The sequence below is a fragment of the Vanellus vanellus genome (genome assembly GCF_965231255.1).
Source record: "Vanellus vanellus genome assembly, chromosome: 4".
NCBI lineage: Eukaryota > Metazoa > Chordata > Aves > Charadriiformes > Charadriidae > Vanellus > Vanellus vanellus.
This window is the reverse complement of record NC_138909.1, coordinates 60,842,520-61,130,877: the sequence shown is the minus strand read 5'-3', so window position 1 is coordinate 61,130,877 and position 288,358 is coordinate 60,842,520. Positions and strand designations below refer to the sequence as shown.

Genomic DNA, 288,358 nt, shown 5'->3' with positions numbered 1-288,358 from the left:
GCAACCTGCCCTGACCGCTAGATCTCCAGAGGTCCCTTCCAATTTCTACTGTTTTGTGACTCTGGGATTCTGTGAAGTGTGTAATGGTTGGGAAACTGCCTAAATGCTGATTACTGAGAGAACTAGAAAAAGTCTATGATTGACGGAAGGAGGCACCAGCACATGTAAAAATGCTGTTTCACAAATGTAATACCTTCCTAAGTTAATTTAAAGCATTTTAGAGTTTAAAGTGTAGGTGCTGTTGAGAATATTTCCATGTAAAAAAAACAGAGAATAGTAACTATGGCATTGGTATTAAGTAGGTCTAACATCCTAACAACATTTTTGGCAATTATAGGATTTTTAATTACAGGAATCTGGGGAAGTTAGAAGAATATAAGTTACAGTCAGAACAGTTTCATTTTTATGTGACAAAACTTACAGCTCTTGTCACATACAAATGGGAGAAAGATGGAAAACAAGTGCATAGACAATTTGAGAGTAATATGAAGGATGAAATGCTGTTAGAAAGACAGCAACATAAACATTTATCATTTTTTTATTCACATTTCCCATTCTTGTCCCTAGGCTGTCATTCCCCTGCGCTGTTGATGGCTTGTGGCCTTTCCGAAGGCAGTAATGGCAAAAGTGTTGGTACAATTTTTCTGATTTTTGCCTCCCGTGCCAATGGCAGATTGCAGAATACATTTGTTGATCTTTATCTAACTGATTTTCTAAAATGAAAATAGAAAAGAATGACATAGGTCTGCAATGAATGGTTTAGTTTGTTTCTATGAGCTTCTCCCTAGAAGTGGTTTGAAAAGAAATTTAAGTTTTCATATACTGTATATGAATGAAGCATTTGTAATGGCCTCATTCTATATATAACACATTACATATACATCTTTAATCAGGTAAGAAGTTTCAGTAGGTGGTTCCTAATGAGCTATTTGCTACATTTCAGAGGTGATTTATTGATTGGCTTTCCAGTAATTATCAGTAGGAGCTCTGCCCTTCAGTAGATATGTCCCCATTGGCCAGTTTATCGTCCTTAAACTATTCTCTGATCCTACCTTTGTCTGGTGTTTCATTGCCTTGAATCTTGTAGAATATTTACTTCAGCACAAAGAGGAGAAACAGAACAGTAATGTTTTGTGTCTGATTTGCTGAGACAAAAGTAAACTACCTATTGTCCACACCAAAAAAACAGTCGGGACCTTTTCCTTCAGATAAATGCCACTAAAAACACATGAAATCACAGTGCTCTACTTAAAAGTCTGACTCAAACCTCAGTAAAATCAGTGGGAATCTTTCTATTTAATTGAATAAACTTCAGAGCGGATCCTGAATAGCCCTGATTTATATTATAGGCAAAGAGTCTCTTTCCTCTAAGAGGCAGAAGTGACTCCCTAGTGACTTCTAATGCTGTTTTTGAAAAGTAGAAAACTGTAAAGATGAAACTTCAGAATAACAAAGAAATAATTGAAAATACCATTACCACAGTTTACTTCTCAGTTGCTAAGGAAAAAATTCAAGATTCAACTCAACTAAAAAAAAAATAAAATAAACAACCCCTGCAGTGAGTACTGTAGTTTGTATGTGTCCAGACTCCTGGGAGTACTTCCCTCCTCACGTTTAAGTCTGGGCTGTAGGAGCTACTTATAATTTGGGCATCATTCTTTGTTTGCAGACTAAAAATACTCATGTATTAATTAGAGTGCTTTTAAAATAAAATACTAGTATAACACGAGTGCAATAGCTAAGACTAGTATTTTTAGAAAGATACATATTAATAAATTTTCTTCTTAGTAAAGTGGATTCCTTCCGGATCCCGATGTTTACTATTCAATAAAATGAAACAAACAAGTGTAACTGTTTTCTTTCATCTTCTCATTCCTTCTTTTACTACTGACTTTCAGATTTCATATGAAAAAAATAATGAGCGCTTTTTAATAGACAAGAAAAACCCCAACAAGTTCTATTCACTGATTAGCAACTAGATCTCATAATAAAAATAAGTCTTTCCTAAGCCAGAAACATGCATAAATATGATAATAAGGAATCATGAATTGGATAGCATACTTATTATAATACCATATATTGTACTCATCATAGCCACAGAATGGTATATGAAGTATCCAGTACCATATGTTACTAAAATGCCTTTCTCACACAGAGAAGTTCATACTCCGAGCATCTTTCTTAAAATACATTTCCATGCAACCTGCAATCAGATATCTCAGAGGATTAGCAAATCGATGCCTGTACTTTCAGTTTCAGGTACGTGATTCAAGTGTCAAAAGTTTGTGGTTATCAGAACTTGTTACCATCTGATGGTGCTTAATAGCTCATATAATCCAGGTCACGCTCCACTTTCTTGCAGCAAGTGATGTTCCCTCCCCAGCAAAAAGAGATACTGACTGGCACACTTGGTGACAACCTCAGGGTAAGGATCTTGAATAATAGAGGATTAAATGATCTCTCAATATTTGGGGTGCTACCCCAAACCAGGGGTTAGGCACAATGATACAGGGAACTCTTCCGTAACACTGTCTGGTACTGAACTTCATCACAAAAATACTACATTACCATGAAAAGGAGCCCAGGGGATAGTCTTTTTTTGTACACGATGGCTCTTTTTAACAGTTCTTATTCTTGAGTGCTAGGTGCCAGTACGGGGGTTATCTTCAGCTATGAAATCAAAACAGCCATGCCGTAGGATACTGATTTCAAGTGAGCCTTTCTGGTAAAGTTGTTGGAGAACCAGTCAGAAAGGTGCCTCATTGTGATCAAACTACTTGTTTCTAGTAACTTTGTAATTTGTTCAGGTTCAGAGGCAAAGAAAGAAATTTGTGTTCCTTATTATCACCCCCAGTAACCCACTGGCTTTGTGTACTTTTCTTTTAGAATGAGAAGCACTGAATTTCCAAGGTAGTATTAAATAGATGCATTGTCAGTAACGCTAAGAAAATCCCTACTCTTATACAGCTAATTAGTCTTGTTACATTAATTGAAAACCATTCAGAACTTGGATGTGAATGGAGGGCGAGCTGGGAAAGCGGCCAAGGGGGGGTGGGTTTAGAGAGCCATGCACAATGTGCCTCTGCGCAGCCCGCCGGAGGTGACGGACGGTGCCTTCACAGGGCAGCGGATCAGGCTGAGCTCCTGTTCCAAAGGAGACTGTTGCTGAGGAGCCACCTATTTATTTTAAGTAACCGCATTTAGTAGCGGTTATAATAATGAAAAAGGTGGAAAGGGAAAGCCTTTTAAAGAGCTTTCACCAATTAAGAAGCAAGGGAGGTATCTTCTTCCAATGACCATAAGGGTGTACAGAGGGCAGATTGATAATGGCTAAATGCTCTTCAGGAAATAGCTGTGCCCTCTTGCAGGTGTGTGCAATCCTCAGAATGCAATTTTACCTCTTTTTTTTGTCCCCAGTTTGGTTCTTTGAATAACAGAATGTTAATAAAATAACAATAGATCATAAATAAAAAAGTAGATCGAATATTCTGTTTACCACACAGAGGCTGAATTCTGCCATGTAGCAAATAGGGAAAATGGGACTAGGATGAAAACATTTTTAAGAACTGGATCACTGAATGTGAAGACACTTTTGCTCAGCTCTTTCTGAGCTTCCACTCTAGAAGAAAAGATAAAATACAGTAACAAAGTACTTTCTGATAGCTTTCTCTTACTAAAAGTCAAAAATATAGAAATATAGCAAATTAGGAATTATATGTACATTTGGATTCTAGTTTAAGGAAAACTGAATTACAGTGAACTTGTCTTAAGGAAAATAAATGTGTTTGTAGCAAGTTAGCCTTGGCCAAGGATCAAACTGTCATCCAGCCACGCTGTCACTCCCCCTCTTCAACAGGACAGTGGGAGAAAATAAGATGGAGATAGATACTCATGGGCTAGGATAAAGACAGGGAGATTGCTAACCAGTTAGCATCACGGGCAAAACAGACTCGACTTGGGAAAAATGAATTTATTCAGTAGCAATAAAAATAGATTTGGGTAGTGAGTAACAAAGCCAAAAATTGAAACAACACCTTCTGCCCCTTTTTCCCGGGCTCAACTTCACTCCTTCACTCCCACCTCTTCTTATCCGAGTGGTGCAGAGTGGGGAGGGGAATGGGGGGTTGTGGTCAGCCCTTATGGTTCCTCTCCACTCCTCTTTCCTCCTCACACTTCTCCCCTGCTCCTGCATGGGTCCTCCACGGGCCACGGTTCCTTCAGGGAATATCCACCTAACCTGGTGTGGGGTCCTCCACGGGCTGCAGGGAGATACCTGCTCCAGCAGCTCTTCCCCTCCTTCTTCTCTGTCCAGCGCCTCACCGAGGCAACTCAGTATAGCGTTTGATTCAGAAATTTGATTACCTTTAAATATGAGGGAACACAGATATATCATGCAAGGCTCCTGGTAAGGAAAGCCTCTTGGAGGTAATAACAAAATATTCCTGAATAGTTGTAGGATATTTTTTATATTCTTGTGATATAAGGTGATCCAAATTAAATCCAATTGTACATTGAAAGTTAGTAGCACTTGATTTTCTGACAAATACATAGTTCTTCAAAGAGGTAGATCATTTGTTTTCTGGAATATGTTGACAAACAGCTGGAAAAGATTCAACTCTTGGGAAATAACGTTTCAAAACAAAGGATGGTGTTGAACATCTGTGTGGAAAATAAAGATATGCACCTAAAGGCTCTCCTTTTTACCATACTGCGGTTGGACTAGTAAAGGTACCTTTCCTTTAAAATATTACCTTTTTAGATAACTACAGAGTTCATTCCAATGTCCTGAATATCATCAGGTTCGTAAGATGCTTTAGTAATCAAGACTGTCATTAAACACTGTATTTGCTCTGTTTTCCTCTCTTTTTTCCTCCCATATGTATGTCATAAATTACTCTAATTCCAGATATCTTATTATAGCCATCCTTATTCATTCATGTCTTTGACTTTTTTGCTACTATGACTTTTTTTCTAACTACAGATCATTTTGTGACCTGAGCTCTTTTTGTAATAATGGAAAAAAACTGGGATCAGGGCATGCATTTTGCAAAAATTGATGCTTGAATTATTAAATACAACTCTATTCCCACGTGCAGTGAGAGGCATGTAGAAAATGGAAGCTGTCTGTAATTTAATTATAGTACATACAATAATAATCAGTTGTCATTAGGACCCTGATTTTCACTGTGATGTGCAAATAGAGGAATGCCCAATTCACAACAGTGAGGTGTTGTGTTGCTTGCAGAGCAGGACTGAGTCCCTTTTTGTGCAAAACTGGACTTCATTTATTTATAGTATTTATTTCTGCTGACAGTATGTCATTTTAAACTTTTAATTGAACACAGTGAATACATGACACTAACGAGTATTATAACTTAAAGAATCCCTGGCTTACAAAGAATTTATTTTTAATGCAAATCACTATAGATGGGCATATTCTAGTAAAGGAATCAAAACCAGCATTCTTATTTCTAGTTGATTCCTGTTTAAATTGTGAGCCCGTGCTCACAATTTAATTTTGAAATCAAATACCATAGTTTCAGCTCTCTAATGATAGAAATTTGTTGATTATTACAGATCTTTAAACAGCACTCAGGCACATACTGAAACAGATTGATAATGCCAACTGGATACAAGCTGGAAGTGTTAAATTCTGCTGCCAGTTTCAGATGCTTTGAAACACTTCAACAGTAGAGTTCTGGTGCTCCAGATTGAGGACTGTGCTAAGCACTGTACACATATGTAATGAAAGGTTCCTGTCTCTGCCAGCTTACATCCCAAGCCTAAAAAGATTCCTGTTGACCAGATGAAGGCTCAAGTGACACTGGGCAGAGGTCCTTAACACAATGATATGAAGATATGTGAAATTCAAAGTCTAATTATCATTGCCGTGCGTCTGAAGTAGAGACTGGCAGGAAAGATGTCCATAGTTCATTGAAGGACAAGTGGAAGTCTGTTTGTGGCACTGTGAGGAGAAAGACGTGCAGCCTGGGAAATACCAGAAATAGCCTTCAAACATATATAACTTGTACTGAACATGTGGTGCTACTAATGACTAGGTTTTTTGTACATGTTTTGCATATTAATAAATAAATTAAACAGTTAAAAAGGCACATGATGAAAAATATAAGCTATAGGATTTTGCCTAAGGAACTGATTAGACATCTGTGAAGGAGAAGTGTAAGTTTGATTCAAGTTTTTTGACAATTGATGCTACAGTGCCAGTGACGATTAAGCAGCAAAATACTCTCAATCCTTTTCAGTTGCCGTACAGCCTTAATAAAGAAACCCAAGAGGTGAACCAGGTCAGTCTTGAGCCACTTCAGTCAGTCTTTGTGGCTGGGCAAGGCTGAGCAAATCTGGTCCCTATCAGAGCTGGGGTTTGAGGCAGACCCTGAGGCAGCGAGTAGTAGCCTCTGGAAGAGTCCCTGAGCCCTGTGGCACCTGGCAGGTCAGGGGAACCAGCTGTAGTGGCTTTTTTAGTGGCAGCTGCAGACTTATTCAGCCCCTCTTTTCCACTTACCACCAAACAAGGAATTTCTATAAGAAACACCTTAATGTTCTATATTGCATGGGTTTGGGTTTTGGAGGCTGTTGGGTTTTTTTTTTACATTTTTCACACTTAATAGAGTGCCCAAACCCACACACCGAAAATGGCTGCTAGTTCCCACTGACATTACATAATCACAGAATGGTCGGGGTTGGAAGGGACCTCTGGAGATCATCTAGTCCAACCCCCCTGCCAGAGCAGGGTCATCTACAGCAGGTATTACTTTTCAGACCAGTTGAGTTTTCCCATTCAGTTGAAGAACCTTATTCAAGACTAGCCAAAAAACATACAAAAAACAAGTGCCAGATCGAGACTGTGCCCCACTGCTAATATACAATGGAAATCACAATACACTGCTCACACAGGTGCTTGGTGGCTGACAATTTCACAGCCACTTTTTGCCACAAGTCACAAACTTTCAGTAGCCTTCAGCTCTCAAACTGGTGCCATGAAAGGAGACTTGCGGCTTTCATGTAATCGAAATAATGATTATCAGGCTGCCATGGTTGCAAGCACATTCTTGAATGCATGACTCAGGTTCAACTTGCGGGCTTAGAAACCAAAATGTAGCCCAGTTATTCACAGCTGTGCTCCACAGCTGCAGAGTGCTTGGAACTGCCTACCCTAGTGCCAGTGTCATACACCCGAATGCCTTTTTCTCTCCCTCACCAGATAAAACCGCAGTCTGAATTCTTAACAGTGCCTTGATCCAGCACTGAAATAAGGAATTGCATACTGGTCAGACTATACCCACCCAGCCCAGTGTCTAGCTGGGACCAGCACAGTCCACTCAAATGTGCCACGAGGACAACTTTTACCTCAAGCAAAGCACAGAAATGATCCCGTGCCCACTCCTCCTTTTTTATGTAATGGATTTTCCACTGTATTTCCCTACAGAATTATACATTGAAGCTGTGCTACCACGTATTTTTTTAAAAGTTACTTTCTTTTATGCTTGCTTTCTTCAATTATAATCTAAGGGCCATCTAATGCTTTTGGTAATGCAGAATTTTTGAACTACCTTCAGTAAGAGCATAGCTAAACCCTGTAGGCAAAAATTGAGCTCTGTATCGCTACAGAATTTCTCTGCTTATAAGGAACAAAATTCACTAGCCAAAAGACAAATCTGCAAGCGTTTCACTTCTAGAAAAATACGTGTTTCAGGATATGGTATCAACAAAAGCCCATCCCCTTTCATCTAAACATTTGTTTTACACCTGTCATACAGGACTAAATATAGCCTGATTCTGTGCTCCGCCACCATATGCTGCCAGTTTCTGAGTGCAGCAAAAGTGGTTTTAGATTTAAAAGGTTCTATGCAAATTCCAGCTGCTAATGGCAGTTGTTTTTATGTTCAAAATGGGTTTACTGCTTTATGTAGATGTTTAATTTCTACTTGTAGTTACTTAAGGTATATTCAGTCATCAGATGGCACTTGTCTAAATTGTAGATGGTATATTCATCCTGTACACCTGTGAAAGATTCTTGATAAGAATAAGGTACAGTCAGCTACTCACAGAAAATGTTAGTTCATGATGATCAGCACATTATGAAAGCACATAAGTCATTGCTTAAACTCATATCCTCCGTATATTCAGTCCTTACAGATTACATCTCAAACAGAATTAGAATTGTGCACTTGTTTTACACGCTTCCACAAGCAAAATGGGGTGTTCTGGAAGTGGGTTAAGGGAAGCATGTCTCCCAATGTTTGTGACAAGACTCTTGCTCATAACCTGTACATCCAAACACCTTTAGATCAGGCACAAAGCAAATTCATAAGCAAATACCACCCTGCACCTAAAGTGATAACTTTCTTCAGCATAACTGGAAACTGAACTTACTGTAATAAGTTCAACAGAACAAGTCTCCAATGAGTCCCACGGAGCGACAGCAACAGAAGAGAGCTTCTGTGGAGAATTAAATATGCCAAATCCCAACAACAGAGCACTAACACAATGTTTAAGGGCACCTCATGATTGCTTCCTACAGGAAAAGAATCAGCCCTTTCATACCCTTAGTCCTATTCCGGGAATGTTACAAACTCATGAAAGGGTTGAATCCCTAGTTCAGTCACGCAGATCACTTATATTCATCCTGATTCAGCTCAGCTCTTCCCTGGGTGAAGCACTTTCAGTGAAGCTCTCACCTCATCCAGATGTTGCCTAATTACAGCTTTTCAGATCTGGCCTGCATCACCTCGCAGACCTTCCTCAGCATTAATTCTGCTTTTTTTTCCTAGAAAGTTTAGGCCAGGTGGAAAAGCCTGGCTGTTGTTCTGTTCATAGAAAAAGAGAGCAGAAGAACAATTGTCACTGCTACATCCCATAAGAAATACTTCATTTTTTGTCTTCCAGTTGTCTCTAGTAAGTCCTTACAACACTTTTAATACTTCATGACCTCTCGGAGAATTATCTTTTTATTATTCTGTAGACCTTGACCCAGTCCAAGTTCAGGCTTATTTTAAAGAGTGTTCTATCACCCTTCTGGAGAACACAGTTTTCTCCAAAACGAGAAATGGAAAACGAGTATAACCATCTGATAGCTTATAATCTATATTCTCTATAAACTGACAAGAAACACCTGAAACATATGGCGATTCAAAGTCAAAATGTTGTTTGATATTTCAAAATACAGATTAATCATTTTCTTCAGCATTGTGGAATTCACTAGTACAAAACGACAGCTAGGACACCTCGTGGAATCTACATCTTTTTTGTCCTGCCTAAAAGGCAATGGGCAGAGCAAACAGAAAAAATGCAAATAAAGCTTAGAAAACTAAAAGAAAACTTGGGAGGGGGGGCTGGGACACGAACGACATGAGACGATGACACGGGACAACAACAACAAAAACCACAAAACAACAAAAGAAGTTCACAAGCTGGTTGAGTGCACTTTATCTTCAGGTGTCCAGCTTGAAATATGTCAAGTGCTTGAAATATATCAAGCCCCAAACTTGCTTTCTCAAGACCAGCTCTTGTAGGACAAGGCACATTTGGAATTCCTTCTCTATTCAAATTCCTTTGGAAAGTATTGGCCAAGAGTTTTCTTAGCCCTTCAACTAAGCTGACAAGTTGTCATTTGCTCTTCTGAAGAGATGCATTATAGGATGATTTGAGACTGACTTTTCTCAAAACTCAAATCAGGCTCCTGCAATGAATTATATAAAACTGTTAATCCAGAGCTTGTATAACTAGTGTGTAACTATTAACTTGTGTAACTTGTGGAACAGTTACATCATCCTATTTTGCATCCGCCTTTTTCTGTTTTATGCAATTATAGACAGTGACATGAAAAGACCATCAAATAGGTACAGGACACATAACGATAAAAGGTTTTATAGCCATGATTCTGGGAAGAGTACGTTCCTCACAAAGAAGTTACACAACTCATTCTTAGAAGTGCCAATAAAATCTTTATTCCTCTCCTTCCCCACCCTTTCCCATCCACACACACGCTAGCACAAATTTTTACACTATATTTTGGAAAAATGTATTTTATTACATTTTCAGAGTTTGAGCCTGTTTGTCATTCACCTAGTTTATTCACTGTTCTGTATCTGATGAGGCTTTCAACAGCTTCATATACATACCATACATATATAAATATACGTAAATTCCTTCTTTATCCTATCCCTTCATTAGGTATCAGAAAAAAGATTTTAAAATATTTAGCTCAGGTCTGGAAATATTCACTGCTAGGTCATGCTGTCCTGAACACACTGTCTTGTAAAAGAGCATAACTGGAAATTTGCAGATTACTGCATTGGTCTGCGGGGATTTCAGTCTCTCCCAAATCTTTTAAAGCATTTGCAATAAGCCTCCAAGTTAGGGAGTCACCGGTCAAATAATCAAAACATGCATTTTTAGAGAGAATCCTTTTAATCCATTTTGAAGTTTTGCATTTCACAGCAGAGAGCACACGATGATCTAGTAGGGCAGAACATAAACAGCCAAACTGTACTGCAGATTTCGCTAGGGATTTCTTGGGTCAGAGCAGGCAAGCAGATTTCTGACTGTCACACACTGTGGCTTGCTCTGAAGCAATGAATCATGGTTTCTCCCTTTTTCACAAAGCACTTCAGATTTACAGGGTAAGTGCTTTTTTTATTTCCCCCCTGTCCTGCCCTGGAAGACGAAATAAAAGTCACAAAATAAAAGGGGGGTTCTTGATCAGAACAATGACAAAACCAAAACTGATAGAATAAAGTCAGACATTTCCGTGGAGCTTATTATCACAGCAGGTACAACCTAACAAAATCCAAGGAAGCATTAGATATTTGATAGATGTTAGATATTAATATATTAATATATATTTCCAATATATATTAATTAAAGACACTCTAAAACTTTTAACTGAAAGACCTAGGATAAACCAACAACTGTGTATTAGAACTTAGGATGGCATTTAATGTATGGGAAATTTTTTTACTGTAGCTGCTTATTGGATTTTTTGGTGCTGTCTTCAATCTATACTGCTGGTCACTGGCTACTGGAAAAGTCTGGGTGCAGGTTTGATCCACTGTGTTAATACCAGTACATGTATCCTCTGGTTTACTACATTGATAAAGTACTGTAGCTTCACAGTCTAAAAAGACAAAATTAACAAAGCTAAAAAAAAGCGCAAACAGTATTTCTTAGTTACACTATTAGATTATGTGCAGTACCGGTGAATTCCTCTGAGGTGGCTCATAAATTTCAGGCAAAGACTTTGCCTCCTATAAAGCCTGAAAGTTGCAGGTGCCGCCTTCTGTAAATATTAATAATGGCACTGGAGTGAGTGCCACAAGCAAAAGGCACTCGGCCACTCAGTGCCTTCCCAACAAAACCCTCACTACCACATATCACTTGTTCTCAAAGCCTCCTATAAGATTACAAATGTAAAGGAATTTTTCTATATATACCACAACAACACATGGATTAAAGACCATTACTCCTCCATTGCTATTTGCATTCTGGATGTAGCATTTAAATATTTTTCACAGCAGTCAGGAAAGCTTCGGTGTGCTCTTGAGGACTCACAGTGACTGACCCAACCCAAACTACGTCCATCCCGCAGCCAGTCTTCTCAAACTGCACTCCAAAACATGCTCTTCAACCATAAACTACCTGAAAGCGCTCGCGTTTAATTTCTTTTACAGATTAAAAAGTAAAAAAAAATAATTAAAAATCATGGAATTTTTCAATCACTATAAAAGACACCACCCTAAATTCTGCCAACAACCTGCCAGCCCGAGCGGGTGCCCGGCAGAGACGCCTTGTGCCTCGGTTCCCTGGGCAACGAGGACACGGGCTCAGGAACGGAGCACAAACCTGCCAGGAACAACGCAGGAGCCATGCCACTTTTTAGCTGCTCTGTCATTTTAAAATATCTCTCTGCCTCAAAAGGCAGCTTGAAAGAGGCAGAAATTGCCTTGTGTGCACTCTCCTTTTGAATCCAGGGCAGATCAATGATTGTTTATGTATCCTGAGCGAAGCAAGTGATGTTTTTTCTCCAAATTCTAGCAGACAACGCTCCCATCACTGAACCCGGCACGACACGTGTCATGCAGAGCTGGGAAGGGGCACGGGACTGGAGCAGGTTAGAAACCGCCTGCCTTGGTCACACAGAGAGCACAATTACTTAATGACAGCAATTTACCAGTTTTACAGTTTGCAGGGCCAAGGAAATATCGCTTGTGACAGTGGAAACAAATCAAGCCTGAAGTGGTTATTCAGCACAGAAAAGCAGAGCTAGTTCTTCTAACACTGAAAACTGTGGCATTTATTTCAGTGCTTAATTAATGCTTTGGATACCCAGTTCTAGGTAGGTTGGCTGGAAAGTCTGGGACACCGGTCCTTTTAGATAACCAGAAGTTATGGATTAAACTGTCTTTGCTTCTTCCGGTTATTAACTTGACACTATTTTTTTTTCCTCATGATTGTTCACTGTGTGCCATTAGTCTTCCAACTGTGAGAGTTATTTATTTGTGCTGTTTTCCTAAGCAACCCTGCTAGCTCCCTACCGAAAGACGATGCCTAAGAATAGGGCTACCGAAGCCGGCTGAAGTCTCTCAGTTCACAAGGAGAGGACATTAAGGAAGAAAAAGGTTGTTGAAACCTCTCAAGGCTAGATTAATAACTTCACCTTTCCACATGAAATGAGTGCTTTTCAAATTCGTATTGTCACCAGTTGTAACAGGAGTTCATAGACAAGAAAAATTATGAGGCTTTTATATTTAAAATCACTTAAAGAGAAAACACAGAAAGGGATTTGGTTTAACAGGTAACGACCTCACAACAGTCTCTCAGGAATAACGTCATCAGTGCACAGGAGGGGAAATCCCAGCTATATGTATTTTTCCCTGTTGTTTATGTACAGCTGCAGTGATGATTTCTTAGTTATAGGACATGAATGAGAGTCCAAATGTGAAAGAATCGGTAATTAAATTAGGGGGTTGACTTTTGACTAAAAAAATTAATTAGCCCAAAAACTAATACACAAAGGTTTTTACAGTCGAATAGCTTCCAGACCGAAAAACACTAGAAATCTATCACTGCTTTCTGACCTACTTTCCATGGTCATCGCTAATTCGATCTTCTTGCCTTTCATATCTCTCTGTCTCTGCCAACAGACAGATGAGCAGTGGAAGAACAGAAGAGGCAGGTTGGGTTAAGAGGCCAGATCAAGGCAAATCATAGCAAACACGAGATCGGAAGATTTCGGAGAACTACTCCCTAAATAAGCAGACAATTACTCTTATTAGGAGGAAGTCAAAGGACCTTATTATTACCAATTCAGTATGTCTGTAAATCACCAAAAAGTGTCCAAGTAAATGATCTATGCATGGATAATGTCTGAAACAATTACTATACCACTTACAGTATCAAATCTAAATGCTACAAAAAGTTAATCAAGACAACTGCATAAATAGATCTGTTGAAAAATGAAACGTCAGAAATAGGGGGGAAATTGAGTACATCAGACATTTTCTAAAAGAATTACTGTCGGTTTTGTGTAACAACTATGTATTTGTTTTGAAACAGAAGCAATTTATAAGACGTGAAATAACCCAGAAATCATATATTTCATTTCAGTCCAGCTATTTTACCTGACCTGAGCAACCATAAAAGAATGCTTCTCAAGCTAATATCATTTTGCTTTTTTTCCCTCTAAGAAACCTTTCATATGTCCCAGTTTCTATCATGAGCCCTCCCACATCAAGTTTAGTCTGATTTCCTAAGTAAATGAGGTTTATGTAACAGCGGTGTCAAGTGTCATCTGTACCCCATGCCTCCCAACAGCTTTTCATCCCATTGACCACTTTAAAATAGCTTATATGAAGATACAAATGTCTATAAATGTGTCTGAGGATTGACAGCTGTTTGGAAAGGACAGACCCATGTCCCTCTTTGAAAGAAGACATTTTAACTCCAGCAGTTCCCTGTTAGCCAGGCAGCATTTACACACGGACTAAGGCAGCCCCTGTGTGAGCTGCTACGTGCCCAGCCAAACGCGGAAGAAATTTTGGAGCCAGGAAAAAAGGGTGGGAGAGGACAGGAGCATTAGCACATCAGGATGTTCTGTGAGATGAGAGAGAGAGAGACTTAAGACACAGATCAACTGAAAGCTGGTCTCCACTATTTTTCTGTTCACATGACCTTTTTTTTTCCCCCCTTAAAATTTTTAGTTTAGTCCCCAAAATGAAGGAGTCACTATTTGCACACTCTTAATTAAATATTAATAAACTCTCAGGTACAAGCCACATGAAAGAAATCCAGAATCTAAACTTCAAGGGATTAGGAGGGTTTGAAGAGAGGTACCCGACGTCTAATTACACTACCTTGATTCTGAGGATCCGCATCCTCTGACCTTGGCCCAAGCATAGAACAAGTGACTGACTGCACTGATCCACGTCTACGGTTCCTAAAGGCAACTATCATGCCTTTCTATGTTTGCTTCTACTAAACACAAAATACATTACTTATAGGGATTAATTGCCTTTTTGAGATGAACAGTTTATTCCTCACTGAAAATTGTATTGGGACTGAGAGAGATGTAAAGCTGTGGAACAAAAATTACTAATTTCAATGACAGATTTTTAACTGGAAAATACTATGATGATGAATTTTCAGCCAGCTCGATGACAAGAGAGAAAGTAGACATACAAAGGTATTGCTCAGCTCCATGGTTAAGGTTGTATGAACTGTTGGACCTTCACACACCTGGTTGCACTATTCAATAATCACAAATTTGAAAAAAATAATTCTTCAGAAGATGACAGAACTAGACATACAATTTTTAATTTAATCTATAATTCTAAAATATAGATGCTTTATTCTGGAGTATTCTGGCCACACAGAGAAAAGGGAAAGGTGGACTTGGCTTCCCAGCAACTTTCAGTTTCAAGATTGCTAATAAAAAGTATTTCTTTGAATTCAAGAACTGGAGCCATTGTTTGTATGTCTAACACTGCTACGGATTTTCTTTTTAACAGATATTTTGCCAGAAAATAAAGTAAAAATAGCTGGAAATAATTTGGGAAATTTATACTAAAAATAATTAACAGTTAGTGAACATTTGACTATAAAACCTTTTAGGGCTTCTTTTTTTTTTTTTTAATATTATTTCTTTTTACCACAGAAGATTAATACAGCTAAAAAGATAGTAAAATATCAATCATTTAGGCAGTGAAACTCCCTAAGGCATGTAGTAAATCTAATTTAATGTTTGTGGACTTTTGCTTTTTTTTTTTTACTTTATAGCCACCTCAGCTGAGAGGTAAAAGTATGTGGGATATTGATAAAATATTATTTTAGCCTAATGGCTATCATCTTATCTATATTGAGTAACCCAGTTGATAGTAAAAGGGGTTTAGTTACTGTGAGTACAGTCATTCATGCACATTTGCAGAATACCAGCTTGCGGCATGGTGCTCTACTTCAAATGTGGTTTTAGAAAAGCAGGTTCAACTCGGGAAAAATATGAAACAAATAGAAAGGAAAGTAAGTTCACTTTTGAAAAACCAAAGCCTTTCACAGTGCTTCTTAAATTAAAGAGGCTATAATTTTTTACTGTTATTCAGAAACAACAATTATTTTATAGTTTTCTGCTTCCATAATTTTTTTTTAAACCTTTGAAGATGTACTTTTGTAAGAAAAGAAAACATTTTGCTTCCCTCATGACAACAGGAAGAAATTTCTGTTGTGTAGCAGAAGTACAAAGTTCAATCTCAGAAATGTATGACAGATATTTATTTAATATTTTATCTTCTACCTTATATAGACTAAAAATATCCTCAAAGTTCTTTCACCTTTTCAAACAATAGAAATTGTTCATGTATTCTGACATTGCTTCAATGATCTTCTAAAAATTATTTTAGAATTTCTTTTTGAAAAGTATGTGTCATTTTTAACTATAAGAATGTAATAAAACATTTAGTACAAAATGCTATAGTTCCCCACTGCAAGGAATTATGAATCTTCAAAGGTCAGCTATAAATACCTTTCCTAATGCCTTTGTGACTGAAAAGAGCTTCATAATAATGAGTATAATCTTTGTCTGTCCAGATTTTCTTTTTCGGGGAAATCACAAATTGCTACCTGTTAAACTGATTTCTTCAGCTCTCCTTCAGCGTGTAAAACAAAGTGAAACATTTCTTGCTTAATATAGAGAAACACAGGAAAACCAGATTAACAGGTAGGATTGCTGTTTTCATTGTTTCCTTAGATGGGCCTCACCCATAGTTGTTCCCAACATCAGAACAGATGTAAAATAAATCCTGAAGAGCAAAAGAAGCTCCCCATGTACTTTTCAAAATTACATTCTTCAGCAGCTTTTCTATGAAATCTATAATAATACGAACAGGTAGCAAAGTTGAAGACACTGCAGAGTTCTCGTCCAAGTGCATCTTGTCTGACATTTTAAGAGATCTCATGGATTATGTCTTTCTCTGTTTATTTAGTGCTCTCCTTAATGCAATATACCAAACAAGACACTGAAATATGGAGCTGAGTAAACCAGAGTAAGGTCCACGCTAAATACAAGAATTCCCAACACCTAGAGTTTGAAGTTGTTTGGGTTTTTTTAATTATAAACCCTTTCTTAATCTGGGGTGTAAAAATGTTATTTTGTGGCAACTAGCAGAGAAAGAAATACATTGACCTTTATGGAACAAAAAGGTGTACTGGGACGGAACTAGCCAGTAGTCTTACTGGCTATCTCGCTCTACCTTGGCTTTCCTGTGAAGCAAAAAATCTTTGAGATATAGATGTATAAATATCTCCAAGCATTTTCCATATATCTCAGATGAATTTATATATATATATGCCATGTCCTTACTTAGAATAACTATGACCAGAAGACAAACTGCTCCTAGACCTTTCTTGATGACTCAAAAAGAACACTCCCAAAGGTGTTTATAACCAAAAAAAAAGGACCTATACAGATAAAAGTGACAGAATTAGGACCCTCAGTTTTATTTGAGCTGACACGCTGAAAACAGTTCATTTAGTCTGTATGTAAAGACAAGGAAGAACATAATTTTTTATGCCTCAGCTACTTAGCCTTTAGACCCGCAGGGTACCGGCGTCTCTTTCAGGGCATTGGGTCGGACTTCAATGAGAATAGGAATCATCCTTCAGATAGTTATGATACATACACTTATCTAACAGCAACCAAATGAGGAAAGACAAGATTTTGATCTCTTCCCTTTAGTCTGACTGGAAACTAGACAGATGAGTAGGGTGTCTCTTTCCAGAAGTAGTAGCACAAGTGATCAGTTGGCCCAAAAATCTTGCCTCTTGAAGCCCTGCCAGCGACAAGTGGTGTTCAAAGGCTGCGTAATGAGCCAGATATCAGCTCTCCACAGCCTGCCCAAGGAATGACACGAATATAGAGCCGGAAGCAAAATAACACACCTCAAAATAACACACAATGCGAGCGACCTAAAGGCTGAGTGACCACTGACCACCACATGATGCCAGATACAAAAAGGAAACTCAGCTGCAAATGGATCATCCCCAACCACAGCCGAAACTCTGGATATGAAAAAAACAACCAAGGAAGTGCAAAATACTGCTTAAATTTTTAGGTACAGGCAATGAGGGCTACAAAAGACAGATTAACTGTTACTCTTTTTCCTGAGATGACTTCAAGGCATTCAGTACGTGTAGCTCTGTTACAGAAATCTGAGGATTATTTCATGTCAAGGAACTGTAAAAGGGTACTAATTTTAAAAGAGTGCTAAAGTACTGACACTTTCAGTGCTCAGGTCAACGCAGCAATAATTCATTCAGTTTGAACTGTTGTGATCAGGAATGCAACATGGCGCTTTATGTCACGATACCCCAGTTAGTTTAATTCAGCATAGATCCACACTGCTGCTGAAGGGGTTGAGCCTGTCTCCTTCCCCCCTTACCGATTCTTGTCCCCTCTCTTGTTCTAGCACTAGCACTCAGGAAGACACCTGGTGCACCAGACAGCTCTCATCTCCATGAACATTACATTTGGGGAGTTAGTTTCTGACCAGATCAACACCAGATGAAGTTCACCTTGCAATTGCCTGAATGTACATGTCTGCTTGAGGGAAGGGGCAAGAATAAACAACTGAGGCTTCAGCAGGACTAGGGAAGTGATCGTCCCCCTGTACTCAGCACTGGTGAGGCCCCACCTCAAGTACTGTGTTCAGGTTTGGGCCCCTCACTACAAGAAAGACATTGAGGTGTTGGAGCGTGTCCGGAGAAGGGCAATGAGGCTGATGAGGGGTCTGGAGAACAAGTCTTGGGAGGATCAGCTGAGGGAACTGGGGTTGTTTAGCCTGGAGAAAAGGAGGCTGAGGGGAGACCTTACCGCTCTCTACAACTACCTGAAAGGAGGTTGTAGTGAGGTGGGGGTCAGTCTCTTCTCCCAAGTAACAAGCAATAGGACAAGATGAAACAGCCTCAAGTTGCACCAGAGGAGGTTTAGATAGGATATTAGGAAAAATTTTGTCACCAAAAGGGTTGTCAAGCATTGGAACAGGCTGCCCAGGGAAGTGGTTAAGTCACCATCCCTGGAGGTATTTAAAAGACATGTAGACTTTGTGCTGAGGGACACAGTTTAGTGGTGGGCTTGGCAGTGTTAGGTTTACGGTTGGACTCGACTTAAGGGTCTTTTCCAACCACCGCTGACAGTTTCTTTTTCTATCTGACACTTCATATATTTTTCTGTTATTTAAGCTAACCCATTGCAGTAATAATAGTTATTCCAGCCTCATTAACTAATGAGAATAATTGCCTATTGTCATCTTTATTAAATACCTCCCTTTTTCTTTTTTTAAGTTATGTTTCTTACAGTAATTCTTTCCCCCAAGTTGAATAGGATGAGTTGATTAGCATCTGCTAGAATGGGATGTTGGCTTAATAGTTATGGATTACATCCCTGTCCAAATTAAATCAAAAGCATCTCTTTCATTGAGTTGCTGCTTCGATCCACCCATTGCCATTCAAAAGCAAGAATTCTGCTAGAAAAACTCCAAGCCTCTATTGTTTTCTGTCCAGGAATCAGCTTCCTTCCTTGTGCTGCAACCTCCCTGAGTCAATGCAGATCTTACAGTGCCTCTGCCCTACTGTGAAGGGAGTTGTGTTTTCCACCCCGCAAGCACACAGATCTTCCCTAGCTGCCCTTAGACTAATTTAAGGACACGTGGAGAATTTGGCAGAGATCATTACAGTGCAGTGAATGGAACCACTGTAGTTAGTAAAGGCTTCATGAGCAAGCCCATATTACAGTATCATAACACAAACATATAACTAATTAACTAAATAATGAAGGGGGAACATAAAAACAGTTTCTTATGCCTGGGGAATTATAGAGCTTTATGGCTCAAATGGAACCTTTAAATAAGCATTTCTTTGCTTTTGTTAAGACAGGTTGCTTTATTTTAATAAGCATTTTATATTAAAATTAATTATAATGTATATTGGATTCTGTGGTTATAATTTGTATTTTCTGCTTTATGTGTCACTCTCTCATTAGTTTCCTAAATAACAGAGAACACACTTAGTCAGTTGGCATTTTCCAGTGTTTTAATTGCCTGCTGTGATATAATTATTGTGACATTTTGGGATGTTTTTAACATCCTGAATTAAATATTCTGACATCCCACAGAGCACTTCATGAAAACAGTCAAACTGTATTCAAGTCATTAGAAGTCTACAGTTGTCCTTTAATATTAAAATTCTTTTTGACGCAAAAAATGCAGATAAAATTAAAGTATTTAACAACTTATATCTTATGTCAGTTTTCATCTTTGAAAATTGTCAAATGTTCTTAGAATATAATGAGTAACTATGGAACTCAAAATACTGCATTAATTTGTATTTTCTTTTCTTTTTTAAGTAGTAGAACACTACCTATGAAATTCTATCTACAAAGCTTAATTTTTGAAGTTTCATGGTAAAATATGCTACACTTATTTTAAAAAATAAGTAATTTATTCTATTGTTTCACAACAATGGTTGTGAAATACTGTACATCTTGAAAAATCACAGTATCACAGTATCACAGTATGCTAAGGATTGGAAGGGACCTCAAAAGATCATCTAGTCCAATCCCCCTGTCGGAGCAGGAACACCTAGATGAGGTTGCACAGGAAGGCGTCCAGGCGAGTTTTGAATATCTCCAGAGAAGGGGACTCCACAACCTCCCTGGGCAGCCTGTTCCAGTGCTCTGTCACCCTCACTGAGAAGAAGTTTCTTCTCAAATTTAAGTGGAACCTCTTGTGTTCCAGCTTGAATCCATTACCCCTTGTCCTATCATTGGTTGCTACTGAGAAGAGCCTGGCTCCATCCTCATGACATTCCCCCTTTTATATTTATAAACATCCCCCCTTATATATTTATAAAAGCTAATAAGATCACCCCTCAGTCTCCTCTTCTCCAAACTAAAGAGACCCAGCTCCCTCAGTCTTTCCTCATAAGGGAGATGCTCCACTCCCTTAATCATCTTAGTTGCCCTACGCTGGACTCTCTCCAGCAGCTCTCTGTCCTTCTTGAACTGAGGGGCCCAGAACTGGACACAATATTCCAGATGCGGTCTCACCAGGGCAGAGTAGAAGGGAAGGAGGACCTCTCTCGGTCTACTAACCACCCCCCTTCTAATACAGCCCAGGATGACATTGGCCTTCTTGGCCACAAGGGCACAGTGCTGGCTCATGGTCATCCTGCTGTCCACCAGGACCCCCAGGTCCCTTTCCTCCCTTTCCAAAAAAAATGATTTTACTTAACACAAAAATAGTTTATAACACAACATAAAATGCTTGTGACTTCCAGATTAGACTTCATATCTGCAAATATTAATTGTTTAATCCATTAAACAAGGAGACTGACATAAATCAAATAAAATTTGGTGAATTAGCTCCTAATGAGGTGCAAGAATACCAAAGGATAAGATAAATTTACACAATAAACAGCCATTTCCCTGTCTTGGTCTTTTCAGTCTGGTTTGGCAAATGGATTGGAAGTTTCCTGGTATGTGCTAGGTGAGTGTGGAAGAGATTTTGGGAACCACAGAGCCAATCAAGTCAGCTCCATTCAGCCTTCCGGTCCAGCCCCTTCTGTCTCTACCACCACTGATGCAGAAATGTGTAGGTCTTTTCAGGGACAGAAAGAGAAGTCAGGAGGCTGATGGAGAGCGATATCACACGCTGGCCATCTCCAATTAATACCTGGTCCCTAAAGACTCATATGCTGGCTTGTGCACAGCTCTATACTAAATTGCACTACAGTCAAGCTAGAAAACCAGACAGACACAACCTGACACTTGGGGAAGCATGGGTCTAAGACACAAAGTGTGCCTGTTTTTAAAATATGCTTTTAAAGAGCGAGTCAGTGGTTTAATATATACCTAATCTTTCATTTATACCTAGCACTGATACCCCCAAAACTCAAACAAAAATCCTCAATTCATATTCTCACATTTCAAGGCCTAAATATTGAATTATTTTTTTTCTTAACTACAAATTTAATTAGTCTATAACACCAACCAATTAAATTTCAAAAGATTGCCTGAATTTTCCTATAACAAAAATTAGAAATAAATGCAAAACTGTAACACTGAAGTAATATTCCACAAATTTTAAATGTAATCACGTATGTTTATACAAAAATATATTGGGCTATTGTGTGACCAAGACACAGTCCATGCAAAATGAGTGATAGAATCAAGACATTACAGCTCGTGTGGAAAAACAGTAGTTGCTAGTTATCAGAACCGAAACTAGAAGAAGGGAAGAAGCAACAGTAAACAGCCCTATACTATGTTGGCATCAGTTTGATAGCAAGAATATAGAAAGCGAAGTTCTTTCTATTTCTTAGGCACAATACAGCAAAAATCATCTAAATCAAATCAATTATCTGATACAAGTGAAGACAATGACAGCATTACTGAGTGCAGTGTGTGCAAAATTAATGTCCATCATAACTTTAGTGAGAACCTGGAGAGAGAGATAATGGAGTTATGACTAGGGGACAAATCTGCAGCAAGGATGCTACTTTTATGTATACGATTACCTGTCTCTTCTGTGAGTTATAGCTTTACTTATATGAGTATTTATTTACTTTATATCTTTCCAATAGTACACTGATGATTCATACTGACTTGAGCATGCCCTAGCGTATTTACTGCAATAAAATGCACTGAAACAATCCCAATTATATGATCAAAATCTTCAATAACCGACCTGACATTTAATGCTGACACTCCATCCTCATGTCAAACTTCTATACAGACTTGACAGTCTTTTTTTGTTGAAATAATTTCTCTGCTTTTTATATGTCTTTAAAACATTTTAAATGAGTTAATCACAATTCCAAACAGCAGATGTGGGTCTTAACAGCCATCGGGTTTGCACTAACAGGATATTTGTTAGGATATCCTGTTAACTTAGGGGAAACTAGCTCTCTTGCAGAGCAGTGAGAATACGGAACCAAAAGAAATAAGACATTACAAATAACATGGTTAAAATCAAGCTCACATAAACACTGTCTGCATTTATAGCCAGGAACAGATAGGCACTGGTCTTATTTTAGCCCAGTTCTGAATAATTTTTTAATATAAGATTAGTGCAAGCATCATCAACCCCATTGATCCTATTGAAGTCAAAAGTCCTACTACTTCATTTTACCTGCAGTTTGTCCAGGCAACTAAACTAACTGTGCTAAATATATCCCCAGTCAAAAGAGTACTTAAGTACATGCTTCGTGCAGCTGAACCCAATGTAGATTTAAGCACCCACTTATAATGACTATGGCAATACACAGCCCTGAATTTGCTTTCCCTTCTACGTGTAAGCATCGCCAAGCACGAAGATGGTGACAGATCACTGGAACTGGGAAAAGATTATCCAGAACAGCTTATTCAACTGTTTATTTTCAGGCACAAAATCTGAGGGGACAGACTTTTTTAATTTGAAATATAATCAACTGACGTTGTACTCCATTCTACTGTAGTGTTAAAAGCCAAAGAATAAACCAAATAATGGTTAAGTACCAGAAGCAAGTCTTTAAAAAGGGTCTCCAAAAGTTTTATGAGATTTTTTTTTGCAGAAATATCTACTAGAAAAAAAATTTGTGTGTTTGTATGTCGAAACATGCTAAAAGACTCTCCCTTGATTTTGTTAGAAAATAAGCACCCATCTAAAAAAAAAACATTAATGCTTTAGTCATTTCATTCATTACTTGCTCTAAGATAGTATGGAGTTACCATCAGATATATCAAAGTGATACCTGAGGTCGTAAGTAAAATCGCGGTCATGTTTCAACACTGTCGGACAAGTTATTTTGCTATTAATAAATTGGTATCATATCATTATCTGTACTGAAGGAAAATTATATTAGGACCACCTACATTAGCATTTTAATTCAATCAAAACTTAGTGTTTTCAAGCATGCCTCCCACTCATCGCCACGTACTGTGCTCCACTTCACATTACAGAGCTGTTTTAGAGTGCAAAAGCTGTATTATTTTCAGATGAAACCAAGCTAGAAAGTATGTTCCAGAAGCACACCTAATAGTGTCCACTCCTGGCCAGACAATTAGTCCACGGGGCCAGGCTACAGCAAGTCCAAAGTAAACCTCCAAAAATACAAATAATGGGGACATAAGACTGGATCACCAGTGCAGAACTCCACAGGTTCAGTGGGCAAAGCCACTTGCTGATGTGAACACAGCTATTTTCTCCAGAAAAGTGCCACGGGAATGTTTGGTGTTTAAACGTACAAATCACTGAAAAACAAGATTTTTAAGAGAAATCATGAGAGTTATGGTGACTGAAATGGACAGCAGCAAGTTTTTCTCTTCCCATGAGGTATATAATAATTTAGTGCAGTATCGTGTCCTCCCTTGCCAATGGTTCAGCTTCTAACTCTATGGGTTTCCCAAAATATCCAGTGATAAGCCATGCCTGAGAATTAAGCTTCCAGGTTATCTCTGACAAATCCTTCTTGTCCATGCCTCTTCACCTCTTAAATAACAAACCCAACAAGGTGATCCAAACTCCACTCCTGCCCCCATCTGCAAGGATTTAAACCTCTCCCTCTCAAGAAGTATGTATAACCACGAACCTGTGGGTAGTTTGGGGGAGAAGGTGCTTCCTATCCATCCTACTGCCACTGTGACATCATGCAGAAAGGAATTGATAATAAATTCGATAGGAAAGAGAGAGCTAAACTCTAACGTATTGAATAGGGCATTTCTGCTAAAGACAGGAATACTCGGTGACAGTCTGCAGGTAGTCGTAGCTGCCATTACAGAAAACGATCACTAACACTGGTTGTGAAAAAGCATTACAACTGCATTTTGCCAGGGGCCTAATCCTGTGGTAAGCATTAGGTATGCTCTGAGAATGCTTCCCAGATCAAGCTGCTTAGAGGATTTGGTAGAGAAACAGTTCCCAGATAGCTGCCAGACTGAGGTAGAACATAGGCAAGCCCCCAGCACCCTTGGACATGCACAGAAGTAAAAGCCTAGACACATTTGCACCCTTTAAGGCAAAGAAATAAAGACGTTCAAGTGCATCTGGAATGAAACTGCCACCGAGCAAGGTCTTTCTGGATCACATTTTAGGGTTCACCATCACAAGCCTTTTCTTTGAGCTATTATGATTCCTCCGATTTGAGGTCTGTTAGTACTTTCCCTACAAAAGAAATAGCAAGACCTCGGGAAAATAAAGAGAGGCGATGGCTCGGCAGAAACCAGCGCAGACGAACAGAAGGAGGTGCGTACTGCAAGCTGCAGAACTTCACAGGCTTCACCGAGGCAGCTCGAACACTGGAAGCGAGTCAGCGAAATGCGCCCGAGCGCCAGGCAGCTGTGGTTAGAGGCTGCTTCCAGCCCCTGCGCAAGCTGCTTTCAAGGCAGCTCAGATAGCTCTGTGCTCTGCTGCAGTCAACAGGCAGAGCATAAAACCTATCCAGGAAAGAACTTTTGGTATGCGCTTAAGTTCATTTCTAATTAGGAGAGTGGGTTAGTGGATGCTTGAAGTTAATCACCTACTTAAGTGCTTTCCTGAATTACAGCCATACACTGGTATAACTGATAACTGTATCTTTATGTAGACTCCATTTTATAATTCCATACAGAAGCACAGAAGGAAAGCATTCAGATTAAAGGAAGGGGAATGAAGCTGAGTAAATTCTGTGCACGCTGGTTTTGTTGGCTTTCTTAATGCTGTCATACTAGTTTGACCTTTATTCAGAAATCTGATTTTTGTCATTTGAGATTGATATGTTTCTAAGCAATAGACTATTTCTGGAAGGAAAAACATTTCTTCCTTTCCCCTCTGCTCCCCCACTTCCCCCCCTCCCCCCCCAATTATAACAATTTGTACCATTTCTTACTTCTACTCATAAATAGATACCGTTGTTAGGTTTGCAGTAATTCCAACCATAACCATTCAGCGTATATGGCAGAGTTCTGTTTCCTGTCCCTCACCCTGGTGAAGCAGCTTTCTGAGTAAATATTTACAAAGAAATAATTTCAGTACAGTTTAATTAAAATGTTAATTTTAAAGAATGAGAAATATATAAAGATGATATGATTAAATCAAATAAAAAACCCAAAACAAATAAGAAAACATGAGCTAGAATCAGTGTAATCCTATTGATCATTGTAAACAACAGAACATTTATTCTTGAAAATGATCATTCATCGCAGAATATTTTATGTTCACTGAATTCATGCAAAACCCCTTCTACACCTTTGTCGTTACTAATCGTTCCCTAACATACCTCATAAAAAGTGGAAACAATACTGTTAGTTATCCTGAAAAACTCTCAGGTTTCAGTAAATGCAATTTATTCTGCTCCACCAGAATCAAGCCAGGTGCAGTTCTAACATCAGCAAGGGCACCTCTTAGTCCAAAGTTTGATCTTCATTCTCTGACAGTGTTGTTCAGGTTGTTAAATACTCACTGCATTTCATTTTAGGGGTAGAAAAACCAGCCCTGTGTAGATTACATTTCAGATCTGGTGTTACTCTTTTCTCCAGAACAAAAGATACCATGTATAGCCTCAGTCTTGCATATTTTAAACCAAGCCTTACTGAGAATTCACCTGTGAAAAAGCCACAAAAATATGGCTACAGGATGACAAAAGCAATAATTTTTTCACAAATATAGATCCGAGTAATGAAACAAGAACATAAATATCTTTATTTTTTAGCTATATGTATACCCATTTATTTGCAGTCAGGCAAGTTAGAATGGAATTTTTTGAAGATTGCTAAAAGTGCAAACATTTAATGACATAAATTGTCTAGCAGGATCAAGGCCTAAACTTATTCAAAAAAGAACCCAAATCCTTCCAGAAACTTGACATTAGTTCAGTTTCACCTTTTCAAAAGCTAAATTCACCCAAAGATGCTATGGATTTATAATCCCTAAAAAGAGGTTCCGTTGGACATGTAACAATGAAGTAGAACAAACTAATCCTGTAACTAGAGCAAATTCAGAAATATTGAGGCATACATTTAAAAAATGGTTCAAGCACAAATCTGTCTCCTACCTACTGTGCCCCTAGAGGCTATGACCTTCCTTGCAGGCCATTTTTCTTACCCAGAAGTTTCCCAAACTGAATACACTCTGCATAATGTCCTCAAGACAGCCAACTTCTCTCTGTTCCCTCTGAGACTTAACTCTTTGAGTGTTCACACTACTGTAACTTAACCCTAACTCTTTTACAAATTTGTTTCCAGCTGCAAATTCACTGGGTCCTCTTCCTCAGACTCTTTCTCACTCTTTTAAACAGGCAAGATTTTTTTCTCATCATGTAGTAAAGAAATCAGTTATTGTAACGATCCTATTCTTTCACACCTAAACCTTCTCCCAGGTGAGCACGGTTAACTGCTCCCAGGGGAACTACCTCCCTCTCCCCTATGGCCTTCACCTGAGCAGAGTGCAACAGCCAGAGGGGTACAGGTGGGCAGATGTTGTCTCTGTGCTCAGGCACGGACTTATTAACAAAACATAACATAGAACAAACTGCAAACAAAAAGTTCAGTTGACTCTCATAATAGGACTGGTTATAACTCTGAGCTTGGGTGATCAGGTTACATAAAAATAACCTTTGTGTCCTATCTTCTAATGTGAATGTATCTCTTTTAGGAAAAAAAAAAAACAAACACAACTTGCTGGTTTATAGCCCTCATTTGGGGAGTGATTAGCTAGTGTTTTGCATTATTCAGTGTGTGTGCGCTGGGTGAGTATTTTGATATTTTTTCCTTTGCTCTGATTCTTTTGACGATAGCGCATAAAAGTTTTTTTGATTCTTTTATTTATTTATTTTAACAAAGATCGGCTGATATTGCCTACAAAGCAGATAATATGTGCTGGAGACAGATGCATTGGTTATGTTAGAGGAAAGTTAGCAAATCCTTAAGCAACCTTTCTGTAAACTCCTGGATCATACCCCTCCTTAGGGAGATAAGTAAGATGACTACCAAATCTCTTAATATTTTGAGGAAAGATGAGTACTAAGTCATGGTTTCTCAAGCAAGCTATATCAAAATGAAATGAAAACTTCACTAAAATGAAACCTCAGGAAACTTATGCAGCTTGGAGGTTTGTGTAGCTTTCACCAAGAGGATTTCCTTATGTCACGGTTTAGGCTGAACTGAAAAGTAAAATTACTGAACAGCAAATTGGTTCTGTTCTACCCCAAACCAAGCCACCTTACAACCTCTTCCTCTATCTACTCTTGCCTGTCACTTACACAAAGAAGCAAAATTTGTTCTCAATATAGGGAAGAAAAAAACTTGTCATAATGACCCTTTCTTTATATACTTTTGCTGAATCGGTAAGACCACGCTCACCTGTCTAATTCTGTCGTATTTATAAGAAGCAATGTGAAGGAGGAAAAAATATTTAAGAGTGTGTTTCAATATGCCTTTCTTTTTTACTTTCATTTTCATACTGAGCTTTGCATGCATGATGAGGGATTGCTACTGGTTTATGTGTGTGTACATAGGGGATATGTGTGTGTATATACATGGATTTGTTTCTGAAAGACCAAAACGTGTTACAGGTCATCTGGGTTCTGCATGGAGCTCAACTGTTTCTTCACCTTTAAGGTTTGTTTGTGCGTTTTTATTGTTACAAACTGGTATTTTAAGGAAGTATATTGGCTCCAGAAGACTTGTTTTAAATGTGTTTCCCTGCTCTGAGGCATGTTACTGCTTGACTGAATACCTCTTAAGTCAGAGGAAATGTCGTTCTACATGACCAAAAGGATGACACTTTTCCCATGTCTAGAATCACCACCATCACTTAAATTTATGTCTTTAGATAGACCTACTACATCATCTTTTCTGCTTCTAGTGGGAGCACAGCCGTGCTTCCAAGAGTAAATTCTGGCTGTAGATGGTCCAGTCAGTTCCCGTGTTGGGTAGAACAGTTGCATGAGACGCTGTTTGAAGGGTCAATGTGAAGTGTACAAGAGAAAAACAAAATTAGATGCGATGCCTTAAACATCTTGAGTATATCAAAAGGTTTTGACAAGTGAGAGATGAAAAAAAGGGGAGAAGAAACTTTACATACCTTTAGAGGAGAAAGTCTTAACAGACATTGAATATTGAATTTATTTGCCTCATAGTGTTTTTAAGTCCAGAAGCCCAGACTTGCAATGGTGACTGAAATTTCACGTGTTTTACACTAAAGTATTTTGACCTGTCTTTTAGATTTTGGAAATTATTTAATGCTCTACTTAATTACGATTGTCTCTACATTACACCACATATAAAGTTATTGACTGTTGAAATAATGAGGGAACAATTTATAAATTGTGACATTCTATACTTTTGTATTTGACTTTGTCTTGAGTGACATTATTTTACTAGAAATTTAGGACAATTTTTTTTAGTCCTCATTTGAAGACATGAAGCATCTGACAATGTAGTGGTTAATAGGGAATCCTTACTGAGTAATTTTGTTTAACAGGCTTCAGTAAAGGTTGACAGAAGGCTCCAACGCTATTTGATACTTAAAAAAATCGATTGCTATTTTTGAATTTTCTTTAATGATCTGAAAGTAACCAGAAAATCCCAAAGATGAAAACTTGTATCTGATGCAAAAATTGTTGCATTTGCCAAGGATGGTGAGGATGAGCTTGCTGCGTTGTGCCCAGCTTATTAAATAAAATGTGGGTCTCGGTATAGCCAAGTGGAAGACTAAACAGATATAAGAAAAAAAGAAACATAGGCGCTTCCTACAAAATGGAGAACCATGTTCTAGGCAATGATGGTCAAAAAAAATCCAGAGACAATAGCACAGACCCAATGAGTTCCTCTAGAAAGGCTAATGTGCTTCAGACAGTTATATTCTAGCAGGGAAGTAATGATCATTCTTTAACTGAAATAATTTCACTTCCAGTACCTTACTTCTCAGATTTTAAAAAAATTCTGCTGTCTGTTCCTACTCTTTCTTTTCAAGTGCATTGAGAAGCCAGAAAAAAGGCCAGCAAGGATCATTAAAAAAAATAAAAATTGAACTCTAGAATATGGCTTACTTTGTGATTGCAATGTAGAAATACCTCTTTGATTGCTCTCTCACTTATGAGAGACTTAGTATTATACTCAAAATATTTCTCAGGCACCATATCAGAGCTGATTTTTTTTCCTCTCATCCACTTAATAAACCTGACTCCAAAATATAAATCAATATATTCCATGGTGAAGCATATTTCTTAAAAGAAAGTTGTCATTGTTTACTTGTTGAAAAATACAATTTTGAGGACTGTCTGAAAAATCTCAAAAATGTTGGTCATATATCAATTGAGTATTTTTGGCCTGAGAGTGAGGATGTTCCTGAAATGACACCTTCGTGCACTTTTAACAAAGGGTGGTGCATGGCAGTAGGAGGGGAAAGGGCAGCTCTGACATTTGGTCATGTTTTCCTTCCCAAATAGTCCATGATGTTCACCCAGATCATGGGAGATACAAAGCACGTTATCTTCTGCCCTCAGACGTTAGAGTAGACATCTGAGTACTGAGAAGAGCCCAATAGCTACCATACCACCGAGGGCTTAGGGCAAGGCTTGCTTGTCTGCTGCCTCATGTGCTCTTTCTTTTTACAGCTGTCCATCTTGTATGGATTAGCTAAATAGTCACGTTGCCTATTTGGTGACTAGCTGTATATCCATGTAGGGTCCTATCATGAGGGCTGATCTTAGTCCAAGCTTCTGCTTCATTTGTTTCTCCTGCTTGGTTTTGTTTCACACTTTCCCCTCAGCTTTTTGTCCTCTACTGTGTATATATTTATCATCTTATCCTAGACATGGTTCTTGTATCATCTACTACATCACTAACATCAGCATTATTTTATTAGCAAACTCCAAGGTTTCTCTTCAGTGAAACAAATAAAATGAATCACAAGTAATATACGCTGCACAAATTGGTGATAGAAGTGGTATAATAATATTTAATGCTTAATTTCTATTTTTGTATAATTTATTAAATTTATATAATTTAACACAAGGACTCTTCATATCAAGATGTCCTTGGGCAACATTGATTTGTCACTGGGTCACATGCTATATAAGACTTTGTTTATGGCAATTTTGATCAAAAGTACTCAAATTTAACAAACAATCAGGCCACAGATGGCAGTTAATCTAGTCTTTGACTAAATTAATTGCTTTCATAATTGGGTACACATTGAGCTGTTTAAACATTAAGCACAGTGCTCTCAGGTATCTTTAACATGAGAAAATATGGCTGTTTTAAGCAAATGCTTTGAGCAGCTGAGAGTAACAGGAAAGCATGTGTCATAGGGAAAAAACAGAATGCTGTGACTGCATTTAGCTCTGCAGAGACAAGAAACAGCGAGATTAGAATTGGCATGTTTGGTTAAATTTGAGAAATGTTTTGTAATTGCACAGAGGTAGGATAACACGTGCTATCAGTTTCCCCTCCAATTAACCAACTGATTGCCCGCATATGAAAATGAAGGGAGAGGAGTTTTAGTCAGTACTTGCACAACCTTTCTAGTGCTGGAGCGCGCAAACCTTGCTGAAGCTCTGGCTTATCTAGCCAAGGGACCCTTTGTGGGGAGGATGGTGATAACCAGGGTGAAACACCATAGCTGTGGTAAGGGAAACCTGCTAAGCACTAGAACACCAGGGAGTGGGGATCTTGCGCTGGTGAATTTGTACACTTACGTAGCACTCTACATGTAAAGTTACTTGTGTGTCATGGCAAGTTATGCTGACCTTGACTGGTTTCTACCTGTCTTAGCTCATCAGGTAGTTTTGGGGAGATCAGTTTTCACATATGCATGAGCTCCTGTCTAGCAACCTACAGATCTATAGAGAGCTACGCAGGAATTCCCGAGCAGCAGACCAAGCTCCTCTCTTGCAGGGCACACCTGGTAAGGCTACAGTAAACAGAAAAGCATTGCCACTAAAAGTCCTAATATCCCTGAAAGCACAGTGCAAATTCTGGCACTTAGACTCTATTTATATTCCAGCTAGTATGTTCCTCCTAACCTTTCCTTTTCTACAAAGGAAATGCAAGATGCTTTAAAATATAGTATTTTCACTGATAAGAAATATTGATCCTAGCAGTGAAAAGATGCTATTTCAAATAATCTGCTGCCAATAATCATGCAAAACAGTTGTACAAGGTCAATGTGGAAATGAGGCTGAGATTTTTTTAGAAGTAGCACTCCATGTATAAAAGGAGAACTCACAGGGGACAAGGCCACTGCTGAGGAGCTTAATGAGTTCTTTGCATCAGTGTTGGAGGTGGGAGAAGCTAGGGAGATTCTTACGCTGGACCCCTTATTTCTGGGAGGAGGGAATTTGGCAGAGGAGTTGTCTGAAATCAAAGTGGCTATCCAAGAGCAATGGAACAAGTTGCTAAAATAAACAGTAAAAATAAATCACCAAGATGTGAGTATTCACTTGAGTTCTAAAAGAATTCCAGGTTGAAATAGCTGAATTACTAGTGGAAGTGTATGATCTCTTATAGCTTTTTTGAATCTGACTACAGATAGCATCCCTAGAGATTTGCTGTCTTCCAATTAAATAAAATTTTAAAAGAGACCAAAATCAAGATCAAAATTGCTTTGGATTTTAAAAGCTTATGTGCTTTCTACAATGAGTTTGTAGCTAAATCTATTCCAGTTTCATAGTCCTGTAGATATGATCTACAGGATCGTGCCTACTGTAACCATCAGCAACCGATGTTGGTTTAAGACATTCCTAGCACTTCCTTTGCCTTTCCAGTCTGAACGACGAGGTAAATCACACTGGAATCTATTTCATGGCAGCAATACCTGGTTGATAAATTTTGAGAAAAGCTGATTATAAGAATGCCTAAAAGCCTAAGAATATGAGAAATAATCTAAATTGTGAGGGCTTGTTACAAGGGTGTGAAATCTTGTCAATCAAATCTGATGAAGTGGTGGTACAGCCTTGGCTTGTAACAATGTTTGTGTAACACTTAAGTCTATGGTTAATTTTTTATTTTTAATAGTAAAACACTAAAGTTAAGATAAAGTCCCTACCTTAAAGAACAAAACATTGCCCGCATTCACACTCACATTACAAATCCTGTTATTTCTTTAAGTCCAAGACTGTGGAGTCAGTAAAGACAAGAGCCTCCTGGCTTTCCTTTGAAAGAAATTACACACATAATAGTGCAGAAAAGGTTGAAAATGTCCTTTGATTCAACCCTAAGCAGAAAGGCAAGCAAAAATTCACAATGGGAAGTAATACAATAGAGAGACTGGATAAAGAAGGAATTTATCTGAATCACTGTGGCACTGCGCCTAAACTTGAAGGAGCAAGATCCCAGCATTGCTTTAAAGCGGTTACCGAACTTGTAGATCCACACCAGTTTCTCGGCCATCTTGCTCTGTGCTGTGGGGAGGCGTTGCCAGGGAATATAGATATCTAGCTGTGAAAACATTCTTCAAGGCAAATGGTAGGAACTTAAACACTTACATTTTAAACAAGCGAAGAAACAAATGTTTGGGTTTTTAGAGGAAGTGGGCTTGCTTAAGATAGAGAAGGAAAAGATTAGTTGTTTGCAACTGAACCCATGAATACTGGAATGAAGAAGGCCTTTCCGGGGATGATCAAATTATGGGAAAGGACAACAGTAATGTTACACTTTTTCTAATGATGATCTGCAGTAGATCTTCTCTGCCGTCTGCTTGTCCCAGCAGGAATCCAATGAGGAACTGTTCAGTCTGTCATACTCAGCCTACTGTGACTTTTTTATTAGCTGAGGGGATTACTTCAGGTAGTCCCAAAAAGGAATTCTTAATGTGAATCTACAATTGTTCTGTTAATTTGTTTGAATTAACCTAACACAAAAATGGTTTTTAAAAACTAATGTGAAAATGGTCAGGCAATGTAAAAATATCATTAAATCAAGTTTCAAAAAAACTACTTGAGAAATAACATGAGGAAAAAAAAATCATTCCATATGTTTGATTTTAAAATCTAAGTATGAAAAAGGTACAATAAGAAAATATCTTGGTTATGTTGAATTAACTGCCTTTGCGAAATAGAAATGTTATTTTTAGTCCTTTTGCAGCACTACTGAGATTGATTAAAACCACATGAAAAGATACCTATTGAGAACCAGCAGAGAAAAACTCAAACATTTCAAGAATGCAGTTATGTGAAGCAATATAAGGCCATAGCAAACTAAACCCTACAGCACTGATCTAGCTAGTGAAACAGTTGCATTTCAAGAATAACCAGGTCTTTATTTTCAAATTATTTGGGGTCTGAGAAATTACGTTGCTCTCCATTTATTTTTCTAAAAGGGTGGTGAATTTCATCCACAATATTCATCCTTTCTTTTTCTTCTGCTTTTTTTTCAATCCGAGATGTTTAGCTGGAAAATGGACGAGATGGGATCGGTGGGAAAGGAGGAAGAAGGGAGTTGAGTGGGAGCTTCATAAGATAACATAACCTAAATTACAGACAGGTTATACATAAAATCGATAAGATGAAGCTTATAGATTTAATAAAAATAGTTGTTCTAAATCAAACCATGAAGAGCTCTACTTCAAGAGGCAGTAACTCTGCAAGTGATGTTACAGGAAATAAACTGCTTTACTCAAATGACCAATGAGCCATTCAGTCTAATTTCTTACCACCTCCCGTGGTGGATGCCAGTTAGGTTGGTGATAAAATTCCAGCCTGTGCTGGAAACCGCAGCTGGAAACAGTTGCAAAGGACTCCAAAACATGAATTTCTGCAGTAAGAACAAATCCCCCAAACCTGCTACAGGCATACACATTCCTCCTCTCAGAATGATACACACATCCACTCCCAGGGAGATGCTAGAGACCTAGGAGGTGGTACCCTACGCTCTGCTTCTTGAGCAATGCCTCGATTGGAGCAGCCAGCTTGTGAATTGGGTGTTGCCTATGCGATACTCTCCCTCCCTATTTAGATTGCAGTCCTTCTGGGAGAAGGAATCACGTCCTCTGTTTGCTCCACATGGGCTGTATCTTGTCGCCGGCTGTATCTTGTCGCATGCTCTATTGGTGCTACTGTCATACAGAGAAATCCACCCAGTGTGACATTCCCTGCGAGGCAGAGCAGTATTGCGGGGAAAAATTTCCTCCTCGGCTTAAATGATAATTAATCTGTGGTCTTCAGCAAAACTAGCAGCCCTTGTATTACTTAGCGTAGCGAGTACTTAGCTAGTGTAATTGTAAAAGTCATTCACGAAGACAGTAAACAGTTCTTTGTCTTTTCAATAATAGCGTAAGTTTGGATTACCAGTGCATGCTCTGATGGCTGGCTCAGTATTTCATGTCTATCTCTAATATTAAGCTGCAATTAGTGATCTATTCTCTCTGGGTTTAATAGCAGTATATTTTCAGCTGCAGAGTTGCTCTGGTGATGGCATACTTAAATTACTTGGCCACTTGGGAAACTTTAGAGAGAGTGAGTGACATTACTCAGCTGTGTGGAACATAGGATAACAGTTTTAAATGGAAGGAAAAAAACAGCCATATTTGATAGATAGTGCCATGGAGACATCACTTAGGAGTACATATCGGATTTTACCTTCCCTCTAAATTTAATTTTAATAGTCAAATAATGACATGTTAAAACAGCAGTCTAATCTATAGAAGACTAATTTGTTATTTTTTGGCATTTCAAGCTGGCTCCTTTCACTTACACACCTTTTTCTGCCAGGCTAGCACTGAAACATAGGATATATCATCCTCATAAGAACATTTTAAGAATAATAAATGTTTTAAATTAGTACTGAACAAAAGTTGCTATATTTCTAGTTGCAAAGCATGCTAGTTGTTTTTATAAGCTGAAACCATAGAGTCTTTCATATAGTTTGCATATTAGTATTTGATTTCACCTTACAAGCCTGTACTGTTTAAAGCCCTATATTTTCTTCTTCACTGTGCGCTGAAATGTAGCTCTGCTTTGAGGAGTGATTCTGTAAAGTAACATTTTGGATTCCACTCTGATCGAATGTGTTCAGCCCACCTTAAAAGTTATGTGATTATTTACTATTTTTCTAGCTCTAGGGTTTTGTCTAAATGTAATACAGCCTTCGTACACGTGTGCCCTTGCGTAGCAGAACATGTGTGTGATGAGACCATGGCCCTTTGGCCACAGTATCACCAGACCCTCAGCCTCTGAAGAGTTGTGATAAACAAAGATCTGAAAATAACCTATGAAAATTTCACTGTCTATTCTAAAATGGTATAAACTGAAAGCTCTGCTCACATTTTAGTTCCCCAGGTAAAATCAAGTGCATCTGTTTTATAAACACTTACTGTGGAGTTTTATTATAATGCTTGCTTGCTACAAAAAAAAGCTAGTTTGATACATGGAAGTGACATCTCTATTAAATCAGCTAGTATAGTTAATGTAGACAATACAGGAAGAATATTGGTGTTCTTGAAAGCTTGGCTGCATTTTGCTAAGTTAATTAGATGTTCTGATAAGAAAACATCCTCTCGGATACAAACTTTGGTTTACCCTTTTAGATCCTCACAGCTTTAAGAACACTGCTGCTAGAACATATGATAAGAAGTGTTATGCTATTTTTTACCTTCCTATACAAGGGATAAAGATACTTGTGGAAAATGGTCACCTGCCTGCAATAACGTTTCGTGTACTTAGAATTAGGTCAATAAGAGTGGTGCAAATATAGTGCTGACTTGATTGGCTTAGTGCTGCCTTTCTGCTTGGGGAAAACTTGACTTCATCAATTCCCTGGTACTTTTCTCTAGGTGGAGATTCAAGGAGCAGGGTTTGGCTAAAAAATGTTATTGTGCACTTAGAAATTCACCTTGGCTAGCTTTCTATTAGCCTGTGCATAGATACAGTTGTGCACATATGTTGAAAGGTAGTGGTATTGACTAATGTTGATGGGATTCACAAAAGCACACCCTGTAATTAAGAGACAGCAGTACCTTTCATTGTATATATTGCTGAAATATGCAGTCACTGAACACGAAATATTATACCCCAAGATTTCAGATGTAAACAAGTGCCATTTCTTTCTTCATCTGTAAGATATTTGGTATTAAATTATAGCATCTTCACACATCAGTGTTTGTAAACTATTTTGAATTTTACAGGAGCACAGGTAGATAAAAGGCTAAAACTCAGGAGCTGGGAATGCTTGCAAATCTTACTTCTTCCTGGTGATTCAAAAGCCAATGAGTAAACCTGAAGTTGACTGACTCTTCTGCCTTGTTAAAAAGATCATTCTTTCACCTGTGTGTGAAATGGAAGCTTCCCCAATTGTTCTTATTTGAGTTTGAGCTTCCATTTTCCCTGCTAGAACTGATGACAATGCAAGGAAATGTTTTGGGTTTAAGTTTCAAGGCTCACAGAGCCCCTAACTCAGGTGTCTGCAACTAACTGTGAAGGATTTTAGCCATTTTTAAAATATTTTTTTTTAAGATATTTTTGTATAACTTCACACTGATTGAGGTCATTATGAAAATTCAAAGTTGAAACTATTTGATTAGGCATAATCTTTTCAGTTCGGCTGCATTGCTTGCCACCACAGGCAGGGAAAAGGTAGATAAGGGGATAGCCCCCCTCTCACAGCTTTCTTGCTGTACTGCACTACAGCTGCTGGTCCAGCTTCTTCTGCTGGAGGTTACCTTCCTCCTCCACTGAAGGAAAAAGAATAGGCTGTATATAAAACTTAGAATAGTGGAGGTATCTGCTGGCAGTAGGTGAACTAGTAGGTGGAGCGGTAATGCCTCAAGCCAGACAAATCCAGCTGCAGTGGCGAAATAATTACCGTTCCCCAGCTCTCTGTGCTTACCTCTCTTCTGGAGGTTGCCAACCTGTTCAGCCACAGCGTTTTACACTACAGTGTGCCAGTTTAAATCTCTGAAATTCAGAGTATACTAGTTGATGAGATCGTGCTCTTTTGCATCTTGCCAGACTGTCACAGAACTGCTGTCTGTGCTGGCTGTCCACTCATCACAGCCTGAATCTAAAGATGAGATTGTGCCTGAAGAATCCTGTTGCTTTTGAACAGGTGTACTTTCCCAGCTCCTGACTTTGAACTATGCTTTATGCAGGCAACTCTAAAGCAACTTTAATAACTTGTATGAATGTACCTTTAGGAGTGACCACAGGGATTCTGCCTTCAAAGCATGCATAAAAGCATATGCAGATCACTGAACAGAACTGAAAGGTCTGTGTCTCAGAGCTTCTTCTATGGAAGCTATATGCCAAGTCCCCTAACATTTTTTAAGATTAAGTCCTCAATGATCAGTGAGGAAAAAATGATAATTAAAAAAAAAAAAAAAAAAAAAAAAAACAAACAAAACAGAAAAATGGCCTATATAATAGATTGCTTAAAATGACATTTTCCCCACGTCTGACACTGCAAAAGAAAGTGGTATATCTTATGAGCGTCTCTGACTTCTTTACAGTGTGCTAAATTGTTAGAAAATGAATATTGCAAATAGGTTTAAGTCATCATGTATTGGCAATCTAATATCCACACTGGTTACTAAATAACCATTATTCAGTTTGGCTAGATCTTGTATCTAAATGATCATGTTAGTGTTTATGGTGAAACCTCCTCTAGTGATATTTCTTTTTACCCTTTTATTTTCTGCTGCAGCATCTTTCAACTATGAATGATTCTCTGCAATACTTATTTGTAAAGCTATCACACAATTTATCATTTAACTCTCTGTTTTACCAAGAACACTGACAATTTCCACATTTACAAATTGCATTTGTGTGAAATGAGGAGCTCACCACTTCAGGATGTATTCACTTCAAGATAGCATTTGCAAAAGCTTTACTACAGGGTTTTGACTGTTCAAGTTAGACTGTTTTAATTACCCTTCATCCTTACCCCCAGTTTCCGCACAGCAGTACTTATGTGACAAAGAGCCACGCAAAGCTGCCTGTACAGGACTGAATTTCACCTTTGGGGATTAATTATAAAGAGGTTTTGGTGATGAACAATTTTGCAATGTTTCAGTAAGATAGTTAAATCTCCCCAATGTGTGTTCAAAAAAATTAATTCAAAATGTCAGATTTTGATGAGGTTGCGGTATCAAACCGTAAGCATCTGTGACAATTTTAATTTCTCTTTACCTCAAAATTAATATGAGATAAAACACACAGAAAGAACAGCATTATAATAATTCCTGTAGCTTCAAACAAAAACCTACTGGACTTTGCCTCCAGAACCATTTCTAAGTAACTGACTCTGATCCCATAAAAATTAGCTAGGATGGGCAGCTAAAATTAACTAAATCGAAGTTATCCCTCACTGCTCCAGGTTCTGCCCTCGATCAGCCTTGGAGTTTTGATCCAACCCTTGTTCAGAAAAGTGGAATCGCTTCTATAAAATCAAGTACAAATCCACATAAGAAGTGACCTCTTGGCTGGAAAGTCATTTTCATAGGGAAGAAAAACCAGTACAGCTAATGTAAAAATAACACCCCTGATGGTTTGCGAAGCAGGATCCTTGGGTTGCCTGGTTCAGCTTTAAGTTTGGAAGAATAAAAAAATCTCAGAGGGAGGGAGTGGTTCAAAACCTAGGCTCTACAGCATATCTGATGCCTAGGAGGTATTTACAGAAGGCTTAGAAGTCCAAAATCTAAGCAACTATAAAAATTCAGTTTGAAATTCTTTCTTTCCCCTTTCCTCCTCTTGTTCCCTGAAATCTGCCCACCAACTTTGTTAGCCAGGTTTACTTCTTTTTTCTTTCATGCATGGAGAAGTCCTTCAAATGGGAGGAACCTCAAAACTACAACAAAAAGTGTGTCAAATGAACAAAATGAGGGTGCGGTGTAGTTTATTCTCTACTCTTTATTTAATCATAGACATCTCAAAATGCAAATGCATGACAGGACATGGACTTGTTGGAGCGAGTCCAGAGGAGGGCCATGAAGATGACCAGAGGGCTGGAGCACCTATCCTATGAAGACAGGCTGAGAGAGTTTGGGTTGTTCGGCCTGGAGAAGAGAAGGCTCTGGAGACAACTTATAGCCGCCTTCCAGTACCTAAAGGGGACCTACAGGAAAGCTGGGGAGGGACTCTTGATCAGGCAGTGTAGCAATAGGATGAGAGGTAACAGTTTTAAACTGAAAGAGGGCAGATTTAGATTAGATATTAGGAACAAATTATTTACTGTGAGGGTGGTGAGGCACTGGAACAGGTTGCCCAGAGAGGCTGTGGAGACCCCATCCCTGGAAGTGTTCAAGGCCAGGCTGGATGGGGCTTTGAGCAATCTGGTCCAGTGGGAGGTGTCCCTGCCCGTGGCAGGGGAGTTGGAACTAGATGATATGTAAGTCCCTTCCAACCCAAACCATTCTATGATTTTATTTTTTAAGCCTGTTTGGGGGAAAAAAAAATAATGGAGGCTTTTACTAGTTCAAAACACATGCATTCTATCCAAATAAGGTTCCATTTTAGTTTGTGTGGGCTTTGACAACACCTTATGGGAGTTGCCTTGTTTTTTGCTGTTTCTCTGAGTGTTTCCAGTGCAAAAAAACCAGAGAGCCAAGGTACTCACAACAGATCTGAGGTGAAGAAGGAGGAAGCCAGGAGACTGTGAAGCTGCTGCTTGCTATGTAGTGCTGGCTGCTGTGATGGAAAAGCTAGAGGAAGCCTTTTCACCTGTACTTCCAGTCTTGCCATTCTTTTGAAACACTCCACTGAAAGGTGGTAAGGGCTCGGTTCCCAAATAGCCCTGCGTCTGATTGCACTGACACTCTACACAGATGTGCAGAGGGGTGAACCAGTGGGGAATGGCTTCCCAGTCTTTGTTCAAAGCTGAAGTGCCTCCGCAGCTTATGGTGGAGGGAGGAGAGAAACAAGAGTGTCTTTTCTATGGCCTTATTAAATGCTGTTTTCTATCACAACCTGCAAATAGGCACAGAAAATGCTGTTTCTTGCTGAAGTAACGTTGCATACAAAGACTGTTCAGAGGAGGGGAGCGTGGGGGAGGAGGAGGCACTCAAGATGCACCAGGATCTGAGACAACAGCTAGATCGTGATTTGTCCACCTGGGGAATTCAAGACTGCTAACTGCTCTCTTGCAAGGCACAGGTTACAACCACCACGTTGGATGGGCGCTGAGGGATGTCTGTCTCGTGCTGGAGCACGGAGGTACGGCATGGGGGTGACTTATGTGTGCGGAGCAGCGAACCTGGCTGTCCCGGCAGCACTTGAATGCCCCCACGTAATCCAGTCTGACATCTGTGCCTTAGCTTGCTCGCAGTTGTCTTCACCTGACTTCAGCTGTGAAGCCCTTCGTGGGTTGAGAGGAAGCTTTCTCAGGCATCTCACAGATACGGAGCTAAACTGACTGCACGTCTCGTTTCCACACCGGCCTCTTCCAAAGAGCAGGGGGGGGGCAGATCACAGACTTAATCACAGAATGGTCAGGGTTGGAAGGGACCTCTGGAGATCGTCTAGTCCAACCCCCCCTGCCAGAGCAGGGTCACCTACGGCAGGCTGCACGGGACTGCGTCCAGGCGGGTTTTGAATGTCTCCAGAGTAGGAGAGTCAGAAAAAACAATGCTCTGTTTTGCCTGATGCCAGCTCCCAGCTCACCTCCCTGCCCGGCTCCATATAATCAACACCCTTATAAGCAGTAGGCCGAAGGCAAAGCCATTAAAGAGTCCAGTCAACGGCGCAGCAGTTCGGAGAACTCTGAAAATCTCCCTACAGAGCGAATTTGGCAAGCCAGCCAGGAACTGTGCCTTCCCCCCGTACCACAGCTGTGTCCCTTCCAGTGGTGGAATAAGGGCTGGGAGGGGCCGCCGTGATGGGGGTCAGGTGTGGGCAAGAGGAGTCTGTGTGAGGAGGGCGGGCCCTACTCCCAGCTGCACCACCATGGATGGGATGAGGGTGAAATGTCCGCCGTTTTTGTGTTTTGTCTTTTTTTTTTTTAATTGAAATCCTCCTCAGGCCGAGCCGCCTTCGAGGTGAGCCGCCTGAGGCAGCGTGGCGCCGTCGGAAGGACCGCCCGGCCTTGTGGGTGGCCGTTCCCGCCCCCCTCCCTTTTCCCCTCAGTGAACTACAACTCCCGGCGTGCATTGCTGCCGCCCTGCCCTGGCTGGGCCGGGGCAGGTGGCGCGCTGCCCTGCGGGATTTGTAGGCCGGAGTGGGCGGGGCGGGGGCGCCGCGGGGAGCGGGGACACGTGTCAATCACCTCGCGTAGCGAGGTGATTGACACGTGTCCCCGCTCCCCGCGGCGCCCCCGCCCCGGATGCTGATGGGGGGGGGGAGGGGGGGAGTGCGCGGGCACGCTCTTGACGAGGCAAGGCGGGGGGGTGGGGAGCGCGCGCGGCTGTGCTGGGTGGCGCGCGCGCTCGTATGTAAATGAGCGGGCGTGAGGTCAGAGGCAGATGGAAAAGGGAACAGACAGAATGGCCGCCGCGGCTCCCGCTCCTCCTGCCGCCGCCGCCACCGCCTCCCAGTGCCGGAGCCCCCGCTGCACGGCGGAGCGCAGGGGAGTCCGCCGAGAACTCGACTCCTGGCGGCACCGGCTCATGCACTGTGTGGGTAAGAGAGGTGTTGGGGGGGGGGGGGGGCGGACACGGCGGCGGGGTATGCCGGTTTGTAACGGGGGGAGACCGAAGCGGGGTCCTTGAGGGGGAGCGAGGTCTCGGCTGGGGGGGGGGGGGAGCGGGTGAGGCGCACCGAGCCTGGGTCTCTTGGGTGGGCGGGGGGGAGCGGGGATGGAAGAGCGGTTTTCTTGGAGGGCGGAAGCGGAGCCGGGGTCTGTGGGGGAAGAGGGAAGGTGCTCAGCCGCCTGCAGGCAGCAGGAGGGGTGGGTGCTAGGGCTTCGGTTGGGGCCGCCCGGGTCCCTCCCTGCGCCGCGACCGAGACCCGTTCTTCGGCTCGGGTCCTTTTGTCTCGGCTTCTCGCCGTTGGCGCGGTGAGTGCCGGTGGCTGCCCCCCTCCTCTCCTCCATCGCCAGCGCCTGGGGGGCGGGGGGGGGGGGGGGGGAGAGGGAGGGAGCCCGCCCGCCTGCCTCTGTGTGTGTATATGTGTGTGCGCCTTTAAGAGGGAGCCGCTCCTGCACTGACGGTTGGGATTTGAAGTTTTCCCTCCCCCCTCCCCTGGAAGTTGTCATGGCGACGGCAGTTCTCCCCTCGCGCTCCCCCCCACCCCACCCCCGGGGCTGCCCCGGTGGCTCTCGTGCCGCGAGGTCCCCCCGTCCCCTCCCCCCCCCCCACACACACCCGGGGGGGGTGGTGGTGGTGGTCACGTGAGTCCCCCGCGTGCCGGTGCGGGGGAGCGCGGTCCCCGGCGGCGTTCCCGCCCCGGGGGATTTGGAGGAGGAGGGAGGGGGGGGAATGGGGGAGAGAGAGCCCGTCCCGGGGACACGGGGCCGCTCCGGGCGGGGAGCCGCGCCGGCGGCCCGCGCCTCTGCCCTCCCTCCTGGCCCCTTCCCGGCCGGCGGGCGGGCGGGCGAGCTGCCCGCTCCGAGCCCGGGCATTCCTTACGTGTGCCGCCGCGCTGCCACCTCAAGGCGGGGGACGCTTCGGTTTGGGTTGTGTGGGTTTTTTTGTTTGTTTTTTGTTGTTGTTGGGGAACGCTTTGATGCCGGGAGCTGCGTATTTGTATCGTTTCCACAGGCATTTCCCTTCTTAGGGAAATGGATAAGAAAAAAAAAAAAAATCCTTGGTCCGCCAAGAAGCGCGGTAGGGTCGGTGCCGATGCTGCCTGATGGCTGAGCGGTGGAAAGGCGCCTGGCTCTAACTGGGGAGGGTTAAGCAGCGGCGGTTCCTTCAGGGCCTCTGCCTGCGCTTGAGGCGAGATCAAAGTGAGAAGTAAATTCCTAACAAGTAGGTACGCTTATAATTACAGGCGGTTAGCTTTGTCCGGATTTGTGGGGTGTTTACATATTTTTCAGTAGCCTGGTAGCTGCTTCGTGCACACATGCTTCTTGTTCTCGCTGTGTTGCCCCAATAACACTTTGAAACATCTGTTACAACACCTGTGTATATATTATGATACCTGTATATGCTTACACTACGATACCTGTATATGCTTACACTGTCTTTTTAATCCTTCAAGTTATAATATTGTTTAGGAAAACAATGTTTATGTGTTTCCATACACTAATATGCTATATAATGCTTCTTGTGGAAGGAATGCAGTTTAATTAGAATATATAGTCTCCCTATAGTTCATTGGCATATATGCTGTGATAAACTGTTAAATCCGATGCACTGATACCACTCACAATATATAAGCGGCCACTCCTCTGGTTACTTGTTATTTAACAGCATTTCAATTTTAAATTTAAGCTAAAATCCTAAAAGTCTGCTTGACAATTAAAGACTGAAGGGACTTACAGGTGGTAATGGTATACTGCCAGATGTGTTCGGGGAACTCAATTGCACAGCACAAAAAACACTGACAAGGACTGCAAAGAAACGTAATGAATGCTTCATAAGACAAAGTTTCGCCAAAATTTCATTTCAAAGTTGTTTTTTGGGTTGCTCTTTCACTGAGAATTGCAAAGTGTAAAACCGTAACATAATTACTTACATGTCACACTGATTGCACTATGGTGTCGCTTCATGCTCAGTTTTCTTTTCCTTGGAATAAAATTTTAGGATATGATTTCTTCGTATGTTCCTGATGCAAAATTCAGCTAATAGAAAGGAGCCCCGAAATGATTCGCAACTGCGGAGGAGGCAGTACATTGGTTATGATTTAATAGTTGGTCAAGAGGTATCTTGGTTAAGAACTGTTACTTGGCATGCCTGTTGAGAAGCCCTTATCTGAGAAAGTGTAAACAAAGTGGCAAGAAAGTGAGTAGTCAGGATAATGGCAGTAGAATGCATTTAACTGGTTTGGGTTGTTTGTGGTTTGTGTTTTGGTGGGCTTTTTTTTTTTGTTTGTTTGTTTGGTTTTTTTTGTGTTGTTTTTTTTTTTTTAAATCTGCAGCATTAACTTCTGTAAAATAACCTATATTAGCTCAAATTAACTTCAAAAGTAAAAATGGTTAATTGTTCTCATTCTCATCTCATAGATTTGGCACAACTTATTTTTTTTCTTTCTCCACCCTTCTCAAGAATCATACATTTGTAGCAAAGTGAGGAAGACGATGTTTTAAAGTAGTAGCCCCCCAATTCTTGAACTAGCTTACTGTCAATCCTTAAAAAAAAAAAAAAAAAACAACAACAAAACACTGACAAGATTCCGATCATTCTACCTGTAGCATTTTTTTTTTTTTTAATTAAAAAAAAAATGTTGAAAGGTGATGTGGTTCTGTGGATTATTGTTTGTCAAGCATAATGTTAAGAGAGTGAAGCAGGAAAGTACAGACTCCTTGGACATGTCATATTGTTTCTGCTAAATCTTTTGGATTAATAACTTTTATTTTGATGTCTTGTATCAATTACTATTGATACTAGATTTGGTATTTGCATTTCTGTAGTATAATCACTTGAGCACTTTGAAATCCTTTATCTGTAAAGGATTCCTCATCCAATTACTTTATGGAAATGGTAAACTGAGCCAGAGATTATACCTCCAAGACAATGATTGCCTAGCTTGAGGCTCATCGTCAACAGATTGTTCATATCCGCAACAGCGAGACAGAAATAATACTCAGTTGCCTGCAGTGTGCTGTTTGCTTGAGGGTCAGTGATGGTTAGGGACCTCTGCTCGAAGGGCTCAATTGCTGAATTGAATTGTTTGTTTCTCAAAACCTGGCTGCAGATATGAATATCTGCACGGGCTTTAGAATTAAAAGCTTGGGATTTGCCAGCCTGTTATGTTAAATTATATTCCACAGGTCACAAAGTTTCAGGTCAAAATGTTCAACCGTGTTAAGAATTTGAAAAGAAAAGCAAGGATAAAATTTTGCTGATGTTACTGAGAATTCTGTTATTTGGTATCTAAACATACCGGAAGGTACAAAATACTTTGCATTGTAAATAAATGGAATATATTCCCAGAAATTCTAAAGAGGTGTTCAGTACAAAATGGCTGTTGAGATGGTAATCTTTGTGTGCGTTATGTTGAGCACTAACATTCCTAAGATGCCTAGACTTGTGCTTATGGATGTACCTAAGTCTTGCATGACTCGATCAGAGTTCAAAACTAGATGCTCTTAATGGATACCTGAGGACCTTGATTCTGTTGGTGTTCTTACAGCATGCATAATACGTGCTAACAAGTACTGTTTACAGCAGTGCTTACTAGTATGTTTTGTTCTAGGGACAGTCTTTGTGACATAACTAAAAACCAAAATACCCTAATTCTAAATTCTGTGTTTATGGAAAAGTGCCAGAAAGCTCAGAGTTGAAGTACTTTAGCCAGCAACTAAGTTCTGTGGTGGTTTAAATTTAAGATATTTTATAGAGGTGAATATCGGAATGGTTAAAAATTGCTCTTTGATGAAAACTTTGTAATGTGAGTTGGTTAAATGCTTTCATTCCATTGGATTGAGAGGCTTTGATAGTATGGAGCTATAAAAGTCTAGATTCATGCTGTGGTCAGCCTTAAGAAATGGGATTTATGCAGTTTTTCCAAGCAGTCATCAATCCCACTGTCCAATTTCATTTGAACTTTACAGGTAGTGTTGGCAAGTACACTGAGTCCCCATAACTTTCATGAATGAGCACAGAGGAAAGACCTAGTAATTGCTGGGGTGCAAGAAAAAGCTTCAGCATGAGGTGGTGCTTTTTACTGTGTTATCACGGTATCCTATGGGTAAAGTTTCGAGCAGTAACTTGAGGCTTTTAGTGGAAAGGGCCAGGTAACTGCAGTCATGGAAGCTGAAATCTTTTTGCTAGTGCCTTGCATTGCATTGTGAAGATATAAAAGACTCTGAATAATCTTTTGTTGTGAAAATGAAAGTTTAAAATATTATCTCAACTACTTAAAAAAAAAAATGCATTGCTGTTTGCGGGGAGGGAAAGGGTAGACGTTTTACTGTTCCTCTGCTGCAGCCCAAGGGCACACATTTGACAGGAAATAGCCTTGGTATTGCTTTCTTACGAAAACTGAAATTTGATCAAAGTGAAAATCCATTTTTGTGTGCTTATGAAATCTAGCATACAAATACTTTTTTACTCTTAGCATATTTTTTTCAGACTTTTTTCCTGCTGAACTAGGATACATTGGGGCATTAATTCTGTTTCGATGGATCTAGACTTTCAATTATATTTTTAAATCTGTGAACTTCTACTCCAGTTTACTATTTTTTGAATCATCTGTCTCTCAAGTGCATGTTCCAGGAAGAGGAATTCCCCCCCAAACAAAAGATTTGTAGCTACGGCATTTGGTATTATCCCCAGGCTTGCAGCACTCCTGCGTTAACTACTTCATATCTTTATTCCCACAATATACAGAGGTATTCTCACTTTCACTGTGCCTGTAAGTACTTTGGAGCAGGTTAGTGTCACTTTTTTGTAATAGTGCAATGGTTATAGGTGATTTTCTATAGTTGCCACAGTACTCATGGCAGAACTAGTTATTTTACTATACATCTGTAGTATTCTTGTCTATCTGTTAGTGATTATTTTGCTGTCTCTATGCTCTATTACCTGTTGAGCCACTAACAGACTGTATGCAAGAATGATACCTGCTTTGAACTCTTTTGCTTCCTAGGCACTCTAGTGTCTTTAAACAGCAAACAAGCTTGCTATGGCCGTAGTGCCATCATCCAATAAGATGGGCAGTAATGCTCATGTAAGGTGTTCCTGTGGATCTATCATGCTTTGAGCTGTGATGTGAAAGTCTTGGTGTGATTCCAGTGTAAAGCAGATCAGGGAAGTAATCTCAGTGTTACTGCAAACATTGGAAGAAGAACAGGAATTAAATCTGGATCAGAATCACAGCACAGATTCACAGGCAGTTTTTAATGCAATGGGGGAAGATGGTATCATGTAAGGGAATAGCTCAAATTAGTATTACAGAGGCAGGTGTTCAAGTCAGCATTAGCATTGAACACCTATAATGAAACCACAGTCTAAGAAAACAGTAAAGTGCTATGTTGCATCATCAAATCTCATGGAACTATTACCAGAATGGAGAATTTGAAATTCTGCATGCTTCTACTGCTCCTATTCTTGCATCAGCACTTCTTGGACCCCTCTCTGATCTGCTTTAACTCAGTAGCTAGTCACTTGTCTGTTGAGAGGAGTTAGTCTTGCAAAAGAAAAAAAAAAATCTAGTGGATGCTGGTGCTAGCACAAGGACAGGGGTGGGACTGTGTGACAGAAGCAGGATGGGCATTAGCAGAAATAAGCCATTGGATTGGTTTAGCTGCCTATGGCGCTGCCAGGAATGGAACTCAGCCTTAAATGTACCAACCCTATTTCCCCTGAACTAAGCAGGTTAAGAAAAAAGGAAATGGTCAATGTGTTAATATGTGTCACTGTAAGTTGCTGTGGTGTATGTATCACGTTAACTGTCTTTAGATTGAAATAAGAGAAAATTCATGGGGTTTGTTTTGCCTGTGTTGGACTGTCTTTGTTTCAAACAAACTACTGTAATCTTCATTAATGTTTTTATGCTTAGCTTGAACTTTCTTATTGTATGTTCTTATATGGTAGCTGTTTACTTTTTATGTGGCTGATAGTGAGCTGAGAAATTTAAACTCTGATAGTCTTAGTGCCTACAATGTAGAAAGAGTTTCTTTAAGCTGGAACTTGTGTAAACTGAAATCGTGGCGTACAGATATTGCCACTGCAACTCGGTCTCAGTTCTTCACTTGAATTGAGGTTGGTAACTTTTGGGGTTTTTGCTGATGCATAACAGAATTTTATTGTTTTTCCTTTCTGGACTCACTGTACCTACCTTCATGACATGTTGACTGGTATGAGCATTCGTTTATTAAACAGTTCAACAAACTAGACTGTCAAACTAATCTCGCTTAAAACTAACCTAGAAAACAGGAGGGGAAATGTGGCATGAGGAAGAATAGGAAAGAAAAGATCAGATCTAGTTTAACTTGGATCAGTTTCCTAATCAGGTTTACTACATACCTGCTTTTTCTCCTGAATCAAGTGTAAGTAGCTTTACTGGAGAGAACAAGGCTTCTGATTTTTAGTAACTGCCTATTTTAGCAACAGTTTTTTAGGGGTTTGAACTGAGCTGGAAACTAAGTTGGCTAAACAGCATTGTAATGTCATCTACCTTGACTTTAGCAAGCCTTTTGACACTGTCTCCCATAACATCCTCATTAGGAAGCTGAGGAAGTATGGGCTAGATGAGGTGACGGTGAGGTGGATTGAGAGTTGGCTGTGGGACAGAACTCGGAGGGTTGTGATCAGCAGCACAGAGTCTAGTTGGAGGCCTGTAACCAGTGATGTCCCCCAGGGGTCAATACTCGGTCCAATTTTGTTTAATATATTCATTAATGACCTGGATGAGGGGACGGAGTGTATCCTCAGCAAGTTTGCTGATGATACCAAACTGGGTGGGGTGGCTGACACCCCAGAGGGCCGTGCTGCCATCCAGCGTGACCTGGACAGGCTGGAGAGCTGGGCAGAGAAGAACCTAATGAGGTTCAATATAAGCAAGTGCAAGGTCCTGCACCTGGGGAGGAAGAATGTAAAGCACCAGTATAGGTTAGGGGCGGACCTGCTGGGAAGTAGTTCTGAGGAGAAGAATCTGGGGGTCCTGGTAGACAGTAAATTATCCATGGCCCAGCAATGTGCCCCTGTTGACAAAAAGGCCAATGGAATCCTGGGCTGCATAGGGAAGAGTGTGGCCAGTAGGTCGCAGGAGGTCATTCTCTCCCTCTGCTCTGGACTGGTGAGGCCACAACTGGAATACTGTGTCCAGTTCTGGGCTCCCCAGTTCAAGAGGGACAGGGAACCGCTGGAGCGAGTCCAGCAAAGAGCAACTAAGATGATTAAGGGCTTGGAGCATCTGCCTTATGAGGAAAGGCTGAGAGAGCTGGGACTCTTTAGCCTGGAGAAGAGAAGGCTGAGGGGAGACCTTATTATTGTGTACAAGTATCTAAAGGGTGGGTTGAAGGAGGATGGAGCCAGGCTCTTTTCAATGGTTCCCAGTAACAGGACGAGGGGTAATGAGCACAAGTTAGAACACAGGAAGTTCTGTTCAAATACATGGAAACACTACTTTACGGTGAGGGTGACAGAGCACTGGAACAGGCTGCCCAGGGAGGTTGTGGAGTCCCCTTCTCTGGAGGTTTTCAAGACCCGCCTGGATGCAGTCCTGAGTAATGTGCTCTAGGCAATCCTGCTTTAGCAGGGGAGTTGGACTAGATGATCTCTAGAGGTCCCTTCCAACTCTGAAAATCCTGTGATTCCGTGATTCCCGTAATCAACAAGATTGTTGATTAGGACAAGAATACAGTGCCACCAACAGTAACATCTTTCCACTTGTTCTCCCCTTGTAGTGGAACTTGCCCGATGCAGCAGTGAACTGCCCTTCTTTCTAAGTTAGTTTGGGGGCGTACTGTGATTTTTGTTGTTGCTGCTCTGGGTTGGTTTTCTATTAGTTGGGTCTCCTGAACTGGTTATGGTAATAAGTACTAGTAGTTGTGTAAGGGGGACAATAATAAGAATGTGTCATGCTGATCAATTTATTAGATTAGATATGCTGTTGAGGGACTGTATTCCAGATAGTGGCAAGTAGCCAAGTCTTGTACTGCCTACAGCTAAAATGGGAAAAAATCGTACCTCTTCCTCTTATCCGCCTGTGCCTTTTTTATTTTTTTTTTGGCTGTATTATATGGGTGTTTTGAATAGAGAGTTACAATGGATCCCTTCTTCTTGAATATGACTCGAGTATCAGGGCTTCAAACAAGGTTGTTATTCTAACCTTTAGAGTTCAGTGTGTTTATGTAAAGTGTAGAGGTCAGCCAGAGCTTTATAGACTTCACTAACTTAAAATTCTTTGTCCCGGTTAAGACCACTGTCTTTTATGTTATTCTTGAACCTTGCTCTCTTCCATGTGCTTAGAGGGAATTCTGATAAGATAGGTTGGAACACTGATAGAGATTGGAATGGAACTGAATCTGTGATTCACATGTCTAGTATCAACTTTTGAAAAAATAGGATGGCATTACAAATTTAGCAACCATACATTAAAAAAACCCCAAAACAACAACAAAAAAAAAAGCCACCAAAAAACCCAACCCAACTTTGAGAGTGTGAAGTTATGTGATATATTTAATTTTTTTTCCTTGCTAATCTACCACTTTATCCTTCCATCCACTAAAGGCATGGAGAAGCCAGGAAGAAGGGAAGAGAGAGTAGGGAAGGGAAGATGGGATGGTAGTGGCTTATCTGTTTGAGCCTCTAAGGGGGTAGAAGATGTATTACAGAGTAGGGGACTGTGAATCTGCAGAAATGCATTAAGAGGTAGAGGTTGAATTCCTTTTTATGGGGTGTGGTCAGCAACACGTGACTGCAGATCAAAGACCCATGTGTCAAGTTGTCATCTTTCCTTTTCTTTCCACTTCTGGCACAGACCAGGTTCCTGTGTAGTATCTTGAGAAGCTGGATTAACTCCTTAAATAAACATTGTTCTTTGCAAAATTCTTCTGGAGTCTCAGCTGCTGCTTTTAATTGGGTTTGGTTCTCAACATCCATCCAGGCTTGCATCTCCATAGCACGTGTGTTCTTTTGTAGGAGTAAGAGTTGGGCAAATGACACTAGATGTGATTGGTGTGTGTTGTTTTTTTGGGTTTTTTTTTTGGTTTTGTTTTTTTTTTTTTAAGCATCTGTTGGTAAATGAAAGCTCACTGAATTTGTGGCCTCTTCAACTATGTTCCTCAGCTTTCAGCTTCTGTATGACTTGGTAGGGTCCTGCTTTCCAATTATGAGACATCTTAGCTTTTGGGGCACCTGGGGATTGATAGCTCATGTTTAAAGAGCTGTTCAGTGGAAATATTTGTTGTTTAGCAATGTGTTTTATTCAAAATGCTACCAACTGCTTTTAAAACTGCTTAATTTTTGGATTATAAATATTTCTATCTTCCACATTCCACAGTTCCCAGCTTCTTCAAATAATTTTAATTAAAGGCTAGTTAAAATCTTATATATGAATAATAGTTCTCACCATCATAATTCCACTACTTTATAAACTAGCTTTAGTGCATTTCTAGTCTGCTGAGCCGCTAATAGGTCAGAGGGCGTTGTGATTAATCTAGGGTTGAATATGCTACTGCTTTTCATAACTACCGTTAAAAAACTTTGCACATCTTATTTAAAAGTTGTATTTTCCATTCTAAAAGCATTACGCAAGTTTATAATGCCAGGTTAAAATACTACCAGTGCAAAACTGCTGGACATCTTTCGATTAATAATGAATATTGCCACTGTATATGATGTAGATTATAGAAGACTGCTTTAAAGGACTCCAGCATGCGATTGCAGCTGTTTGGCTCACAGAACAGAAAGTGTGCCACCATAAGGCCCAGTTAAACATGAAGATATGACTTCACCTAAGTGTAGCTATTAAGTCTCCTAATCTGAGTATGGAGCAGGATTATCAAATGGCTACTGTAGTTCAGCTGCAGGTCATTCTGGTGTTATCCATCTGATGAGGGGGAAGAAAAATAGGATCTACTTAAGATCTATTGCTGCCTTACACTGCTCTGTATAAGGGTTCTAGTGCAAACTGTGCCAAACTGTCTCAAAAATCTGCTGTGCTACTAGCTGAATAATGTGCTGACTATGGACTTACCTGTGATTCTGGTTCACACTCCTTCAATTTTCTTACTCTTCCTGGACCACCCTATCTCTCCATCCTTTAACATTCATTCGCAATCATTTCCTATTTTTGACTTCTCCTTATAACCACCCATTTGTCTTTGGTTCCAAACCTTTCTTTATTGCCAGTGACATTAAAGCAATTTTGACAATGTTAACCGTCTCCACAAATAGTTTTCTCTCAGCTTTTGATTTTTATGTGTTTCTGTATGGAGTGTCTCCACGATTGACTTGCATTGCACCACAAACATGCTCACCAAGGCATACTTTCCACTTTCAGTCCAGGAGACTTGTGTGATGTCTTCCTTTAAGTGTCTAATCCTCTCTGTTTCTTTCTATATGTACTGCTTCTAGGTATCCCATCTCATGGTGCTTGTGGAAACGGGGTGTATGCATCTTCCTATCACCTTACTCAGGAAGTGTCAGTCCGGCAATCTTGCCAGGTCTAGGAGTCTGCTACCTTGTTATCAGACTTTCATGTGCTAATCAGTAGCCGTTTGGGAACTACTTAATTGTTCTTCTTTGGAAATGTATCCCAAACTCATTCTGGCTAGAAGTGTCCTAACTTCTAGCCTTAATTTGTCCACAGTGTTTATGTATTGTGGCAACACTGTCATTTAGGGTTTTTCCTTACTTTTTCCCCTTCCATGTTTATTCCTGTTCAGATATTATCCTTTATTTAACATAGTAAAAACTGAGTGTTAATGGGTAGTGAGCGCTAATGTCTCAAAAGTTGCTGTAGTGAATCTGAATTTTAAACAAGTAGTTCACAGACAAGTGAAAAAAAACCCCAAAATGTAGCTACAAATGTACAAGCTAGTGCAAACTGTTAATAGCGGTTATTGTCTAAAGTTTACTGTCTACACTGCAACGGGGATTGTGCCACAGTGCAGAGGCTATAATAAGCTCTCTGTTCTTGTGATCTGTTTGAGTATTTTCCTTTCCTCCTGTTCCAGTTTGAATGGGTTTTACAGAGTCATTCTAAAGGGTATTTCAAACAAAGTATAGTCCAGACCATGTTGAATGGGGGTCATAATAATCTGTCTCTGCATCATCAGATAAGAACAGCTCTATTAGATCAGAGCAAGTCTGTCTAGTCTAGGATCTATTGTCTGCAGCCAGTGGTGGACTGCTAGGGAAAAAATTATTAATACATAGTGATGATTCTGAAATATCTTCCAGCTTTCAAAGGCACTTTTCTTGATCCTTGGGAGAAAAAGTGTTCTTGCTTTTTATGATTGATTTACTAGATTATTATGCCATGTTATTGTTGACTTTGTGTGGGTCCCCTCGTTATGTTGTTATGTGACTGCTATGTTTGTCCTAAAACTAGAAGTGAAAGCATCATATGAAACCATTACTTAAAAAAGGCAAGGGGTGGCAAAGGTATTTACTATTCATGTGGTTGTGCATTTTTTCCAATTTTCTTATTTTTTGGAAGACCCAACCTATCTTCCTTTGGCCATCTTCTTCCATCTTCCAAGCTGAAGAGTTGTTACGTGTTACTTGTGGAGATGTTTATTGAATTTGATTGTTCTTTCCTCCTTTCTTGTATTTTCTTAGTTCTGCTTTCCTCTTGAGATGGGAAACTGGAACTACATGTATTCAAGATCACACCGGTTTGAATTTATGTAGTGACAAACCAGGGAACAATGCAAAAGATCTTCTTTTAAGAAGTCAAAGCATTTTAATTTCTTCAGCAATACCATCAGACTGGTATATATCAGAAAGTAGTTTTATTTCCCATCTGCACCGTTGCCTAAGTCTACTAACTCCTGAACTAATGTGTTCTGCCCCAAGGAAATGGGGTTTAAGAAATGCTCCGTTCTTAACTTGTGGTGTCAGGAGTTCATATCTTGAAATGTTGGAAGTGTCCAGAGTGCTCTGAGCTTAGTGCTGATGTGAAGAACTGCACTGACTCTAGATCAACTTCTGTACACAGTCCTCGTAAACGATGGTAGATTACTGGATACTTCTGCGTTTAGTACCTCACAGTTTCACTTGCACGGAGCAGGATATTTTCTTAAAATTAGGGTTGCTTGAAAAAACGTGAGGGTTTGACTGGAGAATTCATATTAGAGTGAAACAGTTTAGTAAATCCTAGAAATACCAGAGTTTTTGAGGAAGCATTTGTCTAAATTAGTCATGTCTGAATTCTTGTCATCATCTCTGGCAAGCACTGTTTGTCCCACAAACCTTTAGGGAGTGAACTGAAAATTCAAGGGGTCATGGATTTCTTATTTAACTCGTCAATGCTTTCTGCAATGGCTTTGCAGGACAAAAAGCTGTGAGAGAAACCCACTGTAATGTGTCCTGAGGAAACTTGCTTATTTAGTGTGATGATGTTGGTTATTAAAACCTGTGGTCTTACTTGCTGAATATGCCTCTTAACTGTTGACTTTAGGAATACTTATCCAGTGGTTCAGGAACAGGTTTTGCTGGCCCAAGCCCAACTTTGTAAGGCCTTTACTTCAGTTTGTGACATGTACTAGCATTTTGAGGGCTGGTGCTTGATGTGACTGCTTGTTTTCTTGAGGCCTTTTTATTAATTTCCTGGGTAGGAACAATGGATTTGCACACCTCTTCTGCTCACCTTGTCTGCCTCATTCAACCACCAGCATCACAAACTCCGAAGAGGCAGAGCAGCCTCTTCTACTGTTGTCTGTGGGAGTAGCTACTTGTTAGGGATTTGGATGGTGAAGTTGTTAACTGTTCTTTGTTCTGTGTGGTACTGTACTTTTCCACCTGCCCTTTATCAACAGTGCAGACTGTAATCACACTTTTCTTTTAAGAAATCCTATTCCTGTATTCTTGACCTTGTAGTTCCACTGGCTGCCCTAAGTGGTTGCTGTTGTCTTTCTAAATTGCTTCATTAAGAGGCAAAAACTACCCTACTTACAGATGAGCTGAAAGTACTGAAGTTTCCTGTTTTGCCTTTCTTGAGACTTGTGGGAAGCAATAGGATAAGGCTGTCTTGGTTCAAAGAAATTCACTGGATTGTGAATGGAATAGTGAAATCTGGTAAAGATTGTACCTCTTTCTATTTATCATGGGTCTTCTGGAAAACAAAACAACAAAAATATCTGATTCAAATGCTTTTTTGCCTTTTATTTTCTGTTTAAATTTAGGACAGATTTTTTTGCCGAGTTTTTGTTTTAAGGAGCAAAGTAGGGACGTATCTCTTCATTTTATACTGTGCAAAAAATGAAAAAAGTTATCTCTTTTCACTATTTTTGAAGCAGACTAACCAATTTAGAACTAAAAATCAACGTCTCTCTGGAAGTCATGAATGTTTACTTCTGCTAAGGAAGAGCCAGTGCTGGAATACAGAAGGAACAAAGTGTTTCTACTGTGCCTTGGTGAGGCCCCACCTTGAGTACTGTGTCCAGTTCTGGGCTCCCCAGCTTGGGAAGGACAGGGAACTGCTGGAGAGGGTGCAGCATAGGGCTACCAAGATGATTAGGGGACTGGAGCACCTCTCTTATGAAGAAAGACTGAGGAAATTTGGTCTCTTTAGTCTGGAAAAAAGACGGTTGAGGGGTGACCTGATCAATGCTTATAAATACTTAAAGGGTGGGTGCCAGGAGGATGGGGCCAGGCTCTTTTTGGTGGTGCCCAGTGACAGGACAAGAGGTAACGGGCACAAACTTCAGTATAGGAAGTTCCACCTAAACATGAGGAGGAACTTCTTTACCTTGAGGGTGGCAGAGCACTGGAACAGGCTGCCCAGGGAGGTGGTGGAGTCTCCATCTCTGGAGACATTCAAAGCCCGCCTGGACGCGTTCCTGTGCAACCTGCTCTAAGGTGGCCCTGCTCTGGCAGGGGGGTTGGACTAGATGATCTCCAGAGGTCCCTTCCAACCCCATGATTCTATGATTTCTAAGACAGGAGAACCAGCCGTTTAAACCCATCTGCCTTGTGTAAGAGCTCTTGTCTGTTCTTCACATGATTAAAGTATTAAGAGTCTTGCCACTAAGTACTTGAAAGACATAGATCTGTTTTTCCTTTGTGGTGTTCCACCCCCTGCTCCCCAAGTCAGGTTGGGCAGTTGTTAGCAATGTGAGTTTTATAGAACGTAATCAGAAATTAATTACAGAATTATTATAAAATCTCCCAATAAATTCTCAGAGCTGGTATATGTCTTCATTTGACTACTATATTTTGTTCCGTGGCAGATAAGAGTCTGAGTCCCACACTTTGAATCTGACCATTTTGTGCTTTGTCTTGGGCCATTTAATGATTGGGGGGAAGTTTATCAAAAGTTTGTACAGATGTGTGCTAATTGCTTTAAAGAATCCTAAACAAATAGAACCCCCCCACCCAAACACACCTGCTTAATCTTTGAATTTTGTCAAATGTTAAAAGCAAAACCAAGAGACTAATCAACTTTCTCCTGTTGCCTTCTTATATCTGACATCTTTTGTCTGATGAGAGTGCCCAATTTGAAGTTAAAATTTGTATTTGAAATCTTTGTTTCTGTGGTTCTGCTTTTTCAATCACCAGTGGGAAATGAGAGAATTCAGGCCTCTTAATCAAATGTTAAACAATTAGGAACTTGCATAATGTACTGAAAAAAAACCCACACAAGTTTAGCAGAAGTATGTTTAGAAGATGTAGGTCACAAGTTGGTTGTCGATGACATGTAAGTTGAGATACACTACCTACCTACTTTGAATAATGTCATCTTTTCTTTTATGCACTGAGCATGTTTAAGAACTGATTTGAAATAGCAGTTTAGTTGAATTTAGAGTTCTTCCAATCTAACTGGACATCTGGGGCGCTTGCAGTTTTAACCTTGAATTCCAGAAAATCTTTTAGAGAAAGGGGGCATGGTTAATACTACTTATTTCAAGTGAAGTTTTTACATAGATAAGAGTATCCAATTCTTGTTGACCTAGTTGACATGTTACCAGCTCTAGCTTTGCCAAGCTAAATTTTGGCTGGATACAAAAATGATGGCTGTCTGGGGGGTTTTTTGGGTGTTTTGGTTTTGTTGGTTTACTTTTTAAAAAACAGGTATTTATAAAAATAAGCTATAAGTTAAAGGTGAAAATGGCATAGGTATTATAAAATGCAGAAAAGTAAACTTACGACAAACTTAAATGCTAGTTTAAAGCTATGTTGCACTCGTTTCTTGGTAAAATTTTGGTATGTCTACGATTATTAAATATTTTTTAATAAACTGGTTTTAGCATTTGTGTTAATAACATGTTTGGAAATAAGTACTGTGAATGCAGCACTGAGATTGTTAAGGTTGATAGTTCACTTACTGTGTTATAGTTTGGCATCTAGATACAAGATGCCTTTAGTTTTTTAGTTTCAGCAGATAAGAGAAGTGTCAATTGATTTCAGGGAACCATCATATTAGTGCAGTCTAGATACAGGATTTCAATCAATTTCAAACTTTTTCTAAAAAATAATAGAAACCAACAAATAGTTTCTGAATGTGATGCTGTTGGATCTACTGGGAGATAAGAATGACTTCTCTCTTGTTTGTTTCAAAATGGTTTGCAGTTTGTGGGGAATAAACAGGTGGGTTGAATGACGCAGAAATGATAACTGAAAAGAAACCTCCTGAAAATTCCCATGAAACTCAATCTCTTAGGAAATTCCACTTACTTGTTAAACTTACTGTCGGGCATCACTTTCATGGAACACTTCTGAAGGCTTGCAACTTCATTAGCTTGGAGTAGACCCACAGAGTAGTATAGAATCCTAAGCTTCAGTTTCTCAAAAACCCATCAAGATAGGTATGTTTTGAATTAAATACTTTTTTGGCTCAGTGAACTGGCATTTTCTGATAACGGTATTTTTCTCTAACAGCTTTCAGCTAGATCTCCCTTCTTATCAGAAAGCTTCATGTTCATTGATTCTGATAATCCCGGAAGTGTGCCAGACCTATTTAGTCATTAGTCGACAGCTAGAATTTCTCCCAGATGCTGGTTAGATGTGTGACACTGTGTAGTAGTAAAGCAGTGTTGTGACACATTAATTGTAGGGCATTTGCAGTGGACTTTTCTGTCATGATTTAGTGAACATCTGATTAGGCCTTCATGTCGAAAAGCAGCCTCTGTCTGTCAATCCTAAACTTTTTAGGTAAAGCAGCCGAACTTTTCTGTCCTCTTAAAAGTATGGTTAAGAAACAAGAACATGCTTCGGGCACATTTTCTGAAAATGACAGTTTCTATGTTTTTGTCTTGGGCATTATTCTCCTCATGTTGTAAAATGGTTAAATTGATACCAAATGAGGAAGTCGCAAGTCTTTTTCCAAGCTAGATGTTATCTTCTCTTACAGTTACTTATTCTTTCTGAATTTTATTTTCTAAGGTTGCAAACTATAAATTAGCCCAAATTATAGCCAGCACTGTTCAACAGTTGGTAGCTAGATAACTTTTTGATGTAGCGTCTTAATAAAGAAAGGCAGTACAATAAGCTTCCATGTCTGAAGAACACCGATACTCACACCAGTACCATGTGTAAATGTTCCTGTGTGACAGCTGGGATTACATCACTCTTCAAAGAAAGAAGAGTTTTTAGAGAGCACAGAGATTAAATTCTAGTAACTATCACTTAAGCATTTTTCTCTCCCCCTACCCACAGAGCAGCACAGTCACTTCTGAAGTGTTTTCCTTATGGCTTTTAAATTATAAATAACACAAATCTCTCAAAATATCTTGCTACTACATTAGAAATTAAATTAATTTCAATTTTGACATGTCTAGAAGCTACAGTAAAAGGTGTCATGTGGGGTCTCCTATTTACAGGTCTGCAAGGACACATTTGTACTGGCATAGAAGATTATTTTGGAGTGTGGAGATACTTCTTTTTTTATTGAACGTTATTTCTCTTGCTGTTATTTATATAAACAAGTACCTGGAAGATAGACCTGAACTCAGAATTGGTGATAACCTCTGTCTTTACTTAACCTACATTTTTTTTTCCTGTTGGCTGCCACCCTTTAAAATTGTTGAACAATTGTGGGGGGAGGCAAGATATTTCCTCTTTTTGTTTTGCTGCTGAGGTATGGCCAATTTTGGTCTTCCTAGCACTGGAATATTACTCCCTCTTTGTATTCTGTGTAATGCTTATAACTGCTTAATGTTATAGCTGGTTCTTTTGATGTATATGTTAGTTTTGGAAACTATATTTCATTGCTGTCTGTATCCCCTCAATAAAGCACAGCGTAGAAAGTTGAAAGCAAGGATTTTTATCCTAAGTGAAAAGTAGCTAGTTAAAACTGAAGCTGTTCTGTAATCTCATTTCAATTTTTGGTCACCCTATCTCTTCTCAGTGGCAGTAGCAGTGTCTTCAACTGCATTAATTCTTGGACTCAAGATTTGCATTAGAGAAGGGCAAGTATCTTTTCTAGCTATGGTTTGGAATTTGTATTGGAGTCTAAATAGAGGATTTCCTCCCTTTCACATTGGAATCTCTGGTATGTACGTTCCTGTTTGCTCAGGCATCTGAATCAATATGGTAAAGAAAATGAGTGTATTAAGCTAAATGTTTAGAACTTTCTATTATAAGAATATTTTTTTAGTGCTATAAGCAAAAAGTGAATTCAAGCTAGGCAAGATATTCAACGGAAGCCCTGTGCCTACCTCACTCCTATGTGAAATCTGTCCTAATTATATCCCAAAAATATTTCCCCAAGAAAAATGGGCTGTATTTTGCCTGAGAAATTGGCGAGCATTTTATCAAATAATTAATTTTACTGAATAGATGATCTGTAGTAACATTACAAACAGGAAAAAGATAACAATTGGATAAAGATTTATTAATTTTTTGCATCTGTTGTCATGCTCTGTATCTTGAGTATTCTGCCCAGCAAGCTAGTTTATTTTTTCTTAAAATTTGTATAAATGGCAAAAAGGTGATTGTTTGAGTGTTTGCTTGTTGGTTGGTTGGTCGGTCTGTTTATTTTTTAACTCGGTGCTTCAGTGGTTTCATAACCTGGTCCATCCTTTCCAAATAGTTGTTGTAGTAGATAAAAAAAAAAAAAAAAAAAAAAAAAAACCAAAACCAAACAAAAAAACCCCACCACTCCACCCCCTCTACTCCCCCCCACCCCCCTCCGCAAAAAAAAAAAACCCAAGCAACAACAAAATCCCTATGCCTTTGAGAATGATGTCAGTATATAAACAAGACTAGGATTATGAATCCATCTATGGCTGGGGGGGAGTCGAGAGGCAGAGAGGACAGCTGCTGACCTGTGGAAGGAAGGGAGAGGCAGAAGAAAAAGGGAGGTTAACATGTAATTTAAGTTAAACACTCTGCTCTACTCCTATAAAATATGAAAATAACTGTCTTCTCTACAGAATAGTCTCCTTTAAGAAGTTATAAGGGAGTTGCTGCTTGTGTCCTAGTGGTAGGATAAAGGTAACTAGGTGTAATAAAAAAGATTGAGATAACTATTTAATGCTTTTCAAAATTTTGAATTAGTGCTACGGAAAACTGGTAAGATGGTTTCTAAACAGAGTGGTCTGACATATTGAAGAAACTTGGTAATGGCTAAGCAATAAACACAGATATTCTTAAGGGGATTGAGTTTCTGATGCAATTTTTTTCCTGTCACTTGGAAGCAGGAAACCATTTCTTTATTTGGCAAAAAAAGCAAAACTTACAAGCAGATAACCATTTTTCAGGGGAACCAGTAACCTGCTGTGCCAAATAATGGTGGAACCGGGTGCAAGCAGCACCTGTAAAATGGAGGCGTATGCTTCACAAGGCTGTAAGTTTGTATGTTTAGAAACTGAAAGATGACTGAACACGAGCTCCAAGTCCCTTTCTCATGAAAGGGATAATTTGTAAGAAAGGCAGATGACTTCTTTGCCTTTTTAATTAAGCTAAAACAATATACTGCTTCCTACTTATGCATGTGTATTTTAAAATAAATATTGAAGCACTACTGAGAGAGAATTTGAAGAGAAGTTTATCTTTCAGAGAAATGAAAGGCTTGGTGCATTGTCTGGCTGGGCTACTTTTAAAAAAAAAAAAAAAAAAAACCAGATTAAAAATTGTTCTAATGCTTGATGAAACTAATGAAGCCGAATTCTCTCTGTGGTATGATTGTTTAAATCCAAGATAGCTGACTTAGTAATGCAAGCCACAAAACTTCCTTCAGATATATTCCCTGTACTAAGCCAAACTAAATAATGCAGTTGTGAAAATGTATGGAATAGGGAGAATTAGAACTGAGGTCTGTCATTTATATATAATACTTTGTCGAATTACGCGTAGTTTTCAGAAGGGATCACTTTTAGTTGAGTGAGAGAGGCCAAAGTACCGGGGGAGGTGGGAAATCCTTTAAGTCCTTGCTCTGGTGTGGAAGAACCAAGCTTAAAGTTTTTAATTGCTTGTTTGTTTTGTTTGTTTTTTTTTTCACGTACAAAGGGAAACTTTTACTTCTCGTGATAATGTCAGTTATGTCAGTGAGTTTTATCTCAGACCTGCATGTTTCTGTGTTGTACCTTGCCGTGAAGTTACTGCTACTGAAATAAGTGTATGGCACAAAGGAGGTTAGCCTATTGGTTAGAGCAATAAACTGGGGTGGTCAGGATATGTCTTTTGGTCCTTATTCGTCTGTAATTTCTTTCCACTGTGATTTTTAGTTTCTGAGATGACTCATACAATTTATCTAATAGTGCTCATAGATTAAGAAATACCATCTCAAAATATGGGTTGTATGACTTCAGAATGGGAACAGAATTTATATTAAAAGTAGTAACAGTGTTCCTGTGGCCAAAGGAAAATACAGAAGCAGGAATTGAACTCTTACTTGTAACCAAGTCTCTTAACAATAAAGTAACAAACACTAACTATTATTGCAGAACACCAAAAAGTAAAAGAAGGAAGTTTTGTGTTAATGCTGGGTCTTGGCAATACTATGCTCAATCTTATTAAATGTAATCCTATTCTTTGGACTTCCCTAATTACATTTTAAAGACCATTCATGAAATTTTACAATCCTCTAAGAACTGAAATCAGCAATTCTGAACGTACTCTCACATCAGTTTTGATTTAAAAAGCAGCATTAACGGGCTAAACTCCACAGTGCTTAGCATGTGTAACTTTTTTCTACTTTAACTTTTTATTCCATTTACTCTGCTTAGAATATTGAATAAACTCAAAAAACAAGGAGGCATGAATCTTCCTTGCTGATGCATGTTACTTAACAGCATCTTTTTCTTAAATAGGAGGAGGGGGGAGGCCTGGTTTTTACTTAAGAAGGTAAATAACAAGTGATTTGGACCTTAGCAAAACAATTTGAACTACCATAATTCAGATGTGATTCTTGGTATAGTAAGTCACAAAGTAGAGGGTGATTGAGGTTCCTGTGATAAGTTAATTTTTAGGTACATGAAAGTTGTGAAGATTCTGAGATATGATTCTGCTAACTTTGTTAGGTGGGTTAACAAATGTATGTTTTACAGAGCCTCAAGGTCCTTTTTTTCCTCCGGTCCTCCCAGAGACTGTGGTGCTTTAAGCTAAAAGTCTCATTTCATTGTAGCAAAAATACACATGCATGACCCATCCTTTTAAGCATTGTGCAGTAGTCTTACCCTATCCCTAACTGAGGATGTGTTGGAGAAGAAGAGAAAAAGCAGAACTTAATTTGCACGCACCCGGTATTTGCCAAATTCCTTAATACATAGTTAGAGAGAACAATATGATCTCTTCTAATGGGTCGCCTTTCAGCATTAAGATGAAAAATAGAGCAGTAAATACGAATAGATGAGTGGTATTGTTAAGCATCTCCCCCTTCCATGTGTTAGGAACATTGATCTACCATTTCTCATATGCATCCAGAGGTATGAATAAAACAGTGTTTATGGCTTGGAGAAATATCAAACCAAAAAGTGAATTTATTTAGAAATATTTTCACTGAAAGCTTTTTATCAGTTCATCTGCTCATACCTTCCTAAATTGGAAAAAGCTGCAGCAGGTCAGGGGAGTAGGGAGCAAGTATAAGTCAAGGGTTTTCTAGGTGGCTTATTGTGAGGTCATTGGTGTGATGAGAATGTGAATTATAGGGTTTTTCTTTACCTTTTTTTTTTTTTATCTCAGTGGCTACAGCGTGGTAGCTAGTTACATGGATTCCCAAATATCCTATTACAAGTGGCTAGGCAAGTACCTCAATATGTCCCTGCATCAATTGTAATTATTATAGTTTGCCTAAGTCTTGTGAGACCCCTTCTTGAGACTTAGTATTATTGTGTTCTAGCACTTAAAAAAAAAAAAAAAGTGCCTTTTTCTTTGCTTTTTAAATTTTACTAAAAAGGATTAAATTTTAGTAAAATGTCTGAAATACAGTGACTTTAACAAAAGGAAAAAAAGCCTTGCAGCTAATGCCCTAGAATTGGATTACGTCGGAAACAGAAACATGCAAATGGGGGAGAAAAAAAAAACAACTTAGGAATGAAGAGTCAAGGGTGAATGGAAATATATCTGCTTTTATGAAATGGACTTTCTTTTGAAAACAAGATACAAATAATGGAGTTAATATGGCCATAAACAAGACTAGGGGAATCAAGAAAATAGTATGATGTAGAGTGTACCAAACCTATCAAAAATATTTTAATATAATCCACACATATACTACTGTTCTCTTTCCTAGCTGTATAGTAATTACCTCATATCTTCAGACTCGCCAAGTAGTGCATTTTAAAGCATTACTCAATTGTCAGCTTCCTTTTATTACATGATATTTATTCTTTTTGGCTGTTCTTCTAACCCATAGTCTGAGTCACTCAGACAAATTTGTTGAAAATATACTTGCAGTCTCAGTTGTTACCACCTGGAGGATGTGGAGAGGGAAGGAGGACAGGGGTGGTTTGAGAAGGTATTGAATTGGGATCAGCTGTGATGCTGAAATAACTGTTTCCTCTCAGAAACACTGCGGAGATACAGCTTTTGGAAAAACAATAGCCAATCTATAACTAAACCTGTTTGTATTGTACAATTGTTCAATTACGTCTGCCCAAAGTTAACCTAGGCCAACCTTTTATTAAAAATTCTAAGTCTGCATATTGTGATTTTTTTTTCTAGACTCGGCGCAACATAGAATCTACTCTATAGATAACTTCCACAGCAATAGGTATAGCTTAGCTATTTACTGGTTTCTGCATGGAAGAGGCCTTTAATACATAGCCACTACTGCTAAAGAGTAGATGAAAAATGGCTGTATTTGGTCACGCAGTGAGGGAGAGTCCTCATGTGCTCCTTGGATACCTCTGTAAGTCTGTATAAGGTGCCCAACCTGGGAACCTTCTGTGGAATATATCCATTTAATCATTATTCTGTTTTATTCATAACAGAATTTTAGAGCCTGTACTGTTCATAGTCGGTGACATACACTTTCTAATGTAGATGGGCTTTTAAGATGTGACAGGCACTAAGTAGTTCACAGTGATAAAACATTACAGAAAACTTAAAGTTCTATGAGCACACAAAGGGTAGTTTCTCTTCAAGAAGATTTCACTTAATAGTTGTTGAGGCAATTCAAAGACTTATTTTGGATTTAATAATCCTGTTTTAATACTCTTTTAAATCTGTGTAAACTTGTAGAGATACTTAAATAACATACTCAAAATAATTCACAAACGGCTTTTGGATTGATCAGTACCAGTAACTACTCTTGCCTTTCCAGTTTCTTTGACTTTGGTGAGCTATCCTGCTAACTTATTTTTATAAAAATCTTGTCATAGGTGCTTGGCCCATTTAAGACTTCTGGTTTAGACAAGACAGTACATCAGTCCTACTTCTAGCTTCATTGCACTTCCCCCACCCCCTCCTGGGGGAGGGCTGTAAATCAGTGACTGCTAAGCCCAGGGCCATTATTCAGCTACTCAAGTTCCTGGCTTCCCTTGGGACCTTAAATTCCATCTCATGGCTGCTGTGGCCAAGACCACTGTTAACTGTCACATCACCTGTCAGTTTGTCCTTAATAATGAGTAGTAGGTCTACCAGAGTGCCTTCCCTATTGAGCTTGTACCACCTCAATCAGGTTTGTCCTTCAAGCACCATAGTTATCTCCTGGGTTGGTTGTGTGCTAGCACGTTGCATTACCATCAGATGTCAGGGTAACTGATATTTTTCAAGCGAGAAAAGGCCTGTGATTGTGCAGCATTTTCTTTTTCTTATTTTTTTTTTTAAGTCTTCATCTATTTACCCTTGATTAGGCAGTCTGTTACAGATGTTCACCATGATGTTCCCATGGTTCAATCCTGACCTGTGGACTTTCAGCTGTCCTGTAGTCCTTTCCACACTAAAGCTCCATTTGTTCAAGTTCTTTGCGTAGACTGTAAGCACTGTCCTCCTTGACTTTCTCACTACTGCTTTCTTAAAAGCCACTGCAGTTTTCCAGTTGTGTGAACTGTCTCGCCGTACTGCATACTCCCAGTGAGATTGTTATGCGCTCTGGTTTCTAATAGCTTGTGCATGCTTCCTGTGCTGAATGCATTCACGTATAGTTACTTAAGATGCGTCCCTGCTTATGCCACTTTTTCAGGATGACTGTAAGATCCTCACTGTTGTGTTGTCCTGTGCATTTACCCTCTCTGCCATTCTCCCACTTTCTAGGCTTCAGTCTCCACTTCCCTGGCAAACCTAGTTTGAAGCCCTCCTTATGAGGCAAGCCTGTTAGCAATGATTCGTGTTACGAAATGGATCTTGTCTCTCTCAAGCACTCTGTTGCTCGGAGCATCTTAATGTCCTAAGAGCTGAAGTCCTGCCTGCCGCCAGGTAGTCAGATGTTGATCCACAGTATGTGTTTGCTCCTGTCAAAGCCTTTCCCCTGGATCAACACCTGGGCTCTGCTGTCATTCACCATTGTCCCTGAAATCCTGTAATTAGCTTTGATCTGCTGTGCAGCGGTATGGTGGCCATGTAGATGGACAACAAGTGACAATATTGCAATGGCCAGGTGAGTCATAAGAGTTTCTCTGCAACATTCCAGATTTAGACCCACGTGCAAGCAGCAGAGCTTTTAAGACAGGCTTAGATGCCAAACCTGACAGAACATATTCCTTCTCACCTCTTTCTCAGCTGCGTGCCTTTTCAGTACTGGAAGAGCTACCGATGGAAAGAGAGCCCCCTTCCTCTTGCCGGAGGTCACAACTTCCAGCCTCCCCTGTCCTGGGAGTCCTCATCCTAGCCCTAAGTGAGGAAAGCAATAGATTTGGTAGAGGGTGGTCATGGGGGCAGTGAGAGTTGATGTGGGGAAGAGAACTGTTCACAACTGTGTTGAGAAAAGCAAACTACTACTATTTGCTTATGAATACAATCTCATAAAGTAAAACAAAGGTTTATTGAAATGCCTGGGTTCAGGTGGTTACATTTTATGAAAGAGTGCTAGCACATATTCATCAGTAGCTGTAATAGCAACGAAGTGTATCTTCCGATTTAGACTAAATTAACATTGTATCTATCCTGCGGAAAAGCAGCAGCAGAACTTTGTAGAAAACTGCACAAAGTGGTAGTACAACACATCTTTTCTGGGAAAACTTTAGAACAAAGCTGGGAAAAGATTCTCTCTGTGGTGTTAGGTTGTATAAGTAAACTTTCTTTTAAAAGAAGGGTTCCATTATCCAAAGGCAAGGAAGGAAATGATCATATTGAGTAAGTCTAAATTGTGGCTTCATGGGGAAGTTCAGGGAGGACTTTTAAGAGAAGTGTCACTTTGAGTGGGTGGGATGGAACTAGCTGAGGAGTGGGTTAGTGTTTCCTTGTTCAGTGAAAAAAACCTTCACAATGTGCTAATTGCCATCTTTAATACAGCTGTATGGAAGGCTGTTTGGAAGTTGCATTCTTCCTTAACAAACTGCTGTTCACAGAGCTGGGTTTTCTGTGCTCACGTTTTTGCATAGGCAGGAGCAGGCAGTAGAGCGAGCAAATACGTATAAGGGCAAAAGTAAAGGCAGAACAATTAACACCCTCCGGGGACTGGGGGCTGGGAGGGAGGGAGGTGTCCAAAAACCAAGGAGGTTTTAGGTGCTGACTGGAATGGTAAACAAGCGTCCTGTTGTTTGAATTACAAAGTGCTAAGAAATGGGAGATAGTGTTTGTTCTTTTGGAATAAGTAGGCTTCTCCAAGAGATACTTCACTCCATTCATGTCTTTATCCAGTGACAATAACTTGCAAGAACCTACATATTAGCTAGCTGCTGAGCTGAAGTGGCTTGCAGTTTATGGTAGCAATGATCATAATAATACACATAGTGTGTTTTATATTTCTAGACTGTCATGTTTGGGGAATTGCTGTCTTAACTTCAGACTTCTTCATCTGTCTTGCTTTTTTTTTTGTCCATAACCCTTTGAAGCCAGAAGAACTGGGAATTTATGCAATGCTAATATGCTGTGAATTTATATTACATTGAATCTAAGAGTCGGTGGATAATGCTCTAAGGTAATTTTTACTGTATGCTTGGGCCTTGGATTTTTGCTTTCTAGTTTCTGTAGATTGTGTTTAAAAAGCGTGTGTATATATTTGTGAAAGGACAGTGGTTTTGTCACTTAATTTCCATTCTTGCATAGGGCTATATTTATTACAAACAAAAGTGGAAAATTAAACCAGATATAAATACATGTATAGCTCAAATCATAGATTTATAGCAACTATAATAGATTGCATTTAATAATAAAAATATATGAATTATATTAAAATTATAAAATAATACAAAACTGAAATGTAAATTTTAACAAAACGTGACCTGTCGAGCTGGACAGCTCCTGTGTGTTAAGATAGTTTCTCTTGTCTACGTTAGGATTTTAATATATTATTTAATGTGCTACTTAAGGTATGGTACATATTTATTCTTCTGTATACTAGTGTACATACAACCTAAACCAAAAAGTAAATCTCACTTTTTATGAGAGCAGTATGTTGTATTGTCTTAGAGGGTGTCACGGCTGATGAGCAAATTTTACGATTCTGAGTGTTCTTTGTTGACGGTAGTTAGTTGTTTCCTGAAGATAGTGGTATCCTTTATGATGATGAGGTAGTCTTGCAAAGAACTGCAGAATGGCTCCATCTTTAATATAGACAGGTCTTGAGTATGAAGAATGAGAACCTTCAAACGCTGCTTTGAATTATCCTCTTAGTTGAAAATCAGCTTATTATTTGGAAGGAGAAGAGGGGGCATTTCAAAACTGTTTCTATATTGAACAAAACTTCTGTTATATTGATTATGTGAATTCTCACCGTATTTTGTCGGTTGTCATGTATCTTCTTTTCCGGTTTTGCATTTGGGTTTTTTGGGTGGTTGTTTTTTTGTTTTGTTCTTTTTAATCATTTGGTTTGCTCTGTGTCTGTTCTCCCTTGTTACAGTATATGATTTTACCAAAAACCTGAACAGACTAGCTGGTAAATCTGGAAAATGATTGGATTTATCTAATCCTCAATTTTAAAATGCTTTTGTACAGATACAGAGGACTATAGAGAACTATTATGATATCATAAGCAAAATAAGCTTCCTTTTTTATATTTGTACAAATATCAGCATACTTAGCTTATAATTTCAGGTGATCAAAATCAGAAACTTCTCATTTATGAAGGTTTCCTTCTTTTTTTTTATTTTCTTTCTTTCCTCTCCATACACGATTATGATTCTCAGTGTAAGAGAGAGACTACTACAGTTGTGTAGAGCTATGAGGCTAATCCTCCCCCCTTTAAGATTCTATGGTAGTTATTTTAAGTCTAATGAGGTTGTTGGGGCATGGCTTAATAGGCTGATTGTGTGCAGATGGCAGTTGCCTTGTCTTATTTTTATCTTCTAATTCTGTTGAATAGCACTATAGTGGAAGGCATAAATATTTGTGTGATAAATGTAACAGTTTTTGAAATTGCTCTCAGGATTTGAGAATACTTGTTGCCAGTGTTTTTGAATTTGCTTTCTTTTCAGAAACTTTTGATTTACTGTTTTAAATGTTTCTTTTGTCTCCAGGTTTTGAAAGTATTTTAGAAGGGCTTTATGGACCAAGGCTACGAAGAGACCTCAGTTTATTTGAAGGTAAATGAGCCAGCTTTCAGTGCAATGATCTTAATTTACTAGCTTTTCTTTTAGCTAAAGGTAGTTTAAAGTATATATGGAATTCTAAAAAAGGAAACAATCAATTTTCTTTCTAATGTTTATTTCATCATGTTCTTGTCAATACTGTGTATGGGCAAAATACTAGGTAAAATGGTACCTAGGTTTTATTCCTGTGCAGGGAAATTTTGGATTATCTAAGCTTTTCTGAGAAGCTCTCATGAGAAAGATTTACTTTTCTGCAATACTGCATCTCCTACTTAATTTTTTGGACATCTTTTAGAGAGGGAAGACAAGCTGCTCAGCTTCCTGTTGACATTAATTGGGAAAAGGAAGGTAATGATTGTTAGTTTGGTTTTCTTGTAGTGGTCAAGAAAATGTAAGCTCTTAATATATTTTTTATGTCTTATATATAAATTATGCTTTTTAGTTTTTTATAAAGTACGCTTTTAGTGTGTGTGTACATATATAAGCATATATTTTTCAATTACCCTTATAAGACCTAGCCTTATTCCAAATGGGTTTGGTTTTGCTGGAATAGCTGTCAATAACACCGGAGTCTTGTTAGTTAAGTAAGAAATGATTTATACATCTTTAACAAAACAGAAGAGGAAAATCCAGCAGAAAATTGCTTTGAAATGTTGAAAGAAGTGTTCCATCGAGTTAATTTTCATGGCTTTAAAAAATGTTTTCTGTAACCAAACCTTGAAAAAGTTTCGTTTCATTTCTTTACAATTTATTATCTGATGGTATGATTTGTAAAGTGTGTAACTTACATACTGCTAGTACATGAGGCAGAGTGGCATATGCTGTTTATATTTGCTTAGAATAGGTTTGAAATGATTGCTTTACTTGGTTGTTTTTGTTGTCTTAATATTGTGCAAGTTCCTTGGCCTGAATCATATGCATAATACTATTTTCAAGGGAAAGGGCAAGAACTTGAAATAGGATTTTACTGATGTTTTAAGAATCTTTTTATGCCGCTTCAAGCTAAGCATTCTACTAGGAAGACTTAAAAATATTTAAGAAATGTGTAAGTTTGGGTTAAATCTTATTTTCCTGAGTAGTACTTTCATCTGCTGTGATAAACAAGCACATCACTGCTTTGGAAAGGGAACAGGGCATTGTTATAATAGTGTACAGTACCTTTTTTTTTTCTGGTTGTAATTTAATGGATTGCTATGTGTTGGGCTTTACACTGATTAACGATTAAAGCTTTATTTTTTGCATCAAAGGGTTTACATGTTGAAAGAAAATTCAGGACTTTTTTTTCTTGCTTTTGTGTAAGAAGGCAGAAAGTATTGAGCTAATGACCAGAATACAAGTGTTACAGTTACAGGAACCTGATAGTTCACAATAAGGTGTTACATTACTCCTTTAGAGGTCCTGCATATATTTGAGCTGTCTTATGGGGAAAAATTTTAGCTTATTTGCCTCATGCAGTTGAAGATTTCTTGTAACCTATTTAAGACCTGCTATTTCTATTGCTTGGAGAGGACCTTTGATATTTGATGCCCCAGTGACTGTCCTGCAAATTAAATTTGTGTTTATCTAAAATGTAAAGTTTTAAACCTATTTTTTTACCAATTTGCAAGAATATCTGTTAGTAATGTGCTTGAATTTTTCAAGAGTTAAAGCCTGTTTCCATGTTTGACACATCTGTAAAACTAATTTTACTTCTGGAGCAACTGCAGAAGAAACGAGGGAGAGTATAAGTTGGGCTGTGCGCCTTACCTTACTATTTTTGTTTCACTTTTATAGATATAGTAACTGTTTGAATTTGCTATGTTTTGTACAACAGTAGAGGTATACCTTGTAGTATAGGATACAAGGCTGTTTCTAACTTGAGTCTGAGTTGCATTATAATGATTAATACAAAACTCTTGAGTAAAACCTGTTATCTTACCACTGTCATCATTTAAGTGCTAGTTTTCATTTTACAGACAATGAAACTAGGATACAAAGTAAATTATATGCCTTAGTTAACAAAATATATGTATAGCTGGTAGAATCGGAACCCAGTTTTTGAGACTCTTAGCAACATTCCTAAATCACTGCCTCTTGTAAGGTGTCCATTTTTCTCATCATAACCACTGAGCCATTGTACTGTCAACATGCAGCATTATGGTTCATTAGTGAGAGTGTATATTTCTTTGAATAAGCCTCAAAAAATTATGCCTGTCTTAACCAGAAATGTGTGACAATTGGCCGAAATACATGCCGCTTAGCTACAATAACGTTTTTTTCTCTTACATTGTTGGTTATAGTATTGTTTGTAACATAGAAAAAATTATTAATATGCATAAAATGTGAGTGTTAATTGATTTATTTCCTCCTTAGTTCTGTCTTGAAATTGTATTAGAGATAAAGATTGAATTATTGTATTGCATTCTCTCAGTTGCTTGAGAGAATAATAAACTGTAATAACAAACTTAAATGGTAAAAGGTACACTTCAGTTTTACTAGGCTTTTTACTTTTCAAAGAAAATATCTTGTAAACCACAGAAGCGATCTTGCTGAGAAGCCAAACTAATTAACTCACAATAGCCACCCACAACAACAGATGGTTACCTGAAGATGGCAAGATTTTCTTTTTGTTATCTTGAAATTCGTATATCATATGTATGTAGGACTTACTTTGGACTTGCTTAAATGGTTTTTGTCACCTCTGTTATTCAGCACCAGTTTTTTTTCCTGACTGCTTTGATAGTACAGCTTCTCGTTGCAAAGGTGTCAAGTTCTATATCTTGGCATCTGACCTTGGTCATGCTCCAATGAGCTGGAGGCTTCTTGTGTCATTGAATCCTTAGGGCATTCTAATCCTTTGCTTATACTCATTTTCAGCTAAGTAGATCCACGTGTAAATTTTTATTCTTTACATTCTACTTATGGATATTTAGCTAAACTGTTAGAAAACTTTAATCATCTGCTATGTGTGTATTTTTGGGGGGATTATGCACTGTGGTTTTGTTCTCTTATGGACAGAGGAAAAACAGTGACTTGTGAGAGAAACGCATTTGTTACCATTCTTTCTCTGCCAGGAAAAAGAAGCCTCTTTATACAGGATGAAAGGTTTATTTGAAGATGTTTTCTGTTTTTCCTTAGGTTCTGGGATATTTATTCATTTATAAAGTAATGGGGTGAAAGATTGTATTAGAAACATGTTTTTATGAAGTTAAAAAGATGAAGGAACATGGTAAACTCAGATATTTGAATGTACTTATTAGGAAGCAGTAGTGCCATATGAAAAGGGGATGATTTGTTCAAAATTGTAACGAATAGCTGGAAGATTTATTGGGACATTACTATAGCAATGCAGAAACTACTGAAAGGTAAGGGTTGAATTTGTTAAGATACTTCTTATTTAGGTTTACTAGACAATTATTTCACATTTCAGGATGTTCAATACTACAAATGTCTATTAATTTGCTTAATTTAGCATGACTCTGGGGGAAAATGGTTTTGGGAAACAAAGATTTGAATGGCTTAAGAAATGAAAAAAGGTAGTAGTTGTTGTCAAAGTTCCCCATTTCATTCTTAAAAAGTGGAAATAGGTTTAACAGCTTTGTACTAAGCAATTGACTTCAAGTGATAATCTGTACCGTACTTGGTTTTAAAATGGTCTTTGCACAGTATCAACAACTTTTTCATGGGCTGGCTAGTGTTGTAGGTTGTCAGAAAATCTTCAATCAGCTGACCCTAATCAAGATAAAATGGGGAGGGGAGCTGATCATGATCCTAAATTGAATGCAGCTAAGACAAAGCTTGTCCTGCTTAAAGTGCCATCTGTGCCTCTGATCTTTCTGAGAGTATGGTTGTGTATCTGTAGTTAAAAACTAATACTGGTCTCAGTAGGTTTCCTGTGGTGGTGACCCGAGACTGTTGGATGCCTGGCATTTGATGTATCTGGTATAGATCCGCTATCTGATGGCAGTTTTGCTTAGCTCACTGGCATAGTTAATATGTTATGCTGTACATGGTTTATACTTTATGGTTTAGTGTTATGTAGAGCTGATGTTTCTTGAGATTTGCTTTTTTGGTGACACGCAAGGATTGCTCTCTAGTTAGTCTTTTAACAGCAGAACTTCAGGATTCCAAGGCAGAAGAATTTCTCTGAAAATGTAAAACCTGTCTTGGAGTTATGTGCAGAATTCCAACATTCACAAGTAGATTTATTGTGGTTGCAAGGAAAACTATGAAAACATGAACTTGTTATGAAAGAATGGGGGGGGGGGTTCTTCTTAAAGGAATAGCTCTAACAGGCTGGGACATCTAGATTAATTCAGCAAAAAGAACTCATTTTTTTTGTTACTGTTCAAACAAGAAAAATCCTGTGTCTGTTTTTGATCATTAGCTGTCCAACCTGTCAAAACTGCTGGTTTGCATCTCTGGAAGCATATAACACATTGTTATTGCAAAATTCTGTTCTAAATTAGCATTTTAGAGCTGAGTAGATTTAAATAATAATACAGAGATACTTGGGTTATGTTTGTGCTCAAGAACGTTAGTTTTTTCAGATTCATTTTCTTTCTGATGGTGCCTGTGTGCTAATATATTTAAGAAAGAATAAAAGTTCAGCAGTTCTTGGGGGCAGAGTGGGAAACCCTGCAGACAGCAAGGTCAGAGAAGGAAGAATGGTGCTTCAGGTGCTGGAGGGAGAGATTCCCCTGCAGCTTGTGGAAAGAGGATGATGGTGAAGCAGGTAGCATCTGCAGCCCATGAAGGACCATGTTGGAACAGATGACCGCACTGCAGTCTATGGAGGACCCCACAATGGAGCAGGCAGAGATGCCCTGAAGGCAGCTACAGCCCGTGGAGAGCCCATGCTGGAGCAGGCTCCTGGCAAGAATTGCAACTGTAGAGAGGAGCCCATGCAGGAACAGGTCTTCTGGCGGGAACTGTGGGCTTGTGGAGCAATCCCTTCCTGAAGGACTGTGCCCTGTGGAAATCACATGCTAGAGCAGTTCATTAAGAACTGCAGCTGTGGGAAGGACCCACACTGGAGCAGTTCATGAAGGCCTGTAGCCTGTGGGAAGGACCCCATGCTGGAGCAGAGAAAAAACGTGAGAATGAAGGAGCAGCAGAGAGGAGAACTGCATCATCCCAGTTCCCTGTTCTCCTTGCGCTGTTTGGGGTGGGTAAGGAGGTAGAGTCAGGAACGAAGGAGTGAAATTGAAGCCAGGAAAGAAGGGGTGGTAAGGTGGTTTTAGTTTTGCCTTTCTCATTATGCAAACCTATTTTTATTGGCAATAAATGAAATAAATTTTCCCTGAGTTGAGTCTGGCTTGCCTGTGACAGTAATTGGTCTTTGTCTTCACCCACAAGTTTTTCCATCTTATTTTCTTCCCCTACCCTGTTGAGTAGGGAGGAGTGAGAGAGCATGGGTGGGGGTTCGCAGCTGGCCAAGGTCAACCCAGCACAGTGTGTTACTGAAAGCAGATAACTTCAAGAACCTTTTGGAATGGAACTGTGGTTGTAATTTAGTGGTACAGAGAAAAGGAGGAAATATATTTGGTAATTAATAAGGATGGGGCGGGACACACATTGTTCAGGTTGTGTGTGAACTGGAAATGAATGGGATGAAGAAGGATATTGGTGCTGTAGTTAATCAGGTTCATATTCACCTGCCAAAACACTGCAGCTGTGATAAAGACTCATACACAACTAGGATACTTTAGGAAAAGTACTGTCTACGGTTTAAGGAAGCCTGATGTAAATGTAAAAGAAAGGCATCATCTTGAAATCCTGGTCACCTGTGATCAGGAAACAGGTGTTCAAATGAGAATGGTGCAGAAAAGATGGGGTTGAATTTCATGAGAGAAAACTGCATGGCCTAGATTAGCCTAGCAAAATGAAGTGTAAAGGGGGTTAATAATATTCTTTGTAAATACATCAAGGTGCTAAATACCCATGAACAATATCTGTTTAAGTATAAGAACAATGTTGCCTCAAAAGCAAACTAGAATAACTTAGCATGAGTAAATTTAAAAAAGAAATCAGAAGGTTAATTTTAACTATTAGCACAGTTGGTGTGGGAAAAGCTTTAAAGCAATTGGTGGTTCAGGAAGAGAAGCATATGTGGTGGAGAGCTCTTAAGTTATTAAGCTCCATTTCAAAAGTTGTTTAAAGAAAGTAGATGGTGTGTTTCTGTTCAGTAGGAGAAGACTGGACTTGATATAGGTAGTCTGTTTAAGTCCTATATTCCCTCTAGACCAAAGTACGTCTCCTGATAAAACATGTAAAGTTATCTTAAAGTTTTCTAAATAAATCAAGTACTACAAGTGAGTATACAGTCTTGATTTACTTGTAGTGATGGTATAAATGAAATTAAAATATTGAAAGTACAGCACACGTAGCTCAAATGGTGAGGAGCCCATATCCTAATTCCTAGCTTAGTTTGCTACAAGTTTACACACTTTTTAATAAAAGGAATGATGACTGGAATTCAGAGCTTGATTTACAGTATTCAGATGCCTCCAGTAACTGTGATAAGTAATCAATTGAAATGTATGAGTTTACCTTTCCTTTTAAGAAAGGTGTCCTCTGCTATTTGAAAATAGAGCCACGTGAACCAGACAACTCCTTGGAAATATCTGAAGAGTTGACAATTACTGACTACATTGTACTGATGATTATGATAGAATTTATTTAAGAGGATTGTAGGATGTGTATTTTGTTCTCAAAACCCATTTTTACTTGTTTAAAACATCTAGCTTTTTTTCTTTTTTTAAGACTGTGAGCCAGAAGAGCTAACTGACTGGTCTATGGATGAGAAATGTTCCTTTTGTAATTTACACAAAGAAACAGTCAGTGTAAGTATGAACATGATACCAAGCATGACTCCCCAACACCCAATTTTTGGTATGAAAGTAAGAATAGGAGAACTGAATTTTGCAAATAGGTTAATACTGCATTTTTTACTCAAGATAGTTTGGCTATGAGAGGGAGTGAGATGGTTTGGCTTTATAGTAAATATCTTTTTAGTTGTTCTTTTTCACTCTGTAATTCAATAACTTAACTGTATATTGTACTACCAGTAGACTAACTTCTGCAAGAGATGTTATAATCTCGTGTGTCTTCCAGGATCGTGCATCAGTCATCGGTTCTTCACAGTCAACGCCTACAGAGGAACTGTCATCTCAGGGCCAGTCCAACACTGATAAGATTGAATGCCAAGCAGAAAACTATCTAAATGCACTCTTTCGAAAGAAAGGTAATCAAAGCATGTCTTTTATATTAAGAGATGTGACATAAATCTAGAAGAATCAAATGATTTTGGGTTGTTTTTGATTCCTGAGTAGTTTTTATTTATCTACTGAATGCTGCTGCTCTTTATTCGTTTGGTTTTTCTTCATCTTTTTTCCTTGCTTACTTGAATCACCAAATGAAGCACTACTCTTCCTACTTGCTATTGCTGTTAGTTCTGTTGCATTGTGTGTCATTCTCTTGAATCCCTGTTCATTACGTTTTATTGGCTTTTTTTTACCATGAGCTGCTATTTTGTTTTCATGCCAACTTCAGGAGCCATTCTCTGGAATCTTAAGCATTTAAACATTTTCTGTTCTTAAACTTTCACTTCTAGTTTTCAGCAGGAAGACCATTTTAGGTGAGAGAATGTCTTACAGATTACAAAATGGGATTTCAGATCTTCTCGCACAAATGGTGCTACTTCAAATACATTCAAGTCAGAGGTTGAAACTTCTTATCAAAATATAGTATTTAGTAACTCATTATTTTTTTTACTATCCTTGTTCTTTGGCATTCAGCAAGTTACAGCAGTACATGAGTGACTGACAAGTCAGCTTGGTCCATCTAAGTTACTTAGCTAGTCACTGTCACCAGCAGCAAAAATACTCATTTTCTTCCTTGAATTTCTGTGTAAGGAACGTGAATTCAGCTCTATTCAGTAACTTCAGCTTTCACAGGTTTTTCTTGGGTTTAGTAAATGTACTTGAATGTCAGAATAGCTGAGTCACTAAGGTAACAGCCCTCTCTTGCTCTAACAACTGGAGAGAGTCAGACACATTCTCTTTCATCATATAGGTGGGAGAAAAAAATAGTTAATTTTCTTCCCTTTACCTTGATGTAGCAGGAAGAGACTACTATGCCCTTGAACCTGAGGCAGGTGGAATCTTTTTCTGTACAGGGCATCTGTCTGAGCTGACATTTTGCTTAAGGCTTTAAAGAACTTTGGATAGAGTGCAACAGCATTTTGAGTCCATCTTCATTCCTCAACTTTCTTTAAAACCAACTATTTTCCATTTGAAATAAAATATCCAATGAAGCTGCCACCTCATCACTTCTGAAATTCTTACTATGTTTTTCATCACGAGCCCAGTTACATGGCATCTTCCTAGGCAGGTATTTTAATTCCTTTTGATTTATACTTTCTCAGATCTTTGTGTTCTTGATGTAGTGTTTTTCAACATTTGCCTGCTTTATGCTTCTGCTGAAGATGCTGTCTTTTGATTCTCCTTGAGAGGACCTTTTATCATGGGAGAAGTGAGACTTGGCGTGACCTCACCTTACCAGAGTGACTGACCTCTGAAGTTTTTCACAAAGAGCATTTGGCTTTTAGTGTCTTCCTTAAACTTTTTGATTTGCCAGATCAGTAATGCTAGGTTAAAAAGGTTTTGTCTATTGAAAAATAGTGTCTTCCAATTGGGTTTGTGATTGTCTGAAGGACATATGTATTCTTGGGTAAGTGGTACTTTGCTGAAGAGTTTTCTAAGAATATTGCTTCAGTTCTGCTTCCAGCAAAGTCTCTTAAGTTGTTCAAATTATGGGAAGTGAAAAGGAAAAAAAATTTAGTATCTGCAAAGGGCATGTGAAACCAATTTATGAGGTATTTAAGTAATTGTCTTGGCTTTGTAGGAGGAAGATGGAGAGTTTTACTAGGAAAATCCCAAGTCTGCTTTCTGAATTTTTATAGGTTTTTGAGATCAGTTATCAACTTAGGAAAAAAGGAATCAAAAAAAACTTCAAGTAATTGTTAAGCTAAGGAACAGTTCTTATACCTGGTACTAAAACAGATGCCCTTTCATTATCAAAAACCAGAATTCTTGGTTGGCTATCTTCAAGAGGGAAGTAACACTTTTTTCACTTGTTCTGATTGCAAACTCCTCAAGATCATATACTGTCTCTTCTATCGTAACAAGCATGGTTTCATTTAGGGCCTCTGAACAACTTCATAGACTAGTAAGCACGTTTAAGAGTTGTGTTTATTGGTCTCATTATCCTTTTATTTTAGAAAAATTAGTATATGACTGGATCCTGACTTAATTTGCAGACTGATTTTTGGGGATTGGTTTGGGTTTTTTTTGACATCAGGAAACTAGTACAGAAGATCTTGAAACACACAACCATGTTATATCATTGTCTATGCCTTCAGGCATTCACAGGTGACAATTTGTCTGTAGAATATTAGACAAAGATGATTCCTCTTTCCTTTTAAGAGGGTGATAGAATTGCTGCCAAGATGGGTGAACACTTGGGAGGCTATAAGTAACAAAATGTCTTCCTATTAGGAACCTATCTTCCCTATGAGTTAGTGAAAGACCAGTTTGGTAGGTAGTTGTCTGTAAGAAAGTCCTATCCTTCGCAGACGCCTCAGTAAATCCGAAGTAATTTTTGTCATCAAACATCAATTGTTTCCATTAAACAAGACATCTGAAAACCAGATGCTTTCTTCCTAGGTATGACGTCTGTCTTTACCCATTTGATGTTGTAAGCATGGTAGACTGTGATAGTTTTCCACTTACATAACATTAAAATACATCCATTTTCATTTGTCAAAGAAGCAGTTATGAGGAAAAAACATGTGCTTTAAAAAATACCTACTAGTGCTTTGTTTGGTTTTGTGGGGTTTTTTGTACTATGAATGTTACAGAATGTGGCATATGTAATCATCATTACATGGCAGAACCATAGTTTAAGAGCTTGATCAGCCATTTTAATCATGGATTATGAATTTTCTGGCTTTCTAGTGATCCACATTGTATGTTCTTGGAAGCCTTTCTCCCCCCCCCATGCAATATTAATGTGACCTCTTTAAACAAAAACAAAAGAAAAGGTCATTTAAATACATTCATGGTTGTGAATCAAGTTCTGTATCTTCAGGACATTATCCAGGACATTATCCACCAGGAGAAAACGGAAATCTGGAGAGCTTTTGTAGAAATAAAGGGAATTGAGGCACAAAATTAGAGGGAGTAAAAATGGGTCAGAATGATTTGAGTCTTTCCAGTTTCTCTGGGCAGCTCTGTCAGGTTTTCAGCACCATGTTTTCCATACCAAAATTTCCCTGTAAGCTTTTTTGAAGTTCTTCATTGTGTCTAGGTATGTCTCATATTCACGGATTCACAGAGTTTGAGTTGGAAGGGACCTCTAGAGATCATCTAGTCCAACTCCCCTGCTAAAGCAGGATTGCCCAGAGCACATTACTCAGGACTGCATCCAGGCGGGTCTTGAAAATCTCCAGGGAAGGGGACTCCACAACCTCCCTGGGCAGCCTGTTCCAGTGCTCTGTCACCCTCACCGTAAAGAAGTGTTTCCGTGTATTTGAACGGAACTTCCTGTGTTCTAATTTGTGCCCATTGCCCCACGTCCTGTCACTGGGAACCATTGAAAAGAGCCTGGCTCCATCCTCCTTCAACCCACCCTTTAGATACTTGTATGCATTAATAAGGTCTCCCCTCAGCCTTCTCTTCTCCAGGCTAAAGAGTCCCAGCTCTCTCAGCCTTTCCTCATAAGGGAGATGCTCCAATCCCTCAATCATCTTAGTTTCCCTAAAACACTTCCATTCATAACTATGGCTTTCTTACACCATACCATATACCTGCATGTAATTCTGAGTTCTTCTGTTCTTGGCTTAGTTATATCTTGGAGATACATAGATGTCACAAACTGGCTATGCTTCTTGGACAGTGTATATATAATTTGGCAAAGCTATGAAAATGTAATTTTGCACACGTAATCTCAGACTACAAAAAAAGCATTACTTTGAGGTGTAGTTTTGAGGTGTAGAAACTACTTGGTCCAATGTGCAGTTCCTTTTTATTAATAATTTAAAAAAATCTAATTTATCCTTTCAAAATCTGGAAGGTTTTCTGTAAGAACAAACTCTGTCCCAGCTTGTGCAGTAAACTTGTATGACATCCTTGCTATCCCTGTTCCTCAAGTTAGGAAAGAATGTTTAGCAGGATTTCAGCTGCTTTTTTAAGGAAGTGAAACATACTTTTTGTGTTGCCTGCCTACCAACGTTACTGTAGTCACTGACGTCTGAATTTTTTGGTCATTTTCAACTACATTTGATGAAAATCCTTAGGGATATTACTGTATATAAAGTAATGAACATTACCATCTGAGTGGAGGAAGGAAAAATGTTGAATATTTACAAGAACAGAAAACTAGAGTGAACTTGGCTCTTATTCCTCTGTTCATTGATCAGTCAAGTTAACTAAACTAATCATGATACCTGGCTCAGAATAGACTGCTGTATTCTGTTTTTAACTTGCTGGTGATCTGATGGTGAGCTGGACAAGTCTGTGTCGAGCTAAGAATATTGCTGGCACAGTTTGGTGGCTGTTGAGGTGGGTTTGTTCTAGAAAACGTGGCCTTTTTGTGAAAAGGCAAGAAGAGCTGGAGTGACTACAGGAAACATGCTGATAAGCAACGACACGTTCTTAGTTCTGCTACTCACACAGCAGGATTGTAAGGTACAAGGGAGGTTGTGATTCCCTGCCAATTTCCACTGCCTTTTGGTATTGTATCAGAAGAGAAAATAAGTTGCTATTTTGACTTTTTAATTAAAAAAAAAATAAATCTGTTTTTCAAGATATAGAATACTGTTGTGGAGCATTATTTTGGGAGACTTTAACTTCTTGTCCATTGTCCTGGCAAATACTCGTGTAATTCTGAACTGTCAGTTAAAACAGTTGTTACTTTATGCATTGGAGTCTAATGATCATTATTGTTAGTGTACAGAATAGTTAAGAGTATGGATTTGAATAGTTACAAGGTGGTGCAGTACATAAACTGAGGAAGTATTAATACTAAATGTAAGCTTTGAATTACAATAAATTATTGCAATTAGTCATAATTACACATCATCTTTACTACTGCATTCTCTTGCGTTCTGACTGTAATTTTGAAAATACCAGATTACATCATACAAATGCGTAAATTGGCCTTCTCTTATCCTAATAATATCAGGAGATCTACAGTGATCAAAGAGGAACTAGAGGGACATAAGAGCTATCTTTTACTCCAAATCCTTGGAGACTGTTCTGCTGGGTTTGAAGTAGCACGTGTGTACGTACATGATCCATGGAGTAAATACAGCTGCCTTGTGTTGTAAATCCACTATGTGAAAAATAAAAGTTAAACAGATGTAGGCATTTAGATTAAAAACTTTATTACAAGTCATGACCATAGCTACTTATAAAACAGCTTAGAATAAAAACTTTTTAGGTCGTACAAAGTATATCTGGTGCCATCTGCTGATAATAATTAAGAAATATTTGCTAGTGATACTAAGTTCAGAGACCTAATACTTTTCTTACCTCAAAATTCATTAAATTGCATTTAAAACATTTGTAATTAGTCACATAAATTTCCCATGTGTAGTGAAACTTTACCTCTGTGAGCTTAAAATTATAGGTCTCTGTTTTCATTGCATACTTGTATAATAATACAAACTTACATCCATTGAATGTAAGTAATTAGACTTTATATAACACACGTCAAGTGCGTGTAGCCTATTCTGGTCACTCAGGAGTCTTATATTGGTAAAATGTTATATGAAGGTTGCATTTACCCTTAAAAAGCCTATTTTCTTTCAAAAATCTATGGTGTGCAAAAAGAAAATAGTAAATGAAACTAATCACTTTTTCTTCTTTCCTTTGAATATCGAACCTTGCTCTCATTTCTGTTTTATATGGCATTTGGATAGCAGTGGGAAGTTATTTCTAACTTCAAAGTACTCTAAATTAGTTTTTCCTCATAATAGAAGAGAGGTTCTTTTTCATGTAAGGAAAAATGAGGAAAGGCAAGCAGTGGAGCAGGCTACCCAGAGAGGTTATACGGTCTCCATCCATGGAAGTATTCAAGACCTAACTGAATAAAACCCAGAGCGACCTGACTTGATCTCATGGTTGACCTGCTTTGAGCAGACAGTTTTACTAGAGAGACCTCCCAAGGTCCTTCCAATGTGAATTACAATTTAATGACTTACTCGATAGAACAGTTGATACTGAAGATGTGATAGTGACACTATTTGCATTTATGGCAGTTAGACTTAACTGTAGCCTAGCCCTGTAGATTGAATATGCGTTAGCAGCAAGAGCACTTCAGATGCTCCCCTGGAGCACATCTTCCAGATTATATGTTCTAAGATACCTTTTCTATTTTTCCCTAGCACTAGGTTTTTAGAGTAAATTAACTTAAAATCTGTAAATTGCCAGTAGCTGTAGCAGTTGAATATATGAGAAATTTTGCTGTCTTTATTCTTCCATAGGGAGCACTTAGAAATTATTAGAAAAAAAATATAATATTTTCTTTAGTATTACTTTTAAAAGCAAGAAAATAAATCCTTTGTTATTCCAACAAGGTCAAAAAATGACTTTGCTCCTAATGGAAAAGTGAACTTCACCTGCAAGTGTCTAAAAGCAATTCATGCTTGGATACTAGCAGCGTGAAGAGTCTAAAATGGAATAGAAAGGCAACAGAAAATTGGCAGTTCTGAACTAGTTTTGTCTTGCGGTTTTATAATAATTGATGCTGGGGATGGTGATTAAAAAGCAGAAAATTATTCCAGGCTGCTGTGATTTCCAGGTAGATGTCCTTGTGCTCTATGATCTTTTGCTTTTTAAAGGTACAGATCATACCAGGATGTAAAATAACCATCATTACCATTTGCACTGATGATCACCTGTTCTCCAAAAATCTTTGAAGTTTTTGGGTGCATGGGTTGTTCCAGACCAGATATCTGGTAGACTATTCAGTGTTGATGACTTGTGTATTTTGTTTTGTATGAGTTTCTTGATTACTGGCTGTTAGATTTTTGTTTGCTTGTGCTTGGGTTTGTTTGGTTTGTTGTGTTTTGTGTTTTTTTTTTTTTTTTTTAAGCTCAGCTATTGATCTGTAGTTTTCATTGTCTAGAGCTACAATTCCTGTCATGCAGACACTTATTTTTTTTGCTAGATAATTCAGGTTTTCAATTCCATCTCTTAACTTTCCTTGTTCTTTTGTTATTTTTGCATATACATTAGCATTTTTACACCTTACTGCTTCAGTACCTTTTGACTTTTTTGTTTCCTTGTAAGTGTGTGTCTAGGATGATAAAATTCCAGTTGAACATTTATTGGGCTCATTCTTTAAGAATCGAGAAATACCAATAAACAGAGAATACCTGTGCCTGGGTGTTACATGATGGGGAGAGATCTCTTTCTTTGTAGGTATCCTCTATAATTTAGAATTTTACCTTGTGCCTCTCCTCTAGAAACTCCTATCGATTTTAGAAATGTTGGTAGAGTGAAAGATTGTCAGAAGATAGAGCTTCATCTATAAGCAGGCTTGTCTTTTCATGCCTTGCATAAGGTATTTTGAAGCCAAGATGTCTAGCATATAGTCAGTCTTTGAAAATGTTGGAGCTTCACCTTACCTCATAAAGCATTACTGAACAGCTAACCAAAAGATATTGACAAGAAGCATCTAAACAGTCAGCTGCCCTTTCATATGCTTTAGACAGCAGATTGCATGTTTGCAAGCTTGTAATTCCTTGACATACTCTGAAAATGAATTCTCAAATGTAATGTTTTGAATAAACCTGAAACAAACAAACAAGATCTTATACGCGTTCATCCTAAACTTGAGCAGCATTCTTTGATCTGTCTCAGTGGTCACTCTCTTGCTAATAGATGGATAAAGGAACAGGAACAGCTCCTCAAAAGTCCAACTGTTTTGTTTTATGAAAAGGACTAATCTATAGAACTGCACTTTAGTTATTTTTATTATAGTTGTTCTTTGGAAGTAACTTCATGTATTAATTCATAACTTTATTTAACTTCCACTGTTCAAAACTCTTTATTTTCAAAACTGAAAATGAACAGTCTGCAAATGAAAATTCAACTTATTTACTAACAATAAATACAGATTCTGACTCCCATACTTGCATTATTTATCTACCCACATAGTTAGATTTGCATGCTATGACAGAGGAATAAGGTAAAAATGACTGGTGTGTGCTAAACACATTATTCCAAGTGACATCCAGTTGGGAATGCTCATAAGAAAAGCTTACTAGACATCTGAGTTAATGTGTTCATTACATGTATATTTTTACACACCTTTATTGTGCTTATAGGAAGTATTTACATAAAGAAAAGTAATGAAGTTTGTTTTTTTAATACATCTGTTGCCTGTATTGTTGTTGTTTTTTATTCCTAGATCTTCCTCAGAACTGTGATCCTAACATTCCCCTAGTTGCTCAGGAATTAATGAAAAAAATGATCCGTCAGTTTGCGATTGAGTACATTTCAAAAAGTAGCAAAATTCAAGAGAACAGAAACGGTTCATCGTTTGAACCAAGTCTGATATGTAAAAGCATCCAAATGAACCAAACAGAAAACTCGCTTCAGGAAGAACAGGATAGCCCTCTAGACCTCACTGTGAATCGAACTCAAGAACAGAATACTCAGCAAGGTAAACTTCTATATTTGCTTGTATATGTTTTGCTGTCATTTATTACTTTATTATGTCTTATTAGCTTTTTTAAAAAAAAAAGTGTTTGTGTTAAATATCTATACATTTTGTCTTTCCAAAGTAGTAATCATTATATAGGAAAAAAAAAATATCCTGTGTAATTAAAGTAAGGTTGAAGGAAAACTGGCATTGCATCAACTTAACGCTCAATACATTTAATAAATTCACGCATTTTCCTTCCAAAACCACTAAAAATATTATAAGAGGACTGTACAAAAAAAGCTAAAACAAACCACCACACACAAAAAATCCCGCATTCTTTCTAAAAACATTTTTTCATGTTGTGTATTAGCAGATAAATATTCTAATTTCTGAGTGCCTGTGTTAAATAAGTGGCATTGGAATTTCTCAGCTTTAGAATACTGAATCTAAGTCAGCTCACCTGTGGCTGTCACAGGTAACTGGTTCAAGATTTTATTGAAAAAATGGCTGTTAAGAAGCCTTCTGAGGAAAGAGACAGATACTGGAATTTCAGAGATCAAAGGTCATTCTGTATGTGTCAGCACTTGGATGCTTTGATTCTTTAAATACAGACTGGTTAGAATGATGGAAAGAGAAGATTCATTTGGGAGGAAATTTCCGTGCCTCATGTTTTAATGATTATACATCAGTACAACTTTCTTAATTGAGCTAGACAAAGAAAAATAAACTCTCTCACTATCATTTACAAAAAAGAAATAACTTCTTTGCTTCGTGGAATATTGCTATCTAAAACTGATAACAACATAATCACAAGAGCGTTTTAGACTTTGAACTTGATTTGGATTAGCAGCAATTTTCAGGAAGGGTTGTCATGCACTGTCATGCAAGTGAAAACCAGTGGCAAAAGCAGCTTTTGTCTTTCACAGATACAAGGGTCCATGTTAATCCAGTAATACTGCAGACCAAAGGGGAAAGTTTACCTGTATGTCATGTGCCATACTAAAAGAGTTAAGAGAAGGTAGAACTGCAGAATTAAGTTGAGTCTTTTTTTTTTTTTTTTTTTTTTAATCACATTGGTCAGAATGAAAGTGGATTTTGTATGTGTGCGCTTAACAATGCAGTCTTTAATTAGATAACACATCCTTGGGTGGGGGGGAATTCTGAGATGGATTTGTCTTGCTAAATGTAAATATTCTAGATTAAATTTAAAGCATCCCTTCTCTTTGACAGCAGAAACATTAAGAAATTGTGGAATTCCTGCTTTTATTCTGCGTGGTCAGCATAAACCAGTTTATGCCTGGGTTTAGCAAATACCTTGTGCAGATTAAATCCTGAGAAAATAATCTGTTGTTCTTTGACATAACTCTGCTATGGATTAACTACAGATTTTAGAGATTTATAACTGGCCAGGCTGAAGCAGGTTTCTTTTGCAAGGGTAATAAAAAGTACTTTCCTGATATCAGCAGCATTGGTTGTTGCTTACTTCAACAGCTGGTTATAAAGAATAACTAGTTTAAAATGTCCCTGAGGGAGCAAAGTCCCCAAAGACAGGTTCTGGTCCTTGCTGAACCCAAATAAACCTTTGAGGAATGAAAGGGAAGGCAGAGGGTGAAAGGGGCAGGGATAGGAAGAAAGTTCTGCTGCTACCCTCAGCTACTTGAAAATCTATTGATTTTTTCCTCAAAAAAACCCAACCTTTAACGTATAGAGAGATTGAGGTATCTCAGTCTTTGGTTTTTTTTTATATCACTTGAATTTTTCTTAGAGTAAATGGCACTTTTATAATTGTGTCTTCAGCAATACATCTGAGGATAAAATAGTTTACTGTGTAAACTTTGTGTAGTGTGTAAGATATTGTAGGTTCTCAAAACTTACACTGTCATTTTTGCTGGAGTGCTTTGTAGGTGTTAAAGATAATAGCCTTGCTGTGAAGTTTAGAGCTACTGAAGTGAGAGGAAGTATTGAAACAAGACTGTAGCTGGAGAAAGGTTTCAAGCCATCGTATCTACCGGGGAAGACCAGGGAAGTTGTATGGCACTTCCCGTTTCCCACAAACATACTGATTTTTGAGCTAGCTTAGCTTTCCACTGTAGCGGTAGCAACACAAACAAATGAGATCAAGATGGAAAAAGTCGGTCTGCTTTATTTATTTGCATCACGATCTAGGTGCAATGATTCATTAAAAGTTCTTTCTATTAGCTGTTGTCAGGGACTATGTATTATTATTTTCCGTACCCTTCTCTTCTGTCCTTTTCCTGAAGAAAGGTTGGATATATTGAAGTGTTACGTGCTTACAGTAGGGAATTGTGAAACTTCTAAATTAGATAATTTTTAAAAATACATTATTCTGTGTCTGACAGTCTGGAGACTCATAAAAGCTATACCATGGTTCCCTTCTTAGTAGTGTCTTTTAACTGTTGTGCAACTCTCTTTATTATTTGCTACTTATAATTCCTGAAACACTTTCCAAATGAAATGGCAATAATAGAGTAGGAATTTCAAATTTGTACATTGCTCTGATGGATCCTTGAAGTTGAAGTCTTTTTAATTCAAATCCTGTGAAGCAGATAATGATCTAAATAAAAAATACCTCAGGTTTATTTTCTGTTTAGGCGGGTGCTTTGTATTTACAGTAGTCATCTTTAAAATTAGTGATCTAAATAATAAAACAGGCAGTCTTGTTCCTTTACTATGGCAATGATTCTTGGACTTGACTTGAGAGGAAGGATTAAGCTTTATTTTTCAGATCACTAGAAGCATTGTTTTGCACTGAGCAGATCCAGGCTAAGTGCTACCTCAATACTGTAAAAAAGATTCTTCCACTGAAGGTGTCTGGATGATCTTGTCTTCATTTCATTTAAGAAAGCTTCTTACTTTTCTCCGGTATCTCTGGGCCATCTGAAGTACTTCCAAATATTCTGATCTGACACTTCCAGGCTGGATACCCCTGTGCATTGGGTTTACATGGCAAGGGCTGCACTGGTGGCCATCTATGAGAAGAGGTCAGGGGCTGCGCTGTGCCTAGATGCTCCACAGCAGACCCACCTCAGGCCAAAGCGGTGAACATCAGTGAGGTTTGTGGTGCCTCTGTGAAAATATACTGAAGAAAGAGCAAAAATGCTGGACAGGCAGAGGAGTGAGAAAGAGCAGAACAAACAAGGTCAGAGAAGGAGGGGGAGGAGACTCTCCAGGCACCAGAGCAGGTATTTCTCTGCAGCACATGGACAGGACCATGGTGGAGCAAGTATTCCCCCGCAGCTACTGGATGAGACCACTCTGGAGCAGATACTCACACTGCAGCCTATGGAAGACCCCACATTGGAGCAGCTGGATATTTCCTGAAGGAACTGTGGCCCGTGGAGAACCCACAATGGTGCAGGGGAAAAGTGTGAGGAGGAAGGACCTGTGGAGAGGAATTGTACTGACTGTAAACCCCGTTCCTAATCCCACCGGGGTTGTGGGAGAGAGGTAGAGGAGCTGGGAGTGAAGTTGAGCCTGGGAAAAGGTGGAGAGGTGCTTAATTTCTGTCTCTTTCACATTATCCAATTCTATTTTAATTTGCAATAAATTAATTTTTCCCCAAGTCTGTTTTGCCTATGATGGTAATTGGTAAGTGATCTCCCTGTATTTATCTTGATGACCTTTTTTTACCTAATTTTTCCCCATCCCCTGTTGAGGAAGGAGAGTGAGAGACGGGCTGGGTGGGTGTCTAGCTCCTGGCAAGGTCAACCCATTGCACCCCTGGTACTGAATCATTTAGTAGCAAGTATTTAAACACTGGCATCCAGGTATGTCCAGCTGGCACCTGACTTGGAGTAGAGTCCCAAATTATGCTCTGCTTTCTTCTGTGTGGAAGTGTGGTAACTTAGCAGGGTGTTTTAACTCCTGTGCACCTTGCTGGTAACTAATTAGGCAGTTACTTCACTGTCAGTCACTTAGAAGCAAGTGTCTCCAGAAACACCTGTATCTTGCTTGTTTTTCCATGTAACTCTAAGACTATTCAGACCTTGAAAAGGTCACTCTCTATAGTGAAAAAACAATTGTGTGCACTGGATCTAACAAAAGTAAGATGGTACTGTGTATTTTTGCAATATTGCTTGTCCTACAAACTAAGCCAATGGAAAAGCAGCGTCCTTGCAGAATAAAACATTGAGTGAGGAACAGTTTTGGAATATCCTGCAGCAACTTACTGTTTTCTTGTGCAGTCATGATGCTGAGCTTTTTGGGGAGTGTTCTCAGCAGCAGCTAACTCTGATGCAGAGGCTTCTTTCCCCTGATAGATACGGGAGAATTGATCACTCTCAAGCTGCTAAGCCAAGTGACTTACAAGAGGCAGAAGTATAAGATGTACAAAAAAAATAATCTATTAGTTTAGCTACACGAGCTTATTGTTGTTGCTGTATCTTCTAGGAGCAACGATAGTGTGTAAACATAGCAGAAAAAATGTAAGAGAATTTTGCATAGATTTCCTTGTTTCATTGATCCATCATAGACTGAAAGGTAGCTGGCAATTTGTGACATCTTGCTGTGTGAAATTTCTACTGCTGTCCTGTATTGTCACTGTTGCTGGCTGTTACTGAAGTTGTGGATGCCCCATCCCTGGAGGTGTTCAAGGCCAGGTTGGATGGGGCTTTGAGCAACCTGGTCTAGTGGAAGGTGTCCCTGCCCGTGGCAGGGGGGTTGGAACTAGATGATCTGTAAGGTCTCTTCCAACCTAAATCATTCTATGATTCTATGAAGTAGGAAAAATAGGGATAATCCAAGTCAAATGCTCTGTTTAAATGATTTAAAATAGCATTTTAATATCCAGTTTAATGCCACGCATATGATTTCAGCAAAATTTGTAGCAAAATAAAGATTTCTGAATAGTGTACCAGAATTTGGAAACAATTCTTAATTTCTGAAAAGTGGTTTCATATCTCTTGAAAATCCATACTGAAGTTAGTATGGCAACTGCAGTCACAGCATGTGTTGCCTCTTGATTGCTATGTTCAGGTTATTGAAAGAATTCCAAATGCTTAACTGAAAATAAAAGGTTATTTTCTTAATATACTGTTCTTAACATATGTATTGTATACTATGTTTTTTGAAGGTACACATGGTATGTTCCCAAAGGTAAATTGTATGAGTTATAAATATATTCAAGAAACAGTCTGTTTGATATTTCTACATGAAAAGGTTGCCCTAAAAATGTTCATTTTTGAGGGGGGTAGGTGTTTATTTCTTCCTTGGCTGCTGTGGTGGCTAACAGCCAAGCTCCTTGTCCGATGCTCTCTTGCTTGCTTCCCCCTCAATGGCATGGAGAGAAAATGGGAAGAACAGGAAAGAGAACTTGTGAGCTGAGATAAGGATGTGGTCGTTGCTTACCACTTGCCATCACGGGCAAAACAGACTCTGCTTGGGGAAACTTATATTTATTTTAATAGGCAATAATTTTTAATTATTTCAGGTAGTGGAGAAACAAAAAGACACACTACAACACCACTTTTCCTACTGTCCTTTCCCAGGCTGAGCTTCACTCCATATTCCCTCGTGACCACCACCCCTCCTATCGCCCAAGGGGAATGGGTGTGGGGTGTCCACAGTCTGCACCTAATGGTTTCTCTCTGCCGTTGGGCTTCCATCTGCTGTTTTTCATTCCTTTCTTTTTCCCCTTTTTCTCTCTCTATCCAGCACTTTTTGCCCTCTCTTAAATGGGTTCCCGAGTGGCTGCTGGGCTTAGCTCTGCCCTGCGGTCTGTCTGTTGGAACCAGCTAGAAACATCTGTGTCCAGCACAGGGCAGCCTGTGGCCTCTCCTCACAGATTCTGCTGAAACCCTGCCATGGATACCCAATATATAGAATCGGAGAATAGTTTGGGTTGGAAGGGACCTTTAAAGATCATCTAGTCCAATCACCCTGCAATGATCAGGGACATCTTCAACTAGATCAGATTGCTCAGAGCCCCATCCAACCTGGCCTTGAATATTTCCAGGGATGGGGTGCCTACCACCTCTCTGGGCAATCTGTTCCACTGTTTCACCACCCTCGGCATAAAAAAATTCTTCCTTAGATCTAATAAAATCTTTCCTCTTTTAGTTTAAAGCCATTAGCCCTTATCCTATTGCTAAAGGCCCTGCTAGAAAGTTTATCTTTCTTATAAGCCCCCTTTAAGTACTGAAAGGCCACAATAAGGTCTCCCTGGAACCTTCTCTTCTCCAGGCTGAACAACCCCAACTCTCTTGGCCTGTCCTCAAAAGAGAGGTGCTCCAGCTCTGATCATTTTTGTGGCCCTTCTCTGCACCTGCTCCACCAGGTCCATGTCTTCCCTGTGCTGAGGGCTCCAGAGCTGGATCCAGTACTCCAGGTGGGGTGTCACCAGAGCAGAGTAGAGGGGCAGAATCACTTCCCTTGACCTGCTGGCCATGTTTCTTTTGATGCAGCCCAGGGTACGGTTGGCCTTCTGGGCTGTGAGTGAACATTATTGGCTCGTGTTGAGCTTTTCACCCACCAGCACTCCCAGGTCCTTCTCGGCAGGGCTGCTCTTGATTCTTTCATCCTCTGGACTGTATTGATACCAGGGCTTGCCCCGATCCAGGTGCAGGACCCTGCACTTGGCCTTGTTGAACCTCATGAGGTTCACACGGGCCCAATTCTTGAGCCTGTCCAGGTCCCTCTGGATGGCATCCTGTCCCTCAGGCATGTCAACCGTACCACTCAGTTTGGTGGTGTCCACAAAGTTGCTGAGGGTGCACTCAATCCCACTGTCTATGTCATTGATGAAGTTATTGAACAGTACTGGTCCTAGTATGGACCCCTGAGGGATACCACTTGTCATTGATCTCCGTCTGGACATTGAGCTGTTGACCACCACCCTGTGGATGGGACCATCCAACCAATTCGTCATCCACCAAACAGTCTACCCATCAAGTCCATATCTCTCCAATTTAGAGAGCAGTATGTGGGGTACCATGTCATTGGCCTTACAGAATTCCGGATAGTATATATAGCTATATACTTTTCATCTGTCAGTTTTTCATTTTACAAAATAGCACATCAGGTAGTTAAGAATTAATAAAAGGCTTTGGCATTCTTACTGACAGTTCTGTGAAAAGATTGTTTCTGTGTGCATCCACAGAAAATAGCTAGCAAAAGGCAAGGCATCATCAGAAAGTATATTGAAGATGAGGCAGTCATATTTTTGCTATGAAAAATCTTATTGATGTTGACCACAGTATTATGGATAAGGTAAAGGGAGAGTTGTTATTTGCAAAATCGTAGAATATTAGAACTAGGTAGGGCTCACTGAAACTTCTTGGAAGGGAAAAACAGATAAGGGGCAGGTTTAGCGCAGCAGTTTATGAACATCAGGAGCTGCTGTGACAGGCGGTTGTGGAGATGGACAGTGTTACTGGGTTCAAAAAAGGTCTTCGACAACTTCCCAGCAAACAGAACCAAGGCCAGAAACTAAAGCTAGGTAGGCATGGATCTATCTCTGAGATTCCTAATCCAATGATAGCAGCTACTGGGAGAGCAGGAGAGGAATGAGCTGCAGGTAGCGGCCAGGCTGCTCTCCCACACTAGGAGTGGAGTTTTTCCCATGCCTGGAGACTGCGGACTGGGTAGAGTAGGTTGTCTGACTTAGTAAGGCAGATCATAATAGCTAGTGAGAGGTTTCCTGAAACCCAGAAAAAAACAGGTTTGCTAGAGTCAGTACAGAAATATCAATTGTAGGAACTCAAGGGTGACCTGTACAGTTTCTGTTGCTTTGTCTTCTGCTTCTGTTTCTCTAACATCTCTAGTCTGGAGCAGTTTCAAGTGATTGTGGTCCTGATTATTTTGAAGATGACCTTTGATTGCACTTAGTTATATCTTGGTGTTGCTGCACACCACCTGATGATCTGGTGCAGAGAAGCAAAGGCCAGAGGTTGAGCCCTTTCTTAGAAGAACAAAATCATTTAATTTGTACAGAAATAACGTCATTAGAAGGCCATGAGCAGCAGACCTAAAAAACTTCTAATAATTTTTTTCTGTATTATCCAGTGTTGCATAGTATTATCATCTTAGTAGTCACGGCTTCAGCTGAAAAGGGGAAGTAATTCCATGTCTTTTATTAAAACTACCTTATGGAGAGGTTTTTCTGTTCCTGATGTCATCCTGTTCCTAATACCTGTTTTGAGTGATTTGATAGAAATAATAGGAAGTTCTGGCTCGGTTTACTGAAAACTATTCCTACCTTGCAAGTAACGGTTTTTCACATTTCATTGTCAACCTGTAGGATGCCTCTTTGCAAACTTTTTGGTCTTGAACATGATGAAGCAAAGTGAACATCTCTACTGTGTATATATACGTACATTAATTTCATTAGGTAGCATTTCATTATGTCTTCAAGCTTTATCGCATATGCTCTCATTTTCCCACTGCTCCTTCGTTACAATAATAATAACTGATGTTACTACAAAGCAGGAAGATCTATCAAGCCCAGGGGCCACTGTGTATTTTTAATATCTTTTTAATTTATCAGCCCTTTTCTGCATCAATTTTGAGAGTTTTGTGTTGTTTCATTTGTTACTTTGGGTTTTTCTTTTTTCATTTTATTTTGTTTTGTTTTAATTTGAGTGAAATTACTGAGTAAAAGCCTGGTGTGTGGTGACTTTATCTGGTATTTTGTATGTATATCAAATTTCTTGCATGGTTCTCTTTTGCTCTTTTTACTTTGGATTGTCTTCCTTCCCATAAAGCATTGTCTTCAGGCAGGTGTCATATTCTTAATGAATGAATACATTTGCTGTGTTGGAGCAACCAACTGTCTTGAACCTGAAATGACTCTTCCGTTCTGCTTACCCTTCAGAGGCCCAAAATGTATCTAATTTTATTTTAGGAGCCTGTGTTCTTTTTAGTAATTGTTCAACTTATCAGTGGCCTTGTATCATCAAAGCTAATTCTGTAAGTTTGGAAATGAAAATTATTTTGGTTAGATTCTATTACGGAATCTTGTAAGAGTCTTTATGTTTTGTTTGTTTGAGTGGGTTGGGTTTTTTTTCTAAAAATCTAGTTAGCATCATATTTTTTTGTAGATTTAATATAGACATATGATTAGCTCTTCATAGGTTGATGAGTTGTGAACTTTGAAGTGTTTTGTGACTCCAGTGACTTTGTCCAGTTATCTCTTCTAAACTTTTTTCATCATAGTGCCTATGAATATCAACTGAAGATGGAGAAACTATGGTGAAAGGGAACACACAAACACTTAAGAAAGGGAGATGTACTTTGTATGACAGAACACAACAGATAAAATCTGCCTGTTGCACAGGACTCAGGGATGTTGCAAGCTTAGGTATTCAGGTTACTTTACAGCTGGGTAGGCCAAATAGTCTCTGTAGAATATTTCTGTAATGTTTTTAATTGGCTTTTACTTCTGGAATATGACTGAATCAGAAAGGTTAATTAGCATTAACTAGTCCTCCCTTTAACTTTCTTAGAGTTAAGGAAAACTTTTAAAGGAATGTATTCGGGAGAAAAGAATCATCTTTGTCAAGTGGCATATTCATAAATACTTTTTCCCCTTATGCTGATTTATGATGCTACTTTTTCTCTCTTTGCCCTTCTTCACATAATACAGAATAGTTGGGGGAAAACAGTCAAAACTTGTTAAAAACAGTCCAAAACAAATAGCTGGATTTGATTAGTACACAAAATTCTATTTCTTTGCAGTATTGGTATAAAGGAGAGTTGCCCTAACAATTTTCCTGACTTCTTATTTGAGTATTGGCATTTGGATTATTCAGCCAATGCTTTCTGTCTCTCTGGGAAAATACATACGTATGATTGATGTTTTAGAAATAACATGCAGTAAGATGAAAATGACACTAACGTAAAAAGGGTTTGCATAAGGTTGCTTGTAGAGTTGAATGTTGATCTACATGTTGAAACTCAAAATTGGATTTGCAGAGCTCAGGCACACAAAACAGTCCAAGTTTGAAACAGAGAACCAAGGAAGAAAGGTATGAAACCAAATATATTTAGGGGATTTATCTATAATGTAAATGTGATTTATTTAAAAAAAAAAAAAAAAAAAAAAACCAAAAAAAACCACCAAACCAAAAACTTAAACTAGAAAGAGTATTTCAGGTGCTAATTATTTTCTTTAATTTTCAATGTTCTTAAATACTGATTTAAAAAGAAATATGGTTTTCTATTTCAATACTTCATAGATTTCAACAGCCAACTGTAAATCTTGAATTTAATATTTGCCAGTGACTTAAAAAAGCTGACTCCCACCCAAGTTTAGGTCTTTCTGTTTCTCTAGTTTTGTGATTACATGTATGTGAGGGCGGCAGGGGGAGTATGTATAAACAAACTGGTAGAACCTTTAATCACATAGGTATCGTACGCTTAAAACTCTATATTGGGCTAAAGCTGTCTTCCCAGTGACTGGGGTGCTTCTTTCTCATCCAGTAACCTGGTCTGGTCTCATAGCTGACCCTGCTCTGACTGGGAGGTTGGTCTGAGATCCCTAGTAGCCCAAATTATCCTTTAAGCCTATGATTTAGTTATGTCAATTTTACCTTCAGTATCAGGCTTATTTGTTTAAAGTATGTAAATACTAATATATTATTATTAATAATAATAATATGAAGTGCATTGCTTTGTTTGCCTTGAAAGTAAACAGTGCAATATATATGCATATGTGATTTTTGGGAAAGCAGTCACTTGTTTCTGTTTAAGACAGATTCTTCTTTTAAATTTTATTATTTCTGAATGGGTTTATTTTTTATTTTTCTTAACTTGAAAAAGTTTTGTTACAAATCAAATATATAAAACCTTTTTCTGATGGCTAATATATTATATATTATATAAAACAATTTGCTGACATTGTTAGAGGAATAAGATGTCAGAAATTTTACAAGATAAAGTAACTGCTTAAAAACTGTGCCACAGGTACAAACACTGGCTAACAACATTTCTGTGATTATCTTTAAACAACTGCTATCATCACTACTCGTTCTTTGCAGGGGATGGAGTGCTAGATCTCTCTACAAAGAAAAGCGCAAGGTTGGACGAACCAAAATATGATCCATTGTGTTCTGAAAACTCAGTGTCTGGGTAAGCAACATTTAGGACTCTCTTCAGCTTAAGTAAAAGACAATCCAGGTTTCTCTTCGCTGAAGTCAGCTTTTATGTTCATAACCTATTTGTATATACTGACACACACATGTGGTTCCTATTTTGCTTTTGAAAGAATTTTTGTCACTCATAAGTGTGTGTCTATGTATATATCATATGTTTCATTTGTCTTTTTCCTTTTTTTCTGTTTAAAGAAAAGTTATCAGAACAATCACCAAACTTTAGTTCATGTTACTAAAAATGAACTGAAAATTGATTACATAACACATTAAAAGTAATAGGGTAGTAGAAGAAAATGCAAATATATTCTTTCAGAGCTTATTTAGGAAACTTCAATTTTGGACAAAAATGACCATGTTAATATTCAGATTTACAATATTCTTCAACTAACATGAACAAGTTAAATGACTATTATCTATAATATTCTTTAATATGAGAGAGAGAGAGAGAGCAAACGCGCGTGAGAGAGAGCTCTTAATCATCACACTTATACTTACATCATGGTTCTGACTATGGTGTGTGGTGGCAAATGGTTAAATTTCTTTATTCAGCAAGAAAAACAATACTGCATCTGCTGAAAGCTACCACAAAACTAGTGAAATGCATTGTTTGTTGGATTTTGTTATGATCTTGGCATCCTCCCATCCACTAGCCATAGCAGGACCCTTTTTGTCACCTGTACGTCTTACCGAATAACTTGCTACAAATAGGACTACAATAGCAGTATTTGTTGGATGATGTAAAGTTGCATTTCATTAATTTGCTGATATGAAGAAGTTTTAAAATGAATATGACTTTGTAAGTAGAGAGCTGTGAATAGTGGCTAGAAGTTTTTAAAATTGTGTTTTATTTTGCCAAAATGGACTTGATTGTTAACTACAGCACTTTATATCATTGTTGTAGTAAGCCTAGTTTTGTGTAAGTCTGGGATGTTTGTATGTAGTTATGTACTTATTGCTACAAATTTTCTATGAGGGGGTTGACTCTTTTATTACTTGTTTAGCGGTAACGTCACGTTTCTACTAACAAAAACTCCTTCAGGATTTGGGTATTTAACGGAACGTTAATTGTATAATTAAAATTATAACAGTGTTGCTCTGCAAGCTTGTGAACAAGGGAATATAGCAAGCACATGAGAATATTTGAAATACTGAGCTAGGATATAAAGTTCTTGGAAGGGCTGCTGTAGAAGCCACCGTATGATTTTTGACGCACTGTCCTACCAGAACTGTAACATTTTGCTAGGATAATCATTTAACTACCACATCTCAAAGGCTTAAAAGTATCAGAAGCAGTGATGTTACCGAAGCAAGGAGTATAATAAAGGAGTGGACCCTTCCCTTCCATAGCTGTGTGAGAGTCTCTCATACATCAGTTTACCATCGTTTCATTCCATCCATCCAGGAGACTACACAGACACAGAGAGGACTATGTGGAAAGAAGTGCTGAGTTTGCAGATGGTTTGCTCTCAAAAGCTTTGAAAGACATTCAGTCTGGAGCACTGGACATAAATAAAGCAGGCATACTTTATGGCATACCTCAAAAAACTTTACTTCTCCACTTAGAAGCCTTACCAGCAGGAAAGCCTGCACCTTTTAAAAACAAAACTCGAGATTTCAATGATAGTTATTCATTTAAAGACAGTAAAGAAACTTGTGCAGTCCTACAAAAAGTAGCCTTGTGGGCAAGAGCTCAAGCAGAGCGCACAGAAAAAAGTAAACTCAGTCTACTTGAAACCTCAGAATTAAAATTCCCAACAGCTTCCAGTTACCTCCACCAGTTAACTCTACAGAGAATGGTCACTCAATTTAAAGAAAAAAGTGAAAATCTACAATATGAAACTTCAAGTCCTACTGTACAATTAAAAATTCCTCAGCTAAGAATAAGTTCTGTGTCCAAACCACAGTCTGATACTGCTGGTCTTCTGGATGTTATGTACCACGTTTCTAAAACCTCCTCAGTCTTAGAAGGATCAGCTCTTCAAAAATTGAAAAATATACTCCCCAAACAGAACAAAATTGAATGTTCTGGACCTGTAACTCACTCAAGTGTTGACTCCTACTTTCTGCATGGGGACCTCTCTCCTTTGTGTCTTAATGCTAAGAATGGGACAGTAGATGGAACCTCAGAAAATACAGAAGATAGTTTGGATCGTAAAGATAATAAGCAACCAAGAAAAAAACGTGGCCGCTATCGGCAGTACGATCATGAAATAATGGAAGAAGCAATTGCAATGGTAATGAGTGGGAAAATGAGTGTTTCCAAAGCACAAGGAATTTATGGGGTACCTCACAGCACTTTAGAATATAAAGTAAAAGAAAGATCTGGAACGTTGAAGACTCCGCCGAAGAAGAAACTCCGATTACCAGATACTGGCTTATTTAATATGACAGATTCAGGGACTGGCAGCTGCAAAAATAGTAGCAAGCCTGTGTAGAGTAATTGTTAGCGAATTGTTTTGTGTGTGTGTATGTATGTCTGTATACACACACTGTGTGAGAAATACATATGCTCACTCTGACAGAAGACGTGAAATTATACAGTTCAAAAACCACATACATGCCTTTTGAAAAATAGTTTTATTCAGGGTTTTCACTGTGGACAGAATTATAGAGTTGCTCACTTAATTCTGATAGTGTGTATTTAATATAATCCTTGTATAAATAGGTGAAAAGATTCAGGTTTTATTTAGTAGTCAATAGCATAAAGATGTTTTGGGAAAACAAGTATTTGTCATGTGAAGCATAATTTTTAATTGGTGAAGAACCACTCTACCCATTCAATAATCCATCTTATTACGGAAATACACGACCAAGGGTTAGCAGACTTTTATACTTCACAGAATACTTGCAATAAATTGTAAGTAACTCAGATTATACAAATCAAGGGATTTTTTTGAAAAGCTAGTTCCTTACAAGGAAGTGGATTTGTGAAGTATTAGTAGGATAGAGTACATTCTGTGAAAGAAAAAAGTTCATCGTTACTTAAATATCCAATACAAGTAAGAAAAACATTTCATTACTAAAAATGTGTGTTTAGCAGGCATAAACTGCATTTTTTATCATTTTAAGAAAATTTTGTTGTTGGTTTAGAGAGAAAGTGGTGTTTACAAAGTGTACACTTATGAAACCTGAGAAATTGCTGTAGTTATAGAATTATTAAATATGAAATAAGATGGAATACTAAGAGCATAAAATAATTTAAACTTTAACATAATTTTCTTTTTAGTTTGACAACTAAGGTAACTTGTAAGGTTTAAAAAGAAGGTTGGAATGCAACTTAGAGCATGTTCATAAAGTGCACAGAATGAGCTTGAGAATGGTTTGGGTTTGTTTTTTTTGTTTAAACGTGCTGGTTAGTTGATGTTATGACTACTTAAAATTTATTTAAGGATTGTGTCACACTCCTATTGAAGAACCTCACTGTAACTGTAATGTATTTGCTGCTGTGACATTTCAAAACATTTTCAGTTTATCAAAATGAATACCAAGTTACATTATCACTTTGCTAATAACCAAATTTGCAGTTCAGGGTCTTGATAGAAATACAAATATTAAACAGTGAAGCTGTTTTGAACTTTCAATAATATAAATTCTTTATAAATTTGGTAGTTAGAAGTTAGGCAGTTCACTTTAAATACGTAACTTTTAATAGAATTTAAGGGAGACCAATTACCTTCATATTGCAGTTTTTACATGATTTTAAAGTATTCGTATTGGACTTTATATCATACTTAATTTTTTTGTGTGATATCACAAAGTATATGTCTATATATGAAGAATGGGGGCTTGCTTCATACATTCAATACTGAACATCAATGCCCTTTTCCTCGCAAAATGTAATTTTTTTCTGTATGCATCTAATTTGGCATAGAAAAAGACATTTTCCCCCACTTAAATTTGCATGTGTATAGGTTAATTATATAAATGAAACGGGACATTGGATCTGTATGGGCTACATCAGGTAATTTGATTTATAAACTTGCCATTAAATCCAGTGGAGAGCATACTGCATTATTGATGGCAAAATCTAGCCCATATTCATTAATCTACTGAAAAATAGCAACTTCCATTTTAAAACAGAATAATCCTTTGAAACTGCACAACCAATGTCTCAGTTCTTTGGTCTCTCAGATCTATACTGAATCTTCTTCAGTGATTAAGGTTTACTTGCATATTACAGAATGAATCCTTTTTTTGAGCAGAACTGTACCTTATAACAAGGAGGTCACAAAACAGCAGATGTCAGGGTCATCTTTCATCTTAAAAGAATTAAGCCATATTTTGTGAGGGCCAGAAGGATTAATTTGTGGATATATCCCCACTGAAAAATAGAGCTGAAAAAACCTTAAATGTTTCAAGATCTGTCTTTATACAGTTTTACTTGCAAAAATTTTGGGCTTCAATACATTGCCTAATATTTGTACCATACTGATGTTTTCTACTCCTCAGACAATGTTATAAATTTGAGTCAGAAGTTTATATTGAAAGCAAGTTACAGTGCTCTTTTTATATCATTTAAAAGATGACCTGACCAAAAAATTAACAGGATTCATAAAATCAGGGATCATTTTACTATTGACTTAACAGTACTCAGTAGTTTTGTATGTAATATTATAATTAATTTTCAGCATTTTAGTATTTGTATTTATTTTTTGGTCAGAAATAGTATATTAAAATATTTTTTGATAGTTTATAGATGATACTCAACCTGTAAGTGTTTAAAGGAACAGAATTATTTGTTTCTAATTATTAGGCTAACCTTTGATTACACAACTAAGGAAAGGCAGGGAAATGTGTAGATTCTCCTTCCCCGATCCCTATGTATTCCATTTAATGTCATTTAAATTACACATTTTGAACTGTTTTGTAAATTCAGTTACCAGTCACTACTTAGTAATTGACAATTTCTGAAAATTCCTGTTTCAGCAGAATTTTAAATGAAGGCGAAAGCAAGCCCTACATGCTTTCTACTTATTTGAATGTTTCTCAAGTATTTTATATTAAAAAACAGTGCCTCTGTTTTTAGAACTACTGCTCAGTAAAGCTGTTTAAACCATTTCTGGTAGCTAATGACAATTTTATATTAAATTGTATATTAACTTTAGTGAGACTGATTTTTTTAGTTGTTTACAGTACAAATACTTGTATTTGTTTTTTAATTGCAGTATTTCCATTGTCGCAGTAATTTAGTAAAACTCTGTGGCTGCCTTGATTTTTGACAGATTTTTGTTAACAACTGATTTTTAGGCAATTAGTTATATTTATGCATAAATCAATTGCACTATAATTCATGAATTATTTATTACAATATTTTCTAATGAATTCCATGTATTTGTCTTGTGTTGTAAATGTACTGTAATTCTGTTTCTTCTTTGTGTTGTTATATTCCTAAATCTGATTGTATGAATTTAATTGTTTAGTTAACGTGTTTCTACGTTGTAATTTGTAGTAAAGCACTTCAATGCTTTTGCACATAAATTTACAACACTGATGTGTGATTGATTTGCTCATTCAGTAAAAAAAAAAAAGAAAGAAACAAAAACCTGTACACTGACTCATTTGACTTACTCCTGAGGCACAAGTTTATTAGCAGTGGCATAAGATCCAGAACGGTACAAATTAAGGACATAATGATTAATTTTCTACGAGAATTTTGTATATCAGAAATAGCAGCTTTAAGGAGGGATGATTCTCAGAATTGATGCATTACTCATAAATGAGAAGAAATTCAGAAAACTAATTTTATAACAGTTAATCCTCTAGTTTGCAGCTAAAAATTATTATACATTACAGATAATATATAGCTTTTTGAGGGGTTTATTTACTTAGTAAAGTGAGAAACCAAACATTTCTATAAGACAAATTTATATTTTTATAATAGTTCTACACTGTTCATATGAGTGCTTGAAAGTATGTTCTGTTCCCAGTTTTGTTCCTGTTCCCAGTCTGCAAAGAAGTTGCTGGATTGATCTAACATGTCTGTGCCTGAGATGACAGAGGATAGAATTTTAGGGAAGGGAATCTTTTGGGAGTCCTTTGATAGAGCTCTTTCCTGATAGTTTTTTTGGATTTGTGGAGGCAAAAATTTGCTTTTTTAGACATAAAATAATACCCTGAAAGGCCAGTACCTAACCTTATCACATCTCTGCCTTTGTGGCAGTCTGGGACTCCAGTCAATCCCCACTCCATGGTATTCATTGCCCCTGCCAGTTTCCAGAAGGGAAATAGTGTCATTCTATGCTTAACTTGTCTCCAGAGATATGTGCGCGCAAGGTGCTGGGGGAACAGCGCGTATTGATCCTCTCGCCTCTCAACCCCTCCATTTCCTACCCACTCTCTAGCCATCTTTTTGTGTGTGGTTTGTAGGAAGCGTAAGACTCTTCTGTGAAGGAAGTGCGCAATTGTGAAAGTGATAGCTCTTCCTTCTATGATATTATTGTTTAAGCCTTTTATCTTGAGGATAGTCTAAACTTGCGTGACAACACAAATTTAAAGGGCAATATAGGAAGGAATTACAGGAAACTGAAATATAATTTCATAATCGTATTGAAAAACTACTAAAAATGAGTTTGCTTTGAATATATGGACATCGCTACAGAGAGGCACTTTGAAGAAAATGTGTTGCTTTAAATGCTTTGATTTGTTTGCCTAGGCAGCCATGTTCCCAAATGGCGACCGAGTAAGGGTTGATGTATTTTCACAAACGTGGAAGATCATTTGGAGTGTGGTGCTATTACAATAGGATAGATGAAGTTGTCTGTCAGCTTTAGAAACTAACCCACCCTAAGGGAAAGCAGATTGGAGGCATTACACGAGGGTAGATAACCAGGAAAGAAATCTTATTAGAACATCCAGTATGACTGTGATAACCAGCATATCACTTTATACACCAGGTTGATCTCCGCGTAGCAAATTCGAAGCAGTTTTGAGGCCTTTAGAAATTTTGGTAACTGACTGTGAGAAGGCTGTAGGGCTCTGGAAGTTTCTTCCACCAGTGAGCATATTTTAAATAGCAGTTATGGATACAGGGCCTCTACATTTAAAGCTCTCCAGTGAAGCTCCATTAGACACACCTTGCAAGTCCAGACAGACAGAGAGAAACATATCTGTCTAGAGATTCAGTCTAAAAAGGCTGTACCATAGTCATCTTTTGAGCAAATTAGTATTTAACAAATTTACTGTGATTTACAAACAAAATATTGAAGACATAGTGCCGTGTTAATTTTTTTTTTTCTATCTAGCCTTTCAAAACATTATTTAAGTCATGGTGGTGGGGAGGGCAATTAGTTTTTACCCATAACTGTATTACTAGAATAAGCTTTGTTTTCGCAAGTGTAGTGATACATTTCAACACATTGTGACTCCCAAGTTTGTTGGACTGAGTAACACACACTCTTCTCAGTGTAGTGGCATTTCAAAACCAGTTAAATCCTGACAATGACATGCCCTTGAATAATGCTATTTTTACTTGAGATTGCAAGTGCAAAAAGGTTTTTTTTTTCTTGTTAAGGCTTCATTTATTTCAGTTTGAATGTAATGGCAATTTCAACTAGTACCATCAGAATTATCTTACACTTTTATAAGTTAGTATCATCTAGATGTTTGATTTTGAATATATACCATTTCATACTAAATATTACAGGAGAAGGAGAAAACATGAGGAATCGTTAAGCACAGCTGGCTGTGTTTAAGCTCTAAAATTTAAAGTCTGTGTGGGACAATAAAAATACAAATTTGTATGTATAAATTCCAGTAAGAAACCTGAATCTGAAAGTTATTATTGATGCTAATAACATTGGGTATGAGCTAATTAATGAGTAGATAACTTTATATAAATACAACATATTAATTTTAAGTATGTTTGTTCCTTGATCAATGGAGTTGTAAACCAAATGAAATTTTTCCAAAGTACAGGCTTAAATGCAAAAAATTACAGGAGATAATAGTAGGGCAAAAAGTTAGTGTCATGTTCAGAGTTTGGTGATATGTTTAAACTACATACTTTTCTAAAACAGAATTCTTGTAACATTTTCTGCTCATGCAATCGGTTTCAGTAAAACATTTGAATTAAGTGTTAACTATCTGTTGATAGTTGCTATCCAGCATAAGGATTTTGTATTTGATTGAAGAAATATCTGTATTAATTTCTACCATGGAAATTTTTCAACTTTTCAATATAAATGATTGATTAGGTAAGTAGTGACAATAGTTTTAATAATTTATAAGAAATGAATTAAATAGTTAAGGTAGTATTTTATAAGTTATTTTATTTTGAGTTAATATCTTTGAGAACAATTGCTCAGAAGTCTTATTTAGATATAGGCCTACCCTGTATTTGAGATTTAAAGGATATTAACCTTTATCACAGAAGTTATTTATTCCAGTGGTGATTATCTCTGTTTCTGTTTAATGAAGGAATCCATGTGTGTGTGCGCGCGCGCATGTGTGTGTGTATGTGTGTGTAATACATTACAGTGAAGAGCCTGTGATGCACCACTGCATTTTATTTAAAAACTAGAAGGGAATCTTTTATCTGCAAAGAACAGTAACAGTAGCAAGTGGCTATTTTTTCCGTTTTCTGTTAGCATATTAAGTGTTCTTTAAAAATAAACACATAAGTAAAAACGCCTTTAGAAGGATCTTTAAGAGTATCCTGAAGAGCATTCGATGCACTTTGGTATATGTGTATCTTAGGGTGCGATTCAGGAGAGATGGATCCATTCTTGCCTGTGCCACAACCTTGAGTAGTGACCTTGGGCAGGTTGTTTACCCTCTCTGTGCCTCAGTTTGTGAAACGGGAGTAATACTAAGCTTACAAGGTTCATTGTGAGGTTTTCCTTCATTAATGACTAAGGTAGTTTGAAATATCAGAAAGTTAACATTATTGTAATTGCATTTAGATACAAGAAGCTATGTTTCAAACCATTCTTTTTGTACCTTAATTTCTTCCTGATTATTTTTCTTATGGTAGGACTATCACTTCTGTAGATAAGATGCACATCATTGCTAGTGACACTTGCAAGTATGATTGAATAGTGCAAATAGAGCAGAACTGTTTTGCAAACTTCATGTTTTTAGGCTTGAGTTTAACCATTGTAGCAAACATTAGATATGGTGTTTTACTGTAATTTATATTTTGTTTTGATTTGTTTTCATTTTCAGTTCAAGCTCTACAGCTGATGCAAATTCAGAGGAAACAGCTAATTTGGAAAAAGGAAAATCAACATTAAACAAAGTTTTGGAGTCTTTTTGTTCATATCACTGGCAACAGACTTTGGCTATGTTAAAATTTTTAATACAAGATGAAAATGTTCCTATAGTTTGCAGTTGCAAGCAAACACATTTGGTCCACTCTGAAACTCCCAGTTCCCTTACTGAAGAGGATGTTCACATTTCATTTTGCAATTGCAATGGACATACGCTGACAAAAAGGTGCTGTTTACAAAATCAAAGACCAAACACTCGTTTACCACCTCTGTCTGTTTGTATAAGAGATATCCATTCTTTGTCATGCCAAGCTGTAGCGATTGGATGTATTAAGACAATGGTGAACAAAGCATGTAGTTCTCCTAAGCATTGTGCTGAACAATTGCAAAATTGTAACAGGCATTCTGTGAAAGCAGCAGCATGTACGTGTTCAAATAAGGATTGTGATCTCTTGAGCAGCATTAAAAATTCAAATAGATCTCGCAGCCCGTCACCACCTCCACTGTCACCTGTACAGAGTAAAGAATTTGAGTCGTCGGATGGATCGGTTATAGGTTCTCCAACTTTAGACAGTAACAGGCTTGAAATATCCATCAGCCAGCCTCCATCCCTCTTGCCAGCTGAAGGAAGCAAAGGAGAATTGGAATATGCAGGTAAAACGTGCAGAGGAAAAGAGACTGAATATGCAGATGGAATGTTGCTATCAACGGACCAAGAAAGCAACAATTATTGTATAAATTCTGAGAAGGCTGAGAAGGGTGAACATTCTGCCATTTTTCAAGATTTAATGGACCGTATTAATGAAAAGTTAAAATCAATAGACACTACAGATATAGCAACAAATCTAAAACTTTCTAGCAGTGACAGGGCACCAGAAAATGATGTCAAATTAGGAGACTTCATAACCTCTCTTTTGCATAATGCTAAGGCAAGTGATTACAGCTTTATGGAATTACTTCGCCAACATGATAAACAAATGGAAAATAAAATTATCCAAACGAGATTTCGCAAGCGTCAGGAAACCTTATTTGCAATGTATAATTCTCCTGATTCATCATTCATTCGGCGACAGTCTTTGCAAATCAAGAGGGAGCTTGCAAGCCTTGATGAAACTCTTGTACGAAAAAAGTCAATTTCTGAGAGAAATGCAAAGAAATCTATGAAAAATTTTGATAAAATATATCCAAACAAAAGACGCAGTTTCACTGTGATAAAAGATGAGGCTTTACAACATCTTGAAAGTAATGCATGCGTGAATTGCCAAACCAAACCAATGTGCTTTCCAGTCCACCAAACCGAGTCTTTCAAACTACCTCTTACTAATTTTCAAACCAGCTCTGGCTTTCTAGTTCTTTCAGAAAACAGTGCTATTGCAGCCAGCCAGCCAAAACTCGCAAAACCACGAGGAGATTGTGCAACCTTAAAAGAGACTGATCATATTCCTCTAAAGGATGAGAGTAATGGAATCTTGAGCAGAACTAAACGTAACATTGTGCCTCCTGGGTGGTACTCTGTGTATGTAACAAACAATATTGTGTTTAGAAAGTCATCCAATGCAAAAAAGTCTTTAGAAAGTTTGGAAAAAATGAAACCCAATAATGATGTTCATGCTGAAAGATGCAGTGACATAAATATAAGCAAAATTGTGAGAGACACGAATCTGCAAGTTGTTGTAGAGCGTTTAGAAGATACAATAAACATAGCCAGAAAGACTAACAACTCCTTGTTGGATAGTTACAAAATAAGCCAAAAATTAAAAGATAATGCTTATGAGCAGGTTATGAACCCAGCTGCTGGAAGAGGCTTACCTTTCACTCTGAGTGAAACGGGATGCACAGGACAAAGCTTCCTTCCACATACGCACATGCCAAGCAGCAGTAAAACCGAAACACTGTGTGTGACAACAAACAAACAAGAAGTGGTTCTAGATCAAGAAATCAATGATGGCCTTTTAAAATCTCAAACCTTTGATTCATTCAGTTCAACTTCCAGTAATGGGGACTTGCATACAACTTCTGAAGCTGAGGAGATCTTGTCTCCCTTAAACTACTCTAGTCCTATTAAACTGATGTTTGTCTCAGAGGTTAGTAGTAGTGAAGGAGTCAAATATACTTTGACGTCTGCAGCTGCATCTTCTAAGGGAAGCACAGATATTTGTTTGTTTCAGAGGCACGCAAACACTTTGTTAGACAAGGAGGCCACAGGAGATCTTTCTCATGCAATCTGTGTCAAGGATTGTGATTACAATGAAAATGCTACCAAGGAAGAGTCAAGCTGTGTTTATGCGGAAGCATTTACCAGCTCTTCTCCAGTTGATCAGACTAACTTAAATGTCTTGAAACAAAATGACGAAGTTGTGGAGAAATCAAACAGTAGTAGTGAATCGGTTTTAAAAAGAAAACCTGGTAGACCAAAGAAAATAGGTCCTCAAGTTGTTAAACAGGTTAAGAGACCTATTGGACGGCCTCCAAAACCAAAAATAGACGCGACTGAAAGCACAGAACGTAGACCTGGACTTTGCAGTGATGGTAAAAGTACCAAATCTGGTGCCGCAGTAATGGAAGAAGTTAACAGCAACAAAAATATTACTGTGACAGTTGTTTTTGGAAGGTCAAGAAGAACTAAGAGACATGTTTCTGAAGGTAATCTAAATGTAATCAGCATTCTGCCCGCACAGCACATGGATTCTAATTTTGCCAATGACCACAATAAAGCGAGGCACAATGCAGAAACTGAAAATGCTTTGACTGAAATAGTAAAAGCCTTACAGAATCCTTCTACTGAAAATGAGGTCTCTGGTTATGACTATGTCAGACCTATCAAGAGTAACCTAGCATCACCACATCCTTGCAGCAATATTATACGGCCAATTAAGAAACCGTTAACCACCATTCGAAAACCTGGTAGGCCAGCAAAAGTAAAAATCTCTGGCATATCAGTGACTGTTAATAGAGTTTCACCTCAGGAGAGAAAAGTGAGTATTAGCAACTGTTTGCCTCCTTTACAACAGCAGAATGCGTTAGAAAAAGACATACCGCCAGAGAGAAAAAATCAACTGTGCAATAATATGGGTCAAGTAAAGAGCATGCAGAAAGATTCTAGAGAGGATGGAACAAACAACGTTATTACAGCAGTGTCAAGAAAACGTGAAATTCCGCTGAGGCATTCTGCTAGAGACAGAAAACCCTCACTGCATTTTTTACATTCGTTAGCATCTTCTAGTGCATTTACTTGTAGAAGTGCCTTACTACATAAATCTTACAAACTCCATTTGAAAAAAGCTAAAGATCGAAAGGAAAAACATAGGCAATCAAATCAGAGCACGGCATCCAAAGATACCTCAGAACTGAGAAATTCAGGAAATGCAAAAAAGGATCTTAAGGATGGTGAATTCGGGCCCATTAATGAAGTATCATCGGATCCCATTTTTTCATCGAATGCCTCTCTCAGGTGGTGGGCTACTTCCACTTCAAGCGACATTTTGTTGGAAGAACTAAATAACAGATTTGAACAGATAACTAATACGTGGTTGCGAGTGGGGGGAAGTGAGTTTGATAAATGCGTATGTGAAAAAAGGGGTGCCATTGAACAAGACTGTAGTAGTGAAATGTCAAACCCTTTAGACTCCCGCCTTGTAGAATTTGAAACATCACCTATAAAAATGCTTTTTCAGAAAAAGTGTAATATGAACGAACTCTGCACCTGGTTTATGCAAACCACAGAAACACAGTCTCTCTCTCTAGTGAGAAAGGCGAATGCTCGCAATCCTTTAGAAGTAGTTAGTACTAGAGAGATAAAGATGGAAACTAAACAATCCGATCTTAGTACTTGCCCTTTCAGAAAGCACTTTAAAAAGTTTGCACTATCCTCTCCTTCAAAACCAGCAGGGAAATTACAAATATTACATAACATGGTGAGGTCGCCAGTCTTAAGTATGAAAAGTAATTTCTCGTTAGCCAGATTAAAAAGAAATGAATTTAAGAAGTTACAGCGTGATAGGTGGGGACAAACAAAAAAGCTCTATAATCAGGCTCCCGGAGGCTGGAAATCAAAAAAGAAAAATTTACAGTTCTTTTGCCAAAGCCAGTTGTTTAAAAGTACAAGTGGGGAAACCAATGATGAAATACCCAAGCTCCAGGAAAAAAATACAGTAGAAATCCAGCCCGCTCAGACTTTGGTAGAATCTCAGAATAGCTTCTTGCCAACTGAAAATGAAGCCAGAGATGCATTTGTTCAACAGATGATGGGATCTTCTGACTTTAACCCACATCCTGGTTTAGCAAATATACTTAAGTCACATGCAGAGACAAATGGAACAATTCGTTGCCAACAAAACGTTACAAAAGAACAAAGCCAAGATAAACTGTTTCAAAATACTTGGAAAGCCAAAACCTTTAAAGATTGTAGAATATTTCTAAGAAAAATCAACCATATTGAGCAGCACAATTCATTTAAGTTAAATAATGTCATTTATTCTCCTGAAGCTGTTGAAAGTAAAAGCAATCAGGCCTATATGGAAGAAAAAAGACATCCTCTTTTAAGGTCCCATTCTACTAAGCAAAACGCATTAAAGAAACAAGAAAATGAAATGGAAACATCTAAAGGATCTAATTCTTCTAAAGTGACTGAAAGGCTGGATCACAGCAGAAAATTAAGTAGTGGTGTAAACCACAATGATAATCCTGCTGGTAGTTCTGACGTTCTTATCAGAATAAACAAAAGAAAAAGTTCACAATGGGAGACCACTGATACAAATATAAGAAAAAGGCTTAAGAGACAATCATGCAGTAGTGGACAAATGGCAACTTATTACCCAAAGTACCAAGTAGGTAAGTTCCTGTTTCCCCCTTCATCTTAAAATTGCAGTCTTAAAGAATTGGAGAAGTCAAACAACTAAGCACTTTGGATTTTTTTTTTTAATTGCATGATATTCATTTTAATTTCAGAGAAGCCATAAAATTAAACACTGTATAGCACCAGAATAATGCAGAAAGTGCCATTCTAAAATGTATATAACATTTTACACGAATCTTTTGGCTACAATAAGGCGTGTTAGGTTCTATTATGGCTATAACACATCAAGATGAAAGAAAAAGAGCTAACTAATGTAGTTCAGACAGACAACAAATCAATTTCTGACATACCTGAAGTCAGTCGCTACTGGTTGTTGATTTCAAATGGAGGAATTTCATTCCATTGTGTAGTTTCTCATACTCTGAGGAAGGATAAATTATAAAATGAAGCAGAAATTCAGTGTATTAACATATAGTTGTTTAAAAAAAATTGCCATTGAATGATTTCTAATGTAAATCTGCAATGCTTTTATAATTATATAGTAAAAAGTAATACTACAAACTTCTGAGAAGTATGTATTCAGAGATCCGTTTTAGTATCCATTCAATGCCAAATGAAATCTGCTGACTCTAAAGGGTTTGCGCATTGAATCCTTGCAGAACAATTTAAAATACAAAATTATTTCAGACAAGTACAATATACAGTTACTATGCTAAATGCATTGGCTTGGAATCTTTTTAGGCTAGTATGAAATTAAATCCATTTTCAAAGCTGGATGTTCATAATACTTTGTAATGCAACTGTGTTCTCAGAAAGGCCATTATATTACTTACAAAGAGGGTAGACTTTTGAAATTATTTCTTCTGTTCAGTGAAAAGAGCTCCTTAAACAGAAGTCTCTACTCGTTTCAATAGAATAACTAAGGTGTGAAATACTCACCAAGTAAAGAAAAGTTCTGCAATAGGAATTAAATTACTGCAGAAGTATTGCTTTGTAGAAACAATAATGCATTAGCTAATCTGATTATGCTGCCTGAAGAAAAAAAGAATATTCAAAATATTAGAGCAAAATCTCTGTCCCCCTTTGTATTCTATATTGTAGAAAATGATCCCTGATAATAAACTAAAGAGTTAATTTAAGTTGTAATATAAACAATATTATGGCTCTTGTATACTTTATTTCTTTTGTGCTTTATGTGATATATAAAATTCTTCATATTAAGCTCATTCACTGTAACCCTGCTTTTCTGAAGTACACTGTTTTTTATCTTTAGGCTATTATTTTGCATTTAAATTCACTGGTTTGGGGCCAAACTCAACATCAAAAACTGGTTTTTAAGGAGTTCAAAACTTGACACAAGATTGCTGTAAAAAAGCCAGAACTAGAAAAGGAAGGGGTAATATCTATCTGTTTCTTTTTCGCAAATGAAGAAAGAGCTCTCTCATACTTTTATTTCATAATTTTGACTGTAGTTAAGAAAATTTTGCATTTGAATTATATTTATCTTTAAATATTTTCTTGCTATGGCAACGTAAGACCTATTACTGTGATACGGTCTCATGCTAGTTTTAATTTGGACTCAATTTTAATTACCTGATAACTTTCCTCCTTTAGTTTTGGATTCTTAGGAAATCTGATAACTATTTTGATGTTTTACATTATTTCATTTACAATTTTTGTTATTTTCCCTCATAGTTTCTCATATCAATTGTTGTCTTTAGAAATGGTATGACAGAAAGTTCATTGATAAAGGAAATGTTAAAAGACAAAAAATTATGATTCTCAAATTTTCTCCACACTTGTAACCCCAAATCTCGTTTAGGGGTACTGTTGCACTATCAGGAGATTGTCTGAAATAGAAAAGGATGTCTTGTTTTGGCAGGTTGACTCAACATTGTGTACTGTCTACACTAGCCAAGGAAACCATATAAACATTTTTAGTCTACAGTATAGCTACTGGCTAAAAAGAAGCAGCATGATTTCTAGCTGTGCATGCATGTGTTTTCAAACATAATTCCTGCATCTGGAAGTCTAATGCACGTGAAAACATCATTATTCATTCATATGTTCTTTGGACTGTATTTTTGTTGATGTATCATAAATTATATCATTGTTCTGTTGTCATGCTTGAAATGTTCTTATATACACATTTATGGTCAATATTTAAAGTTTTTCTTCAAGGTTTACACCCATGTCTTACCGAATATTCTTGAAAGAGAGAGGTGTTGTGATGCTTTTTTATTGTAAAGCACTGGGGCCGGTAGGCAGAACATTGTTACCGAAATTTCATGTATGCTCAATTTTTGTTGGAATGCGCAAGTGGGAATAAAGCAATTGAGTTCTTACAGCTCAAGGTAGTACCAAGCAACTAGAACTAGTCATGTGCTCGTTGTAGCAACAGAAGACAGTTAATCACTTTTTCATATTGCCTGTTTTATTCAAGATAAGGTGGCTGGTAGATACGTTGGTCCATATGCTGTTTGCTAACACTTGACTTCTGAACTGTTGTTTCAACAATGCGTTTGATGTGTTGGGGCAGTTCCCTTCTATTTTAAACCCTTCTATTTTTATGTTCTGACCATTTTAATTTCTTTAGCAACACTGAAGCATTATTACAGTCTGTGGAGGCAAAGAAAATTACATAAGCATGTTATTAGGAAAGTATTTATGTTTCTCTCCATGAGGGTGGTTCATTGTGTTTCCTTATAACACTGAAGACCACATTCACAAGACCACATTTGGACTTGGCCATACTAGATCCAAAAAGGCTTCAAGAGAGCCAAGCTAAAATAAGACAAACGACTATCCAACAACAAAATGGGACAGAATAAAAGACTCTGTTTTAGGAATTTACAGTGTAGTGAATATTTTAAAAACCTGCTTCGAGGGTGTGGATTTATTACAGATGCAAAGGATGCAGTGGACCTACTACGGCAGCAGGCAGCACTGCGTGCTGTGATGACATGATGTTCCTGTGTATCGGGGTGGGAGTTCACATAGAAAAGCTTTTAAGAATAAATCCCAATCACTTGAAGCTAGGATATTTTCTTCATCTAAGATGAAATTTTTATTTTTCTTCCTTATAATTTGGATTTTCTTCAAGTACTCTGGAGTCTTAGAAGGAAATCTATTATATTTTGGCAGAGAATATAAATTTTCAATTTTAATTTTTCATTATATTTGAATGCTGGTTTTAAATGCTAGCTTAATGGAGATCGAGTTAGTGCAGTGCTTAAAAGGAGAAATTGCTAATCTTTGTAGTCTTTTCAAAGTTGACTACAAGACTTAAGAATCTAACTGAAAACTTGATATTTTTGTGAGTCTAATTGGTCTCTTGATTGTGCATGTAAAATAACTTCTACATTAATATGACAACAGACAAAACTTTTCTTAAACTTGACTTCTGTTACCATAAATTTTCTTAAAATTGGGAGGGAAGAATTTATGAACTCTTTTTACACATCTATATTAGTATGGCATTAATATTCCAGTATTGTTGCTTATTTGCCTTATCGTAGTGCAATCCAGTAGCGATGAGGCTACTCAGTGTGAATCACTTTCCTACAACTGTGGAAGACATTAGTCTCACACCAGTGACATAGTGACAAAAAAGATTGTTTTTAGCAAGTCTCTCCAGCTCCCTCTTTCACGAAGGAGCACATTGTACACTCCTAATGTGGAACAAATTTGAGATATCAGGTTAGGTAAAATGCAAACAAGGCATACCGTAAGTCGTTGTATCTGATGATTGAGAAATCCTTTTCAGGAGCCGTGTCTTAGCTCTTTTTGCAAAGGCTTTTTATCAGGTTACTTGGCTTCAGAATAAGTTTCCCTGTGATGCAGAGTAAGCAGATAGAAATTTTTATAACTGTAATTGCCAGACAAGAAGTTACTTCTTTACAGACAGCCATAAAAAAAAGTAAGAAAATTAATAGGAAATGTAGAAAGAATATTGAAACGAATGACTGTTCTCAGTAAGTGGGCCATTTGTACAGCAGAAGTATAAAAGCAGAAAGGTAAACCTGATATAGAGTTGACTCTTCATTTATAATAAATCCTGAGCCATTTAATGAACTTAATGGTCTCTGCCTCATTCCCCTTAATGCAACAACAGCAGCTCTAATAGCACAGTCTAATACTCCGTCTTGGTTTGCACTCTGGAATTCCAGTTGCCAAATGCAGTTATGTTAGCCTGTCCTTCCCTTGTCTTACTCTCCCGTCATGTGATCTACTGGGAGGTGTATAAATCTGGGGTGCCGTTTCGTTTCAAACTGCAGTCATTTATGTATTGCCTTGGGGTATGCTGTTCCTCATGTTCTTTTGAGGGTTCGAGCTAAGGATTTTTACTTTTGCTTATTTGAATAGTAGACCTCTTTCGAAGCACTCAACTCTGAAGTCTTGCGTTTCCTTTTCCTGCAAGGAAATTTCTGTACTTTAGTGTCATGATCAAGCTTCTCTGTGGGATTTATATACCCAGCTTAATACATAAGTGGGGTGGATTTTTCATCATTTTATTCAGTATTGTTTTGTTACCTCTTTTGACTTTGATTTCCTCAAAAACTGTGAAACTCATGCTTTCCTTTTTGTTCTCAGTCCTGAGGAAATGGTTAAATTTTTCAGCTTTCTTTAGGGAACTGATAATACTATATAAACATAGGCAGGCTTCTGTCTTTCTGCTTAAGACTTTCTCTAGAAGAGAAAATAGTAGTTTTCCTGGGCCTGCTGAGCGCTTTTGAAAATATGACAAGTACATACCCGTTTTAAAATCCTCTCTTCTGTTAAGAGTTTACTGCCTGAGAGCGGAGCTTTGGTTGGTGGTAGATATAAAAGGATAGAGGTCAAGCAACACAGCCTGTGCTGAGGTAACTTGTAAATATAGTACTCGTGCGGTCTGACCATCACAAAGCGGGTTAATTATACTGAATTTCACATTTTGGTGTTGAGCTCTGAGAAAATATTCCTGCTCGAGCACGATGCTCTAATTCCTAGAGCCGTGAGTACTGTGCCTTAGTTTGCATTCCTCTATTGTTTATCTGCTGAAGCAAGTGGTGGGGATTTTTTTCACCAGATTTCTGTAAAGTGTCCTATACTAGAATCTTCGGTTAGTTACATTCAAAAAGTGCAGATTCTGGTTCCAGAATCGAGCGGAAGATTTAAAATGGTGTGAGAGGGCTGTTGCAGGCATGTATTCTTGGACAGATTTTACTTCCCTAATTCTTCTTTCACTCAATCAAAAGGTGTTACAGTCTTTCTTTGACGCCTCCTTCAGATTGTCAAGCCAAATACAATGCCACATTTATTCACCGTTTATCCTTTTGCTAGCGGTGTCCTTTTATTTTGCTAGAATTACACGGTTATGCCTTAAAGACATTCTTTAAACAAGATTTGAGACTAATAGAAATGTTTTCATTATTTTAAAGAATTTCAGGAGAAAGTCTAAACATTTGTTTAGACTTACAGAGTAGTGCTAAATCTTATGAACTTATACAAAATTTTGTTTCAAATGTAGGTAAACGTTTGATAGCTGTTGGAAATCATATTTCATTTTTTATATTCCTTCTTTCTTGTATTTTTTTGGTAACTGGCTGTTAGTTTAATACAACTAAGGTTTTTGCCATATTTTAGGGACAGCATTTTCTTGTCATGAGGCTTTTTTTTCTCTGATGTTTCCTATGGTCAACATGAAAAAGAAAGACTCTGTCCTTTAAAATGGCCGTGAATCCTGAGTGTTCCCTGGCGTAGTGAGTCTTTCTGAAAGCTGCTGACAGCCTTCAGGTTCTAATTGAGCCAGATATTTTTACAATGATCAACAACTCATTAGGTGGATGTATCTGAATGGAAATTGTTTTATATGGGAAGCCCAAGATTTTAGGAGAAGCGTTTTGCATTCACATGCACACACCACTACATCAGAGTTTGACGATCTTGCCCTTAGTGGTAATTGAGGTAGTGTCACGCTTTGTGTAATATGCAATGTAATGTGTAATGTAATATGAAACACAATGGTGTTCTTGGGTGTGTAATCTAGCAAAGTTTATGGAGTCCTCATTAACAAAGTTTACTTCCTAGTTATTTAAAAAATATTATTAGATGTTTTAGAATAAATCAGAATTAAATGTTTGAAAACCCTAGTTATGTTTTTTAACAAATGCAAGTGTATAGAAATGTACGATTTATAGACCTGTACCTGTATATATTTGTATAGGGATATGTGCTACCTATGAGCTGAGAACATTTCTAATGTACCATTTTAAGAGACAATCACTTCATTGAAATACTGAAAATAAAACCTAGATTGAGATCCTAACTTAGAAGTAAATTGGCATTTTTAATTACTTTGTTGTTTGCAAAGATTTTCTTAATAGTGCCTTATTAAAAAGCTAGAAAAGAAAATAGAAATTATTTCACTTCTAGAGAAATAAAATATTGAAGTTATTGTAACTGAGCAATAATTAAAATGTACTCCACACATTTTTATCAGGTTCCTAGCCAGTTTACAACTCAAAATTATGTTTTGATTGGTTGCCGTGTACCTTGATAAAATAATGCTGTTCTTGAGACACAGGCCCTTCTCCATCTTCTTTCAGTGCATAAGGTATCATCTTGAGTTACTTCAATTTTCATATCTCCTGTTATTTCTTTTTCCTCCTTATTTGATTGGCAGCTTTCAGCTGACTGACTTGTTTTCTCATCTAAATGCTCAATTTATTTTCTTTTTCTCAATGTGTGATTTCTGGCAGAATTATTTTTTACATGACACAAGTAAGTGAGACTCCCTATGTTTTCCTTGCAGCTTTCTACCTTTTTTTCCTCTCACAGAAGCATAGAAAGCGTCCCTCTTTTTCGGGGAGGCTGATGATTCCAAACAGGATGTAGAACCACTTCTCATAATGGTTTAGCTCCCATAATGAAAATGACAACATTGTCATTGGCTATGTCTTCCAATTTTAGATATCCCACTGCTTTTTATATATCATGATACTTGTATTTTTACAGCAATATAGCATTGACTTGTACTTCATATGATCCACTGTAGCCATGTGCGCCTTTGTTAAAGCACTGCCTGGCCTGCACTGGTACTTTGCCATGGTCCCTGCTGAACTGTTGTTTGTTTCACGCCATTGCTTTGATTCATTTATTTTATTCAGACCCATGTCTGAGTCACTATTCAGACCATTACACTCCGGTTGTTCCACATTCTCTTCTCTGCATCCATACATTGCTCTCCTTTAGTACCAAACTTTAATTGATCATGCATCAGCTTTCTTTGTTCTGGTGTGTTTGTGAGTGCCAAAGTGTACTCTGAGTGCTGCAGAATGAGTGAAGCCCAGTTTCATCCTCTGTTTTGTTTTGTTTTGTTTTGTTTTGTTTTTTACTGCATATTTGTCATTATGTACTTCTGCTGGTCTGTACTATCTCTTACACCTGATAGGAGATTTATAATATCGTATGAGCAAGATGTCAGTCAGCCTTTGTCATAGATTTCTTCAAATCCAGGTATGGGAAACCATTTCTAAATAGCCATGCCTACTTTTTAATCCACCTTTTCTCATTGAAGACCAGGTAACTGATTTTTTTCCCTACAGTGTAAAGATACATTTCTTTTCCAAAATCGGGATGCATAAACAGACTTTGTCTTTCCAGCTCTGTGCTTTTGGGCCAAAAGCTCGGGACACTTTATATTTCTAGAAAAGTTACTGTTTCTGCCCCTGTTCTCATGGCAAGTTGCACATTTGTTCTTGTGGAACAGTCTAGCAACTTGTACTTCTCTTTCCATTTTTTTCATAACTGAAGGAAGGGGACCTTTTTCTGATGCTGATTTCTCTCATGTTCTTGACATCGGTAAGAGCTGCTTAGATTATTCTTCAGTGTTCTTTGGAGTACAAATAATGGTATCTATTGCTCTATTAAGAGGATGTAAATCTTTATCTGGTGAGAAACTGCATGTTTTATGGAGAGCCAGGCTTTTTTTCTGTATTCTTTTGCTTGGTTTTGTCTGTCTGACTGATTTTACTGTCTGATTTGTTCTTTCAACATCAGAAACTCACCTGACTTATGTCAGCATTCAGCTTTATCAGTTCCTTACCACACATTAAATTTAGACAGTAGTTTCACAAACTTTTCTTTCAATGGCTGTGCCAGCTCACCCACTCTCCATCCTCTGCTTACAGCCATTGCTCCTGTCTCCCCTTTTAGGTATACATAAAAAGAATCTGTGCTTCTGTCTTTTATCATGGTTTATCTGTAAGAGGGGCAGGTAGCTTAACTTGCCTGTAGCTCTTTCTTCAGTGGTTATCTTCAGTGATTGGACAGGCTGAGAGAGTTGGGGTTGTTCAGCCTGGAGAAGAGAAGGCTCTGGGGAGACCTTATGGCAGCCTTTCAGTACTTAAAGGGGGCTTATAAGAAAGATGGGGACAGACTATTTAGCAAGGCCTGTAGCGATAGGACAAGGGGTAATGGTTTTAAACTAAAAGAGGGAAGATTTAGACTGGATATAAGGAAGAAATGTTTTACTCTGAGGGTGGTGAAACAGTGGCACAGGTTGCCCAGAGAGGTGGTAGGTGCCCCATCCCTGGAAACATTCAAGGTCAGGTTGGACGGGGCTCTGAGCAACCTGATCTAGTTGAAGGTGTCCCTGGTCATCGCAGGGGGGTTGGACTAAGTCACCTTTAAAGGTCCATTCCAACCCAAACCATTCTATGATGCTATGATAGAATTTAGACCTGCTTTTCTTCCTGCATGCCTGCCAGTAGAAATGGCCTTGATTTAACATTAGCTTAGGACTTAATATCCTTTCAAAAGATAAGCCTATGCATTTCTGCTTGGTTTTGAATGTTTTAGATCGGTTGTCAAGCCATTGGGGAGTAACATTCTTCATGTTTTTTCAAGCAGGTCTTACGCAGGTGTCATTCTTTGTTTTCACTTTGCAGCTCAGGGCAGAATATTTCTAAAAGGTGGTCCTGCTAGGAATTAGAATAATAAGAATTTCACATTTAATATTAAAATATATGCATACATAAAAATTAAGATGCTTAGGGAAATCAGTCTTTTCAGATGCATCTTGTCACAGGTTCCTCTTACCTAAGGTGCTAATTTCACAAACATGCAGAGATTATATTTTTACTGACACAGGCTTGCCCTCAGAGTTGTCTATTTCAAACTACTGAAATTTTGATTATTTGCTTCAAATGATGAATTACTTTTCCTGTGTATGAAATGGAAGCCTAGCTGAAAATGTCTTGTCTAAAAGCTGTAAGAATACCATATGATATTTTTCTTACTAAAAGAATTGTATTATTCTCACTCAGATGGTGCTTTTTTACCTATGTATGTGACATGTTTTCCATTTGGAATGGAGGCCAAAAGAAAAGGAGTACTTAAAGTTAGGTTTTAATATTCTTATTGGGGCACTTAACATAAATTTCAAAACATTCAGTAACAATAATTTTTAAAATGTAAGAAATTTATTTACAATACAAATACAAATTTTAGAGCAATACTTAGGGTATCCATTCTTAAAACTGTGGTAGTGTTTCTTACCTTTCTCATTTAAAGTTCTAGAGATGTGTGGTTGAAGAAATTCTTCTTTTGTATATCATTTTTGTTCCTGAGACATTTCATATTTATCAGTTTACTGCTCACAGCTGGTTTTAAATTATATTTAAGTAGTAGAAATCTCAAAAAAGGAAATGACCTATTTGCAAATTATTGCTTGACCTTCCTTAATGCAGAAGTCTGGTGGCTTATAAACCACCAAGGGACTGTCTCATTGTATTTCTGAGATGATCTCCATAATATGATTGCATTTGTAATGTCAAAAAACTATTATGGAGTAAAGATTTGAGATTAATCCAGCTCAAATGACAAGATTTACATAGCTGTATTCATCACAGTATTGAGATGGTGGCGTTCTCTTTCCCCTGGGAACAGCCTGAACCAGCGTACCTAGTTCTGAACCTCCAAGCCTTATTGCACCTCATTCAAAACCATTTTTACTTCTGAAGAAGTAAAAATAGCAAAACTTTTTTTCTGTTAGGGTATGTTTCTAGGGCAAATGCAACAGTACTCATCTGCAAACAGGTGTTTAGGGCTTTTTTAATTTATTTGCATGCTGCTAGCTTCTAATAATGGATAGAAATTAGGTACTTTTCTTTCATGGAACTGATGATCAGAGGCAGGCTTGTTTCACGGCGGTGGCTAGATGCTAAGACTTAATTATGTTCATCATGAGATGAATGATGCTTCCTTTCAACTGTTAGATTCTTAGCTGGTTTTTGTTTCCAGGGTCTTTGAAGACAGTATATTATGAATGATTTGAGATCATAGGACTATTTTCTTTTCTAACAAACAGGTTTAATACTAGCATCACTAGTAAATTATGCCTTACAATTTTATCACTTCTTCATACCCATTTCGGTGACAGCTTACATTAGTATTTTGCTTCCTTCTGTGGGCTGCTAAATCATCTGTATTACCACAAAACGTAGTGATTCTTGTCAAACAGATCACAGTTCTAAATAACTTTCTAAATCAGGCTGCTTTAAATAATTTTAACTTAAAAACAGGGCAGGAATGTTGTCTATACTTAAAGTTGTCAACATACATTCAAATCTGCCCTGTATTTTGGGGAGCCATCAGGACCGAACTCTGTACTTCATGGCTGCGCAAGTCATTAATTTATTTTTTTAATAGTTGTTTCAATTCCTGAACTCTGCAATGAAGTTGCAATTTAAATCTTTTATGTTGCCTGTGATCTGATATGTTTAGGGGAGCGAGAACATTTTCTATAGCTGACTGGTTTTGGGAAGAAACTCACGTTATTTTTGTGACTGCACTCTGAAAATGTTGTCACTTACCAGACTTTCACCTGAAAACACACACTATATGCGGTTTGGTTTTATTAGTGTGTTTTATTGTGTTCTTTGAAGATGAATTAGTGATGCAAAAGGTGCAACAACCATCCACTGCTATATAATTTTGTCTCTGTGTAAGTTAAACTTAAGGCTTGAACAGTGTGTGGCTATTTTAATATATATCTTCAAGGAATAGCTACCAGTAAGTAATCCTCTTTCATATATTGCTCATATATTTCGTATTTATTTCATTCCTGTGCCCTTGCTTCTTCACACCCTTTCTTTTTTTTTTCCTCAAACCTAGAAAACATTTCTGAGTTAGTGTGAAGAGCAAAAGAAACTTTTCTGCCATAATTCCAGTCTGGGCCTATGGCTGGTTCTGACTTCTCGTTGTCTTTTTGTCTCCATTCAGTTCACCTCCTGTCTTGGTTCTGTCTTGTGTACTGTTTTATTTGTCTTAATGCTCCAGCTGTGTTAAACCCAGCTCTTATGCCTAATTTTTAAAATACTCCCTGGATATTTCTTACCTCCCCAGCTATCTAGTTGAGTATGCCATCTATTTCCAGGACGTTTCTTTTTTCTCTCAGATTCCCAAATGGGATTCCACCCACTCAGCTGAAAAATATTATTTCTTACTACGAAGAGAATCCATCTGATAAATGGAAATGAGACATTTCTTTGTTGTTGCATTTTGTCATTGTGGAAAGATGAGTTTAAGTTTTAGAGGCGATAAATCTGACTGCCTGCTTGGTTTGCTTTAATTTCAACATATGTTGCTTTATCAAATCAATCCCTGTTGGAAAGCATGCTGGGGCTACTATAGTCATTGCAGATTTTAACCTATTGTATTCCGCTATTTCCTTTTCTAGGAAATGTTTGAGTAGTTTGTGCAGAGAAATTTTTTTTATGCTGCTAAAGTTTTACTGTTTCTACTCAGTAGTTTTGAAACTTTTCTGTAAGAGCCTCAAATCAGTGCTATATATCACAAATGCTCTTACGCTTTCTAAGATCTCCATTTGCACATCATTGATGGTGGTGTTTAACAAGTGCAGTTTGCAGAATTTTTGTCAGACAGGAGGATAAAAGCCAGTTTGACCTAGTTCTCAGCTAATTGGGAAGGAAATGTTTTAATCTATGAAATAAGTGTTGCAAAAGATTTAGAGAAACATAACCCTACCCTAATACTTTCATAGTAATTTTACTGCATACAAACACACAACACATAATGGTAATGTCTTTGATAGGAAATGCTGAGGAGTCACCTCATAGATAAGAAATATTTATCCCTATTCCTACTTTTTCTGCATGGCCTTGACATGTCGTAGACACAGATCAGCTCAGCAAATGTACAGACTTGAGCTAGCCAGATTTTTTTTAACTTTGTCACGTTCATACAACAGGTGTCAAATTCCTGGTTTTTCCCCGAATCCAAACTGCACAGAAAATAAAAAGCTCAAAGCATATTATTTTCTTTTAGTGCTTGGCAGCCTATTTATACAGTATTGCTCTCACACCCTCCTATTAAAAATCAGTATGTTATCATAACAATGATTTGGGTAAAACTAAAGATAGAAACAAAAAATTTCACAAAACAATATTTGCATTCAAGCAGTTTGAACTGGAAGTGTGGAAAAGAGCAGGGTTTTCTTTAGTTCTTAGGAGCATGGGAAGGCCCCTTGTGGCTTGCTGTAGTAGAAGGTTGAATGCAAAGACCTTCCCATTTAATTCCTTTTGCTTTAACGGTAGAGGAAATTTTTGCGAAGAGATGATCCTTTTAGGTGCTAGCAGGCCTGGAGACTTAACCACACGTAGGGTTGGCTGCTTAGCCAGGGGAGACAAGCTACGACTTCACCGTCTATGGTTTGTTGGAATAACATAGGCGATTGCCTCTCTTTCCAACACGTTTGAAAGATAGTGAATTCAGAGAGGATTCAGTAATGGCGATTTGGGAATTGAGAGCTGCAACACATGAAAAAAATCCTGGAGTCATCACTGATAGTTTTAGAGACCATTGGTCTTGGGTGCAGCAGCATGTAAAGAAAGCCAAGAGCGTGTGAGAGGATCTCCTCAGTTTGCATTGACAAAACAGCATGTCCTGCCACTGTACTCCACCTTGGTGCGTCCACATCCTCAGTGCGGTACCCAGTACTCGGCCCCTCCTGCCTTTCCCCAAGGTCGCATATGCTCATTCACAGAGAAGAGTCAAAAATCTTTGTAAGAGTGGATGTGCTCCTTCTGCCAAGCAGTGATTACGGCGCATGCTAAAGGACTGCAGAAACACAGAACTTAGCGCCCTGAGATACGCTTTTTAAATCGCTGTTGCTTCAGATCAAAAAGGTAGTCTCATTTCCATATACTTTTTTTTTTTTTTTAAATTTTTACTTTCTAAGGAGAGATAAGAATGATCAGGATCAGTTATTGTACACTCTGAAATAGAAAATATTTTAAATTAAGCAGTAAATATATTACTAGCACTTCAAAAGTTGTTAGAGGACAAGGGCATAGAGGGTAACGTAATTAAAGATGAAGAAAAGCATTTGAATTTTGAAGAAATAGCACTAGTTCATGATATAAAGAATTTAAAAAAAAAAAAAAAAAAAAAAAAAAAAACAAACCAAACACAACACACCAAAAACTATTTTGTTCTTTTTCACTTCTATCACTATTGGCCTGTCTTCAAATTCACTAGTGAAAGCAAGTTACAGAAGCACCTGTAGCTGACTTCCACACATCATATGCACGGAAGCTGAATAACTGCATCAATCCCAAGTGAATCAAAACAAAACATGATAATTGCTGGAATAGTGAACAGATGGCTTCAGAATTGGAAATTTTAAGCTTTTTAGAGACCATTATAAGATCAGTAAATGCCTGTTGTTTGGGAAGTTAAAGGGACCTCCATCCTCTTACTGGTGCAGGTGCTGATAGTGGGAAACTCTGGGCGAATGTGGAGTAGAGATACCCTACAGCTTAATTCCAAGCTCTACCGCAGTAGGCTTCGTGGCTTCTGGTAGCATCAGCCTATAACCTGCAGTTCTTCCTGCCAGGAGGGCTGCGGGATGAAATGTTGCTTTCTTTTTGCTAGGAACGCTTAATGCACAGTGCGCCTTTTGTAAGCGGAGTAGAAAAACATTTAGTGTAGAATCTGTTGATGGATCTGGCTGGAGGAATTCAACTGCTTCTATTTAATTTTACACCTTAATTACATTCTCTGCTTTAAAAATACAATTTAAATACACCATTTTCATACCTTGTTACATTAACTGATAGAAAATAAATCACTACAGGTAAAAATGAAAAGTGAGATGAAAAAATAGGTTGTTCTTCTTGGTTAACACATAGATAATTGCAGGTCTCTAATCATATTATTTTCCAGTTTGTTTTTATCAAGGTAAAATTTCCTAAAATACTTGAATTTTTTTATGGCGTTACTCATACTGGGGACCTGAAAAAAAATCAACATTTCTCTATTCCTGTTTTTATGCATTATCTTAAAATGCCAAAGTCTCGAGTTTCCTAGAGTTCTTCTGTAAGAGGTAAATTACTGGATGACAATTACCAGCATATACTTCAGTTCTAGTTTTGCAAATTCAGTCCTGCCTTGTACAGAAACCTGTACAAAACCTAAAAGATAAAGAGTAGGACAGGCCCTCAGAGAGGGAAACCATTAGAATCGACTACTCGGAAAGTGCTGTTTGGTAGTATTATAGCACTTGGCATTTTTGATTTGCCATCCAGGCAAATGGGAAGGAATTACAGTCTTAATTAGCCGAAATCCTGGTATGCACTCTGTTATTGCTAGCTGTTTGGAAAATGGGCCATAATGATTTAGTCCAATTCCTAGTTTATATATAGAAGTAATGTGCCAAATCACTTGAGAAGCCTGAACCGTTGGCGTTTTCTGCCTGGCACTTGCCCAGCATTAAACAAGGTTTATGTATCTACTGCTTTAAAGATAGTACAAATACTGTTCTTTAAAGCACTTTGCAGGTATGTACTACTTTATAGTTAGCAATTTATTGATTCCCAACGCGTTTCAGTTCCTTTCAGATGACAGCAACAAAAAAACCCAAACAATACACTCCCAAACAAAACAACATTCCAGCCCTATCTCTTCATTGAGCTGTTGATTTTTTCTGTTCTTTGCTAAGAGTTTAAGCTTTGCTACCTAGCCATGCCTGGAAAGCACATGGGGTGAGGAAAGCCACAAGACTTCAGCAGTCAGTCCTACCACCTTCTCATACCTACACTTCATCCCATGGTCATAAGAAAAGGCTTTGAGTTTCCTCACAGCAAGTGAGGGCAAAGGCTCAAGTCTGAACAGGTGGTAAATTCAAGAAAGTAACCTTGCTGACTGAAGTCTTCTCCATCACCTACACTTGCACTCTGTATCCTACAGGAAGGAAAAGATCAGAGCAATGAGAGTGTGTGCAGTCCAGAAAAGAATGAAGGAAAAGGCAAAAACAAGACAAAAGATAGAGGCAGAAGAATAAGTACACAAGGAAATGCATGTCACAGGAGCAGTACCGCAGTTACAGCAGATTAGGAACTAGGGTCAGTAAATTAGAACTGCCCATTTCACTGCCACATCAGAAAGGTATTCTGCCTTCTGGAGAGCTTGCATAAAAACGCAAAAGAATGAAAATTGTGTTTCAGATGCTCTGTGAAAAATAGCACTGAATTGTCACTTTAGTTGTTACACAAGCTGTCTTTCCCTTTTGCCATAACATAGGACAAAGTTTAATCAAAGTCAGTCAATAGTATTTCAGTAACACAAGCTAATATGTTTTAGGTTATAGTCTTATAATTACTGAATGTCCTCAGCTAGACTGTTCACCCATGTGAACCCCCTACTTCAGCAGACTCAGTCCTTGATAATTTGCACCCAAGTCCTGTGGTGGACCTGGTTTCCTGAAATGCAGCAAGTAAGAATCATTAAGAGGTATTCTTGCTACTTAAGCAGCCCTTTGATAGAAGAAAACGTGTGCAGGTACTTAATAGCATGATCATTACCTCCTACCCTTAATTACAATACATAGAACTTTATTTATTTTAATCAATAATTGATACAAAGTTGGAAATATTTCTATTCTTGCAGTTCTTGAAATCTTTGAAAATGATGGTGAGAAACACATAGGACACAGATCACTGCAGGAGGTAGGCAGTTTAAAAAATAAATAGCGGGGATGGAGAGGTTTGAAATTAGGATTTCCAAACTCTGCCTTCTTGTCCTCTGAGTGCGCACAATTACAGTGCTTTATATTAAGTAAGAAATTCTTTACACTGAGGGTGGTGAAACAGTGGCACAGGTTGCCCAGAGAGGTGGTAGGTGCCCTATCCCTAGAAACATCCAGGGTCGGGTTGGACAGGGCTCTGAGCAACCTGATCAAGTTGAAGATGTCCCTGCTCGTTGCAGGGGGGTTAGACTAGATGACCTTTAAAAGGTCCCTTCCAACCCAAACCATTCTATGATTCTATTCTATGATTCTGCATGGCAACAACAAGGGTATGATTCAATCCACTCTTACGTCCTAGTCTGCTTCGTGATCCCCACAAAGGGCTGGGTTTCCTTCTCTTCTTGTGTTACTTATTTTCCTAGATTTGAAACAAAATAAAAACTGTCTATATATTAGTCCTTTCTTCACTGTACTAAATTAACAACATCAGCAAAAATACCAACCTCAAATTCTTGCCCAGTTCCTGCTGTTTTTACAGTAGCCAGCTGGACACGAATTAAGAAAGGGCAGCCTGCAGAGAGCACCTCTTCCTCTGCAAAGCAATAGCGCGAGCAGGGGGCTGACCTGGGACAGCTTTTGGAAATTAGTGGGACCGCAGCTATTTCAACACAGACAGACAACCCCGATCTACTTGTACAATATGGAGAGCGCAACACAGTCAGGTTCTGATCTCAGTGTTTCTGGAATGTAGTGCAGTAAAACAACAAAAAAAACCCAACCGTATACGCAATCTGCCACCACCTCATCTTGCCTCTTACCAGTGTGCTTGCTTGCAGAGGAAGAGGAAAGTGTACTAAACTTTTTCTCATTTTTTTCCCCTCTCCCACCCCCACTTGTTTTCTCACAGCACGCTACAAGTGAAAGTCTCGGAGCCGCAGAATTCAATAGACATGAACACAGAAAATGAACATTTGAAGTCCATAAAGATGTGCCTTAATCAGCCCACTGAGTGGAATCTGAGTTTTTCAGCAGCATCTCTCGCCAGCTGTAAAGTTTTTAACCAAAATCTCAAAACTGATGAGAACAAATAGATTGCAGCTGTTCTTGCACTATTATTTTGTACATTGTTCCTGATTTTTTTTTCTGCTGAATAATAAGCATTTATTACATTGATCTTGAAATGATCTTGTGTGATTTGGCTTTATATTACTACTAGCATTATTCATTTTGATGTACTTTTTCTTTTTTTTTTTTAATATAAAGTTTCACATCTGACCATCATGGAATTCTTGCAGTACAAATTTATATCAGAATCAGATGTTCCCCTTTAATAGTATTGTGATTTTTCTATGTTCTTTAATTATTATTTCCCAATTTTGTTTTTGTGCACGAAAGTTAATATACTATGTAATTTGTGGCATAGGTCACCATGTAAAGATTTACGGTAATAACAATTCAAACAAATCTGTAAAAGGTGGAGACCGACTACCTCGAAGCAAAGCAGTAAAAAGGTAAATTACCTGAGGAGATCTCCTTCACAAATGGATCGAAATGTATGGAAGAACCAGTTTGTTTCTGCAGTATGCTTTCATCTTCATTGATCTTGAGAACTTTTGTGTGACAGTGTTTAATGACCGTAATGTCTAAGAGAAAGGCCAAGCCTGCAGGAGAATCTCTTGAAAGATTGTCATTCAACGAATCTGTATCTGCACTTTTTGAGGTTTCTGCTAAATGGTCTTTCTTCCCCTTTTGTTTTTATGAATTTATGCCTGCCACCAATTAAAATGGATGTAAATGCTCTTCCTATTTCATTTTTTTCCGTGTACTTTGGAAATTCAATGTAAACATCAAAATTTTAAACTCTACTCAAAGTAGCAGTAAACGGTTGTAGCTAACTACATTGTAGACATTCCATGCTTAGATCAGCTTTAGCAAGGTTCATGTACTTCATTCATCAAAACTTTATTATTAATAGAGCTATAACAAAAGTGGTAGAATAAAACCATATGATCTCTTTCTCTTTTCTGGAGTCATACATTCAATAGCTAGAATAGAGGTTTTTTAATTCAACTTCCTAAGAAGGTGTCTGTCCTTTACTTGCCAGGACCTAATTTCCTTAGAATACACTGTATTTTATAAAACAAAGGTTTTAAGGATTCACTTTAAATTATCATCTTACTTAACAAAAAGAAGGTGGCATTCTTCTGTAAAGAAGTTTGTTGGTTTGCAGGTGCAATCCAGTAACTGAAATGAAAGACTGGTGTGAATTCCAGGTTTCACAAGATCCCACAAGGATTTAGAATCGCTGAAGTGTCAGACATACAGAACATGATTGAAGAGCGAACATTCATCATCACACCGCACTGTCTAGAGGATCTTTATGTATATCTCAACTATTTAATGCATTTGGATTTTATGGGGCAAATAAGCCAAAAGATAATTAAACTTCCGGGGGAAGAGGGACTGAAGTTTACTTCAGTGGAGCCCCACCACAGTACAAGGAAGAGGACTGAGTCAGGGCTGTCCAAAAGGGGACATAAAGAGTGTTACAAACAGTGGAACTAATGCAGCCAATATTTCCTTCATGTGCCCGAAGGAGGAGATGCAATGTGGATTTTACCATTTCAAAGATGGAGTAAATACCAGAACTCTTCTGTTACAGGCATGTCCTACCTCCAAGCATGGAGGTTTTAATTAACTTTTAACAATTATGATCCTTTCCTTTGTGTCAATATTGCATTTCAATTGGCTGATGAGTTCAAAAGTTTTCAGAGGGGAGCCCGATCCAGGCATAACCCCAGCTCACTAACCGCTTCCCCACGTCACGTAATAGACAACAAAACTAGAAAAATAAATGTTCTTGGTGCAGCACTCACCCTTCATCTTGAGATAGCGACCAGCCAAAGGAGACTCTTACCAAGAGAAAAATCTTTCTGTTTACAGTCTGAAGAGACTGATTAGGCAAGCAAACAAAACCAATCACAAAACTGGTTTTAAGAAACAAAAATTAGTGTAGGAATAAACATTGTATTACTTTAATTTTGACAACAAATGAACTATTGTATCATTATTCGTCATAGAATCAAGTCTTCTAGTCTAGATCTAGTTTGGCTCTTGCACTCCGGACACCCTGTTGTGTTTAACCAGCAAAAAGAGAGAAGACGCACAGTAATTGGCTCAGAACAACAAAGAAGCTGTTTTAAAGTCAGTTAGAATATTTTAGGGATTAAAATTTTATTCCTTAATTAAGGAGCCAGGAAGTTAGGCACTTTCAACCCATAGAATTAAAGTCAATAAAAACCAGCAACATTATATTAGCTAGAAAGAGTAATGCATACCAAGTCAAGATTTTTCACTGCAGGTAGTAAGATACTTCTCGACTTGGCCCCTTATCACCTCCTTAAAAGATGAAGCAATTTTGTAAAAGCATACCAAATTTTCTATTGCACAGAAAACCCTTCCCTTGACAGGGCAAGGGAAGAGCCCAAAGGGGCTGGAAATTACGTGCCAGTTGCTGGTCAAGTTTCTAGCCTGAAAGAGGATCACAAGGTAATTCAGGCATAGGAGGACCTCAGGAGGTCCTTAGATCTACATCCTGCTTAAAGGGAGGCCAGCTGTGAGGTCAGATTGTTCAGGACCCAGTCAGGTCTTAAAAACCTCCTAGGACAGAGCCTGCACAGCCTCTCCAGGTAACTGGGGATCCTCCCAACACCTGCAGGCTAAACAAGCCCAGCTCCCTCAGCCTCTCCCCACAGGGCAAGCAACTCCAGCCCCCTGACCAGCTCAGGGGCCTCCACTGAACTCACTCCAGTTTGTCAGTGTGTGTCTTCTATTAATACACACCAGTGAAGCCACATCCCCAGCAGAGACATCCACTGACTGAGAGGTGACTTCAGGGAAACCTGATGTTTTCAGTACAGCATTCCTGAAGAGATGCCAGAGACAGAACCTGCATGTGTGGCAAGGCACGACAGAACAGCAAGAAGGCAAAACTGAAGGCCTTCAATTTATTCAGGAAGGCATTCCCAGAGAAGCCTTTATAAAGTTTTATTGCTCCTGCTTTTCCTAGGAACTGATTTTAACCAAAAATAAAGAGTGGACTAGCAGCAGTTGTTGAAAGAGTATTAGTGGGAGAAGACCAAATCACTCACGAGAGTGAGGGTGAGAGAGAACTTAAAATAATAATACTAAAAAAAGGAACAAAAGTTGAAAGCACAAGGGACACTGACTGACAATCAACTGAGAAAAACTGAAATATATACTTCACCCTTTTGAACTATGTTGAGGCAGCGTTCAAGGGGATAGACAGTGTTTCTGATCTCAAGTGGTTGCACGTACACAAATTCACACTAGAACACAAGTTGGGGATTTGAAGAAGAGAATTATCAATAGAAGGAGCTCAGGACTTCAAAATTCTGTTTAAAATGATGAATAAAAATAATTCACCACAGTTACATAAGCTTCTGAATAGCAAATATCAGCAGAAAAGTGTGTCATGGCACTTTGTGGTTTGACAAGTTTCCAACAAAAACTGAAAGGGAGGAAAAGCAACACAATCCTGTCTGTTTTCTATATGCGAGCTTGAAGACAGCATAGTAGTTTGGGCATTACACTTTGGGAAAGCTACTTTTCACTTGTGGCCCTAAGCCAATTCTGAGAATTACCAAGGATCACTTGCTGTAGGTTTACCTATTTTAAATGCGAGTTCCTTAGAAAGCTACTTTCAGGCATGTGTAGTTGAGATGCGCACGTCAAGCAATCTCCACGAGTTTTCTCTGACTGCCTTGGAAATTACCTGTATTGTAACAAAGACAGACATGATTGATGGAGAGTTTCCAAACCAAAAACCTACCATTTCCAGAGTGAAGCTGCTCAGCCCCCAATGACTACTACCTGCAGTTTAAAGTTAATCTTCTGTTTTCTCTGTAAAACTCATGACTATTCCTAGATATGCCATTAGAAAAAGGGTTGTGAACTTCAAAGCTACAAAGAAATCACAATTGTATGCCAGTTTAAGACGACACTACACACAAACCTTATATAGTATTTCATTTTTTGTCCTTTCTGTACTTAAGTATTCCTTTGTTTATTGGATCTTATTTTGTACCACAAATATTTTTATGCTTTTATAAAAGCACGGTACTGATTTTATATAACAACGTCAAGATCAGCAGACTTCGAGGTTTAGGTTTGTAAAATCAGTAACTCAGTTTTATTATTTTGACATTATTTAAAATAAAGTGGACACATATCTGCAGGGAACAGAATTAATCTTAATTGTGAATTCTATTTTACGAAAACATGAACAATAAAACCTGGTCAGCAGATGCACAGGCTAATAAATGAAGAAAGTAGGTGCATTAAAGGTAGGTACATTCAAAATTGCTGCCATGACAAGCAACCACTCCAGGTCAAACATTCTCTCCAAATAATGTTAAATAACAAAACAGCTTTAACTATTAAGTATCTACCACCATTTTTATTTGCAGATAAAAAGCATTCATTTCTATAAACTAAAAAAAAAAAAATAAAATCCAAGTTTTCTTCAGGTAATATTTTAATTACATGAATGATGTATTATATGAATGATGGACTTCATATCAGGAAAATCATCAAAAGCACCTGTTTAAAAAAAAAGTTTCTAGAAAAATCTAAAATTATAAGTGATCATAGTATAAAAAGAGTTAAATATGACTAATAACAAAAAAAAAAATCTTATTTATCAAGTCTGATGTTAACTACCACCATTAGCAAAGGACACTTTATCTCCTTTTGTCTTCATTGATCTGCTTCCTTATTTAAAAGTCCTGAAAGATTCATTCTTGTAAGTGCAGCTGTTTTGGCTCGTCTTGAAGGCCTTGAACTTGACATTGGGACTGATTCTGGAATTTCATCACCACTGAAATGCAAAATATTTTAAAGTAAGGCCAAAAAGACTAAGCAAACTGAAAAGTTTAATCTAAAAACTTGAAACATGGTCTTAAAGAGCAAAAGTAATTCTTCCTAATTATAAACTACTTATTTTTTGAGAAGAATATAGCAGTATCAGTGTTAGCCGTTGCAAAATAAGCAAAACACCCAAAAAATTAGGTGGTGTCAAAGCAAACACACCCAACAGGCAAACTGGAATGACTGGCCCAGGTCACCCTAAAGTCCATGGATTACTTGCTTGTGAAAGAGTGAGCACAGCCGAAAATTACAACGATAATGTCTTTGCAATGCTTGTATCCTATAAGAACATAAAGGAAGGAATGCATTGTGTATATTCACTTATCAGTGATTTCTAGCAGCTTATCAACAACATGTTGAAAAACAAGCAACAAAAATGTGGAAGGGGAAAAAGAATTTAAATCAAAAAGTTATTAAAAAAGCAGAAAAAGTGATTGGAAGAAAAGTAATAATTTAAGCCAAAAATCTAACTTTTGTCAACTAGAACGTATGTTAGCTCTATGCATAAAAAGTATGTTAAAAACCAAAGACAGGCTTTAAGGCATTGACAATAAAAAGTGTCGAACCTGCTACTGTTTCAAAAGTACCAGTTCAAGGAATTTTTTTTTCTTAAATGTTTATCTGTTTATTAGCAATAGAGGATATTACAGATGCAGGTTTTGGGAAGGAAAAATATTTGAATTAAATGCCCTTGCTAGAACAGACATCATAGTTTTGATAGTGGAGAGAAAAGTATTTACCTTTCACATTTTACAGTTGTATCAGTTTTTCTTCTGCTGACAGACCTCACTGCTGCTGCTGCCTTCCGTGGTCCTAAACACAGGCAAAAGTCTCTTTTCATATCACGATACCATTTCTTTTCTTAAATTTGTTTTGTATCTTTCTTCAGTGTTTGGCATTGCATTGAGACATAAAAATATGCAGTCACCACAGATAGAATGTGGTGACAAAACGAAACCAACAACAAAAAACCTGCCGTGTACCACTTCTCCCATAAACACCTGTACATTACTGGAAATTACAGTGGCCACATTATCTTGAAATCCTGTAGTCAGGACGTTTTTTTCATTTTTATCTCTGTTACTGGGAGCGGCTAACAGACTATTTTAATCTTTTAACAAAATAACAAACTACAACAGAGTATGAAGACTGAATGGTTTTTATGTCTGTATGTTCACAAAAAGTTAGTATGAAATTATTTTATTAAAAACAACTAGTATTGTGGCCAGAAAAAGCTAGTGCATACCTTTGCCAGCTGTTTTTCTCGTGGATTTCAATTTTGCAGTTGCTTTACTTTTAACTTCATTAACTGGAGTTTGAAAAGCGTCTTTATTATTTTCTGTTAAACAGAACAGCACGTGCAGAAATCATAATCAACTTTTAATTTATCTTAAGTACCACTATTTATTTTGGCTGTTATATAAAAAAGCCATACAATTTTAACCCTACTTTTTCCTTAAACTAGAAATTAGATAATAAGGCTAGAAGGAAGCTTAAAATGTCACTCAGCTATAACCCTGCCCCAACATAGGTCCATCACATGTAAGCTATGCCTGACAATTGTTTAGCCACTTCCATTGTGTTGGAAGTCAAGCAAGCCAGGTGGAAGAGACAAGCTTGGCTGAACAGGGAACCCCTTGTGGAGCTCAAGAGCAAAAAGAAGTTGTACGACCTCTGGACACAAGGTCAGCCTTCACAGAAAGGCTACAAAGCTGTGGTTCCTATATGCAGCGAGAAGACACAAAAGGCCAAAGCTCAGTTAACAGCAAGAAGGGCTTTTTAAAAAGGTATGTTAAAAACAAGAGGAGGTCTAAAAAAAAAAAAAAAAAAAAAAAACCCAAAAAAAAAACCCCACATCTAAACAAGTCACTCAATTGTATACCTACTACTAAACTACACCTCTCCTGAATTACCTTCTTCCTTTTGAATTGTATTTTCAGATAATGTGATGTCAGTTTCCTGTGTCCTTTCAGAGACACCCGTTTCCTCTGTCCTTTCAGAGTGGTCTTTGCCCACATTAGGATCTTTAGTCAAGTTCATCTTGATCTTCTCAATAGCTCTTTGACACAGTTTATCTTTCACTTTCTGGAGAAAAGACATTTAATGTTAAATGCTACTTAATTTTACAGCTATTTCTTTCATACATTAAAATTTACCCACTAATGAGATTTGTTAAATTTCCTGTACAAAGTAGGCAATGTGTGACACGAACATGATTAGTCAAGTTGAAAGGAACTTTCACTTTACCCATCAACACCAGGCACTGAAACGCCAAAATAATTTTTTTTTTGTAAAAAGGAAACCTAAAAAATATTAAAATGACTGGACATTTCCAGCTGAGTCCTGGAGCATTGCTACCTCTGCATACGCCGATAGTGGATCAGCATTCTTTTCAATATACCATTGTCTTCCTTTGTTACACTCCCAAACTTTACTTTTTCCATATTAATAAAAGCATCAATGGAAAAACTTTCACTTTAGCCTTGTAATCCCTTCCCATTTCATCTTAAATCAAGCGTCCTTTTCATGTTGCTTAATGATCTTACAGTTATGTTGTAAGTTTAGGCATAAAAATTCAGCTGTTAATAATTAAAGCTGGTTAAAAGACATTCTAGTCCCATTGCCACAGTAAATAAAAGGCACTTCATTTTTAAGCATATCAGAATATTAGATTGCTAGTGATTAAAAAAAGTAAGAACCTTGTTATTTATGTACTACCTCTAGAATCTCATTGAGCAGAACCAGAAGATTGTCTGTGGAAGAACTACTGAGTTCTAGTGAATTTAAAGCTTTTGTGTAAATACGAACATCTGGTGCAGTTGGGTCCATCAAGATTTCATTGCAAATTTTCATTGCTAAACTATCATGCACTGTGGAGTCCTGTAAAGGAAAGAAATGAGATATCAGAAATTTCACTGTGTACTATTTACAGAAATTAGATCATTCTGATTTAAGCAGCTAACGACTAATTTTACATAGTAAACATTTTCTTAAAATGTTGCAGCATTTTGAGTACATACACAAAGTGATTTTTAGAAATACTTTTTCCAATATAGACAATTGGGCATGGTGCAAGTTCCTACTAGCATTTTTTTAATTGTAAAATGGAAGGGAAATTGGGGGTGGGGTGTGTTGTTGTTCAAGCTAAAAGATTTAACTACCTGAACAGTCACTCATTTAATCCAGCTTCTGACACTGGGAATCTCAGAGAGGCCCAGACAGCTAGCAGTAAGTGAAGGGGGTCAGTTCTTGCCTCCAGACAGAAATATTGCTTTCCTCCAGTTTAACACACTGTACCTGATAGTCCTGAGACGTTTTAGACTGAGGTTTCAGTCCACTTGGTCTGGTCAGATCCACTAATAGTTCAGAAACATTACTGACATCTATTTCAGCCAAAGGTGAAGTTGCAGGAGCATTTAACAGTGTTTGCAGAGTTGGAAGATAAGCTTCTTCAAAGCATTCCTGGTTAGACCTGTTTCAATTGAGTCAAACATTAGTAGCATAATAAGACAAAATTAAACCTTAATTCACCCCTAAATTTTCTCTTCTATGATGAAAGTTCAGAGGCCCATTACAATACATCAATCAAAGCAAAGTGGGAGCAGCCACCCAGGTAGAGACAGCCAGCAGGATCAAGACATCAAAACTGCTTCACAGAACCAACTTCTTTTAAGTTTTAGCACATAGTATTTCAAGTAAGTTTTAAGTAACAATAACTGCCTCTGAACAGTTCGAAAGTTCACCCTTACTACTGAAAACCTAACTGATCTGCACAGACATATTCTCTCTTAAGGGACAGAAATACATTTCTATAAATCTTTTATTTAGATTACTCTGTCTTCTGCTCATTTCTCCTTCCTGCTAGCATTTTTCTGTAGGAATACTTCTCATTGTGTAAGAAAGCAAGGAAGTCTGGCAAAAAAAATGCAGTGGTTAACAAGATTTTTGTAAGAAATACTTGTGCTTTCTTTTCTGAGAAGAGTTAATAACTCCTGCCAAGCAAGTCTAAAAATCACGTTGCACTTGGTTCTGCAGCAAGTTGTCTAAGAGTGTAGTTCCACAAGACAGGAGGTCAAAACAATTTAAAAGGTAAAGCGTCAAAAAGTACTAGTTGGTGAAGTGAAGCCTTTTTTGTTTCTGATACTTGTTAACCTTCTATTGGAACCGAAATAGCTCCAGGAGAAAATTAAGTAAGTAAATAATTTCAAAAAAGCAGATTGATTGCTGATGGATTATTGAAGCAAATCAGCTGACCTTTTGAGCACTAAAACAAGGGCAAGAAAGAATGGAAGCAAGAACTCTCCCTTTCAGCAGCTTTAAGACTTTATATTGGCTCAAACATAACTGAACTGTCATGCAGATTATTTCCTATAAATTAAATAGAAGTGTAGTAGCATATAGGCACAAGTTTCTCCTCTTAGGCTGCCAGAGAGTTTATTACTCTTCAGAAAACATTCCATGAATAGAATTTCACACTGGTTACAGGATCCTGTCCCTATTATTAGCATGCCATGACAGAACTGTATTGACATGACAGAATATCTATAGAAGTCAGCATCAACATTTTTTTCCTCAGAGTTCAAATATTTAATTTCAAAAAGTAAGCCTCTTGTTTATATCCGTGACCAAATGAAGAGGTTAACAGAGCAACACTCAGAAAACAAATGGGGTTCTAAAATTTGGTGAGAGACCAGTACCAAAATTAGGTATGGACCTCTGCCAAATCTCATTCATTACCTGAGTCTTCCTTTTCTGAATGGCAACGTTGCAGACAGTTCTGAATTACATATGGTAATTAATTATTCTCTTCTGAAAATACAGTATTGGTAACCGAAGACACTCCATGATTCATCTTAAAATTAACTGTTTGTGATCCAGAATGCAGATAATGTTTTGAGAGAGAAAAATCTATGAGGTTTCCTAACTACACAGAGATTCCAAATCAGTAAGTCAGACTAAGATTTAGGATCTTTTTTCTCCACAAATTTTTCTGATTTTTGCTGAAGGCATATACCTTGTTTTTCTTTTCAAGAAAAAGATCATCTCTGAGGTGTCAGAAGGAGTTGCCTCATTTGCAAATTGCCTCATTTGCAAATAACTTTGAAATACACAGAATTACTCAGATGGGCAACCATTAGGACTTATAATAATAAAAAAAAAATAATAATAAAAAAAAAGATTCACTGGGACAGAAGATGACATTGACAGGTAAAATATTATCGATGTTAAAAGCTTAAATTCATTACTCAATATCAGAGATACTGGAAGCATATGAAATTAATGCTTCTGTTACTTATTTTAAAACAAATTTAAGTAAGAAAAACCCCATTCTGGAGGAGACTGGGTATTTTTCTCCTTTTTTTTTTTTTTCCCCTGACAACAGCAAAAATACATTTGTTTGGGTTTTTTCCCACTCCAAACCAATCCCCCTTTGAACTACTCCTCTTAATGGGGCAATTTATAAGCCACAAAAAAACGTAATTCAATTTGTTTTGGAAAAATAGAAAAAATAATATATAACGCCTAAAATAAATATCAACCATAAAAAAAAGCAGATAAAAACTCAGTTAGTTCAGACTGGCTAAAACCACTAGCAACAACTGAGAAGTTAAACATTTTTTTCCTTTGAGCAAGTGAAAGGAGATGAGAATTAGTATTTACGCTCCTATCCCCTTACATAAGCTCTCTACCTCCTTTGTCCACTACTAAAATAAACAGAAGATTTTTAAGCTGCTGTGAATTTAGATTGGAGTACTATTTGGTTAAAAAACAAAACAAAACCACAATCAACCAGCCTGCTACTTTGATATCTGCTGTACACCCATTATTTTCTTTTGAAGCATTCCTGCTAGCTACTTTTTAGTGACACTTCAAAGTCTACCTGCAGTGCTCAACAGCATAAATAAGTAAAGCACAGCTTTTTAAATGAATCTTCTATTCAGCATCTTGAAGAACTGTTTCAACTATAGGCTTAGGAAAGAAAAAAAGAGTAGAAGGCCACAGGGCTAAGGGGGAATTAATGGAAAGTCTTCTGAATAGTCATAGGTTGAGATTATGTATATTCAAAAGTAATATGTATAGGAGGCTGAACCAGAGCTGTAGGTCTAACTTGTGCAATTTCTACCTGGGCAAGATCGAAAAAGATTCCTAAAGCTGTTAGACTAATGTATATTTTCACATAATAATTTACAAAGGCCATACCTGTTCGCATAAGCAAATAAAGGGAAGAAAACTCCCAGACAGTGTCTAAGCCGAATATCCTCTTCAGTCACAGGATTATACCACAACAAAACAAGACGAGAAAGAAGCTTGGCACTAATCAGCCTCCCAGAGAACATCAGTTTAGCTATCCCTTCTGCAGCTTCTGTCCTAAGCTCTGAAAACTGAAGAAAGAACTGATCATATACACAACACACCAACCACAGTGTTTTCACTACTACTTCACAATAATAAGCTGCATCCTATTTTGCCAATCAGTTCTCTACATTCACAAATTTGCACGTGCACAGAAGCTCAAGAGTAACATTAGTCTCTATCAGTGACAGAGTTGTGGTCATTTTCTAGGACAACTATTTTAACATTAAACCATCAATCTCAATTACACATCTTGTAATGTTTACATGCAACCTAATGGGATGGTAAATCTTCTGCAAAAGTTGTTTTAAAACAAAACTAAGGCAGATTTTATAGTATTTCTTACCTCACTGTCTAATAAACCTGAAAGAAGCTGCAGGAGACTGTGAACTGTAGCAGTCTCTTCTTCCTCCTCTATTGTTTCACTTTCTTCCTCACAATTTTCAGTTCCGATGTGTGTATCTTCCTTTTGAGAGTCATTGCCTCTTCTGGCTTTAAATGGCTCAATTCCAAACAGCATTAGTTGATCAAAGATTGCCTTTAAAGCACTAAGCTTTACCTTTATATTATCTACTTGTAAAACCTAGGTTTAATAAGGAAAATGCATACCATCATCTTCTAGTAGATCACCAATGTTAACATTAAGCATAATAGGAAACTACTGGAGAGAGTCCAGCAGAGGGCTACAAAGATGATCAAGGTAATGGAACACCTGGGTCTTTTTAGCCTGGAGAAAAGACTGAGAAGGAATCTTATCTATGCTCAAAAATATCTAAAGGGCGAGTGTCAAGGGGATGGGGCCACACTCTTTTCAGTGGTGCCCAGCAACAGGACAAGGGGCAACGGGCGCAAGCTGTAACACAGGAAATTCCATCTCAATGTGAGGAAAATCTTTACTTTGAGGGTAACAGAGCACTGGAACAGGCTGCCCAGAGAGGTTGTGGAGTCTCCTTCTCCGGAGATACTCAAAACCGCCTGTACGCATTCCTGTCCAACCTGCTCTAGGTAAACCTACTTTGGCAGGGGGGTTGGACTAGTTGATCGCCAAAGGTCCCTTCCAACCCCTACCATTCTGTGATAACAACATTTTTTGCTTAAATAAGCTTGTTTAATTTGGGAAACTTTTTGTAATTCTTGGGACAAATTTCTGACTTTAGGAAGGTGAGAAACTTGAACATAGGAAGTTCCATCTTAACATGAGGAGGAACTTCTTTACTTTGAGGGTGGCAGAGCACTGGCACAGGCTGCCCAGAGAGGTGGAGTCTCCCACACTGGAGACATTCAAAACCCACCTGGACGCCATCCTGCTGTAGGTGACCCTGCCCTGGCAGGGGGATTGGATTAGATGATCTCCAGAGGTCCTTTCCAACCCTGACCATTCTGTGATATGAGTTTAAACCTGAATTTATAATACAGTCTGGGAAAGAATTTATCAAGTCACCTATGCAATTTCCATTTCATGAAATCAACTGAATCTCACTCACAGAGTGAGCACGCATGTATGAGATGTAATTTTATTGTTCAACTTCCAAATAGACATTGTACAAATAGAAAGTCTATTTGCCTATAGTAGCTCCACAGTGCTAGGCACTACATAAAAAAAATACATGAGACCATCCCTGCTCTAAAATACTGTTTAGCTTAATTAATAAACAGTATGTAAAAAGACAGCAGGGAGCAAGATAATAATAAAAGTTAAAGTTGCATAGGTTACTATATGTATTATAGTTCAAATCAACATTCAAATAAAATCTAACATAGTGATTAGCCTAGAGATCCTAGATGTGTTTAGCCCAACACCCTGCTTTTGATGGCAGCCTGCACAAAGAATATGGGCTTTAGTACCTAAAGAAATTACTAAAGTCTAAATTAAGCTGCTAAAACAACTGAAATCCTCCCTAAACAAACAAACTGATTTTTAAGGAGACATAGTCAAAGGCAGATTAAAAACAATGGGATTTGCTAACTCTTTAGGAACCTGAAGTTCTCCTGCTATGGTGACTGACAGCTCTCTCATCTTGTCTGAGCTGAGCATATCATCTCAAGGCCTGCTGTCAGTTCTCGAGCGTGTACATGAACATACTCTTAATAAAGCACAATGGCCCCCACACTTCTTTCAAAGCCAGAATCTGAAAAGTTAACAATAGTGTCATCTTTTATATAATTAGCTCAGCATCAGAACATTCACTACAAAGGTGGGAATTATGGGTATTATGGCACACAGTATGTTCCATGTTCATAGATGTTTGGCCATGCTACTGTTTGTTGGTTTGAATATTGCTTTATCCTCTAATTAATAACTCTTACTTAATCCATACAAAATTAATAATTCAGAAATTAAATCAGACACCCAAGATCACAGGTAAGTATGTAGCAGAAATGAAAAACAAACCATCACAGTCACATTTTTAGTTTGGTTTCCCAAGGAAAGCAGGCTTACAGTATCCTACAGCTTCTCTTTTCTACATTAATAACATGAATACATGACTGACTTAATCCAGATTCGGAAGAAAAAGTGAGACCTTACAGGTAAAGAATTCCTACAAACTTTCAAGACAACAGGTGACTTTACAAAGGAAAGGCATGCTACTACCAAGATACAACATAAGCTTGAATATTATTAGACATCAGAAAAATCCACAGGAAACGACACTTTCCAGATCCAGGTCTTTAGGAAATCAGGAATTACTGGTGCTCAAATAACCTAACTATGTAGAATAGAATACAAAACTAGTTTTATTTACTTAGTCTCACATCCTTCCATTTCCCATCAGACTTTTTACCTGTAACAGCAATGCAAGCTGTTGCCGGGCAAATTCTTTGTTCTGAAGGGCACAGCAACCCAAGCACAGAACTGCCGTATTTCTCACTGCTGGATGGACATTAGTTATGCCAGGAAGTATCTGGAAGCAATAATATTAGACTTCACAGTTGAAATACATACATTGAAAATTTAAAAAATCTGACTACTAAAATATGCTTACCTGAAACTAAAAATAATTTAGTTTTGATACAGGATTGCAAAGTTATAGCTACTATATACTCTGTTTATCTAGATACAAACAGAAGCAGATTGAGTATGCTGTTTCAAATCAACAATAAAATAATGGGAAAAGATACATGAGTGTTTTGCTTTGTGCTTGTTTTCAATAAATATTTGTTTTCAAAGAAAATTAAATTGACCACTCATTGTGAAATAAATAAAAAAAAAGACACAACAAACAACAACAAACCTACACATTTCTTCATAAAATATGTTAGCATTCTTGCAGAGAAACAACACCCAGCTCCAAGTGGTAAAATACAGATGACACTTCCATCTACTTAGAGTAACATCCTGGTTTGAGGTAAAACAGAACCCATTTTCTGTTTTACCATTTTTGAGAAGACAATGGTAAAAGTCCACACAGAATAATAGCCAGACTAGATACAGGATGAACACTACAATGGGACCATTTTATATTTTTGCATTTACTAAAGAGTACAAGCATAAACAATAACAAATAAGATATCCCAAATCATGCAATACATAAAAATCCAGCAGGAACAATAATACAAAAGCAGGATCGTGGAGAAAGACAAGTGGAATAAACAACATATGTGAAAATTAAAGACAGACCGAATGCAAAACAAGAGGTTTCTGGGGAACACATCAACATTAATTAGGATTTCTAAGAATACTTCGATAGATCTGAAAGAAATCAGGTGTGATTCCACTACATTTAAACTAATCTAAATTGGTGTTGCAATTTTCTTTGCAGTTTGAATTCTAAGAATGCCCATACAGAGTCATCTAGCCCATAGTCTCGTTACCAAAAAAGATCAAAACCAAATTTCTATAAAGTATTACATAAACAAACTAGGTAGATACCCCCAAACACAGAATCATAAAATGATTAGAGTTGGAAAGGACCTTACAGATCATCTAGTTCCAACCCCCCTGCCATGGGCAGAGACACCTCCCACTAGACCAGGTTGCTCAAAGCACCATCCAACCTGGCCTTCAACATTTCTTCCAGGGATGGGGCATCCGCACCTTCCCTGGGCAACCTATGTCAGTGTCTCACCACCCTCACAGCAAAGAATTTCTTCCTAATATCTAATCTAAATCTACCTTCTTCCAGTTTAAACACATTACCCAGTCCTATCACTACACTCCCTGATAAAGTGTCCCTCACCATCTTTTCTGTACGCCCCCTTTAGGTACTGGAAGGCTGCTATAAGGTCTCCCCAGAGCCTTCTCCTCTCCAGGCTGAACAACCCCAACTCTCTCAGCCTGTCCTCACAGGACAGGTGCTCCATGTCTCCGATCATTTCTGTGGCACTCCTCTGGACCTGTTCCAACAGGTCTTTCCTGTGCTGACAGCTCCAAAGCTGGATGCAGTACTCCAGGTGGGGTCTCACCAAAGCAGAGTAGAGGGGCAGAATCACCTTCCTTGACCTGCTGGCCATGCTTCTTTTGATGTGGCCAAGGATACGGTTGCTTTCTGGGCTGCAAGCGCACATTGCTGGCTCATGTTGAGCTTCTCATCTGCCAACATTCGCAAGTCCTTCTCCTCAGAGCTGCTCTCAATTCATTCTCTGCCAGCATGTATTTGTGCTTGGGATTGCCCCGACCCATGTGCAAGACCTTACATTTGGCTTTGTTGAATTTCATGAGCTTCGCAGAGATCCACCTCTCAAGCCTGTCCAGGTCCCTTTGGATGGCATCCCTTCCCTCCAGCATGCCCACTGCTCCACACGGCTTGTTGTCATTGGCAAATTTGGTGAGGGTGCACTCAATCCCACCATCCATGTCACTAAGAAAGATGTACCAGTACCAACCCCTGAGGAATGCCACTCATCACGGCTCGCCACTTGGACATCGAGCCGTTGACCGCAACCCTTTGAGTGCAGCATCCCAGCTAGTTCCTTATCCACTCCTTGTTCATCCATGCAGGCCTCATGGCATTTTTGCCTGACTTCCTCTTTGTTGGAATGCATCACTCCTGAGCTTGGAGATAATCCTTGAATAGCTTTCTTGGGTCCCTCTTCCCTCCAGGGCTTTATCCCATGGTACTCTGCCAAGCAGATCCCTGAAGAGGCCAAAGTCTGCTCTCCTGAAGTCCAGGGTAGCACGCTTACTGTGCACTCTCCTTGTTACCCTAAGGATCTTGAACTCCACCACCTCATTGTCACTGCAGCCAAGACTGCCCTTGAGCTTCACATTCCCCACCAGCACCTCCTTGTTGGTGAAAACAAGGTCCAGCATGGCACCTCATTGGCTCTTCTATCACTTGGAGAAGGAAGTTATCATGGACACATTCCAGGAAACTCCTGGACTGTTTATGCTGTGTTGTCCCTCCAACAGGTATCAGGGTGGTCTGAAGTCCCCCATGAGGGCCAGGGCTTGTGAACATGAGGCTGCTCCTATCTGCCTATAAAGGGGCCTCATCCACCCAGTCTTCCTGACTGAGTGGCCTGTAGCAGACCCCCACTGTAATGTCACCTGTCCCTGCCTTCCCTTTAATCCTGACCCATAAGATCTCGGTCAGCTCCTCATCCATCTCCAGGCGAAGCTCCGTGCACTCCATCCAGCTGGTCCTTGATATAGAAGGTGATATTCCTTCCTCCTCTCTTTTGCCTGTCCTTACTGAAGGGCCTGTATCCTTCCATTCCAACACTCCAGTCATCAGAGCCATCCCACCACATCTCTGTGATGCCAAAAAGATCATAGCCCTGGAGGGCATCTCTAACTCGTCTTGTTTATTCCCCATGCTATACGCATTTACATAGAGGCATTTAAGTTGGGCCCCCAATGAAGTTAACTTACTGGCCGGAATGGCTAGTTTTCCTTTATGCTGCACTCCAGGTGCTCTCCTGCTGACCGGCAACCCTTCTGCAGGTTCTGGACATCTATTACTGGTATAGGTATCATATTGGTAGGAGTGGAATGAATTGCAGTTCCCCTCCCCTGGCAACTCTAGTTTAAAACCCTCTTCATGAGCTTTGGCAAGCCTCTGACCAAAGATGCTCTTCCCCTTCTCTGACAGGTGGACCCCACCAGGCCTCAGTAGACCAGGTTTCTCAAAGCGAGTCCCATGGTCTAAGAAGCCAAACCTCTCGCTGTGGCACCAGTCTTGTTGATTTGCCAGATTCAATTGGCCTTATCAACCCCCTTCCCTTTGACCAGAAGGACTAATGAAAAAACTACCTGTGCCCTAGAGTCCCTAACTGCTGCTCCCATCTTTCCTTGTATGTGGAAGGGATAAAAGAAAGGTCTATCTGAGTTCGTCTTTCCTAGATTAAAAGCTTTTGACTAGCCATGAAAAAAAAAAAAAATCTTAAAGTTCTCTATTAGAGATCTCATAACTTCAGCTGATAGCAAATCCAAGTAACAAAAGTACCAGCAAGGGCGGTAAGCAGATGCCTAAGCACCACACTTGGCACAGTATAACTGAGCACTGTCCAACACTGTCATACATTAGTCAAATATTTACCATACTCCTGTTTTATTTTAGTATCTCTCTGCCACAACCAGTTCTGGCATAGGAGCTCAGAACAGCTCAACAGGTTCTGGGAAGGCTTAAAAGCACCAGACACGGCATTACAGATAGAGCAAAGTGTGCGAAACAACCAAAACCAATCCTGCCAGCACCTAAGCACCAGCTATGATGTATTATTTTTTATTATAGTGTAAACAGTATTTATTCCTACATACCAGAGATTCAATGATTTCTTTAATGGTTGGGCCAATTCCTTTGGAAAGGGACATGATCTTCAGAAGCTCATAACACATCATCAGACACTTCAACAGTGTTTCAGGATCATTCTTCAAGTGGGTCAGGGAAAAGATAAACACATTATTAATATAAATGGTGGCTGAGATAAGGAGAATGGGGGTAATCATCATAATTTTTTCCCCACCTTAATAAGCGTTTCCTGTCCAGTACACATTTGTTGTGCAAGAATATTAATCAAAATCTGTCTATAAACTATGACAAAAAGAGATTCAGGTTCATGTTTTCAGTTAGTTAAGAGTAAAAGCAGTGAAAATGACCCTTTAAGAATTCTTTAGTTACTCAAGGACAAAAGAGCAGTTTAACTGCAATTCATTTTTTGCTAGGGCATACATGCCATCAGCTTCTATAGATGCAGAAGGAGAATACTAATATCACAAATGTTCATTTTCAGTTTTTAAGATTTAGAGGATACAAGACCAAACTACACAGTCTTTTAAAACTATAGAATAAACATCAAAACATAACCAGCAGTTGGGAATACAGGAAGTGAACAGACCTTCTCCACACGCGTTTCTTTAATTTCAGGTTGCTCTGCTTCTTTTATCAGATCGTTTTTTTTCTGTTCCAATTCAGTTATTGTCTCTTTTAATATTGATGCTCTATTAAAATCCTGCAGAGTAATGCATTCTTCCAAAGCTTCTTTTGCTTCAAGAAGTTTCACTTTTATTTCAGCCAACTGAAATACAAAGTAAAAGGAAATTAATATAATACCATAACCTTCATGCTATTAGCCAACAATACAGTATTGACACTAGCCAATAATACACTACTATATAAAACTCTTACTAGATGGATACACTTAAAAAGTATTTGTTAACTAAAATCTGCTTACCTTAAGCTCCCGCTTTCTTATTTCAGCAGCATCAACAGGCTGGTCAACTGTAACAATTGGCTCACGAAGTTCTGATATAATTTCTGCAATCTATTATTACAAACAATATACCAGTGTCATTAATTTCAGCTCAGATGTCAGATACTAAGTATTTAACTTTTCCAAATTTAAAATACCATCCTTCTGAAAAAGCATTGAACATGTGTGCAGTTTCCCTTAACAGATAATTCACTGCAAATAAATCCTCAATTTGACAATACACAGTCTAACCATGAAAGTCTAGTGTTTTCTACCATTTGGCTAGGCAAGCAAGAAAATAGAAGACTGTATATCCATGAATAAGTTAAGCAGTTTCTATGCCAACAGTTCACAGACACCATCTCCTCTAGACCGGAACACATGCTTTAAAAAGAATTACTGGTAATGAGAGTAAGTTTTTTCATCTGTTGCTACTTCAATCAAAATACAACTAAGAACACCATCATTTAAAGGTCTATAAACCACCACACGTAGTATAAGAAGCCATGTAAGCAATTTAATTGGAAGCCAAACACATGCATGGAACTAGAAGCAGAACTAGGCTGAGAGTTTTTCTGTTGGTTAGGGGTTTTCTTTAAAGTCAGACCTATTATGTTCATAAACAATAAGATGAAACATGAGGAAAACTAAAGACTGAATCAGACGGGATAGTCTTAATTATCTTGTATCATATCACCTCAGTTTAACTTTAATTTTCTCTCAAGCTGTACCAAATCAACAGAATGTATTGAATCAGCATATTTCACTAGAATTACAGAAATGCACGCATTTACTATTACTATTGTGCTATAATGCTAGAGATTACCATAGTTCTTCCATCACACTCATATAACAAACCTACATCCTAGCTTTGCCCTCTGGATTGAGGTTTTCCAAAAGCAATCCCTGTCCTTAAGTCCAGGGTTCATTTAAAATATTTTAGCAAAATCAAGGGTCTATCTTTCAGGACTCAAGTTAAATAGTTATGCTATATATAAAGACTCTACTATATAAAATACTTTTCTCGTAAGGGTTTTTAGTACCTGTCTCAGCTAAAAGTAGGGAAAAGAAATCTGAAACCTGGAAATGTAAATTATCATCACTTTGAATATTCTAGTCAAAACCATTTGGATCTAATATGACAAAGGATTCTGAAAAAGGCTGTCGAAGTGTAATACTTGCCTAATTTGAGGATTACATTTACAACACCAGTCAATTTCTAAATATAAAGATCTTTAGACAACCACAAAATACAGCTATGCTGAAAAAAAAAGAGGGGGGGGAAGGAGCAGTAGAAAATAAATGTTTTTCCAAGCTAAAAATATTTTAACTCCGAATATTTCAGTTATAATGCCTCGTAAAGGCTGTTTGATATATGAGGAAGACAGAACCTAGAAAACAATGTGCCTGTAGAATTACTCACAATTTGAATCCTTCTGTCATCATCCTTAACTATCCTGAGCAACCTTTCCGCAAGCAGAGATATAAGGGCTGTTGAAGTTGCAGGTAGAACGAGAATCTTTTGTAAAGTAACTAACAGATGCTTTCTGCATTAAAGAGAAAAAAACCAAACAATCTGTTTGCTTAGTGAAGAAAGTGAAAGACATGAGTTAATATTTTACCCACTTCGAGTTAGTGTGATGAAGACTTTAGAATATGTTATAAGAATACGTTCTTTATAGCTATATTAACTGCTGAATGTATTTTCTTACTTAGCAATGTTTTTCTTTTCCTGATTTTACCCGATCTCTCTTGATTAGAAAATGCTGACTTTTAATCAGGTGTCACTACTGTCCAAGAAAAGGTCTTACCAGCAGAAAAACAGAGTATCAATACTGTAAAATGCTTTCATAGAAATTATCTGGCTAGAAACTAAAAAATAAAAAAGTTACAAGTTAGACTATCCTGCCAGTCTGAAATTGTTGCTGTGTTTGTACTATCATAAGTGCAATTTTTAATAAAATGCCTTTGATGGTATGAACTTCCAAATTTATTCATTCTTACCACTTCACATCAAAAGGCTGTTCAAATTCTAGGAATGACTCAGCTAACAGTCCAGTTCAGCTTGGCATCTAAAACATCTGTAACCTTTTAGGCTTTAGCGGACTGGGCATAAAAACCTACGAAAAACACATGCTACTTACAACAAGTCATCTGCCGAGAAGTAATCTGTTTATCTCTTTTTTTTTTTTTTTTTTTTTTTATATACTACGTTCCAAAGGAATAGTCTTGTAACTTCATAATCTCAAGAATACATTATGAAAAAAATAAAATAATTTGTTCTCCCCACACAATATTTTATCTGCATTAAAAGTCATTTTTCCATGAAAGTAAGCAGACGATATTTGGCACACTTTCGGCAACAGTTCCATTTAGAGAGGTTGTGACTTTTTTTTTCCAGCTAGCATTAGAACTGTATTTTGTCAGCTTGATCAAGCTATTTTCCCAACAACTCTATGCCTGTCCACAGGCATGAGTGCCGTAAGCTTAAAACACAGATTTTATTTTTAAGTTTACCTTCCTCCCTCTTCTGTGGTATCCATGCAGCCTATGATAAGAATCAGTTGCTGGCCTATAAATTCTTTTGTCATCAGGTTTTCAAAACAGCTGAAATCTTCTCTTTGTTTCTCACTGAGAACTGGCATATTTTGAAGGTAACTGAATTCAAATAGAACAGATACAATTACATTCAGAATCATTGTTGGAAAGATTAAAAAAACAAAACAAAATAAAACAAACAAACAAAACAAAAACCACAAAAGCAAAAAACACACACCACTTTCCTGTCCTGTATAAACCAAACACTCCCTCCCCCATCACTTTTCTGTCCTGTATAAACAACCAGTTACCTTACAAACATTAAAAATTAATTATTGTGTTCTCCTTTTCATAGATTAATAGTTCCAGAAAGTTATTTATACCAAATAGTATACAGTTTAAAAATAATGTACTTCATTAAAAAAATCCCTTGAGAATGCAAAACAGTAAGAAACAGAAAATGACAAGTTATGCTTGTACATGTGTTTTCAGTTCTGTATCCCTGCATAAAGGCAACATCTTAGAATAAATGTATACATGTACCATTTTTCATATATACAACTAGAATTTTTCTGTATATTTAGGTACTATGTATTCTTCTACATGTTCAGAAGTGTTATACTGCCTACAAGACAAAATACAAGAAATTCATTAAAGTGTGCAGTGAATTTTAAATTCTTTATCTGGTCAAGTATGCCATCACAGAAGAACAACAATCTGTTGTCAGATACAATTTTCATGCTGTGTGGCTGAGTGTAATCAGTTTGTTCCTTTTTTTTTTTTAATTTTATTTTTCTAGAGTCATTGTTCTTTTATCCATTAATGAGAGCATGCATGTTCAGAAAATCTGGAGTGATCAATGTACAATCACATACAAAATTCAATACTGAATACAATGCAATATACAAAATTCAGATACTGATATGAGCTGTGAGAAAGATGCTTATTTTTACCACAGCTTTGCAGATACTTTTCAACAACAGGTCATTAAATTTAGCAAATTTTTAAAAATTTCTTCAAAGTTAGGACAAAAACATAGCTTCTATTTAAGAACATCTGAAATTACAACAATGTATGCAGCTAGTTCTGATCATTTAACAATAACATTATCTGCACCAGATAATAATGAAATATCTAAATGAAGCTTACAATCTTGCGTTTTTTCTTAATGATTAATGACTTGCAGTTTCTTGCGCCTCCTAACTGATACTCTCACAGTGCAAATAAAGACTTGGATTGTATAATTGCAAATCTTACCTGAAACAACTGGTGGCACCGCTCACCAATGAATAGTTTTACAGTTGATACTACAAACAAGTACCAGCAAACCTAATTAATCTTACTCAGCCTCTTCCTGAAGGGGAAAATTATTGAAGGCATTTTGAGTAAGATTGGACGGAAAAAAGAAAACCTTTTTTTTTTTTTTTTTTTTTTGAGAAGAAATGTTTTATGGATTCTTAAATTAATCATGAATGAATAAATTTACACCCACCAGACTGGATCCACATTTCAAGATTAAGGAAGCACAGCTGCTTCATTTATTAAAAATTTATGAAACATGTTAGCAAGTTCCACATTGAAAAGTAGCAATGATTTCTGTAAGTACTAATAGTATACTACACCCACTGAAGCGAGAAAAGAATACATATATTTTAAATTAGAAACCTCTATCAAAAAAAGCATTTTTTTCAGCAGATCTGATTTATAATCATTTCAGGAAACTTCACTCAACATTTTGCATGTACAATACCTTAGTTAAGATTGCTCAGCATTCTCCATGCTCATAAACAAATTCTGTTCAAATTTTATGTTAAGACTAAAGTATCTCACTGAGACAAAAGAAATTTACCTTTCTTCACTTTGGTAAAAAGATTGACTTAAAACATTCTCTTTTTTTCCCCTGATTAAGTGTTCTGTAATTGGCTCTTTTAGCAGCTCTGTCCCTACCTTCAAATATAAGGTTTTGGGAAGCATGCCTGCCTGAGCAGGGGAAAGAGAAAGGAACGAACTTTCAGTTTCAAAATCACTTTTCTTGGAGATAGCAGCCAAATTCTACTTTATTTTCACAAATTACAACAACGAAAAAACTACTGGTTTCTGCAAGCTCTAAAAACCTCTTTATGCAAACAGACAGCAACCTACATAACAGATGGACAAAGGATAGCTGCATATTACAGAACAATTATTCTATTACCTTAAATGGCAAACAATTATGTGCTATTGATCTAGCAGTCCATTCTTGCTGATAATTCACGAGAAAGGACATTCCAAAAATTGTTTCAAGTTATAAACTTGCTTTTTACAGGTTTTGTTTAAAAGTAGTAAATTGTCTCAAAAATCTTAAAAAAGAAGCTTAAATAAAATAAGAAATCACTGTTCAAGCACAACTTTGGCGAAAACCTGAACAGTTGAATAAAATAAATATTCTCTACTTTTTAAAAAGAAATATCTGTTTTAGTGATAACAGATTTATTTTTAAATGCAATGTACCTCAATAAATAATCTGCATATATAGCTGGTTCTGGCAACAACTGTTCTAGTAAATCTTCACCTTCTTCACCTTTTGATTTCAGATATTCACAAAGACATCTCCAATATAACACATTCTCAGACGTTAAGTCTTCCAATGGAATCAGTTTTCTAAACAAAAATAAATAGAGATAAATAAAATAGGGTAAAAGACAACAAATGCACAGAAATACATTATTTCCTAAAATGAAAATAAAATCCTGTCAAAGCTATTCCCCACAGCAATACTTAAAGACTGACAAAAATAACAACTTCTTTCTTAAGTGAGGACATGGAGCATCTCTGTAAAGTCATCCTCTGTTTACCAGTCATACAACCTCCACTCCTTTTTATAATCATAGTCTTTTCCATGCGAAGCATGGCATATAATCTTTGTTTTCAGAAGCAGAACATGAAGTTGTACATTAATTCTACCTCAAAACAGAAAAGACTGTCAGTGGTACTTTTCATTCCCTTTAATACCATTTTACTTGCAAACTATCAAAAATAATTATGGTTCTCATTTAGGTCTCTCATACACACACAAAAAAGAAGAAAACAAAAAAATACCAGCAAGATGTAGATGGAAATTGATCATTTGGTAGCTTCCCATTTATCTGACAATTCTTTATTCAACAGTAAATTTAACAAACAGAAATCACAGACTTCAAAAAATCGATCATTTATCATACGGATACTGCATCATTCAAACTATAGTCACAAACATCATACAAGAACAAGCCTAATATTTTCCATGAATCAAATAACTTCATTATAAGCTGAATAATTTCACTCACTTCTCAATATGTCATTAGTCCAAGAGATCTACTACTTAAAAAAATTCTGTTATCCCAGTCTTTCAAAACAGAAGTCTCATTTTGTGCATGATCAAAGTCAGACTGACAAGTCCATAACTATATAAATGTGTCCTTTAAATCTCTTAAGATATTGGCACATTTCCAGAGACTGCAAGAAAGTTATTTGCATTGATGCTTTTTAAAGTCAGACAGGGCCACATCTATAGCTTGAGTGCAATGCATGTAACATCTGCTTATTTCAAAACACCTGTCATAAGCTACTACTGGAATGGAAGACACTTCATATGATGACATTACACGTTTTCCCCCAAAACATGGAATAAGATTTTGTTATCACTTTTTAATCATTGACAATTTGTCATTTAAGTTTATCATCTGAGATTAGACTCCTACCAGTGCTAATAGTTGTTCCACTCTGGGTGCCTCAATTAACTCAAGCTTTTTTTTCCTCATACCTTTTTGCCTCCCTTAGCAATTTCCTACAACTTCTAATTTCTTCTTTTCTTCCACCCTTTGTTTGTTTTATGGATCTTGATATTCATCATGCCATCTTCTTCAATAGCTTAGAAACTAACTCATTTAATCAAATTCTAACAAACATTGACACAGCAAAAGAAGTGTCTAAGATACCAACTTCTGTCAAGCTCTGTTAATACGAGAAAAATACCTCCAAAAGAAGGCCAAAGCACAAGCCAAATAATTTCACTCTGATTGATTCTCCAAACAGTTCATGGATAACTGAGCCAGCCCCAGATTGTCCTGCCTCTAGCTCAGCAAAAAGGATAGAGGGAAGCCAAAGAGGACTAGGAAATGTGTGGGGAAAAAAAAAAAAACAAAAAAACAAAACAAAACAACAACCAAAAAACCACAAACCAGAAGCATTACTGAGAGGGAGGAAGAACGGGAGAGAAGGAGCTTTTCAGTACCACAGGTTAAAAGAAGAGAGGAACTTACAGTTGTGAGGGTAAACTAGAGTATTGCCTTTATTGTAAGCTGTACAGACAGTACAGAAAATAAACCAAACTAGACTAAGTTGTTACTCATAGAAAAACTTGTTTAGTTGATTAATTTACTGCCTCCTCTTAAACTCCAAGAGTGTAATTTTTGGGGTGTTCAGGAAACAATAAGTCAAAGACATTTTTCATTTTTTCCTCATGCTTATCTGGCACAATCATTTTCAGCTGGTGAACACAGATGTTTTACATAAGAAAAAAGCATATCCAAAGCACTTAAGTACACAAACACCAGGGAGACATATATTGTGGCTTACACCACAATATCAGTCTTTTATCACAGGTAATAGTTACTCTGCTCCCATTTAGATATAACCTTTAATCTACTATTCTTATACAAAATATTCATCTTTTGGAAATGAAAACTGATCTGCATACCTGCTGTCAAGGTTTTTACAGTTCTGAGCAAGGTCATGAAGTGGAGATAATGAAAACATAGCATTTAGTACTGGGATGGCCACTTCTGGGCAGTTTTCCACATCCAGTCGATGAAGCAATTCTAAAACATCCCCTTCACTCAATCGTACCCAGGCTTGAAGCAGCTTCTTCTTCATTACCTCCTTAACAGCATCTAATAATACAGGAATTTAAACAGTTTAAAACATTAAGGTTTGAAAAATACAAAGCTTTCAACATAGTTTCACAAACCATTTTTCTATAGAAGGCTTTTTGGAAAGAAGTTAATATATAGTTGAACTTAACGTTACCTTAAAAAAGAAAAAAAACCCCACAGTTAAACAAGAACTACATTTTTGAGGCAATGTATTTCCCCTTCCCACACACACACAAACAAAATAAAAAAAACCACTCTATCAAAAAACTGTTACATCCAAAGACTGCACCTCAATGCAGAAAACCTACAAACCAGGAACTCTTGTAGAACAGGGAAATATTCTAGGGAAGCACTGATATATACTTCCTCTGTTTCAGGCACTTAGGAATTGGTTGCTTTTGGAGACATGATACTACTGTACAGACCTTTAGTCTGAACTGCCACACAGAATTCCTGTGTTAATTCAATTATTCAACTGGATTATGAAACTTACATAAAGTCCCTCCTCCCCATTACCACAATGAACAGTTTCTGTATCAGTAGAGTAGTCTTTAATCAACGAAAAAAATATTTATGGGAACATCTAGAATACATACATCATTAACACATACACACAGATTTAAGCAGGAAAGTAGAAAGGCTAATAGTCTGTTGGATGTAAAAATATAATAACTAGGGAGCGATACAAGTATGCTCTTAGGACCTTTTAGAAAACAATATCCAATATAATAAAAACAAAGTTCACACACACTGACAACATTCATCTTTCCTCTTATGATAATAAAGACAGCATTTAAATATAGTCAAGTGTTCAAAAAGAGCTCTAAAAAGGCCTTGAAAGAGCTAAATTAAGGTACTAAGAATGAGAAACCTCTCAGAAAGGTGAAAAACATAAACTAGTAGAATAAAAGAGCATGAGAGCAGAGAACTGACAGCTCAATGCACCCCAAGAAGCAGAACCTGGATTATGTCTTCTAGGTCTTGTTTAATTATAAATCCTTGTTCTAAAGCCGAGATGGAAAAATATCCAAAATTTCAACCTAGCAACCTTGAATGAGCAGGTTCCTTTCTTGTTAGCTTGGGAGTTACTCAGATAAGCAAATTTGACAAAGATACACATATTAAAGATTACAGAACTTGCAAAACAGATCAAAATGAGTGAATACAAGAGGATGTATATATAAATGCAGCCAGTTTGGAACCTAAATTTCTTTTGCCCAGCAAAGGCCATAGGATATCAATGATATAAATGATGTTACATACCCTGGCAAATACAATTATCAAACTGATATTAATGTCTACATTTCAATTCCTAAATATATTAGTTACAAAAATATAGGTAATGAAACATGTTTCAAAATACACTGATTAAATAATTACATTTTCCTACTTCTGTGTTTAATTACATTGTTGTTTTTTAATTTTAATAGCATTTGGTCCTATTTTAGAGCTCAGTGGCTTTCAAGTTTTTTTGAAAGTGCAATCCTTTTCTGGCTTGTCCACTATAAGGGGACTGGAAAACCAAAGCAGCAAGCAGAATTTCTTCTGCTTATACATATCCTGGTACCTCATGACTCCCTTTGAACTCCTTATTATTGCCATCACAGCTTCCATATAAATCACCCCCAGAACATTAGAAAGTATTCTCTCAAACATTTATATTAAGATGTTGACAAAGATGATCTCTTACCAGATCTGTCATTAAGTCCTTGTTGCAACAATTTTACTCTCTGCGCTATTGACAGAGCTCTCATGTGAACTTTTTCTGCCAAAACCTTAAAAAAAAATTAAGACATTAAAATACATTTCTACAAGTGATAACAACTATATTTGTTAACTACCTGTGGGTTTAAACTCTCGGTTTTGTCCATCCACAGAAACCGTAAGTCAATAAAGGCCTGTAATACCTATATCATCAACATCGTACCAATACATTAACAAACAGATTCCTGTGCGTGGGAAAAAAAATGTAAAATATAGTAAGAATAAAGTTAACAAAGAGCTTCAAAGCTTGGCAGCTCCGCTTGAATGCGACACCTGGATATGAAATAGGACCAATACTTGGTCCTATTTTGTTTAATATATTCATTAATGACCTGGATGAGGGGACAGAGTGTATCCTCAGCAAGTTTGCTGATGATACCAAACTGGGTGGGGTGGCTGACACCCCAGAGGGCTGTGCTGCCATCCAGCGTGACCTGGACAGGCTGGAGAGCTGGGCAGAGAAGAACCTAATGAGGTTCAACAAAACCAAGTGCAAGGTCCTGCACCTGGGGAGGAAGAATGCTAGGCACCAGTACAGGTTAGGGGCTGACCTGCTGGGAAGTAGCTTGGAGGAGAAGGATCTGGGGGTTGTGGTAGACAGTAAATTATCCATGACCCAGCAATGTGCCCTTGTCGCCAAAAAGGCCAATGGAATCCTGGGCTGCATAGGGAAGAGTGTGGCCAGTAGGTCGCAGGAGGTCATTCTCCCCCTCTACTCGGCACTGGTGAGGCCACAACTGGAATACTGTGTCCAGTTTTGGGCTCCCCAGTTCAAGAGGGACAGGGAACTGCTGGAGCGAGTCCAGCGAAGGGCAACTAAGATGATTAAGGGATTGGAGCATCTGCCTTATGAGGAAAGGCTGAGAGAGCTGGGACTCTTTAGCCTGGAGAAGAGAAGGCTGAGGGGAGACCTTATTATGGCATACAAGTATCTAAAGGGTGGGTTGAAGGAGGATGGAGCCAGGCTCTTTTCATTGGTTCCAAGTAACAGGACGAGGGGCAATGGGCACAAGTTAGAACACAGGAAGTTCCGTTCAAATACACGGAAACACTTCTTTACGGTGAGGGTGACAGAGCACTGGAACAGGCTGCCCAGGGAGGTTGTGGAGTCCCCTTCCCTGGAGATTTTCCAGACCCGCCTGGATGCAGTCCTGAGTAATGTGCTCTAGGCAATCCTGCTTTAGCAGGGGAGTTGGACTAGATGATCTCTAGAGGTCCCTTCCAACTCTGATAATTCTGTGATTCTGTGATTTAAAGGTCCAAGAGCAATGAATACCTGCAATGAAGTGACTGAAGTATGTACTTTTCTTAAAGCCTACCAACACACAGATTCAGTTAAAAATTATAATTTAATATAAATTAAGAAAGAACAGAAGATGGTTCTGTATGAAAAAATGAACATTTTGTTTGAAGATTTTACCTAAGATGCCTACCTGCACAAGAAATATACATGCATACCTTCTTGCCCCTATGCCTACACGTAAACATAAGTGATGGTTGATACTTCTCGTAATTGGAATACATAAATATGCAATTTTTACCCTAGCATTGCTGCAATTGAGCACTTTATTGAATTATCTATTATGCAATAACAGAGAAGAAAAATTGCTTCACAAACATCAAAAATGCATAGATAGAAAACAAAAGATTGTATACATAATATATACTTTTACTGTCTGATCCTGAGGAGCCAAGTTGTATCACAAAAGTAATTTCTATCAAACAAATTCTGCAGTCAAGTTCGGGGTTTTAACTTGAAAACTTCTATTAAATCACTCCCCCTCAAAATTCTAGCAAATGAAAATAAATTATTTAACCGTTCTCAGTGTTTAGCCAATGAAATATGATAAAAGTTTTAAAGCCTTTTTCCTAAGTCAGTCTTTGAAATTATTATTAAGTGATTCAATTTACCTCATACGCCAGCTTTCTGACAGCTTCTTTTACATCCATAGTGCGACCTACAATTTTTGGCAAAGTCCTTGCTGATGGAGCAATACATGACAGCACTGCACGCCTCACTTCTGAATTTGAATCATTTTCAAGCAATGTGTTGTAGACTGAAAGTAAAATAGTCATAATAATGTTTACATAAGAGTTTCAAACATTGTAGAAAAACAGCAAATACTAAAAAAAAATTTAGAAAAACAGAAAATACTAAAAAAAAAAAATTTAAATCAGCAGCTATTACTAAAACTCTTCCTCCGTCCCTGCATAGCTCATACAAATGTAGGGAACAGTTTAGGGTCACAAGTCCAAGATTTTATGGCAATTACATGCTGAGCTATGATCTCAAAAGAAATTCAACTAAGAAAATAATATTTGCAATCATAAGTAGGATCCTCAGTTAATAACTGAAAATTTCTATTCTAGACCCCACCTATAAATAACCACTTTGTCATTTACTGGACAAAATAATAAAAAAATGCTTCCAAATGTTGGGTCCTTAAGAACTCTATTCACGGCTATACATCCTCATTACCTTTGAGGTAAATCCTCAAATTTTCCTATAAATGGAAAACTACAATCTACATTAAGCCTACCAAAACTCAAATAGTAAATCTCTTGTGTAATGCTTTTTGTTATATTATTGACTCTTCTTCAAAATTAAAAGCAACAACAAAAAGAATTTGAGAGAATACTTGAATTCATCTTCTTGTTCTACAAGATAATGATCGACTATGAAATTTATGTGTTCCTAAATAAGGAACTTATAAACAAACACTTAGAAAATATAAATTCAAAGCAGCTGCCTTAACAACAAAAAAACCCCAAACTAATGAACTTACTCCTTTCATAAAAGACATTACATAAAGTTTATTCAGGGCACAATTTACATAACAGCTATGCTGGCACAAACCTACAGACTGTAAACCTTGAGGCAACAGAAGTAGAAGCTTAGTCAATAGTCAACAGTCATACCATACACAAAGAAACCCATGAACGACAAAAAAAAAAAAAAAAAAAAAAAAAAAAAAATCAAGAAACCTGGGTGCCAGAGGTGCTAATCTCTTAAAGGAAGTGATCCATGAACAAGATAAGATTCGGGGGAAAAAAAAGAAAGGCCACAAAAAATCATAGGTCAACAATGTCAGTAACCAGTTTGCCTCTCATGGAGCAGACAGTCATAGTTTGAGACCAAATTAGTTTTTCTATTACCATTTCCACTCCTCTAAGTGTTTTTGTAGAAGTTCAATTCAATTAATAGTATAAAAGGGTCATTAGAAGGCAAAAACTGAGTAAGCGTGTATCGTATCTCCACCCCAATTCGCAACACACCATTATTCTCACCATCCTTCAGCTACATTCAGTTCATAGAATAGCCCAAGCCCAATGATTTGTCTGTCATTTAACCACCGGTGAATCTCTCCTTCAATCAGTTCTGTCTTTTCCCCTTGAACATGCACAACTCTTGCATCTACAACCTCCTCTGACAAGGAGCTCCACAGTTTATGAATTATTACAAGAACAGCCTGTAAGTTTTGCTTACTCAATGCTTAAAAAAAGGTCTAAAAAGGTTTTAAAGTAAGGTAAATCAACAAATGTTCTTAAACAAAAGAAAAAATCCAATACTACTTACTATTAACAACAGGACAATTTTCATCCTTAGGATCTTGAAGTCTTGACAGGGCCAAGACAGCTTGAATTCTCACATTTGAAAATTTATCTTTAAGTCGAACCAGCATAGCTTCATTAATTTTATCAAATAAATCATCATCAATCTGGGCATTCTCTGGCATGTTTCCCAAAATCTTATTAACAAGCTGGCATGTTCGAAACCTAACTGCATGGCTGTTTGCATTGTGAGACTTAGGGAAAGAAAAAACCGAAAGTATTCTTAATAATCACACTTTTCGTATTTCCAACATAAGGCTATTATTAACACACATGTAAGTAGTTAATATTCTATACGTTACATGAAATATGCACTTCTGTATTTTAAAAGCTTTTCCTGTTAAAGGAAAATACTTATGGCCTATCGCTTATATCAGTGGCCCTTTACATAATTAGCCATATCTTCACAAAGGAAGAAACATGCTTACCACTACAGTACTGTCAGATAACTTACCCCTCTGTCTCCGTAAAACATTAGAAGGAAAACAAAAAAGAGAGCAATGATGACTAGTGATCTTGGCCTGACCAATAATTTTTCCATATCAAAACACTAGTTTAAGAAAATGTAATTCTACTTGTGTTTTCATGCTATTGGAACTGTCGATCTTTTCTATATAACACTTGCAATAACTAGAAATCAATAATACATATGCCAACCATATTTGTATGGAAGATCTTTTAATATTTTTACTTATCAAAGAAACAGTATAAATTCATTTCCACAACACTTCCAGAATTTCACACTTATAAATGCACCTATAATAAAGCCCATAATAACACATCTGACAGCCAAATAAGAAAGCAATTCTTATTTTCTCACCAGCCTAACTTTTGAAATTCAGTTGCTGCGACAGGGAAGGTGTGACTCATAAAGCACTAGCTTTGCCTTGCTTTCACTTTTTAAGTTCTAGTTTGTTGCATCTCCAGCACCAGCAAGTTCTTGCTACTGCATGAAGTTTCCATTTATTGTGTTAAAGCTTTAATAATGTTACTATACCTCAAGCAGAAAGTTAAACACATAATTCAAAAGTAAATTATCTTCTTCTCCTTCCTCACTACCATCCTCTTTCTCCATTTGATAAAACGAAGTAACAAATTTAGCCACAAAATCGATCACTTGTTCCACTGCCGGTTCCCGTCTGTAGATTATCATAGCATACTTAAGGAAATGAATGAATTTTTCATGAAAATCTTCCTTATTTTCCAACTGAAAAAAAGTAGAAATCAGACCACAACAGGAGATAACTACCTGGTTCATCTTTCAACAGCAGTACCACAGAAAAATAACATAAATGGATTTTTAACTGACAGCTTCCATTTACATTTTTAAAGCGCTAAACCCAATAGTTAGGGCACACCTGCTGTGTGCACTCTTCACTGAATATTTTGCTTTAACTCCGCACTAGGCATATGTCTTGGCCGCTGGGCTCCATTCTGGAGTTTACATTTACCTGCCAATGGGTTTCAGAAAGGCAATCGACACCCTCAGCCATTATTATCCTGCGTCACACCTACTTCTCGGGTACACAAACACCGTCCAGCAACACCATTAATAACTGCCGTGGACCGTTCTTACACCCGTGATCGCAGGAGACAACTGTGTATAATAGTTTAGCCTGTGGCTTGGTTTTGGGGTGGTTTTTTGTTGTGGTTTTTGTTTGTTTGCTTTTTTAAGTCGCAAGGCTCTTTTTAGTCATACTGGCCTCAACGCTTGTTTTAGGGGAAACCACGCCGAAGAGCCCCTCTGAAGTAAAAGCCGAGCAGATTCTTAGCGTCCCCCCATTTTCCCCTCAGCCCGGCGGAGGGTCGGACCACTCCGCCCCACCGCTGCCACGCCCCAAGGGAGGCCGTACCTGGTTGTAGGTGCTCTTCAAATCCACGACAAGTTTCGCCTGGTTCTGGTGAGGCTTCTGGGCCAGCTGAAAGGCTTCTTTGATTTGCAGAACCCTCTTTTTGGCTCCCATGGCTGTAGGAAAAGGGGACGGTCACGCCAGGACCTCCCCCCCCGCCCAGCCCCGGGCGGAGAGCTGCCCTTCCCGCAGCAGGGCCCTACAGCGGCAAGGCCGCTCCTACCGGCGGAAGGGCCGCAAGCGGACCGAGGGTCCCGCCCCACAGCCGAGCCGACCCGACCCCAGCCGCGGGGCCGCCACCGCAGCCTGTCCCGCGCCAACCGCCGCCGCCGCGCGCCAGCAACGGCCGCAGCGCCCGCGCGCCCAGCTTCAAACTGGGCGCGATTACCGCTCGCAGTCTCGCGAGAAAGTCGGAAGGGGGGGGCGGATGCGCGTGCTCGTCTCCTCGCGCTGGCGGCCGGGTGGGAATGGGGCCGCGCCGCGCCGCTGAGAGGGCGGGCAATGGCGGGCGGAGGGGTGGCCGTTAGGCGGGAGCGCGCGGAAAGCGCTGCGGCGCCATCTTCCTGTGGGGCGGGAGGTGAGGGAGGGGGGAGGCTGGGCCGCCTCCGCCTCTTTGGGCGCGCTGACGGCGGGAGCGGCGGTTTCAAAGCCAGGGCGGGTATGGGCCCCTGCTGCGGCTGAGGAAAAGCGGCGGGCAAGAGGATTTCCAGAATGCGTGTTGGTGCAAAATAGTTGAATGAGGCTGGTAAACTCTGGTACTGCCCTCAACCGCTCTCCCAAAGTCCTCTCCAGATGTGGTCATCTGGAAAAATGAGTATAGTTGCATTTTGTAAACGGGAGCCTTGCACCGAAGCAATTGGGGTGGCTTAGCCTGTGCCGAAAAGTAGTAAAAGCCCTTTGGAGAATGGTCAACCGATGAGACAAAAAATGCTCAGCTGCTGTATCTAGAGGTAGATATATTTGCCTATTTTAAAGTTCACTTTTGCCCATTTTAAAGATTTAGGTAACACAGGGGATTAAGTTCACTAGGTTAACTGGCTAAGTAACTGGTTACTTAGTTCCCTGGGGGAACTGCCTAAACTGAGTCTGACTTGCAGGCTATGTTTCTTATTGAGACATCCTTCTATTTTGTATCTGCTGTAAGGTGGGTTAAAAAGATGGATAGTATAGATAACTCACTTGCTGGAGTGCATATTTCTGTTCCTTCCAGAATGAATCTTTTACTAGTAGAAATTTCCCCCAAATTTTCAAGTATTTGTTGTGAACTGAATGTTTTCCCAGAAATCCTTTAACTTGAGAATAGTGATAATTTCTGTATCTCATTAAAAAGAGGAAAGATAACTAAGCTCAAACTCCAGAGACGTGTTACAGGTTACAGAACATACTGTGAGACAAGAACTGATATTAAATGAGAAGCAAGGCTTCAATGATGATTAGCTGAGGGGAAGCATTTTGACCATATATTAATTTCAGTTATGGACAGCATTCAAAATATGAACAGAAGTAGTTAACTGTGGATAGTAGGAACTCAAGGTATTTGACATCTATATGTGTTTGGGCTTTTTTAAAAAAAAAGGTGTCTAATTACCTCAAGTGATGATAGTTACCTAGTAAGAACAGACAACATACCATCAAATGACAGGAGGTCAAATACGCAGAACCCATCCTGAAGCAGGGTCTTTTTTGGCTTTCTAAAAAAAACACCTAACATAAACTAGATAAGCACTAGGGGTCAGTCTTGCTCCAGATCTGAATCTTCCCAGTGCTGTCTTTAAGTAGGAGATTTTTATTGACAAAATAATGGAATTATTTTCCGTTTACATTTGTGTCAAGGATTATGGGGTGTATGAGCTGTATGTGGAAAGTGTTCTGCTTTATAGTTAAAAATAAATTTTAAAATCTTTTATACATGTGGCAGAGAGGTTTTTTCCCTGAGGTATTGTATTACCATATATTTGTGTATGTTTAAAACAGATACCTGCTTTGTTGTTTGTATTTTGTCTTAACTTTTAAAAGGTATGGATCTGGCCCTTCTGCTCCTAGACAGCAGGAAATTGATTCTATATGCACAATAGTAACATAGAATCATATACATTAACTTTTTCTAAAACTTTTTATTTTATGTGGAAGAAATAGTCGCTCTACAAAAACACTATAAACAACACCAAATCCTCAGTGAGTTGAGGTTTTTTGGAAGGTTATATTTTCTAGGGAAATACAATGTGTAATCATCTTTCTATTGAAGATATTTTTACTGGAAATGAAATTAATCTAGCTTTTTTCCACTATAGGAAAAAAAGACTATGGAAACAGGAAGACAAGAGGATGCGGAGAAGAGGATGGAAACAGGAAGAGAACAGCAGGTAGGACTTTATGATTCTTGTGGCTTTAAAAACCCAGGACTTTTACTGTAAGTGAAACTAATAATGTGAACTGAATTATCTTTGAGTCACGTATGTTTGGCAGCCCATTTGTGCTTACCTGCCTCTCAGATCTATAGAGGAGGATTTTCCCTGGGACCTTGCAGTCCCTTATGATGGATTTCAACCAGGATGTAAGATTTATTTCTTCCAGTCTGCTTTAAATATTTCTGCTAGGCTTTGTATTCTTAGGTGGAAATAGAAGTCAGGCTTCTGTTATGAGAAATTGATGTCTAACCCACTTACATATGCTGGCTTTCAGGGTAAATATGCCATAGGGATCCAGATTCCCAGTATCATAATCGGTATTTCATGTGTAGGTATATAACATGCTGAAGTAGCATCATAAATGTTGGCCATTTAGACTTTACATAGTGTAATGGTCTCCCTGTGATACCAGATACTTTGTTCAACTAGTAGAGGTGTTTGCTGTCATGGGTTTTACAGGTTATGCTTCAGGGCCTTAACTGCAGTAATAACGTTCAATGGCCCCTGACCAGCTTCACCTGGGGCCTCCAGCCACACCCCTTGCCCATGGGCCCAGGAAGCCCATTTCAGCTCAGCCCTGGGCCTTCAGTCCTTTTCTGAGCTAACTCTCAGGGCTCGGTAAGGGCCAGCTGCTTTCTGAGGGATGGATAGAATGACTGATTGGGAGGACAAGGACCTCATCAGTGGTACAGGCCCAGAGTTTGTGGCCAGTGGGTTTCACAGTCCTGTCCGAAAAGGAAAGGAATTATGAGACTCAGAACTTTGGATGGTGCTCTAGAGGGAAGTGTGCTCTGATAAGTCAAGATTTTTTCCTTGTCCTTTGAAAGAGTGACCTTATCTGCTATGCCATGGTCTACTTCTGGGTGTCTCCCTACTTCTGACCTGTTCTAGATCCTTTCTCCTTCCTTTGTGAGTCCTGTTGTGTGAGCAAATATACTGTGCCACGTGGTAAGTCAAACATGCTGCCTGCCAATTACTTTGTGGTAATTTTAGATGTAGGTCACTGGGTAAAAAACAGGTAAAAAAAGGGAAGTTGTTGCTCTCATATTTAGTAGGTGTTCGAGGGCTTTTATAACGGATGCATCTGGTTGGTTCAGGTTTCCATCTTAAAAATACAGTACAGTTATATTTCATCCATAGTCGGGCCATTATTATGCAGTAGTAATCAGAGGCTGTTTACCACGTTCCTCCAAAACTTGTGTATATATGTCAGCTATAACATTGTATATACATTTTTGAATAGTTACTGTTTTCAGTCAATGAGGACATCAGCAGCACTCTGGTGGTTTCTGAATTGGACTCTTAAATCCTGTTTGCTGCATGCAGTGGGAAGAAATGAAAAGTATGAAGTAGTTATATATAATATTTTTATATATAAAATTATATATAATATATGTAATTACCCAAGATGTACCAGTGGCAAAACCACTTTAGAACCACTTTATACTTGTCCTTTTTCTTGCATTCAATCCCAAAGCAAGCTTTATTGGAAGTTGGATAGTGAATTAGGTGAGCAGGATAGCTGTTCTTCTGAATACTTTTTTTTTTATCCTTACTTCCCTCCCTACCCCCCCCCATCCCCACTCACCTCTCCCCTCCCCATAAGAAGGAAAAAAAGCAGTCGCTGAATTCTGTATTCTAGGGTCAAAAAGCTACGCTGGGACCAAAATGAATTTAAGTGGAGATCAATAAGAAGGATAGTTATTTATGAATTAAATTAGAATCTCACTTAGGGATGCATCTTCCTTTGTTGGGACACTAACTTGAGAAGTTTTAAACCTGTTTTATTGTTATGGCTTTGTTATTTGAAACATAATGTGACAGTTACTGACTAACTGTATTGTTTTACCATTTTCAAATGCAAATTTTACTGGACTGCAAAAAGGCAGTAGAGTGTAATCATAGAATTATAGAGCCATTAGGGTTGGGAGGGACCTTAAAGATCATCTAGTTCCAACCCCCCTGCCATGGGCAAGGACACTTCCCACTAGACCAGGTTGCTCAAAGCCCCACCCAACCTGGCCTTCAACACTTCAGGGATGGGGCATCTGCAACTGCCCTGGGCAGCTTGTTCCAGTGTCTCCCCACCCTGAGAGTAAAGAATTTCTTCCCAATATCTAATCTAAATCTGCCCTTTTTCAGTTTGAAACCATTACCCCTCATCTTATCACTACACTCCCTGATCAAAAGTCCCCCCCCCGTCTTTCCTGTAGGACCCCTTTTAGTACCAGAAGGCTGCTGTAAGGTCTCCCCGGAGCCTTCTCTTCTCCAGGCTGAACAACCCCAGCTCTCTCAGCCTGTCTCCATAGGAGAGGGAGATGAGTTTAACTTTGCACTCATGTATTAAAATAAATAAATAAATCCCACTGACTTCAGTAAGTACCAGTATTCAAACAAATAACGGAAGAATTGGGCTCTGTATTGTGTTTTGGTAAAGCTGGTTGCAATGTGTTAAAGGCGCAAACTTACGTATTAAACTTTTGCAACAGAAGTATCTTCCTCATGTCTTGGTATTTGGAGTGTATGGATCTTTTAATAGTAGCTAGTCTGAAGATTTCAGAAGCTATATATTCTGCATATTCAACAAGCAGGAGGTACCAAAAATGGAAGGCTTATAGTCTTTTAGTCATGACTTGTCTTTTATAATAAAAGGAAACTAGTCAATGCATCTGAGCAGTAAAGCTATCAACCTGTATACAGTTACTTATAGAATCATAGGGTTGGAAGGGACCTCTGGAGATCATCTAGTCCAACCCCCCTGCCAGAGCAGGGCCACCTTAGAGCAGGTTGCACAGGAACGCGTCCAGGCGGGTTTTGAATGTCTCCAGAGATGGAGACTCCACAACCTCCCTGAGCAGCCTGTTCCAGTGCTCTACCACCCTCAAGGTAAAGAAGTTCCTCCTCATGTTTAGGTGGAACTTCCTATACTGAAGTTTGTGCCCGTTACCTCTTGTCCTGGGCACCACCGAAGAGAGCCTGGCCCCATCCTCCTGGCACCCACCCTTTAAGTATTTATAAGCATTGATCAGGTCCCCCCTCAACCGTCTTTTTTCCAGACTAAAGAGACCCAATTCCCTCAGTCTTTCTTCATAAGAGAGGTGCTCCAGTCCCCTAATCATCTTGGTAGCCCTATGCTGCACCCTCCAGCAGTTCCCTGTCCTTCCCAAGCTGGGGAGCCCAGAACTGGACACAGTACTCAAGGTCGGCCTCACCAAGGCACAGTAGAAACACTTTGTTCCTTCTGTATTCCAGCACTGGCTCTTCCTTAGCAGAAGTAAACATTCATGACTTCCAGAGAGACTTTGATTTTTAGTTCACCAAGGCAGAGTAGAGGGGGAGGATGACCTCCCTTGACCTGCTGGCCACACTCTTCTTGATGCATCCCAGGATGCCATTGGCCTTCTTGGCCACAAGGGCACATTGCTGGCTCATGGTCATCCTGTTGTCCACCAGGACTCCCAGGTCTCTTTCTACAGAGCTGCTCTCCAGCAGGTAAGCCCCCAACCTGTACTGCTGCATGGGGTTATTCCTCCCCAGGTGCAGCACCCTACACTTGCCTTTATTGAATTTCATAAGATTCCTCTCCGCCCAATTCTCCAGCCTGTCCAGGTCTCTCTGTATGGCGGCACAGGCTTCTGGTGTGTCAGCCACCCCTCCCAGCTTTGTATCATCAGCAAACTTGCTGAAGGTGCACTCTATCCCCTCATCCAAGTCGTTGATGAATATATTGAACAGGACTGGACCAAGTACTGACCCCTGGGGAACACCACTCGTCACTGACTTCCAACTAGACTCTGCACCCCTAACCACAACCCTCTGAGCTCTGTCTTGCAACCAGTTTTCTATCCACCTTACTGTCCATTCATCTAACCCACTCTTCCTAAGCTTCCCTATGAGGATGCTGTGGGAGACCGTGTCGAACGCCGTGCTGAAGTCAAGGTAGACCACATCTACCACTCTTCCCTCATCTATCCATCCAGTCACACCATCATAGAAGGCTATCAGATTAGTCAGGCATGATTTCCCCTTGATGAATCCATGCTGAGTACTTCTGATAGCCTTCTCTTCCTCCACATGCCTTGATATGACGCCCAGAACAAGCTGTTCCATCATCTTTCCAGGGATGGAGGTGAGGCTGACTGGCCTGTAGTTCCCCGGGTCCTCCTTCTTGCCCTTTTTGAAGACTGGAGTGACATTGGCTTTCCTCCAGTCCTCAGGCACCTCACCTGTTCTCCAGGACCTTTCAAAGATGGTGGAGAGTGGCCCAGCAATGACCTCTGCCAGCTCCCTCAGCATTCTCGGGTGCATCCCATCAGGGCCCATGGACTTGTGAATATCTAATTGACCTAATTGGTCCCTCACTTGATCCTCCTCAACCCAGGGGAAGTCTTCCTCTTTCCCTGTTACTTTCTCCAAGGCCTGGGACTCCTGAGGGCTCGGCCAGGTAGTAAAGACGGATGCAAAGAAGGCATTCAATAACTCCGCCTTCTCCACATCCTCCATCACCATGGCTCCTGTCTCATTCAACAGTGGGCCCACAGCTTCTCTGGTCTTTGTTTTGCCTCCAATATACTTGAAGAAGCCCTTCCTGTTGATCTTGACATCCCTTGCCAGGTTTAGTTCCAAGGCGGCCTTGGCTTTCCTTGTTTCATCCCTGCACACTCTGGCAGCATTCTTGTAATATTCCCAAGGGGTTAGGCCATTCTTCCACTGAGTGTAAACTTCCTTCTTCCACTTGAGCTTGTTCAGAAGCTCCCTGCTCAACCAGGCAGACCTCCTGCATCCCTTGGCCGATTTCTTGCTCTTCGGGATGCACCGATCCTGAGCTTGGAGGAAGTGGTCTTTGAATACCAACCAGCTTTCTTGAGCCCCTTTGCCTTCCAGAGCCCTAGTCCACGGGATCTCCCCAAGCAGTTTCTTGAAGAGATCAAAGTTAGCCCTCCTGAAGTCTAAGGTTATGATTTTGCTTCTTGTTGTTTTGTGTGTAGTGCCCATGATCCTGAACTCTGTCTTTTCATGATCGCTACAGCCTAGGGTGCCCCCAACCTTCATGTCCTCCACCAGTACCTCTGTGTTGGTTATAGACCTATATGTTGGTTTATAGACCTATAAAGACTGTAGTGACATGACCACCTTCTCATAATTTACTTAAAACTGATGCAGCAAAAATAATTCAAGATGTGTGTGTTTTCTGTTTATACTCCTAATTTTTATTTTAACCTCTTTGCTATATACTGCCCAAAGTTCACAAACATTCTGTAATCTACTTATGTGTTCCATGTGGTTCCCACAAAATCCACATTTGTATAGTACACAAATAATGTTTTGTGACATCCTTACTTTGTTGTCTTACCTACAGGTAATCCCCATATCAATTAGAAGAAAAAAGTAGGTCAAATTCTCATTGAAAAGCTCTGGCATTACCTGCTGAAATTCTGTTGTTGAAACCAAGTGGGTTTTTTGAGTGGTGGAACTAATGAACTTGAGTCACCTATGAATTTGTGTTCTGTGTTGCATTTTCTGATGCATGAGATCCAATCGAAGCTTTTCCAGTGTTTGAAGTATCAACTGACAGGTCTTGTCTGGGCTCAGAGTACCTTACCAGTGACAAATTATGTTCTGCTAAAACACCATCTTGTACCAAAGCCTCAAGTTTTTTCCTCTAGCCTCCCAAAAACAGCTTGCTCGAAAATCTCTCAGTGGTTTATTCCCTTCCCAGTGTACCTGAAGATCTGTGCTCCTCTGCTCTGTCTATGCCTGTTAAGTGTCTCAAGACTGTCCAGCTGTGCATTCAGGTCCAATGTGTCCTCTGCTGTTCAGTAGGAAAAACATGAATGTTATGGTCTGTCTAGTAGAGCAATAACACAGGTAACTTCTTATAAGTACTTTTAAAACCTTTTGCTTTTTTCTTAATTTGCTTTCTACTTTAACTCAGTTTTGTTCTTTTTCTGAGTAAACAAGGTGCTAGGAAACTGCACTAGCCCTTTGTGTTCTCTTGATTGTCCTAATAAACTTGTCAATTTTATCAAAATTTTACATATAATTAAGTGCCTTCACTTTTTTCTCGATTACCACGTAGAGAAGATAATTGTGTTAACTGAGTTAAACTTAGATATGAGTACATGTCTCATCGGATACCAGACATGATGACATGTCCTTGTGCTCTAGTCATAGAAAAAGTTTCAGTCACAGGCAGCAGCATCTTGGACACCAATGCCAGTGAATGAAGAAACTATACTTAATTATTCCTGCGTGCAAGGCTCTGTTTCTTACCTTTTCTTAATAATGTTCTGTCTAGGCTAAACTTCTTTTCTGTGCTTCACATCTCCCAGCAATTGTCATCATCTTCATTTTCCTTCCTGGCCTTTCCCTTCTCCTACACTGCATTCCTCAGTCTTCATTTCCCCTCACTCTTGGAGTGAAGATTATTTCTGTCTCCAGAGATTTAGAGTAACTCCTTTTCTCCCAGCAATTAAAGGGTTTGGTTTCTCTGTCCCAAGGTCTTCTCTTCTTATATCTTCTCAATCCTCCTTCTCCCCACTGCCTGCAGGCATTCTTCTTCTGCCCTCATCTTTTTCCTCTTGGAGTGTTTATTCTTAACAGTGCTTTATCTCTTTTTGCCCTTACCAAGAATTTCCTTTTTTCACTGAGGATTTTCCCTTTTTTCCCTGCTCTTACCTGACACCAGATAATCCTCCATCCTAATTCTGACAGTCCTGAAGAAGCTCTTTTTCAAACCCACCACTAGTAAAGCGGAAGCTTCTTGCCCGAGGAAGACTGGAAGGGAAAGCTGCCTGACCTGGAGGGGGTAAGAGGCAGCCTCAGAAGGGGGCTGCAAGCCAGTGTGAGGTGAGATGGGGTCCTCAGCCTGCTCCATGGAGTCTTTTGTACTGGCTGCAGTGGCACATCAAAGAGATGTTGAGCCACTCTCAGCTTCTCTTACCTGTTCTTTCTCCCTTTTACCTCTTCTGCACCTCTCTGATTTCACCCTACTTTGCCTTCTCCTCCTTCCCCTTTCTCTTCTAGACTTGTTTAAACGTGTCCACTAACCATTTTCTTCTTGCACAATACTTTACTGAAGCATTCTTCTTTAAAAATCCCATTATCTCAGTAGCTTGCTTTTTTGTGTGTACTTTTTTATGCCTTTTCTGACCTTTTATTTATTTTTACATGTAGAAACCTGGTCTCTTTGAGAGGGAATGACTTGCAGATGAAAAAGAAATAATGTGTAATATTGTCAGTTTTCTTCTGGCACCTTTCCAGCGCCTTTCGTGTGACTGAGGGGAGCTAACCACTCTCTTTGAATCAGGCGGACCGGATCCTGGACGCTGCTCCGGGGCTCAGCTGCGCTCAAGTGTGCCTCTTAGCTGGAAGAACTGCTTCATTCTGCTTTCAGCTGAGCAGCAAAGATTGAACAAGGTTTTCTTCATCTCTTTATTGGTCCTTCCGGACTTAGAGAGGATCGCCAAAATAACAGAACTTATGAAAGGTGCCAACACCGTCCTTTCTGATGACCTCTGCAATCCTTTGGCAGCCCAAGAAGGCAACGTGATTTAATCTGCAGACGATCTCTATAACAGATCCGCAGCAACGTCTGTGCTGCTGCCTCTATGGCTGGCTCAGCGTCCCCTGTGGGGAATTCGTAGCATCCAGCCACTGGCATCTTCTCCTGGCGGAAGCTCAACCATTTGAAGAGAAGGGGAGGGAAAAAAAAAAAAAAAAAAAGCCACAACAACCAAAACGATCAGGATGTTTGCACATGCTGTTCTCTGCCTCCTCGCCTGAATGTTCTGCTGAAGGACTGGGACATCTGCACAGAAGGGAGAGCGGCGGCTGCTGGAGCTTGTCCTGTTTGGGACTGAAGTTCCTCCAGCGCTATGGGGGTTTGAGCGTGTGCAGCGCGCCGAGGGAGGCCAGCAGCAGGGACAGGATCGCACTACCCGGAGCGTATACAGACTTGATTAAAATTCAAGCCTAATGGCCTCTGGCATAAACAAGATTCATCAGCTCGGGACTTGCAGTGAATCTAAAGCCGCTCGCCGCAGCTCAGCAGAGGAATGCAATCAGGAAATGCACATGAAAATGTGTAAGAAGATTGCCCAGCTCACTAAGGTAAGTCTCGCTGTTGCAGCCTTCCCAGGGAGGTGAGGCTGCCCTGGCCGGGGGCGGCGGAGCTGGCTCCGAGCTGCCTGCTCTGATGGCCCCTGGCTGAGAAGGAGGTTGGTCCTCTGTTACAAAGCAGTTCCTGAAAAGGTGTGCACAAACTTCCTTTCAAACAGTTCCCCCGCGGGTGCTACAGACCAACCATAGCGGGTTGCCTTTGTGGCTGACGATCGACGTTTCGCACTTAACCGCTCTAATTAGCGTGCGACAATAGCGAGATGAGCTCAGTCTCTGTGAAGGCATAGGGTTTGTCAGTGTGCTCCTCGGAGGGATTGACGGTATCAGCTTTTTTCCCTGAATTACGAAGACAGCAAGTCATTTGCGTTTTATAGGGTCTCGAGTAATACTGTTGCAGAACTGCAGCCGAACTGTGGTACTAAAGCACAGTATTACTTGTTGTCTTGTCCTTAATTGCTCCTGGTGTGCGTAAGTAGAGATACTTTAAATGACCTTCGTAAAAGACAGGAGTTGGAAGAGAGGCAGGACTAAATTACGTAGTATATTGTAGTAAAACTTTTAGTCAATACCGAGCTATACTACTAAATATTTTGAACGTTTTCTACACCATGTTAAGAAATAAGATAAAATCTGTCGGAAGTGGCAGTTAACCTTTTAAGCTATTCTTATGCTGCACCTTTCTCTGAGAAAAAGCTGTTTCCTACCCTTGCTTGCTAATCCAGATTTTTGGCGTTCTGTAACCCCACTGCAATTAGTAAAGACATTTTAGCAATGAAAAACCACTGACTAAAAATACATGTCAAACAATAGGAAATAATTAAGATGTTCAAGTTAGAATGGCTGAGTAGTTCCTGTGCCATTATTCTCATCAAATGATGACTGTATGTGATAATTTATATCGTATATGAATACATACACAAGTGCTACCTATATTTACACATATACTTGCTATATTAGTGTACGATACCAATACTTACTTTACCAGTGCTTTGATTGTATGCTTGTATAGCACTATTTGTACGCAGTCTGATCCTTACTTTTTGTGCATGAATGCACATATTACTCTTCAAGGTACATTTTCATTCTGTAGTAATTGAAAGAAGACTATCCAAATAAACATCAGATGTTTTTATTAATTTGAACATAGATATGTTTGAGCAATTAAGTCTCAAAATTCTTAGACAGAAGCACTTTCTGTTTATTGATAACATCCCTAATTCCTCAACCATAGTGAAATGTACATGTATCACAGCATTGGTCGAGTTCTGCTCATGCCCCACATTGGGCGCCAATATCTCAAACCAGGACAACATGAAAGATGACTGCAAATTAGATTAAGTTGTCCTGAGTTGTTCCCTTGTTTTCTGACTGGTCCTCACTTGCTATTGCTGATCAATTTTGAACACTAAGTAAAATTTGATCATAAGTATCACTAAAAAAAATCACAGTATTACCTTTTCTAATAGAAAAGCAATAGGTGCATCTCTGTTAATAGATAGCCTGCACTTCACAGTAACAACAGTTAAGGAATCACCGGCTCCCTCTTTCTGGGTGATCCATTTCTCAGCAGCAGACTTAGAGCATATTGATGAGATTTGTGCAAAGAAACACTTTTTCAAAATTTTGAATGCTCAAGCTAAACTCATTTGCTCTGAATTTCTGTGCCTTTGTTTTTATATAAAGTGATTCTTTTAGAAGTCTCTCTAATCACAACTAAATTTTGAGGAAAAAATATCTCATTCCTTTCTGAAAACTCTTATATTATTTATAAAGCTTGTCTTTGGGTTGGGGAAGAAAATTCTGCTACTTTAGCAGCAAAAGGGGGAGAAAAAATCACCCCAGTGCAAAGGATCATGGCAAAATTTTATTGCAGGTTTTTTTTTTTTTTTCAGATGCTTTTGTAAAATTTCTACTGATAAAATGTGGGTGGGGTTATTTCTTTTTATAAAATTCCCCTTCTGGATACTTTTCAGTCATCTGAAATAAATATTATTTGTACCGGAAGCTCGAAAAAGTACTTCTGAAAAGCAAATCATTCTATTTTGGAATGTGGCCTTTAAGAACCAGTTTTCTCTGCAATAACACTACACTTGCTGAAAACTCATGGCACAATTGGATTTTTATTCATAAGCTTTCCCTTCTAAATTCTGGGTAGACTAATGCTGTACCAACAGAAAACATCTGAGAAGCAAAATTTGAGACCATGTTAGCCGAAAAATGGCTATATGGAAAATTTGTTATAATCGTTTTTGGCCTAGGAACTTTGAGAGCTCCCTTTCGAATCACTGTTTTCTTGGCTATATTACAGTCAGGAAAATGATAATAAAATCCCTCCTAACTTTAAATTGCCTATAGTGCTTTCCTTTCCCGTTTCTCACCTAGTATGCAATACTGCTGTCTGTTGTTATGCAGCTGCAATTTCCTGTCCCAGAGATGTTAAATCTTCATTGATAGGGAGATAATCATCTAATTACTCATCCGCTCCACATTGTGCCAGGAGAAATTAATACAGAATGTTTGAATTAGCTATAGGATACAGAGCTTGACTTACATCCTGTTTCTTTGTTACATAGTCAGTAGTGGCCCCCTCCTACTCTCAAAGGCAGAGGAGGGGTGTGCAAAGGCATCACCAGCAGAACCAAACTGGGTGAGCTGATCAAGTTTACATTGTTGCGTGAAGTGCTGATTAAATTGGAAGACATGGGTTGGTTCTGGGAACCCCTATAGGTAATCAGGACACAGAGATCCTGAAAGCTTTTCCCATTCTACTGCCCTGCTATTTCTGCTTTTGGAGAGGTAGAATATAGTAAGTTTTCATACCTTCAGTCGTGCATTTTTCTGTTCTGCACCTTTTTGGTTGTAGCAGCAAAAATGCAAACCTCTAGAAATGTTTCGTTTGCTTTGGGCAGCAAACTCCTGCTTTTTGTAGCCCGTTTATCAGTATTTTTAGATGCCCAGCCTTCTTCACAAAGATTGACTTTTTCCACTGTTGACATGTAGAACGTACATTGTTTTTCTACATTGAGCTATTGCACTGAGCAAAACCAATAAGCGTATTTGTAAGCTCAGTCAGGCTCCCTGTTCTGCTCTGCCTCCCTCTTTCCCCAAAAGTAAGGTGACCTTTGCATTTCAAGGCAGAATTCGCCACAGATCCTTGTTCACCATTAGACATCCATCTGCCCACATTTGAAGTACATGAACAAAAATATGGCAGGGTCTTATTTTTAATTGTGCAGTTGGAGGTTTTGCTTTTAAAGCCTGATCTCGCAGTGCTAAATGAATATGTGGGACAACCAGGCTTTGTTTGAAATATATATGTATTAAAAAAGGGGGTGGGTACATTAAAAACGGCAAACTGATTTTTTTTTTTTTTTTTTATGTTCCCATGGATGCAGGTAAAAATTTCAAAAGCCCTGGTAGGATTAGTGAGTTTGGATGAGAGATGTCTAGGCCTTCAGAATTTTGACCTTAAAATCAGATAACATTGCAACTATTTCCAGATGAGCTATGCTTTGATTTATGAACTTACAGAAATTAAAACGGAAACATTCTGCTTGCAAATGGGCATGGCCATCTGTAGTTGTCATTCAAATATACGAATCACACATTTAGTTGGTAGGTACCTTTCTGCAACACTAGTGCATTCAATTAATAGGCACTTGAAGTTAGTGTATTCTTATGATTGTAGCAGAATGCATGACTTTGTACCAGTAATTAGACTTCTCCATCAGACATTGGACCCTTGGCATACTGTTTTCTCCTTGCCACGTCTTTATATTTCTGATCTGTTTAGCAATAACAGGGAGTTTAAAATGCATGGTGACTTTTATAAGACATTTTGGGTGTCACTCCCTGCTGCCTCAAGCTACGGATTTCTAAAATCCATTAGCTATTACATGATTTTCATGTGCTTATGGATTCTCAGGACAGTCCTTTTTACTTGAGATAGGATTAGAAATTCAAATGAAGTCTTGAAGATGAGAAGATGAGTGCTGAGGAGAGTGGATCAGCTTTCACTGAAAAGGCAGTTTGGGCAGGGCTTGCAAGAACTAGATACACTGCAGATATGCATGATATTCAGGCTTCTTTTCAGACATCTGCTAGTGGGGCTCAACCCAAATCTGCTGTTCTGGACTGTAGTTCTGGAACCAAGCCCGATACAAATAACTAGGATGGTGACATTACCTGGTGATCAGAGAGCTACCAAACCCACAAAACAGTTCTGTTTCCTTCTTAGTGACAAATTCCTGGATACCAATGGAGGAATGTTTTTAATGAGAGTAGATAGTTACCCTCAAACTCATTTTCCCTGAGGGTTCATCTGACTATATTGGGAATTTGGTGGCCTTGTTGTAAGAAGTACATATTAAATTCCAGTATTTCTGATGAAGTAGATTGTTAGTCAAAAAATCAAGCAGTCTGGCAAGAGTTTTGTGTATGTATGTTGGATACTGCAAGTCTTAACAGAGGAAAAGAGTGCCGATGCAGGGAAAAGTTAATTGCTGGTAAAACACAATTAAGAACACTTTTCCTTCAGGGGAAAGAAATATCAAAGGGGAGCAAGTGTGTTCCTCTCCTAGAAGCAGCAGCATAGGCAGATGTTCCTTAATGACTCGATGTGGAGTAGTTGAAAAAGCTACACACTCCGGCTGCTTATCACCACCAGTCACCCAGGAGGTTTATTGCCCCTCATCTCAGCAGGGTAGAAAATATGAACATTATTTAATAAGCTTCAGTGCAAAATCAGCCAGATAAGCAAACCCCACTTGCATTAGTTATTTAAGGAAGGTTGTCTGACTTTTTCACAGAAATGTATGAGAGAGATGCTCATATTTAGTTCTTTTAGCTTCACTCTACGGGTGGAAATTTACAGAAGAATTAGCAAGTGTCCTGGTATATGTGTGAAGGTGTAGACTGTTTACACCACTCCAGTGTCTTGCAGCATGGCTGTATATTAGAATTTTTAACCTTTCGTATTTTATTTGCCATTAAAAAAAATGGCTGATAGGTTTAGGAATGAAATATGATCAAATTATAATGACTTAATTTGGAAGCACCTCTCAGCTGAGCAACTGTAATGGAGCACTCCTGCTGTCTACTCATGTTTCTAGTTGAAATATATTGCCTTTTTCACATAGTTTAAGCTAAGTTTATTGACCTTATTTACTGTGATGTGTTAACAGTACTCAGTAACCAATGCTTACAGTGGCTCAGCTGATGTGCACTTAGTTGTTATGCTACCAGAGCTCTCCTGTGTGCTTGAGGCTTTTTGATCTCAGTTCTCTAGGGAGGTATTCAGTATTCTACAGAAATGAAGCAAAATGGAACAGCATAAAAACTAGGATCACGCTGTTGGAGCAACAATATTTTTCCTTTGGACAAGGAATATAAAAACTGATTTCCATGTAGGCAAAGGGAGAGAATCCTTTTATAATGCTGCTTAAATTATGTACTAACACGACAAACAAAGTCAGCAATCAATATCCCCCATGTACTTTACTTTATGATGTATTTGTTTTCATTATTCTTATGTACAATTTTCTATGAGGATTTCAAAGCTAGCATTATTTTTGCCTATCAGCTGACAAAAATGTGCAGACTAAGATTTCTTTCCTTGTCATCACAGTTTCCTTACAGAACTGAAAGGAAACTCCTGGATTATAAAATCCTTGTGCAATGTCATATAAATTTGTGTTGATCAGCTAGTCAAAAGCAGTATTAAAGCCTCTATTTCTATTAGGAAGGAACTCAGAATCTTATTATTTGGGTGGCTAGAAATTGTCATTTAAATTAATTCAAGGTATAAGAATGACATCTATGTATTTGAATTACCGTTTTACCATACAAATTTGTCCCTGACTATACCAAGTTTGCAGAAAATCTGACAGCCTTAGTAATTGACAACTCAAAGCTACTTTATAATGGAAAATACATACTAAATTCAAGTCACTCTTTCAAGGAACCCTGGTTAATGTTTGTATACAAAATGTTGTGCATTTTATTAATATGCGCATTACGGGCAATAGGTAATAAAATATTTAGCAATCCATTAATTGCACAAAAGAAAATTGCGAGGTTTTAGTTTTTTCATGTTCTGTCTTTTCTTTGTGGATAATGTATAAAAGTACCCTTTTCAGTGACACTATAACTGTATCTCGCTCCTAACATTTTCTTTAAGTAGTATGCAGATGCCAATATTTTACAATTGAGAAAATTATACCCAAGTGAGAAGTCAATGCCAGCTCAGCTTAAGACATTCTCACTTAAATTTTCTAAACGTATGTATTTAGACTTTTGAGCACTTCAGCATTGTGTATGGTATATAAAATACTTTTTTCCATAAAGTATCCTGTTCTTTTTTCCCCAAAGTCACATCTTTGTTAGGTAAAAGAGTGTTTATGTTTTATTAAAAGAGCTGTTACACTGAGGTAGAACTACCTCTGTTGCCACCTCTACAGTCAGATCTTAAACACGTTAGCTGTCTCACTGTAACAATTCACTTGTTTTTCCTGCGTGTACTCGACCAGAGTGTCTCTATGTGGTGCTGAAGACCAGTTAACCTGTGCTTTTAGTAGGAACCGATAGGCGCGCGAGTTTCTTTTGCTTGTGCTTAAAGCCATTAGGAAGTGTGTGAATGTAGTTGGTCCAGTACCAAAGCTGAGTTAATTTATCCTGCCTCCCAGTGGGGTGTGGTAGCTCAGCCTCGGCTGTGCTGGTTCAGACTTGACGTTTTGCTTAATGTATATTCACTTGTCTTCCAAAGGGCTTGGAGGCAGCAGAACACATATCACCCTATTACTGAGGAAGTACTGTCTTTATTTCATAATCGGGATTTTTCAAATAGGAATCTTTTTCTTAAGTTAATGACTTAAGTAAAATTCATCTGAAGTAAGATTGTACCTTTTTAATATAGTTGTCATTCAGAACTTTGTATGATTTGGCCTTTAGGCACTTAAACACAGTTTAAATTTAAAACAGGTTACTACCAGAGGAGTCTGCTGTTTTAATTATCTTTGGAAGCTACAGCATTTCATTGTGACTATGCACTGACATTTAAAGGGTTATGTAAGAGCTACCTTTAGACGTAAATATGAGATTATAGTTTAATATTTTGGTTTTTTTCATTCAGGAGGAGAGAAATACTAGAATTTGATAACAGGGCTGTTAAGAACCTTAGCTGGTACTTTAAAATTTTTTTACTGAGATGCTGATATACCTTAGTGTCTCGTAAAAATAATGAATTGTCTCAAAACTACAGGACAGGTACTCTTGGCAGTGTACCTTACAGTCCTTGTCCCCTGATTTTCGAGATGGGGACTGTGTATTGGAGAACAGTACAGCTCCCTGCCCGCTTGTTCGTCCAGATGTGTGAATGCAGTCAGGGTCTGGCCAGGGAGTATGGTCAAGTTGGAGTAGTGACAAGTGCCTCTTGGTCATCCAGTGTAGTCGTTGTTCACGATATAAATGTGGTGCTGTCAGAGACTTGTGGCGCTAAAAGCTTCTCATTGTAAAGCTTAAAAATTTAAAATTAAAGGATAATTAAAAATTAGCGTAAACATTAATATTGGGACTAGGCCCTTATCATAGAACCATAACGTCATAGAATAGTTTGGGTTGGGAGGGACCTTTAAAGGTCATCTAGTCCAACCCCCCGGCAATGAGCAGGGGCCTTTTCAACTAGATCAGGTTACTCAGAGACCTGCTCTGTTTATTCAGACTGGTTTAAATTTCCAGACTGTTTCCACTTTTTCTGTTCGCTAAATTGTCTTGGTTTTACGATCATTGATGCAATCTCAGGAGGCATGCAGCATGTGCTTAAGAAGAGTGTCTTCCTGAAATGGGAATGTGAGTAGTGACTGTATTCAGTCTAGCTCCATTGGGTAAAAATTACATGGGTACATGAGTAATAGTGTGGTATCGTGATGTGTATTATTATGTAGCCCTTTAGCTACATAATTATATGTTGATTCTGGCTCCTACGATACTACTTTGAAAGGGAGGAGAGAAACTGAAAGGAAAATATATTTTAAAAAACATTGTATGCTGAGGTCCATCTGAGCCAGTAGCTTGTCTCTTATGGTGCCCAGAGAGTTACAAGACTATGGCATGCCTCTAGTGCACTTGTGTAAGCTAATCTCCCTGCCTCCAGTGATTTGTGTGAGTTTTTCAGAGACTGCCGAAGTGTCTTAGTACTTAACAGCGCTGACTGGATTTTTATTCAATAAATTTGTCCAGTCACTTCCTGAATCCATGTGACCTTTTATTGTTACAGACCCCTGTGACAGGATGACTGTACTTAGTTGAATATAACATGATACACTGTTTTCTGTTTACCTGCCACCTCCCAGCTGTTTTGTAGTTCATATATTGGAAAAGGTAATGAGTGATCATTTGGTATTTACCTTCTCCATTATACTTTTGACTGTAGGGATGGCACAGATGAGGTTCAGTCTGAGATAAGGATACTTTAATTTAGCTTTCTTCATTTGTACTGTATGTTCAAGCTGCCAATGTAATCAGTAGAGCCTAGAGACTAATTTAATAGACCTACCATTGGGGATTGAATGCAGTTTCATCAGCTACCTAAAACTAGTCATTTTAGATTTGAGCATAATCTGCCTGGATCCAGAAAAGCATAGTTATCTTGCAAAGCCTGTGCCATTTGTTAACTCCTGTATGGATGTTTCAGGTGCCTAGAGCATCTTAAATGGCACCATATCTCTGAGATTAGCCAAGTGAGTTGGGACATCAGTGTCTACCTCAGTGAGCTGAATCGCTCTTAGGGCTCTGTCAGCTTTACTGAATGGACCTCTGTTGATGGACTGTAAGAGTTCACACAAATCGCACACCAGTGAACACCCAAATCCCAGTATTTTAATCTCTAACAAAGTTATCTCATGTTCCCTTCTTAGCTGTGTCTCTTTCAGAGTTGGAGACTCATACTTTATTGTATTAATTCTTGCATGGAAGCTTTCATAATGATTGATTATTTTTGTTGCTTTTTAGTATACCTTTTTTTAGTTCACTGAGGTTCTTCTGCAACTCCTTTAGTCAACTATCACTTGATATTTTTTTTATTTTTCAAAATTTTAATTGAAGTGTTCAGTAGGATAGCTGTACAGTGCTCTAGAGACTCTATTCATGATCTCTATTCTGAAAACTGACTATTCTATATTTAGTCATAACAAAATAAGAGTATTAACTGCATATTATTAGGAGGAGAAAACTGCAAGGCAACTGAAATCTCCACAGCTCCTAGAATACTGTGCTTTTCTTCTTTAAAAGTGTGTACATAATACACTGGGAAGAAAAAAGCAACAACCCTTTTGTCAACATAGCAGCAGCAGCAGAGGGTCTGTGAAACTTTCACGTGCATTCCCACTGTTGAATTTGCTTACAGCAGCAAAGAACATAAATTTTTGTACCTGCAGGAGTAGAAACTGGTATTATTAATTCATGGATACCTGAGGGTTTCAATGGTTTCTTTTCTTAATTAGCAAAGTGTATGGAACATATAAAGAAAACTTTTTAAATTTAAAAAATTCCTCTATCAGAATTTCACCTGGAAACTACAGGGGAGTAAGAATTTGATCCAATCTGTATAATGCTTTAGTCTGGATTAGGAAGAAAGAGGCCTCATTTTATCTGTGCTTATCACAGATTTGCATTGAAGGCAAAACCTGCAATAAACATTGTGTTTTAAATAAATTATAATATTTGTCTCCACAAAAAGATGTATTTGGTTGGGAAAATCTGTTTCACCCTGGGCTATAATTAAGTCACTGATTCTACAGTTTATATTTGCAAGATTTCCAAATTCTACTGTATTTCAAGTAAGGAAGTACTTTGAAAAACAGGAATCAAGAGAGAACTTACTTGATGGAATTGTTTGTTTACTGCATTTATAGTAAAATTGGAAAATGTTGTTTTATCATAATCTGTAACAAGATTTTAAAAGATATTTTGGAAGGATAAAGTTTCAGACAAATATCTAGAATCATAAAAAAATGATTCCTAACCAACCCTTTGAAAGCACTGAACATATATCTGCAATTTTAGCCTCCTTAAAGGTCTTTAAAAAAATCTAATGAAACATTAGAGTGCTAATTTGGCAAACTAATTCTGTCATCACTGCATTTAGATCTGGTTCATGAGATGCATTAGCTCATATTTTTTAAGCATAATAGAGATCAAACTTCTGTGATATAAACCTATCAAGTTCTCCTATAAGTTTTAGATACACAATAAAAAACAGATAAATTATCAGTGAATTACATGGAAATAAGACCTTTTTTAGTCTTTCTGTTGACACAGAATTGTTGACTTCACTTCTGCACTAAAAAATTCACTTGGATTACAGTGACTTTAAAATGGACAGACAGAGGGCATAGATATAAATGTGGCTTGTGTTGAACAAATCTTCTATTTCTTGCATGTTATTTATCTGAAACAGCTTCATAAGGTGGATTTTAACTCATCCAAGACTGTAAAAGCCAAAGATTTATGTGGTATTTATTATGGTATTCAAGATCTTAAGGAGTTATGCAAGAATTTCACCAAGACAGAGATTACAAAAGGTGAACAGAAAGGACTCTGAAATCAAACAGTTTGGCCTTTCTGCTTGTCTACATATGTGTGTATATTGATTTACTATATCGATGAATAAGCATAATTTTTTAAAGTGTTTTCATCTGGTTATGTGCGTTTTAATAGACAGAAATTTTACCTAATTTAACTTTTACTGAAAGATAATGTGATCCTCTCTGATGGCATTTGCATACAGCTTAACCTGATAAATACGCTTAGGATGAATTTGATTCACTTCAGGGAGAACAAAGAAAAAGAAATATGTTTAATGTAAATGTCATGCTGACTGACTTTATTCATTCTAGTTTTCAATTGCATACAAAATCTACGAAAAATAATAGTGCTTTTGATATTTAAGTTTTGAAAAATTATTTCAAAGTTATGGAGTAAAGGGTTTTGGGAAATAAGATACAATATGGATCAGGAACTGTAAACAAAAGGTTTGTAGCATATTGTAGGGAGGCAGATGCTACAAAGATCTGGGTTAGAGCTTGAAGTATTTCACATAATGATCTGGAAGTAAAAATAAACAACATATTAAAATTAACAGATGATACTAATTCAAAAGGAATCATAAACACCTAAACAAGATGGAAAGAAAAAAGGAATGTAGATGAAAGAAAAAAAAAAAAAAAAAAACACCTGCATTCAGTTTGGAAAAAAGCTTGTTTTTCCAAAATCCTGCATCAAAGCAGATGTGCACGGTAGCTGTATGCCCAATATCTGTTTTGGTTTGTAAAGTGTTGGTAAAACAAGATGAAGTAGGTATACAGAAATGAACACAATATGAAGTGAAATATTAGTGCAGGATGGAAAGAAACACCAGAGAATAGAGAAATAAAGAAAAATAATCCATTTTGGCCTTTGGGGATTAAAACTTGGTTCTTCCCTCTGTATGGGACTCTGTCTTAGCTCTATAGAGGAAGGAAGAGCGGGGAAGTTTGCTATGCAGAAGAAACAGTAACAAAAAAACAGTCAAAAACCTGAAGCAATTCACTTCTATTACCGGATTTAGACACCTGTATTGGAAAGGGAAACATAATAAAGGAGAAGGAGACATGATAAATGAGGGACAGCTGGATGTTTTTTTTAGTCAAATTTAGGCCAGGGCTAATTTTATGTTCGATTGCACTTGAGAGATCAAGTGCAATACATAGGCCACTAAATTAGAGTTTCGTATGTTCAGTATTGTACCACACTAAGCAGAAAAATAAAAAAGTAAAAAATGGGAATGAATAAATGTGCCCATGGGATTTCCTTGTATAAAAATTAAACTAAAAGGGGAAAAAAAAAAAACAAAGGGAGAAGCAGAAAGAGGCAAAAAACATGCCAAAAGATATTAGAAACCTGTAGACATTTTATGCTTATAATATCTTGATACATTTTAGTGTCTCAGTGTATTTTTGGACTGACTGTAATACATGGTACATGTAGGAAAAAGGGGAATAAGTTCAAATTTTAAGAATGTAAGATCTACTATGGATAGATAGAAGTTTGAGGTTTGGGGACTTTTGGAAAAATATTTTTAATAATTTGCTGACAGTGAAAGGCTTGAAAAAAAGTATTTATGTTGTTTTATAAGTGACAGGCTATGAAGACAGGCTGAGAGAGTTGAGGTTGTTCAGCCTGGAGAAGAGAAGGCTCTGGGGAGATCCTATAGCAGCCTTTCAGTATCTGAAGCGTGCCTACAAGAAGGCTAGAGAAGGACTTTTTACAAGGGTATGTAGTGATAGGATGAGAGGTAATGACTTCAACCTGGAAGAGGGTAGATTTAGATTAGATATTAGGAAAAAAAATTTCAGTCTTAGGTGGTGAGACACTGGAACAAATTGACCAGGGAAGTTGTGGATGCCCCATCCCTGTAAGTGTTTAAGGCCAGGTTGGATGGGGCTTTGAGCAGCTTGGTCTAGTGGGAGGTATCCCTGTCCGTGGCAGAGGGGTTGGAACTAGATGATCTTTAAGGTCCTTTCCAACCTAAACCACTCTATGATTCTATGAATAGTGTTTTTTTACCAATCTGTCATATAACTCTCAGTTGCTGTAAAATTGGTACAATGTTTCCCAATACATTCCATTTTGGAGAACTGTACGGAGGCGGTAGCCATTGGTATTATGCCTGTAACTCAGAGTAATGCAGTGCTCTTTTCATTTTAAAGCCATTCTATCTGTATTGTCAAACTGATCAATTTTACAGCTGCTTTTAAAAAGCTGTTTATTAACAACTGTTAAGCGGTTTATACCACATTAGCCAGCAGTACGTACACTTGCAAAGTACAGATGCTGAAATAATTTTTCAGTATTTTTCCTTCCAGCACATAAAGTCCCAGATTGGTATCACATAACTCCATTTTTTTTAAATGAAGTATCTGGAATAGGAATATAGTAGCTATATTCGGTAGGGGGTGAAAGGCATGTGTGAGGGGCTTAAATTTCATAAAGTACAGGAGCAGCAGCCCTCTAAAAATTAAATCTCTTAAGAAGGTTAAGATACTGAGGAATCAGTTTCAGCACTCAAGCTTGAAGATTAAATTTAAGGGCGTGCATTTTCAAGTCAAAATTTTTCATTGTGATTCTAGCCACTATTGAACAGAAGCATAGGAATAATAGAGCAGGGAAGCCAGTTTCTTCCATTCTTTTAGATAGCTTGCTCAAGATGTTGGTGATGGTGTAATGCTCAGTGGAATTTGGGAAATCTCTATGAAGAAGTCAGACTTTAGAGGAACCGAAATTCCACTGTCAGCCTGAACACAACATAGTATGAGACAGGCAGTGCTGATTTACTAGGTAAATTAGTCATTAAGAGTGGGTCTTTGAGTCACAAAGGTTGGATGTTCATCTCTCTTTTGCCGGCAGAATGAAACGCAGAAATGTGATCATCGACATCTGACCTAGTTAATTGGAGAGTTGCACAAACTACTGGTAATTCTAAACCCGTGGGCAAACTTAAACTTGTAGATTTTATGTCTGTCTCCTGAACAGTTAAGAAAGGTTCACAGAATGATTAGAATTATTTTAGTTAGTGGGGAGAAGGAATCTGCTTGGTATCCTTCAACTATTTCTGTTTCAAAGGAAAAATGGTTAAAAATAACAGAGAAGAATTAACAGCATGTAATCTAAGGCTGAAAAATATACTTATCTAAATGTAGACAATGACTTCCTGCCTGCTTGTCTTCTGGAATATTATTCTGTTACCCTCTTTTGTCATATATTTATCCAGAAATGTATCCAGACCACATTTTGCATTGGTGACTTTTTAAGATTTCTGTACTTAATTCATTACTGCCAGGGAGAAAATTTACTACACACAAGATGTATTTGTGTGTTTTGCTTTCATTTATGGATGACTGAAATGCAATATGTAATTCATATACAGATAGCACAAAAAATGGTTAGACATAGCTAAGCAAACTTGGTAATTCTGGAGATATCTTCTGGTCTTATACAACATGGACTACAGACTTCTGACACTTACAGTGGTCAAGACACCTATTGGTCTCTCAATTGAGGCTTTTCCTGAGGAAGGATTAAAGATTACATGGCCAAAATTCTAGTATAATTAAATAATTAGTTATGACCTTACTTCTGTATTTATTTATGTACTTAAGACTATTATTTTCTCAAACGTTGTCTAGGAATCTTTTGATTAACCTCTATGGGCTCAGGTCAGACTGCAAGTATCTGTTGTAACTTGTATACAAATTCCAAACCTAGTTGTGTAGAGCAATAGCTTCTCTAAAAAAAAAAAAAAAAAAAAAAAAAAAAAACAAAAAAAAAAACACGTAAACAACAAAACAAGTAGAAAATCTCCACACATATTAATACAGAATATGTTGTTCTCCTTGAGTTAGATAACTATGTCCAGTAGTAACTGGATCAGCCCCAATGTGTCCTAATGGGGGCCTGAAAATACAAGCATGTGTCTCTTCAAGGCAGTCTCTTCAAGGCAGTTACCATGTTTTGCAATTATATGTAACTGTCTTGTAAGCTTAATGTGTACATTTACCAGTTTTGACAATGAAATCTTCATTTCAGTCTACTATGGGCTTCTAATAGCATTTTCTTTTCAAAACAATAGTAGAGTACTTGTACAACAGCTTCTGTGAGAGGTCTTTGGTGTATGTCACGGGTAAGGGATGAAGTCTGCTTGGGGTGATAATTTGTCTTATAGTCACGAGAATTATTATTCTGTAGAAGATCATAAAACATCAAAAGGTTTAAATCAATTGTTTGAAAAAATTGCTTATTGTCATCAGAGGCTCACTTGAATCTGCTAAAACCTGGTTCCTGAGATTTATAGTTGTTACTGAAATGAGGAAAAATAAACATTGGCTGAACACTTCTCAGAATCAAGCCAAAAGTTGCTTGCAGTTGAGTAGTATCTCTCTTGAAATGCTGACCAACCCAACTTGCCAGGCATAAGGCTTCCAGGAGTGCATCTTCAGGGCTGTTTTAGTTTGAGACAGGAGTGCAAAATTGAATCCTCCTTACATACTTTCCTTTAATTTACGTCATAGAGTGATTTTGGTCCACGTAAACTGGTTGTCAGGACTTCAGGTTTCGCTCTACAGATTTGCTACTACTGGTCTCCAGCACTTGCTAATGCTAAAGGCAACATGGCAGGCAGTCCTCCTGCACTGAAGGCTAGGTGAATTGGACTACAAGCACAGAGTCAGTTAGCTGGGGAAGGGGCCATATTTCATTCCTTATATTAGATATCAAACTAGGGTCATTAAGTGACAACTTGCTAAGAATAAAAAAAGGAAATTTCTGGAAAAAAGTGGAAAAAAAAAAAGTTTTCTCACAGTATTATCTTTCTTCCCAATAAGGTTTTGCAGTTTATAATTGTTCCTTGTGTTCCTAGTGAAAAAAACAACACAAAGAAACAACAAGGAAATATTAAACCGTAGCAGTGATTTTTTTTCCGCATTTAACACCTTGATAAATATAGTAACTGAATTCATGACTACCATTCACCAAAAATTTAATTTCCTATTATTTTTCTTGTTCAATAGGTGATATATGCCCTGAACACTAAGAATGATGAACATGAAGCTAGTATACAGGCTCTGAGAGAGGCCCATGAAGAAGAAATTCAGCACATTCTTGCTGAGACAAGGGAAAAAATTCTCCAGTGTAAAAGCAAAGTTGAAGAAGAACACTTGCTGAGGAAACGTATTCAGGCCCTTGAAATTGCCATAGAACAACACAAGAGACTAAAGGAAGAAGCCTTGGCAGAGTTAACATTGTGCAAGAAGCAAGTTGAAGAGAAGAAGCCGACAACAGAAGCAAAACAAGCACAAGCAATCCTTTCTACAGGCACGGTAGATACCAATGCAGACTTTGAAAAGCTTCTATATTTAAATCACAAGTCTGATGGACTGCTAAATGAATGCAAAGCATCTAGGAGAGAAAATTTAGATAAAAAAGTAAATTTAGATGAAAAATACAGTGTGGAAGGACAAGCTCTAGTGAATGAGATGGAAAACCTGAAGAGTGAGAAGAGAGCAACAAGCAAACTGCAAGCTTCTTATGAGAGAGAAAAAGAGACTTTGGAAAAGGCTACGCAGCAATCTGTGATAGAAACAAAGAAGAGTTGTCAGCAAAGAGAAAAGGAGCAAAGGAAGAGCTCAGAGGGTGAGGAAAGTTTTTTGCTGCAGCAGGTAAAGACACTGGAGGCGGACCTAGAGGAGAAAAGCCAAAAGATAAATGAGAGGAAGAAGCATTCCCAGAAGCTGAAGGAGAGAATACAGGTAGAGTATGAAACTGTGATCCCTATCTCTGCCTATAAAAGGGCAAATTATCAATTCTTCAAAATTTGAGAGAGGAGGGGTCTTTTAAATATCATATTGAGTCAAATGCTTTGTAAGCACTAAAGCAGTTTTAGAGACTTAGAAGAGAAGTAGGAGGGATATAGCACTGAGAGTTTTAGAGTTAAGATGATTAGTAACTCATTAGAACTCTTTGAACACTAGACTTTGTATTCCCTGAGGAAGGAGTGAGGTAAAATTTGTCTGTTGACTGAACAGAGCTTTACCTTTCCTGCCCAGAGATGTGAAGAGAACAGCAAGCAGGCAGTAATGTAGCAATGAGTATTTATAGAGTACATTCTCCTTTTCCCTTGTGGTTACCAACAGCTCAGTGCATGGATATGAACAGGGTTAGATAAGAGACCTGACCTGGCAGGTTAGGAATCAAATGCTTTGTATTGTGACTCTTGCAACAGTGACTTGTAACAAGTGACATTTAATGAAGTGTCCTTTACAACTGTGAAGTTCTATGTGCTGAGCCATGAGACTTTCACCATTAGTTCTCACCTCACACTTTGCCTGTCTACCCTGGCCATGCAGATTTCATACGTATATATGCAGCACAACTCTGCAACCCTTGTTTAATTGTATCCTGTTAGATGCAGTTTCAGAGGTCGGTACATCATAGGCAGTCTGCCAACCAGCTGCATTTGGTACATAAGGTCAGGGTGTGGGACAGACACTGATGAACTGTGCTGAAGCCGAAGCACCCAGCCATGCTCTGTGCTCAACAGTTCCACTTCCTTTTCATACTATTGGTCCTTCCCATCACATAAACTCACCTACCAGACCTGTCTCCAGCCCTATGACAGCAATCTTGCATTTTAGATAAGAAAACACTTTGAAGGTCTAGGCTTGGAGTATTTCAGAATAACAATAATTGTTTCCTGATGTGAAAGAAGATTTGTCTCTTTTAGAGTCAGAGAACCCCAGAATCCTGTAGAGAGCAGGGTCACCCCAGTCAGCTGTGTTCCTCCAAGACAACTCTGACCTCCAAGACACGATCTGCCCTCACATCTTGCCTGTCAGTATCATTTTGCTGATGGTGCCTCTTCTTTGAGGATGTTCTTTGAGGGAGTTCAGCCTTCAATTCAGTCACTGCCTTTTTGTTTTCATGAGACCAGAGGGTGAATTGAATACACCTTCCCCAGCATTATTCAGACTCCATTCTCTTAGTGTGTAGATCTGTAGCAGAACCTCTGTCTTCTGCAGAAAAGTTGAGAGGATATAATGAATGGCAGAGATGTAGGTAAGACCTTTTTTATTTAAAAAAAAATTGTGTCAGGGAAATCCATAATATCTGTTTCAGTAAGGAAAAGTGTCCTGGCTCTGTAAAAGTTTGAAGTGGTAGTGGGGAAGAGGGAAAGTACGATCCTGATTTCTTGTGGGTGCTTGAAGTAACATTCAGGAGAAATGAAGAATGGAAATGTGAAAATTTATGCATGTGGTTTACTGTTCTGATTTATCGTATAAGAAATGCAGTCTTTTAGGAATAAATAATGTGAAACATGATAGGAACTGGAAATAAAAAGGTGGTGTCATTAGCAATTTAATTTCTAAATTCAGTATCAGCTGGATAAAACTGAAATATTTTCTGAGGGATGTATGCTCAGTTTTTATATTTCAGATCCTCTAAGTCTATGGAATGAGGCCGATTTACGTACCACCAGAGCATACTGCCTTGAATCTTTATGCGATAGCCTTAGACTAGGATAAATCGGGAAGAAGGAAAACAGACACACTGTTACTTTCTGTTTCTTTCCAGTTTAAATAAGGAAGTAGAAGTTTCTCCTTTCTAAATTGTCTATTTCTGATGCCATTAAATACTGCATTTTTTTTCTAATCCTGGGGACAATGGCAGACTGGGAAACAGAAACATTTCTTTAATCAGTAATACCTCTGATCATAAGTAAATACTAGCAAGAAAAACTGTTGTAAGGCTTGAAAGATAAAAGGACTGATGTTTAAGCAAGATGAATTTTCTGTTTTCTCCTTAGTGTATGCCAGGAGGTTTGAGACCTTTGTAGATGAAAGGCATCACATTAGTGCATGTTTATTATTACTATTACTGTGGAAGAGAGAATACAAAGGATGGCAAGTCATTAAGTCTGATCCGTTCAGGCTAGTTTTGGAAGAATTTTGGCGTATGCCAGAGGAACAAGCTTACCTTTAAGTTTTCAACTACAGAGAGTGTTAAATGCAAGTTAGTTTTAACCCATGAGGTTTTACTCAACATTCATATAGGAACAAACGGCAATTTTGTCTGAGTGAATATTGCAGTATTGTGTTAGACATCCGGAGTCTGAGACTAGAACATCCAGAAATAGAACATGAAATATGGTTCAAATTTTTGCCCTTGGTTATGGACAGATAATTCCCAGCAAAGTCTGTAGGAGCTGATTTTTCTCTTTTCAGGCATCTGTATTATGGATTATGTTACAAACTATTGTACTTCAGCAACTGGAAAAAAAATCAAAACTAATATTCATTACCTTTTAGCATAAGTTGTCGTGAAATTAATGGACGTATATCCTGTTCCAAGTTTAGGATAATGTCATACATCTTTGAGATGGTAACTTTTGATGAGTGTTCACTTTACAATGATGCCTACTATATCTCAGGGAATGACTCCACATAACAAATATTCTGGCAGCAGAGACAGTTTAAGGGTATGGAAGAGCAAAAAACACAATTAAACCAGCTCTGTAGGTGAAAGATTTCTATCATGGAACTACACTAAGAGAGAAAATAACCAGATTCAGGTGACAAAAAAAAAGAACATATGTAATAAAAGTAGAAGTAATGTCCTACATATTTTAGGATTTGGAAGTGTAGCTTACAGGAACACAACAAGAAATTCTGGAATCAAAAGGTATAGTGAAAAGAGTGGAGGAAGATCTAAGTGTAGTCAAAGAGAGAAATACAATTCAAGAGAAGGAAATCCTGCAAAAAGCAGGTAAGTTGCTCATTAATGTCATTCTGAAGTGTTTCCCTTGTTAGTAGACACTCACACTGGAAATTCCGCAAGTTATTTATGCTATTTGAAATGTAAATTTTTATACCACAGAAGATACGGAAACTATGTTGAATTCCCAAAGCAAAGCTGTTAATAAAGTAGATGAACTGAAATATCAAATAACACAGCTGCAGTAAATGACTTCTACTAGGGTCAGAACGAGAGCAGCTCTGAAGAAGTGCAAGACCTTAAACAGGTGGTTTGCTCTCAAATATTCAAAGGCACTGCATGCCAAAAGTACTGAAATCAATGTCAGTTTTCTTTTAAGATTAATGGATTTAGAGTTATTCTACAGCAGTCAATCCTGTAAAATTTCCAGATTTCTGACCTTATCCAGTGGAACACTGACTCATGTTCATAACAGGAAGTACATGAGTTGCTGCAATGACAACAAAGTAATTGCTGACATCCTTGAGCTAGAACAAGGCAGACTATTCAACTTCTGTAAACAAAACATTAAAGAGAAAAATGTCCAAGGCATACTTTCTCTGTTGAGGTCAAGTTGGAATACTGATTTATTTTTTAAAATATAGAAAACAGTTCTTCTGAGAAGCCATGCAGAAATAATACTAGGAATAAACTCAGTACAATGAGGAATGTATGTATCCTGAGAGTTCCCTCTGTACAATGTCTCCCCTTAAACAATTGTCTAGCCCTGAATCTTTTCAGTATTTTTTGTTCTCCTAGAACATTGTTATGCTAGCATTCTGGAAAATTAGACCTGGCATCAGAAACATAAGAAAAATCAAATTGTCCTTTGTACTTTTTCACAGAACTAAGGTTGTCCTTGAGGAAGCCTGCATGGTTGGCAGTGAGTTACACACCCAAACACAAAGCAGAACAGCAAAAACCCCACATTCCTAGACTGCAGAAGAGGCATACAGCCCCGAATCACTGCAGTTCTACATTGTTAATTAAAATAAAGCCAGTATTTTTCAATGGAGTATATCCACTTATATAGCATGTTCAGTACAAAATAGACTACTGTGGCCCCAGAATTCTACCCTGGTTTTCTCATATTGTATAGCTAATGTGTTTTATAGACTATGGAAACTGTACCTGTTTAAAAAGAGGGCATGAATAAAAGCCACAGAGAACTTGCTTTGTAAAGCAAGCATCAGTCCCGTAAGGAAAAGATTTGTCTGAAGGAATAGCTGTGAAAAGGTCTGGAAGATCTTGTAATGAAGCATACAAAGGAAATCAAGCCAGTCTAAAACTTTGTGGAAGCTGAAAGAAGAAAATGCAGAAGGTAGGAATGTTCTATTTATAGATGCTCTAATTCATCTGGTTTTAATCTTATTGGTCACAGTGACATCATTTGAATTATCCTCACTGGAGGCACTTTGAATTAACATAAAACGCAAGGATTTTCTTGCTACAGTCTTAATGGAAAAAAAAAAAAAGGAAAAAAAAAAAAAGGCAAACTGATGTATTTCTGTGAAAAGCTCCACAGGCAGGAAGGTGAATTTAGCCTTGATGTGATAAACTGTCTTCTTAGCAACACTTATCCTTGCATGCTTTGCATGTGACAGTTGGAGTGATTAATACAAGGTCTGTCCTGAAGAAAAATGTATTGTAGGCATATTCCAATTTCTGACTTAAGTTTCCATGTATTGCTGCTATGAAATAATCAGATACATTGGTTTAATCAAAATTTTGCATTGTTTAGGCAAAGGATCTAATTCTCCAAAGTGTTGGTAAATGGATTCAGAGTGGAGTTGTCACCAATGAAATGATGACTAGTTACGAGCAAATACATGCATATCTATGTCCTTATTTAGCTTTAGTCAGAAAGACTACTTATCTTTGCATGGATCCAGGCACGTCACGTGAGCAATACCTTCTCTCAATGTGGTTTGAGGGGCTGAGCTGTAATTTTTGTTTTCGGTATGCATTAGCAGTAATTGGCTTAAGAGTTTTTTCACAGAATTTCACTTTCAGGAGAACTGTTGTCTGTGGCTGAATCCTTTGGCTTCAGGAAATTTGCAATCTGTAATGTTTCTGTGCAGTAGGAAACTAAATGTGAGTTGAAATCTATTCAAATGGAGGAAAACCTTGCAACGTGTTTTAAGCACATGCTTTAATGCTTAGTGAAGCTTACAACTGAGTGCATGCCCAAGTGGTTTGCCAAATTTGAGCATAAATGAAGGAAGAATTTAATTTCTGTCTCCTAATGTACTGATGTGTTTGTCAGACTTCTAGAAAAAAAAAAAATATTGATTAGAACATTTTGTAGAATTGCACAATCAGATCAAGTGTTCTTTGACCCTTCTTGGTGCTAAGAATGTACGTCTACCCATTTTTCCCAGTTTTAATGCTGCTGTACCTTTCTGAGTTCAACATTTACTTGAGAATAATCAAATCGCTTGCTGACAAGTTGTGAAATCATAAAAAGCATGTAGCTCCCATCACTAAATGTTGAGCTTCATAGTACCTTCTAGATTTTGGAGACTAGGAATTGTGTTAAGTGCTTGTCAGAAGAACTAACTTCTGCCTATGAAACTGCTGGAGCTTATACATTTATGCAATCTCATTTCTCAAAAGGAACCTGTGTGAGTAAATTATTTTATCTGATTGTGAAAGTGCTCACGTTTGATCAGTATGTGAAGTTGCAGTGCTTCAAGGTACACAGTTACACTATCAGGTATAAGCCTTATGAAAGGACTTTGCCTTTTATATCGTGTATTCTTTTATGTGATAAGTTTGTACAGGTACACTTCAAATGATTTTTACTGCCTCATTGGGGTTTTCCTTGTGGATGCCATAAGATAGTGCCTGCTTTGATTCCCTTTTTCACTAATTGCCGGTTAGTTAGTAATCTAGTTATTTGTATGGTCAATGTATATTTATGTTGTTTTCAGATCTTGCGGGTGACTCTTGCATGCTAAATTATTTTGAACACTAAACACCACTTGAAGCAAAACAGTCTGACTCTTCATGCTGTACAGTTTTCCACCTCAGGGAAGCTTTTGGTAGAAGATTAGGATTATGTGAGTTGTATTGTCTAACACTAGTAGTAGAAAGTATCAAACCAAACTGTTAATACTTATTTGATTGAATAATACATGAGTGACATTAAAAGACAGTAGCATGTATTGAGTAGAGAGTAGCAAGTATTACTGTGTAAACTGCTCTATTATCTACGTTAATGTGGAAGAAATATTCTTTTTTGTGCTGCATATTTTTGCATGCTTTTTGTTTGTTTGTTTGTTTTTAACTTTAGGAGCTTCAGACACAGCTAGAGGAATTTAAAAGAAAATCTGAGTGTGAACTAAAGCAACTAGAGAAAGAGAAAGAAGTCCTAACTGGAAAACTTCAAAACTCTTCACTTGAGGTAAACTGGGCATAAATGTAACCCAGTAATAAAAGGGATCCTCATTTTTCCTCTCATCTGAGAGATTCTTGATTAGATTTTAATCATATTTGCTGTGACAAAGCATCGAAGAAAATATGCAAGGACTCTAGATAGAAATAACAGAAATGTGTGCTCCTGAACTTTTATGAAGATTTTGACAAGCCTATTTATTTCAATAAATTTCATATATCGTTCTTTGGAGATATATTAAGGCTTTTTGGTGAGGAGTTTGGCTATATCAGAGTTGGATGGTGACTCTGACTCCTTGTATACAGGGCTAAGTGAGACTAGAATCTTCCTTACAGCTCTTGTTGACTTTCTGATTGTTTTGTGTGTGTATAGACATGTAAAAGGGTCTGCTTACTTGTTCTCTTGAGCAAGAGAATTGAGTGGAAAAACGGTTGAATAGATCGTTCTTTCTGTTCTGCCCACTTGATGGTAAAGGCGGTAAGTGAAGCAGATTGGAATGGGCAGTAATTTAGTATACATTAGCAGTTAGGTATGCCTCCCTCTGTTCTCAAGATCAGGAATGAAATAGAGAAAGCACTCTGACCCTAAAGTAGCTTTAAGGATGTCATAGCTTATGTACTGTTCCCCATTCTGGTTACACCTAAGTCATAATGGAAATCTGCTGACATGGATTAATCTGGAAATAAATACCTGAGATGTGTTAGTATTAGGTTATCCACCTGTAACAGCTGTAATGATAGTTAGTTGCAGGCCAAGTGATGCAAATTTCCCAGATCAGTACATCTGCCAAAATATATATACAGGAAAGTGTCATTATTTGAAAAGTCATAACAGGTGGGATAAATAATTTTCTGCCAAAACAAAAGCAGAACCCCTACAAAGCAATTATTTACCTGGGTAAACACTGCACCTTTAAAATTTCTGACAACTCTGAATGCACCTTTTCTTCCTCTCAGGTGTTCAGTTCTTTTCAGCAAATACTATCTGGTTTAAAATGTTACGTAGGGGATATTTTCTTTTCTTCAGTATGATCATGTGAAGTTTTTGCCTGTGAACATTTTGATACTTTTATCTCATGGATAAGCTATAAAACAACTGCCTTAACAGAACTGAAATCAGTGCCCTAACGAAAAGTTCTGATGATGCTCAGTGCAGCATTTATTTCTCTACCCCAAGTATATCATTGCATTTGGTCCCTTTTTCAGAAGAACAACAAAATGATTTGTGATTGTCCCTTCTGGGAGATTATGGGTGAATGGATGTGTTTTCACCATGTGAATTTGTCATCCATTTCTTTGGGATTTTTTCCTGCCAATCCAGGTTTTAAGGCTCTAAGATTTTTATTAAGCAAAATGAGGATATTCCCAAATATAAAAAATTCCTTCAGTGTAGTTCAAGAAAAAGCAATGAACAACAGGAATTAAGTAGCTCACACTGTGGAACTACTGAACTACAGATAGCCACTGTTGTTCTGAGTGGCTGTGTATAATTTCCATTGCTTTGTTTTCCCTGATTCTAACCAGTTTTGCTTCCAGCGAGTTCAGTGGGAGCTTGCATGGCAACAGCTCCACAAAAGTTGAAGACCTAGATCTTTCTCAGCTGGCATTTGTAGACTCTGAGTGGCCATAATAAGCTCTTTTTGAGTGTTCAAAGACAGAAAAAAGGACAGATAGGCTCATCAGGGAGCTAAGCAAGATGTTGTCCCCCATCTCCTACCTGCTTCCACTTTCCTGCATGCCATTACTACTGCTTGGTGTGGCACGTTCCAGCAATTGGGACATGTATTGTGGTCATTTACTGTTTAACACCTGCTTTTTCTCCCATTCATGCTGTACTAGCTGTTCTGAGTGCAGCATGGTCTTTTCCCTTTCATTGCTCCTGTAAAACAGATTTATACATTCTGGTATCAAGCAGTTGCATTCTGACGTCCCATCCATTTCCCAGTCTTAGAAATACAGAATTTAGGTGTAGCTCTTGATGTTCTTAAAGTTCTGGCTAAATCCTGTTTTTAGGTTTCATTACACATTTCTGTATGCCACCATTTTTTACAGTTGTTTTTTTTCTCTGAGAGAATTTCAGGTCAATCCAACCTGTGTTGACCTATCCAGAGTGATTTCTTTGCATCTAATGCAAAACATAGGTTCTCAGAAATTAGTTGTCTTTATTCTATTCAAATTCCCCTAAATGTATGTTTTTCTACAAAAATATCTTAGTCTGTTCAAATCTGATAATTTACCATGATATTCTGCCATCCCTGGGTAATGCCTGAAAGTTATACTGGTTTGAGATGTGAGGGGAAGAGATGGAAGGGAGGAGTAGTGGCACACTGTCTGATCTTATAGTATTGTGTCTATGCGTGCAGGTGGTGTAGTCCACTGCAAGGTCTCAAAGAAATCAAAAGACATGAAGCAGTTATTCTTCAGGTTTTGAAGATGGAAAAAGTAAGGTAGTGAGTCATCAAATTACTTTTCTTGAAGTCACACATTCAGGACAGAAAAATAGGAGAGAAACCTGTGCTTCCTAACTGCTAGATCTCATATCATGAGATCATGGTAAATGCAAGGGGTGGTAGGAAATTATTGCCACTATAAACATAAATATAAATAAATAATATAAAATAGTATATATAATGCCATTTGTTATGTTCACAACACCACAGTAAGTATGAACAGATACACTAAGAAATGTTTTGTTGTATTTTAGAATATGCCATGCTCCCCAAAAAAGGAGGAAATGCTCCCTCTGAAGAGTAATTTTTTGCATTTTTCTTTGTACTCTATATGTTACTTTCTGAACCAATTACTTGGCAGTATTCCCAGGGAAGTGAATTAATTTCGACTTACAATATTTTCTGTCTATAAATATGTGAATATTCACAGCCAAGAAACCACCATTTACTCTACAGCATTATGTTGCACTGAGGGCATGATTCCCAGCTGGGAACCTTTGCAATGGCTCAGCCCAGAGCTTCCGCCTCAAAGGTCAGGCAATGTGCTGTTACTAATCCAGTTCTAACCTGGATACAATTTCAGATCTAAAAATAGCTTCCTTGGCTGCATAAGACACATTTTTGGTTGGACTGACATAGCTAGAGCACTATGCAGAGTAGACATAATTACGATAATTTCATCTCTCTGGGGATGCACTTCAATGTGTCAGTATTTCTGTATTAATGAGATTTTTCTGGATAAAGAAATCCGATTTACACCTATTTAGTTCTTTGGAAGGAAGGATATAAGATTCAGTGTGGCTCAAATGCTAATTCATTAAAGAATTCATTTACTGTAGACAGTAAATTATCCATGGCCCAGCAATGTGCCCTTGTCGCCAAAAAGGCCAATGGAATCCTGGGCTGCATAGGGAAGAGTGTGGCCAGTAGGTCGAGGGAGGTCATTCTCCTCCTCTACTCGGCACTGGTGAGGCCACAACTGGAATACTGTGTCCAGTTTTGGGCTCCCCAGTTCAAGAGGGACAGGGAACTGCTGGAGCGAGTCCAGCGAAGAGCAACTAAGATGATTAAGGGCTTGGAGCATCTGCCTTATGAGGAAAGGCTGAGAGAGCTGGGACTCTTTAGCCTGGAGAAGAGAAGGCTGAGGGGAGACCTTATTATGGCGTACAAGTATCTAAAGGGTGGGTTGAAGGAGGATGGAGCCAGGCTCTTTTCAATGGTTCCAAGTAACAGGACGAGCAGCAATGGGCACAAGTTAGAATACAGGAAGTTCCGTTCAAATACACGGAAACAGTTCTTTACGGTGAGGGTGACAGAGCACTGGCACAGGCTGCCCAGGGAGGTTGTGGAGTCCCCTTCCCTGGAGATTTTCCAGACCCGCCTGGATGCAGTCCTGAGTAATGTGCTCTAGGCAATCCTGCTTTAGCAGGGGAGTTGGACTAGATGATCTCTAGAGGTCCCTTCCAACTCTGATAATTCTGTGATTCTGTGTTTCTGTGTAAAGTCCCCCGCTTCCTTGCTTTTGCACTAAGGGATCTCTTCAACATGTGTTAAAGGGGCTATTCTGGAATTAGAAGGTACATAAAATGGAAGCCCAGGCATCACCTTGTCATGATACATATTTGAACAATGCTAGCACAGCAATGCCCAGAGCCTTGATGGATCTTGAAGGCATCACCAAATAGCAGCAGTAGAGGTGCGCCTAATATGGTCACACCTGTCCCTCCAGTCCGGAAGTGCCATAAGTTTAGGAAGGCACTTAACTGTGAACTTAACTGAAGTAACTGTGAAATAAGCCTAAAGACAACAGTAAAATACAATTTCATTATTTTGTTGTTACTTCTTGTACTGTGTTACCTTTTTGATGTAATAGCATCATAGTATGTGTAAAGCCTTGTAGCATTTGGGTGCCTTATTTTGATTCTGAACAAATTCTCAATTGTGCTGACTCTTCAAAAATACATCTTTTATATAAATTCATCCCCTAGCAATGCATTGAGAAGCTCGGATCTTTCTACTTAAAAGATACAGGAAGTCAAAATATTCTCTCTGATTCCAACTTTAGATCTTGCCTTTGAGATTTCACACTTCTTGCGTATGATAAATAAAAGAAGGGGAGAGCAGACATAAGATAGACTTCAAGTATTCATAGTGCTTGCAAGCACAGTGAATTAAAATAATCAAAGCAGAAGTCAAACAGGGGAGCCAACCATGACGGCATGCACAGCCTTATACATGCCCAGTATTTTTACCCGTGGGCTATCAAAAATCTGAGAGGTACTTCTTCAAAAGAATCAAGCCATCCTTCCCAAGAGAAGGACAATAATTAGTTAGAAAAGAATCAAACTTGAAAGACTTGAAATGTTGCAAAACTTACCTGTCATCTTTTAGTACTAGTTGTTCATTTTTAATTTACTTGGAAGACTGTGGGAGGCAGAATCAGCTGTTGTAAGAAAGGGCGAGTGCAAACATAACCCTGAAATTTGAAAAGAATTCAGCAGAGCCTAAAAGAATACTGTTGCCTAGAGTTTATACTGTGGATAGGTATTGGTTGCATCTTTAAGACCACTTTAGGCAATTCTGGTGGATAAAAGTGAATGAATAAGTGAATTAAGTTCTTTCAAGATGTTTTGTTTTGCAGCAGGAAGTCATTATAAAACACAAAATCACACGATGTTGCTGGCTTGTTAATAGTAAAAGGAGCCAAATAGATTCTGGACTGATGTGAGTTGGCATAGTTTCATTGGCTTAAATGTTGCTTTACCAATTTAAACAAATTGAGGCTCTGGCTATCAGTTTTGATGTAATGAGACATAATAAAATGCCTGGGCACTGCAAAATATTCTAGAGAAGAATTTGCACTGGTGGATTTGACAGACCTTTTAATCAAAAGACAGGAGGAGGAAACCTGATAGGATGGAAATATTTGTTTCTTAACCTCGAATGTGTTAGAAGTTGCAGGATTCTTGAGAAAGAGTGTGTTTGTATGCCTGATATATTTGTGTAGATCTTTTCCCCTAAATCACTGAAAAATGATGGTTTTAGAAATACTTTTCCATCTGATTTCTTACTACATTATGTTCTTTGTTGCTACCAATTTGCTGCTTAGTCTGTTTCTAGGTAATATGATCTTATATTTCATGTTAGTAGTGCTTTAAACTAGTAATTGTCTATGAAGAGAGTCTGGAAGGTTAATAATGTCACCACAGCTGAAGTTTATATACACCTTTTTTCCTTAGAAAATATACAGCCTACTTTTCTGGCACATCCGTGTTACTCACTGGCTTACTTTCAGGAAGCTGAGAAAAAAAATGCATGCTTGAGCATAATAATGCTAATGAATATTACATCGGATAATACAGGGGACAGCATTAAGTGTTTTGCATCTAAATTTAGGTACCTAAAATTTTCAGTGTTTCCTTTCTTCATATAGAAAAACATTGGCTTGAGTTCAATAGGTATTAAGACAAGGCAGATATTTTACCTGTAACCAAAAGTCAAAGTGCCCCTTTGTTAAGTCTTATGATATACCACTTGTTTTTTGTTTGCTTTTTTTTTTTTTTAAATCACAAAATTGCAGCAGCTTTGGAAACAAAGGTATGGTTGGCAAGTGACTTTGGCATCTGTCTGTTCTTTGGAGTATATCCAGGCCACAGATAGATCCCATCACACAAACAAAGACAATTGATCTTTTTCATTAAGAACAATATTTAGCAATTATTCTTCACTAGTTTGTTCAGAGAGATAGTTTTCTTTGTGTTTAACTGGATGACACAATGGAAGAAACCAAGGAACAACTGGATGATTAGTTAACTTAAACTCAGTTTGGGGCAGCTGAAGCTAGGTGCTCTTTCAAATTTGTTAAATCAATTTGGTTGGATAGCTTCAACTAAATTCAAATGTACCATGTTGGTTTGAAATTGATCAAGAAGTGGTAAAACTAATCTTTCATTTTCTGGCACTTAAAAGAACAAAATAACTTGATTCGCAAAACATTGGGTGAAGGAATGTTTGTTTTCTTCTTATCTACCAACTTAGCATTCCAGTGATGTGTGGGAGACTTGGGCCTGGGGTTTTTGTTGGGGTTTTTTTGTTGTTTTTTTTTTTTTTTTTTCTTCTGTCAGCTTTCTTAGCATTTAAAGAGTCCTCTTGTAACTGGGTTCTGGGATAAAACAGGGTGAGCTACAGTGTGTCACCTGTTGCCACTTCTTCACTTGTATATTAAGTTGTCATTGCACAGACTAGGCCTTCATTTCTAGGGTAAATTTCCCAGTTACCTTCATGTGAACATGCACGTACTCTCTTGTTCTCTTGGTTTTCCTTTGCCTCCATGCTTTCTTTCTCCATCTCACACACACAAAGCAGAACCACCGCTGCCATCTCTTCTTCCTGTGTGTTCTGTGAATGAAGTCACTTGTCTCCTTGCAAATGATGAAATAACTTAAGCTTTAAAAACATTTAACTCAGTCTGGAGGAAATACTTTAATTTTTCATTTTGATAAGTACATTATCGGTTGCTTGGTTTGGCCACCAAATAGGAGGAAGTCAACTGCCCAAGCTGGTAGCATTGCTAAAGAATTTTTTAACGATGTTCATCTCTGCTTGCAGATTTCTGTCATGTCTAAATTACAGATACTGTTGTAGATTTCAGAACATGTGAAATATCAGTAATAAAGCTGAGGAACTTTGACGTTCAAACATAGTACACTATCCTATCTGGTAAAGGAAATCCACATTAATTACAATAGTAGTATGGCCCTTTGTGAGCAAGCTGTTGGAAGCAGTTCAGAGGGACACTAAAGTACAAGATCAGTAATGATTAGTAGTGACCACCACCAGTAAATCGGAGAAAAAGTACCCGACTTGTGGACTTGAAGGAGAAACTCTATTTAAATAGAAGGAACACAGTATACTGACTTGTGTATAGGAACAGCAGTTCTGCAGCCATAAACCTACTCAAAAATGGAACAGTTATTCCTTCTTGTGGCTGCTTACAGAAACCAGATTTACTAAAGGAAGTTTTGTCATTCTCATGATACAAGCGTGTGTTCAAGTAACAGGTTTTGAGTTATCTCCACAGCACATGAAGTCCATGAACATTCGTGTTTCACATGAATAGGACTTACATAGAAGCAAATCATCTTCATCTGATATTCTGTGAACAGAAACTTTTTACTCAAAATGATAAACTACCAACAGACCAAGAAGAGCAAGTTTTTACAATGTTTTCAGGCCCTTATTTAGTTGCTCTGTAGAAAAACCAATAAAAATAGGACAAATTGATCAAGTAGAAAGAATTCTTTCTAAGATATGAGTGTCTCAAAAATTCATGTTTCTTCTTTAATATCAGGATTCATTTCTGGGACATTAAGACATGTATAAATTCTAGAGAGAAGGGAGCAGATGCCAAGAAATGGTAAAAGCAGAAATAATGACTAGAATTTAAAACAAGTCAAGGTGCAATGTAGTTGAAGGTTGTGGTCATAAAATGGGGATACAGAATATCCTTTCTCTGAAAGGAGTTGAAACTCTGGGAACTGGTACAAGCTCTGTGGTTTGCACACTTTGAGCCTTCAGAGCACAGTTCTGTGCTGGGAAGCTATGAGAACAGTAGAGGCTTAGAGAGTACTTGGGTAAGAGCTGTGATCCATCCGGGAATGGAGAAGGGCCTCAGGAGAGGGAAAAGAGAAAACGCATCCTTTGGAGGAGAGAAGCCAGCATGCACAACCAATGTGAGAAAGAACAGAGCCAGGAGTACATTCAGCCATCATCAGAAAAGATTCCTAAGATTTGGAGAGATCTGGCATAGCTTATTAGTATCTGCCTTGGGAGAGTGCAATGCTGACTGTGGCCATGAAGTTAATGAGAAGTAAGGGCTTTGTCTCCTTTTCTCTTCTGTAACACAAAATATTCCAGAAAGTGCTATGAGAATGAAATGTGGAAGGATATAGGCACCTTAGCCCACTTTGTAAATCTTCATCCAGCTTTTGTGCTGCTGCATCAGAAAGAACCACCTGCATGCAGTTGAAGTTACAAGCAACTATTTAGCTAGATAAAGCTACGGTGCTTCCTCAACTAACAAACAGTCTGCAGTATGCATGGAAAGAAATTAAGGCAACACTGAAGAAGAGAAAAAGAATATATATTAGTGTAGAGGAAAAGATAGGATGGAGTCACAGGTTATAATCATATCCAATTTGAAGATATGTGCAACATCATTTGAATCATTTGAATCATCAGGATTGTGGATCAGCGGCACAGAGTCTAGTTGGAGGCCTGTAAGCCAGCGGTGTCCCCCAGGGGTCAATAGTTGGTCCAATCTTATTCAATATATTCATCAATGACCTGGATGAGGGGACAGAGTGTATCCTCAGCAAGTTCTCTGATGATACCAAACTGGAAAGGGTGGCTGACACTCCAGAGGGCTGCGCTGCCATCCAGTGTGACCTGGACAGGCTGGGGAGCTGGGCAGAGAAGAACCTAATGAAGTTCCACAAGAGCAAGTGCAAGGTCCTGCATCTGGGGAGGAAGAATGCTAGGCACCAGTATAGGTTAGGGGTGGACTTGCTGGGAAGTAGCTCTGAGGAGAAGGATCTGGGGGTCCTGGTAGATAGTAAATTATCCATGACCCAGCAATGTGCCCTTGTCGCCAAAAAGGCCAATGGAGTCCTGGGCTGCATAGGGAAGAGTGTGGCCAGTAGGTCGCAGGAGGTCATTCTCCCCCTCTGCTCTGCACTGGTGAGGCCACAACTGGAATACTGTGTCCAGTTCTGGGCTCCCCAGTTCAAGAGGGACAGGGAACTGCTGGAGCGAGTCCAGCGAAGGGGGACTAAGATGATTAAGGGCTTGGAGCATCTGCCTTATGAGGAAAGGCTGAGAGAGCTGGGACTCTTTAGCCTGGAGAAGAGAAGGCTGAGGGGAGACCTTATTATGGCGTACAAGTATCTAAAGGGTGGGTTGAAGGAGGATGGAGCCAGGCTCTTTTCATTGGTTCCAAGTAACAGGACGAGGGGTAATGAGCACAAGTTGGAACATAGGAAGTTCCGTTCAAATACAAGGAAAAACTTCTTTACGGTAAGGGAGACAGAGCACTGGCACAGGCTGCCCAGGGAGGTTGTGGAGTCCCCTTCTCTGGAGATTTTCCAGACCCGCCTGGATGCAGTCCTGAGTAATGTGCTGTAGGCAATCCTGCTTTGGCAGGGGAGTTGGACTAGATGATCTCTAGAGGTTGCTTCCAACTCTGAAACTCTGTGATTCCGTGATTTAAAGTCACGTGAAATTCTAAGGAAGTCGTCCTTTCATAGTTTGAATTCTGTTTCTCTAAGGCTGGAAAGCACAAGTATATAAAAATTTGGAAAACAGACATCCTCTTTCATATGATCCCAGAAAGAAAAGACAAGAAACATAAAGATTTTGCAGGAGGCATGGCGCAGCAAAAAAGCAGACTTGCAAGCCCAGATACAGCAGCAAAAATGCAAATTTGCTGTACTAATTATGCATGATCCTTCTATGCAGAAGGCAGTTTTTCAGAATTTCACAGCTATTATAGTTGGAATGGCAAATTTAAGAAGAAGAGCAAGTACAATTTTTTGCTGAAAGTTTAGAAAACCTACTACCAAGTAGGAGAGAGAACAGACTATTCCTTCCTTCCCCACCAGAAAAAAAAAAAAACACACACCAATTTATTCTTATAAATGGGTATTTTTTTGTTACGTTTATGTTAGCCATTATAGACATATCTACTGTATTTAGTAATTAAGCTAAGAGGGAGGAGAAAATAAAACAAATCTGAAGCATGATGCGCGGAATTCTTGTTTCCATTGGTTCTAATCTACTACTTTTATATAAATGGACTCTGCAGTGTTACATCCCCAGGATGACAATAAGCACAGCCTTAGGCCTGCCTCCTGGTTTGTGCCATAATTATTGTGCAAGTTGAACTATGGATTGTACATATGAGATGGAGACGATTTGAAAAGAAATAATTTAAGAAAAGTACTTAATGGACAACAGACTGTATATGAAAAAAGGGGATGTCATTCTTCACTGAAACGAGGGTTCCTTGCGTGAAACAAGCATCTTGCTATTTTTCATAGAGCAACACAAGTTCATAAAATGTACTCAAATTTACATAATTCCTCTCCATTGTGAATGCAGCCATTAATCCTATCCTGCTGACTTACTTTTCTGGAAGGTGGTTCAGCTGAAGCAAATATTAGACCAACAAGCAAATAATTTCAAGGAGTCACTGAAGAAACATAATCTACAGTCCAACAAAGAAAAAGAGAAGCTTTTGCAGGATCTTCAAAACACCATAAAAGAAAGCCAGAATGTTAAACTGCAGCTGGAGGCATCTCATCAAAAAGTCTTAAAAATGTTGGAGAAAAGTAAAAATCAGGAACTCAAGGTCAGTTTGCAACATACTACTGTAAAAAAAAAAATTGTATTTGTGGGATAAACTATATTAGCTAGAGTCGATTATTAAAACCCAGTTATCTCCTGATATCTTAATCATGGGTTGCCATTGTTGCACATAGTGAATTATTCTCTGATTTTGAAATCTCATTATCTTCAGGTTGGGTTTTTTTAGAATTTTAACATTTGAACTTAGACCACAGTGTGAATGAAATAGTTTCATAAAATAATATAACCTACCCTCTACAGTTAGGCTCCAATTAATGCAAGCTCCTCTAGCTGTGGTTTTGCTTAAGAAATACAAGGGAATTCAGTTTTATTCTTTTTCATCCATTATTAGTTTCTACATAAATACTTTAAAAGAAGTATAATAGACATGTATAATGATATGTATTGCCTTAGATACCTCCCAGAAATCAATTCTGTAAGTGGATAGCCAAAGCTTTTAAATGTTTAAGTGGATTTATTTCAGTGACAAAATGTTAATGCAATATATTGAGATTCTAAAAAATGTTGCTGTTTGAGAAAAAAGATCAATTTAAAAAATCTACATGTCATTGTGACATGGAGTTCAGATGCCCCTATTGATATCGCACACCTTAGGGAAAACCTCCTAATAAAACATATGTAGTAAAGCCATCCTAAATAGAATTTAATATCTTGTTTATATAATCAGAATAAAATCCCAGCTTTAACAAAGCCAAGGTGAAGGCAGTAAGCTGGTAAAAGTGAAACTGAGGATAGGAGTTTGCATTCAGAGTCACTACAGAGCAATTGCTCTGTCATTTACAGCATATCAGCAGCACTTCTAGTGACAGTGGAAATTTTAGCCAAGAATGATGCAAGGAAAGATAGAAGCCTTTGTTTGACACACTGTGATAAGTAATGATGTACAGGTAAAATCTGGGGGGCTTTGTATGTTGAATAATAGAACACCTTTCCAATGTCAAATAGAGCAAAGATGTCAGTGCATTATTTCATGCTGTACAACAAATCTGATAGACAGTCTCTTGAAAATTTCTCATGTCTTATTAATTTTTATTTTTTAACTTCAGCTCATTTTTATTCTTGTGTTGATGAGGTGTCGTGTAAAGTGATGATGAAAATAAAAGTTCTACAGTGAAAGACCAGGTTCATCCTGGCATTACAAGTAAAACAACAAGTGATGAATAGGCTCCAACTACTTTGTTTTGGGGGGGCGGGGCGCTTTTGCTTACAGGAGGCAGAAGAACGTTTGAAAAAGGAATTTAATGAGGCTTTGAAGATCCAACATCAGTCTCATAGGCTGGAAATACAAACCTTGGAAGAGAAAGCAAAGAAAGAATTACATGATGAACTCGAGCAGATACAGAAGCAGCAAACCCTGTTGCTAGGTATAATGTCTCATGTCATACACAGATCCTACTGCTTGATTGTATGCTGAAAAGCACTGACTTTCCTCCCATTCATTTTCTTTCCTATCTTCTGGGAACTCAGGTCTTTGTCAATCTCCTTTTCCATACCCTGCAATTTCAGCAATACACACCTACTGTTCTTTGTTAACCTAGCTCTCAACTGTCAGCAGCAGAATGTTGCTAGGAGAGTGGTGTGGTGTACAACATTCAAGTATACATTATCAGGTATATTAAATTGGAATATTGTAGTCAGTGTATATGACTTTCCTCTTTTTTTCTATGATGTGAAGAATTGTTATATGTGGTTCAAGTCTGTTCTATGGAGTTCAGCAGTGGTGATCAGTTGCTCCATACATATTGTTTAGTTAGTTTAGAAAGTTCCCTAAACTGTTCAGAAATAAACAGAACACTGCATTAGGAGGACCTGTACTATATCCGGGTTTGAACTTCAGGTTATTAAAATTTATCTATAAAAGGTTTTTTAATTGAAGAAAGAATATTTTGAAAGTACTTTAAGTATAAAGTGAATGCTCTTGTGTGTTTTTTTTTCAGTAATTCGAATTTGCTAGAAAGATTTGTTGCTCTCTAAAGTTTCTATGTTCAATAGCTAAATTCTGTTCTTCAAGAAAAATTGCAGGGAGACAATAGAGAGAGAAAAACTTCTGTCTCCTTGTACTTGATCCATCCCAAAACTTGTACCAAATCTATACAAAAGTTGCAGTATATGACGGATCTGCTTACATAAGTGTTGTATTTCTCTAACACAACTAGAGTTTTCCTCAATCTACCTTATGGCCCTCTATAAAACACCAGTGGACTTTACTGGAGCACCCCTGAGCTTCCCTGTTAAGTTCAAGGTTAGAAGCAGCAATTGTAGTGATTTAGTTGCAGAACAACTGCCACAGAATTACCTCTCTGATTCCAATGTTGAATCATTGCTGTTATAGCTTCGTATCTTCTTACTATTGCTCAACTGAGTTACTGCTTTAGTAATAGGAGGCCTGTCTTTTACCAGAGTGTTTATTATGGCAGGGGGGTTGGAACTTGATGATCTTCAAGGTCCCTTCCAACCTAAACCATTCTATGATATGATTCTATTTATTAAATATTAGGAAGAAATTTTTCAATTTAAGGGTGGTAAGGTATTGGAACAGGTTGCCCAGAGAAGTTGTGGATGCCCCATCCCTGGAGGTGTTCAAGGCCAGGCTGGACAGGGCTTTGAGCATCCTGGTCTAGTGGAAGGTGTCCCTGCCTAAGGAAGGGGGGTTGGAACTGGATGATCTTCAAGGTCCCTTCCAACCTAAACCGTTCTATGATATGATTCTGTTATACTTAATGGTAAAGGAGCTGAGGGACAAAGCAAGATGTAATGTGTCAATGTTTTCATCTGCATTATCTATATCTACATTCCCCATCCAGCTGGCCTCTGACTGCCTTAATGATTGTCTGTCTGATTGTTACTAGGATCTCTAAGGACGGAACTCTCTGAGCAACAGACATTGTGCACTAATCTCAAGAAACAAACAGAAGAACTCCAAATGGAGCTGAGGAGTGTGAGGACACTGAAAAAACAACAGGCAAGAATCCAGTTCCACCTTTGTTGTCACGTTGTGTTTTGCAAAAGAAATAGTATCAAATTTCTCTCTTCAGAGATAATAAAAGTGTACAGTCTCTTACAGAAATGGAATGGGTTTCCTTCCCTTATATCCCACTTTAAAATATAAGTATCGTTTATCATCTTTTCCCTATGAGCAGGCTTTTTTTTCCATTTAAAGGTCAGAATCTACAACACAAGCGAATGAATGTTACAATAAAATTAATTTTATGGAGGCTATAAAATACATTCAGGATTTTTTGATAGCAGATTTTGTCTTGCACATAGAATTGCACATAGAATTAAAAAATCAGTTCACAAAAATTCCGTGCATGCAATTCCAGTGAGATCTTCACATTAAATAATAAGAAGCTGTGAATAACTGAATTTGGCTTTTTTCTTAGGAAGGAAGTAGCCAGAGCCAGATCAGATCTCTTCATGATGAACTGGAAAAATGTCAGAGTGAAATTTCTGAACTCAAGAAAGAGAATTTACTTTTGAAGGACACAATGGAGCTACTCAGTGCTGAGTTGGAGTCGCAGAAGCAAGAAGCTGCACAGCTTCAGGATAGGGAGAAACAGCACAGAAGGTTTGCCTTAAATTCACACTTCACAGTGCTATCTAGAGAAACAATAATAATGCCAGCATCAGAGGTGTTCTAAATGTGATGAGTGTCAGAATCTCTCTAAAGTGCTAATTGTAGAAGTTACGAGTGTTCTAATAGCAGTAGTTCATTTCACATTTCTCTCCAGCCATAATGAAAGAATTTGAACTAATTGTTCCTTATATGTCACAGAGAAATATGTCCAGTGTAGCCCCATAGGAGTGACCTGAGAAAATCTGCGTACCATCATCCTTTGAAAGGCACTGGAAGACAAAAACAAAAAAAGCAGAAGTCTCTGAGAATAAATACCATTTTTTATACATACACTCTGTAGGTGAAACCAATGGGTTGTTAACTCAAAAGGAGACACTCGAGAAGGCCATATGTACTCTGTGAGATTTTGCTTTGGCTGTAACAGCCAACTTTGCACTGGGGGAGTAAGAGCAGTGATAGTGGACACTGACAGTGCCTCTGGGCTGATGGAAGCCTGGAGCTGTAATATGCTGTCAGGGCACAGGAAGACCAACCTGACTTGTACTCTTGGGTGTCTTGTAGAAGGTGGACTGCATCCTCTTAGTGTAGCCACAGGCCCGGAGCACTTGTTGCATTCCAGTAATAGCAGTCTTCCTGCTTGTATACAGAAAAAATGCAGGACTTTCCTTTTACAAGGGAGACAAGACTGGGGTTAACTGTCCAGTGCATCCGTATGGCTGTTGAATCCTTTGAAATTTCTGGATGATTATACTTAGTACTTTCTCTTTGTGGAGAGACTCAGGGATCTGGTGCATGGGTACCTTTCAATTCATTTCTGCAATGGTGTAAAATGTATGCCCCTAACTACTCAAGCTGTATATATAAAGGATTTCTGAAGAGTATACCCTTAAAGGAGTCTTTAAAATTATGTCCTATATAGTCTAGAGAAAAGCACTCAAGGGATACAGTTTCTCTCAGCAGACTGTCAGAGTGGCCAGAGTAATTCCATTGCTGTGTACCAGTCAGTAGATATTTAAAGAATGAGAAAGAAACTTTCTTTTTTTTTTTCTTTTCCTTTGCACTCTTTGGAGAGTTACTTGAAAGTTACTTTCATTTCAAGCTTTTGAAGCAAGATCAACAGAAAGAATTGCAAACCAGAGAGTTTCATCAGTGCCCTCCAGCTACCTTAAAGGAATTTAGAGCCTCTGTTCACGAAGAGACGAATTATTCACATGTCAGTGATGAGGTCTAAAAGGCCTCAAATGCTGCTGGGCTGGAGGATAATCTTTACAGGAGATAGATGGTGTAGCTCTACTACAGCATACATTTGAGAAGGAAGCATTAATGGAAATTATGTAAGGAGAAATCCCTCAAATAACAGGAGGTAGAACCAAAAAGCTCAAATGGTCCTAGGCACCTGATAAAGGCTGCTCTGAAATTAACCCGTGGAAGATCTGGAACATTAACTTGCAGCTCTTGTTTTGCTTTTGCAGGACCAATAATTTGGGTAGGAGAATAGTTAAATTGGTGAGTGCATACAAATAACAGCTTTTTTTTACTGTTACTTTAACAACAGTGAACTTGTCTTATGCTATATAGTTGTTTCTGATTTGAAAGCTGATAGTGGCTTGTTATTTCTATGTGCCAGTTTTTTATAACCAATTGTTTAAAAATTCTACTGTTGCCAAGTAAGTGAAACCAGCAATCTGCTTGAAGTAGTCATTCCCATTTCTGTTCTCTTGAACTGTGTGAATTCCACCTCCAGTACAGAAACCTTTTGCAAGGTGTAGGATGAGAGCAGACAATGGTGTTTTTTGGGGAAGAGAGCACAAGTCCCAAAATGGCTATTCTGAAGGAGAGCTTTTATTCTGCCCCTGAAGATCCATTCCAGGGATTCTGCTCCCATTTTTACTCTTATTCTTCTGCTTCTTATTTTGTGCCAAGTGCCAAATCAATCACACCCATGGCTGCGCTCTAATTTCAAGGGCAGAACCCTTTTGTGGGCCTTTTGGCCTTCCCTGAAACATTTCAGAAACAAGTGAAAGGGGCTTAGAAATACATTAAAAAGAAAAAGGTAAATGAATATGGTTTGTGAAAATTATAATTGTTAATCTGCTGAGTTTGATCTCTATTTTATCAGTAGACAACAGAACATGGGTTCTGCATTGAGTTAATGAAAAAGTTTCTCAAAGGTTTAACAAAACGTTAGCAAACAAAAGGTAACAAGGTAACAGTGATTCTTCAATAGATGTCTGTTGATTTTGGGGTTGGTATCAGAAAGCAATGTTATGGCCAGGCTTGAAAAAATGTTAAGCGATTTTTAGTTTCAGTTGATGGTGTTAATCAAATAGCAGTATCTTTCCAATATATTATCTGTTAAATAAAATGTTGTAGTTAAAGGCATTGTTATAACAGTTCTTACCTTTGCTTTTTTAAAAAAAAATATTTTTAGGATGATGGTAGGCAGTACTAAATGTTTCTGGTGCCATGATGTGATGAAATATAGCATCAGAACCTCATGTTAAAATCCCAGAAATTTCAAAATCATTTTGCTTAATACACGTGAGTTCCTCTGGTACTTAATTGTCTTGTTTGACCATTAAGATTGCTGTACAAACTAACCATAGACAGAATATCAACAGCATCATTATGTAGAATAGACCCTCCATTTCCTGAAGACTGAAGGTCAAGTACATCTTCAAATAATTTTCCTCTTCCTCAGTGTTAGTGTGGTTCTGCTTCAGCTTGCAACTGAAGTGTCGAAGTCAAATCAGTAAGCAGAAGCCCAGAGCTGTTCCCAGTTAACTACCTTTGTAGTCAATGAAAGACCTCAAAACTGCATGCTTTGGTCAGTGACAATAAACAAATATTGAAATGTGAGAAATCAGACATATTTTAATACCAATGGAAGGCTACTGGTAGAAGACCTCTATATCAAGCTAAAAAAAGCACTGGACATACTGAAACAAGATCACTGAAAGGAAGGTGAAAACACATTATCTGATTTCAGCAGCACTCAGGCGCATCTCTAAGCAAAGATTTTTCTCCTTAGAAACTAAGTAACTGAAATAAACTCTGGCTCATAATGGCAATGAGTTCTGTTTGAAATTATTCTTTATAAATATATATATATTTTATTACTCATAGGTAGAATATTCTAAGCACTGAAATAGAAGTGGATAGATATTTCCTTTGCAAACACAAAAAGACCCAGATATATTGTAATAAACTCTGAATATTGTTTAATGTAAAGCACTATACATAAAGTTTTACAATGCTAAATTAAAACCTGCACTTAGCATCTTGCAATTTTATGAAGTGTAAAATCATCTTTGTCAGAGATGATACCAGAGCACTTGATCCATGATCTTGTACTCCATTTTGTTCAGCAGAGCAGCACCTTTGAGGTTAAGCTGTTGCTCTTTCTCACTCCCTTGCAAATTTCCCAGGACAGCCCCCACTAACTCATGTAAATAAATGCACTTTGGAGCTCCTTGTGGAGTTAAGTAGTTCTGTAGTGCTTCAGACTCTACAGGAGAGGCCCCTCAGAAATAATCCTTGTGATTACATATATCCCTTGTCCTTTTCTCTTATCCCAACTGTGCATCCTAGGTCCAGAAGAGAGACCTACTTGCATGCAAGCAGGTCTCAAACCATTCAGATGTTAAGATTTATCTTTTTATCAAAACTCTGAGATACGCTAAAGTAAGAGTATAAGATGGGGAGGGGGGGTTGTCCTCTCAAAAATGTTTACCCTCACAAAAAAGAACCCACAAAATGGTGGTTTGTATTCTGTAATACATTTCTCAGTATGGCATGTGAACTTCATAGCACTCAGTTTCTCAAGCAGCAAAATTAATGAACTTGACCGACAAAATAATGACTTGTCTTCTCATGGGTCAATCAAATGTATGTTTCCACACCATCTCTAAGAAGGTGTAAGTTTTTATTTGAATCTTTTCCCCTGATAAAGGCATTTAAAGAGCTGAACCCACGCTACAGGTTTTGACTTAGAGGATTCACTAAAGCAGGATGTATATCCAAGCCTTTCTTTTCATGCAGCTTATAGCAATTGAGTATTTCTGAGGCCTCTATCAAATATAGTTGGAATTAGCCTGTGGATTCTGAAGTTATTGGGTCAGAAAAGAGAACAAATAGATGAATACAGACATGCATAGATACCGTGACACAGATTTTTTTTCTTTAGGAAACTAGACAAGCAATGTGATGTGTGAGCTTGTTAGTATTTTATACCACGGGCTTGATTTTACACTGGACAGGTGTTGTGAGTTAACCCTGGTGGCAATTTATTTTGGAACTCCACAACATTCTGTACTTACACGTAATCCATATACAGATGCCTTTTTAAAAAATGCTGTTTTATGAGAAAGACCTGACTACATCCCTGTATTTTAAGCTCGGAATTTAGGGCAGAGCGCAGCCCAAGTATCTCTTGAACCTGGTCTGAAGAAGTTTTTTCCTGTCTGCATTTTTTTGATACAGACTTCAAGAATTAGAAGAAAAGTCAAGAAAGTGGGAGTCCAGATCAGAAGATACACACCTTATCAGCAGTCTGCAAGACCAATTAAGTGAGAGAGAAGAGATTATCAAGCAGCTGGTGGTAAGATTTCCTTTTATATGGACATACGTATGGAATCTGTTGGAAGTTTCACACATTGCTTCAGACTGATTCTTTCTGTTCCGGAATACTTTGACAAATATATGTTTCCATACCAACTTCCAACAAATAGATGTCTCCATACACATAACTTTTCTTTCCTCTCAGGAAGGAAGAAAATTTCAGCATTCACTTTTAGCCAACACTGAATCTTACAGGAATCGATCATTTTCTTTCAACCCAAATACAGGATGCTTGACTTCTTCCATGAAGGTGAGATGGACAATGCAATTATAATGGTAAATCACGATGTTTTACTTGTATTTGAATCATACAGATGATCAGGACAGTAAAGGTCTTATTATTTTTTTATGGTAATGTTTTTCAGTAGAATTCTTTCCAGTAAGCAAACGTCCAGTCAGGTGCTGAGTATAACACAAATTCAGTAGAAGTATATATGCACATAGATACAGGTGTTTAAGCAAATATAAAACACTAGAACTCCAAAGATTTCCATCTGCCATTGGGAATAAGCACAGCCATTGCTTGCAGATTTGGGAGCTGCTATTTGGGATATTGCATGCATCAAGGAAAATTATGAATTGGGTTTGGGCTGCTTAAGATTTGCCTTCTGTCATTCCCGCCCCTCTGTGTGATACTGTCTGTAAATATTCATGGAAGGAAGGGGGAGGTCAAGTTGGTGGAAAGCACCTAAATGAGCTCTGCAAAGCTATCAGCTTTGATATATCTAAAACCTCAAGGTCAAACACACAAGTTGTTTTAATTGGACTATCTAATCCATGGATCCTCAAAGCATACCCTGAGAATTTATGCCTATAGAAAAAGATGAGAATCTCCTCACAAGATATCTATGAATGAGGTATTGTTGAGGTTTTATAGTAAAACGTGTAAAAAAATGCGTATGTAATGAAGTTTTCTGTTACAATAAAAAGCAGCAGAAGAAAACGGTTGAGGTGCCCAGTCGTGTTGTCAGTGTTCCGAATTTAGCTTCCTACGCAAAGAGCTTTTTGAGCTGTGACTTGAGATCAAAAAGAAGTGCTCCTCAAATAACAAAATCTACGAGCTTAGACCGGAGTCCTGGCTGCCTCAGGGTGGGCTCTCCATCAGCACAGTCCTCAGACAGCAGTGCTGCCACAAGGTATTTGTCCATTTTGCAGTCACTTGTAAGATGATAAATGAATTGGTATTCAGAATCTTGTAGACAATTCAAACACATTAGACATTTGGAAATAAACAATGACGTAAGGTTCCTGTTGTGCAGTGAACTCCATGTGTTCAGTTCTCTGCAGATAGACCCAGAACTGTAGAAGTAGGCTATAGTCACTGCCCAGCAGAGCTTATGATTTAACTAAGAACGTAGTTAATAGCAAACATGGCTGTTTAAAACTTCAGGCACATATCAGTAGTTCTGTTAAGGATATGTTTTCCTTCTTACTTTTGTTTCCTCACTTTGCACTTGGTAGATGTAGATGGCATATTTTTATTTTAGGAGATATTTGAAGCAGATACTTAACTAAAAACTTTTTAGCTTGCTGTTTTTTTTCCTCTGAAAAGCTTGCATTTTTCTTCAAATTTATGAGTTATTTTTTAAACAATGTTTAGTGTTTTATAAATATGATTGAACTATCTCTCCAAGAAATAGTTAAAAATTTATCTAGTTAGCATTATAGTTATAATGAGAAATATTTTAAAAAAACAACCCTACCACTATACTTCAGGACAAAAGCCAGCCTTCTCACCTATCTCCTAGTGGAGATTAGTTGTCTTGTAAATTGTGTGCTAGAGGTCTTTCCTTGAAGACAGATGGTGCTGACTGCTGCCAAAGACAATAGCCTGGGACACAGGCGTGGATCCAGTTTGGCAATTCCTACATCTTAAAGATAAAAGGATTCTGTGTCATGCCAGATGACTGCCAAGGCAAATCAGATTTGTATTTTAAAGGGAATGTACAGGGAGACCAAGGGTAGCTTGGCTGCTACTTACTTTTTTTAAATCAATCACAGGTGAAGTCATATTTGCTACTATAAGCTAATCAAAATTAAGATAAATGTTGAAAAAGCATCCTGAATGCTGAAAAGTCAGTTACTATGTAATAGGATTGATTATAAAAGCCAGTTAATGTTCAGATAAACCTTTCGGTTTTAAATAAAACTTTTACCCAACCTTTTTAATGCATAAATTGTATTTCATGTTTTTAAGAGTTAATGGCAGCTGCCACTTTCTGATTTTCAAGACTTCATATTCTGGAAACATCCTTTTTTTTAATTTTTTGAGATGTCAGGTCAACAATTATGTTGAAACATTCCTCCATAGCTGTTTAGTAATCCTTCACGCTTTCCTTTGTGTTACTACCAGTGCTGTTAGCCCAGTTACCTGGCTAGCACAGATCCCACTAGAAATTGTAGCTGGCACCTTTTGGCCTCAGCCAGTTCATGTGAGCACAGATCTATTCATAAGATCATGAGTTTTTCCAGAAAAAAAGTATTAAATATTGGTAAGATTGTAAGTAAGTGATGTTAATGCTTATTTGTTTGCACAGGACACATGGCAATGAACCACCACAAGCCAAAGATGACCAAAACCAAGACCCTCAGCACCAAGAATGGTTTACTAAGTATTTTTCATTTTAAAGCAAACAATTTCCATACTAAGAATTATTAGAAAAGCTGTTCCAGTTTTCTTTTAGGGAACGATAATCCAATATATGATTTAGGGGAAAAAAAAAAAAAGATATCATTTCCAAGTAAATAATTAGGAACAACTGTACTCTTACATCTAATTACTATGGCTTTATAGGCATGGATTTCTGAAAAATGCATTTTTTTTAACCACCTCTGTAAAAAATTAAGAAACAGCAAAATTCTGGATACTGTTATGTGAAGAGACTTTTTAATCAAGAGACTGTACCACTCCATAATTACATTAAATATGCAGTTTGGTCTCTGATACATCCTGTCAATCAGGCTCCAGCTGAAAAAAGATCTTACTTCTGTAGGTTTATGGATTTGCTTCATCAGCTGTTTAAAATAATTCCTGAATATAGTAATGTAACTTTTAAAGTTTTTAATAGTTTTTTGGTAAACTTATTTTAAGCCGTACAGCATGTGGTATACCACCAAGAATAGCATGTTTATAGCACTCTGGTTTAGAAACTTTCTGGTTTGCTTAATAAACTGTTTTGTATAGTCAGCATTGCAATATAATATTCCTGTTGCACTTCAATACATGTTAACAATCAGCCTGATAAACTAGGATAATATGTAAGTATGAACATTAAAACTTGCTTGTAAATCATTCATTTCCATGTTTTGCAAAATAGTGCATGTTATGCTGAAGTGTGTCAGAGACACTGAGTTCCAGATTTATGCGAACTGCATACTTGTACATTTTATCTCAATATTGTTCTTATGCCCACCAAAATGCAATGTGGGTGAATGACTACATTTATCAGGTCATGCTAGCTAATTCATGACTGGGAGGAAAGACACCCATGAAGAAATTAACCCTCAGGTGATTCATCAACAAATGTGAAAGGTAGGGAATTGTGCAACCAGCAGCCTAGTGTTTAAGATAGGATAGTTCAACTGCTGTATGATTTGAATCCCCATTTAATTTCAACCAGCAGGGCTCAGCTTTGTAACAAATTTCATGTGTGCAAAGAGGCACACCTCCCCACCTAACCTCTTGTATCAAACAGCCTGCAAGAAGTGTACCAACAGCTGTGTACCAACACTTAGTACACAACAGCCACTGCACCTCACCAGCAGTGAAAAGGTGGCAGAAGGCGCAGAATGCTTCTACAGGCCAATACTTTCATCCTAGATGTTTAGTCTTTTTTCCAAGATGAACTGCTCGATTTGGAAGCAGACTTTTGGCATTGGATTTGACAAAAAGACACTTTTTTATACATGCAGTCAAGAAGGGGATAAAATGGTGTACACTACATAACACTGAGAAGTGCCTTACTATGTGTGAGAAGATCAGAAATGTATAGGGTTGAGGTTTTCATTAGTTTTCATTTACTCTGCCCCAAAAACTTTTAAAGCACACTAGGAAGTTCAATACATAATTACTAATTCTAATTTCCAGGGTTACAATATTCTAATTAATTCTCTCCCCCAAATGGTGTCCCTAGAAAGTGGCTTTCCCAGCTATATGGATGAATTAAGCTTGTGGCCGAGTAATACAGAGACAGAATTCCTTTGCTATTTCTACCTCCAAAATGTTTTTTTGGCTACATTTAAATTACTAAATAGTGCACCCCAGTAGAAGCTAATTCTGTAGGCTGGACAGTGCTCATGACCCACCACCCACAACGAGTGCTCTTTATTTTGGGGGTAGGTATTTTGGACCGTCTCTACACTAGGCTAACAGACAGAACACCAGTAACACTGGGCCTGCATTACATACGCCCCCTAGGGGTATGCATTTTTCAGTTCCATTTCATCCTATAAGAATCAAATTTGTATATCCCGAGACCCCTTCATGAGGTGAGCAAAAGTCCAGTGGAGAAGGACAATTCACTTCAAAAAAAGTACACCCTTGATCTGACCTAGATAGAGAAAATTCTAAGGGTGCTTCTACAGTGATACTTATGGATAATTACTGCATCACAAAACATTTCAATCCTGTAGTAAAACCAAACAGTAATCTTCGCAAGTATTTTCATCATACCAGCAAAGATACAGTTAGGGGAAAGCTAGGGCCACTTCTTCTAGAAGAAACAGGATGCATTCTGGAAAATACACTTATACCAGAAAGCATCCTTAATAGCAACTCTGAATATTTTCCCTTGAAATATAAAACAAATCCATATTTTTGCAATAACAACAAAAAAGAAAGTACTTGTCTTAACTATTTATATTTGTGGTACAAATTATATTATACAAAAAGCAGACAAAGTAAAAAGAACACCACTGCTTTGCATTGTTGAAAATAGTCAGATGTGTAAAATCAGAGATCACGTTTGCTTCATTGGAGCAGGAATATTAGCAGATGCTTGTTCTAGGTAAGCTAATGGACCTTGAGGCATTTCTGCAGGCTTTTTGTGCTGTACACTGATATCTTCCAGGACCTGTTGCCAGTGTCGCAGTTTACCCAAATGCTTCTGAATTAGCGCTTCTTTTCTCTGCAATTCATTTCTTAATTCTGAAACATCCTATAGATGAAAAAATGTATATTAGTAAATAGACAGTATTCACAAGAATACAGCTCACATAAAAAGCGTGTATTTTTTTTTTTAGCATGAGTTCTTCAAGCTGATCTTTACAGGGATTCTAATAATGGAAAATCATCCAATGAAACAGAGGGAAAGCACTGTGAATGCACTAGTTCCGTTCCCCTAGGTCACAGAAGCATAGAATAGAATCAGAATTGATGAGGTTGGAAGGGACCTTTGAGATCATCAAGTCCAACCAGTAACCTACCCTGACAAAACCACTTCTAAACCATGTCCCCAAGTACCACATCTACCCTTTTTTTAAACACCTCTAGGGATGGTGAATCCACCACCTCCCTGGGCAGCCTATTCCAATGTTTAATAACCCTTTCAGTGAAAAATTTTTTCCTAATATCCAATCTAAACCTCCCCTGACATAACTTGAACCCATTTCCTCTCATCCTATCACTTGTCACCAGGGAGAAGAGGTCAGCCCCCACATCTCTACAACCTCCTTTTAGGTAGTTGTAGAGAGTGGTAAGATCTCCCCTCAGCCTCCTCCAGGCTAAACAACCCCAGTTCCCTCAGTCATTCCTCATAAGACTTGTCCTCCAGACCCCTCACCAGCTTTGTAGCCCTTCTCTGGACATGCTCCAACACCTCAATGTCCTTCTTGTAGTGAGGGGTCCAAACCTGAACACAGTACTTAAGGTGGGGCCTCACTAGTACAGGGGGATGATCACTTCCCTAGTCCAGCTCACCACACTATTCCTGATACAGGCCAGGATGCCATTGGCCTTCTTGGCCACCTGGGCACACTGCCAGCTCATATTCAGCCGGCCATCCACCAATACCCCCAGGTCTTTTTCTGCCAGGCAGCTTTCGAGCCATTCCGTCCCAAGCCTGTAGCACTGCATGGAGATGTTGTGACCTAAGTGCAGGACCCAACACTTGGCCTTGTTGAACCTCATATCATTGGCCTTGGCCCATTGGTCCAGGCTGTCCAGATCCCTCTGCAGAGCCAGCCTACCCTCAAGCAGATCAACACACCTGCCTACCTTAGTGTCATCTGCAAATTTACTGAGGGTGCATTCGATCCCCTCATCCAGATCATTGATAAAGATATTAAACAGAACGGGCCCCAGCACCGAGCCCTGGGGGACACCACTTGTGACCGGACACCAACTGGATTTAACTCAAATCACCACCACTCTCTGGGCATGGCCATCCAGCCAGTTTTTTACCCAGCAAACTTCAGCTGGGTCAGCTACTTCAGAGATCATTATTATGTCCAGCAAAATTTGACTGACTAGTTTTTCCAATGCAACTATCAATCAACTGTGTTCCAATACTCCAAAGAGCAGCAGGCATCCGGCTTCTACAGGTTCATGGCAAGAGCGCTGGGTTAACTGCCAACTTAAGATACACCATCATATTCAGAAACCCAAAATTAACGTGAACGAGGCGATTAACCATACTGGTGCACAGCTTATCTGATATAGAACAACACAGGTCTCCTGGTTACCAAGACAACAGGTAAATTAATTTGAACATACCTCTTTAATTACTTGCTCTGGTTTCTGGACTGATAGCTGCAGTCGTTTTTGTAGAAAAAAGCATTCAGTTTGCCTTGCAACATCCAGAAACTTCTGGATGCACTGATCAACACCTAAACATAAAATAACAACATAGAACAGATTCCAAAAAAAGAAGTTACCGGGCTGATACTGATAGTTATCTGTATGCTATTAAAAACACTTTTCACAGTACTTTCTAGAAAGAAAATCTTCAGATTTACTAAAATGGGCTATTTATAAAACCAGGATTTGCTTTGCAAACTTTCAAAACTTCCTTTAAAGGTGCAAAAGAGCAACTCTTTTTTCCAAGTTTGTCATTGTCAAAAATATAATAAAAGAGTGATAAAGTAATTTGTGGAACTTCGCTGTTCACTGCACGCCCAAGCAACGAGCTCAATGGAAGATTCTAAAATACAGGGATACGTAGGAGACTATTCTGCCTTTGTGTATTATGCACTACTGTTTTGATAACAAAAGCTGTCCCATTCCAGCATATGAATATGGCCTGATATCCAGAAAGAAGTTTTCAAAAGCATTTATGCTTTTTTCAAAACAATGCGTGAGATTCAGGCTTTGGAAAATTTGGGGGGAAAAGCAGACTTAACAGTACTCAAGGGCCATTTTTTACCTCCTGTTTATACCGGTTCAATATTAATTACACCTCCCACAGAGGTGCCTGTCACACAACTCTTAAATCATTGCTACTAAGCACTCTAGGCTTCCCTTTCCCACCTTTTATTACTGCTCCGTATCGCTTCGTGACGCATCTCGTTAGCGTCCTCGTTGTGAGCGGCGTTTGCCTCCACGTTAATGCAATGCCACACAACCCCCGGCGCCCGCCGGCACTCGGGCCCTTCGCGGGACCCCGATCATTCCCGGGGGGGGTTCTTTCCGTGTCCACCCTCCCACGCAAACTTCTCTCAGCCCCAAACGACGAGGCACACACCGCCCCAGCCAAGCCCAAACGCGCCGCCAAAACTTAGGGGACGTTAGCCACAGGCTGGCAACCCCCGCCGTCCCCTCAGCCCCGCAGAACAAGGCCCGGGCGCACTCTGGGCTTGTGTGAAGCCGGGCCGAGCCGCGCCACCCCGGCACCGCCCCCCCCGCCCCGGGGCCTCACCGGTGCGGATCTCCTCCTGGTCCGTGCCGTTCACGTAGTCCTGGCTCACCAGCGAGGCGAAGCAGGCCTGCGAGAGAGGAAAGCCCGGGGGTAAGAGAACGGCAGCGGCCCGGTGCCGTAAGGGCAGCGCCCGTTCGCCCGCCCGCGGCCTCCCCCGCCCTGCCCCGCACACCTCGAAGGACGCTTCCAGCTCGTCCACGAGCGTGTTGTTGGGATTGCGCGGCCCCGTCGGAGGCGGGATGAGGCCTGCCGGGCCGGGACCGCCGGGAGGGCCCGGCGGCGGCGGGCCCGGCGGCTGGTTGGCGAACATACCGCTCAGCGCGCCAGCCATGGCGCGACCCGGCGCCGCCGCGCATGCGCCGAGGGGCGGGTGCCGAAGGCGGGCACAGGTGCTGACACACCCCACACCCCCCCCCCCCCCCCCGTGCGCTCCTCAGGCGCCGCCGCCGCTAGGCCGGGGCAGCCCCAGCTAATGGGTATCGCCCGCCCCGTGTCAAACGGCAAAGAGACGCAGAGGAAGCAAAGCCATCCTTCTCCAGCCTCTGCCCTGCCACCTGGGTAAGCACCCGCTCAGCACCACTTGTTAACACACTAACGCCCCCCCCCCCCCCAGCCCCCCAAAAAAACCCCACCCCAAACCAAACCCACCCTCTAGGCCTTGATCCCACAAATTCCCAGGAAAATACCTCACCCCACGGTGTGTTAAGCCTGTTTGATGTCTGAACTGATTCTGGGACTCCTGTCCCTGCTGGGAGCCTGACAGCCTCACACCAGCACAAGGGGATGGGGGGGGGGGGGGGGGGGGAGCAGCAGGATGACAGAAATCATGTGAGATGGTAGCAAGCTCCCCCCAAAAAAACCACTTATGAGCATCCATTAGTTTTTGTAAAACAGTTACAAGATACATTCCTGTTGGCACTCGTTTAAGGTTCACTACATTAGCATGGCTCCAGCACTGACTTATCACACTAATTGCAACAGGCTAAAAAAAAAAATGACAGTGCAGTTTTATTTTTTCTAAGGAAAAAATGTTAGGAAGGCATTTTTATAAACAACTCTGCAGAGTTACCTTTCACAGCACCTACGATTCACCCAAAACCAAGGCACAGCTATGATCTCCATCTACTGTTAATTCTCTCTATCAAAATATACACCCCAATAAGAAATTTATTGTTTGCAATAATTGTACTTACTTTACATATAAAATAGTTCAGATGTTTTCCATCATCATGTTTTGGTACTGAATATCCCAATAGTTCAAACAGTATTTTTTATTTTCAACTGCATAACATGGGATGACAAATCTCAAAGGTGAGATATTCTTACCCAAGTAATGATTTATAAAATGCATTTGTAGTTCATTGCCACAGTGAAAATATGCTTGGAGCATTCATTTATGAATAATACTTTTAATTTTTTTTTTTTCCTTAAGGCAGAGTGGATGATTTTAGAGCATTTCATTTGGTATTGTGACTGTCTTGACTTAATCGAGCTGCAAACTCTACTAGTGTTCTTGTAGGCCGCCCTGCCATGCCTTTTCGAAGATAGGGCACCTCATCTTTATTTGACATCACACCAGCTATATCTAAATGAGCCCAGTGAGAAGCAGTGACAAATTCCTTCAGGAATGCAGCAGCTGTGCATGCTCCTCCAGCTCTGTGGGAAGCAGAAAAATTGTGTTGTTTCTAAAGCCACACCAACAGCACAAACATTAAACAAATACACTGAAAGAAAGGGGCACATGAGGGATATTGGTACATCTCACCTGCTGTACTTTCCAATGTTACTCAGATCTGCAAGAGGACAGTCTGTTACTTGTTTTGTGTAATGTTCAAAAAGAGGCATTCTCCAAACTCTGTCTCCCGTCAAAATGCTAGCCTGAAACAGAAACAGTGATAGTTTTGGCAAATTTTTCTTTTTTTTTTTTTTTTAACTGCATTTAGAAGCCCCAGTATTGTGCATGCTTATTTTTGTTTAGCTTTGATCAGTCTAAAAATCTTCAGCCCAATATAATATTAGGTATTTGGAAATACACTGCAAAACAAACCAGTGAATCCTACTTTTTAGGTACTTTAGTGCTAGCCAAGAGGCAAAAATTTAATGACTGCCTTTTTTTTTTTTTTCTTCTTTTTCCCTTGACACCCCAAATCCTTCCCCTCAGGGACTTCCTTTAACCATCACACTTCAGCCACTCAGGAGGCCTCTGTGAATTTCTATCAGTGCTGTTAAGTATGATCAATTACGTTCTTAACATGAACTAAGTATGTCAGTAGTCTAGAGTTTATACAGCCACTAAGTTATAAGAACATGCAGATCCTTGAAATGACGTGCATGCTGTCTGGTGAATATTACTAGCTCTCCAGTGAGGTTTAAGTCAAATATTTTTTTCAATTACATACAATACTAACACAATTCCTATGAGATTTCAAAATGTAATAACTTTTAGATTTGCATAAAGCAACACTTCCAGTAATGCAGTAACTTTTCAATAACTGAATTATTAGTGAATTAATATTATAATTTAATAATAATGCAAATGGCCTACCTCATAAAGGTGAGTCCAAAGCCAAGACGAGTTTGTGAACACCCCAGTCGCAGCAGACCCCAATGCGACATCCATGGCACCTACAGAAACATGCCTTCACGGTTACACAACAGGTGGACCTGAGCTATTCCCCTGCATCCTGACTTCTCACAGAACATTCAATTTTTAATTCCCATTATCAGTAATTTCTAAAAAGTCTGCAAAACCTAAAGATTTTAGTACACTTGCATGTTTAAGAGTTTAAACATTAAAACATTTATATAGTCTAATACGACAAGAATTCATAAAAATTATATTCTGCATTTCATGAAACTAGATTTTCTGTTTTCAGCCCGATGTTTCTTAACAATATTTCTACTATAATACATTCAGCAGTAACAGTGTCTTCTCAAAAAAAATAAACCTCTAAATTTTACTGTTTCCATATAGAAAATATAAGTGAGTGGACTTTTTCCAATTTATAGACCTCTACAATTTTCAAGCTGATACTTTCCCTTTTCTGAATTTCACTTGCATAGATTTTTGCATTGCATATGTGAATTTACTTTAAATGAAAATAATCCTTATCAAAATACTAAACCATGCCTTAAGCAGAGGCATTACATACATATATTATTTATTTGATGCTTCTCTAATGCCAACACTCAATCCTCAGTGACATAAAAAAAAAAAAAAGGAAAAAAGTAGTTTAACAAAATGATACATCAAAGAAATTTCTACGGGAGTGCTCCTCCATCCTGCTTGGTGCCCAAGGATCCCAAACACAGAATTATATATAGTCAAAGTAAACTCATTTTTCTATCATGCCCTTTATAAGGGAATACGTTTATACCAGCCAACAATCTTATAATCGGCTTCTCTTCTGCCTATTGAATTTTTCCACATCATTTGAACTGGTAAAACTGACGGAACATAGTTTAAAGCACTAGTAGAGAATATATGGAAAGAATTCTTTTGCTTAGCATATTCATAAGCAACACAGTGGACTCCTGTCTGAACCACTCTTCCATGTTAGCTCTCATTTCAGCTATAGTCACTTCACCCGTGACAGCTTATTACTACAGTTCATGAGATGCTGGTTTTAAATTTAAAATTACAACCTTATTCGTATACAACTGTAGAGATGAAACAATTAGAGCACATTTCATTATGCCTGAAAGTATGCAAACTGCACACAAGAGATACTTCAGCCAAACAAATTATTGGGAAGATGATAATGGCTCTCCTTTTCTATTGTCTAGAACCATGGAGACCTGAACTAGCTCACATAATGGAAGAACTGGTGCTGGCTAGGTCAGAGTTCAGGCACTCAGGGAAGCCATTCACAAAAAAGCTATTTTGGCTCCAGCATGGCCAGTGCCACATGGACCTGGCAGGATTTTTCCACAACCATGCCAGTTATCTCTGCGTCACACAGCCTCAATAGCTGGGAGGGCTTGGCTCAGAAATGGAAGCAGTGGAAAACATTGCACAGAAACATCAAAGTCTGTAGGCTTTCCTGCTCCTCTTAGTTCTAGCTCAGCTGGGCCGGCCCAAATTTATCTACATTGCTGAGCATGTACCCTGCATGCCAGTACCCTCCCCAGTCCTAGAGACACAGTGCAGCCATACAAGTTTTTAGAGCATAAACTGTGCTAGCTGTTGTCCTACAACACATATCATCTCAGTTGCTTTCAAATTCTGGTTGGCTTTATACTGCAACTAATCCACAGCCCAATTAATGAGAGTCACAAAGAACCAACTTGCAATATGAGCAGGGGAGATTGCTTACCTGTTAATGTTGCAGCATTCACAATAGCCCTTGCATTAAAATTGTGGGCATAACAGAGAGCATCAGCTAACAGCAGTCTTCCTTCTGCATCTGTGTTATCTACCTTCAGGTGCAAAATTATTAAAAACAGATTAACTACTGAAAACATCCCTTTCACTGACTTATTTCTTACATAATATCTTAAATAGCTGTCAGATTGTGAATGCACTGTAACAGGCCCTAAGAACTTCAGGTAATGACAATTTACTCAAAATAAACTAAAAAAAAAAGAAAAGAAAAAAGATAGTACTGACATAGTTAATAAAATAAAAGCGTATCTGTAGCTGAGGTCAAGTCATCTTTCAGCACTGCAACCTCCTCTGCATGCTGGGCCTCTGTGCTCCTGGCTCCTCAGAAGACCCTGCAGGCTGGAGAGGTGCCCCAGTGGCATGCAGGGGGGCTGGTTACCAGCCCTAGCAAAGCCCCAGGAATCCCAGGGGCTGCTTCTGAGCAAGTGCAGGGATCTGGCCCATGGAAACCGCAAAGGAGAGGGTACCACAAAGAAGCACACCTAGAAACAGTTCCTTGTTATACTGCTTTCTCTTTGGATCTTGAAACTTTCTCCCCACTTAAAAAAAAAAATAAATCAATAGCCCTTTGGCTCCTTTCACCCCTCAGGGAAAATTCATGATGAATTCCACAAGATTAATTACATCGTGTGCTCTGAGCTACTAGCGCTTTCTTGCAAGTTTTTCCTTGGTGGGGAATATGTTCTCACTCTTTTCCCTCAAAGCCGAGGGTGACTGAACTCAGTTTTGGGAGAAGAAACTCAAGGAACTGGAAGGTTCAGCAAGTCAGAGGTGGCAGAACCACAGAAATCCAGAGACAAATACTGATTAAGCCATCTACTCCTGCAGGAAATCAGTCGTCTACAGCACAATGACTTTCAGTACCATTTAATCATAGATTAATAAGGAACAGTTTGGATTAAATATGAAATATGTATTTCAGGTAATGATTTGGCAAGCTCCTTTGAACCAACAGCCCCTATGACTCAGAGTCCTGACTGTACAGAGCAGCTTGGCAGGGTAAAGACCTTGGTTATGTCAGGAGGAAACTAGTACTCTTACGTCTTACTCCAGACAGCAGAGAAGTGTCCTGAAGGGTCTGCTGGAAGCAATTAATATGTTACTCATTCTGACTGAGAACCTGTATTTATGAGCATTGTAACAACCTCTTGTGCTAAAACAAGATTTTCTAGCCTGTTCAGTAAGTGACCATACTTTTCAGCTTTTCCTAGCAATTTATAAAACATGTCTAATCTCTTCAATCTATATTTGAAAGAATCCTATGATAGCAATTGCTAATTAATAACACACATTTTTAAAAACACTACATTTGCACTGCTTATCTTTGTAAAAGGTCTTTTCAAACACGTACTCTGACTGTAATCATATAACTCGACTGATTACACCAATTCACTAAAAGTATTCAAAATCCAAATTTCACATGCATACCTGTATTGTTTTTCCATTCTTCGCTCTAACTACATCCCCAGGCTTGTTTGCCTTACCACTGGGCATATTTTCACAGAGGGGTGCCAAACCTCAGAGGGAAAAAGAAAAGTACATTACTAGTTTCTTTCTCAGAAAAAAAAAAAATACTTAGAAAAAAAACCAAAGACCTCCTTAAGTACTGTTCTCATCTTGAATTTATGCTCAAAATACAAATTTTCTTGGTTACTGAAAGACACATGGTCCAGTTTTTGATCCGGGAAATTCCTCTGCAGGCTGCACCACCATATTCTCTCACCTACACCATTTTACCACTCGAATTTACTTCTACTTTATGCCCAGACAAGTGAGATCAGAGCAGCAACAAATATCATCTTATGTCTTCCATATGTGAATAACTCACATGTAAAGGGATTTCTTTCTTTCCGAAATTAAAAGCGTCTCAAACTAACACTCTGAGCCATTCAAGCTCTGCTCATTGTAAATAAACATTGTGTAACGTCAAGAGGGGTCCAAGGACTCACCATAGAATTTCAACCATAAGAAGAGCAAATAGATGTGACTAAAAAGAGGGTCAGCTTCAAAACTCCAGCTATGAATGGGATAATCAGATGAAAGGCACTCCACCATTCCTAGGAAAAACATGCTCCTGGCACAAGGAATAAGGAAATTGTGGACTAAAAGTCTGTGTACCTAATTCCACTGGAAAGTGGTGGACTTTTTCCCATTGTATCCTTTTAATTGAGGAATGTCGTGAGGCTGTGTGTTTCGCTGCCCTCTACTGGTTGAATCATAAGTGACCAAAATATTAGTTTCCTGAAAGTCAAGGTTCTCAAACATAAAACTTATCTTAGACCGGATTACATGTCATCAGCAACTCGTTTTGCCACGACTCCTTAATCAGCTCATTTAATTTTAGCTGTGCTACATTTCCGCAGAAAAAATATAAGCATTGCTTATACATATAAACAGTATGAATATGCAGGGGGTTTTTTGTTTGCTTTAGATTTCTGCTGAGATATTCACCTAAAGAAGCAAAAGCTGATCTCTCTTCCTGTTCAGCTGTGGCAAACAGTCATGGAGGTAGCTCAGCTAACTCCTTTTCATTTTTAATTGCTTTTACAGATATCCACATTCCTTCTTGTAATGAAGGATCAGAACTTCTGAAAAAATCATTGAAAATAAGACTGTTGACAATCATTTCTCACCCAAGATCTAAAAATCATGCCTTCAAAATCTTAATTCAATGTTGAAATATTTTATTCAAGCAAAACTAAATTTTTGATAAGCAAGTAAAAATGGAAGAGAAGCGGAGACAAACACATCTGCAAGAATCCATGGCATTTCAGTAAGACTGTTATCATTGCCGATACCAGAAAATGACTTTGTCAAAAAGAAATCTTGTAAAATTAAGATTTTGGGATTCTTACATAAAACAGACTTACCAATTATGTTAAGAGGTAGATTTAAAGCTGCTGCTGTCACAATGGCTGAACAGATAGTTGCCGCCCCTCCCATATCTGCTCTCATCGCATCCATACCTGATGACGGCTTCAGTGAAATGCCACCACTGGAACAAACAGCACAAGTATCATCCAACATGTAGGAGTTTGAAGTTGCGTACATCAATAATATTCTGTCCATCAGTATGTTTTAGCACCAAGTATCAGTAAATGTGTTTTCATATACTCCTGCAACACCCTAACAAGCATACTGAAAGCAAGGTATCTGGGTTTTCATTTCAGATAAAAGATGTCCCCGAATTATTTCCTCATAATTAGGATGCCATAAAAATGCAGGTAATCTGCAGCAGACTAACTCAATGGTCTTCATAATAGCAAAAGAGCACAAAACAAAACCAAAATAGTACACTTGGCAAAATCAGCATATGAAGGGGAACAGACTGATAAATTCTTCAGTAACTGTCATATGAAAAGCAGTTACAAGGAACTGCTGCAAAGAATGAACTATTTTTCCTTAAGCATGATCTAGATGTCCAGTGATAGACTGTAATTCTAAACGTGTAAATTTTTCATCCAGAGATTTGCTCAGGATGAAAAAAGAAAAAAAATAGCAAGTCCTTTGTTTTTTTTTTTCCTCCCCAAATTTCCATTTTCCCCTTACAAGACAAGGACATATCAATTCCTACTTTGTCCAACCACTCATGTTTTGTTTTCTCCCCAGAAAAGGCAACACAGTCTACTATATAGGACAAGTTCACTGGAATGGCATTGAAAGATACGTGAGCAAAGAAGTGTCTACCCATGGAACGTGAACAGCAGGAAGGCATTTCCCCCCGTTTACTCATTAAAATATTAGCATACATACCTGTCAAATGTAACTCCTTTCCCTACAAATACCAGTGGGGGGTCATTTGTATTAGCACCACCTAAATAGTGAATTTCCAGAAAGATGGGAGGTTCTGCCGAACCCTTAGCTACACTCAGGAACGCTCCCATCTGTTGAGTTGCTATCCAAGACTCCGGTCTGGAATAGAAATATATATATTTATTTTTGTAATTGGACACTTGACTAAGGTGATTTATTTTGTTTGTTTAGAGATCACAATTCTTGAAGGCTTATACACAAACTATTAATTTCATTTTAGTTAGTTATTTTGGAAACCATCATTTAAATCCAACCATTATTACTTTTTTTTGTGAAACAGAAAAATAGTGCCTCAGAGTTGCTGCTTGGTTTTTGTTTTGCCTCATTTAAAAAAAAAAAGCAAAACAAAAACCAACAACAACAAACAAAAAACAGTCTACACTTTCTGCATGAGAAGCATTAAACTTCCACTTGCCCATCAGGCTGTAGTCTCTGAAGGCATATGGGGTAACAATATTGCAGCAGGTTACAGTTTAGCTTTCTGCTCTCAAGATGGTTAACTATAAGCAACGTCGATTTCCCTCAGTCCTTTGCATTTCAACTAAACAGCCTCCAACACTTGCACAACCAGTTAGCCCATTTCCACTGCACTGCAGTAACTAGAAATGCCAAGGCAAGAAGCATTAGCTGTGCAAGTTCAACTGCGAGGGATTTTATGATTCCATCCCAACATTTTTAAAAGCTAAAAAATGCCCAAACATAACAGCAATAAATAGAGGATGTTTAATTATCACATCCAAACAAAAAACAAAGGTACGTATAAAATCCACTTGGGAAAAAACCCAGAAGGTATTAGAAAAAAGGTACCCAGTATTTGCCCTCTATTCACTGAGTGTTCATCAGGCTTCCTCTTTCACAGCACATGTGTCAATTAAGCAGTAATTGACTGCATGACTAATTGACAGTTAATCATTTTACTGTGTCACAGTATCTTGCTTACTCTGCAGACTAGAACTAATACCGAGAGTAGCTTGCTTTCTGGGCACCTCTCATTCAGTTTTGCCAAATGCTTCCCCTGCTTTTGTCATTTGAAGTGGCAGAGTGAAAATGAGAGCACACTGCATATTTGAATAGCCTGGAAGGTATCTTACCCTATAGAGGAATCATTTCAGTGGAATTTACCTTATATGGACCTTCACATTGCTGAAACTTCTGAGCTTCTGTTCAATATGTTCAGCAAATTTGATTGGAGTTATATAATTAGCTGGAGCCTCCATAAGATACCGAGCAAGGTTCTGACCCTCAGCGTAGAGAACACCTTTTTGCCAGGCTTCGCTTTCAGCACTAAACAACACCATACAATAATCAGATTCATAAACATTTGCAAAAGTAAGATGTTGTCAGCATCCACCTGTTCTCTCCTGTTTGAAAATGCAATTTGGAGCAATTCAGGATATTATAGTAATCTTACTATGAGGAATTTAGTATGAAATCCAAGGTGCATCTAGTCTAGTAGCTCATCTTTGGTTCTAGTCAGTGTCAAATGCTTCACAGAAGGCTAGAGGAATCCTACAGCAGACAAATGTAAAAACACCTAATACATTAGGTGTTGTTCTAATCCTTGCTAGTCAGAGACTGGCTTAAATCCTTAAGCACAAGGTTTAATACCCCTTCCAAAATTTGTAATTGCATTAATTATAACAGCCCTGAAAGTTTTTATTTACCATGTAAAGCCTCCAATTCTGTTTTTCACTTTACTGAAATACGATTATGTGCTAAGAGTAGAATTTGGATCTCATTTCACAGTGCACTCAAGGCACTTCACTAATGAATGACAGAGCAAACATTCGAAGAGCTGCCTGCATAGGAAATGGAGATGTCTCTCTGGTTACTTTGCAACCCACCAGCACAAAACCTTTCATTTTACTGAGACAGAACCGAAAGACTTATTTGCTTTAAAAGATATCACAAAACAGGACATTAAGCTTGATTCTGCATCTCGAAAGAGCAACACAGTGAAGGAATCCAGGAGGAATATAGAAACATTGCCTGGATATGGTGGGATGGAATTAAGGTAACAAATCTCACTTGCCCACTGAAACTGGCAAGAAGTGGGAAAGGCAACAAGAGGACTTCAACAGGTACATCATCAGCAAAAGGAAGGTCAGGAATGCTGTCCCCTTGCTAAATCAGGCAGGCAATCTAGTGAACACTGAGAAGACTGAAGTTAATGCCTGCTTTGTGTCAGCCTTAATTATTAAGATCTGCTTCCAGATTCCCCAGTTCTTTGTGCTTAGTAACAGAGTTTGGGGAAGAAAGGTACTACCTATAGAAGAAGATAGACTTAGGACTGCTTAAGAAAGCTGGACACACACAAGTCCTCGATAGGAGGCAGAATATACGAGAGTGCTGAGGGAGCTGGCTGGCATCATTGCGTATGGTCTCTTTCAGTTTGAAAGGTCACAGTAACTGAATGTGGTCCCTGATGACTGGAAAAGGACAGATCTCCACCGTTAAGAATGGCAAGGAGGATACAGGGAATGACAAGCCAGTTATCCTAGACTAATCCCCTAAAAATTTATGGAGAAAGTCATCTTGGAAGTGATTTCCAGGTACATGAAGGACAAAAGGGTCACCGGGAACAGTCACTATAAGTTTATCTGGGACAAATCGTGCCTGACCAACTTGACTGACTTTTATGAGAGGGTTGGCATAAGAGGACCCACAGTAGATGTCAGTTATCTTGGCCTTAGCAAGGTTTTCACATAGCATCCTTGCAACACAAATTGAGAAAACATGAACAGGAGGGGTAGACTACAAAATAGGTGAAACACTGGAAGAACTGTTGGGCTCAGAAGATAGTAGACAATAGTTGAATGGTCTAGCTGGCAGTTAGTTATGTGTGATGCTCCTCAAGGGTTGATAGTGAGGCCGATACCTTCATCAACAATTTGGACAAAGAAATGTAGAAGTTCATGGACCGCATTGCATTGTGGGAAGCAGCTGAAATGAGGAGGGTAGGGCCACCATTTGAGAGGCCTTGACAAGCTGGAGCAATGCACCAAGGGGAACACCATGAAGTTTAACAAAGACTGGCATAAAGTCCTTTACCTGGGACAGAACAGCTCTGTGCAATAGTCAGGCTGGACACTGTCTAGGAAGAAAGCAATGTTGCAGAAAAGAGCCTGGGGATCCTGGTGGACAAGTTGAACAGGAGTAAGCAGCGCATTATTGCGGCGACAAAGGCCAACCACGTACTGGGTTGGATTAAAGCACAGCCAGCACGTTAAGGAAAATTATTATTTACCTCCTTGGCATTTGTGAGGCTGCATCTAGCTACATCCACTTTTGAGTTCCTGAATACAAACCCAATTCTGATACACTGAAGAAAATCCAAAGGATTTCATCCTGGGCCTTGTTTCTATGAAGCAGCATTTATTAACCTTCAACCTCAGACAGGGCATACTAACAAAACACATGAAGCAAACACTATAAATATACTTGAGATGTAAAATACTTCAGAAAATTCAAAGGAGTAGGAGTTAAGAGGGATATTGCTGCTAGCCCTATTCTTTCAGTTTTGTGTTTTTCTCATGCACAAGCATGCACCAGTTTTATAAATAAACAAACAGGTAAATAAATAGGCAAGCTTTTCTTTTGTTATCACCTTCCATGAAGCTGAGGAGTAACTACAGGTTTCTTCTTTTGCTTCAGCTCGTTATATTCATGCAATCCAAGAACAGCACCTTCCGCAGCCGCTTGAGCATCTCCACAGGGGTCTACTTCAACACAAGCGATCTCCAGGTCTTGGATCTGTCTACAGCCAACTGAAAAATACAGTACAGGACAAGCAGGCTGAGTATTGCACAGAACAACAAAACTGGTGTCTGAAGTGATCAATATGACATTTCAAGGAAAAAATAATTTTAACTCAAGATATCAGAGTTTTAAGTAAATCAATTAAAAAGATCATGCAGTAGAATAATTAAAAATGCTAATGACTATATACTGACAAATTCTAACTAAACATGTCTCTTGATGAATTGTAATAATTAAGACATTTCCCAAGAAGAAAAATGAAAGTCTGCAGTTGTTCTGATTCCTTTAAGCTCACTCTATATCAAAAAAAGCTCTACCATTCTGGAGTGCTATGGACTATGACTATCTACAGATATCAGAAATTTGCTGTAATTTATTTTTTCGCTAAGAATATATGACTGCTCTTTTCTTCCAAATGAGTTGATACACACTTTAATAAACAAACAAAAATAATAATATATTCCAGAAATTCTATTTTGTACTCAAATAATTTAACTATGTTTTGGCTGCTGGTGAGACAATGTGAGCTAGCACTTTGGACATACAGCTGTCACACATCTGTGACTGACCTCTAGTCTCAGATTATAAACTCTGCAGTGACAACTCTTTTTACTCTTGTTTTATACACACTTAGATGCAGCAGTCATCCTTGATTGAGAGGCCTCCTCTGCCTACGACAGATAACATACTGAATCATACTGTTGATGTTGTGAAAGATACCAGTTTATAACACAAATATCTCAGTTACCAATTAAGTGGCAAAAGTAAATGTAAGTGCATATTCAAATAAAGTATGAGCATAAAGTGAGTTGCTGATGCTTTCAGGCTTCAAAATAGTAGTAATTAAACAAGTGCCTTTTCAATATCACATTGTTTGGGAAAGTTATTTGATATAGCTAAATGCAGTTACCTGTCTACAGATTGATTTACATGCCCTGTAACTCCTTCCTCACTGAGCAAAAGCTTACATGAATATCAGTGGCCAGTAAACACATTTACCAAACCATGCAGTAAGTTTTGCATTTCAAAACAAAATCCTAGACTCGTGCTTCAAAAGTGGAACATGCTGCATGGTTGCAGTAGTTTTATAGACAAAATGCTTAAGAAAATTTAAAAATAGTTAACCTGCAACAGCTGCACGAATATTTTCTTTGCTTTCATTCCAGTTTTCTTGGTCATTTACTCCAGCATTCTTCTTACCCAAGCCAACTACAACCACACTCGGAAAGTCCTAGATGAAGCCAACACACAAATGGATTCACTTTCCTCATTGTTACAGCCACAGCAGAGAGTTGTTAAAGACTTTACTTTCCAAATCAAACCAAGCACAGCATTAAAATACATTCAGTACTTCAGTACTTTCTCTACATTACACACATTTCTACACTGAGTGCCAGTATGGCGCCACTGTCTTGCACTACCAATCATTCACCACAGGCCATGCAACCAGTTGTTCTGCTTTCCAGTTAATAGTTAATTATGTGTGTTGCAGCAGACAGGGCTTGATGCTCAACACATAGCAAACTTGGTACTTCTAAGGGCAAGTCTAAGAGTCCTTTGAAAGCAGATCCAGCTTTCCAGCTGCAACAAATGCCAGAACAGAGCTGGAGGTATAACCTTTTTTGGCTCGGTTCATGGAAATAAAATCACTTCAAAGGCTGAGGCTATTAGCTCGGCTCAGGAGCTGAGCTGGCATGATTGGCCAGGTAACAGACCAAAGCTATACAGAGGTACACAGCTCCAGAACTCAGGAAAGCAATGTAGCACAGCAGACGAAATGCTTGCCTTATAAGCTGCAAGTAGAAGGCAAAAAGGAAGAAATAACGAAGACTGATGGAGTATTTTAAGAATGAAGTCAAATTTGTATAAAACTCAAGGTTATGTATGTGAACAGATTTCCCAATGCTCTGAAGAAAAATTAAGTTAATCTTGGGTTTTCCCGTCCACCACAAATAGCTGCTCTGTCCAATTCTAGCAATCAGTTTTCAGACTGCTACACCGTAGTAAAGTCTTTTAGTCCACAAGATGCTGAAACTAGTGTTAGCTTTCCAGAAACTGAGTCATTCAAGTTGATCTAAAATGTATTTTTTTTGCTATCATTATTTTTTACACACTTAGAAGAGCGCGTAAGGCCAAATTCTACTGCCTTCTCTTGCAGAGATTTGCTACTCACTTCAGAGGCTGAACTGACCTTCAGCAGATTCAACTTCCATGAAATTTCTGAGCACCTTTCTACTGAGTCCGGTGTCACCTGTCTGGGGTCTCCACACAGGAATTTATACACGGTAGGGAATACTCACTACAAATTGTTTTATTTAAAATAATTTAAATAGCCCTAGTGTAAGATTCAGTTACTTATACAGGGATACCTAACGTGGCTGCCTAGCCTCTGGCTACTACTCCAAAAAGGCACAATTGTACTGTATTTGCCAGCTCTGTGTGGGTGTGTTAGATGTATTAGGGCTTCTCAAATGGCAACAAAAGCCTAACTTTAAGGAGATGAATCCCCATTTTATACCCTTGTGATATATCACGTCTGTGCAGTCAGAAGTCCCACCTGAAGAACAGTCCCATGTCTTGTTTTCAGAAGTTTCTAACACATGACTTTAAAACCTCTGGTTAAAGCCCATGATGGGACTACCTTGTGTTATAACTGCTGCATCTGGAAGGTTTTTTGCACATATGGGTACACACTCACTTCTCCTGAATACACAAGACACAGTAGAAGTCTGATCCAAAACTGTCGTGATTCAACTCATTCAGTAAGCAGTTATTCAGAGCGCACCACCTTTGGAGCAGACTCGTTTACATCTTCTCAATTTGCAGCACAGTGGAGGGGGCACAGGATTGTGCCAAAGGCCATGCAAACGCAGGGAGTACAGAACAGGTTTCAGTAAGAACCACATCTTTTGTTGGGGGGCAGGGGAGAGAGAGCAGAGCATTTATGGAAGCACAGCAGTGAACTCAGCTTAAAGTAAGACGTAAAGGCAAACCTCACACACTAATGAATACACACACAAAAAGCCAAAGTTCATACCTGATGCAAACCATGGAATATACGTGTTTTGCCTTTCTTCAAAGGTGGCCCGCATCTAGGACACAAAAAGACTCTTTCAATTAAGAAGTCTTTCTTGATGATAAATCTTACAGTACTACGTTCACTCCACAACCCCGCACTGCTCCTCAACACCCTACTGGGACACTTGGCTCAGTGCTGATTCACAGAGAAGGACAGGCCCGTGAATGTTTTGCATCTGTCTCCTCAGTGTTTGGGTTTTGCACAGCAGTTCCTCTCCAAACTGCTTGGCCCCGTAGAAGCAAATACCAGCCTGAAAAGTGGTATGGATACAAACACTAATAATGATGAAAGAGATCATTCTTATTGGTGTTTGTAGATACTTTAATCCATTTCACAAGTTTATCACACACTTACACAGACAGAAGTTCTCTCAGCTTCCCAGACACAAGTCTATCGAAAGCATCTCCTGCACTCGTGAACTGGGCAGCACCTTCATCCTTTTCACTTGAGTAGGTTCCCAGAACAAGACCCTAAAAAAGGGCACGCATTAATGTAAACAACACAAAATTTAGAGGCCCACCTGCAAAGCAGCAAGCATACTGTTCAAACCATAGCTACTGCTGGATATGTTCATCTCAATTTATGCATTCATCTAACGTGATGCACAGAGCGACACTTTACTAAACCAGGATAAACTACTACAACTACTTTTAAGTGTGAAAAAGAAATTAGATACAGTATAACTAAAGCTATCATAATTTTGCCTAACACGCTGAGACGAAAACTCTTTCAATCTTTAAGTACAAGAGAGCCTCCCCCCCAAGGCGGACCCCCAGCCCGATGCACCCGGGAGGAGCAGAGGGACCCGCAGCACTCCCGACCCGGGCGCAGGGGAAGGGCCGCCAGGTGCCGGGGCAGGAAGGCGGCTCTGCCCGGACAGGGACCTTCTCCAGGCGCCCACCCAGCCAGCGCCGCAGGTCTGCGAGCTAAAGCCCCAGGCTGGCCCGGGGAGGGGGGGCACACGGAGACCCCGGAGCTGGGCGCCGGGCACGCTCAGCCATGAGCTGCCCAGCGGGAGGGAGAGAGACCCGAGGGGAGGGGGGGGGGGGACACCCCACGGCCGCCGCTGCCTCCGCCCGTCCCGGCTCACCCCGAGCAAGAGGGGCCGCGAAGGGAAGGCGCCCCCCCCGCCCCCTCACCTTGCCGCCCGCCCCGCGGCTGTAGCCCCGCGGCGAGGAGCCCTGCGCCGGGCAGCTGCGGGCCCGGGACAGAGCCCGGCCGAGGCGGCGCGCAGCCGCCCACCAGGGCAGCAGCATGGCGGGGAGGCAGCCGGCGCGTTGCTGTCCTCATCCGCCGGCGCCGGCGGGGCGGGGCCCGCGGGGGCGGAGCGGAGCGGAGCGGGGCGGGGCGGGACGTAGGGAGCGTTTACAACCGGTGTGTTCAGGAGCAGGAGGTGGTGTTTGGTAATGTTGACCTGCGCACCGGGGCTTTGTATCGCAAGGGATGGGGGGGTGACTTGGTTTCGCGGTGGGTTTTTGCCCTTGTGTGGTATGGTCGGGGTAAGTATCCACACGTGCTGCTGAGGATGAAACGCCGCCTCTTGTGGGCTTGTCACAAACTTTAAAAAACCCAGTCCTGGTATGCATACAGTACATTGAATGTGCACGTGACGATTAAAATGTAAATGGTTTATGAAAAAAAAAATATCAAAGCTTTATTGCAAATGCAAAGACAACAAATTTACATTATTTTTCATGTAGGATGGTGGTTTACTTGTATAATACCACCGTGACTGTTTAGGAAGAGTTGATTACATTCTAAGAGAAAGCAGTAACAATACCAGGGTGACATTAAAAAAAAAATATGGTAAGTGAAAATAAAGGACCAGTGAGAATGATTATGGTTATGTTTTATCAGGAGAATTCACCACAGAATACTGGATCATCAATGTAACGTTAGAAATAAATTTATGCTTCTCTAGCAAAAGCACTGTATGGAAAAGAACTGTTTGGAGTTTGCTGACATTTATTGTATCATCAGCATGAAGAGACAGAGTTTCAGTGGCACTGAACATGCACTGGATTTTAATCTGATATGACACTATGTATAACAATTAGTTTACTTTTCCATACATCTGTAACTGAACTTACACTGTTACATCAGCAGAACATCATGAAGCTGGGCCTGTTCTCCTCTAACAGTATATTGCAGTTCCTACATAACAGCTTTTTCCATTAACTGGTACAGAGAGAAATAATATGTCTTATTAAGGACAGTGGCACTCAGAGACAATGACTGAGTCTGATTGGATGCATTTTGATTTATCTTGTAGAATTACATTTTCTAACATTAAATCATAACATTATTTAAAGAATCAAAGTGGTAATTAGTTTTTAGGTTCATTTATTTTGGAAAGGCTCTTAGATACAATGAAGAGTTTCTTAGCTCTTTGAAGAATGGCTCCATAGCTTCTCTACGTCCTGCATGGAGCTTCTATATATTCTGCATGTACAAATTAAGTGAGTATTTTCAGGGTATATGAAATTGCCTTTAATTTTATGGAAAGATAGGATTTAACCCGTAATCTCTTCAAAGCTCTGGGCAGATATTGCTCATAAATGTTCTCATTTGGGATTTCAAATCTTCCAAAGTAAAAAATACCCCCAAAGAAGTCTTCATTTCCACGTTGAGCATGCATATGATCAGATACACTATGTGAAGTATAACTAAAATAAAAATGTTTAAATAAAGTAGATCAAACTTACATCAAGTTCCACATTTTCTTAAAGTATTTTATGATGTACAAGGGAAAGCTGAAAAGGTCTAAGTGATAGACTTACCTATTGTTAACCTAAAGGTGTGCTTTGTAATTGTACATCTTAACTATATGTGATTGCATTTAACATTATTGTCCCAGACAAAATTTCCCAGGGCAAATATTCTATGCATTGTCCCATCAGTGTGTCTTAGCAGTGCTTAAACTGAGACAACCTGGGCAGCTGAAAGGTTACTTTAGCCTTATATCTGTTTTGTTCGGTTTAATTCATGCATTGTAATAATTCTGTTCACTCTAAAGTCGACTGAAAATATTGTTTTCTCACAAGTCACAAAACAGTCATTGGGGTGATAATGTTATTTCGTCATTCAACTCATTCAACAATATCCCACAATAATACTTCATACATCTGCTGTGAGAAATCTTCTTTTGGACTGTCACTGCAGGGTATGCTTCATTGTTGAATACATTCAAACCCAGACATTAAAAAGCTGATCAGCCTGGTTATCCTTCTTTATTTATACAATGTAGTCTAATGGTTCTTTCAGAGCTACTGTGACCTATCTAGGAGTACAGTCCAACAAATCTTTAATCTTGTCCTTACCTAAGTAGTCCCACGGCTCTTATTCGATAACTAGTTTCTGGGGAAAGTTTGGGGGGCATTAAGCAATTCCTTAGCAGTATGAAAAATGTGTTGTAATGCATGCATATTAGTACTACTGAAAAGCATTTCTGAGGCAATCGTTCTATATGGATGATCATAAAATCTGCTTCCTCTTCACTTCCTAAAGAGAGTTATATTTAGTAAAGGCTAAGTTACATGTTACAATATAATTCTTTATGTACAACAACTACTTCTAAATTATATGTTCCTAGAACAATTACAAATGACAAATATTTCATTTCCTACTTGTGTAATTATACTGCAGTTTAAGGTCTTTTTTGGAGCCCCTCACAATTTTCTGGGAGGTGAAGGTGGTGGTAAATTTTTATGAGACTTTAAAAAAAAAGTAGCGCTCCTAAAAAAACCCAGTAGCTAACACAGTCTTGAAGACAGATTATTAGGGCCTATTGAAGAAGCACCCTCACAAATTTCTGTTTCACTCATAATACTGCTAAATTTGTAGGGCCAGAACCAGAGAAGGTACAGGCTACAGTAACAGACACGACTCATTGCATCTGTAGGTTGTTTGGCTAATAACATTTCTGCTGAAACTAGGCCACTGACTGCCAAATGTCTGCTGGTATTGGTGTGTATGTGCTGACAAGGACATAAATATTTTTCATTTCTTACCTCACACAGAGCTTGCACATACACTGCTGAAGCATTTAGTGAACATAGTGATTTCAGTCTGCTGTGTAAATTAAGAGTACTCTAGAGTGTTACAACTCCAAATCTGATTTTATAAGAATACCAAATGAAAGTAGAATTTACTGCATAAAAAGTATGTTTTAATTGGTCTTTAGATGAAAACGAAGTAAAATGAGCATGGAAAATAAGTATTTGGGCCAAAGATATTAAACTCATAGGCTTAAGCCAAGTTATAAAGTCCTTATTTAATACCTAAATAAGTGGCCTAATCAGCAAACGTGTTAAATTATCAGCTTATTCTAGCAACTTTCTTTACTGAGTGTTCTGCACACTTCAGTGATGAAACCAGTAATTTGGGTACATAAAATGCAGTTTTAGACACTTCTGAAAATGCTTGACCCTTACAATACTATTTTGTGAAGATGTCTTTCAAATAAATAATAAGGAATTTTTGTATATCCTGACATGTTCTTAAAACACTTTGAATTCCCTTTCTAAAAAAGCTACTGCTTTTTTCAAAGAGCTTTTCACAAGAGTAGAGTTACACAACAGTAACTGACTGCAAAATAATTAATTTAGATGATAACTTCTTTTATTCATTCAAAGACATTCTTCAGTTGCGTATTGCTAATAGGTTAGTACGTGTTCACTATAGCAGTCAAATTCTAAACATGACAGGCTTAATGGCGTATTATTTTCTCTGAAATATTAATTACCCGTGACCCAAGAACTGGTCGAATGCCTGTCAAAATTACAGTGCTTCCTAACACAGTAACTTTTCTATCAATTTAAGCATTTTTATTCGTTTTAATACTGTTTCATCATACATAACTTTTACTTGATTTCAGATAGACAAAAGAACTGACAGGGTTCTGAGACAATCTGTCAGATTATTATTCTCTAGATTTTCTAAAAGCACTGTTACATAGATTCTGTTTACTTCCAGAAGCTGCAATGAAACCTTCATCTTGCAGCTAATGATTTTTTTCATAGTCTACTAGCATCCTATAAACTTTACTGTTCTCACTTCTTCATGGGTTTGATAATTTCTGTTTTAAAAACATTTCACTAATACTTAGCCTGTGCTTCCCCTTAACTGTAGCCTCACAGATGATGGAGTTGTCTTTTTCAATTATCAAACATATCTCATATGGCCCTCTCAACATTTTCCAGGTAATTCTGTGAAGGTAATTGGCAAATGTCCATTCTTTCTGTTTTGAAATAACCCTGTATTATCAAAGATTTGTGATACACATATTTTCTTTCTAAACAAAAAAGACACTTGTTTTAGGTGAAATAGTATGTCCCCTTAGTTTTTTAAAGTATCTCAAAATGCCAATTTTCTAAAAACTGCAAACAGCATACATTCACTGCAGATAATGGTCAGTTTTGAGAATAATGGTATCTGTAGCATTTGTTTTTCCCACACATGTTAATTGCTGGTATTGTAGACAGACCTTGAAAAATACTGTAGATTTTCACAAGTGACATCTTCGCTTATGTTTGTACCAAAATAATCTATCCAAATCAAAAGCTGAAGAGCCAAGAAGCTGCTTCTAGTATGACAGTTCACTTGACCGAAGTAGTTTTGTGTAGATTTATCAGTACATGATATCTTCTGCTGTAACGTTTGCTTCTTCTGTTTTAGTCTTAATTTTAGGGAAATTAATCCCACTAATGGGTATTAGCAGCAAATTTACTGCATGTGCTGTGGCACTTGCCACACACAGCCAAAAACAGTCTTGAAACCGTTCTTCTAAGATAACAAATTGAAAGACATTTTCCCGAAAATTGGCAATTCTTTCTGTGAGGTGATGAAGTTTCACAGCAGCCATAAAGCTGGTGATTGCGAGTGCTATAAATCCACCTGCAACAAAATGAAAGAAGTATTTACCGTTGTTGTCAAAACAAGACAGACATTTTGGCTGTGCTTCAGGAGGGCTTACTGAATACAACAGTGAGCATTACACAGAATAGGGATAGACTTAGGCATGGCTTAAACACCTTCAAAATTCTTAGTCTTTCTTGTGTGACCAAACATCATACCAGCATTTGTAATAAAGTCCTTTTATCGGTGATAAGGAGCATAAAGACTGGAATTCACAGCTCCTGTAAAAAGTTGACTAGACACAATAAGCTGAAATGACACCTGCCAGTTCTGTTTTGATAGATGAAAATTCACTGCTAACTTCATTTTATTTACAAGTATTTAAGTCAAGGAGATACTTAGTAAGGCAAGAGAAGGAACTTTTAACTTTTTGTATGAATGTGACTAATGAAAAATACTGGTAAATATTTTTACCTGCAAGGAAGTTCCAAAGGCATGCTCCTGCTGGACCTTTAATAGCCCGGTAAGGAACTTTTATTGCGTTAAGAATGCAGAATCCAAAACTGACCAGAGAAAAGAAAATGGCCACACAGAGGAACATTATAATCATCACGTGCAGACCTGTATTCAGCTTTTTCACCATGTGTGGGAAAACTGTCAAGAAAAAAAATCATCTATTCAGTGAGCATTTTTCTTGACGACAATAAACATCACACTGTGCTGGGGCTATAAACTTAAATTATACTTAAACAAGACTATTTTTTACAGAAGCAGTCAATTCAGGTAGTTACACACATTTTAGTTCATGATGCTTTATTTGTCACTACATCAGACAAGTCAGGGATATTCTACTCCAGGAATGATCCTTCACACAGGGTCTATGAATAAGGATTCAGGCTTAAGTCCTGTTTTATTTATCTGGTTGTGTTAATGTTTTTATCTCTGCTGCTGTATCGTCTGCTGCATTCTTTTCAGTCTCTTTTTTCACTACTGCTCTCCATCCCAAACTCCATTTTTTTTTTGAGCTTCCAATTCCTGTCCCATGCTCTTAATCTCATTCCTTTGAAGTCTGATAGTCCAAGTTTCCTTGTCCGGGCCCTTGTTGTCTAAAATATTATCTCTCTTTTCTGTGTTTATTTTCTCATGTTATTTTTCTTTCTTCCTCTCTTTAATACTGGCTCCAGTGAGATCTACTCTGATTTCATACTTCCTCATCCCATAGGTTTCCACATCTACATTTTCTTCTTGGTTTCTCATCTAAGTCTTTATGGCCCCTTTATGCTCTTCTGGGTATCTAGCAACGTTTTAGTTGCATCTGTAGGAAGCTTGTCAAGTATTGCAGTCAGGTGGATTTTAGGTGAAGTGCTTTACATGTGTTGCTATAGGCGTGAGCTCTTCCTCAGCAGCCTGTCGCTCGCCTGTCTCTGAAGAGCAGTAACTTTCTTGGGTTTGTCTGTGAAGACAGTGTTCCTTTTTGAGAGGGCCAGATTGACCAGCAGCAGGGAAGTGTGGAGCACCTGAGTATTCAGTTTATCCTGCAGCCCTTTAAGTAACAGAATCAGAAGAAATCTGAGTAGGGAATTGTAGGTGACATGCTGACTGACAGGAAAGAGAGAAGCTGATGGAGAAGAACCCTAAAATACAAGCTGATCAAGAAGACCCCTTCGGGTAGTGTAGCACTGCACTCATATGTGTTTAAAAGAACTAACTGCCTAATTACTAAAAAGTTACTAAACCTAATTTTTTTATATCGTAAACAAATAGATTGCTTCCTATGCTGCATGACTGAAAAAAAAAATACAAACAAGCTACATAAAAAGTAAGCAGCAATAATTGGTAGATGTCACAGTGAATCGCAGGCATACAATTTGGTCATCGTGACGTGACAGAATTCAGTAGATTATGGAGAAAACATCATATGGTACAAATTCCATACAAAAATTTGTGATTCAACAATTCTTCCTTTCAGTAGCTCATTCTGGGGTTGTAGTTGGGTCTCATTTACATGGGAGCTACAGAAGACACTCCCCAAAACAAGAAGAAAGGAGGGAAGTAAATGGGACTCAGACGTATATGAGAAATGGGAAGCCAGTAACTAGCTTGCTTTCTTAACTGGCTAAATGGCAGAGCTCAAACAGTTGCAGTGAGTGGGGTTACATCTGGCTGGTGACCGGTCACCAGTGGTGTTCCTCAGGGTTCAATTCTAGGGCCGGTTCTATTCAATATAGTTATCAATGATCTGAATGCACCGTTACCAAGTTTGCTGATGATACCAAACTGGGAGGTGCTGTTGACTCTCTTGAGGGACAAGATGCCTTGCAGGGGGTTCTAGACATACTGGAGCATTGCGCAATGATTAATAGGATAATATTTAACAAGTCAAAGTGCCGTATTCTGCACCTAGGATGGAGTAATTCAGGGCACAAGTATGAACTGGGAGAGGAGTGGCTGGAGTGCCCTGCAGAAAGGGATCTGGGGGTGATGGTTGGCATCAGGCTCAACAGGAGTCGGCAGTGTGCCCCGGCAGCCATGACAGCAAACCATATCCTGAGGTGCATCAAACACAGTATGACCAGCTGGTCAAAAGAGTTGATTGTCCTGCTGTACCCAGCATTGGTGTGGCCTCACCTTGAGTACTGTGTGCAGTTCTGGGCCCCACAATTTAAGTATGTTCGGGTACTCTGATGAGTCCAGAGGGGGGCAACAAAGCTGGTGAAAGGGCTGGAAGGCATGTCCTAGGAGGGGCAGCTGAGGACTTTGGGCTTGTCTAGTTCGGAGAAAAGGAGGCTGAGGGGTGAGCTCATTGCTCTCTACAGCTTCCTGAGGAGGGGAAGTGGAAAGGGAGGTGCTGAGCTCTTCTCCCTGATATCCAGTGAGAGGACATATAGGAATGGTTCAAAGCTGCACCAGAGGAGGTTCAGACTGGACATTAGGAAGTATTTCTTTGCCAGGAGGGTGGTCAAACACTGGAAGAGTCTTCCTGGAGAGGTGGTCGATTCCCCAAGCCTGTCAGTGTTTAAGAGGCATTTGGACAATGCCCTTAAGAACATGTTTAACTTTTGCTTAGCCCTGAAGTGGTCAGGCAGTTGGACTAGATGATTGTTGTAGATCCTTTCCAACTGAAATAGTCTAGTCTTAAAATAACTGGCAGCGTAACAACAAGGCACACGGAATTTAACTTTCTTACAAACCAGCAGTTTCTAGGGTGGTTGTAAGGATTCTCTTGCCTCTTTTCTGAGGCTGTCAGCCAAGTCCCAAAGATATGACCAGTGAGCCTGGCTTAGTAAGCAGAAATAAGAATCCTCAAGAAGGATATTGGCATGGAGGCTCCTGATACATTCCAGCTGTGCTTGCTATGCACAGGCAAAATGCCTGGCTTCCCCAGCTCGTTCTCAAGGCTTGATGCAGTTGTCAAAACATAAGCATCTTATAGCAATTTAGATGTCTTAGGACTACCATAACAACCATCTGGGTCTAACATACATGCTGCACTATGTATGGGACACCTCCAGAAGCAGCATCTGGAGGCCATAGGATATACCTTGAGGAGTCTAAAATAGCACTGGACACCTGTTATGGCAATTGAATCACACTGTCACTGCCCCAGTTAAAAGACAGTGGGCCAGCTGCAAGCCTACTCTAGTGAATGTTAACACAGTAAAAGGCGATGTACTAATAACTGTATATTATTGCAATTTGGAATTCCAAAGTGTCAGAGCTACTGCAGTAGTGCAGTGTAGGAGGTGCTAGCTTTCTGCCTTGCTCTGTGCTGCCTGTGCAGGCCATTTATGCTATGGCATTACCCAAGTCTCCCATGTCTTGCTCCCCAGTAAGTTCAGAATGCTTGGAGATTAAGGGGAACATTCAAAGCGAAAAAAGACAAGTCAGACCCAGAACCCCCAGAAGTCCTGTTGGCCATTGTGCAAAAGTATTTAACAGCTTTGTATACTCTCATGATACCATTTTGAAACCAGTATTGTAAAAGTATCAAACCCAATAGAAATATTAAAATGTTTAAAAGGGAAAATCTCTGGGACACTTGCTTACCTAAATGCACAGTTGTGCCCACTGCACTTAATGACCCAATTTTACAGTTCTAACAGGGAAAATTCTTACTAGCTTTGTTTGTCTTTGTTTTGTGAGAGCTTTGTTTGTCCAAGAAGTATAGGATCACGTCCTCCAAATACCTATCAATGCAGTCCAGAGTGCTGGTGGAACATAAGGCCTTCCTCTCAGGTTACACAGTAATTAATGAGAAAGTTTATTAAAGAGTTCAGAACGTTGTACAGAGATTTAAAGGAGGTTGCCTACTTTTTTCCTCATTCTCTCTGACAAGATAGGGTGAAAGAACTGGGACTGTGTTTCTGAATGCCCCGAAGAGGAGCGTAGCAGAACTGGAAGAACTTTGACCTGATGGCCTGTCTGCCAGCCATTCAAACCCACTAGACAAAGCGTTTGAGCATGACTGCTATGTCCATGTCATGAAATTGCAGCTGCAGTCAGAGCTTGAGCAAGATTTGGTTATTATAAAAGCATCTAATCCAAATCCATTACAGCTTAACAACTGTTCATGCTGATCTCGGTTGAGGTTGCTCTGGTTCTCTCCTCCATTCCCTCTAAAGTCCCACAGTCCTACTTTCCTTCGAGTTTTTATAGTGGTGCTTGTGCAGTTGTGTAATCAGTCATCATGCCATGGGAAACTAATTTTTTTTATTTGGAGGTTAATTTTTTAGCCAGCTTAACTTCCTAAACTACCTCACCACAACAACTACCAGAGCCATTGCAAAGGATGGGGCAAGACAGATTTGCTGTGGGCCAGGGAAAGGGTGAGACTGCGGCAGCTTCAACTCATATTGGTTTAAGTTGCAGTGGACCAGCACACCCAACTGAAAATCTTCAGTGCAAAATTTCATTTTCACAACAGCACAGGATGTGTGAAAACTGGAAATCATCCACAGTACAGATCAACACCTTGAGTGCTTTTGAGACCTCAAGAAAATCTTTCAAGTTAAAAGGAATACATTTATAAGAGTTTACATTTTTGAAGAGTTCAACAATTTTCTCTCTCCAAAGTTACCAGAAAAAAACTAAGAATTTCTTCAACGTGTTAATAAAGCTAGGATTATCTGCTATGGCAGACATCTGCATTAGGACAGCTAGAGAAATACAGAAATGTGGCCAGTTAAATAAATTTCTGTTTCTTAAAGGGGGAAAAAAAAAAAGAAAAAAGGGAGGCATTCAACAGAGAAGGCGAGGACAGAGGCAGAGAGAGATTGCAGAGCAACACTTGGCATAGGAAAGAGTCAGTCAAGGGGAAAGTATGATTTACAGGGTCATCTCCAAATGACTCTCACTCCCTTCACGAGACTAAAAGGAAACCATCTATCCGGCCCTAGGGATTTTTTTCATCTTGATTCCAGGATTACAGAATATAACTGGAAGAAAAAAGCTAGCCTGAAATGGTAGAGATTTTACATTCACGCTCAGATCTGAAACCATAAAGATCACAAGTCAGCCACAAATATAAATTTAATGATAATGACATGTGTTCTATAAGTTCTGTAAACAAAAAGAATAGAGTGCTTTTAAAGTTGAAGTAGACATTAGCCTAAAGATTCAACCAAAAGGGTACTTACTTGTGAATTTGGAACGCCGCCCGCCCAACCCACACTGGCGTATTTTGCCACCCCGAAAGAGTCCGTAGTAAATTTCTCCAATGAACTTGACCAGCTCTGGATCTGTGGCATTGACTAAATCCGCTCCTGTTTTGCAAAGGATCTTTCCGGTCATCCACTTTGGGGTCCCCATTGCAACAACAATCAAGATAAAGGACACAAAACTTATTAGAGAAGCCAAGGCAAATAAAGTCTTTTTAAAACAGCCAGGCATCCTAGTGGTTTCAAGGAATCATCCCCGAGGCCTCTCTGCAGCCGTCGGGCACGTTTCCCATTTGTTCTCACGCTCCGAAATCCACAAATGAATAGCAGCAGGCCTTTCAAAATACATCTCAATTATATTTTGAAGCTCCAGAAATTAATCTGTACGGTTAAAAATCAAGCCCCCAAAATGCATTTTGCTGCGACAACATCCTGCAATGGTTGCAAGTTGCAGCTTTGTGCCACGGTTAGCACAGCGATGCTTGTTTCTGCACACAGTAATCCTGTATCTATTGCCTGGCTAATGTTTCATCGGAGGTTTAATTGTCCTGCTCAAATGACATCGAGTTCTTTACTGTAACCTCACGGGCAGACAATTAGGAGCAGAATCCAGTTTGGTGGTTTGTGGTTTTGTTTGTTTGTTTGTTTTTTTAGATTATTAACGCGGGTAAATAGCTGCGTGCAAGGGACAAAGCATTAAAAACACGGAATTTGCCGTGGGGTTGCGCTGCCGGCTACTGGGCGCCTGCTCCCCCCCACCGTCCCCGCTGCAGCTAAATGTCACTGCTGCGGCACCGGCGCGGCCCCTCCGTCCCCGAGACCGCCAAATGCCGTAGGGGAATGCCGCTCCAGCGCGCCGGGCTGCGCCGTACCCATCGCCCGCATTAGAAACGGGCGCAGGTCGCCCCTCGCAGCCCCGGGGATTGGGGGCGGGGGGGAGTGGGAGGCCCGGCCGTGGCGGCGGCGGGGCCCGCGGGCTGCAGCGAGCGGCGCTATCCGAGCTACAGGTGCCATCCGGGAGCGCTAAAGAAAACCGGCCGTAATCGCCTGCGCTTCTACGGTTACTGCTACCCGAGACCTGCAGGGACCTTTATAACCACTAATTAATTAATTAATCAATTAATCCTGGCAGTACCCCCGGGGGGGCAGGTAACGCAGCCCGCCGCCGCAGCTCAGGCCGGGCGGGGGGGGGCGGTACCGGCTTTCGCTGGCGCTGAGGGCGCGGGGGAGCCGCGGGTCGAGGATTTCCTGAGGTAAAACTCCCGCGGTGATACCCCCGGAACCCTCGGGGGAGGGAGGGGCGGTCTGGGGCTCGGCTGAGGCACCGGCATTTCTCCGCCTCCGGCACGGCCCCCGGGGAAGGCAGCTACCGGCGGGCGCGGCCGCCCCCGGGCCCGCCCCTCGCAGAGGAGTGACCCGCATGCGCAGGGGGGGTCGTGCCGGAGCGTGGAGCCAGAGCGGGGCAGGCAGCGAGAATGGCCGCGGTGGGCAGAGTGTTGGTGTACGGGGGCAGAGGGGCGCTGGGGTCCCAGTGCGTGCGGTACTTCAAGTCCAGGAACTGGGTAAGCGCCGGGCCGGGGGTGGGCAGCCTGCCGCCCGGGAGAGCGGCCGGGCCGCCTCAGGCGTTTGTGAGAGCGGGCCGGTAACCTGCCGTTTCTTCTCGCCGCCGCAGTGGGTGGCCAGCATCGACCTGGCGGAGAACGAGGAGGCCAGTGCCAACGTGGTGGTGGGGGCCACCGAGTCCTTCCCCGAGCAGGCCGAGCAGGTGGGTCCGCGTCCGGGCCAGGCTGTAGAAAGCGGCTCTTCCAGCCTCTCCCCCTTCGCTTCTGCCGCCCTTCGCCCGCCGCTGTGGGGGCGGCTGTGGGGATGGGGCCGGCTTCAGGTGAGGGAGGCCGGCCGGCGGCGGTCCTACTGCTCTTCTGGGAACCCGAAGGTCCTACCTTCGTCTTGTCGCTTCTGTCTTTTCCCCGTAATTTCCTTTTAACCGCATGTATGCGTGAATATGCGGGAAGAGCTTGGTCTGCTGTTTGGGATATTCGACACACAAAGCAGTCTTGGATTATTATTCTCTTGGTGACTTGAAAAGTTGCAGCTGAATCAGACGAAGATGGATTAGCACATCTTAACGTGCAATGCTTCTTTATAATGTCCTAACTCCTAAGTGTGTTGTGTGGGGGTAGGCAGCATACACACAGCATGCAAACCCTGAGCCCCGGTGGGATCCCTGGGTCACTGGTTTCCACGAAGGTGAACATGGGAGAATCAAAGCTAGCCTAAAAAAATGTTTTGCTTTATTCTCAAGAGAAAGGATTTGTTTTTTATTTTAACTTTTGAACCTATTTCTCTTATTGATAAATTGAATTACTAGCAAATGTTTTCTTTATATCTACACAGCTCCTAAAGCTTTTAGAGAGTAATATCGAATGTTTGCAATGTGTTTTTCCATACTGAGCCTTTGTGAAAACCAGTAGGGTTTTTCTCTTTTGTTGAGAGATGGATTATTTGCTTTTCACTTTGACAGAGAAAATTCATAGCTTACAAATTCATTACCAACTATGAAGTCTTATATTTGAAAGAGAAAAAGATACTGGATATCTGAAAGTATACAAACTCAAATTTAGGGGCCTGACTCAAACTGGTGGTTGTGGTCTATACAGAAGCGATAAGAAGGCCTATCTCTAGTTGTTCCTTTCTTGCACTGTCATCAAAAGTGACACCAGTAGTCCTGGTCAGACCTGGAGTTTCATTTCCCATATTAAACAGCACCATACCCAGAGAAGAACCTGTTAAAAAGTAGGTCACAAATAAAAATTTTTGTTAATGATATAAGTGAGGGTCTGATCTTTCAGTCCTGCTCAAATCATTTCCAGTGACATCATACACTGTACAGTCTGACTTTGATCTATAGTTATCTTTCAACACTTTGTTTAGAGTTCATAGATCATTAATGTTAATTTTCTGCAGCTGTTTAAATTGCTATGTGTTGTGTTACTCGGCTATGCAACTGGAAAAAAGTAACTTTAGGCAGTCTTGGTATTTACTCCTTTGCCTTATGGGTCCAGTATTTTCAATATATCTTTCTTCTTATGTGTATTGAAGGTGACAACAGCTGTTGGAAAACTTCTTGGTGAAGAAAAGGTGGATGCAATCTTGTGTGTAGCAGGAGGATGGGCTGGAGGCAGCGCCAAAGCTAAATGTAAGCCTTTGGTACATGCATGCCAGTGAACACATGAATGAGATCTGAGAAGAATCCTTAAAAATCATGGTAATAAAGATATTTGAGATCATCTTTCTTCCTGAGTCCAGAAGAGGACACGAGCATAAAAGTACAAAATAGCTCCATCACAATGCTTCTTAGTGCTGCTCTGTATTTTTGTTGTCTGGTAAATTTGCATAGTGCTTACTATTCTCAATAATACTTTTTGATATACTGGTTTTCATCAGAAAAATCTTGATGCACTTTACAATCAAGTTCAGCATTATTGTCTATGAAATCACTATTGCCAAGGTTACCCTATGTCAGGCAAGTTACATAAGACAGTGGCTGGGTAGAAACACTGATGTTGTTTCCTAATTTATTGCTTTATGCCTAAAACCTCAGTTGCCTTGTGAGGTTCTCTGAGCTATTACTGTCCAATATGGTATTGGAAGGAGCTGTCTAATGACTGGAGATCATGCTACAGAAAAAAGCCTTCACCTTTAAAAAAAACTTTTAAACATGTAATATTCAGAATGAAATTTTGTACTTCAACTACTAGTATAGAGATACAAGAAAAACCAAACCAAACCAAACACCTCGTTTGCTGCCTGAAGTAAATCTGGTAAAATGTGTCCTTTCCTTCCCCTCTTCCAGCTCAGACATTGCAAGCAAAGATTTCTTTTTAAAGAGAGACAACACAGAAAGGCATATGCACACCGCAGTTGCATTGTATTAGATTGTTAGTAGTGTGCACCGTATTTTCAATAAGGTGATTTATCATAACCATAATTTGTAGTAATGTTATTCGTAGGGTAGCAGCATATCTTGGGATAGGTGGTTGGCTTATGTCACAGAGTTATTTATGCTTATTCCATATTGTATTATGGAAATGGTTCTTTCTGAATACTGAAATCTTTGATACGGCTAGTTACTGTTTTTCCTCTTTTCCCGTGCAGATACTGGCAATAAAAAACAATGATGAGAGTTCACATCTTGCTTTAATTTCAAGTTATTGGTGCAGCTCCTCTGGTAGGCTGCCTTACCAGAGGTTGCACTCCAGTATGTAGGGGCACTGGAATGAACACTTAGTACAGTGCAGGTGCATGCAACTTCGATATTCCATACCTGTGTACTGCTGTCAGACAGACTGATTGTTGGTTTATGAAGTAATCTGGTGATAAGAAATAAATATTTTTTGTTCAACTCCTTTATCTTTTGGAGTCTTTGATCTACATACTAATGGAGCATAGCTCTTTGGCAGCCAGTGAGGAAGTTACAGAAAGAGACAAAGCATGCTTCTGCCAGATGAGATAAGACTAATGTGAGAGGTTTGAGATCCCTGGCGTAGATTGAGGTAACCTCTACAGGAGTTTCAAGAACTTGGAAATCTTTGAACCATTAATGGAGAGCTAATAGAACTATCCTGTGTTTATCTTTTTTTTTTTTTATTTTTATTTCTTGTAGTGAGAAAGTAAATAATTGCCTAGAATATATGCTGTAGAGCTGGGACTCAGAGCCCAAAGGAAAGGGAGTTATAAAAGACATAAATTGATTGTTTGCCCAGTGTAGAAGTAGAAAATGCTAGAAAGTGTGTTTTCATAGGCTGTTGTGCTCTGTGTGACAATACGGAAATTACAGTTAAAAGTCTTCTATCTTTTAGTTAATTTCACTAATTCTTTTCCTAATCAGCTTTATACAAAAACTGTGATCTGATGTGGAAGCAGAGCGTGTGGACATCCACTATTTCCAGCCACCTAGCCACAAAACATCTGAAAGAAGGCGGCATCTTGACTTTGACAGGAGCTCAAGCTGCTTTATCTGGAACTCCAGGTAAAATGCAATGTATGATAACTGCTGGGACAGCAGCGGTTATAGCTGTTAGGCTGAGCATTCTTGTTTGTGAAGCAACAGTTTCACTCCCCAATTTCTTGGCATCTAGTACAAATGGAAAATTGCTGCTAAAACACTTAAGGAAAGTTTAATTTATTGAATCTCTTGAAGCTGGAGAGCAAACAGATAGAATCAGTATTTAAATAATATTTGACATGCATTGGTGAAATGTACTAATATATGATAGAGTAAAAAAGTTTGGAAAATAAGAATAGAAGCGCACAGCAAGCTGTAAGTACAGAGCTTAAATAGAGTTCAATCTGATATTTGTGTTCTGAAAGGCAGAGTTCTTAATTGCCTAATTTTTCCATTGGTGATGACTCAGCTGATTCTGTTAAATGTGCTTGTCCTGTTCATGTTCTGATTCCAGTCTACCTTTGCTTCAGACATAGATAAGCTTGTTGACATTCGACTTTGACCTCCACTAGCTATTTAATACAGACTTTATTAATTTTTTTCATCTTGCTTCTCACCATGTTGGCCTACATGGAGGAAGAAATCTGGGAGCAATAAAAATTAAAAAAAAAAAAGAGGGGGCACTGACACGCAAGCCTGCAGGCAGGGAGAGGAAAGTTTGAGACAAATACTTTTATTTCCCAATCTTTTACTAATGCGACTTCAATGATATTTTTATGAGACGGATACTAAAATTTTACAACATATAAAATTTATGAATATTCCTGAAAGCTGTGTCTAAAACAGTTCAGGAAAAATATGCTGTATTTTCTAGTTAATGATTTATCTTCTGTGTTTACAGCTGCATCTGGCATGGTCTAAAGATAAAAGGCTTGTTTTGTGAGAATAAGAATATTTTACTGTATACTACTGACTGACCATAGACAAATGAAAAAATGTGAACTCTGACAAACTTTCATGTTGTTTTTTGTTTGGGTGGTTTTGGGAGGTAGGGACCACAACACAGGAATCAAAGTGATTTGCTTTCATGTTTTGAATTAGCTTGTTTCAAGGAGTCTGGATTTTTCCGAAAAACACAGCAATGCTTTGGGCAAACACATGCAACTTATTAACATCAGGAAGAATTGGGAAAGAGCTGTTACTCAACTTTTGCAAATATGACTTGTTAGGCTTGTTACTACCAGCCATTATGGAGAGAACCATCTTTTTCTTGTTTGCTTGTTTGCTGTGTGATTTTTCTTTTCCTATGTGTAAATGTTGACTCACATAATGCAAATTGAAGAATACTGAGAGTTATATAAACAGTTTCAGAAGGGATCTGACAGTGATGGCTAAGAAATGTAGAAGCATGAAAAGGTTTAAGAAGACTTAGAATGTTTGGTTTAGATAAGACAAGAGGGGAATATGATAGAAATGCAGATATCTTTATCATAACAATAAAATAAGTTAGCCACTGCTGCCCATGATTCCTCCTAATAAAAATGAATGTTATACAGTATGTCTAATTGAATATAATGAAATATTTCTTTGATGCAAAATTACCTTTAACTTTGATACAAAATACTTCCTCAGGAATATTGGAAAGGGGCTGTGTAGTTATATAGATGGGTAGAAAGACATCCAGTTGTAGTAGGCAAAATACGCTTATGTTTTCTTATGCGCTTAATCTGTGTCCAGAGTGCTTGGCAGATAGATACCATAAGACATCTCAGACCTATAGCACCCTGATTGTTCAGATCCTGTACCTGACCAGTGTGTCTTACGCTCTCATTCCTGTTGCTCTTGCACTGCTGTATACCATCTGCCTAGAAGGGAGCAGTGTTTACGAAGAAGTTTGCTTTACCTGCAGGTTATCCAGTAATTTTCTACCATGAGGTTTTGGGGTTTATTTTTCTTGTAGTTTTCTCTATCAGACTTGGGATGCTTGTAGGGCCTATCAGACTTGGGATGCTGACCCAGTGAATTACAGTTCTGGAGAGAAGTGAGGTCTATCTGTTCGGGTTCAAACCTGCAAATGCCTTAGTCATATGATTACAATTAATGCATGCTTGCCTTATTAAAGTATATGAGCATCTTCACAGTTAGTCTGTTAGATTTGTAAGGTTAACCCTGTAGGTCTCATCCTTCGGAGTACATCTGGGTTCATGAACTAAAGGTACTTAATTCGGTAAGTTGCGTATTTCTTTAATGCTGAGTAAACTGAGTTCCATGATAGTTCCTGGATATCTAGTAAGAGCTTATTGGGTTTTTTCCCCTTTTTTTTTTTTTTTTTTTAATATGTATATTTTGAATATTTTAAATGTATGATTCCGTTCTGGCTGTGGTAAGTGGTCTTAAACTTAATATTCATTAAATCTGAGTTTCTGTCATACTGCATACTGAGAGCTGTTTTGATTGTGCTCTAATTTGCCTGTTTTTAATTGTTAGGGATGATTGGCTATGGCATGGCCAAAGGAGCAGTGCATCAGCTTTGTCAGAGTTTAGCTGGTGCCAATAGTGGCTTGCCATCTGGTTCTGCTGCTGTTGCCGTTTTACCGTAAGTGGTTGCATAGTTGCCTCTGCCTGCATTGTTTTATTTAATTACTGCTGTAACCTAGAGTCACATGGATACACTTGCGATGTCCTGTTCACAATGCACAGCTTTAGACCTACTTAGTGTCACAGAGAAAGGAGACATCTTGAATGTATGACCAAAATTATATGCAAGTCACCCTAAAAATGGTTTTCTTTTCCCTTTCTTTGAAAAACAGCAGTGGATGTTAGGATTAAAATGTGATTCACTTTTAACCAGTTTAACCGTAGCCATGCATTAGCGTGACTTTCTTTTTCCAGTATAGACAGAACTCAAAATGGTATGAGCTATTCAGCACAGTTTTAGACTTAGCTGTGTGATAATAGTAAAGCAAAGGATTACTTGATAAGTTTTGACTTGGTTAAAGGTGCTTCTTCATAAGGTGCTGTATATCTATGCTTGATCAGTAAAATTAAATCACTTTGAGGATCTGTGGAAAGAAAAAAAATTAGCTTGTATTTGTCTGTCACAGCTTTCTTTTTGATGAGGAAAGCTAGTGAAAAGTGGATGGTCTAGTAGGCCTTCACTATGTCTGCATCTATCAATTCTGCTGCAAAAATTAAAAGTCTTGCCAGGTCCGTATCTAATTCAGGACCCAAAACTTAAGACTAAAGAGTTCTGTATAGGGATTTGGAACACTACCTGAATTCTCCCTGCTTTATTTTCCTCATATACACAGTCTTATGCACGCTTCTTCAGGTCAGAGAGCAACGGCATTAAAAGTGTTTGGATAAGGACATCACCTTCTACAGAGCTTTACAGACAGTCAGACACTAAGATCACTGGACTTTTGGGCATTCTGCACTTGCATAGTTCTCATGCAAAACTCTGTTACTGACTTAATTTTTGAGAGAGTAGTTGTGCCTTGGATTGGCAACAGCATCAGTGAGGGAGTTATGAAAAGTTCACCCCTTAATATCAATGTGTGTAGCATTAATATGTATCATCAAGGTCAAAACTTGCTATGCTTGTGCACTTGCTCTGCATTTGAAGCTGGCGTGAGGCTATTTGAAAGCATGGATGTAGTGCATATGTGCTGTGCAGTACATGTGAATGAGCATATTACTGCTATTCCCTCTCTGCATGAGAGAGACTGCAAGGGAGCTGTGGGCTAACTGGTTGCCCTAATGGGCTGGATGTCACCAGCAAGCCAGGAAGGTGAGGGATTATAGGTTGGAGCCTTTGATATACATTGAAACTGATGGCTATATGCTGTTAACACGTGTAGAAGATGCAAGGGAAATCTGTACCACGTGGTATAAAAGTCAAGCATATGTTACAGCAATGAATAGAAGCAGGTGGCGCTCATCAGAAACATGATGTATAAATAAAAGGCTTATCTTTTTTTAATCACAGGGTTACCTTAGATACACCAGCAAACAGGAAATCAATGCCTGATGCAGATTTCGGCTCCTGGACACCCTTAGAATTCATTGCTGAGTGAGTATCCATGCGATAACTAAGCAATTCCTCACTGTCGCTCTTGCTGCTGCATCTTATTGCATGTTCTTTCTAAATAGTTGTCTTGATTCGGGTGTGTTTTTTTCCTCTGTCATCCTCTTATTGTGTTTCTAAATTGCACTGGGTTTATTGCACAGGCTTCTTAACTGGAGAAAATTAGCTCAACTCCGTCAACTTCAGCATCTCTACACCAGTTATTCCAACAAGGGAGATTGGCTTCCAACTGCTTAAGGCTGAGAATCTCATAAAGCCTGTAGACAAATTAAATTGCAGGCAGCAGATACAGGAGACTGTAGTCTGGTTTAAAAGTAAACTGCAAATAGGCATGTAAAGTTTGGTGGGATTTTTTTTTTTTAAACGCACTTTACTGCCCAGTCTATGGTGTGTTATTCACTTCTTCAGCTGGCAAAATTCCTGCTCTTGTTTAGAAAGATTTAGTCAAGATTTTTCTTTTCCCATCATCCACAAAGACTTGTTCTGAATGGTGTTGCAAAATGGTGAAACTTCGATTGTATCTTATTTAACAGCACGCTGAGATTATAAGGCTTACTCTTCCTAATTCCTCTCAGTTAGAGAAAGTGGAGCATAAGTACTGCTTTCTGTGATGTGGTGGGGAGTAAAGATTCTGCTGAGGGTGAGATGTGAAAAGGAAGAAAAGGACATAGCTGTCTTGTCTCTGAGGAAAAACAAAATAGAATCTACATGCATCATAAAGGGGTTTACTTTTACATGTTTTTGAAGTCTTTTAGAACTGACACTGAAATTGCATTTACTTGTTGCTAATTGTTCAGAGAGTATTTTAGTTCTGACATTAGACTTCCTTTTTTGGTGATTTTTTTTTTTTTTTTTAAGTTGGATGTCAGAATGGGAAATGTTTTTTATTGCGAGAAGCCTATGCAGCTGTTTGATGTGGCTCTTTAAATTCAACTGATGGGGCCCTTTTAGGTGGCCTAAAAATGTTAAAAAAAAAAAAAAGTCTTTAATTTATTGTGCTCTAGAGACTGCTTAGCCAGATTTTTTTAATTTTAACTTTTAAGCATTTTTTCCTTATGGGAGAATTTTGATTAGTTTGTTCTGTTTCTTGCGTTCTAATTCCCTAAACTTTAAATCCAGCTTTGAAAATTGAAAATCTCACTGGCTATGGAAGAAAAACATCCAGTGTTGTTAAGTGTTGGTAACATCTGCATCTTGGGAAGGATGCGGGAGATCTTTTCCCATACGGCACTTGAATTTTGTGCCCTGGAAGCCGCTGTGTCAGATAGCAAATGCCATGTTGGAACATCCTGCTATGTCTGCAATATTGGAAGGGTTGATAGACCTGAAAAATACACTGTACTTTTTTATTATATTTTGAGTGTGGAGTTTGTATTACATTTTGATAAGGAATGTGCTACCTAGAATGAATCCATCTTACTCGGCATTATTTTGGATGTCTTAAGGCTTTCTGTGCTTCTGCTGAGACCGCTTTCACAGTTAAATATTTAAGTGTTGTAATTGCCTGTTGGCAGAGTAATGGGTTTAGCAACTCTGGTTTAGCCATAAATCCATGTTCCTGATATATACTATAAAGGCAACTTAAGTAGCCTCTCCTTCCCCTTTTCTTTTTTTTTTTTTTTTTTTTTTTTTAAACTTCGAAAAACCTTGCCACTTTGACATTTGAAGCTCCTGGCCTTTTCCTTAGATGTTCTGAAAATCCTGTGTGTGCACTGTAAAGCCCTACGGATTTCTCTGGGCTTCTGTTGAGCTCTGAAGGTCTGAATCCAGTGATCACAATGCTAGTTTACAGCATATGTAGAAATCACTAGAGAGGGCAATAGGAAAAGAAAGAAAAGGATTTTATTTTATGCTTCCTGTTGATATATCTGATGGTAATATTTTTTTCCCCTTCTCCTCACCCTGTTTTATCCATTTATTTTAAAACAGAACATTTTATGACTGGGTAACAGGAAAGAGTCGACCAAACTCGGGGAGTCTAATCCAGGTGATAACTACAGGAGGGAAGACTGAACTAGTTGCAGCACATCTTTGATGTCAGTCACTTAAGACAGTGGAACTCCAGCAAAGGAGAAGCTATGGAAAATCTGTCTGCCACTATAATTGGATGGTATTCTGTATCCAGTGATTGCAGTTATGTCATTAATGGAACCAGATTTCAGATAATATTTCTGTGCTGTCAGTTGTGTGCTATAGGCATTTGTTTACCAATAAGTATCAAGTATTTGTCTCTAAATGAAGGTTGCAGGCTTTAAAGTCTGTAGATGTCGTAATTCTGAGCATTATATGTCAATTTACCCATTTTCTCTGAAATGGGAATTGTGCTTAAATATGTCATATAATCACATATGTACTGTTTGGATTTTTTTCTGTCAGTAAGTGTTTCTGGCAACTTACTGTGAATCTTTCAGTAGTCTGTCTTTTTCTGTCTGAGGATATAACCCCGCCCCTGCATATTATGTTGGCTGTAATTATAGGAAACATTAGTCATATATAGCGTCCTAGTCTTGAAACATTTTTCTTGTGAATGCTCCACTTGAGTCAATGGAACTGTATTGAGATTACTCACTTGAGGAGGAGTACCTAATTTGCCTTACAGTTTATAAGCTGCTATCAGGCCTACAGTTGTAGGATAAAACAGTTGTTCTGCCAAGTGATTAGTATGTCTTTGTGTGAGTCATGATGGTTCTTTACTTTTTCAAAAAGCAAAGTGCTGTAAAGAAATACTAGAAAAAGCATACACACTTCTACTTCAATATGTAACTTTTTGTGCTAAATAAAAGTATATTGTTTTATGTACTGCGCTGTCTCCATCACTAATCCAAATATCTGGATAACATTTTAATCAGTTTAACTGAACTTGCAGTTCAGCTATGGCAAAGGACTTCCTCTTTTTACTTATTTGCTTCTGATCGTGCTGCATAAAATACATTTCTGTGGTAGAGGTGCAGAAGAGCTACTAGCTATGCATAGAGGCAGGCCTTCAGATGGAGCAAATGTTTTCTTTAATCCAGCTACATTATGTGGAAATACAGTTTGGTTGCAGAGTGAAAGTATGGCCTGTTCTGAGCATTTACCTATAGGGAACCGGCACTATCAGGTGGTTTGGAATATCTTGAAAACAGTTGAACACGCAAAGTTGTACGTATGGTCTCTCTGTGCACTTCTTTTTAAAAAGTAACTTCAGGGTTGTTTTGGGAAGGTTTTGCTGCCGTGAGTCAGGAAACCTTTCCCTTCTTCCCGCTAGGAAAACCTCACATGTGTCCATGTCTATTCTAACATGGTCATATGCATGCGTGATGGCTTTTTTTGGCGTGACTGTTGCTTTACTCATTTTGTTCTGCTGGATGCAAAGTTGTAGAGGGGAATTCTTATGTCCTGTCAGACCAGGCAGGAACTGTCAATTCATGAAGCTGCTTTTGATTTCATATGGAAGACTTGCAGCCATACTGTTTGGCCAGCAGTTTCTACAGGCTAAGAGTACAGTCAAAAACTGCAGGGCACTGATGAGGAATGAAACACTAAGGTGTTAATTGATTGTTCTGGAAAAGGGAAGAGCTATTGTACTACAAGCTTACATGATTTGAAGGCTTCCCATTGCCAAGCTAGCTGAATTTCCAAGTTGCTTTCAAATTGCTGTGTTGTGTTGTCTTGCAAAGATCTATTGAATTGTGTCTCAGTCTGCTCCCTGAAGACAAAATCAAACTCTTGAATGGTGAAGGCAGCACAGCTGGAATTCCAGATGTTCATTTATACATCTCTGTAAGAGCACAGGGTCAAGGACCTAGGAGGCTGTATGGCTTTATGGGTGTTTTTGCAGAACTTGTGGCAGAAGGTGATAACACAGCAAATGGAACTGAGACGAGCAGAGAATTTCTTACCTGAAAAGTCCCTATAGCCCTTAGGAAGTATCTTGTAAACTGTGTGCATGTACCTGGACTTCAACATTGTTATTAATAATCTGGTGAAAAAAGCAAATGGCTGGTCACTGGTCATGTGGAATTAAGCTGAAGGTTGTGACTAACCAACTCTGAGATTACACAGGAGGAAAGAGGGAAACCAGGTTTAAATTTCGTTAGAGAACAAAAGATCAGAAAAAGACAATGAAGTGCAATCCGTGCATTTCAGAAGCTAAACTGATTCCTCCTTCTTCACTAGAATGACCTGATGGTCCTGGTAGGAAAACCTGAGGCACATCTGTGGTTCTGACCTAGATGCTTCAGGTATTCTCTGCCAGTGCTGACTGGAAATAAGGCCTTGAAGACAGGGGAGGCCTCTATGCTAAGGAGAGGGTTGATAACGTTGTGGAGGCCTAACCTGGCTAGTTGTCTCCTTCCATGTCACGTTGTGTGAATGCACTGGTGCAGGTCTAGAAAGAGAACAGCTGTGTTAGGACAGTGTTGAACATGAACCAGCAGCACTCTGTGCTGCTGTATGTCTGCAGCTCTAGCTCCAGTGCTGGTTCAACACCTCACAGGGGTCTGCTGTGCACAGCCAGGCTGCTGTTCTCATGCAGCTAATTAAATGAAAGGCTACGGTTGTTGTGAGAGAGAGTAACTGTATAAATGCATGAGGTGAAAGACATCCATGTTGAATGGAGTCTGAACATCGTAACAGGAATGTCCTCAACGGAGCTGTCCTCCTGCCGTTGCTTGAAGGGGGAGGAATGGTACAAAACATGAGCGATTTCTGTGTTCCATAAAAGGTGTCTACCCCAGTGTCCATCCCGGTGTCCTCATTCAACTTGTATTGGTGCCTACTGGATAAGAAGCAGTAATGTAGATATTGGAAACAATAATATGTTGACTGTAGCAATGTAAGAGTGGTGAAGTATGCTGACTGTGAAACAGTGAGTAGTGTTAAAATATAATTGTAAATGGAAGACTGTTGACTGGATTATTGACTTTTATCAGTTGCAGATATGAGTGGAAAGATATGAAAATGGCATTATCGAAGCTTAAGAGTGAGAATGAAGGTGTTGGCAAGTGTATGTCAGTCTTGCTACTAGAAGTGAGAGATTTAACCTGGAGAGTTCATGTGCCCAGTTTCATCCTGTGTTTCTAACAAACTTTATTCCAGTTAAGTAATTGTCTAGGAGAAAAAGCCACCCTGACACTGGAAACGTCTGGGTTGCCTGGCTCCTTCAGCAGGCTCAGACATCTGTTGGTGCTGCAATGAGAAGGAAAGATGTAGTCTGTGGGAACTGCAGGGAGTTAATCCATATTAAACACAGACAGACACACAACTGGAGTCTGCAGGTCCGTGAAGATTTTTCACGGAATGGTTTGGGTTGGAAGGGACCTTTGAAGATCATCTAGTCCAACTCCCCTGCCATGGGCAGGGACAACTTACAGAAATGCAATACCTGATGAATTCCCACTCTAGTGTTGTGAGAACCCCTGAGTTGTTCAGCATATTTTACTATTTCTATGGCACCATCAACAGCAATGTAATACTGCAGAAGTAAGAAGTTTAACCTCCTTTAATTTAAGGAATGCAATATTCATTTCTTGTATTAAGCAGCTGAATTTACTCTTTTTTTATTTAGGACTGTACAACTGGTGTCATTTAAAAAATTCACATGCATAGATCCAATTTAGTAAGGTACTGTTCTATACAACCTTCTTTTGAAGAAGCATACTACTGTTTACTAAAGAAAGAGATGGGTGAGGTCTGGGGAAAAATAAAACACAAATTGTTCCATGCAGATCAGTCCTCCTCTTATGCTCTAACCCATTTGTGCTTAGCATTCTCATTTTTACGGGAGTAGCAGTGTACCTCTTCTTCTTAGAAAAGGGATGTTTCCAGACCAGAGCCAATGTGTCTGAAAAGATGATGCAATTACATGGTATACCAATACACACATAGGTGCAGTTACCCCAAACTGGGGCAGCTGTTACACATGGCATCAGATACAAGTGTGCAGAGACAAAATACGTCTTTGCCGGGGTGCCATATGAGCCGGGACAGGTCTGATTTGTATGAATATTTTCTTCTTTTACAGATTTAGAGAAAGTAGATTTTAATAATGCACAAGTAAGTATAAAAGAGGCTTGTACAGAAGAATATCAGTAGTATCATTACAATCCAAAGACCTCCAAGCACTGGGCAAAAAGCTGGTTTTGACATTTCAGGCTGTGGTGGGTTGACCCTGGGTGGATGCCAGGTGCCCACCAAAGCCTCTCTGTCACTCCCCTCCTCAGCTGCACAGGGGAGAGAAAATATAACAAAAGGCTCGTGGGTTGAGATGAGGACAGGGAGATCACTCGCCAATTACTGTCACGGGCAAAACAGACCCAACTGGGGGAAATAAGTTTAATTTATTACCAATCAAATCAGAGTAGGGCAATGAGAAATAAAAACTAAATCTTAAAACACCTTCCCCCCACCCCTCCTTTCTTCCCAGGCTCCACTTCACTCCTGAGTTTCTCTACCTCTTCTCCCCAAGCAGCACAAGGGGATGGGGAATTGGGGTTTCGGTCAGTTCATCACCAGTTGTCTCTGCTGCTTTCTCCTCCTCAGGGGGAGGGCTCCTTGCGCTCTTCCCCTGCTCTTGCGTGGGGTCACTCCCATGGGAGACAGTCCTCCATGAGCTTCTCCAGTGTGTCCTTCCCACAGGCTGTAGTTCACTAACTGCTCCAGCATGGGTCTCTTCCACGGGGTGCAGTCCTTTGGGAACAGACTGCTCCAGCATGGGTCCCCCACGGGGTCACAAGTCTTGCCAGTAAACCTTCTCCAGCATGGACTCCGCAGGACCACAGGTCCCGCTAGGAGCCTGCTTGTACACAGGCTTTCCACATGGTCACAGCCTGCTTTGGACACCCACCTGTTCTGGTGTGGGGTCCTCCATAGGCTGCAGGTGGATATCTGCCCCACCGTGGACCTCCATGTGCCACAGGGGGACACACTTCCTCACCATGGTCTTCACCATGGGCTGCAGGGGAATCTTTACTCCAGCACCTCCTCACAATCCCTCTTCAGTGACCTGTCTGCAGAGTTCTTTCTCTCACATATTCTCACTCCTCTCTTCTGCCTGCAATTGCGCAGTTTTTGTTTGGGGTTTGTTTTTTTTTTTTTTTACGCTGCTTAACTATTTTATCCCAGAGGTGCTACCACCATCGCTGGTGGGCTCGGCCTTGGCCAGCAGCGGGTCTGTCTTGGAGCTGCCTGGCATTGGCTCTAGGGGACAAAGGGCAGGCTTCTAGCAGCATCTAACAGAAGCCACCCCTGCAGCCCCCACCTACCAAGACCTTGCCATGCAAACCCAATACATGGGCATAAGTGGGCGAGAACCTGAGCTGCTGTTCAGACCGAGGCCACCGTCCTGCAAAGCCTGACCCATGTACGGTCCTGTTGCTTTGCAGAACCTTTGGTTCATTGCAGGACTGAGTCAGAAACGTCTTCAGATTTCACTGTGAAGGGAAATTCACATCTTTTACCAATAGGTTTAATTAGTTTTTCAAAGTTCTATTTTTCTGGGAAAATTAGTTTTTTACCAATTAGCTAATAACAATTGTCACAAAATAAAGGTTTAAAATTATGCTTTGCACCCAAGGAAAACAGTTGGAATGGTTTCCAAACATGATGGTAGTGGAGTCATTCAGCAGTTGCAGTTCTACATTCACCCAAAATTGTACTTTGAAACCCTTTGTTGAAATAATTCATTATGCTAAACAAGCACATTATTTTTTTTTTTTTTACAGCAGAATGAAAACCACCACCACAACAAAAAGTAACATTATCTTGTTTCTTCTTCCTTGTATTGGCTCTCTGGAAGAAAACAGATGGGGACTGTAATAGCATGCGGAGATGCTCCAGACTAATCCTTGTAGTGTTGAACAAGGTGAGAAGTAGGCAGACATCCGAAAAGCATTGCAGAAGTCAATAGCAAATGTCACTTTGAGATTTAGATCCCCGTCAGACACTGTCATTCTGGCACTTCCCGTAACACCGTGTTCTAAAGTATTTGCTTTAAAAATACGGCCAGTCTCAACACTGTCTGCGGGGACTCTTCAGGGGTACAGTCACAGCCTCCCACAGCTGAGTTGAGGCTCATCTTCAGGAATGCCAGTAGAGGGCAGAAACTTCCAATACATTGGGGAGATTGCTGCTAGGAATGTCTGACTGTCTTCTTTTTGGCAGCGAGGATTTTAATTGTGCCACAGCCTCTACCGAGAGGCCCGTTCTCCTTTCTTGCTTTTTGCCCGCAATCCACGCTTTCTGGCCTTTCCTACACCAACCACATGCCGCCTATTATGTATACCACTTCCAGAAAGCATTCCATCTGTTTCAAACAAAACAAAACACAATGACAAAAAACAACCAACAAAAGAAGAAAGCAAGGCTGTGAAGGGAGTCCCACAGCGGGCTGTAGCATTACTGTTGACGTGATATCTGCCGGCGGATTGTCAGTTGGTATTCCGTAACACAGCTTTAAGGGTTTGGACACAATAGGAAGGGAAACAGATTATTTAACTTCTATACTGCACGTAAGATTATCAGGATTTCCTAACCCAACCAAAAGAACCAGCATCTATTCAGACCAGGCTGGTATTAACGAAGAGATGGAATTTGTAGACATAAAAATTAATTACTCGGGGGTTTTGAATGTGCAAGTTTTAACTCCTTTGCCTGTGAAATGAAGAGGTAGATAATATTAAAAAAAGTGTTATTTAAGAAGGAACAAGCAATATGAAGCCACACAACTGTCATTTTTATCATTTAATATTCATTATCCAGTGCCTCCTGTAGATACAAACTACACAACTAATCACAGTATTTTCCTTGTATGAACTTCCTCTTAAATACTGTTATTAAGTATGTACTAAGACAGTCTTACAAATGAAAAGTATAGAAAAACCTTAAGATTGGGGCCCCTGGTTTCTGTTCCTGCTTCAGCTACTGGTCTACTGGAAGATTTTGAATACAACTCTGCATCTGTGCCTCATATCCCAAATATATATGAGACCATTTTAAAGAGCTTTGAGATCTACTGATGAAAATCAGCACATATGAATGAAATACAATTATGTCTCTGTGAGTGCAATAATAAAGGCTCAAAATATGTCTTTTGGCATTGGTCTAATTGAAATGAATGTAAAATTGTGACCACAAGCCAAAGTCACATCACTTTGCTACCAGTCATATTCGGTGGTTTGCAAAAGAAGTGCTATGCCAGAGATTACCTCAGCCAGGTAATTTGGCCATCACTTACCTGTGTGTCTGGTAGTGGGCAGGGGTATTTTCTATCCAGCGCAACAGGCATTAACTTTTCGTGAGTATCACAGCTGGAATTTAAAAATAAGATGCTGTTTTTAATTTGGAACAAGCCAATTACTCTTTCTACTGATCTATCCTTACATCTTAGTGAGGTAGGGCTGAGGAAATTATACAAACGGGCCCCGTGTTAGGTGAGTTAGCCTGATGGTTAGCTTTTTTATTTAAGCCCGTATAAAAACATCATCTGGAAGAAAAGAGTCTCTTTAACCCCCAAGAGGGTACCTTTTCCAAATTATTAAGATCCTTCTCATATGCTCAGGCTCCCAGATTTTTCTCCATCCTCCACGTGAAGAATGAGCAGACTTCAAACGCCAGCTGCTAGTTATCCGAATCAGTGGGGGCTATCCCGGACAGCAGGGCAGAGCTATGTATGTCTCAAATAAGTGCCTTATGCTTACAGTATTGCACTAATCAAACGAAACAGTCTGTAATCCAGCAGGTGTTAATGACCTACTTTATCCACATTACCTGATAAATAGCTTTAACTCAACTATTTTTTCGTGAATAACAAGTTTCCTTTCTCCTTACAAATCCCCCTCCAAAACTTCCTCTTTGCAAATTTAGGCCTATCTTCAACCAAAGTGTTACCCTGCAAACCTTTGCACCATCTGTATAGCTAACATGTAGGGAAACCATGCTATTAGCAAGATGAGGCTACACAGACGCGTAAAAACGTGTGTCCTCCCCCCTTCCCCAGTCTCAGCTTCCCTTATTTTCCCTGCGGATTACTGTCTCGCAGCCCAAATTTGCTCGGAGAGGTGTCAGGCAGCGTAGGAGGTTGAGGTGCTCTGTGCCTAATGGTTTTCTGCTCCGCTTTGCCTACTGGTAATGTATGTAAATTCAAAGCCACAGAGACGGATGAAAGTATCTTTCAGAGAGTAAGAGCTGAATTTTCAGACAGGGTAATAGTTAATTCTTTCATGAGGGTCTGATACCTCTTGAAATAGTGTTTAAAATAGGAACAAAACAGGAATTGCCACTCTCAAAGTGCCCACCACTCATTTCCAGCGGGGGCTGAATTTTCAAATTAACGTCTCCTCAACCCTTGTGCTTTTACTGAGTAACTTGCCAAAAACACTGGACTTCAGATACGGGGCTACACCTCCTGTTTTTCTAACTTCTGGTTTCACTGTTGTTAAGTGGTTTAAGTCAATATTTTCCATTCAGAAAGAGATACCAGGTGCATCTGCTGTTAGGTACCCCTGCTACAGCAAAATTACTTAGGCAAGCACCTTCAGGATTAAGGCTTTCTAAAAGCCGTAGCAAATTTAAGTTACATTCCACCATTTAATGCATTAATTTCACCTGAACTATAGTCAACAGGGAACAGACGAAAACAGAGCAATTGCTTTGTGCATGGCTGCGCTCCGTGGATTTCATGCAGAGACTGTGAATGCAGCTAAACATGTCATGATTAGGAAAATTCTTAATGTTTAGGGTTTTTTTTTCCTATAATGATTTTTTTCACTGAGGGTGGCATTTACAGGGTAATTTCGAAGTTCAGCAGGAAAAAAAGGGGATTGACCTTAAGTAGTTTTGTTCCACTTACTCATTGTTAAACTTACTATTTTTTGTCCTATTAGTTTTTTTGAGATCTCAATCAAAACCACTTTGTGTGAGCCATGATTCCAGCCACTGTGATTACAGGTCGCTTTGGATTGCTGAGAAAAGCAGAACTGTTAACGAGAGAGGTGGGGGTGAACTCACGCTAGAGCTTTAGAGCCCAGTTTATTCCAACGGAGAACAAGTGGGAGCAGCACTGGAGGATGTTGAGGACTGGGATGAAACGATGGGTGAAATGAGAAGAGCAAACATGTACATGGGGAAGAGGGGATTTCTCTTCAAACTGAAGGTAAAAATATGAGCTCAGAACACCAGTATATGGCAAGAAGTGGCTCTGTGCAACACCCCTGTTTTTCTTGATTAGTAACAGAGCAAACCTAGGGTTGTGCCAGCACTAATTGGCAGGGTTTGGTGTGAGGGCATCAACAGCAATACAGAAAGATAAACGTTCTAGGTAAAGATGCAAATCGTGGATTTATGACCAAGAGAGGGAAAAAAGCTTGAGAGGTGAATTTTGAGTTAAGAATTAGCCCAAGCAGGCATGAATATTAACAAGGTATTTTCCTCTCTTGCTTGGTTCTTTCTGGGTTAAGGGAAGCAAGACTCCACACGTTCTTTATGCAGTCATAAAAAAAAATTGACTAACTGGGTCAATCTCCAATACAGTGGAAGTTATCAGCCAGGTGATAGAAATGATGTACCTGTTCCAATCAGAAAAGATAACATTTTAACCCCTGATTTGTATTTCCTGAACAAAGAAGGCTGTCTTGTGTTGCTAACTTCAGAAACCAACCCTCCGTGTAGTAATGCAGACCTCCCAAATGTGTGCAATAGTCTGTGTTTCATGTGTGAGCAGAACAGTCCACCATTTTGACGGGAAGTTTCTCCAACCCTTCAAAATGAGTATTAAACACTATCAGGTGCTTATTGGCAGCATAAGTTGTGATTTGGATGAAAACACATAATGTGGTCTCGTTGAATTCAGGGGAAACAAATAGGTTTGAATCTACATCCTTCTGCTCATACCAGGAGGTGGAACACCTGTAGCATCACTGCAGAAATTAAAAATGTGGTTCTTTTTCTCTGTCAGCATCTTCTGTTACCCCAGGCGGATACAATTTCTCTGGGGAAACTAGAGGTATAAGGAGGACTTGGTGGAAGGAGCGGGTGAGAAAGAGAAGAGAAGGACCAAGACTGGGACACCGTGACCTATAAAGGTAATTGGCTAGTGGGGACAGAGGTGGAAAATGGAAGGTAAAGTCTAGGATCGCTCTGGAGCTGGAAGACAAATTCACCTCTACAATTTTCCACCACAGCCTTCTACCACCCTGTATGTTCTCAGCTATATCCAGGCTTATTTTAATAATAGCAGCCTCCCCATTATGTCTCTTACTGTTGCCCGGTTACCTCTGCTTCTCTGCATCCCTCTTTTATTTTAAGGAGTGTAAGAGATGAAGTTCAGCCTCCCTTCCGTCCTTCCCACTTTTCAGAAGACGCTCAGATAGCTTGTCATAACCAGTATGAAATATCACATGGAGAAAGCCTCTGCATGTAGCTATCAATGCTTCAGTGCTTACACTGGTGATGAAACTGGCGTTTTGAGTTGTTAGTGCCCTGAGAAGAATGTTCTCTGCTGCTACTAGCTTAATAACCTGAAGTTGTGAAATGTTTCATGGCAAGTGCAGTGAAAATGAAACTCCAAAATGTCCAATTTGTTGCTACTCACCACAACTGATCTTATCATAGCAAGAGCCCTGCCTGTGCAGCTGTTTGGAATCGTTATTTGAAAGCTGAGTTGTCTTCCAATCACTGAAAAATTAGTTTTAGAAAACTAAACATTTCACTTGTAAATTTTTGGCTAATCGTATATTTCTCATCAAATGAACCAGTGTAAGATAGAGAAAGTTGATCTACAAGTTTCAAAACAGATTCTAGCAGCGGTAGTGTCACATCTGTGATTCGTTTCAGCCAGCGGCACTCCCTTTAGGGATGCCAAACTGAAACATTTTAAAAAAGGTATGCTTCTACCTGTACAAAGTCCTGAAGTTGCTATAGGTCCTGACCCTGAATATGGTTTAGCGACCTCCGCTGTCACCCAAACCAGCCAGATATTTCAGGCTGGAATACAGACTAGTTTTAAATTAACGCAGATATGGCAACAGTACAGGCATCATAGATCAAATTTCAGCCTGAGCTATTTACTCAACTTAACAGTTGAAAAAATCAATTATAATGCACCTGTAATCTTCTTTCCTAAAATGCCTCTCAGAGGCTTAGACTGGTCAGAAAGGAATAGGACCAAAGAAAATGTGCTTATTCAGTTAATTTTTGATTCAGTTACGATGTTTTTTGTTTCAGGCAATGCATGTTTTGAGTTAGTGTGCCTGTTTCCGTCACAGTTAGTATAGCTCTTCCTTGTTCTTCTCATACTTGATTCTTAAATTCTTTCCCAAAATGTCCTGTACTGCCTAGTGTTGGAAACAGGATGCTAAGGCACATGGACTTCGGCTTTGGTGTAATATGCCAGTTCTTACATCTGTTGCATTTTTACCTCTTACTACTAAACTGACACAGGTTCAACCTAGAAATTAGAATAAGGCTCTGGTCATTAGATCTATGAGGTTTTGGAATAGCCTTCTCAGTGGGATTAGAGAAGGGCAAAATACTGGCTGATCTTCAAGATGGAGCTCGTTAAATTTGTAAGTATCGCATGATGTGACCATGTGTGACATGGCAAGGCTCGCTAATCCTAGGAGCTTTCTTCATACCAGTGTTTCTTGTGCAAAAATGCCACAATGGTCTGCTCTTCAAGAGTCTCTTTTGCACCTCTGGAAACCAGGAATAAGTCTGTTTAAAGAAGATGAGATGAGTGCTGGCAGTGGAGATAGCGGCAGTCTGCCTTTCTCTTGAGGATAAAACAAGAAGATATATTCATATAGGATGGCAGATGTCAAGAGTCATGGAAATTACAGATTAAAAATCATTTATGTGGGAAACAGATTTTACATCTCTCGACTTCTATTTTGAAAGAGTGTCACGTTAATGAACCATCATCTACATGCATCATGGGAGCAAAGGATATGAGAGAGGCTGTGCACCAACAGTGACCTACATCCCGGGGCACACGAAAGCCACAGCAACGTCAGCCAGGATCTTCAGATTGGCCTTTTAGCTGTCAGCCACATGATTTGTAGCTGGCTGGAGCAGGGACTAAAAAGCCAGTATTTCTATTAATATGTAGTGCGTTAGACATACATATAAAGGGGAAAAAAGCAAAATAAATTGGCAGCACTGATGCTTTTATTCAGGTTGTAACTTGAAAATGGGGCGTTCCCACTCACACCACCCGTTTCTCTAATTGCAAACTGTTTGTTAGGAATGGCTCTCTTTTTTCTCCCTTCCTTGGGAGGAAAAAAAAAAAAAGTGCAGATATAAAACACGGGTTCAAAATATGTATCACATAAAGGGGAGGACAATATCTACATTGCCTGTAGACTGTCGACTCAAACAGGCAGAGATTGACTCTGAGCTAAGGCTTCACAGCCTATGAACCAGCCCTTGAAAAACAGGAATATTTTTTTAATCCGGATCTTCGCAGTCTTTACACTCTTTGAGGTGCTTCTTGCTGAGCCTCCTCGAGCACATCAGCATGAACCCTATGAAGAGTGGCTCTCAGGCGTGCCTCTTCGATGCTGTCCCCTTCAGTTGCTTCCTTCTCGTGGTTCTGTTCTGGCCCCGTGGAGTGCCTGGCAGAGCCGCGCAGGGAGGGGCAATCGGCAGCGCAGAAATGTGTTTCTGGCTCTGTCTGCTGAGGAGACGGAAACTGAAATTCTGGTGTGATGTGCCGTGATGTCCGACGCGAAATCAGTCTGTTTTTTTCTTTTCAAAGCACACCTGCTCCGTGTCCAAGAATGGCGGGTAGCAGCCTTATGTCATCGGTGCGTGGGCAGACACTTACGGGGTGGGAGCAGAGACAGCCGTTGTATTGAAGGTCTCCGTGGGAGAACTTGTAGACTGTTGAGAGTTGTAGACTAATCAGTCAAGGTGAGGAGTTTGAGCGGGTGAGACATTTCTATGTTATTTCTGTTGCTGCAGTGTGTTATTGGTGTTCATCTGATTGTAGCAGTATGTCTGCTGTGCCCATGGAGTAAACAGCTGTATTGTACTTCCTAATACTTAGGTGGCATGTCTTGTAGAGTGTCTCTTTATTACTGGTTGAACTGGATGTTTTTCTGAGGGCAGGGGATGGGATTCAGAAAAAAAAAAAAAAAAAGAAGAAAAGAAAAGCTGGTGTGGTTAGCAAAATTCGTTATTTAGCAGATCTTGCATTTCTCCATGAAACAGATCTGCTGGTGCTGGTGTTACGAATGACGGCTTACGGTCATGAAGGGAACTGTTCCACTTCGGATGATTCGATCACAGGTGAAGTGCGCCTCAGTTCTCTGCATCTAGTCCTTAAGGCTGGAGCTGCTCTGTTTTGTTAGTAACTCTTTAACCGTCACTCCTATTATCCGTAGCCTGAGAGACAAGCAGCAACATTTCCTTGCCCCTATCATACGCAGCTTTGTCAGACACAGATAAATGTAAATTATAGCCTGTTCCATGAGGCTAAAATCGCCCTCTAGCACAGCCCTCTAAGTCTTACCTTCCCCCTCAAACGGAGATCTTTAAAGCATATCAATGGAAATGAAGTTGCTGAAGTGACAAAACCACAGTTCCAAACGGCCTTTATATTTACTTAATGATCTGAAAACCTTGCTCATTGTCTCCACAATCTCTGCAGGTGAATAGAACAAGTTCTCTTGTGAAGACAGGGTGAGTGAATCTGAGGATGCAATGAATTAAAGGAGTGCAGGAGGCACCACCAATAGCTCTTCAGTTTAATGATCAGCTAGACCCGATTTCTTTTCAGAGTGTACACCAGTAACTCCCGGCCTTGCTCCAGACTAACGTTTTCTAAAATTGCTTGGTGGGAAAGGATGGGACTGGTGATGCACAGATGTTCACCCTGGACTTTGTTTCTTAGGGACCTACAGGGCCTCACCATTCCACCCGCCAAATATTTTTTTCTTCCAGGTATACTTTGTAGTATTTGCATGGACACAGGTTTGATTCTAGACCTTCTTGAAATGATTCAGAGAAGTTAAATCCTACTTGGATACTGTCACTTTGTGGGAAACTCAGATTTTTCATTGCCTTGTTACTTGTTCAGTTACCGATGGCTCAAATGAGCTTTCATTCTGTGTGTGTTCTAGTATGCCACCACGCAGCATAAGGGAACACACATCTAATCTGCTAATGATCAGATCCACCTCAACGTCACCCCGTAGTCATGTATTTGTCAATTAAAAAACCCCAAGACATAATTCTATATATCATGTGGCAGTAAAAGCATGCGGGGAGGCAAAGCAGGATCAGAGGTGCTGAGTTAAGAGTTAAGTGGGGACTTAATTTATATAACCTAGGAGGAATAGACTGTATTTCAAAGCAGTAATTCATGACTGAAGGGTCACTGATTATAAGTTAGACAGAACCACAGCAAGCAGCTTTCTTCAAAAGTATCTTAGAAGTCCAAAACCTGAGACAGAAATCTTTGATAAGGATTTTATCAGATCCTTTAGGTTCTGCTATCATAAAATCACCAATATTTGTATAAACAGCCATTCACTAAATAATTTAAACGTAACGGCAGAGTCTCAGGGGTACTGAAAGATTTCAAAAGGGAGATGAATCCCTGCACACAAATTGATGCAAAAAGTTTCAAGTTTTATTCTGGAGATTTCACGGTTTATCTCAAATGCACAATGAAGCAGCGATGGATATTCTGGTTTGGACATCTGCTTTATTCGATTATGTTCAGTAGTTAACTTGATCTACCAAAACAAGTTGTGTTTTCAGAGGAATGACAACACTGCCTATTTTAAGAAAGAGAGGAAGAAAAGGCATGAGTAGAATCACATGTTTTTTAAAAGCTCATTTTTAAAAAAAAAGGTAATTTGATACTTTATAATGTCTGAAAGGCTTTGATTTAAGGCAAAATTACTAGCCAGTCTAGTTATTTTTGCACTAATGTAATGAAATTTCCATTTTTTTTCTTATAGCTAAGTTTGTAACAAGGAGATTCATGCTAACTTCAAGAGGTAAATAGATTAAAGTGCATTTTGTAAAATTAGAGAAAATAAAAATTATTTTAATGTATATTACATTAAACTATATCAAACATAATGTATATTACATTAAACTGTGTCAAATAGCTTTCAAAAGCTGTTCTTTCAGATAGGGAAAAACCTGTTCCCTTCCTTTACTTCTACCTAATGCTTTTGGTGTGTAAGTGTATATAAAAAAAAAAAGAAAAAAAAAAGAAAGCCTAAGGACAATTGCTGCATGCTTTTTTTTTTTTCCATTTTTTTTTTTTTAAAGAGGAAATAGGGAAAATGCAGTAAAAACCTCAAATAGCTAATGAGGAATTTAATTGTGACTAAACCAAATTTGTTTTTCTCTAAGAAATATAGACAGAAAAATTCCCATCAGTTTTACAAGGAAGTGCTGAAACTTGTCTTTTGAGCTAATTACTGGTTCTGAAATAGTTGAGAAAAAACTATAAAGTGCTTTTCTTCTTTATTTCAAAAGATTAATCATCTTTAGGATGCGGTTTTCCCCCTTCATGGCATAGGAAAAAGATGGTGATAGTGACTAATATATTGACATAGGATCCAAATGCTTTTCCAGTCTACATTTTCTTTAAAAAATACGCTTTATCTGAATGTTGACAATCCAAAGATTGCATGAAATATTAAGATAATGTGCATTTACAATCTGCTAAGTATAAAACACGAGCAGAAAAATACCAAATAAACAGTTTTGTTTGCATAATAAAAATATTGCGCCAAATTACAGACCACTTAAGAAAGTCATTTAGTCACAGGAGATAAAAGTATTAGTTTTGTTATATTCCCCCAGCAGCAAAAAGCTGTACAATCTTTGTCTCTGTCTTGAAGATCTGTCATCTTGCGTTCCAACTCTATGCATTCCTTTTTATTACTTCAAACTCCTGACAGTGTTTATTCAGATGAACCTTTTCCACTCTTACCGACGTTCCTGACATTGTGCAAGCGGTGGCACGATCCGTACGGTTAGCGGCGGGTTCCTTACATTCACTGAATTTCCGTGCTTCTCCTTGCTGTTCAGTGTTGTTAGCCGTAACCCGGCGAAGATTGCAGATCATGGCTGCAGAGCTCCGTGAGACGGGGCTTTTGTTTCACTGATTCCAAAATCACTTGTCTTCTCATTGACTTGTGTTTTCTTTTTGTCTATGAAAGAGTTAGGTCCAAGGAACCCTGCGAAAGGCGAAAGGAGGAAAGAATGGATGAGGGTGGATATTTTGGGGGGTTGCTTTTCCTGGTAAGAGGGATTAATGGAGTAAAACCTCTTGTAGACTCTCCCCAGACAAAAAGGATTTATCCACATTACGCCACAAGAATTCTTTCCCCTGAGGCCGCTGAACGTTCCTTCCATTTGCCTGAGAAAGGAATGGGGTTTGCCTTTCTTGTGGTGGATACACGGAAGCTGATGTACGGACAGCATTGTTTTGTACTAAATTTCAAAAACCATGGGAATAGGAAGGGAGGGATTTTAGCCAGGCTTAACAGGCACCGTTCAGCCAAGAATAGAAGGCGGCTGTTTAGAATCTGTACAAGGCTGTGCCCGTCTATCACACGGTCACAGAATAAGTGAGGGGCACCGGGGGGTCCTGCTTCTTCACCTACTCATGATTCTTCATTGCTTTTCACTTAGACGTAAACAATATTTCTGTACTTAGGGAGCAAGAGGTGGAAGTTGCTAAGGACCGTGTGGAGGCGCTTATTTTATGGGATTAGAGAGCAGGAGTTTTAACTGGCTTTGCTGGTAGGCAGCACATACGCAACCCAAAATAATCTTGTCCCCTAAAAGCTTAATTTAAAAAGTCTTACATGTGTGATAGGAGAGAATAATTTCCTGAAAATATTTAATTAGGACAACATATTTTAATAAAAGTAAACCAAAATATTTCCTGTTCCTCACAACAACCTGTGGGCATTGTGCAAGCAATGCGCAATTGAATATTTAATTGCTAGGATATTAGAAAACATTGAAACAGTAAGGCTTAACAGCGAATGCTCTATAAAAGTTAGCTTAATTGGTGCCAGAGCAAGGATTTTTTTAAAAAAACTGTTTGATAAGGTAGGTTGGAGTTTAATAGAGAAACTATGCTATTATGACTTTCTCTTCCTTGTTATTAAACAATCTTGTCCCTTTTGCTTCCCAGTAAGTTCTGGGATGGTAATTTGAGATGTCCCATGTTTGGATGTTTAGATATGTTGGCCAAACTGGCTCCTCTGAGAATTTAAGATAATAATTCTTAAAAATTCAAATAGAGAGAGTAGGGAATACCAAAGCTGCTTTATGCTATTAGTCCTCAGTTTGTTAATTTGTTCGTTTGTTGCCTGTTAGGTTCTTATCCCTCCTTCTTTCTTGGAAAAAAGGGAAAACTTTGGCTCTGTTCTCGCTTAGTACAAGCTCTTGGTATAGGGTGGAGAAAAATGAATGCAGTACACCTGACATGGAGTCAAAGACAGAAAGTCTTCAATGTTGAAATTCTCTTTTCCAGAGCTTTCCCTAAAAATACAAAAATGTAAGCTGTAGATATGGTATATTCCTCAAGGAACTATTACACATCTCTTTTCCACAGCTCAGCTGCTGTGTGAACAATGCAGGTCCTAATTTTAGGTGAAGACCATCCCGAATGCAAAGTTTTGCTTGCTCTTTATGCGAAGCCTCAACTTTTGGCAGATTTCCTAAATCAGGGATATGCAGTACTGTAAATGGGAACTTGTAAGGGACTTGATGACCATGTGCTTGCTATAGACCCTTTTGTGTCCTGCACAAATACGCCTTTCTCCCTTCAACTGGAGATACCCAAAGTCATCCAGAAAGGTTTGAGCAGCCGAACAACTACAGCCGTAACACACGCAGACCAAAGCTCTTTGCGCAGGTGTAGCTATCCTGGCGGAAAGAGCTCTGCGTATTTTATTGCGCCAAAGCCGGGAAGGAGTAACAGCGCCTGTGCTGCGGCACTGGGGCTGGCCAGGCTGCTGTTTATAAGGGGCACTGCTTTCAAACTGCTTTGTCTCCCCTGCGAGCCATTAGGACAGTGTTTAGCTAGCACACGCTATGCCTTCTGGCCCTCCTGCTAGGGGAGAGCTCGGGAGCAGGCTGCAGGAGGGATGGATTGACCTGAAAATGGCATCAGCAACATCCCCCTGCTTGGCTGCTGTCTTTACGAGTCCCTCAAGTCTCTTTCCTTTCACCTCTGCTTCTGGACTGTAGATTTACTACACGTTTGCTGAGTACATGCGTGATTTATATCTGTTCTGTCTCTTAAAACGGCAAAAAGCCCGCTTTTTAGGGCTGGTACATGTACCATGTGCACACTTAGGTAACTTGCCTGAAAGCGAAGGCAAGCAAGTGGTCTCCCTGAGCAGGAGGAGTAGATACATGAGGTCTGGAACCTGCAGTTCGAGAACCATGGGTAATATGGATTCTGAAAGATTCTGCTGGATACCATCCTTTTTTTTGTGTGTGTGTGATTTCCAAGGTCTTATTTTTACATTCTCCATAAAAAACCCCTCAGTATATGTTATTCTATGCTACGTTGTAAAAATTATAAAAATATCTGATACTAAAACTACTAGGGTTTTTTTTTCAGCTTGACTATGAGGCCAAACGACACTAAAAACCTGTGCAATGAGCACTGTGCAAACCTGTTAACGTCAGTTCAAGGAGACTGTAAACATTCATCTTGTCACTCCAAAAATGACGCATTTTACTTGTTAATATACAATATGCAGTAGATGTAGCTAGAGAAGTGTTATAATTCTTAATACTCTTTCCGGCTTTGAAATGTCGTTAAATCATGTGGTACCATATTAATAATTAGGCATCCAAGATAAAGTAAATGCATACCTACACGCACAAAAAATCAGAGAAATAAAGGGTCATCATAGGTAATAAGCTAACTTCATAGAATGTCTTTCCAGACTTTTAATTGCGTTTGTCGTCTGTTTATCCCAAGGGTCTAATGTTTACTCAAGTGACTAGGACTGCCAGGCACCTCTAAGCAATAAATGGCAGCAAAATAGCAATGCTGATTTCATAAACGTGGGAAGTTTTAAACTTTTTAAACTTTTTTTTTTTTTTTTTTTTTTCCTTTGACTGCCGCTTGGGCTAGTCTGCTCCCCGCCTCAGTCTGGGGACCCAAGGGTCATGTGCTGCAATAAGTCTCTGAAGGAACAGTAATAATGCAGGCTGGATCTGGTACCTAAGTAAAGGGAAATTAATTTGAAAATTTGCTGGCCTGTGAGATACTTACAGGAACACATACCTACCAGTCTGCCGGTACTGTGCTAGCACTTTTTCTCTAGCATCACCAATCTTTATTTTGCCCTCTCAGATATACCTCGGATTCATGATTTTTCAGTGTTGTGTCAAAATTAGTTCAGTAAAAGATTCCTGCTGGGTCTAGATTGCTTGCACTACGCTCTTGTGATTTGACATAAACAGACATTCGGGACCGAATAGCTGTCTCGCCATCACTGCAGGCTTATGCTGTACATAAAACAATTTCAACAAAAGCTAAATTACTCTTCCTTTAAGCATGCCTACTTTCTGTTTCATGGATTACTGACAATCTACTAAGGAAGAAAATTACGGTCAAAAATCATGGCAATTCAGGTTGCCACAGGATAGAGAGAGCAACCATACAAAACTTTAATTATCACAGTACGTGAAAGGAAAATTTTACCCACGTTTTTCTTAAACTAAAGAGCAATGTCTTGCACAGTGTTACTTCTGGGCTAATGCTGAAACGAGCTTTGGAAAGTAAATCAATGAATAAAGGCTTAATACAGTAGATTTATGTATGCTGTCAGTTTCTAGGCGATATAATTATTGTCAGTTTTCTGCCTCTAGCTACTTCTTCAGCTTCTGGGAATAATGAGAGAATGTGTTCAGCCATGTGACATTTTTTTCCTTTGCAGCGCTAACCGCTGTTCCCCCCTTGGTGAATCTTGCATTTTAAAGAGCTCTCACACGTTCTGCTGCGAGAATTTCGTAAAATACCATGTGACAAAAAATCAATTTGCAATATTGTAGCTGAAGTGGCTTTCCATATCTCATAGGCTGCTGAGAAATCAACGTCAAGCCTGGATCCACGGAAACGCGCTGCCTTAAATAAACTGGAAGTCAAAAGATGCAATCCCTCAGCTTTGTAGAAAGCTGCAGAGTCACCGTATGATGGATGGGTTTGATTCACGATGACAATGCACTGCATAGTCAACCCCTCCTGAAAATTATTTATTGGAGGCGCTCTTGCTTTCTTCTCTCGCTTGCTCATTGTCCTCTCTTCGCACAGTTAGCCCAGAACGATCCCAGATCCTACAGTTTGGATGGCTGTTCTCGCGGCAGACTTACATCTGACTCTGAGAGCTGGTGAATTAGTGCGCTGGGAAGTCTATAGCTTAGCAGTTGTTTAGCGTTTAGCCATTTCAGAGAAGCAAGACTGCTTTTTCTGATTTGTAGCCCTGATCTCAGTCAGGAGAACAGACATTTCCTAAACGCGCTTTTCGGGCTTCTTTTAAATCAAACCACAGGGAGGATTGGTCGTGTTTTGTAATTCTGTGACGCTGTGAGCAATGGCTGAGTAAATCCATGGTGCTGTAATTTGAATGTGCAAAGTCATACAGGTTAAAGTAGTACGTAGCTTTCATTACCGCTCTGTGTTCTGTCTTCTCTTCCTGCCGGTGCCATGCACTTTGGATCAAAATACTCACAGAGGTGTATTTGTAACTCATAATGCACGTTTTTATTAGGAATAATGTTCTGGCCTGACTGCTTTGTTAATTTCTAGTAAGAAAGGAAAAGCGATGTATCTTTTGTAGTCTGGGGTTTACCAGCAGGAAGGGATGGGATCAGTAACGTCTGAGGTCAGACTAACTGGTTTCAGCTGCTGACCGTAGAATTAATGATCTCCCTGTTTCGCCGGAGGCAGGCAGGGGAAAAATACCTCCTGAAAAACAGCAACAAAATTACTTGTTGTCTGTAAGAACTGTAGCTGAGAGAGTTTCATTTTCATCTGGAGGTGGGTTTTTTTTGGTTGTGTGTATGTAAAAGAGATTGACTTGACCTCTTGTATTCCTGCTAAGAAGTAACTCCTTTCATTTCTAGGTAATTTATGTTACAAACTAGGTATGCAATGGAAACCTTTTGAGAAATGAAAATTTGACCTTAAAACTTTCTTTCAAATTTTGTGAAAAAGAGATGGTTATGTCATTAATATTTTTTATGTATGTAAATTTATGGGACATTACAATAATTGCTATAAAGGATAGAACTAAATTAGAACAAAGTGCTAAAATACAGAAATTTGCCAATATTTTTCCTGTTGTTTTAATATCACCTGACTGCAAAGGAAAAAGTGAGGTCAAAATCAGGCAAGTATCCCAAAGATTTATTTAAACTTTAAGTTTATCATTCTGTAGAATAAATGTGCACAGAATTATGCAGTTGGAAACCATAAAGCTTTTATGCTTTACAGGCTAAGTAGCCAAAGAAATTTTTTAAATTATGATATACCTGTAATGCACTGACACTGGGGGTGCAAACACGGCATCAAAAATTAATGTTGTAGGATAACATGTTTCACAGAAGTGACACTGGTGTGTCTGTGGACTACTGCATCAGAGATTTGCCCAGGTTTAGGTCATAGGTGGAAAGATAGAAGGATTTGACCGAAGACAACACCTATTTCTGTATATCACAAAGTTATCAGCATCATTAATAGGATTTCTTTTCCTTGGTAAAAGGGGATGGTAAACCAGGATTAAAACATGCTATATGCCGTTATTTTAAGATATTTGTGCAGTAGCTTCTAAAGCCATTATTAGAGATAATAAGATTAATAATAACAGGATAAGCTTCGTTTTGTCAGCCACACAAGGTGAAGCTTAGTCTTACGTGTTTTCATGAGAACTAGACAGATGTTTCAAGGGACTATTAAACAACATTTAGATGGCTACTGTAAGGAGCAGTGAATATACAGGAGCAAAGCTCGAGCGGCATCTAACCTGGGCAAAAGCTAGCTCAGAAACTCTGTGAATTTATTTGTGACTGTGAATTTATTTGTGTCTGTGGGTTGTCTATATTGGAAGAACATTTTCAGAAAAAAAGGGAAAGATATTTAAAGAACAACAAACTTTGAAAATACCTTTCTTACATATAAATACATAGAATATATATATATGTTTTAAAAGAAACGTGGGGAAACTGAGAAAAGGATGCTTTTTTTGAAGAGTTTTAAAAGTTAAGACTGCTAATTTAAAACTTTCCTTACAGGCGTTTTCACATACTGTAGTTATTTACAGCTGCTTTGTCAGGCTTTCAAATAAAGTACATACTCAAGCAGATGCTTAAACTACTGAATTAAGCCCTACACATTTGAACGAGTACAAGCATATATCTAGGCTGTGTTCTGCATAGTGATACTTTAACAAGGTCTGAAATTGTCTGGTTTGTACACATCATAGAGGCCATGATTTCCTGTTACACCAATTTGGCACCAGTTCCAACAGAAGTTATGTCCCTTGCTGATGACTTACTTCTTATGTAACATGTACCTTTGCTGTAGATATGGCAAAAGGAGAATTTGTGGGCTTAATCCAGCTTTAACATCTCATCTGTTTGTTTCTTCCATTTCATTCAGGCTGCCTCAGTTTCCTGATCCAGTTCCAAACGTAGCCCACAGAAGCTGATGCTGGTCAAATTGAGATGGTCCATATGCCAGAGTGCAGGACAAGGGAATTTTAAATCATTGTTGCTGCTCTATTTTGTGAATAACACAACAGTTAGAACAAGGACTGCTTTCTGTGATAAACTAGGGGAGGGCTACTCAGAGAATTCTTACTGGGCTCCACAGAGTAATTTTATGTACTGGCTCCAGCTCTACGTGCTTCCTTTGCGGCAATGGTGGAGGTATGATTGAGCTGCTTCTCGGGAAACAAGGAACATGACAGTCAATACAGGTTCTCTCATTGGAATTGAAAATTTCTTTGCAGTTCAGATTCAGACTGGAATAGCCCTGTGCTACATTGCTTCAAATGCCCCCAATAGGTAGTGTCTGAAGTTGGCCACTCGAAGCAGGAGATGACAGAAATGTTAGTGGCAAATGCAAAGGTCGATCAAGGCACAGAATAAACTGGGCTTTGTTCAGAAACAAGAAATCACCTCCAGTCTTCTCCCACGTTCCCACAGCAGCTGAATAATCTTATGATATACCACTGACTTTCCTAATTCTTCCTTTCCTCTTTTAACATTTTAAATTTAAATCTCCTGTAACTGTAGAGGAAAAAACCCTCTGAACTTGAACATGAATTGAGCTGAAGTAAAATAGAGATGTCAGAAGAAAGCCTGGAATAGGAGGTCTGAGAAGCGCGACTTGACCCCTGTCCCCACGGGCTCTGCCTGGAATAGCTTCACCAACCTACCGGGATTCTTTCAGGTGTGCACTGGAGTAACACAGCACAGGTAACGTGGCACCGAGGAGCTGGCTTTTGCCTGCCTTGAGTGTGTTATCGGAAGCAGTGGAGAATTAAGTAGCTGACAAGGTCCTTGGTTCAGGTTACGGAGCCTACCACAGCAATTCCTAATTTGTTGCACAAGCCAGCCTACAGTTTGGGCTCCCGTCTGATGTCAGGGAAACCTATGTCACTTACAGGGAAGTGGGAAATAGTGAGGTATATGCTATGGTATTAGCCGAGGAGCGGCTGCAAATTGTCAAGCTAATTAAAACTTCACAAAGTTCTATAATATCCGATAATACTATCTTTGTATGTAATATTAAGACAGCAACTAATTATTTGAAAGTCATAAAATTCATCAGTTTACATCTTTAGAGTAAATTTTTTCAGTTCCTTAAACTCTTTTTGTTAGGATAAGAAGGCAATGAATGGAAATGCAACCGTTTTACACTGCAAAATTATATTACATCGCCTGATGCAGTTTATTATAAAATATTATTCTACCATTTCTGCTTAAAAGCTTTACTTTAGTAAATTTCCAGTGGTATTAATGGAAATCTGCGTAAATCTCATGTATATCAGCCCAAGATGCTGTCATGTTTGTTTGATTATTACTGATACGAAGGGTTTGTAGATTATGATGCTCTCCTTTTTATTCATTTGTTGTCCAGCCACATGATGTGTTGTTTTGTATTTGATAATCAGTTATGCAAAGTGTTAGGAGTGCACACAGAACAATTCACTTCTTGATTAAAGTTACCCACATAGCTTTAACTATGCTAAAATGTTAGCTTTTTTCTTACATTATGTTTTTTTCTTTATATATTCTTGCCATGATTGTAGCAGCTGCTAGCACCTGCCATGTATAGCAAAGTCCATCTGTAACAAACATGACATTGTGATCTTTGTTTAGGATGTGCTAAAGGTGTGCCTTACAATGTCAAATGTAATTGTTTCACCAAATTTTTACTACTAACTTGTGTTTTATAAATGTTAAGTCATAACCTTTTCAAGGCAGGGGTCTTAGGCTTCTTGACTGTACGGTGGCATTATCTGAAAGACCCCAAAATACTTTAATTTCAGTGAAGGTACAACATTTGTTTCAGACGTTAGTTTGAGTTCTCCCAGAGGGTTTGTGATCCTCTGAGCTCCGCCTTTGCCAAATTTGTCTTCAGTCTTATCCAAACCTGATTTTTATATAAGGGTCTCTGGGGACAGTTTCATAAAGTCAGCTCTCTTCCTGCAGGACACGTAATTTTGAACAGTTACAGAAAAGGGTTTTTGATAAAGAAATAGCCCTGTATGTCATTTGGAAGATAGGAGATCTAGAAAACTCATGAGGAAGCCAAGAACAATAGGGAAGAAACCCAAAGCTAATGGTAATGAGGAGTCAGAGAAATCCTAGTCCTGCTATAGATCCATTACTAACTGGAGATAATTAAATCGTTAATAATGATATAGAAGATGTAGAAATATTTAGTAAGAGTGTCTGTTCTGTACTTGGAAAGCCATGTGTTTGCATTCCATGAGGATAAGAAAATACTTTTCAGGGCATATACAGTCACTGAAGGATAAACACTTTTAGAGTTGCAGATAATTTGTACCCAACAGTCTTTAAAGAACTAGAAAGACATCTGGCATGCTGGTAATTTTCAATACATCTTGAAGTACTAGATAAAAGTCAGAAGAGCAGAAGAGAGAAAATGTAAATACTAAAAAGAAAAAGGACAAGCTGGATGAGGCAGCCAATCATAGTGTATTTAGGCGGATGGAAAAGCAGATACAGAAGTGTACAAGTTAAATTTTATTTTCTCTATGTATCAAAAGGTTCTATCGTCTGGAAGCAGAAATTGAAAAATTAATATTGGAAATAATTTTTAATAGAAGTGATTAAGCCATTGCAAACCAAACATGAAGAGAAAGTGTGGATATTCCACGCCTTGAAGTCCTCAGATCAAAATCATACACCTTTTTGGGAGGTATGTCTGAGTCAACAACAAGTTAGGGACTCCATATGAAAGTTGGTAGGTAAATACCCTGGTTTGAGGTACCGTACATTGCAGAGATCAAGCCAGATGATCTAAAGGCTTCTCCTGGGTTTTGACTTGAAAAATACATCAAGTGCTTTCACTGTCTTTCAAGCTGGGAAACAGGTCTGAACGTTATCTGTCTGTTTATTCTGAGGGTAATAAAGGGTGGAAAGACATTTTATTTTAAAATAACTTTTGCATCATGTTCTTCAATTATAATTTTTCTAATGTGTCTTGGCAGGCAAGAAAGTAAGTTTCTTTTCCTGAAAATATGTAAATATATATGTGCATGTATGTGTATATATGTATATGCATTTCTTCACAGAAAAAATAGAACATGGAAAACAATTTAAAAAGAAAAAAAGACTCTCAGAGTAAGTATTTGCGAGGTTCTACAGAGAGCTATGACGTGCCGGGCACTGAAATAATACCTCGACTTTAGGTTTCCCTCTAAAGCCGGGCATTGATGCAATGTCTGCTCACTGGGACAGTCTCAGGTAGGATGGTGGGGCTCTTGCAAAGTTACAGAGCACATCTGACAGTCACCACATAAATGTAATTCGATGGGGAAAAGGGGTTATATTCTTTTGATACATGGGATAGGATTTGAAGAAGGACTTGTGGGCTTGAAACCTTGTCTGATTTTCCAGCTGCACTGAATTTATGATATATGTATTATTATATTACCTCGTAGTAGTACATGCAGTAATGTATAATATATTTAATACCTTTTTTTGATTGCAAATCAATCGGTTATAAAAGATGCTATCTTTTCTCACAATCCTTGTCTTAGATCCTTAAAATTCCTTGGCTACATCAACTCTATTCCTAAGCATACATCCTGTAAGTGTTAGAGTTCAAAGCATGAGGAGATAAGATGTACAATACCTTACAGTGATCACATTCTGCTGTGAGAATATTCAACTCAATAAATTGTTTCAGATATATCCTAGATGGATATGTCCTTGCCTGCATTTTTTTTTGGTTTAGTTTTGGCTTTTCTTTCATAACACAACTGTTCTCCCCGGTTTATAAAATGTCAAGGTCAAAGAGAGGTGAAGCTGAATGGTGCTGGGAATCTGAGATGCAAATAAGTTTTAGATAATCCATGTGATGCTCAGAGGCCATCTAGTTTCACAGAGCCATTAGCATTCAGGGACGCTCATTAGCACTCAGGCATCCAGTCAGTATGCATTAGCAAAATGAGATGTGTTGATTAAAGTTACAAATTATGTGTTGAATGCTTAGACTTTAAACCACGGTGGCTTCACATTTATGAGAGTATATTCTATACTTTCACATTAAAAAATGTTGACTCTTTCTAATCTTCAGTGTTTTTTTTGTGCATGTGAATGTGCTCACATATGTTTGTGTGTATGGGAGGAGAAAGAAGTGAAAGCGTGGATGGAAAAGAAGGTGAGAAGTTAATGCAATTTAAATATTTGATGTTTTTGTTTTGAAAAGTCTTTGAAAAACTTGTGGTTAGGACTGCTGCTGCTCTGATAGTAAAGTAAATTTGAAATAAGATTAAAAGTACTAAAAGAATTAGGAGGATTTTAACCTTTAATCTGTATTATCCTAGGTATAGACCTAGGAGACGGAGCTCACATTGTTTATACACAAATAACCCATTGTTTTAATGGGGCTTAGGAACTAGCACCTAAAAAAAGTTTTGCTCATACTTCAAGGGATAATCAGCGTGTATTATTTTATAATATTTCAGAGCTTCAAGTGACATCTAGTTAAAACCAGGGGATTATGTGGAAAATAATATACTAGTTTAATGTCTGTATTAATACTAAATTTTATCACAACGTGTCATGCTCATATTACATGGGGCTATCTTGGGTAAACATAATAAACAAGGATACCGTACTTAACATTAGGCTATCAGCATTTTGGATAGCATTAGTAGAATTTATCATCCTTATTGTGCAATGTGCACCATTGCAGATTCTCTAGAATAGTTATCTTAAGCAAACATAGCGTGCCACTCTAATCTCTAACAATACCAGTCTTCAACGCTGCCAAGATAAGGTACATCAAGCTGCGAGTTTAGTCAGATACATAGTTCATACCCTGAAGTATGGGATTTTTTTCTGAGCATCTTCAGCTAAACCTTATTTCTAATTGCTGTATAGAAAAGAGTAATGTAGAGTCTTACTAGCTAAATAACTGAAGTAACTATTTGCTAGTAGTTTCGCACAGCCTAAACTATGGCTGGCAAGTAAGGATGCTGCTCCAGTAGCTAATACTTGTTCTTACATTTTGTGGTTCTGTGGCAGGGTCTGGTAAGACCAGTTATTATGCAGATGAGTACATTGAAAAGAAGTTATGCAAGGCTGATGTTGTGAAAGTGACTTATTTGCAGGACTAATAAGAAAGTAGTTTATTTGTCTGCTTTCTCGGGAAACAGTGTCTAATATCTGCAGCTGAAAAGGATCGTGGAGAAGGTAAGAATGATTCTGGGCTTGACTCAGCACAGAATTTCTTATTTTTTTCTGGGTCTGAAATGGATATTTGAATAGATACACTAAATCACATTGTTCTACAAAAACCCACACTGTTTCCAGGAGGAGAAGGGTGTTGCAATGTTACTTAAGACGAAGGTTTTTGCGGGGAAAGCCTTGCTGTGGATGCAGATCAACTTTGAACACAAGATACTAGATTGAGCTTCTGGTTTTGTCTTCTTGACGATGGTCCCTTAAGAACTGTCTTAGCGGGTTAGGTTCAATATCAGATGTTGGCTCAATATCAGATGTTGAGTCCAACATCTGTTGAGTTCAATATCAGAACTCAACTCTGTTGAGTTCAATATCAGATGTTAGGCTCAATATCAGATGTTGAGTCCAGCTCAGTATCCTCTTTCTGGTAGTGATGTCTCTGCGCCTGGGCAGAACACCACTTGGCAGCATCCGTCAGCTCCTTGGGTACCGCCAGGGGGTGGTGCTCGCTGTCAGGAGTGTTCTGTTTAACATCCCCCTCCCGTTCCCTGGCTTTTCCACTTTTGATGCTTTGACCTCTTCTTTTATTTCATTTGTTGTAGTCTGGGATCATTTGGTTTCTCCGTTTTGTTTTCTGTAGCTCTCTTGCTCCCTGCAAGGGGTTTGAGTTTGGGAGCAATCATCTTTGGCAGCAGAGTGGGCAGGCTTTGAGATGTGGTGGTCAGCATGCAGGATGCTTAGTCCTGCAATCAACATTCATATTTTGCATCTGTGTGACGTTTCTTCCTTGAAGTATACCTTTACCTACTGTTTACAATGAAAACAGCATCTGTTTCCTACTTGTTGAGCGTTTTTTTTGTTTGTTTTGGTTTTCTTTGTTTGTTTTCGTCTGTTGCATCTGCTTTATTTGAACTCCTGTGCTCCAGGGAGAAGGCTGTTTGTTTCACGCTGGCTTATTCCTGGGGTCATCCAACAAAGATATCTGCCAACATGAGATGCTGAAAACATAGAATTAAAAAGACAGAAAGTGTAGGGTAAGCCTGGTATTTTTCAGTCTGTCCTTCTGACCCGGAGGTAACACTTGTACCATCATGTTTAATAGGTGTCAATAGATTTCTCCCTTATTTAATGTAATTATATTTCAGATCTATTTATATTCTTGGGGTCCATGATATCTCGTGACACTGAGATTCATAATTTGATTTATGTAGTCCATACTACATTAAAAAAATTCCTTCCTGTTGCTTTGAATCTTTTGTTCTGATTTTGCCGTAGAGAATTGCCAGCTTTTGCTTTATAGTTGTCTCTAAACACCAGGGACAGTTATGATTCCTTCAGAAGAAATCATAGGTTGTTCTGTCAGACAATGACTGTATTCAAAACCATTAGAACCAAGACCTGTTTTAAATTAAATTGTTTATAATTATAGAGTGGTTTCCTTACAGCAGCATGATCCTTCAGACATTACTCTGACTGAATTATTTTCCAGCTAGTTATTAATGGCTTCATAAGAACAGGATTTGTCAATGCTAAACTTGTGCGTGAAATGGTATTCCTTTCTGTACTTTGGAATCTGGAATCAATCATTAAACAAAAAGCTGAAAATTTGATCAAACTGACACTTCAGGCTCATTTCAGTTCTTTGTACGTTGGTTTCTAGCTTCATAGTCGCTGGGATAAGCTTTGTGATCGTTCCCAAACAAATAAGAAATAAAGCGATTAGAAAGACACATTCTGATGAACTGGTGAAGTGTTTTCAACATATTTTTATTTAAATTCCTATGCTGTGCTGTTACCAGACAGCAAACGGCTTTATTTGTGCAATAAATATAGATAAGAAATTAGTATTAGACATTTTTCTGTAAGATTTTCAGTAGAAATAATAATCTGGTTTTCCTTGGTGCTGGGCATGTGTGCTTTTAACTGAGGTAAGTAGAAGTAGCGAATTTTCAGCAGATTTTAAAAAATGTTTTTTGCTACCCAGCTGTGATTCAGGCATTTCCCAGGG

General features: G+C 38.8%; 7 protein-coding genes across 10 annotated transcripts; 3 read left to right on the top strand and 4 right to left on the bottom strand.

Moving 5' to 3' along the window:
* Window positions 1-41,906: 41,906 nt before the first annotated feature.
* Window positions 41,907-127,867, top strand: LCORL (ligand dependent nuclear receptor corepressor like; the record flags this gene model as incomplete). Of its 3 annotated transcripts, none has more annotated exons than XM_082482907.1 (7): window positions 41,907-42,063; window positions 69,161-69,226; window positions 75,977-76,056; window positions 76,328-76,457; window positions 84,692-84,946; window positions 95,923-96,013; window positions 126,975-127,867. In XM_082482907.1, 7 exons carry the CDS (start codon window positions 41,907-41,909, stop codon window positions 127,156-127,158), a joined length of 963 nt encoding a protein of 320 aa, XP_082339033.1. The 3 variants fall into 3 exon arrangements, with proteins under 3 accessions (XP_082339033.1, XP_082339032.1, XP_082339034.1); XM_082482906.1 differs by lacking the exon at window positions 126,975-127,867 and adding an exon at window positions 97,439-98,471; XM_082482908.1 differs by lacking the exons at window positions 95,923-96,013; window positions 126,975-127,867 and adding an exon at window positions 97,439-97,515.
* A 3,664-nt stretch (window positions 127,868-131,531) lies between these two features.
* NCAPG (non-SMC condensin I complex subunit G) lies at window positions 131,532-160,772 on the bottom strand (the record flags this gene model as incomplete). Its single annotated transcript, XM_082482047.1, has 21 exons — window positions 131,532-131,966; window positions 132,757-132,829; window positions 133,263-133,355; window positions 133,930-134,101; window positions 134,735-134,896; window positions 135,314-135,488; window positions 138,218-138,399; window positions 138,717-138,953; window positions 141,154-141,273; window positions 145,071-145,181; window positions 145,649-145,828; window positions 145,985-146,074; window positions 147,426-147,549; window positions 148,520-148,660; window positions 151,031-151,180; window positions 153,258-153,450; window positions 155,123-155,207; window positions 157,108-157,253; window positions 158,774-159,002; window positions 159,806-160,015; window positions 160,662-160,772. The coding sequence occupies 21 exons, from the start codon at window positions 160,770-160,772 to the stop codon at window positions 131,846-131,848; spliced, it is 3,105 nt and encodes a 1,034-aa protein (XP_082338173.1). The 3' UTR covers window positions 131,532-131,845.
* A 10,105-nt stretch (window positions 160,773-170,877) lies between these two features.
* On the top strand, window positions 170,878-216,861 carry FAM184B (family with sequence similarity 184 member B). Of its 2 annotated transcripts, XM_082482141.1 has the most exons (11): window positions 170,878-171,178; window positions 186,787-187,524; window positions 193,821-193,931; window positions 204,566-204,778; window positions 206,006-206,159; window positions 207,645-207,757; window positions 208,179-208,363; window positions 212,855-212,972; window positions 213,138-213,242; window positions 213,926-214,128; window positions 215,530-216,861. In XM_082482141.1, the coding sequence occupies exons 1-11, from the start codon at window positions 171,044-171,046 to the stop codon at window positions 215,618-215,620; spliced, it is 2,166 nt and encodes a 721-aa protein (XP_082338267.1). In that variant the 5' UTR covers window positions 170,878-171,043; the 3' UTR covers window positions 215,621-216,861. The 2 variants fall into 2 exon arrangements, with proteins under 2 accessions (XP_082338267.1, XP_082338268.1); XM_082482142.1 differs by lacking the exon at window positions 213,926-214,128.
* A 716-nt stretch (window positions 216,862-217,577) lies between these two features.
* On the bottom strand, window positions 217,578-221,208 carry MED28 (mediator complex subunit 28). Its single transcript, XM_082482354.1, has 4 exons — window positions 221,018-221,208; window positions 220,846-220,912; window positions 219,705-219,817; window positions 217,578-218,148 (listed from the first exon to the last, which is right to left on the bottom strand). Exons 1-4 carry the CDS (start codon window positions 221,174-221,176, stop codon window positions 217,951-217,953), a joined length of 537 nt encoding a protein of 178 aa, XP_082338480.1. The 5' UTR covers window positions 221,177-221,208; the 3' UTR covers window positions 217,578-217,950.
* On the bottom strand, window positions 219,776-237,136 carry LAP3 (leucine aminopeptidase 3; the record flags this gene model as incomplete). Its single annotated transcript, XM_082482353.1, has 15 exons — window positions 219,776-219,817; window positions 220,846-220,912; window positions 222,039-222,501; window positions 222,611-222,723; window positions 223,391-223,470; window positions 225,162-225,264; window positions 226,658-226,746; window positions 228,100-228,224; window positions 228,983-229,141; window positions 230,165-230,326; window positions 232,650-232,809; window positions 233,927-234,032; window positions 235,839-235,893; window positions 236,235-236,350; window positions 237,020-237,136. 13 exons carry the CDS (start codon window positions 237,134-237,136, stop codon window positions 222,303-222,305), a joined length of 1,584 nt encoding a protein of 527 aa, XP_082338479.1. The 3' UTR covers window positions 219,776-219,817; window positions 220,846-220,912; window positions 222,039-222,302.
* A 4,373-nt stretch (window positions 237,137-241,509) lies between these two features.
* On the bottom strand, window positions 241,510-247,625 carry CLRN2 (clarin 2; the record flags this gene model as incomplete). Its single annotated transcript, XM_082482201.1, has 3 exons — window positions 241,510-241,775; window positions 242,211-242,390; window positions 247,373-247,625. The coding sequence occupies 3 exons, from the start codon at window positions 247,623-247,625 to the stop codon at window positions 241,510-241,512; spliced, it is 699 nt and encodes a 232-aa protein (XP_082338327.1).
* Window positions 247,626-248,856: 1,231 nt separating this feature from the next.
* On the top strand, window positions 248,857-259,224 carry QDPR (quinoid dihydropteridine reductase). The gene is made up of 7 exons (XM_082482318.1): window positions 248,857-248,955; window positions 249,066-249,158; window positions 250,493-250,589; window positions 252,282-252,422; window positions 254,826-254,934; window positions 256,327-256,410; window positions 258,355-259,224. The coding sequence occupies exons 1-7, from the start codon at window positions 248,869-248,871 to the stop codon at window positions 258,458-258,460; spliced, it is 717 nt and encodes a 238-aa protein (XP_082338444.1). The 5' UTR covers window positions 248,857-248,868; the 3' UTR covers window positions 258,461-259,224.
* The last annotated feature ends 29,134 nt before the right edge of the window (window positions 259,225-288,358 follow it).

Excerpts from the sequence above, each read along its gene's own strand:
- MED28 (XM_082482354.1), bottom strand. The coding sequence starts at position 221,176 with ATGGCTGGCGCGCTGAGCGGTATGTTCGCCAACCAGCCGCCGGGCCCG. Across the intron at positions 220,913-221,017 it reads AGCTGGAAGCGTCCTTCGAG|GCCTGCTTCGCCTCGCTGGT; the intron begins GTGTGCGGGGCA and ends CCTCTCTCGCAG. Across the intron at positions 219,818-220,845 it reads CCAGGAGGAGATCCGCACCG|GTGTTGATCAGTGCATCCAG; the intron begins GTGAGGCCCCGG and ends TTTTATGTTTAG.
- FAM184B (XM_082482141.1), top strand. The coding sequence starts at position 171,044 with ATGGCCTCTGGCATAAACAAGATTCATCAGCTCGGGACTTGCAGTGAA. Across the intron at positions 171,179-186,786 it reads AGATTGCCCAGCTCACTAAG|GTGATATATGCCCTGAACAC; the intron begins GTAAGTCTCGCT and ends CTTGTTCAATAG. Across the intron at positions 208,364-212,854 it reads AGGGAGAAACAGCACAGAAG|ACTTCAAGAATTAGAAGAAA; the intron begins GTTTGCCTTAAA and ends TTTTTGATACAG.
- QDPR (XM_082482318.1), top strand. The coding sequence starts at position 248,869 with ATGGCCGCGGTGGGCAGAGTGTTGGTGTACGGGGGCAGAGGGGCGCTG. Across the intron at positions 248,956-249,065 it reads ACTTCAAGTCCAGGAACTGG|TGGGTGGCCAGCATCGACCT; the intron begins GTAAGCGCCGGG and ends TCGCCGCCGCAG. Across the intron at positions 256,411-258,354 it reads CCCTTAGAATTCATTGCTGA|AACATTTTATGACTGGGTAA; the intron begins GTGAGTATCCAT and ends ATTTTAAAACAG.